The sequence below is a fragment of the Capra hircus genome, chromosome 3 (genome assembly GCF_001704415.2).
Source record: "Capra hircus breed San Clemente chromosome 3, ASM170441v1, whole genome shotgun sequence".
NCBI classification, from domain to species: Eukaryota; Metazoa; Chordata; class Mammalia; order Artiodactyla; family Bovidae; genus Capra; species Capra hircus.
The window spans coordinates 16982497-17248819 of record NC_030810.1 but is presented as its reverse complement, the minus strand read 5'-3'; the positions used below and the strand labels follow the sequence as shown (position 1 = coordinate 17248819).

Here is a 266323-nt window from a genome sequence, read left to right as displayed (position 1 = left end):
TGGGGGCTTGGAACGGGGCCCGACGACACCATAGCTGCATGTGGAGAAGGCCTCCCTCCCGCCCTGCTCCAAATATGGTCCCTGTGACCTCAGACCATTACTGCAGATAGAGCCGTCTTTTCTACAATGGCCGTGTACTCGCGGCACAGCCGGGAGTTTCTGGAACATACTTAAACGTCTCCATTCAAAGAGCGTCGGTTTACGGCGAACCAGTCACTCTGCGGGGTGGGGGGTGGGGGGTCACGCTAGCTATTAGGAAGCCCCTGTTAAAAATATTGAGGGCGGAGGGCGAGGGTGTACTCCATGGGGACCTGCCTTCCAAGCACAGGAGGACTGTCTTGTTAAGTATTCACATCTTTTTGTATTGGCAACAAAAAAAGATTTAATTTCAACTCACGTTTATTGAGCAAGCTAGGCATGTTATTCTTACAACAGCCATAATTGAGGCTGCCATACGATGTAGATGAAGCCCTGCACCTTCGTTCTTTATAAAGCGTCTGCTCTCTCCCGGGGATGAACAAGTTCGCCAGTTGCAGCCTTCTTAAACTCAGTCTAGGGATGAAGGCACAAATTCAAAATGCGACATACCAAACACCCCAGCGCTGCTAACGCACAAAGCGTTTTGGGAGTGGCCGTGGGAAGAAGGTAGAGAGCCGACTTCAAGTACATGGAGGTTTATGCAAAGGCATAGAGGGAAGAGATGGGGGTCTGGGGGAAATGCAACTAAAGTAGTTATGTAGGACCAGAATGAAGACGCTGGGTTATACAGGAAGGCCGGGTTAAATTAGGAACATTTTATCTGAAACTTAAGGGCAATAGTGAGAAGGGTAATTTTAGAGTTGAAATGGGGACTGCAATGATTTTTTCTTTAATGCTAGGGAGTAGAGAATGGGTTAGAACCTTGGAAGTAGGGAAGCCGCCTAGGAGGCTAGTGTGGTAACCCTTACCCTATTGGTATCATTTAGGCTGTCAATTCCACCTCCTAAACGCCTCCCTGAATCAGTCATAGAAAATCTCTAAATGCCAATCCAGTCTTTATTCCTACTGCTGCTACTCTGATGTAGGCCATCATCATCTAGTGCTCATTGTAGGGGTGGTGGTTTAGTTGCTAAGTCGTGTCCGACTCTCTGTAACCTCTATGGATTGCAGCCCACCATACTGCCCTGTCCGTGGGATTTCCCAGGCAACAATACTGGAGTGGGTTGCCATTTCCTTTTCCAGGAGATCTTTCCAACCCAGGGATGGAACTCATGTCTCCTGCATTGGCAGGCAGGTTCTTTACCACCAAGCTACCTGGGAAGCCCCAGAGCAGGGGTAAGCACACTTTTTCTCTAGGGGTCAGATGATTCTGTCTCAACCACTCAGCTTTATAGAGCCTGAAAGTAACCATAGGCAGTCAGTAAACAAGTGCATGTGTTCCTCCCAAAAAGTAACTTATGGAAATTTGAATCTCATGCAGTTTTTTGTCACAAAATATTTAGATTTTCCAACTGTTTAAACCCTTTCCCAACTATTTAAACGTTTAAAAATCATCCTTAGGTCATGAACCACTGAAAAATAGAAAATACCTGGTCTGCCCTGGCTTAGAGCACCGCTATCATTTTTTTCTTACGCTAACAGTTCCCACGCCAACATCCAGTGTTTGAAACCGCCATCTGATCACGACACTGTCTTACTTAAAATCTTTCAGTGACTACACCACCCACAGAATTGTCCAGATTCCTTAATGTGGTTGGCAGGACCTTGCATGACCTCTAAACTTGGTTTCCAGTCTTCCTTCACATCCCCGGTCCAACCTTCCAGGTGACCTTTTTACAACTTCCTCTGAATTACTGCATACTATTCCCTCTGTTCTTCCTTTCTCCTTTGCCTCTTCATCCTCTACACCTTGCCTCAGGTGTTACTAGGAGACCCTTCCTCTCCTCACACACGGTACTGCACTCATTACATCTCCCCTATAGGACTACCAGTTCCTGAGGCATCTAGCATAGTCCTTGACACATGGTATCTTAATGTATTAAATATGGTGTGATGTAGAAAATGGATCAGAGAAGAAGGTACTGATAGCAGAGGTTATCTAGGCAGCAGTGCCAGTAATCCAAGAGAAAAGGTTTGCGGCCCCAGAGCTGCTATTCATCTGTTCCAGCTCCAGGTGACTTTTGGCTGTTAAAAAGAAAATGTTTCCTCAAAGGCAATTCTGCCAACACTGGGGACATTTAATAGTGTGCCCTATAGGCTTGAGAGCTTCTTTGCAAAGTGGAGTTAAAAAGACACTTAGAATAATGGTAGCAGCACCTTTGAGAATAAGTGAGCAACCTTCCCTATGTAACCGCTTTGAAGGGATGGCTTCTCAAGCAGAAAAATAAATTCTGTAACATTTGTCTTTAAAGTGTTACTTGTAAGTATCATTACTTACTCATCCCATTACTAAGCTCTCTCTTCATGCTCAATGCACATGAAGATAGATGAACGAGTTAAGAAATAAGAGACTTGCTTTCCTCGTAGCCACATCTCCACCACTGCAGACGGTACTGAAGCACTGAGGGGAAAGTTCATGTCAAAATTCATCCCGTTTCAGCGTGGGAGCTCTCCACACCACAGGCCCCCTGTCACCCTGAGAGCCCAGTGTAGTGACCACAGCTCTGGTGTGTACCTTTAAGTGATGTGAAAAGCCAGTGGGTTCATTCCAAGAATCTCCCCTGCAAAACTTTCACTGGGTCCCCATCTCTCATAGACTCTGGCCCAAGAACATAGTTCCCTTTTCCTGGAAAGCCCTCCCCACCATTATCTCCAGGCTAATTCCAACCAATCTGCCAATACTTACCTCAAATGTTGCCTCTTCCTCTCTCCCCCAATCTCTCCGCTCTGCTTCCATAGCACCTTAAACATACCACTATCATTCATATGACAATTTATTGAGCACTTACTGGCTACTGGGTTCTTACCTCTTCTAGTGATGGAGACAGCAGTAAAAAAAGACAAGACCAAGTTTCCTGCCCTCATAAGGGTTCACATTCTAACACCACACTGAACCCAAACTGCCTAGTCCCTGTCACAAGAACGGGTCACATCTTATTCATTTTCACAGCTCCAGTGCCCAGGACAGACACTGGCATAGAATATAGATGCCAAGTGTAATTTGATGTCCCATCGGGGCTGTCAACTCAGGATCCCAGCTGCTCATCCTCCCTCCTGTCTCTTTATAATTCTACTCCACTTAGTTACTTGAAGATTTCTCCTCCACAGCCCCTTCTTTCCTGTGTCCCCTGAATCCTGTTTACTTAACCAGAGAGAGTTGCATATATCCACACAACAGAGGCCCTTGATCATCTCACCATCTTCCTTGACCCCCCCAGTACAGTGAAATGGCACTTTTAAGCTGGTTCTGTTGTGTCTGAGAATTTCACTCTCTGCTACTCTGCTAGCTACAGTAGCCTGCTGCTAGTAGTTATGAGTCATCTCTGCCATGAGCCAAGAGAACGTAGGAATGGGATAACACACACGTTGCCTCATGAAAGGAATACCAGGGAGTTCCCTTCATCTCTTGAACATGATACTCAACGGGATCTTTTTATGTTGGGCTATTTCCTTTCAAAACAAATATTTTCCAATGTGTGCTACTGTTTACAAGTTACTCTTATATTCATTCTCGTTTGACCCTTTCAACAATACTACAAAATAGTAATATCATCCCCATTTTACAGATGAGGAAACCAAGGTTCTGAAAGGGGAAGGTCTCAAGACCTCAGCTGTTTAAAAAATGACTTCAGAGTCAGACCAAGATTTTTAACATTCCCATTTCACCATGATTAAGACATTCTGCCAAACAGTCTTCCATCCCCAAATATCTCAAGCTAGTGACCTTTCACCTATAGGCTCTAGAACTAACCAAATGGAACCTAATGGAAACATCTTTGGAAGTAACAGTGCTAGAAGGCCCTGGAGCTTTGTCGTCTTTGTCCGATTAGCTTTAACCTAAGAGGGGACTGCTACAACTGCTTATAAATCTGAGGCATCAACTCTGCATAGCAAAAGCCTGCCTCTGGTCCATGCTGGTCTCTGGGAGAGCCAGTTCTCCTAGCTGGAGCTAAGGCATGAGGAGGTAGGGCTATCATTACAACCATTTAAGAACACAACATACAAAGGAAAAAAAAAAAAAACAAACAACTTTATTTACAGTTGAAAACTTTAAACACAAAATTTTGGGTTTTGAATCTGTGATGCTTCCAAGGTCTCTGTCTTGATGAAATGGGGTAGCAGCCGCAGGGAAGCCAACACAGGGGCCAGTCCAGGTTATCTTACTCAAGAGCATCACATGGAGCAAGGGAAGGCCTGCAGTGGCAGAGGTGGTGGGTCTGTGAGGGGTGGAGAGAGAAGCAGCTCAAAGGGGAGAGGCCACGAGAGAAAACACTCGCAGCTCTCCTCTGCACCCCAAACCCTCCTTTCCCCGAAGAGCAGAACTGCTCTGATTCTTGCCACAGGCCAGACCTTTGGTGCCCTACAGCAGAGTGCAGAGGGATATTACGTTAGAACCAAGGAAGACGCTATTAATAATATTTACAGCCAATATACTATCTCATTTATTATTTACCCTTCACAAGTCTGTGGGAGAAAGCAATGGCACTCCACTCCAGTACTCTTGCCTGGAAAATCCCATGGGTGGAGGAGCCTGGAAGGCTGCAGTCCATGGGGTTGCTGAGGGTCGGACACGACTGAGCGACTTCACTTTCACTTTTTGCTTTCATGCATTGGAGAAAGAAACGGCAACCCACTCCAGTGTTCTTGCCTGGAGAATCCCAGGGATGGGGGAGCCTGGTGGGCTGCCGTCTATGGGGTCGCACAGAGTCAGACACGACTGAAGCGACTTAGCAGCAGCAGCAGCACAATTCTGTGTAGTATATATTATAATTAAGCAAAGGGGAAAACTAGGGTTCCCAGGGGTTTAATGGCCTGACAGTGATGGGGCTTCCTGGTCTACTTGGCTCCAAAGTCTTTGTGCTTTCTGCCAGACCTTGATGGCTCTCTGGAGCGCAAGAACAAAGAGCAATCCCTTTTCCTTGAAGGTTTTGGGCTCAGGGCTATAGAGAAACGAAAGTCCACACCCTCTTGTTTATGGCCTTGGAGTTGGCTGTACTAAAAGAACGGGGTTAGTACACTCTGTTACCACTGCCCCCTCCCCCCAAACATGGCTAACACGCCGCCTCCTCCAGAGCACCGTGGGTCCTGGTGTCATAGCACAGGCTCAGGCAGAAGTCTAATCCCGGGTTCTCAAGGAGAATGTACAAAAATGTACGAAAGCACTTTACAAGTTGCATGGTGCCCTGGGACCTAAGCTCTAATCCCTGACCAGGCACTGTGTGAGTAGGCATGGTCCCTGCCTCAAGGAATTCTGAGTCTAGAGAAAACCAGACCAACACATCCATGATACACTGTGTTAAATGTGGGAACAGAGATGTGAATCAAGTACTGTAGGGACACCCAGGAGGGTACCAGGGAATGATTCACAAACTGATATCAGCCACACACTCCTGGGAAGGACTGGAGGAACTAGGATTAGTTAAAACTGCAGATACACAGTATGTATTTCTGTGTATCTGAATTTTACATTATAAAATACATGCCCAATGTAGAAAATTCAAGCATATACATAAACTGAAAAGAAAGTCTTCAGCTATCTCTGCTCTGCAGAGGTAACCATTACTACCAGTCAGCAATCCATCACTACAGTAATTTCTGAAAGATTAATTCTAAATAGCATCATGTGTATATAATGTACTATATCTTGACTTTGTCCCTTAATGTATCTTAGAAATTTGCCAACACATACAGATCTACTTCTTTCAAGGCTATATAGTATTCCATGGACATGATGTATCACTCTGTATACCGGGTTTCAGGGCAGGGAGCTTTGCCTTTGTACTGGAGGGACTGGAATAGAGCCATTCTCTCCTCCCTGCCCTTTATAGCTGGCAGGGTTTCTGACTTTCAGGGCAGGGAACAGTGTTACACACCCAACAGATATGCAGATATCTGCTGCCCTGCTCCCTAGACCCGTATTTCCGTGGAACCTCTCCTCTGGCCACACTGCTGCAGGGGCGTCTCACTGGCCTCCAGCCTGTCCTCCACACTTCTGAATAATGTCAGTAAGGGTGTCCTTCTGCTCAAAAACCTAGAGTGGCTCCTGCTGGCCTGGTTCTTTTAGGACAGCCAGGACACCATTTGGAATCTCAGAAGCATGGTGGACTCTCTCCCTGGGGTGGGAGGGGGCTGGGGGTAGTTGTACACACTGCCTAAAGCTCACCCCCACCATGGAGTTAGTATGAATACGTCAGCCTGCGCTGGATCTCACATCTGTCCTGGCCTCCTCTAGCCTCGCCTCTGTTTGCTTTTCACACCTTGCTCTGGCTGTACTGAATTTCTGGCAGTCTCCCTAACACTTCCTGCTGTTTCCTGCGGTTTGTACCTTTGCTCACGCTATTCCCTGTGCCTGGAATGCTCTCCCATTTTAGCTACCTGACAAGCTCCATTCTTGTACTCAGCTGAAACATCTCTCCTGCAGTCCTCCTAAACACTCCGGGCAGACACAAGCATTCATTTCCCTTCATCTTAAAATCTCCAGCCCGGTGCTTTACTGCACTGTACTTTCCAGTCCCCTAAGAGACTGAGTTCCCTGAAGGCAAGAACTGGGCTTTCCAAGTTTGTAGCCTCATCTGCAGCATGGAGCCTATCTTAATTAATTAGTTCTTAGTTGTGAAATGAATGAAGGGTTAGCCAAGATGTCTAACCAAGGTGTCTTTCAGCATCTTCCTCTACAGGAATGTATCACATCTACAGGAAATCCCAGGTTGAGATGTGCACTAAAGTTTGAGAAATACTGCCTAGGAGGACTTACACTCAGTCATTACAACAGCAGCTTCACATCTCTTATTATAGCCACCATCCACAGGTGCAATTAATTTTTAACCTACTGACTGTATGAACGTGAATAACACCTCATTGTAAGCTATGATAGCTGTAAAATTATGTGCTATGCTAATTATATTTTCTCCTAAGAGACAAATATTAAAAAACATTCATCCAGCACTACCTTGGGCTTCCCTGTGGCTCAGTTGGTAAAGAATCCACCTGAAATGTGGGAGACCTGGGTTCGATCCCTGGGTTGGGAAGATCCCTGGAGAAGGAAAAGGTTACCCACTCCTGGCCTGGAGAATTCCATGGACTGTAGAGTCCACGGGGTCACAAAGAGTCGGACACAACTGAGCAACTTTCACTCACTCAAAACTTGAAATTAATGTTAGTCCTGAAGGTTCCACCGCCCCCACACCTCCGCCATGTGGCTGTAAGTAGCCAAGAACCCAGTGCACTGGACAGCAGGAAAATCCTGTTTTGAAAGCCTGAGTGTCTCTTGGAAAAGAGTGGCTGTGCGCTCTGACAGCCCTGCTAGTCTCTCTGTGATCCCCAGATCTGGTGCTGTCAAGCAGTAGAGATCTTTCTTTAAATTCATTGTTCCCCAAATTCCCCTGAAGATAAGACTCAGCCTTCCCTGATAGCTCAGTTGATAATGAATCCACCTGCAGTGCAGGAGACCCCAGTTCTATTCCTGGGTCGGGAAGATCCGCCAGAGAAGGATAGGCTACCCACTCCAGTATCCTTGGGCTTCTCTTGTGGCTCATCTGGTAAAGAATCCGCCCACAATGCGGGAGACCTGGGTTTCATCCCTGGGTTGGGAAGATCCCCTAGAGAAGGGAAAGGCTAAGCACTCCAGTATTCTGGCCTGGAGAATGCCAAGGACCGTTTAGTCCATGGGGTCGCAAAGAGCCAGACATAACTAAACAAATTTCACTTTCAAACAAATTCATAATAAAAAGCTTTCAAAGGACTCACCGAGATAAAACCTAGGTTCCTGCATCTAGAGTTGTATACTGATAGAAAACTTTACTTTCACTACAACCAAGGTCAGGATCTAAGATAAAGCACAAAAGAAGTTGTGAAAGGAAGGACTTCATAGGAGGCACAGCTGACTGAGTGACTTCACCTGTCTTGCCTCCTTCCTACACTCCTCTATTTCCAGCGCCCAGGCACAAGGCCTCTAACGCCTGATAGGTGAATTCTTGATCTGAATGCAGTAGATTCCTGCTGGACTGATACCATCAAAAGATTATCTCCTTCTGTGTCTTTTCTGATTGGAACACAGTGACTTCTCAATCAAAAGACAGGCTGTTATTTCCCTGCGGCCTTGCTACTCCAGGTCAGGGCCAGCATCAACGGAGAGCTGGTCAGAAATGCAAAACCTCAGGTCCCACGCAGACTGAGTCAGAACTAGCACCGTAACAAGACCTCCCGGTGACTCATATGTTCACTAAAGTTTGAGAAATACTGCCTAGGAGGACTTAAAAACATCATCTATACTGGCTGTGAAACATTATTCCGCCCAGACACTACCTGAGGGATCTGAAATACTCCTTTAGAAATGAAGAGATCTTTGTAACTTTACAGCTGGGGAGAAACATGATGGAAAGATACCATACTCCTGGGGGAATTACTCACCTCTTTTCCTGACTTTCTCCCAAATTCATTACTCAGAAACCCAAATTGAGGACCCCGTCTGTGGAATGCCTTAAGGTCAGACTACCACTCAGACCCCCTACACTTTAAAACCTATGAGTTTTCAACTTGGTAAAGCTGGATGAGATAATTAAAGTACGGTTCTTAGCTCAGAATGTGAGCACCAGAAATATTCACTAAGTGACAGAATTGCTTTTACTCTATTGTCTCTAAATATAAGCTAAGAAAGATTTAATTTTGAGCAAGTCAAGGTTAGAAGACTAAGTTGAAAGTATCACATATGGCTCTTTAAATTTAAATAAAAATAAAAATTGAGTCCCTCCGTCACAGCAGCCACATTTCCAGTGCTCAACGGTCACATGTAGCTGGAAGCTACCACAATGGACAGCACAGATGCAAAACATTTCCACCGGCACAGAAAGGAATGCCCCCTGGACAGTATGGCTGTAGAGGACCTCTGGAGCATCAAAGGGCACCCTGCGATTTGTTCTGCTTGGGGTTGTTTGTAGGCGGAAAAGAAGGGCTTTCATAGAGGCAAAGGTTTACATGACGTTCGCTCATAGCAGGTGAGGAGAGGAGGGTTGATGATTGCCACCTTCAGGAAGACAAACTCCTAACATGGATTTCCAGTAACTTTCTTAAGGGACTCAGAATCAGAAAAATGTAGAGAAAAGACTGCAAACATAAAAGGATTTCTAAACTTTACTGTTTTTAATGATCTTCTGTCCTCCAGTGGTGATCAGTGGTCAGTCTTTAGAAGGAAAAGGACCAATGAATTCAACTTTAGTTTGGCCCAGAAAAGACAGGGAGGGAGAATGAACCACAGTGAGGGCGTGGGGATAGCAGGTTGAGCCTGGGGCCCCCAGTACCGTCAGAAAAGACAGTTCAGCCTGTCAACTGGGCCTGAGAAGGGAGCATTTGGCTGGACAAGGGTCCACGTGAGCTTTCAGCACACACTTGTGCATTCCTACCCTGGCATTTGCTCACACCAGATCCATGCCTAAAATGCCTGACATTCTCCCTCTCTATTAACTCATGTAATAAATTTTAACTGAATGCCTTTAAGTTGCCAGATGTTGTGAACACAAAGTAAGTCACAGATGGAGGTATGCACAGTCGTTAAGATGCTCTGGTATTTGACTAGACCTCCATTTGAAAAAAATGGCAGAATCCAGAAAAATAAATTCTAGATACTTCTGTAAGAAAAACTACAGAAATATTAGGCATTAAATTGAGGTAGAAAGGACCTTCTTAAACAAGATTAAAACACAACACAAGGGAAAAGATTAAAAATTCTGATCCCATCAAAATTAAGAACTTCTCTTTAACAAAGGATATCACCAAAGTTAAGATAAGCAACCCACTGCTAATTTTTTTTAACATATATTCAGGACAAAATGGCCACAACATAAAAAATAAGAACTAAGATGCAGAAATGTACACTTAATTCAAGTCAAATTGTATAATTATAAAGTTTGTAATTATTCAGATATATGCTACAGATATATAGCATATCAGTTTTAAGTACTACATAGTTTTACATGAATGATATAGGAAAAGTCTTCCAGACATATGTCAAATGGAAATAAAATAATGAGCAAATATTGGGTTGACCCAAAAGTTCGTATGGTTTTTCTGTAACATCTTATGGACATACCTGAACAAACTTTTTGGCCAACTCAATAGTATGATGCCGTTTAGGAAAAAACAAAACCTCTCCAAATTAGATTGGCAAAGAAAGGCCCCATGGACATACATCAAGACTGATATAGCAGTTACCTCTGAGAGCAGTGGCGGGGGGGGGGGGGGGGGGGCGGGGGCGGGGAGGGGCATGCAGAAGGAGAAGGGGGGTGCTTTAGCTGTTCTATGTGAAAATTTTCAGGTGAATTATGTTGCTTTCCTAACTAAAAATAAATAACCAAACGAAACATGTGAATCCTGATTGGATTTCTTTTAAGAGCTAGAAAAGTTACTTTGTGGATAACTGGGGAAGTTTGAACTTGTATGTCAGACAACATTATTGTGGTTATGCACGATGTTCTTATTTTTAGGAGTCACTTGCTGAAGAATTTAGGGGAAAGGTATCAAGAAGTCCTCCAACTTCCAGATGGGAAAGAAATGAAGGGAAAGAAAGGAAAGAAGAGGAGTGGGAGAGGAACAGAGGGAATGGGAAGGGGAGGCGAGGGGAGAAGACAGAGAGACAAAAGCCACAGCAAAATGCTACAACAAGAAAGTCCAATATTGGCAAACTTAGGTGAAAAGGGGAAAAGTGTATAGGCTTCAATGTGCTGTTCTTCCAACTATCCTGCAGGTTTGAAAATTTAAAGAAGAAAAAGGAAAGAAAGGCAAAGCGCTGCCATCCTTTACCTAGCTGGAAGTGCTCAATTTCTTTCTTGAACTCATACTAATACTTAGCAACATCACGCATATTACTAGTGATCACTTCGGAGAATGTGTTTTTATTCCCCATAAGCTCCTAAAAGGTGGAGGCATCGTTCAAGTTTTTCTCCCACTCTCCATGTCCAATGTCCAGCACAGAGTGGGCGGTAAGTAGCAAGCCTGGGTAGGAAGTGAGTCTTGGTGGGCTGAGAAATCTGTCATATTCACCTCTGAGTCTGGCAAACACAAAGTCAGGGCCTGGGACTGCAGCATCAGTTCCGCTGAGAAGCTTGACAAGAGAGTCTTCTGGCTGCCCAGGCTGCTCCCAATCACCCAGGACTGCAGCCAGGTCTTTCTAAGTGGGACTGCTGAACGAAGCGAGTGTCTAAGAGTGCTGTCAGAAAGTGCCCGATGGTTTTCAGGTTGATAGTTTGTAAACTATAAAGTGTTAGAAAAATGAGGTGTCCCACTCAACCTTTCTCTTTTGATCCTTACAGTGACCCTGGGAGACAGGCATTATCACCACTGGACAGATGAGAAAAACAGGCTCAGGGAAGGGAATCGACTTCTCTCGGGACGCACAGAGAGAAAATGTGCTCAATCCCGCATCTTCAGTTCTTTCCACCAGACCGTGCTGCCCTCTCTGGGATCCTGACTCCTGATCAGGAAAGACACACTTACCTGATTCAGTCTCCCTCTGGACTACATCTCCCCACACTGTGAGATCACCACAGGCAGCTTGGGTTTATTGTTGGGGCCTGTGGGAACATTCTAGGAGAGAAAGCACAGTGGTGATTCCTCCACTCTGACACCCCTCAACACACACTTACCGATGCCTGCCAGCCCCTGTGCTAAGGACTGACAGCTCACAGGCTGATCTGACAAGAATATAATACAGATCAAAGAGAAAATGTATAATCTCAAAAAAAAAAAAAAAGAAAACCCCACTCATCAAACTCATGACATATACAAATGTAGTAAGTTATAAGACAGAGTAGAGGACACAGCATGAGCACACTCAGGGCAGGAAGGAGCAAGAGGCAGGGATGTGTATGCATCCCTTAAATAGGGCGGGCTAGTAGCCTGATGTGACGAGAACACGGAAGTGGCAGCGGCAGAAGGGGCAAAAGAGGTGGTGGAGAGGGAGGCAGGGACTCAGTCATGAAGAACCTTGGATACAATGCTGAGGAGGATTGCATCAGGTAGGTGAAACAGCCAGCAGAGGCCGAAGCTCCGTTCGCACAAGAGAGGCTAACTTAGGGCCCAGAAACCTTGGGAGGCACACGGTCTCTCCTCCCTGTGAAGCCTGGCTGAACAAGGTCTCCTGCTCCTCAATACTAGTCAGGCAGTACAAGGCCAGAATGGCTGAGTCAGAGGTCAGCACCACAGGACTCACCTCAATCTTTCTCATCACCAGAAGTCCATCAATGATTTTTCCTGTGGGAAGAGTGTGAGCTGGACTTGACTACTCATTTGCAGAATATTTTCCAGACCCGCAAGGCACATTCTCAGCCATTATCTTATTTGAACCTCAGACTAACGTTACAAAATTAATATTGAGTGGAAATGAAATGTTTCCCAAAGTCACGGGTAGTAAGGAGCAGAGTTAGGGCTCATACCTAGGTTGGAACAATTGCAAAGCCCCACTGTACCATGCTGCCTGTGTGGTTATTTCTTCATGCTGCCACCCCCTGCAGACACACCCACACCTACACAGACACATTGCCCGGGTGGCTACTCACTACATCATACGGCCCTTTCGTCATCCCCTCTAACCACATATCCTTCCCACCCACCACAGCTTCTACCTTCCTGACTACTACCCAGGGCAGTTACACCGACTGAACACATGAGCTGGGGGCCCAGTCCCTTCAGAAGCTCCATGCTGGGTGAGGGGACCTGGACAAGGACAGGAACAGGACTTACCAAACACCACGTGCTTCCCATCTAGCCAATCACACTTAGAGCAGGTGATGAAAAACTGGCAGCCATTTGTGCTGGGACCACTGTTTGCCTGATGGAAACCAAACAGATACACCGTGAGTTTTCCTGGCCACGTCAGCTGAAGGGCCGAACTCCCTAAAAGAGACTATAGCCCTGACTCCTCTGTGCTCTTCCAGCAAATCTGACTGAGCATCAGCTGTGAGCCAGGGTCTGACCTAGGCCCCAAGGACACAGAGAGGAACAGAATACACAATTTCTGCCCTCAAAGAGCTAGACCCTTCAATAACTATGCATGTCTCCTACAGTGTGAATTTTTATAACGGCAAAAATTGTTTATGGAATCTGATTTGCTGTATTTAGGCCAGTACTGGTGGTAACTGGATCACACGTAACGAATTAGCTACCAGCTCACAAAAAGCCTGTCACTTGTGCCATAAACTCTTTTGTCTGAATGGCTCTGTACTGTCCCGAAATAATGGTAATAAAAAAATTTAAGGTGCAAGAAGTTGCCATGCTAGTGCTATGCTAGAAAAAAGATTCCGTTTAATTAATGACGTGCTTTTTACAGCTACACCCCAAATCCTTTATTGCTCAATTTTATAGGAAAAATTAGCTTTTAAAATTAAGGATCTGAAATTCTCCAGCCATACCCCTTTCCTTTTCCTCTCTTGAAATTCTTTGTATCATTACACTTAACAATGCATTAGCAATCAGCAAACCCATATCATGTTTCAGCAGCACTAGCTTACCAGGTGTCTGTGTAACTATGTGAATATTTCACTGCATACTTCCCTTGTTTTGGAAAAAGCTGAGTAGAAAATGGAAACCTGAAAGCACTAGTACTATTAAAAGCACAGCTCTCATAAAAGTAATACTATGGAAACAACACTGGAAATCATCAGATAGGTCACTAGCCTTCACTGGATGTTTAATGGATTTAAATTAGTTGAGTCTGTGTTTAACATTGAAGGAATGAAAATGTGTAGGAAATACATTAGAGACTTTGTCTAGAAGGGATTTCACTTTATATTTTGGAAATTCCCCATGTGAGATGAGACTATTTTGGGGTTTTGTTCATGTATGCAGGAACATCTCACATTAGCAAGGACTGCCTGAGCCAGTGAGAACAGACCTAACTCTGGAATGAGGGCAGACTCCTCAGTGGTCCCACTTCTTCCTTCTTCTCTTCTCTTCCTCCCTCCCTCCCTTTTTGTTTTTCCTATCTATCTACCTTGCTGCTCAGTGTATAAACACTTATTAGTAGGCAGGTAGGCAAACGGTCATACGACATGTGTTTTTCGTCAGTCATTTAGCCAGTCTTCCGGCAGAATAGCTTACTGGTTCAGAGACCAAGCTCTGGAGCCAGATGATCTATCTTGAATCCCAGCCCCACTCCTGCCTGTGATCTAGTTTAGCTGCATAACCTCTCTATGCCTCTGTTTCCTCATTCGCACTATCTCAAAGGGATGCTGAGGATTAAAATGAATTAATGCAAACAAAGTTGTTGCTGAGAATATGCTCAACGTTAGCCTTTATTCTGATTATCTTTCAGTCATTCATCAGTATCTGCTTGGCACCTTTCGGTGTCAGGTAGTCAGGCTAGGAGATCAATGCGAGTCAGTCTCTGCTCTTGAGGAACTCATCATGATTTAGTGGAGAATGGAAGCAGCTGTGCTACAATTGCTACAATTAAAACAACTGTGCTACAGGATGGGTGACAACACGGCTTAACCAGTGTCAGCCTGAAGGCAGCAGAAAGCAAAGTTTCCTTCCACCTTTTTCTGACCCCTCCCCAGATGCTAACAGAGCGGTATACACCTAGAGGGGTTCCAATCCTCATGACGACAACCCAAACCCACCTAAGCCCCTTCGGCACGGCACCATGCTTGCCCAGCCTGACTTTTCTAAAAGGAGGTTTGTACGCTGTCGCTGTCTGTTTCGCCAGGCTCACCCGAGTGTTATGGCAGCCTCCTAACTGGCTTCTCTGCCCCAGCCTCTTCATTCCTATCTGCCACTCAAACACTGCAGCCAGGATCTTCGTTTTAAAACACAAAGTTGACCAGTCCTGCTCAAAAAAGTGTATGGCTTTCCACATTCCATGAAATCAAGTCCACATAACCTCATCCTTATTCTGGCATTTAGAGCCTTTTAGGAGCTAGACCCCGGAGAAGGCAATGGCAACCCACTCCAGTACTCTTGCCTGGAGAATTCCACAGACGGAGGAGCCTGGTGGGCTGCAGTCCATGGGGTCGCTAGGAGTCAGACTCGACTGAGCGACTTCACTTTTACTTTTCACTTTCATGCATTGGAGAAGGAAATGGCAACCCACTCCAGTGTTCTTGCCTGGAGAGTCCCAGGGGCGGGGGAGCCTGGTGGGCTGCCGTCTCTGGGGTCTTACAGAGTCAGACACGACTGAAGCAACTTAGCAGCAGCAGCAGCAGTGGGAGGAGCTAGACCCACCTGCCTCTCCAGTGGTCTCTAGTAGATCATTCCCTCCCCCATCCACGACCTATGTTCTCATCACCTTCCTCACTTTCTGGCCCTTGTCCATGCCACCCTGCTATTTCAGGGTCACACATCTTCTGTCTACGCTGTTTTATCTGGTAGAGAACTTCTCTGGATCTTTGCAGCAATTACTCTCATTCCTTGGGGTCCTCACAGTACTCTTACATACACTGAGGTGACCTCCCCTTAGTACCCTGATGGCATGAATTATACACTGGACTCATCACCCAGCATGTGTGCTTCCCCCTTGGAGGGCAGGGATCAGATCTGTATCCTCAGGCCTTACCACGAGGCCTAAACAGTGGATGTCAACAATTTTTACTTGACGGATGCCTGAGTGGATGAGTGGAAGTATGGGCAAGCAGACAGAGAATGTGCTTGTAAACAATGGGTCTGGGGGAATGAGAGTTGGGGAACTGACAGAGGGAAATAGGTGATGACAAGAGGGAGGGAGAGGGTTGGACAGTGAGAAGGAAGCAAGGTGAGAGGGGTAAGGGCAAATGAGGAGTGAGGGGTAAGTAAGGAGTAGTGAAGGGGGAACAAGCAGGGATGTGTAGCTGGGGGGCTAAAGCAGGTGGGCAGGGGGACGGAGAGAGCAGCAAGATGTTTGAGTGGGGTTGTAAATGGGCAGACAGGGTCCTGGGAGTGGGCAGGAGTGGTGTGAGCCCTGAACAGGGTGGCTGGCCAGCAGGCGGGGTGAGGGAGAGGCAGGGGCGAGTGGCGTGACGGGTGTGTGAACATTGGGTCTTGCCAGCACAGCTGGCTGCATTCTAAGCAGCAGGGGTGGGTGCCCAGCCACACGTCCTGGCTCACACAAAGTAAGAAAACACACAGCAGAGTTCGAGTTTGGTTCCCTGGTTGGCTAGTGGGTCCAACCCAAAAAATCAAACCAGACTGAGGAAAGAGGTAGGCGGGGCAGAGCTGAGTCCTGGGTCAAGCAAGGGAAGGAAAGCATTTCTTCCTATCCCAAGAGACTGTGCTGGGCCTCAGAGGGGCCCAGAATTCAGCTGGCTGTAAACCTAGCCCCAAACACTGACTGGTCCTCACTTACCATGGAAAGAAGGCCTGGAGCTGAGTGTCGAAGCTTAAAATTTTCATCTGCGAACGGCCCCCGGTAGATACTGGCAACTCCAGTACCATCTCCCTGAGCAGAGAGAAGGGAAGTGTTAGTGACTTGCGAGTGTTGGCTCTCAAAGCTCACAGGAAGCAGCTGCTGCACCCGAAGCCTCGCTGCTTTAAAGACTTCTTACTCCTGCAGGCCACTTTGGGAGCCACACCTCTTTAACCCTCTCCTATTATCAAAACAAGCCCCATCCAAGGCATGTGCAGCCCACAACTTGGCTAGGGTACCTCACTGAGAAAAAAAAAAAAACAGGTCACACAGCTGGGCCTCTAGAAAGGTGGGTTAAGACACAAGCAAAACAGAGGATAGGAAACAGTGATTACGTATGTAATCAACGCCCTTTCCAAAGACTCTCTTGCCTGCAGTCGTATATGAGAATCCATTTAACTGACTACTTTCCCTCTCCTCTCAACTACGCAGGTGGGTGGGCTCTTGGAAGTCTAATCTGTACGAGAAGATACCATCCTTCTGGCTAAAGTCAAGGTGAGGGGAATTTGAGGGGAGAATGTAGGGCCAATCAGAGTTCCTTCTATGGGAAGCAGGAAATAAAGTATCTGCTCTCTGGAGACTGAGTTTGTACTGTGGAAACCTGGAAGTTGCAGGTGACTATCTTCAGGAAGGTGGGCTGGAGAAGAAAAAGGCACTGCAATACACATGTGTAGAAAGCTCGAGAAACAGAAAGAAAGGACTGCTTGGTTCTGTGACTCTCTAGTTCCTAGACCTATTTCTTCCTTTGGCTTCCACGAAACACCTCGTCATAAATCCCCAATTTTTGTTTAAACTAGCCCTATTTGTGTTTTCCCTCTGCTCTTCCAACAACTCCATGGAACATGCATTATCATCCACCCCATTTTTCAGGTGAGTGAACTTAAGTCAGGATAATAAAGCAACCTGACGAAGGCTTTGCTGTAGTACCTTAAACAGAATCCCAGGGGTTTAAAGTTAATATTGAGAGACTACCAAAGACCAATCTCTGCCAGCCAGTTAGTAAACAAAAAGAATATTGGGTACATGATGGGATGTGAAAACACTGACTGAGTGCAGAATCAAGGGGCCCTTACTGGAGCAAAGACCACTAAAGGGGATTAATGCAAGCCAGAAGGGAAAAACCCCTCAAACTGTTTGATTAAAAGTTATTGGTACAACCAAGCTCTGTATAGTGGAAAGATGGGCTTTGAGTTCCAGATCTATCATTTATGAGCTGGGGAAGTCACTTCCTATCTCTGAGCCCCAGTTTCCTCAACTAGCAAGTGACAATGAAATCACCTACTCTTTACAACAGTGCCCCAAAGATGCAATAATAGTGTCTATGAGAAGAACTTTTTGCAATCCACATAGCTCTGTGTAAATGTGAGCTATTGTATCTTTGTCGTTATTGTTGTTTCGTCCCTAAGTCATGTCTGACTCTTGTGACCCTATGGATGTAGCCTGCCAGGCTCCTCTGTCCATGGGATTTCTTTAACTACACATAAATACACACATACATATAGAAGGGAGAGAAAACATGTTCCTTTCCAATTAAAAAAAAAAAAAAAAACCTAGAGAAAAGATCAGTTAATACATCATTTTCTATAATCACACTATCTACTGTGCTCCAGAAGCCAGAGTAGGGAAAATGACCAAATTGATTTGCAGGACAAAAAACAGAAAGCAACTTAAATCTTCCAAGATAGTGGACTGATCAAATAAATTCACTGTCTTTTCCTAAGGGAACAGTAAGGAGTTATTAGCAAGAATGTTTTGGAAGAAGATAGCAACAAGGGAAAACACAGTGACTGAGCATAAATTTTTAAAAGTCTGTTAAAAGTTATATTTGACATACAAATGTTTGCAACATTAAGATGGGCAATTGTAAAGTAAAATGCCAAGAGTATATTCCTTGAGACGATTTATTTTCATTGTTGTACTTTTGTTTTGCAACCAGAAAAAACACATTATTTTTTAAATTTTTAAAACACATTATTAAAACAAACAAGCAAATATTCTTAGTCCAACTTTAGAAGGTCTCAAATTCTGCTTCTACGCCTTGCTCATTCTATTTTTTCTGCCCCAAGGGTGGCTCTGAGTAATTTCTTCTCCCTGACAGCCTTCTGGCTGACTAACTGCTAACTCTAGAGCAATTAGCAAGTGATCACATGTGCCTAGCAATGACCCATAAGAAGTTAGTCCTATCCCTGCTAAGACAATATAGCACTATAGAAGCCTTTGGAAGAAAAGAAAGAACACAGAGAATAGCATCTTAGCCCTTCTTAACTGCCAATAAAAAAGGATATGGTCACCCCAAGCCCTACTCTAATCAGTCGTGGCCAGGGGTTGCAAACTTAAATGCCTATAGGAGTATGTGACGTAAAGAAGGGAAGCCAGTGGTGGGAACTGTGGTGAAATAATAAGGCCATACCTGTCTAAAGGGAGCTGTTACTTGACTCAACCAAATGTTGCTGCATGAGAAACACAGGCCAAGTGCACTCCTACTTTTCAGTTGTAACAGAGAAAACAAAACTCCAGAACTTTCCGGAAAATTTCCCAGTTTCACAACATCATACAGATGATACAAAGCATATCTGTTTCTGATTCAGCCCCAAATCTGCCACTTTGTAAACTTATCTGGGTAGGAAAGATAGAAATCTTAAAAAGACTCCTAAGAGTCAAACTAAACATACATGTAAAGGATAAAGAATGTCTCCCAGATCCAAGAAAACAGCAGCATGACTAACCAAATGATATCAATAAGAAAGATCATGCACAGAAATGGGTGGGTATGGACAAACGTAGGTTTAAGAAAGCATAAATGTGGTTTATTCAGAACCCTGCAAGGTTGGGAAGCTTGAAATGGGGATGCATACAGTGGCAAGAAAAATCATGCTTAGCAATGAAGGATTAATTCAATGGGTTCTCCTAGTGAATAGGGAAAATATCCTTCCAGAACTCTCTGATTCCTTGCCCACTTATGAACTTGATTAAAAAAATAACAACTCACCTTTCCAGGCACTGGGATACCAGAAGTGAATGGGAAATCAGGGCATAAGCATTTAACTCACTGGAAAGGGACTTGCCCCCATTTAGAAAAAGTAACTGTAACTGATTTCTAGCTAAATTCCATGTGCCCAGTTAATTTGGGTCTGTCATGGATCACCTATGGGTATGCTGGGAAAGTCAGTTCCCAGCCCTAAAAGACTGAGATTTGGAAGTGAGTGACTCAATCAAAGTGCTAATATGTTATCTAGTGATGCAGCGAGTAGCAGCCATCAAGGATTCCCATTCCCACCTCCTCCCCCAGCAAACTTGGCTACTGTTCTCAGGTCCCCAAGGAGCAGCTTCAATAACAACAACAAAAACAAAACTTATAGGCCCTTAATAGGAAAGGAACAGTACTTACATTAACAAAATCTCCACCCTGAATCATGAAATCTTTTATGACCCTGAAACAGAACAAAGGATGCTGGGAGAAGATTTTGTGGTTTGGAATAACATTAATTTCAAAATATAATGTTTACCACTTAAGTCCTCAAATCAATGGTTGAGTTCACAAAAACATCCCTTCTCAAGAACTAAGAATTATGCTATGGTTTTGTTTTCCTCTGAAGAGACTAATCCCCCAAGGAAGTAATTCTAAACCATACTAATAGTAATTTTAAAAGTCCCCCAGGATGGCTTGCCAAAGGCCTTACCTGTGGAAGGTGCTCCCCTTGTATCCTATCGGAACCCCATCTTTTCTATAAGCAAAAAGAAAGAGACTTGAAACAGTAAACAGGTAAACATAGGCCTTTCACGTTTACCATACAGTCGAGCCAGAGACACCCTTCTAAAGATGGTCGGGAGAAGAGAGACGAAGAAGGCAAATGAACTGAGGACAGACCCATAGTAATACCTTCTATTACTGTCACCAGCAATCATGCAAGGCCTGCCGGTGATTCCCCAATACCCTCAACTGCAGCCTCAGGACAGCCCTCAGGAGCAAGCAGAGAAGTCAACCACGCCAGAGACTGACCTGAATTCTCCTGTGCAGAACTGCCTGAAAAGGAAAAGAGTGAACGATTCAGTCGCCATGGCATCACAATTCTGAGCGCCCCTAACCTCAGCGGGAAGGGGAACGTCGGCGCTAGCTAGCCCACCAACTGGCTGGTCAGACGTCCAGGCATACAGATTAACATAAACTGAAAAGGGGACGGTCAAGACTATTCAGAGAGATACCCAGAGAAGTCAGATCTCAAGGACGGTGAATGAACGGATAGAGGTAGGCAGAAGATTCCACAGACAGGCCCAGCTTCTCGTTTGGTTTATCCAGCAAATAACATCTTCTTACCTAAAATTCTCCGCCGTCTTAGGCACAACGTCTGCAAAGAGCTCAATCTTCATACGACCAACCTCCTGCAACCGGCGAGAGACGTTCAGAAAGCCCAATCCAAGCCCGTGAAGGCCTCACCGAACAGGGAACCCTCGGGCCCCCATGCCGCTTGGTCTCTCCCACCTCCGCCTCCGTAGCCTACTCTTCCTTTCCACCCGGTCCCTCCACCAGCGGGGCGCTAGGATGCGCAAGACTCCTCCTCTTCCTACTCCCTCACCCCCGCCCCGCAGGTCGGTAGGTGCTGGTTCAATTTCACTTTTTGGCTTCCCGAGTTTGCTACACCTGAGGAGGTGATCTGCCTGCCAGACCGCGTGCACGTTCCCTTTGGCATCGGGCTGGCTGGCTGCCAAGACCTCACCTGGCCGCCAATGCTGACATCAAAGAATACCACGGGATTGACAGGGCTTGAATTTGCCACCGCCATGCCTCTGACCCGGAAGCAGAAGTCGGGAGCGCGGGGTTCCGGCGATCCTATGCTCCTGCTCCGCCGGGAGGTGTTTATTTCCGGCGCAGGCGCAGGAAGAGCCGCGGGGCGGGGGCGGGTGGGAGGCGGTCGGCCCCGCCCCCGGAAGCTCTCTGCCTTCGATGCCAAGCTGCGCGCTGCGTGGGTGGCCGCGGCTTCCTTCCGTTTTGACGAGTCGCAAGTTGTTACCTCACCTGAGTCTCCTTGAGCGCTGAGTCCGGAGGACATCCTCGGCATTTTTTTTTTGCTCGAGCCCCAGGGGCCTCTCATTCACTTGGATACAGTAAGTGCAGTACAGATGATTCTCGCTCAGGCTACGGGGCTTGGACTAGGCAGTCTTCAGGATCTGATCAGCCTTTGCAGCCAAGACCGTCTGAACCATCATATGTGCGGCTTCTTACCCCTTTTCACTAGTCTGGAGGCCCGGAAGCAAAAACCGTGTTTATCCTCAGCGCTTAGAACAGCCTGGCATATAAGGCTCGTTCAGTATATTCAGCACTTTCTTGAAGTCAGGCACTAGACTTCTAATTCCAGTTCTCCCACAAGCTTCCGCTTTCATCATCTCCAAGTCACTTACTGCAGAGCAGCTAGAGCTTTTAAATGAATCTGCTTATAAATCACTCCCGGATTCCCTTACTTAGAATAAAATCCAGTTGCTTACATAAAAGACCTACATTACATTATCTGGCCACCTACCTGGGACTCTAGCCTGTTCCTCTAGGCCACGGAGACTCGGATTCTATTTAGGGCCTGTTAACTGACTTTAATATTCCTCTAAATCTTCATGAGGGTGGGGAGTGGTCTTGTAGGTCAAGTCTCGTCTCAGGTCATTAGTCAGGAACATTGCACCCAATCTAAAGTAGCCCTCTGTCACTCTTTTGGATAGATTACTGATTTTCTTCATGCCATTCACCATCCTAAATTATATGGTTTCCCCCACCTCACCAGCTGCTTCACACTTGTTTAACTCCATGAAAATGAAGCTGGGTCCTTCGTAAACACCGGGTGCCTTTGCAAAGCTTAGGAATAACCTATCTAAAACGTTCCCTTTCTTGTCCACCTGTTTCCCTCAAGGTTGTTGAGTACCAAAGAAAAAGGCATTGAGACAGCAGGCCCTTGCAGGACACTGCTGTGTATAAAACCCTTTCTTATGTACCTGATTGCTTGTTTGTAGAAAGACTTGACCCTCCTGGATCTTGTTCCAAAGAGCAGATCCAAATAGTTCCTAATGAGGGAATGCAAAAACAAAGGAAAAGCAGTCACAGAATGATAGTTGAGGGACTTCCCTGGTGGGTCAGTGGTTAAGACTATGCTTCCAGCACACATGGGTTTGCTTTCTGGTCAGGGAACTAAGATCCTGTCTGCTGCACAGCAATAAATATATAAAATTTAGTTCACTTTGTTGTACACCTGAAACTAACAACATTGTTAACTACAATTAAATTAAAAAAATTGTATTTCAATGATAAAACAGAGCCTTAGTCCCTCCTCATGGGATATATGTAATAATCTGATACAGATCTTTGAGTGCTACAGGAACTAAAGCCCTCACCCAGGTGGAGGATGGTAACTACCTTCTGGAAGCCAGACTGGTGGGAACTAGAAGGTTGATGATTGAGATTCCTGGAATGTCACCCTGTTACCTCACCACCAACCAATCAGAAGAAAGTCACACACCCTACAGTCATCAGCCCCAAATGATGCCTTTAAAAACTATTCCCTGAAAACTAATGGAAAGTTTGGGTCTTTCCAGCAGGAACCACCTGTTCTCGCATGGCTAATGCAATAAAACTTTCCTCCAAATTCTAATTTTTCTATTTGTTTGTTCTCACTGTTCTGCAGACACAGGGACTTGGGTTTGCCAACAAAAAGTGAGACTTTCCTCATCTGCCTTCACAGGTGTGTGCACTATTGAATAGCACATAGTACGGATTCAATGAATTGGGTGAAGCTTGGATTTAATATCACAGCTATTATTTCCTATATCCTATGACCACCCTTTTGGTCTGAGGAAGCAAGGTTTACATATAAAAATTCAGTGTGTCTCAACAGGTCTTTTTAAAATAACTTCTGGTTACTTTCCCTCTCCATTTGGTCTCCCTTTCTACTTCCAATTGAAGGTATAGAAGAAAGAGGAGGAGAAAATGGAGGGAAGAGGGGAGGAGGAGAAGGAGCAGCAGAAATCATCCTTCAGTATAGTTTTATACCAACTATTTAGAATAATTTTTTATATTGATAACATCCTATGTTGATGAGGTTACAGAAAAACTAGTACACCCAAACTGCTATTGAAAATAAATAATGATGTCTAAGTATTTACTAAGCTGTGACTAAGTGCTACATACATGGTTCATTTTATTTGGTCCTCACAATCTCTATAGGATAGGAACCACTATTGCTCCCATTTTATGGATCAAAAAATTGAGGCTTGAAGAGTTAAAACTATAGAAAGAATATGTTGACACAATGTTTTTTAAAACAATTCAACAAGTGATGTATCAAAACTATATATCATTTATATCCTTTAACTCAATCATGCCCATCTTGTAAATGTGTTTTCTGGATAACCCAAGAAAAGAGCTACATTTACAAAGACTCATCACAGCAATAATCTTAAATAGTAAAAAAGTAGAAACAAATGTCAAACAACAGGAGAGTTTGTAGGACGAAACGATACGATATCATCTGGTTATTAAAAGAATAATTATGAAGACTGCTGAAATATGGGGAAATGTTTTATGATATATTAAATTTAAAATCAGACTATGAAAATGAGTATACAGTATAATCATTTAAAGTATATACATTTGAAAAAGAACCAGAAAAGGATAAATGAAAGTAGTTGTGTTAAAAATGTGGGCCTTATAGGTTTTTTTTCTTTTTCAAATATTTGCTTTAGGTGATTACATTGTTTCTTCTTTTAAACTAAAAAATAATACCCATGATAATAAGAATAGGTAGAATACTGAATTAGCCGTATATGTGCTCTGCTGAACAACAGCCTTATTAAACCACTGAATTTATGTCATGACATGGATCAATACAAGACATTTGAGGATACCAAAAAAAACCTTGAGAAATCCATTTTAGAACAGGTTTAATGAATTTGTCAACAGTTTTGAAGATTCCTGGTTGATGTCCAGTGAGGATCTGCCCGAACTCTTCTCCACGTCATGTTGCACCTTCACGCCCAGGCTTCAGGTTAGCAGCTTTGATCAGTCTATTTTAGACACCAGTCATTTTCTAGATCTGACTTCGTCTTATTCTTGAATGAGATGTGTTTCTTTCAGGGAAGCCCCGTTTATGTTTCCAGCTTCAGAATTCTGTGAACACGAAAGGGACTCGAGGGACTTGGGGTGTGCCACTGTTTCTTCTAACCTCTGTTCTTCAGTCTCTTGAAGACTTCCAGCTGACTCTACCAAACCTGTTCCTGAAAAACTAAGAAGGGCCTTATGTGAGGACCACATAAAATGGACTCTTTTCTACCTAAAGTCTGGATTAAGTCAGGATTCTGTCAAGTGTGAAGGTGAAGTGGTAGCAAGGGGAGAAGGAGTTACAAGAAGATTTAGATACTAAATACAGAGAAAATTACCTCTAAATACTATGCTTTCTCAGGCCAGCAACTAGAACTAGCTAGGCAGCTGTGACACCCCAGGCATGCAAATGATGGTCTTGATTTTACTAACCTGGAGTTCGGTAAATACATGATTTTATTCAATACTTCAGATTCAGGGATGTCACAAACTGTTGTTTCCTTAAAAGAAAGGATGAGTATTATAATCATAGACCACATTGGTGATATGTATCTTTTATACATATTTTTGGTTAAAAGTGTAATCCCTTCATACCTATGAGATGAGCTATCACCAAAAAGATAAGAGATAACAAATGCTGGAGAAGATATGGAAAAGAGGGAACGCTTCTGCACTGTTGGTGGGAATGTAAGTTGGTACAGCCCCTGTGGAAGACAGTATGGAGGTTCCTAAAAAAATTAAAGAGAGAACTACCATACAATCCAGCTGTCTCACTTCTGGGTATGTACCTGGTGGAAGTGAAATCACTGTCCCAAAGAGATACCTATATTCCCTGTTTAGAGGAGCTTTATTTACAACAGCCAAAATATGGACAACTTAGGTGTCCATGATGGACACATGGAGAAAGAATATGTGTACAATATAATACTATTCAGCAAAATGAAAATTTTTTAACAAGGAAATCCTGCCATTTGTGACATGAATGGACCTTGAGGTCATCATGCTGAGTAAAATAAGTCAGAAAGACAAATACTGTATGATCTTACATATGCTTGGAGTTAAAACAAAAAAAACCAACCGTCTTGAAATAGAGACCAGATTTGTGGTTGTCAGGGATGGGGGAATTAGGTGAATGTGATCAGTGGTATGAACTTCCTCTTGTAAGAGAAATAAGTTCTTGGGATGTAATGTAAGACATGATGACTACAGTACTGCACTGTATATATTGAAAGTTGCTAAGAGAGTAGAACTTAAAAGTTCTTGTCATGAGGAAAAAAAATTGTACCTATATGAGATGATGGATGTTAACTAATCTTACAGTGGTGACCATTTTGTGATAAATACATATAATAAATCATTATATTGTATACTTTAAACTTAAATGTTATATGTCATTTATATCATCAAAATTGAGGGGGATATAATCCCTAATATCTATGGAATATTTGACAGTTATACATCTCATACTTTTAACAACAAAAAACCAAACAACTGGATTTTAAAAATGGGCAGAAAAGCTAAATAAACATTTTTCCCCAGGAAGACATACAGATAGCCAACAGGCACATGAAAAGATGTTGAACAACACTTAATTACTAGGGAAATGCAAATCAAAACCACAATGAGATATTACCTCATGCCCATTAAAATGGCTGTTCTCAAAAAGGCAAGAAATAACAAGTGCTGGCAAGGATGTGGAGAAAAGCAAACCCTCATAGACTTGGTGGGATTGTAAATTGGTGCAGCCACCGTGGAAAACAGTATGGAGAGTCCTGAAAAAATTAAGAGCTACCACATGTTCCAGTCCCACTTCTGGGTATTTCTCTGAAGAATTTGACAACAGTAATTTGAAAAGTATACGTGGACTTCCCTGGTGGTCCAGTGGTTAAGAATCTGCTGCTAATGCAGAGGACACAGATTCAATCCCTGTTCAAGGAAGATTCTATATGCTGCAGGGCAGCTGAGCCTGTGCACCACGGCTACTGAGCTCATGTGCCACAACTCCTGAAGCCCACACTCTGGAGCTCCTGCTCTTCAGCAAGAGAAGCCACTGCAATAAGAAGTCTGTGCATCACGACTCGAGAGTAGCCCCCACTCACTGCAACTAGAGAAAGCCCTTGCACAGTAATGAAGACCCAGCGTAGCCTATATATATAGTAATAAAGTTTTTTTTTTAAGCTGTGGCATTATTTACAACAGTCAAGATATGGAAACACCCTAAGTGCCCTTCAATGCATGAAAGGTGGATAAAGAAGACTATAAATATATAAAGATGAAATCTTGCCATTTGTAACAATGTGGGTGGACAACAAGGTATTATGCTAAGTCAAATAAGAGAGAAAGACAAATACCATATGGTTTAACTCATTTGGTTTCTTCCCTCACAGCTCAGTTGTTAAAGAATCTGCCTGCAATGCAGGAGACCTGGGTTCAACTCCTGGGTCAGGAAAATCCCCTGGAGAAGGAAATGGCCACCCACTTCAGTACTCTTGCCTGGAAAATCCCATGGACAGAGAAGCCTGGCAGGCTACAGTCCATGGGGTCTCGAGAGTAGAACATGACTTGGTAACTAAACCTACCTTAATTCATTTAACTCATATGTGGAATAATAAGCAAACAAAAGTAAACAGATGGATACAGAGAACAGAGTAGCGGTCGCCAGAGGGGAGAGTGGCTGAGGGTGAAATGGGCAGACGTGTTCTGCTGATGGTGATGAAGAGAAACTATACATTTTTGGTGGTGAGCATGCTGTCATGTACACAGCAGTCAAAGTATAACTGTTACATACATGAAACCTATATAATGTTCTAAACCAATGTTAGGGTAGGTAAGTTTAGTTGCTAAGTCATGTCCGACTCTTGCAACCCCATGGGCTGTAGTCTGCCAGGCTCCTCTGCATGGGATCTCCAGGTAAGAATACCGTAGTGGGTTGCCCTTGCCTTCTCCAGATCTTCCTGACTGAGGAATTGAACCTAGATATCCTGCACTGCAGACAGATTCATCACCAACTGAGATACGAGGGAAGAAACCAATGTTACCTCAATAAATAAAATGATTTTTAAAATAGTAAATAAATGCCAGACTTTCTGTATTAGCACTTTTCACTGCTAGCCTGCTTTTATTTTCTTTTTTTTTTTAAATTATGAAAACACATTAATAGGAGACTTGGAAAATACAGAAAAAACTTACATATAACTGCTAGCCTGCTTTTTATATCTACTTTTCTACATGAATAACCTCATATTAGCTGATGTAATCATTCCATTATATTTACCTATGTTAGCTTTTACTTAATACTCTGGTAAACATTTTCTATCCCTTTATAGCATAAAAAAGGTTACCTGTTTTGAGCTCCATGACCTTTTAAATTTTCATTTATTTATTTGTTTACTTTTGGCTGCACTGGGTCTTCACTGGTTTTTGTGCAGGCTTTCTCTAGCCGTGGCAAGCGAGGGCTACTTTTTGTTGTAGTGAATGGGCTTCTCACTGCAGTGGCTTCTCTTGTTGTGGAGAACAGGCTCTAGGCTTCAGTAGTTGCAGCTCTTGGCCTCTAGAGCAGAGGCTTAGTTGTGGCGCATGGGCTTAAGTTGCTCCAAGGCATATCGAATCTTCCTGGACCAGGGATTGAACCTGGGCCCCCTGCGCTGGCAGGCAGATTTTATCCACTGTGCCACCAGGGAAGTCCGCCATGACTTTAAAAGCCGAATATTCTTTCTTAGAAAGATATAGACCAAAACAGACCAGAGACATGGTCACAGAGCATATAAAGACCATGTCAGAAACTGGGAGTTTTACCCTGAAGACTGCAGGAAGTTCTTACACACCATTCAGTCATCTGCTCAGACCACATGTATTTTCTAAAGACCTCTTTGGCTACAGACTAAGAACCACAGGACTTATAAGACAAAGGCTGGGAAGATGGGAGAGGGGAGATGAGATATGTCTTTCCATGGGCCCTAATCCAATAAGCAGGATCTACTGTGAAGTATCCTGGGAAGAAAGGCCTAGCAGATGATATCAGGCAGGGAAGAAAGCAAGCAGGCTCCATCCTGGATTCAGAATACAGCTCTGCTTACTGAAGTCCCTCTGGCTGACTTGCTCAGCAGCCAGACCCTGGATCTCATCTGAATGTAGACCATTTGCTGCATCTCTCTGGACTTCGCTACTTGCCTGCTGGGACTTTTGTAACAAAATTGCATTTCTGACTCAGATATTCTCCTTAGACTTGACTCCTTGCCAGACCAGACTAGGTTCACTTTACCTTTCTGAGCCTCAGATGGGCTCATCTCTCAAAATGGGGACAGAATAATACAAGGCAAACAGGGTAGCTGAGACGGAGCATCTGTGTGAGGACATTTAACATACTTTCATTCTCAAATATCTATGGAGCACCTGTTCATAGATACAATGACATATGAGATGTAACCCTTGTCCTCCAGGATGTCACTGCTGAGATGAGGACAGAAGTGAAAAGGCGATGACAGTACAGTGTGTTAAGGAAGAAGCTGGGAGGCATACACAAAGTGTTTTGGGATCACATCAGAGGAGCCTGTCAAACAAAAACTGACCCAATGAAGAGCAAGTCGGCCAAGAGCTGTTTCAGGGTCTCCTCCCCGGGTGTGCAGCCAGTGAGCTTCTGCCATAGTCCACCAAGGCCAATTTCAGGCTACAGCTTCATGCAGAAGGTGAAGGGAAGAGAGAAGACAGCAGCCTTACCTCCCCTCTGTGGATCTGGATGCTCTTTATGATATGCTCTAGGAGACCAGTCTCCTGTGTGAGCCGGAGACAGTTTTTCTGTAGCTGCTTATTTTCTTCATCCAGGAAAAGTACTCTAAGAATGGCATAGATCAGAGGTGTAACTTAACATTTCTGGATCATCCAAAAAACTCTCTTCCACTTCCCACTAGCTCTGGGTCTTAGTCCACTGCCAGACTTTAGAACCAACTTTGCCAGAATAATTCCCACCATATTCCAAAACCAAGTGAAAATGAGTAAGCTTCTGGCTTATACACAGTCATTAAATAGAGAATAGAGACACACTCTATGCAAGAATACGAAAGGCAGAGTTCCAGCCCTTGAGAAACCTAAGAAATGATGTGATCCCATTTAGGGGTGGGACTCTGCACGCCTTCTAACATTGTAGCCACACAGCCTGCATCTGGTTCTGATCTCAGTCACCCTATGTTTTTGTTTCAGTAGTAGAAACAATAGTAGCAGCAGCAGCCATTTTACCAAGTACTTACCTTGTATGTAGGCACCGCGAACTATCTACACAGCACATGCACGCTAAGTCGCTTCAGTCATGTGCAACTCTTTGCAGTCCTATGGACCATAGCCCTCCAGGCTTCTCTGTCCATGGGATTCTCCAGACAAGAATACTGGAGTGGGTTGTCATGCCCTCCTCCTGGGGATCTTCCCAAGCCAGGGATCGAACCAGCATCTCTTATATCTCCTGCATTGGCAGATGAGTTCTTTACCACTAGTGCCGCCTGGGAAGCCCTTCTATACAGTAAACACTGAAAAGTTTTCATGTTTTAGCTTCTTTAATCCTCACAGTGAGCCCATGAAATAGATCCTGTTACGAAGCCTATTTTGCAGGTAAGGAAACTGAGGCTCAGAATGGGGAAAGTAACTTATGTAAAAAGATAAAACCAGAAAGTCATAGAGCTGAGATGCCAGCCTTATTCTCTCTCAGTCTACCTTGATTCCATAGATGCCAAAACATAAACGTGAGTGTCAGCACACGTACAACGGGATGGACCAGGATGAACACAGCTGGGTCCCTGGGAGGCAATCCTGCCGTGAAAGAGCCTGTCTGAATGCCCAGCTCACCTTCTCCCTGATACTTTTCTCTTTAATTTCACAACCTCTGCCACTTGTATGAACTGCTAAAAACAGCCGAATGGCAGAGAAACAGTTATGGGACAAGTCTGCAAACTCAAAGGACCACCTCTGGAATGACATCTTTGTGGAGGGAGAAATATCCTCTTTGTGGAGCTCACAGGCCACTGGGGCAGGCACCTACCTGTTTTGGACAGCAGACATTCTCCATTTGTTGCTGTCAATCAATAATTCTTGTTCTGTGACCTGCTCCAGAAGTTTCCTTTTTTCTAGGAGCAGGGTGTCATTTTGGGTGGCGATCTGGTGCTGGAATGCCTTCTCCTAGGGATAATAAGTCCTCATAATTACCCCAGCAGGAGAAAGAATTACCCATATAAGAGCATCAGCCTGTTTTTAAACTCAACAGCAAATTGTCTTGCAAACATCTTTTTCTCCTGTCTTCTTAGTCTGTCTTTACCTGTTTGCTGACATTGCCAGCTAGATCATTCCCCTATTTATCTTGGTTATTTTATGCTCTGTGTTTGTTTTGACATTTATTCATTCTTTTGGGTTAATATTTTTTAATGTCTGAACACTCAACTTCCAATAAGGTCCAAATGCTCTCATCTGTATTCTAATTCTATAGGTATCAAGTCACTAACAAATACAACAAAATTCTCTGAAGCTCCATATCGAGAAAGATTTCCATATAACACATTTCCATCTGCTTTGTAGTTACAGTCTTTTTAAGGTGAAGGAAGACGGGAATCTAGCCACCTCACTTGAAAACCAGCGTCAGGGTTTCAGTTGCTTGGCATGTCAGCCAGGTATTGAGAGTACTCTTGCAGTGATGATGTGGAAATGATTTCTAGCTTGACATGTTTCATTTTCTACCAGCATCTTCCCTGAAAGCAATAGCCAGTGAAGTTATAGCTAAAACAATACAGGATTTATACTTTGTGAAAAAACACTAACATCCATCCTTACATTGAGTCAGCAGATATTAGTAAATATCACAGTTGGTGAGGAGTTCAGAAGCTCACAAGTGTAGAACTGCCCTTCTCCCTTCACCAAGGACCTGTTAGTGGTAATAGGTAAGTGCCTTCTCCTATTTGTGTTTGCTCCCACCTTCCTTCGTGGGATGGGCATGAATGCGAGTGGGAGGAGAGTAAGGACCTCTGGTAGATGGGTGAATCACACTGTTAGGAGGGGCAACTTTCTTTCTTTTAATAAGGTACTCTTAATAATATAGATCATTCAGAAAAGACTGTCCACATATGTGGTATCTAAAAAAACTCAAACAACAACAAAAAACCAGACTCGGATACAGAGAACAGATTGGATTGTTGGCTGCCAGAAGTGAAGTCCATGGGGTGGCAAAGAATCAGACATGACTGAGCCACTGAACAACAAGAGGTAGAGGGGGGTGCAAAATGGGGGAAGGTAGTCAAAGGTATAGACTTTCAGTTATTAATAAGCTATAAGGATGTAACGTACAGCGTGTGACTATAGCTAGTAATACTGTATTGCATATGACAAAGTTGCTAAGACAGGAGATCTTAAAAGTTCTCATCGCAAGAAAAAACATTTGTAACTATGGGTGGTGATGGCTGTTAATTAGACATTGTGGTGGCTGCTGCTGCTGCTAAGTCGCTTCAGTCGTGTCCGACTCTGTGTGACCCCATGGATGGCAGCCCACCAGGCTCTGCCATCCCTGGGATTCTCCAGGCAAGAACACTGGAGTGGGTTGCCATTTCCTTCCCCAGTGCATGAAAGTGAAAAGTGAAAGTGAAGTCGCTCAGTTGTGCCGACCCTTAGCGACCCCATGGACTGCAGCCTACCAGGCTCCTTCGTCCGCGGGATTTTCCAGGCAAGAGGACTGGAGTGGGGTGCCATTGCCTTCTCCGTATTGTGGTGGACATATATACAAATATTGAATCATTATGCTGTATAAATAATGTAACAGTGGCGTAAACATAATATTATATCAATTGTAATTCGAGATAGAGGGGAAGGAAGAAAAGAGAGAGGAAAGAAGGGAGGGAGGGGGAAGGGAGGCTGTCCACCTATTTGTCTATTATTGAGGAATTGTAAGGAAGGAGATTACAGCACATTTTGGAGCTCTTCCATATTTTAAAGTCCTTCATCCAGGACCCTTCAGTGTCTAACAGCAGTCTCACCTGTTACTGTTTAAACACATTTATGGTAAGGATTGAGAGTAGAAGCAGCCACCCGACAAACAATAATCTCTGCAGTTATAACTGGATTAGCAAGGAAATGGAGTGGGGCCGGCTACTGACACCCTGTCTGTCGGAAATACTGTATTTTTTGGAATCGGGACACCTGCTGTAATAATAGGGTAAAATATTTGTGGAAACCTGGTTTGGGTGGTCACAGTCAGAGCTCTCACCTGGCTCACTGAATAAGAGAAGGCTGAAGGAATGAAGCCCCCCCAAAGTGGCATTATTTTCTGGAGATTTTGTGCTTAGAAAGTGAGTCCAGGATGTGTATGCGTGGGGCTCGGGTTCACAGGCCCTAAAATAAGTGAAATCAAGAGCTCTAGGTTTAGTAGCTCTGTGGTACATCTACTGACTAACATGCTTCTAAGAGATTTTATCATACCTCAGTCAGTAGAGAATCTGCCTGCAATGCAGGAGTCCGGGGTTTGACTCCTGGGCTGGGAAGATCCCCTGGAGAAGGAAATGGCAACCCACTCCAGCATTCTTTCCTGGAAAAAATTCCATGGACAGAGGGCTGATGGGCTATAGTCCATGGGGTCACAAAGGCTGGACACAACTTAGCAACTAAGCCACCACCACCAAGAGACTTTACACGAAGAAGAAAGCATCATCGATGAAGATCTGTATGTGCCAGGAGGTCCCACTTTAGGCATTTTGTATTTTAATCCTCACAGAAGCCTTTTGAGGTGGGGATTGATTCACATTTGCACAAGAAAAGGATGCAAAGGGACTCGGGGAAGGGCACAGAACTATTAAGTCGCAGGGCTAGCCTTTGCATCCAAGCCCGTCCAAGGCCAACCCCAACCACTCTTTCCTCGCCTCTGGTTACTTGCAGCCTCCAGTAAATTTCATGGAGACCTGTGACTCTTTGGGTAGATGTTCTGGTTCCCCAGGGCTGCTGTAACAGGTTACCACAAACTGGGCAGCTTAAAACAACAGGAATTTGTTGTTTTAATTCCTACAAGTCTAAAATTAAGTTGTTGACAGGGTTGGCTCTGGGGGCACTGAGGGAAGAGCCTGTCCTAAGTCTCCTTCCTAAGTGACGAATGCTGCCGATCCTTGGGGCTCCTTGGCTTGTGGGGTCATTGCCCGAATCTGTGCCCCATCATCACATGGCCTTTCTCCCCTGTGTGCGTCTTTTCCTCTTCGTATAATGATACTAGTCATATTGGATTTGGGGTTCACGCTAATCTAGTATGACCTCATCTTGACTGTTTATACCTGCAAACTTCCAAATTAGGTCACATTCTTGAGTTCTGGGTGGCCATGAATTTGGGGGTTATACTCTTCAACACAGTACAGTCAGGAAACACGCCTGCTGAAAGCAGGAGGCTAGTTTTGCCATGTAAGCTTGGAAGTGGAAGGCAGGCATCACCAGGAAGAATGGGTAGTGCAGAATAGGCTGGTGGTATTGCCGGTGGGCCCGTGAACAAGAGCTGCTACTTTCTTCTGTTATACTTTCTCCGTTGCCTTCCTAACCTGGATCTGAGTCTTCAGAAGTTTGGTGAGTTAGTGCCAAAATAGGAGGGTACTGCAAAATCTAACTTGTTTTCCATTCTCACTACAATTTAAAGTAACAGGAAGATTTTTTAAAAAAAAACAAACTTAAAAACACATTGGTGAGCCATCTCTTATAATCCTCACGTTTTATTACAGTCTCAAGGGATTCTTCTTGTGGAGTCCTGTAATAGCCCATGGAATGACTGAATTTACATCAATTGTTTTGGTATCCTTGGCACATAGTGGTGATATGATAAAAATTTGGTGGGTGTCGAAAGGAGTAATTTAGGACTGAGGACAATGTTTTCAAAATTCTGAAATGGGTTAGGGATCTCTAGAAGGGAAACATTTCTGGCCAAATCAGTTGCTCTCCCTTTTGAATCGATGTAGCTTATTGCTCTCAAGGCCATTCTGCACTGGGTCCCATTCATCTGTTCCATTTACTTTCTGCCAACACCAGAAAGTCACAGGGGCGACAAGACAAAGAAACCAGAGAGATTTAGAAAACAGCCTGAAGGTGCTAGTCAGATAGAAGAATAGGGGTCACCTGTTTTCATTGCCATTTAAAATGGACAGAAATGTGAGGCAAAATGAGGGCTCCACAAAGCAGGAATGAGCTGTGGAGGCTGCTTTGCAAGTCTCAGCTAGAGGGCGATTAATATACACACTACCGTATCTAAAACAGATAGCCAGTGGGAGTTTCCCGGATGATGCAGGGAACTCAAACCAGTGCTCTGTGACAACCTAGAGGGGTGGGATCAAGTGGGAGGTGGGAGGAGGTTCAACAGAGAGGGAGCATATATATACACCTATGACTGATTCACGTTGATGTATGGCAGAAACCAACACAATATTGCAAAAGCAATTATCCTCCCATTAAAAATAAATTTTAAAATTTTTTAATTAAAAAAAATATATATGGCAATGGCACCCCACTCCAGTACTCTTGCCTGGAAAATCCCATGGATGGAGAAGCCTGGTGGGCTGCAGTCCATGGGGTCGCTAAGAGTCAGACACGACTGAGCAACTTCACTTTCACTTTTCACTTTCATGTGTTGGAGAAGGAAATGGCAACCCACTCCAGTGTTCTTGCTTGGAGAATCCCAGGGATGGGGGAGCCTGGTGGGCTGCCGTCTATGCGGTCGCACAGAGTCAGACACGACGAAAGCGACTTAGCAGCAGCATATATATATAAAAAGAAAAGGCACTTTCCTTTGAAGGCAAGATGCTAGCCCTAAGCAGCAATGCAGAGTATTTTCAGTGTCCAGTTTGACCTAGCATCATTATGAGTCTTACATAATTTTGGGCAGGGCTGAAACAATTACTCAAACTGAAAAAGCGTGCAAAGAAAAGAAATAGAAACCTGGGCTATGAAGAGGCCACAAACACATTAACAATCAAGTGGGCTTTCTCCAGATGCCCAACACCAGCAGGACCAGTGAGCGCTCCACCTTCCCCCTCACCTTTTCTATTTGCTGCCGCAGGGCTCCAACCTCATTTTCAAGTTGTTTGATTTTCTCATCTCGGAGTTCTACTTCATCAACTAAACGATCCTTGACTGCGTGCAGCTTGACTTTGTAGTACTGATGTTTCTGATGATAGTTTCTACAAAAGTAAATATAAATATAGGCGCACCTGAACACAGTGAGAATTTACTTTGCCTCCTCGATTAGCACCTTTCTTGGGGTTCCTCTTCTTGCTTTGTCAGGGTGGGTCCCAGAGATGAAGACTTGTCCTGCCTCACATCAATAGGACTTCTCACCCAAGTGGGGGAAATGGACCAAGTAGAACCTCCCCCATGACACCAGATTCAGTCTTCCCCAACACAGGAAACTCCTTGACTTCTGATCCCTGACATCTGAAAATTTTGAATCCTATGCCACTGAGCTAGTCATTACTTCAAAATTCTCTGGTTCTGGGCTATACCCTTGAACAGCGATAGAAACCACTCTGTCTTGTCGATTTTCCAGATAACTGGGTTTGCTTTCACTCTTGAGTTTAGACTTCTAAATGCCAGTTCTGCCTAGATCTCTGCTCAAGACTTTTATTCTGATTCTGACATAAATTTAACTTACCACCAATAAATACATAAAAAGATGTTCAACATTATTAGTATAAAGAAAATGCAAATAAAAATACAGTGAGGTACCTCTTCACACAGGAGAATGGCTAAAATAAAAAATAAAAGGTAATGAAGTACTGGCAGGACTTCGCCGGTGGCCCAGTGGTCTGCTGTGTAGGGGCTCCAGGTTGGGTCCCTGGTCAGGGAACTAGCTCCCACATACCACATGCAACCAAGAGTCTGCACACTGCAACAAAGATCTAAGACCCCGCAGGATGCAACCAAGACCCGGTACAGCCAAATACATAAACACATACATGTATTTTTAAAAAGACTGGCAAGGATGTGGAGAAATTGGAATACTCATATACTGCTGGTTGGACTGTCAAATGGAAAAAGCCTAGCAGTTTCTCAAATGGTTAAACATAGAGAACCACATGACCTAGCAATTCCATTCCTAGGTATATAACTAGGAGAAATGAAAACGTACACCCACACAAAAACTTGTACATGAACGTTCATAGTAGCACTATTCATAACAGTCAAAAGGTGAAAACAACCTACATTTCCATTAACTGATAAATAAACACAATATGGAGTATCTGTATAATGGAACATTATATAGCTATAAAAAGGAATGAAGTACAGATCCATGCTACAGCATGAACAAACTTTGAAGGCACTATGCTAGGTGAATGCAACCAGTCACAAAGGACCGCATATTATACAATTCCATTGATATGAAATGTCCAGAAGGGACAAATACAGAGTGAAAGAAAGTACATTAGTGGTTGCCTGGGGCTGGGAGTAAGGAGGGAAACCAGGAATGGAGGGCATGCCCAAAGGATTTCTTTAGGTAATTAAATGTTCTAAAATTGATTGCAGTGACTAAAAGCCTCTGAACTGTACACTTTCAATGAGTGAATTGTACAGTATGTGAATTACATCTTAATAACCTATTATAAGGGATTCCCTGGTGGCTCAGATGGTAAAAAAAAAAATCTGCTTGCAATGTTGGAGACCCAGGTTCAATCCCTGGGTTGGGAAGATCCCCTGGAGAAGGGAATGGCTACCCACTCCAGTATTCTTGCTTGGGGAATTCCATGGACAGAAGAGCCTGGCGGGCTACAGCCCATGGGATTGCAGAGTCGGACACAACTGAGGAAACAACACTTCTTTTGAGAATTAGGAGCCGGATGGCAGGGGAAGAGCAAAGGAGACTTATTTAGATGGTAATTTAGTCTAGCGACTCCAAGAGAGTCTTCTGCTCTGATTAAGTTATTATCTTACCACTAAGTGTGTTTTGTAAGACTCTTCCATTTTCCAAAATAGTGCCCCTCTCTCTCCTAACTGTTGATTGTAAATGAAAGAATCATTTTGCATATTTTCCCCTTAGAAGATTATTAGTTCAGCTGTTGGCCAGATGCCAAGCAGAGAAGTCTGAATTCCTGTAGGTCAGAGACATACACACTGGCTCTTGTCACCAGCTTGTCAGCTTGGGCGGCAGTGACTGACTGTGGGGAAGTCCCAAGTATCCCTTCTCCTTCTATCATTATAGACCCCCTGGTTTTAGCTTGGCACTTGGTTGCTCAAACATGAACTACAAGAAAATGTAGTTTTTTTGTAGTTAGATGAGGCAGATAGATGAGGCCATGTCAGTAAGTTCCGGCCAGTAGCTGGAGTGGAAGTAATGTGCCTTAAAGGAAAACAGAATGCCTTTGCCTTCCCCACTTTCTCCCTTCTTGTTGGATAAAATGTGGATATAATAATGAACTGCCTTGGACGATGTGGATAAGTGCTAAAGATGGTGGAGTGACAAGGAAGGAATCTAGACTGGAAACATTGAGCTCCCTGCACTTCAGGTAAGAGAGAAACCCCCTCCCTTTCTAAAGACGTTCTCAATGTCTCAGCTATAGCAACTTAATAGAGTTACTCTAGATACTGAGGTTTATAAAACTGCCTTAGGCTTGTTCAGTTCTGTGGCACTTGTAGCACCCACTATATAATAGGATGTATATACGGTTGTGGATTGACTTGGGTTCTTTACAGGAAGATATTTTCATCTCACAAATGTTCTCATTTTCCCTTATTCTGGGAAGAGTTTCTCAAAAGATATCACTGGGTTTCAGCATCCCCTAGTCCATAGCTTTAGAGGTTTAAACACTAATGGTACACCTGTTGGTCTCTGAGTTTCCCAGCTGTTCACAGTTCCTCTGATGTTTTCACATCATTTGAAATGCAACATGGATTTCTAGAATTTCTTTTACATATTCTGCCCTGGGCTATTAAAACCCACATCTGCAGCTTCCAGGACAGACAGCTGCTGTCTCTCTTATTGTGCCATTAGGACTATTAAAATTTTATTTATTTTTAAAATGATAAATTATAGAAAATTTAAGGAAAAAATCAGCTCCCATATGATCTATTTTATGATATTGTTGTATTTTCTTCTACTCTTTTTATAAGTATCTTCTGTTTAAACACTATGTTAAAATTATTTTATGCTCTTTTCATTTATTGCATCGCAAGCATTTTCCCATATGGCTTCTAATCTTCATGGCCACCATCTTTCACAGCTGTGTAATATTCCATCATGAGAATGTACAATACTTGACCTCAGTTCAGTTCAGCTCAGTCTCTCAGTCGTGTACGACTCTTTGCGACCCCACGAATCGCAACATGCCAGGCCTCCCTGCCCATCACCATCTCCCGGATTTCACTCAAACTCACGTCCATCGAGTTGGTGATGCCATCCAGCCATCTCATCCTCTGTCGTCCCCTTCTCCTCCTGCACCCAATCCCTCCCAGCATCAGTCTTTTCCAATGAGTCAACTCTCCACATGAGGTGGCCAAAGTACTGGAGTTTCAGTTTTAGCATCATTCCTTCCAAAGAACACTCAGGGCTGATCTCCTTTAGAATGGACTGGCTGGATCTCCTTGCAGTCCAAGGGACTCTCAAGAGTCTTCTCCAACACCACAATTCAAAAGCATCAATTCTTCAGCGCTCAGCTTCTTTCACAGTCCAACTCTCACATCTATACATGACCATTGGAAAAACCATAGCCTTGACTAGATGGACCTTTGTTGGCAAAGTAATGTCTCTGCTTTTCAATATGCTATCTAGAATGGTCATAACTTTTCTTCCAAGGAGTAAGTGTCTTTTAATTTCATGGCTGCAATCACCATCTGCAGTGATTTTGGAGCCCCCCAAAATAAAGTCTGACACTGTTTCTACTGTTTCCCCATCTATGTCCCATGAAGTGATGGGCCAGATGCCATGATCTTTTTCTGAATGTTGCGCTTTAAGCCAACTTTTTCACTCTCCTCTTTTACTTTCATCAGGAGGCCTTTTAGTTCCTCTTCACTTTCTGCCATAAGGGTGGTATCATCTGCATATCTGAGGTTATTGATATTTCTCCCGGCAATCTTGATTCTAGCTTGTGTTTCTTTCAGACCAGCGTTTCTCGTGATGTACTCTGCATAGAAGTTAAACAAGCAGGGTGACAATATACAGCCTTGACGTACTCCTTTTCCTATTTGGAACCAGTCTGTTGTTCCATGTCCAGTTCTAACTGTTGCTTCCTGACCTGCATACAGGTTTCTCAAGAGGCAGGCCAGGTGGTCTGGGATTCCCATCTCTTTCAGAATTTGCCACAGTTTATTGTGATCCACACACTCAAAGGCTTTGGCATAGTCAATAAAGCAGAAATAGATGTTTTTCTGGAACTCTCTTGCTTTTCCAGTGATCCAGCAGATGTTGGCAATTTGATCTCCGGTTCCTCTGCCTTTTTTAAAACCAGCTTGAACATTTGGAAGTTCATGGTTCACGTATTGCTGAAGCCTGGCTTGGAGAATTTTGAGCATTACTTTACTAGCAGGTGTGCAATTGTGCGGTAGTTTGAGCATTCTTTGGCATTGCCTTTCTTTGGGATTGGAATGAAAACTGACCTTTTCCCGTCCTATGGCCACTGCTGAGTTTTCCAAATTTGCTGGCATATTGAGTGCAGCACTTTCACAGCATCATCTTTCAGGATTTGAAATAGCTCAACTGGAATTCCATCACCTCCACTAGCTTTGCTCTTAGTGATGCTTTCTAAGGCCCACCTGACTTCACATTCCAGGATGTGTGGCTCTAGGTGAGTGATCACACCATCGTGATTATCTGGGTCATGAAGATTTTTTTTTTTGTACAGTTCTTCTGTGTATTTTTGCCACCTCTTCTTAATATCTTCTGCCTCTGTTAGGTCCATACCATTTCTGTCCTTTGTCGAGCCCATCTTTGCATGAAATGTTCCCTTCATATCTCTAATTTTCTTGAAGAGATCTCTAGTCTTTCCCATTCTGTTGTTTTCCTCTATTTCTTTGCACTGATTGCTGAGGAAGGCTTTCGTATCTCTTCCTGCTATTCTTTGGAACTCTGCATTCAGATGCTTATATCTTTCCTTTTCTCCTTGGCTTTTCACTTCTCTTCCTTTCACAGCTATTTGTAAGGCCTCCCCAGACAGCCATTTTGCTTTTTTGCATTTCTTTTCCATGGGGATGGTCTTGATCCCTGTCTCTTGTACAATGTCACGAACCTTAGTCCATAGTTCATCAGGCACTCTATCTATCAGATCTAGGCCCTTAAATCTGTTTCTCACTTCCACTGTATAATCATAAGGGATTTGATTTATGTCATACCTGAATAGTCTAATGGTTTTCCCTATTTTCTTCAATTTAAGTCTGAATTTGGCAATAAGGAGCTCATGATCTGAGCCACAGTCAGCTCTCGGTCTTATTTTTGTTGACTGTATAGAGCTTCTCCATCTTTGGCTGCATAGAATATAATCAATCTGATTTGGGTGTTGACCATCTGGTGATGTCCATGTGTAGAGTCTTTCTTGTGTTACTGGAAGAGGGTGTTTGCTATGACCAGTGCATTCTCTTGGCAAAACTCTATTAGCCTTTGCCCTGCTTCATTCCATATTCCAAGGCCAAATTTGTCTGTTACTCCAGGTGTTTCTTGACTTCCTACCTTTTTATTTCAGTCCCCTATAATGAAAAGGACAACCTTTTTGGGTGTTAGTTCTAAGACGTCTTGTAGGCCTTCATAGAACCGTTCAACTTCAGCTTCTTCAGTGTTACTGGTTGGGGCATAGGCTTGGATTACTGTGATATTGAATGGTTTGCCTTGGAAACAAACAGAGATCATTCTGTCATTTTTGAGATTGCATCCAAGTACTGCATTTTGGACTCTTTTGTTGACCATGATGGCTACTCCATTTCTTCTAAGGGATTCCTGCCTGCAGTAGTAGATATAATGATCATCTGAGTTAAATTCACCCATTCCAGTCCATTTCAGTTTGCTGATTCCTAGAATGTCGATCTTCACTCTTGCCATCTCCTGTTTGACCCCTTCCAATTTGCCTTGATTCATGGACCTGACATTCCAGGTTCCTATGCAATATTGCTCTTTACAGCATCGGACCTTGCTTCTATCACCAGTCACATCCACGGCTGGGTATTGTTTTTTCTTTGGCTCCATCCCTTCATTCTTTCTGGAGTTATTTCTCCACTGATCTCCAGTAGCATATTGGGCACCTACTGACCTGGGGAGTTCCTCTTTCAGTATCTTATCATTTTGCCTATTCATACTGTTCATGGGGTTCTCATGGCAAGATTACTGAAGTGGTTTGCCGTTCCCTTCTCCAGCGGACCACGTTCTGTCAGAATACTTGACCTAACTGGCTCCTATTGCTAGATATTCAGGCTTCTTCCTGTAGTACTACATGGTATGAAAAGTACATGGATGCAGCGAGGCTGATGAGAGCTCAGAACCTTCCCAAATAGCTAGCTGGCTATTTGGCACACCTATCAGTTTGGTCAGAAGTTCTGCTAACCAACTTGCCAGAGAACATGTGCATTTTCTGAGTTTATGGCTGGCTTGGTTAAGTGCATGCACGATGAGACAGCACAATCCTCATGCTCTAAAATTTCAGGACAACTCTGGCATATGTTTAAGTAAAACCAGATGGTCTTTCCTTCATTTTTATTTCAAAATGGCAAGGAATTTGTTCCTCTGGAAGAGTAGCTGGGAAAATATGGAAAAAAAATTAAGCATTGTTTGTAAAGGTCAGGAGTAGGATCAGGGGAATGAAAAAAAAAATGAACCTAGACTTTTGACAATTCCTTCCATTTTCTTTCTTAAAGCTGTAGTTTCCCCAGGTGCCCATCAGAATCACATGGGGATGATTTTAGAAAAATATTGATCCCTAAGCCTTATCCTCACAGATTCTGATTTAATTAATCTATGTTGCAGCCCACATATGTGCAGCTAGGGTTAGGATTCACTGTTCTAAAGGCTATGGACTAATAATATGGAACACTATTCAGACTCACTAGCCATCAAAGAGATTCAAAATAAAATAACAAGTAATTTATGAATATAACTGATCATTAAAAACAATGGAATGGAATTATTCCAAAATAAAAATTAATGGAATAAGCTGAGCAAAAGAAGTCAGGCACAAAAGATTATATGTAATATAATTCCATTCTAGTAGAAACAAAAATCGGAAGAGCAGATTCCTGGGAGGAGGTGAGGGAGCAGGAGATACAGACTGGCTGTGAAAAGGAACAAACTGTCACGGATAAAGGAAATGTATCCACGGATACAGGTACTGTATCTTGATTGGGGTTGTGCTTAGTGGGCATACACATTTGTCAAAACTCATCAAATTGTGCATTTAAAAATCTGTGTATATGTAAATTATACCTCAGTTAAAAGAAAGAGCATTAGGAAAAATTTCATCAGAGCCCTCCTCCCACAAAAGTAGCACCCAATGCAAATTCAGATGTAGTGAAATTTCTACTCTCACACAATAATGGCGGAAAATCTTGGTAGGATGCTTCTGAATGTTTGATAATACATTTTGAGATCCATAGCTCCAGCTTTTGTATTAGTAATTCCACACCGAGGAATTGATAAAAAAATTTTTTTAATGAAAAATATATGTACAAAAGTAGTTTTAAGTTATTTTGCATAAAAATATCAATCACAGGACCAGTGGGTAATTCTTAACTAAATTGGGGCTATGTTAGAGGGTTGAATGCAGCAGACCTACGATCAGGCCTGAACTGTTTTGTGAAAGTTCTTGCTTGGCACTGACCAGTGGTTCAGGAGCGAAATATACCAATTAAACCAGTGTTGCTTTGCAATCACAGGTCTGGAGTTTCATGGCAGTTTGCAAACAACTATCAGCATTATTTACTGATAATAATGAGATTAATGATTTATATCTGATCTGACTGAGACCCCAAGAAGGCTGTACTCCCGAGGCTGGTTAAAGAGCACGAATATGCTTACACGATCAGCAGAACGTGAAACATCTCCACTGAGAATCCATTTTGGGATCCCTGGCTCTGAGGTGGTCAGTGCACTTCCAGGACGGGAAGGTGCATCTTGGTCCTGACAGAGGGAGGGCCTGGAGCTCCTGCCTGGCTTTTCTGGACCCACTGCTGTGAGACACCATGGGCTCTGTGGATGCCCTCTCCTCCCTCTAACAGCAGATACAAAGTGGTAAGAGCACTGTGCAGGTTAGCAGAGGGCTGCGTTCTAGTCTTAGATTTGTCATTTTAATACGAGCTGAGCCACACGTGTTCCTTTCCATGTTTCTATATTTCTCAGTGATATGATCATCAAAGCAAGATACTGAATATCAATGACTGAAGAATTTTCCACTATACAGCAGACACTGGTTTTCAAATCACTATTACTACCATCAACGTAGGAAGTGAGAACATAAGAGAATAAGAAGCTTCAACTTAAAGAAACAATAGAGATGAGGGGTGCAGAGCTAGAAGCAGGAAAACTAAAAAGAAGAAGATATAACAACAGCAATACATGAACCATGAACTTCCAGATGTTCAGGCTGGTTTAGAAAAGGCAGAGGAACCAGAGGTCAAATTGCCAATATCTGCTGGATCATGGAAAAGGCAAAAGAGTTTCAGAAAAACATCTATTTCTGCTTTATTGACTATGCCAAAGCCTTTGACTGTGTGGATCACAATAAACTGTGGCAAATTCTGAAAGAGATGGGAATCCCACACCACCTGGCCTGCCTCTTGAGAAACCTGTATGCAGGTCAGGAAGCAACAGTTAGAACTGGACATGGAACAACAGACTGGTTCCAAATAGGAAAAGGAGTACGTCAAGGCTGTATATTATCACCCTGCTTATTTAACTTCTATGCAGAGTACATCATGAGAAACGCTGGGCTGGAAGAAACACAAGCTGGAATCAAGATTGCCGGGAGAAATATCAATCACCTCAGATATGCAGATGACACAACCCTTATGGCAGAAAGTGAAGAGGAACTAAAGAGCCTCTTGATGAAAGTAAAAGAGGAGAGTGAAAAAGTTGGCTTAAAGCTCAACATTCAGAAAACGAAGATCATGGCATCTGGTCCCATCACTTCATAGCAGATAGATGAAACATTGGAAAACAGTGGCTGACTTTATTTTTCTGGGCTCCAAAATCACTGCAGATGGTGATTCCAGCCATGAAATTAAAAGACGTTTACCCCCTTGGAAGGAAAGTTATGACCAACCTAGACAGCATATTAAAAAGCAGAGACATTACTTTGTCAACAAAGGTCCGTCTAGTCAAGGCTATGGTTTTTCCTGTGGTCATGTATGGATGTGAGAGTTGGACTATGAAGAAAGCTGAGCGCCGAAGAATTGATGCTTTTGAACTGTGGTGTTGGAGAAGACTCTTGAGAGTCCCTTGGACTGCAAGGAGATCCAGCCAGTCCATTCTAAAGGAGATCAGTCCTGGGTGTTCATTGGAAGGACTGATGTTGAAGCTAAAACTCCAGTACTTTGGCCACCTGATGAGAAGAACTGACTCATTGGAAAAGACCCTGATGCTGGGAAAGATTGAGGGCAGGAGGAGAAAGGGACGACAGAGGATGAGATGGTTGGATGGCATCATCGACTCGATGGACATGGGTTTGGGTGGACTTTGGGAGTTGGTGATGGACAGGGAGGCCTTGTGTGCTGTGGTTCATGGGGTCGCAAAGAGTCGGACACGACTGAGTGAATGAATTGAATAACAGCTTTGTGCTAGACACTGTTCTATTACATGTATTTATTCATCATTTAATTCTCCCAACAACTTTATGTGAAAGGAATGGCTATTTTGCCCATTTTAAAGATGAGCTATCTCAGGCACAGAGAGGTTACTTAACTTGTCCAAGGTCACACAGCTAGTTCCTAATAGAACCAGGAATTGTACCCAGGCAATATGGCTCCAGAATCCATACTCTGAACTACCATGGTACACTTCAGAGAGGAGGAGAGTGGGAGGAATCTGGTGGGATGATGACCAGGGAATGGAAGAAAGAGCAGGAAGTCTGGGAACACAAATTTTTCTTGAGCACCTTCTATACACCAGGGACTGTGGATAAAAAGATGAATAAGGCTGTGGCCCATGTCCTTTAAAACCTATAGTCTGGTGAGGAAGATAGGTGTCAATCACATTATTTCAGAACAACATGGTGAGTTCTTAAAGAATCAGAGACAGTCACGTACAGAAGGCTATAGGGACACGAAGAGTGAGCACCTCATCCAGCCCAAGCTGAAGGTGTCAAGGAAGGCTTGTCTGAGAAGGACGAGTTGAAATGGGGAGAGCATGGTTCAGACAGGACAGCATGTGAGGGGAAAAAGCCTGAAGGCAAGTCAGAGGAATGTATTTGGGGAAGAGCAAGATGTTAGATACTACTAGAGCTCAATAAATAGCAATTCCCTGCTTCCCTGGTGGCTCAGACAGTAAAGCGTCTGCCTGCAATGTGGGAGACCCGGGTTAGATTCCTGGGTTGGGAAGATCCCCTGGAGAAGGAAATGGCAATCCACTCCAGCTCTTGCCTGGAAAATCCCATGGATGGAGGAGCCTGATAGGCTACAGTCCATGGGGATGCAAAGAGTCGGACACGACTGAGTGACTTCACTTTCATTTTCTCCCCCTCCCTCTCTTGAGAAGAAATAAGGCCCCACACCTCCCTAGAAAAAGCCCGGTAGGTAGAACTTCTGGGAAGGAAGGACAATGGTGTTGGTGTTCTTGAAGTCACATCGGTGAGCATCCCCTGCTGAGCTCGGGAGCTGGCTCTCTAAGAAGGAGCTTTACTCTACACAGTCCTCTTCTAAGGGGAACTTATTTTTGTTTACCTCACATGGAGATCAAACTGTTTCAAAAGGTGCTCATTTTGTTCGCATAGAGCTTCCTTTTCCTGCTGCAACACAGACAGCTTCTTTGACAATTCCTGGTTGCTCTTGAGATGCTGAAAAACATTTTAAAAAATGAGAATACACAGGTGAAGAAAGGTGTGATGTTTGAGAGAATGTAAACGGGCAAAGCCTTTCTTCTAAAAGAGGCTTACAGAAACCATAGTAGCTTCCTGTGATTTTTACACCTCCAGAATTTATGAAAGCTAGTATCTCCTTTTCCTGACTTGTGATTCCTCAATCCTTCTGACAGTTGTGTAAGCCTATATGAAAAGTCTGACAACTCTAAGATGTGTGGGGGTGGTTAGCTACATCTGACCACGTTAATGAGCCCTAGAGGAGAAAATGGCCAACTCAGGGTTTGCTTACTGGAACAAGGCATACTCAGAAACCCAGGGCACTTCCTTCATGTAGGCAGCAGGTCAATATATCCAAAATCCAAATCCAAATTTCATCAAGTAGGTTGCAGAACTGTAAGCACAAGTTGACCTCATAGCCTTGCTAGATCCCTTATATGAAAAATAGTGTTTTATTTGGAAAACATGGAAATCTGAGAACTGGGAACAAGAACATCTGACAGAATCCCAATAACCTTGAGCACCCTGGGCCTCAAAACCCTCCTGAGCCCCTCTTATCAGCATAAGCAGTCCTACTGTCTCAGGAGACTAAGGACCGTGTCTCCAGGACGCTACTGCCTCCACCTGGGGCATCTACGTGTGCAATGATACCCGTTGTTCTTAAGAGCCGCCCCTATACCCCACCACCACCGCTTGTCTTTGCCTTGAATCCTACAGTGAGAGTCAGATCCCAGCACATCCTGGGGAAAAGGAGTTGAGTATAGTCACTGACCTAGGAGGACTGACATACTGAAAGAATAGAAAGATTTTATGATGTTAAATTGGCAGAAACCTGAGGAATATACATAGGACTGTATTCCAAGGGCGTTTATACTAGGGAGAAAGGAATATAATGTTGAACAGGCTGAATTTACTGACCTGATGGATACACGTACAGAGATTCAGGGTTTAATGTGTTAATTTAAACATCTAAAGTGACTTTAATAGTTTGCTTGGTGGGTGGACTGAAAGTTGGACTCTACACTGACCAGGGTTAAATGATATTCAAATGCCATACTAAGAGAGAGGAAAGAAGCCACAGTCTTAAGTAGATAGGAAGTTTGGAGTAGATTATCATAGGTGACCTGCTCACCCAACTCATCATGACCCTCACATGACTCAGAAGACATTCCTTTCACAAAAGTGAAAGTGAAGTCGCTCAGTCGTGTCCGACTCTTTGCGACCCGTGTACTGTAGCCCACCAAGTTCCTCCGTCCATGGGATTCTCCAGGCAAGAATACTGGAGTGGGTTGCCATTTCCTTCTCCAGGGGATCTTTTTGACCCAGGGATCGAACCCAGGTTCTCCTACATTGCAGGCAGACACTTTAACCTCTGCACCACCAGGGAAGCCCTTAAATACAAGAATACAGTCTCTCAGAAAACCTCCTATAGAGACACAGAACTTCAGATCCAAGTACTAAGAACAAAGATTTCAAGGGAGGAAAAGAAGCCAGGTTGAAAGAAGAAGGGGGAGGAGGTAGGAAAGGGGGGCAAAAGGGGTGGCCTTACAGACGTCTCCTGCCACCTACAGATACCCAGGCATTATGGGACTTTTCACTAGGCCTCCAGAGAAGGGAGGACTGGAACTCGGCCCTACCAGAAACCAGAATTCGAGTTCTCTGCCAAGAGGAGGTGATCAGTCTCCAATCCTCAGCTCAGGCTGAGGGCCCTTCACAAAGGCTTTGCCGAATACACTGGTGAGCACCAGATTCCTTGAAATGCTCCATAACACTCTCCTGTGAGGATGACAGTGGGAGATGCCGACATTGGAATTGAGCCCTGATTTTATGATGGGGGGTGATGCTACTGCAGAGTGTCAAAAGTCAAGCACAATGCTTAATCCCCGATACAAGGTGGGCATTAGTACTGCTATGAGACAATAGGGCCAGAGATAAAACCAAGTGGCTAGACTCGTAGCAATCATTGGTTGTACTTAACTGGTCACAGTGCTTACAGAACTAAGATAGATGAGCAGCCTACTAAAGTTTTACTTGAGTTGTATTTTTAAATAAATAAATGCACCTGGGTCTGGGGAACAGAGGTCCAATTTGAATGACAACAGCAGACAGTAATGGCCTCTTACTCAGTCCTCAGACCTGAGCCGGTTCAGACCCAGGGCCCTTTAGCCAGGTTTTCTTCAGGGAGAACCTGGTGTGTGGCACTGCCACAAGGATGTGAGCTTCTCCCAAGCCTTTCCCAAAGAGGTCTGTGGCCTTTTACCCCGGTGACCGGGCACTGGAGAAAGGGGATTATGTAGATTTGGGGGGAATTACATGCAGTCCAGTGGTTCTGAGTCAGCACTAGCACCATGGAACCCCAAATGCAACTGAGGTTCAGAATTCAGAGTGGGGACTTAAGGAATTAAGGTGGAAAATGGGAGTTTGAACACACAGAGTGTCCTAGAGTGCGTCTGCAGAGACTCACTGGCTCAGTATAGGTTTCACGATGCGTCTAGTGGGTTTGTGAAGCTCCCCAGTTCGGAGAAGGCAATGACAACCCACTCCAGTACTCTTGCCTGGAAAATCCCATGGATGGAGGAGCCTGGAGGGCTGCAGTCCGTGGGGTCGCTGAGGGTCGGACACGACTGAGCGACTTCACTTTCACTTTTCACTTTCATGCATTGGAGAAGGAAATGGCAACCCACTCCAGTACTCTTGCCTGGAGAGTCCCAGGGGCGGGGGAGCCTGGTGGGCTGCCGTCTATGGGACTGCACAGAGTCGGACACGACTGAAGTGACTTAGCAGTCAGTTTGTGAATTTCCCAGTTCTTGAGTGTGCAGTCAGCCTAGACAATATGGAAGAGCAGATTCTCCTTGCTGGCTTTCCAACCTGAGGCATGAGGGCCACTGATGATAGAGGAGGCCAAGTTCTTAGAGAGCCTCTTCTGAGTCTAGAATCAACTTATACCACCTTTGTTCCTTCAGCTCATTTATCAAGCAACATCAAGGCTATCTGGTTTTAGTGGCGCCCAAAGCAAGACAAAGAGCTGTGCTCTGCCAGGCTGTGGTGCAGCCTGCTCTGCCATTTGGGCGTTATGACCCAGCAGACCCAAATTCGCCCCAAGTTTCTGTGGTAGATGAGGAAACAACACAGAGCCTCTGGAAAGCTTTAATCTTAGGATTTGGGAGGAGAGTCATCTCTCCTCTCAATCACCTCTCATGGTTGGCCACAAGAAAGAAAGGGTCGAGTAACCTGAGCTGCCCTTCCTGAAACGAGGTGTTCTCTTACCCATTGAGCACTGAGCTAGGCATGGGCAGCAGTACTCCGTCCTCAAACAGAACTGCTATGGAAAATGCTGAGCAAGCTGCATGAGCAAGTGAGAGTTGCTTCTGTTGTATCACCACCTCTCTCAGCCCAAACCTATGGCCTCACGGGGAGTCATGTATTACCTGTTAGCCGAGAAAGAGTAATTTGGGCCCGATGTACTTATGATTCTGTACAAAATATGGCAACCACTTGAAATAGGGCCACTGCGACATGATAGCCCCAACTGAGGGGTGGTCCTTCAGACCAGTGGGAAGGGAAATCTCAGTGGGCCAAGTTTGCGTTCACTTTGCCTGGAAAGAGACGTCCAGAGGCATGGATCGATGCTAACTCATAGAAAGTTTCTAATAGTTTGGCCAGATGATCAGGGATTTGGAAAGACTAATATTGGAAGACTGATGAAATGTGTCCTGCCGGTGGAAGTGTCCCATGCCTGCACTCTCCAGCAGGGTGGTCACTAGCTGCCTGCAGCGACTGAGCACACGAAACGTGCCTAGTATGTCTCAGGAACTAAATTTTTAATTTAAATTTAGAGAGCCACAGTGGCTAGCTGACACAGTATTAGACAGCGCGAGCCTAGAGTGTGAACATATACGCGCCTCGTGTGCTTTTCCACAGCAGAGGGCTTCTCCAGAAGAGGCGGCCCTCAATAATCGGGTGGGAAAAAACCAGTACATTCTTCAGATGTCACTTAGCCTCTTTTTCTATCCTTTACGTGCTCACTCATTTGGGCTCATGTACAAAGTGGACAGGGGGTCACCAAGGCTAATCTACTCAATTTGCCAAAAGCAGAGATCAACGTTGAGCTATTGATATGGGACCACCCACTGTGTGTGTGTTGGTGGGGGGATTGACAGTCACTGGATAGTGAGTTTATTATACTGGACCTCTTCCACCACGGAGAGAACAACAATTTGTCCTCAGTGAAAGAGACACTGATTTTAGACATGGATTTTCTTTCTCTGTCCACAGTGCTTTTGCCAGGACTACCATCTGTGGGCTTTCCAAATTCGTTATTTCCTGTCATGATATCCTACTACTCAACATAGTTCCCGAACAAGAAAATCATTTTAAAGTAAGAGAAGTGAAACAAAGTCTCAGTCATTGCTCTCATCATATATCCTACTATCCAAGAAAAAACAAAAACTGCACAACAGTGGAAAGACCTATGGAAGATGTGGGTATGATGCCGACCAGGTGACAACATCTTTTGAGGTTCCCTGTTGTCCTATAAGATGATGTCTAAACTTTCCACCAGTGATTGATGTATGCTGTGGTCTCTCTCAGAGCCAGAATATGGGAAAGAAACCAAGAGCTGGAATGGGAATGGCTTTTCAAACCTATATCCCCAAACATGTTTATTGGTAGTTAATTTATTGTATTATTGGTAGTTAATTTATAATTAAGTTTTTAAAGTTAGTATATCCATGTGGATTGAGACTGAAGAAGTAGCAATTACATTAACCATAAATAACCACAGACACTGTTGGGACTTTCAGAAGTTAAGTGTATCAGTGAAACAGGAAGCAGGGCACAACCTTTAAAAGAATGATATAACTGTTGAAGATATGACAAAAACTGGTTGAAACTATTAGGGTCAAGATGGCAGAAGATTTAATTTCCCCTGCTGTCTATGGGGTCGCACAGAGTCGGACATGACTGAAACGACTTAGCAGCAGCAGCAGCAGACCTTATTATATGCTCACTTCCTTCCAGCCTCATTATATGCTCACTGTAATTAGGTAAGTGATACACCCACGGGTGCCAGACAGTTCCAAGGCCAATCATAAAAGGCCAAAAACGCCATACGGCCCAATTCTGCCCCTTCTCCAAAATAGTTGGACTAATCTTCCCATCATTAGCCTATGAAATTACTCAGTCTATAAAAACTAACTATGCCATATTTCTGGACTTCTTGCCTTTTGCGATGGTCCATACTCTGCCTGTGGAGCGTGTTTCTTTCAGAGGCACTCTGGCCTTTTGAGTCGGACCACAATCTACCTATAGAATGTGTATCTCTCTAAATAAATCCACTTCTTACTTATCACTTTGTCTCTCACTGAATTCTTTCTGAGACAAGACAGAAGAACCTGAGCTTCATTAAGTCCTGAGAACACGTGTGTGATCTCGATTAAGACAACGGGCTCAAGCCCTAATCTGAGTTGCGCTGTTTCATCTGCATTTGTATGAGTGACAGTGCATTCTACTCAGTGGAAGCATACTATTCTTCTTGCAGTTTATAAGGCTGAATATAGGTAAAAGGGTTTGGATGGAAGCTGCTTATACAAAGTAGATTGTGACATTGCTCACCAGGACCCTTACTTTTCTAAGCTCTCCCCTGTGCTGCAAGATTGGAAGTCTGAAAATCACATTTCCCAAACTTCCTTGACCGCAGAGTTCCAGTTCTGTTTCTGCAAATCAGAGGCACATGCACACAGTCTGGAAAGCACGGGGGAAAGCGCAGGAAGAGCCACCACGCTCCTCTTGTGCGACTGTAAGCAGACAGGGTAGGGAGTCTCCAGAGAAAGAACCAGGCATGATTTCTGGACATAAGAGAAGACATTTTTGGCTTAACCCATTTTGTGATCTAAACCTGGCCACAATGCTTGACCCTGAACAGGTCTCAGTAGTTCATGATTTTAAGGGAAGTGAAGAAGTGCAAGAAAAAGCAAAAGCAGTCAAGAAACAATGGTTCAGTGATAAAATTAGCCCTAGTTCCTCCTCAGGGGAAATACATAGCAATCTGATACATGTCTTTGAGTCCAGCAGGAACTAAGGCCCCCACTTAGGTGGAGGACAGAAGGGTGATGTTGACCCTCATGACTTCTATCAACTAAAGCCTGGACTCTGGACCTTTGCCCCAGTTTGATGCTGAATTCTCCTTTGCTCACGCTTCTTCATAAATACGCATGTATCCTTAGCTTAAAACTTCCCCAGTTTTGCTGTTTGAGGAGACACTGCTTTGGGAAAGATCCCGGTGTTTTCACTTGCTGCTAATAAATCCTTTCTTCTCCTCATCTATTGACTTGGCTGTGTCTCTTGGCTTGACACCAAGAGCTAAATCCAGTTTCTGGTAACACTATCAGGTAGATGAAAGAGGGAAACTTTTGAAAGGGCTTTGGGAGAGCTCCTGCTAATCTCCTACAAGGGTTGGTTTCCCTGTGGTTTCCGAACTTCTGGATTTATTGAAAGCTAGCAACAGTTCTTGCTGACCTACTCACCCCTACCTCTCCCTTCCAACAGTTTTGTAAGCATGTTATTCCCTGTGTTAAATTCTTTCTTGCTTGAAATATCTAGAGTAGATTCTGCTTCCCTGTCTGAATCCTAAGTAAACTTAATGGGTAAAGTGCTAGGCATTTAAGAATTATTAGCTCTTATTAACTATTAATTAGGTCTAAGGAAAGAGGAAAACTGAGAGGCATACCTATTTGTCTTCTTACCTCATCAGATTTTCTTTTTTCATTTTCCAGTTCTTTAAGTTGGGCCTTTTGTTGCTGAAGTTTGATTTGTTGCTGAGAACTGGTCATTTCCAATAGACTCTCTTTTTCCTGTAAGATTTTCACTTGCTTCTGTAGCTCATTCATATTCTGATCTAGGAGTTTCCTTAAGGCAATTAATGTATATTAAATCACACAGTGAATTGCAAAGCTTTGCAAAAGAAACTCTTTGACCTAAAATTGTTAGAGTGGGCACAGGGGAATTCTTTTGTTCAGTGAGTTAAAGTAGTGGGCCAAAATGGGCAAACATCAAAGAAATCTCCTTTGTGATGGAAGCTTTTCTTAGTTTCCTCTTTTCCGAAAACTACCCTAAGAAGAAATAATCGTCCTTATTTCACAGAGGAAGGGAACTCGCCAACAACCAACTCATTGGAAAAGATCCTGATGCTAGGAAAGACTGAAGGCAAAAAGGAGAAGAGGGTGGCACAGGATGAGAAGGTTGGATAGCATCACCAACTCAGTGGATGTGAACTTGGGCAAACTCCAGAAGATAGTGAACAACAGGGAGGCCTGGTATGCTGCAGTCCATGGGGTCACAAAGAGTAGGACACAACTTAGCGACTGAACAACACCACCACCACAGAGGAAGCTGTGGCACTGAGAGGCTTAATTAACTTGCTCCAGGTTGCACAGCTACAGCAAGATGGAGGTAGGGCTCTGATTCTGAATTCTATAGTCCTTGTGCTTGTCCACACTGCTTTATGAGTTGAATCCCTTCATCTCCTTGCTTTAATAAGGGGCTGTCAGTTACAAACACTCGATACTAATGCACATGTGTTAACACTGCTGTAACATTCTCCTTTACTCTTCAGAAAAAGTCCAAATTCTTTTTTGGACTTGTGGGATCTTAGTTCTCCAACCAGGGATTGAACCTGGGTCCTTGGCAGTGAAGGCGTGGAGTTCCAGCCATTGGACCACCAGGGAATTCCCCCAAATTCTTTAATATGACTTGTGAGCTAACTTATCTTTCAAGCTCCATTTTCTTGCCACTTCCTCTACCCCAAAACATTTTGTTCCAGGCAAAATGAAAAATTTTCACTTCGCAAAACAAGTCATCCTCCACATTGATTAATCCCCTGCAACTCCAACCTTGTCCCTAGCCTCCTCTTCCAGGTCCTCCTTTACCTGATATGCTCCACTGAGCTTTCCATAACAACTACTTTACTTTCAACTTACATAGCTTTCTTTGAGGAAGGCTTTCTCAAGCTTCCTGGACCAAATTAGGTGTCCCTGCTATGTGTTACCTGAGCATACTAAATCTCCCTTAGCATAACCCTTCTCATACTTCGTTATAGTTGCACAGTCCTATCTGTCAGGATGGCGGTGGCGGTGGTTAAGTTGCTGAGACACGTCTGACTCTTTGTGACCCCGCGGACTGTAGCCCACCAGGCTCCTCTGTCAGCGGAATTTCCCAGGCAAGACTGGAGGGGGATGCCATTTCTCCATGAGACCTTCCTGGCTCAGGGATCTAACTCACGCCTCCTGCATTGGCAGGTGGATTCTTTACTGCTGAGCCAACAGGGAAGGCCCATGGTCGGGATATTAACTACAAACTATTTTATATCCACAAACAGTCTAAAAATATTTTATACAAACTATGATATAGCTGTGTAACAAAATGCTATACAACTATTTAATATTCACTTCAGTTCAGTTCAGTCCAGTCACTCGGTTAATGTCCGACTCTTTGCAACCCCATGAATCGCAGCACGCCAGGCCTCCCTGTCCATCACCAACTCCCAGAGTTCACTCACACTCACGTCCATCGAGTCGGTGATGCCATCCAGCCATCTCATCCTCTGCCGTCCCCTTTTCCTCCTGCCCCCAATCCCTCCCAGCATCAGAGTCTTTTCCAATGAGTCAACTCTTAGCATGAGGTGGCCAAAGTACTGGAGTTTCAGCTTCAGCATCATTCCTTCCAAAGAACACCCAGGGCTGATCTCCTTTAGAATGGACTGGTTGGATCTCCTTGCAGTCCAAGGGACTCTCAAGAGTCTTCTCCAACACTACGCTTCAGAAGCGTCAGTTCTTTGGCGCTCAGCTTTCTTCACAGTCCAACTCTCACATACATACCTGACCACTGGAAAAACCATAGCCTTGACTAGATGGACCTTTGTTGGCAAAGTAATGTCTCTGCTTTTCAATATACTATCTAGGTTGGTCATAACTTTTCTTCCAAGGAGTAAGGGTCTTTTAATTTCATGGCTGCAGTCACCATCTGCAGTGATTTTGGAGCTCCCCCCAAAATAAAGTCTGACACTGTTTCCACTGTTTCCCCATCTATTTGCCATGAAGTGATGGGACCAGATGCCATGATCTTAGTTTCCTGAATGTTGAGCTTTAAGGCAACTTTTTCACTCTCCTCTTTCATCAAGAGGCTTGAAACCATAAATCCATAACAGAAAAATAGATGGAAAAGCACAATATTTGGATATTAAACATATTCCTATTTAAGCAGTACATGTCAAAGAGAAATTTTAAAATTACTGTAAACTACATGTATTTTACAAGGCTTCCCAGGTGGCATAGCGGTAAAAAAAATCCACCTACTAATGCAGGAGACCAAGAGAGGAAGGTTCAATCCTAGGTCAAGAAGATTCCCTGGAGTAGGAAATGGCAACCCACTCCAGTATTCTTCCCTGGTAAATTCTATGGACAGAGGAGCTGGGCGGGCTACAGTTCACAGGGCTGCAAAGAATCAGACACACTGAGCGAGTTGAGCACGCACACCTTGTGGCAAACTCCCTCGGGTTCTCTTGGACCCGGAGCTGATAGTGTTATTTGTCCCTTAGAAGTTTGTTTTCCATTCATTATTTTTGTTCTGCCTCATTGTATGTTTGCCCTAGGGCTTTCTCTAACTTTGTGAGCAGTGCTTTAAAAGGTATACTTATTGTAGTTTATTCAGGAACTAGCTGTATTAAAACAGGAGAAGGGTGTCATCTTGGTAGGAGTGGCAGGGAGACAAGTATTTTTCTATCGGACCTGAGTGAGCTCACTATTCACTCAAACATTCATTTATTCACTTACTCAAACATTCATTTATTTACAACATATTTGCTAAGCACCTACTGAGTGTCCGGCTCTACGCTAGAGGTTTCTTTTCTTTTTTGACTGTGCTGAAGAGCAGCATGTGGGGATCTGCGTTCCCAGACCAGGGATCAAACCTGCAACCCCTGCTGTGGAAACATGAAGTCTTAACTATTGTACCTCCAGGGAAGTCCTATACTAGAGGTTTCAATTAGAGCTGAAAGTAGAGCTTCTGAGCTTAACAATTTATGGGAATGGCTATATATCTTTTCAGTAGTTAAAACTACTAAGAAGTTTCTTAAGACACATGTTCTGAGTGCCACAGAAGTGCCAATATTTATACTGTCTAAATTTTAAAATTTTACTATTTTTTATCAATTTTTCCAGCTACATTTTTTATGGAGTAGTAACTGGAAACAGTGTCAGACTTTATTTTTTTGGGCTCCAAAATCACTGCAGATGGTGATTGCAGCCATGAAATTAAAAGACCCTTACTCCTTGGAAGAAAATTTATGACCAACCTGGATAGCATATTCAAAAGCAGAGACATTACTTTGCCAACTAAGGTCCATCTAGTCAAGGCTATGGTTTTTCCAGTGGTCATGTATGGATGTGAGAGTTGGACTGTGAAGAAAGCTGAGTGCCAAAGAATTGATGCTTTTGAACTGTGGTGTTGGAGAAGACTCTTGAGAGTCCCTGGGACTGCAAGGAGATCCAACCAGTCCATTCTAAAGGAGATCAGCCCTGGGATTTCTTTGGAAGGAATGATGCTGAAGCTGAAACTCCAGTACTTTGGCCACCTCATGTGAAGAGTTGACTCATTGGAAAAGACTCTGATGCAGGGAGGGATTGGGGGCATGAGGAGAAGGGGACGACAGAGGATGAGATGGCTGGATGGCATCACTGACTCGACAGACGTAAGTTTGAGTGAACTCCGGGAGTTGGTGATGGACAGGGAGGCCTGGTGTGCTGCAATTCATGGGGTCGCAAAGAGTCGGACACGATTGAGCAACTGAACTGAACTGAACTGAACTGAGCATACATGTGACAATATATGCCCATGACTTGAAGTTTAGGGTATATAAGATCATTTTAGTGAGGACCCTAATAATAATCAAAACCCTTCTAGAAAAAAACATGACAGCTCTTAACTACTATCAGCTTGTTAATGATTAAGATGCCTATAAAGCACTTGGATCTTCTTTAAAGAAAATCAGCTGATAAAAACAAAACAGCAACCGCATTCTAGTCTGCATTTTGTGCCAATCATGTTAAGAGTTAGAAAAGCAGATCCCAGAGGCTCATATTTCATAGGCAATCCATTCATTCAAGAAGATTTACTGGTGCACCAAGCATGTTCCAGAACAAGAAATAATCACTGCCCTTGAAAATTCCACACTCTAGTATGAAAGGCAAGCAAGAAAATAAACAATCAGAATATAGTGATACATATATATATGTATATGTATATATACACACACATACGTATATATCACCATGTATAGATGTGGGGCTTCCCAGATGGTGCTAGTGGTAAAGAACCCACCTGCCAAAGCAGGAGATGTAAGCGATACTAGTTTAGTCCCTGGGTTGGGAAGATGCCGTGGAGGAGGGCACGGCAACCCACTCCAGTATTCTTGCCTAGAGGAGCCTGGCAGGCTATGGTCCATAGGGTCACAAAGAGTCGGACACAGCTGAAGCCACTTAGCACGTACACACACGTGTGTGTGTGTATATATGTGTATATACATACGCAGTTTTGTAGTTGAGTTTACTTCAGTGGGGACACAGAGGAGATGCAGTGGTAAGCTGACATTGCTGTAAGCTCAGGGGTGGTTAGCCCACAGAAGAACGACACCTTTGTTCTTCTTACCTCTTCTGTTGTTCTTCCTCATACTCTTGCTTTATTTTAGCTTCATTTTCTATTGCTTCTTTTATCCTTTCCTCTAATTGCTTCTTCTCCAAAATACAAGTGTCTGTTAGACTGACTTTTTGAGCATGTTCTAATTTCTGCTGCAGATCCAAAATCTTAAATGAAAAGAGTTTACAAATAAAACTTTCAGGGTGACTTATTTTCCAATTAGGGAAATACCATATAGATAGCAAACAGTAGTACTAACATAAAAATCTCATCTGAAGAGTGTGACTAGATTTATTTTAAAATTAAATTACTTAATTGTTGCAATATGCAACACGTTCACATAATTTAGTGTGTGTGGGTAAACTAAGCTACAAAATCTCCTTTCCGTTCTTATACTATCTTCTTTCCAGTTTTCCTCCACCAAACAGGTAATCACTGGTAATTAGTTTCTTGTCCACCCTTCTAGAAATTAATTTATGTTTATATAAACAAATACTGGGGCTTCCCAGGTGACTCAGTGGTAAAGAATCTGCCTGCAATGCAGGAGACACAGGAGACTTGGGTTCGATCCCTGGGTCGGGAAGATCCCATGGAGGAGGAAATGGTAACCCACTCCAATATTTTTGCCTGGAAAATCCCATGGACAGAAGAACCAAGAGGGCTACTACAGTCCATGGAACTGCAGAGAGTCGGACATGACTGAAGTGACCGAGCATGCACCTTGTCCTGACACACGTGTGCAGTAGAGTTTCCCTAGCTTTTATGCCTAGTAGTAGAAGTGATGGTTGGTTGTATGGTATATACACATCTTTAACTTAACTAGATACTAATGCCAAATTGCTTTCTGAAGTGTCTATACTAGTTTACTCTTCCAACTTCAGCCAGAATATGTGATCCTGTTGCACAAAATCCAGTACCAATATTTATATTGTCTAAATTTTAAAATTTTACTAATCTTTATCAATTTTGCCAGTTACTTTTTTAATGGATTAATAACATACATATGACAATATGCCCACAACTTGCACATACTCAGTGAAGTTTTTCTTACATAACCACCACTTCCAGACCAAGATAAAGAATACTTCCAGCACCATAGACGATTCCCTCATGTCCCCCTCATAAGGATATCCACTATTCTATCACCATAGCTTAGTTTTGTCTATTCTTAAACCTCATATAAATGAAATTACATAGTATGAACTCCTTTGTGCTGGCTTCTTTAGCTCAACATTGAGTTGTTGAGTTTAAGATAGATTGCTATCATCTAATTTTGATGTTTGCTTTACATTTATGTGGTTTGATGAAATGATTTATTTTTTACATAAGATTTGACTCTCAGACAAACCTACCAAGAAAATGTGCGCGTGTTACATACTACTGCCACCTGGCGTTAGGCAGGCTAAAACGCAGGGGCAACATTTCAAAAGGGTTCATTTCTTGAACTTATCCCTCCAAAAATTACAAACTAAAAATCAATTAAATAGACAATCCAAGTGACAGGAGACTAAGTCCTTTAAAATTTGAAAGTATACAATGAAAGTCATTTAATCTCAGATTTACTGGAACCGTAGGAACAGGTGACATCAAAAGAAGAAAGCATAGGAGAGTGAAAAACCCCTAGAATTTTATCGTTTGCACTGTGTCTATTTCTTAAAATCCTCAGGGAAACAGAATTTCAGTAGTAGTATCTAGGGCATGATATTTATTAAGTGTGAGGATAATTACCTTGTCCTCTGCATCAGCAACTTTAGATTTCTCCTGAGCCAGCATTTCCTGTAGGTTGTTCTGTGATTTAATGCTCTGAGCCTGTTTAAGTACTTCCAGCTCCAGTTCCCTGATTTTCTGCTGACAGTGCTTCCATTCAGCCGTGAGTGAACAGCACATCTTTGAGCTGTCTAACAACTTTTCCTGGGCCTGCTTGAGTTCAATTTTGATCTAGAGGTGGGTAATAAAGACAAGGACAAAAATAAGCATGGGATGAATGTGGATGTGAGCCAGAATAAGCAGCTTTCAAAGAAATATAGTCTCTCCCAAGAGCTGACAAATACCAATGTCATGTGGCTGGTTACCTCTCTGGAGCTGCTGGCAGCTTGACAAAGGAATTTTCCTAAGAGTTTCTATACATGCGTGGTCTAAATAGTTTCCATCCTTTTTTCCCCCCCAGTCTGCTCCAAGCTGGCTTTCAATCCTACTACTTCATGAAACTATTTTTGCCAAGGGCACTACTGCCTCTCCCATTGCCAGAATTTAAGTCCAGTGGGCAACTGACCTGTTAGTAGCAGTTCCTTCCTCCTTCTCAGAAAGGTCTCCTCTCTTAGTCTGTGATACCCACCTCTCCCGGTTTTCATTTACCACTGCTGTTGCTTCTTGGCTTCTTCTTAGACTATTCTAGTGAACTCAGCTTCTAAATATTAGTGGACTGTTCTAGGCCTTCCTTGAAAGTGACGCATTCTCTCTCTAGATTCATTCTCAGGATCTAAAAATACCACATTTACGCCAATATACGCCAAAGTGGAACACCTGGACTCTGCCCATATCTCCAAAAGTATCCTCCTCTTAGTCTTCCTGATTTTAGTAAAGGACGCCGCCACCCAAACTTTTGCTCAGGCTACTGACCCGAGGGCCGTCCTTGAGCCCTCCCTTCCCGCCGTCGTAAGTCTGTTCAGCACGTGCCGTCGCTCTACTCCTAGACACATCTCGTGTCCCCTTCTGTCATTTGTGTCAGCACCTCTGCTAGACCATCGTCACCTCCAGCCTGCACCATAGCAATAGCACTGGTGGCACCAGTTCCATTTTCAGTCCCTTCTCATCTGCTATCCACACTGCAGCCAGTGTTCTTTTAAAAACATAAACTGAACTGTACTTTCTGAGTGCTATGTGCGTGTGTGCCCGTTGCTTCAGGATGTCTGACTCTCTGCAACCCCATGGACGGTAGCCTGCCAGGCTCCTCTGTCCATGGGATTCTCCAGGCAAGAATACTGGAGTGGGTTGCCACTCCCTTCTCCAGGGAATCTTCCTGACCCAGGGATCGAACCCATGTCTCCTGCACTGCAGGCAGATTCTTTATTTCTCAGCCACTGGGGAAGCCTTCCGAGTGGTACATTTCACAATAAAATGGTTTAAAAGCAACACATTTGCATTCTGGTTCCTTAGCCAGTCTTATAAGTATGCCTAATATTAGCCAGAGGCCCAGAGTTCAAACATCTCTGAGTGGATTTTTAAAAGTTCTAAGTTTGCAAAGCTGAGCTTTCAAAGTGCCCCAAATTGAAGAGAGGAAAAGACAGAAATAGGCCTGGTACTAAATTCCGACTCTGCAATTTGTCAGCTTTGCCACCTTGAACAATTTTCTCATCTATAAAATGCTGACCCTTCAGGACTGGGAGGTTTATAATAGATAAAGCGGACAAACTGACACTATAAGGTTGCATATAACTCTGCTTAAGTGCCTGACCTAAGGCATCAGCCCAAAGACTGAAGTCTCATCAATGAAATGGCCAAAATTTTACCCTACCATGAAGGAGATTCAAAACAACAAAAAATACCGTCTGCTTTTATCAAGTTATCATTTACCCATCCCCGAAGGACTTGTTCATTAATCAATAAACACTGATATTTACAGAGTGCCAACTATATTTAAGATGTTATGATCTGTTGTTTTGGTCACTGTACCTTGACAAAGAGGTAGTCAGAGCGGACAATTAAAATGATCTAAGAGAGGTGTTTGAAGGGAAAGGTAAAAGGATGTCTTGAAATGTGAGAAAGGTTTGAAATTTAATTTAAAACTGCGAAGGCTTGAGAGAATATGATATTTAATATTCAAAAAACTGTGAATGAAGAGGATAGGGAAGAAGTATATCCAAAAAATCCTGGAATTCTAGACCTCTCTAGAAGGGCTTTCCTAGAAGTTTGAGATAAATGACTATTTGTTTTCTTCCGTATCTCCCCTACTAGACTGTGAGCTCCTAAAAAGTAGGGACCTTTCTTAATCCATTTTTATGTCACCTTTTAAATAAGGCCATTGATCCTGCCATACCAGGGTGGCAAGCTTTTCGTATAAAGGACCAGACAGTAAATATTTTAGCCTCTGTGGGCCACATGGTCTCTTGTCAGAACTATTCATATCCGCTGTTGTAGTGAAAAGGCAGCCATCAATAATATGTGAAAGGACAGGTGTGGCTGTGTGCCAATAAAACTTTATTTACAGAAATAAAGGGCAAGTCAAATCCTGCCTATGGATTTTACCTATAGGCCAAAGTTTGCTGACGCCTGCACCAGGGGATAAGAATTGTGTCCATTTTGCCTATCATTAAATCCTCGGTATTGACGAGATGGCCTGTCTTGTGTTAAGACTGATGCTCAATAAACATTTGTTGAATGTTGAACTCCAGAATCTTAAATAGGGGCTTATAGAAACTAGGTCCCTAATATATGTTTACAGAATTGAACCATAATTAAAAGGAAATACCATTTCACATGGTGTTTCAGTCTGAACATTTTGTAGTTCATAACATTTAGATGAATCTGTGGGTGGCAGTTCTATACAGATTATTGAGTTTGGGGGATGTTCCTCTAACTTTTTGATACATTCACGTCAAGAAGAACAATTTTGCTTTCTCATGGTTTGTACCTTGGAGCAGTTGATATTTGGTTCAACCAGTAATAATGAATGCACCTAGGGACTTCCCTGAAGGTACAGTGGTTAAGACTTTGCCTTCCAACGCAGGGAGTACAGGTTTGATCTCTGGTCGAGGAGCTAAGATCCTACATGCCTTGGGGCCAAAAAAAACAAAACATAAAATAGAAGCAGTACTGTAACAAATTCAATAAAGACATTTTAAATGGTCCACATAAAAATAATCTTCTAAAAAATGAATGCACCTTCCTGGAATAAATATGTCCAGACAGAGAACCAGGGAAGTGCTACCAGAGATTTGGTTCAGGTCATCGAAACTATTAAGTGCTAAATGTCCTAGGTAATGATTTCAAAAACCTTAAACGTTTTTCACATTTACAGCACATACAACCTTTCAGCAGCAGAGAAACAACAGAAGTGTGCACCTACTTGGTAAAGAGAAGCTGAAGGATGGAGCCACCAGATTGCTGACGCCGTCTACCCATTTAGGGGCTCAACCATGAATTACCAAGTTGCAGAAGTTAGATTCCTGCATTCCTGCGGTCAGTTGAGCAGTTGAGACCCTTAAATGAAGGCTACCCCCACTGGAATTACCTTAATGCTTTCTTCCTGAAGTAAGCTATTATGTTGCTTCAAGTCCAAGTTCTTTCCTCGCTCATATCGAAGCTCTTTTTCTGCTGAGCTGCATAGAGTCTGGAGCCGGTGCAAATTCTGGTGAAGCTGTTGTACCTCCACTTGCTGCTGGTATTTCACTTTTTCTCCAGATGATGGATACTAAAAGAAACGTTTTACCAGGGAAACACGGACAATTTGAAAGAATGTTGGTAAAACGTGGGTTCCAGCCATCAGAATGTTATTAGTCACACTTAATGTTTTTGGAGTTAGCTTCACTATAACCAATTACTCTTTTTACATGTATGGCTAGTTTTACATGTTCATATAATTAACTCATACTAGAGTGAAAATATTGAAGAAGTTATGTGATCAAAAGCAATTAAGCATAGAAAACTAACGTTATTTTTCACATTAATGAAGGGGAACAGAAGCGCGGACGGTTTTAGAGCAAAACATGCCTTAAACAGGGAGTACAGGGCCTCCCTGGCGGCTCAGAAGTAAAGAATCTGCCTGCCACTGCAGGAGACACAGGTTCGACCTCTGATTTGAGAGGATCCCACATGCCTGGAGCACCTAAGCCCGTGCACCAGAGCTATTGAGCCTGTGCTCTAGAGCCCAGAAGCCACAACTACTGAAGCCCACACACCCTACAGCCCATGTTCCTCAACAAGAGAAGCCACTGCAATGAGCAACCCGCACACCGCAACTAGAGTGTATCCCCCACTTGCCGCAACTAGAGAAAAAGCCCTCACAGCAATGAAGACCCAACACAGTCAAAAATAAATAAGTAAATAAAATTTAAAATACAGGGAGTTCAAACCATCAATATATGGAGGAGTGTGAATGTGTGTGTGGAAGCTGTGTGTGTGCACGTGTCCACGTGTGCATGTGTGTAGTGTCTGTTGGTAAAGGGGAAGAGGACATTTAGCAAGAGATACTAAATTCCTAGACTTCCTCATCGCTTTCCTTTTACTCTGTGATTCTCCTTCAGTTACTTTTGAACAACACACTTTCCTGCCAGGCCTCTCTAGCACAATAAAACTCATGACCAAAGGAGGAATTATTTAGATTTTCTGAAAGGCAGGCACATATAGGCGTGCTGAGTAGATAAAGAAGTCAACCTTATTCAGCTCAATAGATAAGATACTATCTGTTTCCTGAGTCCTGGTCCAGTGTGCTTCCAGGTCAAGACTTTCTGAAAAGGTCACATCATTATTCTAGTTTATCTTGCTATAACAGAATTGCCTCAGTGAATTCCCCAAGTCCTGTTAGCCTTTTGGTTCTGGTCTTGGGTTAGTCAAAAAGGCAATCTGGATCCAACCTGTTTGTCTTAGAGCTACAAGTGTCTAAGATCCCTAGTTAGCTTGCTCTGGATAAATGCACTGTTATCTAAACATGTTCAAGTGATATTTATTCATTGTTATAGAAGAATAACTGATGGACATTCTAATTTTATCCAGTAGTTTAGAAGATTTGGTTTAATGTAAATGTATCCCCATGACTCAGATCTGTTCTAGGGGAGCTATTACATTAAAGTTTTGGAGAAGCAAGCCTAAGGGTCAATTCCAGATAAATTCACCGCAATAATCTAAGAGAGGGGTTTCCTTGGTGGCTCAGATGGTAAAGAATCTGCCCGCAATGCAGGAGACCGGGGTTTGAACTTTGGGTCAGGAAGATCTCCTGGAAAAGGGAATGGCTAACCACTCCAGTTGGAGAAGGCAATGGCACCCCACTCCAGTACTCTTGCCTGGCAAATCCCATGGGAGGAGGAGCCTGGTAGGCTGCAGTCCATGGGTCGCTAAGAGTTGGACATGACTGAGCGACTTCACTTTCACTTTTCACTTTCATGCATTGGAGAAGGAAATGGCAACCCACTCCAGTGTTCTTGCCTGGAGAATCCCAGGGATGGGGGAGCCTGGTGGGCTGCCGTCTATGGGGTTGCACAGAGTCAGACACGACTGAAGCGACTTAGCAGCAGCAGCAACCACTCCAGTATTCTTTTTTTTTTTTCCGCTCCAATATTCTTGCCTGAAAAATTCCATGGACAGAGGAGCCTGATAGGCTACAGTCCATGGGATCAAAGTCAGACATGACTGAGTGACTAACTTTCATTTTCAGTCTAAGACAGACACCTTGGGAAGGCTTTTGGGAGCTAGCTTGCCAGCCTTCCTTAGAAAATTAGCTTGACATGAGAACTATGTGCTTTCTGTGAGTCTGTCAGCAAGAGGAAGCAGATGACAAAACAGTTAAAAGGTCAGGCTGTAACAGAGACAGACCCAGGTTTCACCACAAAGTGTCACACCAGGCCAATTATTTAACCTCTCTAAAGCCTCAGTTTCTTCATCTATAAAGTGGCAACAATAATATTCCTGCCTCATTGTATTCCTTAATATACACAGAGTATTAAGTGCAGTGCCTAAGGCATAGTGAAAAATGTGAAACTACATATTAAATCTATAAAATTAAGACAATTAACACTGGTTCAAATGTGTTTCAAGAATAGTGGGAAAGTAATATCTAGAACTCAGCTATTGCAACCTCACCTGGAATACTGTTGAACGACAGAAATTAAGCCCTAAAGGTCATCAGGAACCACAAATGATGTCACAAAAGACATATGAGCAATACAGCTCACATACTTACTCATAATAGGAACTCTCACAATTTTTTTTTTACTATGTATTTGCCATTTATAAGCATTCTTTAAAGTTTCGGTCGTTATAGCTACCTAAATTTGCACGTTATGAGATTAATAAGATGCAGCACACATGGAAAGTAGCAAAGTACCAGCACCATAATCTTGCAACATCAGTGAAGTCTAAACACTACACACACACACCGACACACACAAGGACTAAAAAGTAGAATGATCTATAGCTATCAGACGATCAAAGAGCTATATACACAGAAAGAGGGTCTGAAACTATCACTGCACAGTGCACTGTAGACAAAAATCCAACTAAAATGTATTTTCTGGGACTTTACCAGTATCAGTGGATAAGACTCCATGCTCCCAATACAGGGGGCCCGGGTTCGATCCCTGGTTAGGGAACTAAGATTCCACATATTGCAACTAGAGAGGCTGCATGCTGCAATGAAAATGAGTGCAGGCAAACACAAAAAAATAATAAAAATGAAATACCTTTTAAAAAATGCATTTTCTTCCTTGCTTGCTTAAAGGAGTAAATAAAATATTATGTGTGTGAATGTTATGGGAAATGTGAATTTTAAAACACAAATATGTTATTTTTTTTCCTATGAGGCCCGTGTCTACCTCGTTTACTGCTGCGTGTACCTTAACACAGGCCCTGGCACATCACAGATACTCAGTTAATACTGGTTGAATAAATGAATAAGAATAACTTATACTTCTTTTAATAATCCAGATTCACTGTTATGGAAGAAAATTACTGTTTCTGTGGCTATGCGGTATATAGATTTGTTCATTCACAAAAAGGCTATTTTCCCAGATTTCTCATAGAATTTTTATATATTTAATAGTTTTTTCACACACACACCCACCAAGTATTGAGAAAAGATTCTTCAAGTAATGGGAAAGGGTAAATTAGAGAAAATTAATAAATTAACCTTCATGGCAAATAGATGGGGAAACAATGGAAACAGTGACAGACTTTATTTTTTAGGGGGCCACAAAATCACTGCAGATGGTGACTGCAGCCATGAGATTAAAAGACACTTGCTCCTTGGAAGAAAAGCTATGACAAACCTAGAAAGCATATTAAAAAGCAGAGATGTTACTTTACCAACAAAGGCGCGTCTAGTTAAAGCTATGGTTTATCTAGTAGTCATGTATGGATGTGAGAATTGGACCATAAAGAAGGCTGAGTGCCGAAGGATTGATGCTTTTGAACTGTGGTGTTGGAGAACTCTTGAGAGTCCCTTGGACTGCAAGGAGATCCAACCAGTCCATCCTAAAGGAAATCAGTCCTGAATATTCACTGGAAGGACTGATGCTGAAGCTGAAACTCCAATACTTTGGTCACTTGATGCGAAAAACTGACTCATTGGAAAAGACCCTGATGCTGGGAAAGACTGAAGGTGGGAGAAGGGGGCAACAGAGGATGGGATGGTTGGATGGCCTCACCTACTCAATGGACATGAGTTTGAGCAAGCTCTGGGAGTTGGTGATGGACAGGGAAGCCTGGTGTGCTGCAGTCCATGGGGTCGCAAAGAGTCAGACACAACTGAAAGTGAAAGTGAAGTCGCTCAGTCGTGTCTGACTCTTAGCGACCCCGTGGACTGTGGCCCACCAGGCTTCTCCATCCATGGGATTTTCCAGGCAAGAGTGCTGCAGTGGGGTGCCATTGCCTTGACACAACTGAACTGAATTGAATAAATTAGCCAACGTGTTAGTTCTCATACTCTAGATTTTATTATTCTAAAAGTTCACTGATCATTTTAAGCTCATAAGTCAACTTTAATCATCGTTTGTGACCACAGTGTTCAGCCTCCGCTCAAGCCTCCTACACTGGCCCACTGCCTGATAAAAGGATGGTCTGGGTATGAAAATTCAACCTCTTTTTGACTATGTGATGTCATACTTCCGTTTGGTCTTCTGAACAAATCCAGAGACTTCCTTCTCATTCAAATGTATCTGAATCTCCTTTTCAGGTATACATTTTCCTTGTTTACTATCACTTGACTATTTCTCACTCTATAGCCAAACCTCTTTTCAAGTATATTTTTGACTTTTTTTATTAATACTCTTCCTTGTTTTCTTGGACTTCCCTGGTGGCTCAGACAGTAAAGTGTCTGCCTAATGCAGGAGACCCGGGTTCAATCCCTGGGGCAGGAAGATCTGGAAAAGGAAATGGCAACCCACTCCAGTATTCTTGCCTGGGAAATCCAATGGATGGAGAAGTCTGGCAGGCTACAGTCCATGGGGTCGCAAAGAATCGGACACGACTGAGCGACTTCACTTTCCTTCTTTCTTGGTTTCTAAATGTATATTGAATCACTCCTCAAAAGTATATTATCAGTTTTTTGAAGTTGCTTTACTTATGAGTTGGTTTACTTTTGAGATTCTCCCTCTGTGGATTTCAAAATAATTCCCACAAAGGTGTGTGTAGGGAAATCTTAATTTGTAGAAGAGGGAATCAGTAGAACTGAGGTAAAAGAATTGAGGTATAGTCACTCCTATTATTTCTCCTGCAAGCAGACTGCTAATAAATAGCAATTGTTTATTGTTCAGTTGCTCAGTCATGTCCGACTCTTTGCAACCCCACGGGCTGCAGCACACCAGGCTTCCCTGTCCTTCACTGTCTCCCAGTCTGCTCAAATTCATGTCCACGGAGTCAGTGATGCCATCCAACCATCGCATCCTCTGTCGCCCCCTTCTCCTCCTGCCCTCAATCTTTTCCAGCATAAGGTCTTTTCCAACGAGTTGGCTCTTCACATCAGCAGCCAATTATTGGAACTTCAGCTTCAGCACCAGTCTTTCCAATGAATATTCAGGGTTGGTTTCCTTTAGGATTGACTGGTTTTGTCTCCTTGCTGTTCAAGGGACTCTCAAGAGTCTTCTCTAGCACCAAAGTTTGAAAGGATCAATTCTTTGGCACTCAGCCTTCTTTATGGTCCAACTCTCACATCCATGTATGACTACTGGAAAAACCATAGCTTTGACTATATGGACCTTTGTTGGCAAAGTGTGATGTCTCTTCTTTTTTAATACACTGTCTAGGTTTGTCATAGCTTTTCTTCCAAGGAGCAAGCATCTTTTGATTTCAAGGCTGCAGTCATCATCCACAGCAAATTTGGAGCCTGAGAAAATAGTCTGTGACTGTTTTCATTGTTTCCCCATCTATTTGCCATGAAGTAATGGGACCGGATGCCATGATCTCAGTTTTTTGAATGCTGAGTTTTAAGCCAGCTTTTTCACTCTCCTCTTTAAATAGCTATAGCCACATTTAAAGAATTCCAAGTCTGTGGCCTTTTCCCCACCAAAACAATGTATTTTGTATATCAAGCGAGGTACCAGGATCACAAAATGTGGCACAAATCCTGCTGTCCCCTATTCCACCTGCCCAGTGCCGACAATGACAATCAATCAGCATTCTTTCCTGCTGAGAATTCCTGAGCCTAAGAACCCTTTATAATAAAATGCATCAACGAATGGGCTCAGCTGAGATTTTGATGGCTATTTATTAACATTCGGGGTATGGTTATGATATTGCTCAACAGATATATGCTAACTGTGATATTAAAAATTAAACCTCTATCTACAGCTGATCAGAGGAAATGGAGCCAGTCAGGCCTCATGTTTATCATACCTACCTGGGCACTACTGTCTTCTGTGGTATCCTCAGAGCTCTGAGACTGAAGGAGGCTCTGATTCATAAGGCTCAGCTCTTCTCTGAGCCTCATAACTTCCTCAGGATGCAGGGTCAACTGCTGTTCTTCACCTCTCGTTTCTTGCTTCTGCTGTGAGTCCTCCTCCTTCCGTCCCTCTCTTGGAAAAGTGCCCTCCTTTACTGCCTTCTCTGGAATTTCCTTCTGCTTATTTTCTCCTAGTTCGGGACTTAGCATAAATATAATAATAAAAAAAAACCTATCAAAATGCTCCTTATAGTAGCAGAATATGGAGGAAAAAATATGTACCAGTGAAGAAAGTGCTGCAAGCAAGATTTTTGACCTGAATTCTACAGCGGAGCAGTTGTCTTATGCTTGGAAATGAACTTTAAAAACAAATCAGTCTTGTGTTTTTTACTCAAATGCAGGGAAATGACCCATCATAGGTTTTTGTCTACTGCTGCTGCTGCTGCTAAGTTGCTTCAGTTGTGTCTGACTCTGTGCGACCCCCTAGACGGCAGCACACCAGGCTCCCCTGTCCCTGGGATTCTCCAGGCAAGAACACTGGAGTGGGTTGCCATTTCCTTCTCCAATGCATGAAAGTGAAAAGTGAAAGTGAAGTCACTCAGTTGTGTCCGACTCTTAGCGACCCATGGACTGCAGCCCTCCAGGCTCCTCCATCCATGGGATTTTCCAGGCAAGAGTACTGGAGTGGGGTGCCATCGCCTTCTCCAGGTTTTTGTCTACAGGTGTAGACAAATAAGCAGTTTAGTGAATTTTTTACTTTTTCAACTTTTAGTATGGCATTGGGCAGATATAACTTATAAAGATTTTTTTTTTAATCACTCATAAGCACCAGGCACTTTGGCAGGCATCAGGGTTACAACAGGACAAAATCCTGTCCCTAAGGAGCTTACAATTTAGTGAGAAATCAGGATAAGTTAACAAGTGATTATATTAAGCTAGTAATAAGTAACTGGAGGCCAGATGGATGAGTTGGCACAAGCTAGGCAGATGGGAAGGTAGGGGCGTGCGCATGCTTGCCTGTGTATGAACGTGCTGAAGATGGGGGACGCTGGAAGACTTCATAGATAAGCCAGGCAAAGCCCAGAGGCAACAGAGAGGGTGTGCCTTAGGAAGAGTGTTTGGCATCTGTGTGTCAGAAAAGTCAGTTGAGAGATTGTTGTGATCTGCCTGCTAACCAAGAGTGACTAGAATAGGATGGCGGGGATGAAAAGGCAGAATGGATCCTAGAGAGATATTCAGAAGACAGTATTGATAAAATCAGTCATTTATTGGGTGTGGCAGGTGAGGGAGAAAAGGGAACAATGAGTGACACCTGGATTTCTGACGGAAACAAATGAGCAAGTGGATGGTAGCCCAAGAAGACAGAACACAGGTATACACTGGAGAGATGCCTGGGGTGAAGATACAGATACAGAGGAATGTGAGCAGAAAGCTTGGGATTAATGAGCCAGGGAGAAGGGGGAAAGTAAGAGGAAGAGGATCAATCTGGTCAGAAGCCTAAAGACTTGTGCGGAACAAGCAGAGCAAAGGGGCCTGAAGAGCAAGCTCAGAAGCCCGAGCAGGGGGAGGAAAACCAAAGGCTGTGAGCCACTGAAGCCAAGGGAGGGAATATACCTTCCATGGTTAGACAGTGTGAATGAAAAGTGAACACAAACAAGTCCGTTTTGTTTTTTTTCCATGAATCTTAAATTTGTTTCCGGTACCTTGGGGTCTAGCACAAGATGCTTCACAAGTTATAGTTGGTGCTCAGATTCTCTAAGAAGGCAATCTGGCAGTACATCAAGAGCCATAAAAATGTTCAGATCTTTTGACTGAATAATAGCATACCAGTGAATTTACTGGTGTAAAATAGTTGGCAAGAAGAAAAAAGCTGAATATATAATAACGCTCATAACCACAGCATTTAAAACAGTGATTAAGTGGAGACACAGAAATGGCTAAGACGATTAAAGATAAACCAACTTGAAAGTGGTATGTAGACCATTCCTCAACATTAAATACTTAATAAACTTGTGGAACAATGAATAATATATATGTATTGTGTGTAAACATCATACATATGGGAAAGGTATATATAGAAAAAAACTGGAAAAGAACACAGGAAAAATGGTATCTATTGAGTTTTTTTCCCTTTTAAAATTCCTTTAATATTGTATGAAGAAGAATTTAATATTTTACCTTGAACTCAGCAATTTTTTTAAAGGTAATATACTCATATTAAAAAGCAGAGACATTACTTTGCCAACAGAGGTCCATCTAGCCAAGGGTATGGTTTTTCCAGTAGTCATGTATGGATGTGAGAGTTGGACTGTGAAGAAAGCTGAGCGCCAAAGAATTGATGCTTTTGAACTGTGGTGCTGGAGAAGACTCTTGAGAGTCCCTTGGACTGCAAGGAGATCCAACCAGTCCATTCTAAAGGAGATCAGTCCTGGGTATTCTTTGGAAGGAATGATGCTGAAACTGAAACTCCAGTACTTTGGCCACCTCATGCGAAGAGCTGACTCATTGGAAAAGACTCTGATGCTAGGAGGGATTGGGGGCAGAAGAAGTAGGGGACGACAGAGGATGAGATGGCTTGATGGCATCACGGACTTGATGGACGTGAGTCTGAGTGAACTCTCGGAGTTGGTGATGGACAGGGAGGCCTGGCGTGCTGCAATTCATGGGGTCACAGAGTCGGACACGACTGAGCGACTGAACTGAACAATTTATAAAATTGTTTATAAAATTTATTTATAAATTCTTTATAAAATTTATTTATAAAATCTGAAAGAAACAGAATAGTAACTTCTTTAATTTGACCAAAATCCAACAGTTAACATTATACTAATGGTGAAAATCAAATGCCTTCCTGATAAGATTTGAAACAAGATAGAGATATTCATATTCACTACTTTTATTCAACATACTGCTGAAAGTCCTAGCTAATATAAGTTGGCTAAAAAGGAAATAAAAGGCATACAGATTAGAAAAGATGAAATAATCTGAAATGTCATGATTTTCAGATAACATAATTGTCTATGTAGGAAATTCCAAGGAATCTTTAAAAAAGAACAAAAACCTAGAACAAATAAGCAAGTTCAGCAAGGTCTCAGAATGCAACATAAATAATTGTTATTTCTGTATATTAGCAATGAACACATAAACACTGAAATTTCAAGTACCATTTACAATTGGTCAGAAAATGAAATACTTAGGTATATATACACAAAACATGTAATGAGTCTTGTCTGATGAAAACTATAAAATACTGATAAAAAATAAAAGAATATATCTAAATCTAAACACAAATGTAGGACATACTGTGTCCACTGTTTGGAGGATTCTTCTTAGGAAAGATGACAAATCTCTCTAAACTGATATGCAGATTTAAAACAATTTGTATCAAAATTCCAGCAAGATTTTTTACAGTTACAGATAAGATTATTCCAGCATTATATGAAAAGGCAAAAGAATTAGATAGTTAAAGGATTCTGAAAAGGAATAAATATAGTCTATCCAATTTCAAAGTTTGTTATATAGCTATAGTAATCAAAATTGTGTGATATTAGTGGAGGAACAGACACACAGATCAATGGAATAGAATTAGAGGAACCAGAAACAGAAGCTCACAATCATGCCTAACTCCTTTTTGTCAAAGATGTGAAAGCAATTCAATGGAAGAAATGATGCTAAAGCAATTGAATATCTATGGGCAAAAAAAAGAGAATCCCATCTAAGTCTCACACCTTATACAGAAATTAATTCAAAATAGATCATGAGCTTAAACGCAAACTATAAAACATAGGAGAAAATATTCAAGATTTAAGGTGAGGCAAAGAATTCTTAGATTTAACACCAAAAGTATGATCTGTAAAAGGAAAATTTGATACCTCATCAAAATTAAATTTTTTTTACTCTGAGAAAACCTTGTTAAGAGGATGAAAAGACAGGGCATAGACTAGGGAAAATATCTGCAAGTCACATAACCAGCAAAGAAACTAGAATCTAGAATTTAAAAAGAACTCTCAAAATTTAACATTAACAAAACAAATCCAGTTAGAAAATAGGCAAAACATATCAAAGGAGACTTCACTAAAGAGGATACACAGATATACACAAAAAGATGTTACACATTAGGAAAATGCAAATTAAAACTACAATGGGTTATTACTACACGCCTATTGGAATGGCTACAATTTAAAAGTGATAACACCAAATGCTAGTGAGGATACAGAGAAAATGGGCCACTTATACATACCTAGTGGGAATGTAAAATGATACAGTCATTCTGGAAAAAGCTTGGCAAAGGCGGTGGCAACAGCTGGCGCACCACGTCCGAGGTCAGGGACAGCGGCCTAGAGTGCCAGGCTGCGACGGCGCAGGAACGGCTGAGAGGAGCTACCCCGCGTCCGAGGTCAGGGGCGATGGCCAGGAGGAGATACCCCATACCCGAGGCCAGGGACGGCGGCCGGGGGAGCCACCCCGCATCCGAGGTCAGGGGCGGCGGCTGGAAGGAACAACCACACGTCCAAGGAGTGGTGGCTGCCAGGCGCAGGAGGGCCTAGAGGACCCATCCCACGTTGAAGGTCAGGAAGGGTGTCGGGAGGAGATACCCCTCATTCAAGGTAAGGATCAGTGGCTGCGCTTTGCTGGAGCAGCTGTAAAGAGATACCCTATGCCCAAGGTAAGAGATACCCAAGTAAGATGGTAGGTGTTGCAAGAGGGCATCAGAGGGCAGACACACTGAAACCATACTCACAGAAAACTAGTCAATCTAATCACACTAGGACCACAGCCTTGTCTAACTCAATGAAACTAAGCCATGCCTTAGTTTCTAATCTTGCCTTGAGAACCGCATGAACAGTATGAAAAGGCAAAATGATAGGATACTGAAAGAGGTACTCCCCAGGTCAGTAGGTGCCCAATATGCTACTGGAGATCAGTGGAGAAATAAACCCAGAAAGAATGAAGGGATGGAGCCAAAGCAATACCCAGTTGTGGATGTGACTGGTGATAGAAGCAAGGTCTGATGCTGTAAAGAGCAACATGCATAGGAACCTGGAATGTCAGGTCTATGAATCAAGGCAAATTGGAAGTGGTCAAACAGGAGATGGCAAGGGTGAACGTCGACATTCTAGGAATCAGTGAACTAAAATGGACTGGAAGGGGTGAATTTAACTTAGATGACCATTATATCTACGACTGTGAGCAGGAATCCCTCAGAAGAAATGGAGTAGCCATCATGGTCAACAAGAGTCCAAAATGCAGTACTTGGATGCAGTCTCAAAAATGACAGAATGATCTCTGTTCGTTTCCAAGGCAAACCATTCAATATCACAGTAATCCAAGTCTATGCCCCAACCAGTAACGCTGAAGAAGCTGAAGTTGAACGGTTCTGTGAAGGCCTACAAGACCTCTTAGAGCTAACACCCAAAAAGGTTGTCCTTTTCATTATAGGGGACTGGAATGCAAAAGTAGGAAGTCAAGAAACACCTGGAGTAACAGGCAAATGTGGCCTTGGAATACAGAATGAAGCAGGACAAAGACTAACAGAGTTTTGCCAAGAGAATGCACTGGTCATAGCAAACACCCTCTTCCAGTAACACAAGGAAGACTCTACACATGGACATCACCAAATGGTCAACACCGAAATCAGACTGATTATATTCTTTGCAGCAAAAGATGGAGAAGCTCTATACAGTCAAAAAAAAAAAAAAAAAAAAAACAAGACGAGGAGTTGATTGTGGCTCAGATCATGAACTCCTTATTATCAAATTCAGACTTAAATTGAAGAAAGTAGGGAAAACCGCTAGACCATTCAGGTATGACCTAAATCAAATCCCTTATGATTATACAGTGGAAGTGAGAAATAGATTTAAGAGCCCAGATCTGACAGATAGAGTGCCTGATGAACTATGGAATGAGGTTCATGACATTGTACAGGAGACAGGGATCAAGACCATCCCCATGGAAAAGAAATGCAAAAAAGCAAAATGGCTGTTTGAGGAGGCCTTATAAATAAATAGCTGTGAAAAGAAGAGAAGCGAAAAGCCAAGGAGAAAAGGAAAGATATAAGCATCTGAATGCAGAGTTCCAAAGAATAGCAAGAAGAGATAAGAAAATCTTCTTCAGTGATCAATGCAAAGAAATAGAGGAAAACAACAGAATGGGAAAGACTAGAGATCTCTTCAAGAAAATTAGAGATATCAAGGGAACATTTCATGCAAAGATGGGCTCGATAAAGGACAGAAATGGTATGGACCTAACAGAAGCAGAAGATATTAAGAAGAGGTGGCAAGAATACACGGAAGAACTGTACAAAAAGGATCTTCACAACCCAGATAATCACGATGGTGTGATCACTCGTCTAGAGCCACACATCTTGGAATGTGAAGTCAAGTGGGCCTTAGAAACTAGCATCACTACGAACAAAGCTAGTGGAGGTGATGGAATTCCAGTTGAGCTATTTCAAATCCTGAAAGATGATGCTGTGAAAGTGCTGCACTCAATATGCCAGCAAATTTGGAAAACTCAGCAGTGGCCATAGGACTGGAAAAGGTCAGTTTTCATTCCAATCCCAAAGAAAGGCAATGCCAAAGAATGCTCAAACTACCGCACAGTTGCACTCATCTCACATGCTAGTAAAGTAATGCTCAAAATCCTCCAAGCCAGACTTCAGCAATACGTGAACTGTGAACTTCCTGATATTCAAGCTGGTTTTAGAAAAGGCAGAGAAACCAGAGATCAAATTGCCAACATCCGCTGGATCATGGAAAAAGCAAGAGGGTTCCAGAAAAACATCTATTTCTGCTTTATTGACTATGTCAAAGCCTTTGACTGTGTGGATCACAATAAACTGTGGAAAATTCTTCAAGAGATGGGAATACCAGACCACCTAACCTGCCTCTTGAGAAATCTGTATGCAGGTCAGGAAGCAACAGTTAGAACTGGACATGGAACAACAGACTGGTTCCAAATAGGAAAAAGAGTACATCAAGGCTGTATATTGTCACCCTGCTTATTAACTTCTATGCAGAGTATATCATGAGAAACGCAGGACTGGAAGAAACACAAGCTGGAATCAAGATTGCCGGGAGAAGTATCAATAACCTCAGATATGCAGATGACACCACCCTTAAGGCAGAAAGGGAAGAGAAACTAAAAAGCCTCTTGATGAAAGTAAAAGAGGAGAGTGAAAAAGTTGGCTTAAAGCGCAACATTCAGAAAATGAAGATCATGGCATCCGGTCCCATCACTCCTTGGGACATAGATGGGGAAACAGTGGAAACAGTGTCAGACTTTATTTTGGGGGGCTCCAAAATCACTGCAGATGGTGACTGCAGCCATGAAATTAAAAGACACTTACTCCTTGGAAGAAAAGTTATGACCATTCTAGATAGCATATTGAAAAGCAGAGACATTACTTTGCCGACTAAGGTCCGTCTAGTCAAGGCTATGGTTTTTCCAGTAGTTAGGTATGGATGTGAGAGTTGGACTGTGAAGAAGGCTGGGCGCCGAAGAATTGATGCTTTTGAACTGTGGTGTTGGAGAAGACTCTTGAGAGTCCCTTGGACTGCAAGGAGACCCAACCAGTCCATTCTGAAGGAGATCAGCCCTGAGATTTCTTTGGAAGGAATGATGCTAAAGCTGAAACTCCAGTACTTTGGCCACCTCATGTGAAGAGTTGACTCATTGGAAAAGACTCTGATGCTGGGAGGGATTGGGGGCAGGAGGAGAAGGGGATGACCGAGAATGAGATGGCTGGATGGCATCACAGACTCAATGGACATGAGTCTGAGTGAACTCCGGGAGATGGTGATGAACAGGGAGGCCTGGCGTGCTGTGATTCATGGGGTTGTAAAGAGTTGAACACGACTGAGAGACTGAACTAAACTGAACTGGACTGAATTAAAACTAAATATGTGAGTACCTGGTTACCCAAAATTGCATTGCTGGGGATTTATCCCAGAGGAAAAAATAATATGTTCCCATAAAACTTGAATATTTATAGCAGCTTTATTCATAATAGCCGGAACTGGAAATAACCCAAGTGTCCTTCAATGGATGAAAGCTTTAAAGAAAAAATCTGTAGTATAGCCATACCAAGGATATACTACTCAGCAATGAGAGGTATCCAACTATTGATATATGCAATAACCTAGACGAATCCTAGAGAATTATGTTGAGTGAAAAAAGTCAACCCTAAAATACTACTTATTATATAGTTACATTTATATAACATCCTTGAAAAGAAAAACTTACAGAAATGGAGAATAGACTAGTCAGAACAGAACAGGGCCAGGAGTTAAGGAAGGGGTTGAATAGGAGGGAAGTCAGGGTGGCCATAAAAGGACAACATGAGGTGTCCTTGGAGTGATGGAAATGCTCTGTATCTTGACTGTATCAATGCCAATATCCAGATTATGATACTGTGCCACAGTTTTGCAAGAGGTTACCACTGGGTGAAACTGGTAAAGCATAAACGGGGATTGCTATTATTTTTCACAACTGCATGTGGATACACAATTGTCTCAAAAGTTTAGTTTAAAAACTCAAAATGGATTAAAGATCTAAATGTAAGATCAGAAACTATAAAACTCCTAGAGGAGAACATAGGCAAAACACTCTCAGACATAAATCACAGCAGGATCCTCTATGATCCACCTCCCAGAATTCTGGAAATAAAAGCAAAAATAAACAAATGGGATCTAATTAAAATTAAAAGCTTCTGCACAACAAAGGAAAATATAAGCAAGGTGAAAAGACAGCCTTCTGAATGGGAGAAAATAATAGCAAATGAAGCAATTGACAAACAACTAATCTCAAAAATATACAAGCAACTTCTGCAGCTCAATTCCAGAAAAATAAACGACCCAATCAAAAACATGGGCCAAAGAACTAAATAGACATTTCTCCAAAGAAGACATACAGATGGCTAACAAACACATGAAAAGATGCTCAACATCACTCATTATTAGAGAAATGCAAATCAAAACCACAATGAGGTACCACTTCACACCAGTCAGAATGGCTGCGATCCAAAAATCTGCAAGCAATAAATGCTGGAGAGGGTGTGGAGAAAAGGGAACCCTCCTACACTGTTGGTGGGAATGCAAACTAGTACAGCCACTATGGAGAACAGTGTGGAGATTCCTTAAAAAATTGCAAATAGAACTACCCTATGACCCAGCAATCCCACTGCTGGGCATACACACTGAGGAAACCAGAATTGAAAGAGACACATGTACCCCAATGTTCATCGCAGCACTGTTTATAATAGCCAGGACATGGAAACAACCTAGATGTCCATCAGCAGATGAATGGATAAGAAAGCTGTGGTACATATACACAATGGAGTATTACTCAGCCATTAAAAAGAATTCATTTGAATCAGTTCTGATGAGATGGATGAAACTGGAGCCAATTATACAGAGTGAAGTAAGCCAGAAAGAAAAACACCAATACAGTATACTAACACATATATATGGAATTTAGGAAGATGGCAATGACAACCCTGTATGCAAGACAGGAAAAAAGACACAGATGTGTATAACAGACTTTTGGACTCAGAGGGAGAGGGTGAGGGTGGGATGATTTGGTAGAATGGGAATTCTAACATGTATACTGTCATGTAAGAATTGAATCGCCAGTCCATGTCTGACGTAGGGTGCAGCATGCTTGGGGCTGGTGCATGGGGATGACCCAGAGAGATGTTGTGGGGAGGGAGGTGGGAGGGGGGTTCATGTTTGGGAACGCATGTAAGAATTAAAGATTTTAAAATTTAAAAAAAAATTAAATAAATAAATAAATAAACCAAAAAAATAAAAATAAATTTGAGAAAATTCAGAATATTAAAAAAATAAATAAATTTAAAAAAAGAAAAATCTATAAACTGGCCATTTATTATTTATGAAGGGGCTTGATTTGTCACATTTAGAGGGGTAAATAATAAAGAGTAAATTTAGCCAGACCTCCTTTGGCCACCTCATGCGAAGAGTTGATTCACTGGAAAAGACTCTGATGCTGGGAGGGATTGGGGGCAGGAGGAGAAGGGGATGACAGAGGATGAGATGGCTGGATGGCATCACCGACTCAATAGATGTGGGTCTGGGTGGCCTCTGGGAGTTGGTGATGGACAGGGAGACCTGGCGTGCTGCTATTCATGGAGTCGCAAAGAGTCGGACATGACTGAGCGACTGAAATGAACTGAACTGAATATGGTTTCCTTCTATAATTGCATTGTGGCCATGCAGTTACAGGAGAAGAGAAGCTGCCTTCATCATATTTCCATAGTTTAAAGTTTAGATGGTCCTCCTCTTAGGTAGGTCCGTAAGATGTGCCTGTAAACCCTTATTCAGAGCACCGCAGTCAGTGAGTCTTCTCTGACTTGGAGGAAATGATGAGCAGTTCTTTCCCAGGGACAATCTTGGGATAAGCCATTTTACATCTTTAATAATAGTCTGGATAAATGAACTGTATTCATATGAATTAAGGAGAACTACAATACCCAAGAATATGGGAATTTAATTAAAAGTAATCTTAATATATTAAGACAAAGATTCATTAAAATAAATGCTCTCCAAAAAGAAAAGGCTTTATCTTTTTAAAAGGTATATGAGAAAATATGACTTGGAAATGAAAAGAAAACTGAACAGGTTTTTAAAAGTAATACAGGAACTTCCCTGGAGGCCCAGTGGTTGACTCTGTGCCTCCCCTGCAGGTAAGCAGGGGTTCAATCCTTGGTTGGGTAACTAAGATCAAGATCCCACATTCCATGTGGCCAAAAAACAAAATTAAAAAATAAACAAGCAAAAAACTTTATCCAAACACTACTATGTATGTTGTATTATTTTTATATGATGATAATAATAATGTAAAAGTTTCATGCGTAAAAGTAGACCACCAGTCAAAAATGACATGGAACTGAGAGCGCGTCCTGCAGTCGGTACACCTACAGCTTAGGGACGAGAAAACCCACCATGCCTCTCAAATGTCTCCCCCCCTCTAACACAGCTCTTAATATTTATTTGCTGAGTTCTGACTGAAACCAACCCCCTGTTCCTTTTACACCAATCTATAATTTTGTAATTGGCTTCGCTCTTCACCTGGTAGGAGGTGCCTAGGCAGCATCCTTATCCTGTTCCTTTTCTAGCAGCCCCGATACATGGCAGCCTTGAACGAGAATAGAGATGGGAGAAAGAGACTATAAGAGTATGAGTCATGCGTTCTAGTCCTAAATCTTCCACCTACCATTTGTGCAATGTTTGGTAAGGCAAAATCTCTCAGAGTCTCAGTTTCTTGACTTACTCATAAGATGGCTGGGATTTTATGAAGTAAAATGTAAAAGAATTTTGATAACCTACAAGGACAGGGTACAGTTAAAATGAACGAAAGCCTAATGAAAGTGAAAAGTAAAAGTCGTTCAGTCATGTCTGACTCTTTGTGACCCCATGGACTATACAGTCCTTGGAATTCTCCAGGCCAGAATACTGGAGTGGGTAGCCTTTTCCTTTTCCAGGGGATCTTCCCAACCCAGGGATTAAACCCAGGTCTCCTGCATTGTGGGTGGATTCTTTACCAGCTGAGCCACAAGGGAAGCCTAGAAGGACAGTAGAAAAACGAGCTTAAAATCTAGTAGAGGAGATAAGAATCAATCAATCTGGCATACTGAGCAGCTTCTATGTACATGGGACCATGCTAGGTGTGCTGTGACACTTCCTACTTCTCTTCAATCGAAGATCTGGGCTCATGGCTTTCTGGCATCTTCTTCACCCCAAGTCCTGCCGTCATCCTGGAACATCCCAAGGTCCATAGAGATCACCCACCAATGTCTTGACATCTCAGTTCCTCAGTCTCCTTATCTCTAATGACTGTCTCATCTCTCCAACTTTGCCAACTACTTATGTAACGACACCATGGGCTGTGTCATCAATAACTGCTCCACTTCTGAAATACTAAAATTAGACATCTGGATTCCAGCTTCTCCTTTTTACATAATTTGTACTCAATGCAATCACAAGTACCTAAAATCACTTGCCCAGCTCCCTTTACTTTGCTTCTTTATTCAGTGCAGAGTCTATAGAGTTCCTTATTTTAATCACTGTCTAAATAAAATATTCAGTTCTCTTGCCCCATTGCCCTTCCACTCCACTCATGTGGCAAAACCTCAACCCTGGATAAATTCAACCATCTTCTCATGTCTATACTAAATGTAAATAAACATAAATGTGGGGCCTCTGGCCTTGATTGGGCTCTCCATACCAACTGCTCTCCCCAGTCAGTTTTCTTTTCCATTTTCCACAGTAATTATTTCAAACTTTTTTCACTCGCTTGCAAAGGCTGCTCTTCTCTTTCTCTCTTTCAGCAGATAACTTTGCTTCCTGCTTCAGAGCACACAGAAACCACTGAACATGTCCTTCGATTTCTTCTCAAGTTATAAACCCGTTTGGGACTTCTCTGATGGTCCAGGGTTAAGAACCTGTCTGCTAATGCAGGGGACACAGGTTCGATCCCTGGTCTGGGATGCCCTGGGGCAACTAAGCCCATGGGCCGTAACTACTGAAGAGCCAGTGCTCTGCAACAAGAGAAGCCATGGCAAAGCTGCGCATGACACCAAAACCCAGCACAGCCAAAAAAAAAAAAAAACCATTTGGATCTCTGTTCATCCTCCTTTTCTTCCTCCTGTTACAGTGGACAAGGCTGCTCTCCTGACTAATGCCAGCCATTTTCTGAGTCCTTCGGTTCAGTTCAGTCGCTCAGTCGTGTCTGACTCTTTGCGACCCCATGGATCGCAGAACACCAGGCCTCCCTGTCCATCACCAACTCCTGGAGTTCACTCAGATTCACGTCCATCAAGTCAGTGAAGCCATCCAGCCATCTCATTCTCGGTCATCCCCTTCTCCTGCTGCCCTCAATCCCTCCCAGCATCAGAGTCTTTTCCAATGAGTCAACTCTTCACATGAGGTGGCCAAAGTACTGGAGTTTCAGCTTCAGCATCATTCCCTCCAAAGAAATTCCAGGGCTGATCTCCTTTCAGAATGGACTGGTTGGATCTCCTTGCAGTCCAAGGGACTCTCAAGAGTCTTCTCCAACACCACAGGTCAAAAACATCAGTTCTTTGGCGCTCAGCTTTCTTCACAGTCCAACTCTCACATCCATACATGACCACTGGAAAAACCATAGCCTTGACTAGACGGACCTTTGTTGGCAAAGTAATGTCTCTGCTTTTCAATATGCTATCTAGGTTGGTCATAACTTTTCTTCCAAGGAGTAAGTGTCTTTTAATTTCATGGCTGCAGTCACCATCTGCAGTGATTTTGGAGCCCAAAAATATAAAGTCTGACACTGTTTCTACTGTTTCCCCATCTATTTCCCAAGAAGTGATGGGACCAGATACCATGATCTTCATTTTCTGAATGTTGAGCTTTAAGCCCACTTTTTCACTCTCCTCTTTCACTTTCATCAAGAGGCCCTTTTGGAGACTTCCCCACCAGTATTCAAACATACATGAATTTCCTCTTAACTTGGTTCCATATTCTGCTTTTTGAAACCAGGCTTTTTGGAAAGTGTTATCTACAGTCACCATCTGTACATCTCATATGCCCTCCTCAACTCACTCCCATTCACCATCCCATGGCATGTTATATAGGAAGCAATGTGTTTTCTGCCCTTCATCGGAACTACTCTTATTAAAGTCTCCAGTCACCTTCAGGTTGCTAAATTTAGCAGTCACTTTTTATCATTTATTTTGTTTGACTCACTGGTAGCATATTGATACTCTTGACTACTTCTTTCTTGAAACACTCTTTAATCTGGCTTCTGTAAAACACACAGTTTTGACTTTTCTTCTACTTCTCTAGCTGTTTTACCTCAGCTGTTGGAAGTACTCCTTTTGTCCATATAGAGAGGTTTCCCTTAGGTTTCTGCCTTTGAGTGTTTTTATCAAGCAACATACGGGAATATATCCATCATATGACTTGTATTACCATCTACCTACTGATGATCCTCAAATTTATCCCCAGCCCAGGCCTCCAAACCCATCAATCAAACTATCCTGCAAATCCACACATGGTTGTTCCAAAGACACTTGAAAGTCATTGTCTCAAAAGCTGAACTTCTGTCTTCTCTCTCAAAATTATGTGAATGATTCCATCAAACCAGAAAATGAAATAGTCCTTAACCTGTTCTCACACTCAAACTTCTGCCTAGAGTACCTTTTTCCTTACTTCCTATACTCATTAATCCCTGAGTTTCATTGGTTCTGCCTCCTCTCAATTTCATCCACTTTTCTCTATCCTCATAAACATCATTTCAGTAACTGCCTCCTAATTGGTCTTGCTACTTTCATTCTGGTACCAACCATCTACTTTCCACACAGCAGGGAGAGTGACTTTTCTAAAGCACAAATCTATCTGTGTCTCTGCTTTGTTACTAACTCCTGCAGGAGTTTCCTATTGTCCAAATTCCCTAGGGTAGGCATTCATATTCCCTCAAGATCAGATCCCTGACTTCCTCTTCATTCTCATCATCTCCTTCCTCATTTCCTTTCTACATACTCTATGCTACAGCACCACTGATGTCACTTTCAGTTCCTCAAACAAATCAAGCTTTTTCTTGCAAATGTCATATCTTCTCTGAAAATTATTCTCCCAACTTTTTGCTTTGCCCTTGATTACTCATACTTGAGGACTCCATTTATCAGTTCCCTTTAAGAATATTTTCTGGTTCATTAACTAGGCCGGAGCCCCTCCTTTGTGCTCCCATCCAAGACTTGTTTAATGATTTATATTCCCCTGTCAGGTAATATGCACCATAACTCCTCTAATGATAGGAGGAGTGTCTGTCTTACTTTGTAGCCTCAGCATCTACCTACAGTACCTGACACATGATAGATAAGCAATTTATTGTTGAATGTGATTGTGTAATGGATCTGAGATAAGTGGGGGCTGTGAAGTGGGGCACGGAAGATAAGCAAACAGGGAAACATCATGAGAAGAGGAGAGGAGAAAACATACGGCAGATAAGTGGACTTCTTACCATCCCAGCAATGGCGAGCGGTTTCGACCTAGCTGTGGAAACAAGTGGCAGTAAGAAGTTGTTTATAGAGAAGTCCAGTGTCTTTTTCATGGCAAGGTTCTCCACCTCCAAATAAATTAAGGCCACAGCCTTGTTCCCTATGGCAAGTATCTCTGCCGATTATCCCAAATCAGCTGGGTGGATTTTCATCAGCTTTGATTACTGATATCAAATTACTCTCTGAAAAGCATTCAGATTGGTCATTTCATCTCCACTGTTACTTATTCATTCTAAATTACCGTCTCTTCATCTGTGGCTGGAGAAGGAAATGGCAACCCACTCCAGTATTCTTGCCTGGAGAATCCCATGGACAGAGAAGCCTGGTGGGCTGCTGGTCCATGAGGTCGCACAGAGTCGGACATGACTGAAGTGACTTAGCATGCATGCATGCATTGGAGAAGGAAATGGCAAGCCACTCCAGTATTCTTGCCTGGAGAATCCCAGGGACAGAGGAGCCTGATGGGCTGCCATCTATGGGGTCGCACAGAGTTGGACACGACTCAGATATGCAGATGATACCACCCTTATGGCAGAAAGTGAAGAGGAACTAAAAAGCCTCTTGATGAAAGTGAAAGAGGAAAGTGAAAAAGTGGGCTTAAAGCTCAACATTCTGAAAACGAAGATCATGGCATCCAGTCCCATCACTTCCTGGGAAATAGATGGGGAAACAGTAGAAACAGTGTCAGACTTTATATTTTTGGGCTCCAAAATCACTGCAGATGGTGACTGCAGCCATGAAATTAAAAGACACTTACTCCTTGGAAGGAAAGTTATGATCAACCTAGATAGCATATTGAAAAGCAGAGACATTACTTTGCCAACAAAGGTTCGTCTAGTCAAGGCTATGGTTTTTCCAGTGGTCATGCATGGATGTGAGAGTTGGACTGTGAAGAAAGCTGAGCACCGAAAAATTGATGTTTTTGACCTGTGGTGTTGGAGAAGACTCTTGAGAGTCCCTTGGACTGCAAGGAGATCCAACCAGTCCATTCTGAAGGAGATCGGCCCTGGGATTTCTTTGGAGGAAATGATGCTGAAACTGAAACTCCAGTACTTTGGCCACCTCATGCGAAGAGTTGACTCACTGGAAAAGACTCTGATGCTGGGAGGGATTGGGGGCAGCAGGAGAAGGGGACGACCGAGGATGAGATGGCTGGATGGCTTCACTGACTCGATGGACGTGAATCTGAGTGAACTCCGGGAGTTGGTGATGGACAGGGAGGCCTGGCATGCTGTGGTTCATGGGGTCACAAAGAGTTGGACACGACTGAGCGACTGAACTGAACTGAACTGAACTGAAGCAACTTAGCAGCAGCAGCAGCATTTGTGGCTAATATCTAGATTAACTGGTCTTTTCTCTCAAATTCATCTAAAAGAATTACTAAGCCTATATCCCTCAAAAGTCTTGTAATATACTATTTTAGTGATCAAAACTAGACTTTCTTTTTCTTACTCCTACAACAGACCTACACATTGTGATCTGGCTTCTTGGCTCTTTGCTCCTGTGACCACTATGAAATCTGCTCTCCAACACCTCCCTGGTATCTCATTCTGCTTCTGCAACTAAGGCTCATGATTTTGAATCTTAGACTTAGAGCTCACTATAGACTTACAACCAGTTTTTAAGAGGACGTAAAATTCAGGGGCCTGAAACTGGCAAAACAGTCCCTTCTATTTTAGAATAAAGACAAATTTGGCTATATCTAGGCCATATTTTCTCAACTCACTGATAAGGTATCCTTTAGTATGATATATAAGTTAAAAATGTCATCTATTTTTCCTTTTGATGATCTAATTCTAGGCTTTTGTCCAAAATTTGATTTCATCTATAGCATTTGTGCCAAAACACAGTAATGCATTTGTCTAAATCTCAAAAGTTTCTGTGCAAGATACTTCTGATGGGACTTCCCTGGCAGTCCAGTGGTTAAGACTCTGTACTTCCACTGCAGGGGGCCTGGGTTCCATCCCTGGTTGGGAAACAGATTAATGTGGCAGAAAGCAAAGAAGAACTAAAGAGCCTCTTGAAGAAAGTGAAAGAGGAGAGTAAAAAAGTTGGTTTAAAACTCAACATTCAGAAAACTAAGATCATGGCATCCGGTCCCATCACTTCATGGCAAATACATAGGGAAACAATGGAAACAGTGAGAGACTTTATATTTGGGGGCTCCGAAATCACTGCAGATGGTGACTGCATACATGAAATTTAAAGACGTTTACTCCTCGGAAAAAAAGCTATGACAAACCTAGACAGCATATTAAAAAGCAGAGACGTTATTTTACCAACAAAGGTTTGGTCTAGTCAAAGCTATGGCTTTTCCAGTAGTCGTGTTATGGATGTGAGAGCTGAACTATAAAGAAAGCTGAGCACCCAAGAATTGATGCTTTTGAACTGTGGCATTGGAGAAGACTCTTGAGAGTCCCTTGGACTACAAGGAGATCCAAATTAGTCAATCTTAAAGGAAATCAGTCCTGAATACTCATTCGAAGAACTGATGCTGAAGCTGAAATTCCAATACTCTGGCCACCTGATGCAAAGAACTGACTCATTGGAAAAGACCCTGATGAAGATTGAAGGCAGGAGGAGAAGGGGACAACAGAGGATGAGATGGTTGGATGGCATCACCAACACGATGGAAATGAGTTTGAGTAGGCTCCGGGAGTTGGTGATGGACAGGGAAACCTGGCATGCTGCCGTACATGGAGTCACAAAGAGTCGGACACAACTGAGTGACTGAACTGAACTGTGCAACTAAAAATAAAAGATATATTGGCTGAAAAAGTAGAAACATAAGAGTTACAGGGCAAGATTAACAACAGTGAAAAAAAATTCTCAAAACAATTATCAGATATAATGTTAAATAAAAATAGCAAAAAACAAACCTCTCTGAAAAGTATGGTCTTAATTATGTAAAAAATACCTACATATTTGTATTAGTGTCAGTCGCTCAGTCATGTCTGATTTTTGGCAATCCCATGGACTGTAGCCCACCAGGCTCCTCTATCCATGGAATTCTCCAGTCAAGAATACTCAGGTGGGTTGCCATTCCCTTCTCCTGGGGATCTTCCCAACACAGGGATTGAACCTGGGTCTCCTGCATTGCAGGCAGATTCTTTATAGTCTGAGCCACCAGAGAAGCCCCATATACATGTACATGTATGGGAAAAAAGACAAGAAAGAAAAAATTAGGACATTAACATTTTTCTATATTTCCTTATATTTTTCCATGCCTTCTGGATTTTTCCAAAAAAGCATATATTTATTTTTAAAAGAAGGAACAAAAGTTTAAGATTGTAATAATATATCAAAAGCCAAGCTTTGGGAATTTTTTGAACTGATTTTTCCATGCACATCGTTTGAAAATGAATATCAAAATTATATAATTATACCCCCCAAATAATTAAAGTGATATGAGATTTTCTCCATTTACCAGAGTTCCTCTTTCTCTTCCTTCAGGCTTTGAATATCTACTCCCAAAATTGGTACTTTAGGCACAAGATCTTTACAGGTATTTTCATTTGTAATTAAATTAGCAGCTGCAGCTTTTTTCCCTATAGTAAAATGATTTGATTGCTCAAATTCTTGTAAAAGCTTCAAGACCTGTTAAGCAAAAAGACAAATATTCTATTTTGCATACTCTTATATGTGACTGTAAAAAAGTATGTTGATTTCATTACATGCGTAAATGATTATTAGCTTAAATAACATACAGTGCATCCAAATTGAAGTCTTATTCCAATTTAACACTTTGCATTTGTTACCTAATCTAACCCATTTTTACCATAGGCATAGAAGTGCATTAAGTCCACGGTTTTTAGAAAAGAGGGCATTTTGGGTCTCTGGGATTAGCTTCCTAGAGTGCTGTTTAGGGTTGTGCTCTTTTAACAAGTAAAAAGATGTGTTACCCTATTAGAGCTTTTGCATTATTATCACAAATTTCTGTTCTCAAGTTTAGAGTGTACTTCATTTGTTCAAAAGCAATAATATACTGTTGCAAGAAGACATTAGAAATGATATTAGCTATACATGACAGAGAACATAAGTCTTCCAATCAGATTTAACTTGTTTGGAAACACTCGAACATGTAAGGACTCCCAGACTACTGTAGTGATTCTCAGATTTTAGCTAATAAGAGCGTCACCTAAGGAGTTAAAAAATGCGGTCTCACATCGCCACCCCACTCCTGAGATTCAGGTCAGTGGTATGGGCTGGGAAATGGGGGCGTGTACTTCAAATAAGTCTCCCAGACAATTCTGATTCCAGCGGATGCTTTGAGAGTCACTGCTCTGCTGTGTAGTTTGGCAAAATATTTGCTCAGGTTTTGTTGTTTTGTTTTTTGACAAACAAATTCCTTTCCTCAAATGCACATTTTCATGTAAAATGAATGAATGCTTCCAGAAGGCAGCAGAAAGGGTGGATGGGGGATAGTTCTAAGAATGGAAGATGAATCTCCATTCAAGTATTGCATGAAGAGAGACAACAACCTGTCTGACTCTCATTCTGAGCCTCTCTGAAAATGCAAAGTTTTTATAGTTATTATTAATATGTTTGATTCTAAGAACACAATCTAAAGATCAGTTTAAGTTACTTTAATGAATCTTTTTGATCTTCTTGGCCCTTTCAATTTTCTGAAGAAAACCCACAGTGTGTGATATGTGTTATAATCCCATAAAGCTGTATATATAATCTCATATGGATTATAACCTCTCCACAGGAGAAATCTGGTCTTAAACTGGGCCTTAAGAGGTGGGAAGATACAGACAGGTGGAGAAGAGACTATACCATATTTCAAGCATGATCAATATGGTCAAAGGCATAGTGTGTAACTGAGCAGGGAGTATTTTTGCTTAAGTGAGGAGGATGGTCTTCCTGGAGTAGAGGCTACAAGATGAGGAGCTGAGGAAGTAAGACAAGACTGAGGGGAGGGATCAGATTATGAAGAGACCTGAAAGACAGTAATTTTCTTAACAAACTTGTGTAATTTTTGTGAACAGGAAGACAGATTCCAAAATGCTATTTGAATCACTGATTTTTATAGTCATTGTAAAAATTTAAACATTACAAATAGTCAATGTTAGTTTCTTAAGAAGTAAAGAAAGTCAAACAGACTTGACATTCTAGCAAAGTGAAAATTGCTGACGGTTTCTAAAGTGGAAGGTGACCTTGACACTAAGCACTTTCTAGGTAGTCTGGATTCTCAAATGACCAAGTCATTGGATATTATAAGTGGTCAGCTTTGCTCTTTATCATGAAGAAAGTTAAGTCCACAGGACCCTTTATGGCACAGATGTTGTGGAACAGGAGTAACTCTGTTCCATAGGCTCCTCCTTACTGAAACTTTATCCCGGTGATATAGCTCAGTCTCATAACCAGCCATGTCAAAGTACCATAAAGCATTCAGTTGATTGTTCCACTTGCTGCTTAAGGCCCTAGAGGAGTGAGGGCAGAGCTCAGGCTAAGAAACACCAGGCAACTTGGTACTTGTTCATTATTCCGAGTCTGGTGTCCCTATCTGTAAACTGAGGAAGCTGGCCTACGTGAATACACCCTCTTCTGGCTCTAAAATTCTGTGGCCCAAATAAAACAACAGCCTATAAAACAAGGGCTTCAATAAATACATAAAATACAAGTTTTAGTCTCTCTTAGCAAGACTCGGAGAAGGCAATGACAATCCACTCCAGTATTCTTGCCTGGAAAATCCCATGGGAGGAGGAGCCTGGTAGGCTGCAGTCCATGGGGTCTCGAAGAGTCAGACACGACTGAGCAACTTCACTTTCACTTTCCACTTTCATGCACTGGAGAAGGAAATGGCAACCCAACCAGTGTTCTTGCCTGGAGAATCCCAGGGACGGGGGAGCCTGGTGGGCTGCCGTCTATGGGGTCGCACAGAGCTGGACACGACTGAAGCGACTCAGCAGCAGCAGCAGCAAGACTATCTTTAAGTCTAAGGCACTCTATGTTCTAAAGAGAAACTAGAAAATAATTAAAGAACCAAAGCTGCAAAACTGAAACTTTTAATGAATAAAAGTTTGATGGGAAATAGAATACCCATAGTCTCAAAGCGCCTCCCCACAGAGAGTTATTAATTGCAAAGGGAACTGTAAGAAATTGATAGCGGAGAAATCCGACAGGCAGTACCGTACCCAAAGTAAATATAACAAAAGGGTATCCTTTTTTGTTCTGATACAATGCACTGAGAAGGATATAGCATCACTTCTACAGTATCCTTGCCAAAATTATGTAATCTAAATTATATTGTGAGGAGACATGAGAAAAACCCAAAGTGAGGGACATTCTTGAAAACAAATGCTTTGTACTCTTCAAAGAGAGCAAAACCATGAACAACAAATAATGAGGAACGGTCGCAGATTCAAGGAGCTTTAGAGATACGGCAGTTAAATGCAATGTATGGTCCTGGATTGGACCTTGGACTAGGGGAAAAAATGCCTTCTGCTATAGAGTGGGACAATTGGAGAAATTTGAATAAGAGCTATAGATTATAGTACTATGTTAATATTAATTTCCTGATTTTGAGACTTGTACTGTCACAAAAAGATGTCACTATTTTTAGCAAACATATGGAAATATTTGGGGTTAAAGGAGTATTAGGTCTCCAACTCACTCCCAGGGTTCAGGAAAAAAGTATGTATGTATGTGTGTAGAGCAAGAGTGAGAGAGACTGATAAAACTGAATATGGTACCATGTTAACATTTGGAGAAGTAAAAGTATATGGAGAATCTTTATACTATTTTGCAACTTTTCTGTAAATCTGAAATTATTTCAAAGTAAAAAGTTTTTTTAAAAGAGAGGGAGAGAAAGTCCCATCATCAGGATAGTGATCTGGATCTCTGGCTTTATATTATATTCTTCTCATTTCCTTTCATTCTTTATGTTAAGTTTTCTGATGAGATTTTGATAGACAAGATCCTTCAGTTGTATATTGTGATGAAAATGCATCTTGCTGACAAGGTCCCACAAACAAAGCTGAGATGTAGGCTGTGCCAACATATTACCCTACTGGCTGGACCTTTCTCTCCCTAGGTCACATATTATTTGATCTGTGCCCCAGTTCCTCAGCAACTTACTCTGTGATTTCAGAGTAACAACTTCAGATAGGATAAAGTAGGCCTTGATTTAGTCATCTACCTCACACATTGCATTAAAATATAAATCAACATATTTCAACCATTGTGTTCAAGCCTTTAGTCCTTCCTACAATTTTAATCAACATAAGAGAGTAACGGAGGGTGGGAATTTTTAACCAGGAGTTGGTGATAACCTAATAAGTAGGACTCTGGAAATTACATAGCTGGCAACCTCTCTGTTTAGTGCTGCACTGACCCTAATCTGGCAGTACCATTTTTGTATTTGGGGAGTTTACTAGAGTTGGGACATTACACCATTTTCCTAATTCTAAGTTCAGTATAATTGGAAAAGATGCTTTTTTTTTTTAAGATTATCTAAATTTATTTATTTATTTTTTAAACTGCTGTTTTTTTTTTTCATTTCACATATGATATTATACATCTTTCAACGCCATTCTCCCAAATCATCCCACCCTCGCCCTCTCCCACAGAGTCCAAAAGACTGTTCTATATGTCTGTGTCTCTTTTGCTGTCTTGCATACAGGGTTATTGTTACCATCTTTCTAAATTCCATATATATGCCTTAGTATACTGTATTGGTGTTTTTCTTTCTGGCTTACTTCACTCTGTATAAGAGGCTCCAGTTTCATCCACCTCATGAGAACTGATTGAAATGTATTCTTTTTAATGGCTGAGTAACACTCCATTGTGCATATGTACCACAGCTTTCTTATCCATTTGTCTGCTGATGGACATTTGGTTGCTTCCATGTCCTGGCTATTATAAACAGTGCTGTGATGAACATTGGGGTACACGTGTCTCTTTCAGTTCTGGTTTCCTTGGTGTGTATGCCCAGCAGTGGGATTGCTGGGTCATAAGGCAGTTCTATTTCCAGTTTTTTAAGGAATCTCCACACTGTTCTCCATAGTGGCTGCACTAGTTTGCATTCCCACCAACAGTGTAAGAGGGTTCCCTTTTCTCCACACCCTCTCCAGCATTTATTGCTTGTAGACTTTTGGATCGCAGCCGTTCTGACTGGCGTGAAATGGTACCTCATTGTGGTTTTGATTTGCATTTCTCTGATAATGAGTGATGTTGAGCAAGAAAAGATGCTTTAAGTTTTTAAAGTTGAAGACATTTTAGTAAACCTGTTTGTTTTTGCTTTTTTTTAATTGTGATAAAATATATAAAACATAAACTTTTAAAACTTTTAAAACATATTAAAACTTATAAACTTTTAAAACTATTAAAACTTATAAAATTTTAAAATATATAAAATTTACCATCTTAACCATTTTTAAGTGTACAGTTCAATAGTATTAAATATATCCACATTGTTGTGCAACCATGACCACCATCCAACCCCATAACTCTCTTCATCTTGTAAAACAAACTCTGTACTTATTAAACAACAACTCTCCAATTCTTACCTCCCCACAGATCCTGGCAACTACCATTCTACTTTCTGTCTTTATGATTTTTGACTACTCTAAGTACCTCATATAAGTGAAATCAAATAGTTATCAGTCTTTTTCTGACTGGCTTATTTCACTTAGCATAATGCCCTCAAGGTTCATCCGTGTTGTAGCATACTGCAGAATTTCCTTCTTTTTAAGGCTGAACAATATTTCATTATATGTATATACCATGTTTTGCTTAATCATTCATTCACAGATGGACACTTAGGTTGCTTCCACATTTTAGCTATTGTGAACAATGCTGCTTTCAACATGTACGTACAAATATCAGTCTAAGTCTTTCTTTTGCATATTTATCCAGAAGCAGAATTTCTGGGCTATATGACAGTTCTGTTTTTAAGTTCAGCTTTTACATAATATTAGGGCTTTCCTGGTGGCTCAGACAGTAAAGAATCCGCCTGCAATGCGGGAGACCTGGGTTTGATCCCTGGGTTAGAAGATCCCCTGGAGGAGGGCATGGCAACCCACTCCAATATTCCTGCCTGGAGAATTCCACGGACAGAGAAGCCTGGTGGACTACAGTCCATGGGATCACAAAGGGACGGACACGACTGAACGACTAAGTACAGCACAGCATGTACTCTAAAAACTAAGCCATTGGGAAGCTTCCTTAAACTAAAAAATTCATAGGTTAATCCTAAGAGTAAGGTCCTGGCTGAAGTTTGAATATTTACCCTGAAATACAGCTTGACTTATAACCCACACCATGTGGCAATTTGTTCTATAATAATAAAAGAAACTCCGATTTCCAACTCATCTCTTACTGAAATTAGTTTCCTTTTATGTCATCTTCATAAAGACATGTCATACATAGAACATCTAAATACTTAATAATTCAATCTCACCTTTGTTTCTAATTCAGAATTCTCTTTTTGTAGCAGGTCATATGCTATTAAAAATTGGTCTCTGTCTTCTGCTGCACCTGGAAGACTTTGAATTTCATGATAAAGGCATATAAGTTCTGACTTTGATTTTTGCAATTCCTGATTAAGAAATGACAATATTTAGTAGAACAAAACAAGGCTTTCCATAGAAAATGTATACTACTGCTAAAAAGGAATCTTTGAAATGATTCTGACAACTTTTTTGCTTTACATATTTTAATTTATACTCTGGCAGACAAATTCCTTTCTCTATTATAGTTAAAGAAAAGATTCCTTAAGTCAAAAATTAAGCATTCTTTTTCTAAATTTGTCTTTCTCTTTTAATCTTCTTCCTGCTAAAAAAACAGAACCAAAAACCACCCAGAAATTTAACATGAGGAAGCTCAAAGAGCGAAGGCAAGTGAGCCCAAGAGAGAGCTCAAGGCTCCTTCTCATAGGGGGCCTATGTCTGGGTACTGGGGTCTCTACTCAGAGCTTGGCAGTACAAGCTGGTACAGAATTAGGTAGTTTCAGAAGCTGGCAGCAACCGGCCCAGAGCGGGTTTCTATACAGGGACAACCCAAACAGGGCCAGGGTGTGTAAGAAGTGGTGTTTACTGGTCTTGTTAAAGAGCTCTTCTCCACAGGCATCAGGGAACTGGGCTCCATAGGGCCTCTAGGAGGCCAAGTCTAAGGCCCCAGCTCTGCACTAGGTGCCCAGGCAGCGGGAAGCAGTCCTGGACCAGCCATGGCTATGAAGGGTCACGTGCCATTAGCATTCTTAATATCTATCATTGATAGCTTCAAAGACTAGGCTTCTATTTATCCCCACTTTATACACTTTAAGGTGTGCAGAGATAAATTCTTCAGCAATTCCTGCACTTGTTATATTACCTGCTTTAAAATGTATTCTTTTACAGTTACGCTTTTATAGATCAGGTGCTATGTCGTTCCCCCTTAACCTTATGACAACCCCATGAGGTAGGGTTATTGAACCTGAGGCTCAGAGAATGTAAATGATCTGCCTAAATTCACATAGCCAGGAAGTGATAAAGCTGGGATTCAAACTGACTGACTTCAAACACCGCTCTTCACGACAAATTATGCTGCCTTACTTAATGCATATTCAGTGACTTAACTAGAGATTCCTCTAATCCTCTGATTTTTTTCCATATTCATGAGAGAAAACACTTTAGTTAGATGTAGATTCTTATTAAATTTCTGTATTGATGACATAGAATATGCAGCATTTGATTGGTGGATGACAGGGCCCGAGAGCCAGGCTGTGGTGTAGCTTCCTATAAAAGGATCAGATAACATAAAATTTACTTTATGGTGCTTCCCAGGTGGTGCTAGTGGTAAAGAACCTGGCTGCCAATGCAGGAGACATAGAGAAACAGGTTTGATCCCTGAGTTGGGAAGATCCCCTGGAGAAGGGCATGGCAATCCATTCCAGTATTCTTGCTGGAAAATCCCATGGACAGAGGAGCCTGGCAAGCTACTGTCCATAGGGTCACAAAATATCAGACATGACTGAAGCAACTTAGCACAAAGCATGCAATACTTGTTACTATTCCCAAAGGCTTGAGATCAGAAAGGGAGGAAAGCGTTGATGAGGAGAGAAGGTAGGGAGTGGCCATCCAAAACCACAGTAAGAGGGCAAGTGCTATCAGTGTCCTACCTCATTCCATGGAAAATTCCTATCGGTCATCAGCATGAGATTTAGGGTACTGTGCTAGCTCTCACCCACCCTGCAAACTGATTGCCACCATCCTCTGAATTAATGATCTAGACTTCCATGAACTCACTTCCAAGTCTCTCTTCCAAATATAGGCTGGTATGTCTCCTGATAGACCTTTCCAAGATGGTATTATCAGCAGTTAAAAGGAAAGACAAGTCAGGGACTCTACAACCATCATAATAGTCAAATCCCTTCTACTTAAAGGACTCTTTTTGGCTAGTGCTGGAACTCAGCCTGGAAAAACAACAGTCACCCTATTATTCCTAATATAAATAATATTCTATAGCTATAATTTATTTTAAAATAAAAATAAATAATATGAAATCTCTAAATTACAAATGCAAAAAGAGGAAAATAACATCCTAAATGGCAAAATACCTCACTTTCAACTTCCAAAGTTCTCTGCTCAGTATTAAGATTAGATGTCAAATGCTCTTTTCTTTCTGTCTCTTCTGACAACTCACTTTCAAATATTTCAATTTTTTCTTGGCTCATTTTCAATATCTGCAAAAGTATTTTAGATAATTAATTCTATATATTCAATACAATAATCATGTATCTTATAAATTTTGACAATACTTTTCTGCCTAACTCAGTTATAAAGTCATATGGGGAGAGATGAGCCTGGCAAAACTAGATCATGGTACCATAGCTCATAAGATGGGTTTTTCTCTCTAAGCCTCTTTTTCTCAGCTGTAAAATGGAACTAATACCTGTCCTATGTACATTATAGCCATAAGAGCAGGAGTCATCCTTACAATTTCAATATAATAGTTTATTCTAAACACAGTTTTAAAGGGCTCCTTCCTGAATGACTAATCCTGGAAGGTTTTCTATAACCAATGATCACCATCATAGGATGTAAACTTACCATTCTTTTTGCCTATTTTGGGGACTTCTCTCGTAGTTCAGTCGGTAAAGAATCTGTCTGCAGTGAAGGAGACCAGGGTTTGATCCCTGGGTGAAGAAGATCTCCTAGAGAAGGAAATGGCAAGCCACTCCAGTATCCTTGCCTGGAAAATCCCATGGACAGAGGAGCCCACCAGGGCTGCAGTCCATGGCGTTGCAGAGTCAGGCACAACTGAGCAACTAACACTTCATCTATTTTCAGTAATTCTTAAGCATCCTTATAGAGTCTGCCTCATCTGTATTACAAAATGTAACTGAAAATGATCTTTTAATTTCTTACATCATTCAAATCTTGCACTTTCACTGTCTCTTGACCGTTCATACTGGTTTCTCATCTCTTTCTATCTGATAATTCAGGCCCCAAGAGGGAAATCTTAATCCAAATAAACCATCAGCTAAAATATATACATATATTTGCTATTTTTTAAAAATGCTGAAAAGATAAACTACATTTCTTAAGAATCTCTTCCAGAGGCTACAGCCTTGAAACCTTCCCTACCAGCAATTCCATCTTTTATCTGGTCTTGGATCTTTTGGAGAGTTGCTTTAAGATATATTTCAGTCCTTGCTCTGTTTGGCAACTTAACCAAAGGGAACAAGCACTATTAGAAAAACATACTACAGAATCCTAATGATTCTGAATTAATCAAGTTGATAATTTACCTTATTTTCTTAACTTTTATTTTTTGTCAAACTTTAAACTTTTTATTTTGTTTTGGGGTATAGCCAATTAACAATGTTGTGGTAGTTTCAAGTGAACAGTGAAGAGACTCAGCCATACATATATGTGTATCCATTTTCTCCCTAACCCTTCTCCCATCCAGGATGTCACATAACATTGAGCAGACTTCCATGTGCTATACAACAGGTCCTTGCTGGTCATCCATTTTGAGTTTAGCAGTGTGTATGTGACCTTCCCAAACTCCCTAATTATTCCTGTAAGTGCTGACTGGCCCAGTAATAGAATTAAATGCAAAGGAGGTTTATGAGTATTTAGATGTAATTTAGAAACAGGAGACACCAACATTGATATTACTTATTAGTGCTATTCAGAATTAGATTTCAACAGAAACTTCAATTTGAACTTTTAAATTCAGAGATAAAAATATTCCTTTGCTAGGCTGAAGAAAGGAAATAATTGATTTTTATCTAATCAAATTTTGGGGAAAGTATCCTGGAGTTTGCTTATATTCCCAGGTTCATAACTTACTGAAAGACTATATTAACTTAACCTACAGATTTAAAAAAATCCATTAGTTCAGTAAAGTTGGTTATCAATAATTTATCTTCCTCATGTTAAATATTAATAAAGTAGAAATGTTAATAGAAATTCCACATTGATGATTTGGGAGAAATGGGGAATGCTACTGGAAAAATGGATACTGAAACCTAAGTGTAGCTTTTACATATCCTCCTACCTAGCAGTATGAACTAAAGACCTACTAAAGAATCATGTTGACTTCCTAGCAGGAACACACAAGCATACAGGAAAGAAAATATTTTATCCCCAGGTCAGCTTCTCCATGTTCATCAGCTGTCATCTGCACTGATTAATGTTTCTGCACATCCACACATGACATACTGATGCATTCAACACTCAAGAGTCTACTTAGCCCCGCCCACACCTGAGATGACCGAGTGCCAAGTGCAGAAAATGTTTTCAACTCTTAAATATGAATGCTCCGCCCATTTCTTTTGTTTTCTCCATACAAGAATGCCGTGTACTTAAATGCTACAACTTCCAAGAGAGAGCTTTTCAAAATGACATATACTTGAAATTTACCATAATCTGTGGCATACTAAATACAGCCATACATTTAGGTGATTTATGTATTTCATGAGACTGATGATCAAAGCTTAAAGCAGAAAAACACAGGAAAGGGACCACAATCCTGTGAGAAACAAGCAATGGACATAGCGATCTCTAGGCAACTGAAGGGAGCCTACCTCATCTGTCAGCCAGCAGTAAGCAAAGAGGAGAATGATCAGACTTCTAGAGGATCAACCTCACTGGCACAGGGTAGCTGCCAACAACTCCGGAGAACCGCGTAACAGCTCAGAATCTTCCACTGGCAGTGTTCTACTATCTGAAGTGTTCAGTTCAGTTCAGTTCAGTCGCTGAGGTGTGTCCGACTCCTTCAGACCTCATGAATCGCAGCACGCCAGGCCTCCCTGTCCATCACCAACTCCCGGAGTCCACCCAAACCCATGTGCATGGAGTCATCTGAAGGGTGGGGGCCATCTAACACTCTGAGCCAGACTGTGCCTCCCAGGCACCGTATGACAAGAGTGACTGCTATCCCCCACCCTCCACCCCCAGCAAGTGCTTGTGCCATGCTCTCCTCTCTCATGGGCACAGTCAAAGGAGATGGCGGATGCAGGCGCTGCAGAGAATAAAATGCTGCCAGGTCATCACCTCCAGACAGGGACGTGCTCAGTGCTGGGTGTGCTGTAGATCCCGCGCATTATAATATGCTCCCTCTATGAATCCTCATGAGAGTTCGTATGATGTAGAAAATGGTCTCTAAGGCCAGACAGACCTGGATCAATTCCTGGTTGTGCCTCTTACATTATCAAGTTCCTCTACTCAAGTATGAAACAGAACATACCTACTTACCTTGGGGAGGGCTGTTATAAGGATTCAGTTCAGTTCAGTCACTCAGTCGTGTCCGACTCTTTGTGACCCCATGAATTGCAGCATGCCAGGCCTCCCTGTCCATCACCAACTCCTGGACTTCACTCAGACTCACGTTCATCGAGTCCGTGATGCCATCCAGCCATCTCATCCTGGGTCGACCCTTCTCCTGCCCCCAATCCCTCCCAGCATCAGAGTCTTTTCCAATGAGTCAACTCTTCGCATGAGGTGGCCAAAGTATTGGAGTTTCAGCTTTAGCATCTGTCCTTCCAAAGAATACCTAGGACTGATCTCCTTTAGAATGGACTGGTTGGATCTCCTTGCAGTCCAAGGGACTCTCAAGAGTCTTCTCCAACACCACAGTTCCAAAGCATCAATTCTTCGGTGCTCAGCCTTCTTCACAGTCCAACTCTCACATCCATACATGACCACAGGAAAAACCATAGCCTTGACTAGACAGACCTTAGTCGGCAAAGTAACGTCTCTGCTTTTGAATATGCTATCTAGGTTGGTCATAAATGTTCTTCCAAGGAGTAAGTGCCTTTTAATTTCATGGCTGCAGTCACCATCTGCAGTGATTCTGGAGCCCCCCAAAATAAAGTCTGACACTGTTTCCACTAAAACAAGATCACGCACGTGACCGATGTGATAAATACATCATGACTACTTTTTATTCCTGCCAGATACCTAGCATATCTTCCATTTTAAGCATCTTCTGGGACATCCCTGGTGGTCCAGTGGCTAAGACTTCATGCTCCCAATGCAGGGGGCCAGGTTTAGTCCTTGGTCAGGGAACTAGATCCCACATACTGCAAGTAAGAGTTCACATGCTGCAACTAAGCATTTTCTTTGAGAATATGCATACTAGTAGCACTAAGACAGCCTATTTAATGGTAAATCTGTCTGCATGTAAAAATGGATAAAGAACACAGTCATATATGGAGGAGTCTGACTTAAGGGAGTGCTTTTCTAAATTATTTGTCCTTTTGAAGTTACAGGGCTTCTCGCTTCCTTTTCTCTTCAGAAGAATTCTTATGGAAAACTTCAGAGTACCCACAAATGGAGGCGTCTCTGGCTGATGCGGAGGTAGAAGACCTAGAGATGTGCACCTAAGAACAGCAAGAATCTCTGAAACACAGTTTAGAAACTATAGTGGCAAAAAAAAGAGCTTTGTAGTCAGTTGAAATCTGAAATCCTGACTTCTACATTTGTGCATCTGTGATCTTGGTTTCCTCATCTGTAAAGCTAGGTGAACGATACATAAGCTCTCCAAAGGCCATCTAACCTTAAGCTAATTATGTCAACTCCCCCACTCACAATGAAGTCAATGAAATGTTATAGATACTCAAATATTAGTCTGTATCCTTTTACTTACTTTTTGTAAGACACAGAAAATAAGTAGCTATTAAGTTCAGTTCAGTCGCTCAGTCCTGTCCAACTCTTTGCGACCCCATGATTCGCAGCACGCCAGGCCTCCCTGTCCATCACCAACTCCCAGAGTTCACTCAGACTCACGTCCATCGAGTCAGTGATGCCATCCAGCCATCTCATCCTCTGTTGTCCCCTTCTCCTCTTGCCCCCAATCCCTCCCAGCATCAGAGTCTTTTCCAATGAGTCAACTCTTCACATGAGGTGGCCAAAGTACTGGAGTTTCAGCTGTAGCATCTGTCCTTCCAAAGAAATCCCAGAGCTGATCTCCTTTAGAATGGACTGGTTGGATCTCCTTGCAGTCCAAGGGACTCTTAAGAGTCTTCTCCAACACCACAGTTCAAAAGCATCAATTCTTCGGTGCTCACCTTTCTTCACAGTCCAACTCTCACATCCATACATCACCACAGGAAAAACCATAGCCTTGACTAGATGGACCTTTGTTGGCAAAGTAACGTCTCTGCTTTTTAATATGCTATCTAGGTTGGTCATAACTTTTCTTCCAAGGAGTAAGTGTCTTTTAATTTCATGGCTGCAATCACCATCTGCAGTGATTTTGGAGCCCCCCAAAATAAAGTCTGACACTGTTTCCACTGTTTCCCCATCTATGTCCCATGAAGTGATAGGACCAGATGCCATGATCTTCGTTTTCAGAATGTTGAGCTTTAAGCCAACTTTTTCGCTCTCCTCTTTCACTTTCATCAAGAGGCTTTTTAGATCCTCTTCACTTTCTGCCATAAGGGGGGTGTCATCTGCATATCTGAGGTGATTGATATTTCTCCCGGCAATCTTGATTCCAGCTTGTGCTTCTTCCAGCCCAGCATTTCTCATGATGTGCTCTGCATATAAGTTAAATAAGCAGGGTGACAGTATACAACCTTGATGTACTCCTTTTCCAATTTGGAACCAGTCTGTTGTTCCATGTCCGGTTCTAACTGTTGCTTCTTGACCTGCATATAGGTTTCTTAAGAGGCAGATCAGGTGGTCTGGTATTCCCATCTCTTTCAGAATTTTCCAGTTTATTGTGATCCACACAGTCAAAGGCTTTGGCATAGTCAATAAAGCAGAAATAGATGTTTTTCTGGAACTCTTTTGCTTTTTCCAATCCAGCCGATGTTGGGAATTTGATCTCTGGTTTCTCTGCCTTTTCTAAAACTAGCTTGAACATCTGGAATTTCATAGTTCACTTATTGCTGAGGCCTGGCTTGGAGAATTTTGAGCATCACTTTACTAGCATGTGAGATGAGTGCAATTGTGCAGTAGTTTGAGCATACTTTGGCATTGCCTTTCTTCGGGATTGGAATGAAAACTGACCTTTTCCAGTCCTGTGGCCACTGCTGAGTTTTCCAAATTTGCTGGCATATTGAGTGCAGCACTCTCACAGTACCATCTTTCAGGATTTGAAATAGCTCCATTGGAATTCCATCACCTCCACTAGCTTTGTTCATAGTGATGTTTTATAAGGCCCACATGACTTCACATTCTAGGATGTCTGGCTCTAGGTGAGTGATCACACCATCATGATTATCTTGGTCATGAAGATCTTTTTTTGTATAGTTCTTCTGTGTATTCTTGCCACCTCTTCTTAATATCTTCTGCTTCTGTTAGGTCCAGACCATTTCTGTCCTTTATCGAGCCCATCTTTGCATGAAATGTTCCCTTGGTGTCTCTAATTTTCTTGAAGAGATCTCTAGTCTTTCCCATTCTGTTCTTTTCCACTATTTCTTTGCATTGATCATTGAGGAAGGCTTTCTTATCTCTTCTTGCTATTCTTTGGAACTCTGCATTCAGATGCTTGTATCTTTCCTTTTCTCCTTTGCTTTTCACTTCTCTTCCTTTCACAGCTATTTGTAAGGCCTCTTCAGACAGCCATTTTGCTTTTTTGCATTTCTTTTCCATGGGGATGGTCTTGATCCGTGTCTCCTGTACAATGTCACGAACCTCATTCCATAGTTCATCAGGCACTCTATCTATCAGATCTGGGCTCTTAAATCTATCTCTCACTTCCACTGTATAATCATAAGGGATTTGATTTAGGTCATACCTGAATGGTCTAGCGGTTTTCCCTACTTTCTTCAATTTAAGTCTGAATTTGGCAATAAGGAGCTCATGATCTGAGCCACAGTCAGCTCCCAGTCTTGTTTTTGTGGACTGTATAGAGTGTCTCCATCTTTGGCTGCAAAGAATATAATCAATCTGATTTGGGTGTTGACCATCTGGTGATGTCCATGTGTAGAGTCTTCTCTTGTGTTGTTGGAAGAGGGTGTTTGCTATGACCAGTGCATTTTCTTGGCAAAACTCTATTAGTCTTTGCCCTGCTTCATTCCGCATTCCAAGGCCAAATTTGCCTGTTACTCCAGGTGTTTCTGGACTTCCTACTTTTGCATTCCAGTCCCCTGTAATGAAAAGGACATCTTTTTTGGGTGTTAGTTCTAAAAGGTCTTGTAGGTCTTCACAGAACTGTTCAACTTCAGCTTTTTCAGTGTTACTGGTTGGGGCATAGACTTAGATTACCATGATATTGAATGGTCTGCCTTGGAGATGAACAGAGATCATTCTGTCATTTTTGAGACTGCATCCAAGTACTGCATTTCAGACTCTTCTGTTGACCATGATGGCTACTCCATTTCTTCTAAGGGATTCCTGCCTGCAGTAGTAGACATAATGATCATCTGAGTTAAATTCACCCATTCCAGTCCATTTTAGTTCACTGATTCCTAGAATGTCGACATTCACTCTTGCCATCTCCTGTTTGACCCCTTCCAATTTGCCTTGATTCATGGACCTGACATTCCAGGGTCCTATGCAATATTGCTCTTTACAGCATCAGACCTTGCTTCTATTACCAGTCACATCCACAGCGGGGTATGGGTTTTGCTTTGGCTCCATCCCTTCATTCTTTCTAGAGTTATTTCTCCACTGATCTCCAGTAGCATATTGGGCACCTACTGACCTGGGGAGTTCCTCTTCCAGTATCCTATCATTTTGCCTTTTCATACTGTTCATGGGGTTCTCAAGGCAAGAATACTGAAGTGGTTTGCCATTCCCTTCTCCAATGGACCACACTGTGTCAGTAGCTATAGGTCAGGATAATTGCATGAGACACTGAGTACCTGGCTTCTTCCCTGGCAGCTCAGCTGGTAAAGAATCTGCCTGCAATGCAGGAGACCCCAGTTTGATTCCTGGGTTGGGAAGATCCCCTGGAGAAGGGATAGCCTACCCACTCCAGTATTCTTGGGCTTCCTTGCTGGCTCAGACAGTAAAGAATCCACCTGTAATGTGGGAGACCTGAGTTCAGTCCCTGGGCTGAGAAGATCCCCTGGAGAAGGTAAAGGCTAGCAACTCCAGTATTCTTGCCTGGAGAATTCCATAGACAGAGGAGACTGGCAGGCTACAGTTCATGGGGTTGCAAAGAGTCAGACACAACTGAGCAACTTTCCCTTTCCCAAGACCTGTCTGAAAGCTGAAGATCCATGACAAGGAAAGCATGGCACTAGGTCAAAATCTGGAAATGAGCTCAAGGAAAAGTGCTGCTGTTCTCTAACTACTGATTACAGTACTCAGTTCACTTCATTCCCCTGCTAAGACCCTTGACTTAACACTTACCGATATCACCACTATCCAGCTACTAAACAGAATCAAGGAAGCTTGAGGTTTTTTTCTTCATGAAAGATTAAGAGAGAACTTTGAAAGCAAAAATCTATTTATAGTTACATCCTCTTTCCTCAGAAAGTGACTTTAAAAATCATTTAAGTATAACTGACTACTTATTTCTTAAGTAACTTCTCTAATTTTAGAGACCTTCTACTTTATAGAGAAGAAGCATTTACTTACAGTGTTCCTCAGTGTCCCTTCCCAGTTGGCTCTATGTGGGATGAAGTAGGTGAGAGCATCAGTGAGAGTCAATATAAAGCTTTATTATTTTAGAAACCCACACATATTTCAAGCCTTAATGACAAGGAAAAGAAAACTGGTTTCTATCATAGCCTAGAGAATTGAGATTAGACAGAAAAAATTTTCCAATACTTTAGGGAGAAAAACTGTATGATCTTCTTTTTGGAACATTTTAAAAAATAAGATAGATTCTCATTTATCCAGAATGTCATAGACAACGTCTATCATAGAGGAAGGTAGATTAACCAATGATTCTACAAGGGTCTTCTCTATAAAGAATTCTACGAGACAGGGGGCCACAAGGTATCATGTCTCACTTCAAGAAAGAACATGCCACGTTCTTTCCAGGCGGCCTCCAGTGACTGACTGAGCATAGTGAGAATAATAAAGCCTGGCCATTCTGGCCGGTGTGGGACCTCTACAGGTTACCATTGCGCCAGAGCCCCCTGTTGGCCTGGGTCAGACTTCTCAGGGCCGTGTCTTAGGCTCTTCATAACCGGTTTCCCCTCTTTTTCTCTTTTCTTGAACAGATGTGAGAACGATATCATGACCTGAAGGTTTTGCCTGCCCATGTCTACCCCTTCCTTTTATCCTTCACAGGTATCACCCCTGTGAAGGACAACTCTTATAATTCTAAGTTCATCTTGGTGTTGCTAGAGCAGCCTCCTTCAGGTTGATTTATGAATGATGGAACAAGGAATGGGCCACAAACATGGTCACCATTAAATACAAAAGAAAGTGATGATTCGATTAAAGACTTAAATATAAATATCCAACAAGCTCAGTGAGCTGCAAGAGGGATAAACTCAAAGAGACCCACCCTGAGACACAGGAGAATAAAACTACTAAAAGACAAAGACAGAAATAATCTTTAAAGCACGGCAAGACAGAGTGACTCGTCATATACAGTGGATCCTCAGTGAGATTATCAGCAGATTTCTCATTAGAAGCTTTAGTGACCAGAAGGCAGTGGGCTGATACATTCAAAATGTTGAAAGAAAAAAACCTGTCAACTAAGAATCCCACATCCAGCAAAACTGTCTTTTCAAGAGTGAGGAAGAAATGAAGACATTCACAGATCAACAAAAGTTGAGAGACCGTGCTACCACTAGACCTGCCCTATGAGAAACCCTAAAGGGACTCGTATAGAGTGAAATAAAAGGATACTAGACAGTCACTCAAAGCCATATGAAAAGATAAAGATCTCAGTAGAGGTAAATATATGCGCAATTATAAAAGCTAGTATTACTGTAACAATGGCTTGAAACACCACATTTTGTTTTTTACATGATTTAAAAGATTAATACATCATATTAAAATTATATATGCTATGACACTGATGAAATTTGAAGACCTCATGCTAATTGAAATAAGAAAGTCACAAAAAAACATTGTATGATTCCACTTAAATGAGGTACTCAGAGTAGTCAAAACCATAGAGAAAGAAAGTAGAATGGTGGTTGCCAAGGCTGGGAGGGAAGGAGAGAATAAGGAGTGTTAGGGAAATTAAATAAATAGTCTTGTTTAGGCTTCAGAGACAAAGCAGAGAAGGCCTCTGACCTTGCTTCTAACCTGCCTGGACACTGCCCTGACTGGGAATGACTGCCTGCTGTGAGTGCAAAACTTGATGAGATGGCGGAAGAATCTTGAGATTGTTGAGCCCCTGAAGGGGGCCTGGCTAACCAAGCCCCAGGCTTCAGTTCAGTTCAGTTCAGTTCAGTCACTCAGTCATGTCTGACTCTTTGAGACCCCATGGACTGCAGCACGCCAGGCTTTCCGGTCCATCACCACCTCTTGGAGCTTACTCAAACTCATGTCCATTGAGTCAGTGAAACCATCCAACCATCTCATCCCAGGGTTAGCAACATCCAAGTTTTACAAAACAAAACAAACAGCATTAACAGGAAACCAGGCTTGCAATTTGGTCACAGATTGATGATGATACCAGTTTGCATCCGTCCTGGGATTATAAGTGGGAACCCTGAACTGCAATCTCTGAAGACTCACCCACGGAGCCAACATGCTGCCTGGGACCCTTTCCCAACTGGGACTCCAGATGTGCTGTCACACGGGACTTCCCAGCGCTGTTTCAGTCTGGATGTGGGTCAAAACCCACTTTGTTGATGTATTCTCTGCTCTTTCTATTTCCCTTTTCTGTTAATGTTAGTATGTTGAAAGTAAGCTAGATAATTCTCTAACATATATCTGTATTATTTATTTGTATATAATGAGTGGTTTATTTTGTTAACAAATCCTCTGAGATGAAAGTGCAAACTTTCGGCAAAAAAGGAGTTATTGTTTAATGGGTACAGAGTTTCAGTTTTGCAAGATGAAGAAAGTTTTAGAGGTGGATGGTGGTGAAGGGTGAAAAACAATATGAAGGTGCTTAATATCACTGAACTGTACACTTAAAAATCATTAACAAGGTAAATTTTCTGTTATATGTACTTTACTACGGTAAAAAAAAATAGAAAAAAAAAAGTAAAACAAAGACTTTTGGAGACAATCAGAAAGTTTATCACTATATCTGCACTAGAAGAAATGTTAATCAATATTCTTTGGGCTGAAGAAGTATGGTACCAGATGGAAATGTGGACCTGTGCAAGGTAATGATGAGCTCAAGAAATGGCCAGTAAGCATAAGAAAATACACTCAGTATCATTAGTCATTCAGGAGATGCAAATCAAAACTATACTGAGATATTACTTCCTACCCATTAAGATGGCTATAATAAAAGAGACAAAATGTAACAAGTGTTGGTAAGACATGGAGAAACTGGAGCATTTATACACTGCTGAAGGGAATGTTAGATGGTACAACTGCTTTGGAAAATAGTCTGGCAGTTCTACAAAAAGTTAAATATAGAATTAATATATGACACAGCATTTCCACTCCTATGTACATACTGAAGAAAAATGAAAACTTGTTCACAGAAAAATTTGTACATGAATGTCCATACCAGCATTATTCATCACAAAGTGGAAGACAATCTGACCATTTCTTATAAAATTAAACATGCACTTGCTCTGTGATTCAGTAATTCCACTGCTAGATATTTATCTGAGAGGGAAAAAACAGACTGGTATGTGAATACTAGTAGCAGCTTTTTCATAATAGCTGAAAACAACCTGATTATTTATTAACCAATGGCTAGATAAACAACGCATAGTATATCTATATATATACAGGAATGTTACTCAGCAGCTTAAAAATGAACTGCTGATACAGGAAACAACATGGATAAATCTCAAAAGCATTATTGTATTAATAAGTGAAAGAAGCCAAACACAAGAGTATATACTAGATGATTCTATTTATTTAAAATTCTAGAAATGGTATGGTCATAGAAAGTGGTGGAGTGGGAGGCACTGATAGCAAAAGGTGGGGGAACGTTTTAGGTTAACGAATATGTTATTTTCTTGATTGCAATGGTTGTGGTTATACAGATGTATGCCTTTATCAAAGCTCATTGAACTCAACTCTTAAAATATGTATTTTATACTGTATTAAATATTTGGTGAAATTAATTTTATAAAAGAAACAAATTAAGTTTTAAATATTTGAAAAATGCTCAGTCTCACTACCATTAGATGATTGAAACGAAAACTACACTGAGATACCCATTCTCATTTGCAATTGGTAAAGATTTCATAAACATTTGCATGTTAGCTAAATGCAAATATTTGACAATATATTCAGTTAGTGAATCTCTGCGAAACTATCTTTCTCATACACTTCTGAGGGGAAAGGAAAATGATGCAATTTCCACTGAGCAGTATCTGGCAACACTGACCAAAATTACTGATGCATCTACTCTCTAACCTTATAATCCCATTTTTGTGACTCTATCCTACAGAAACACCTGTATAAATATGCAGAAGACTAAGAAATAACTCGAGTGCCCATCAACAGGAGACTGGTTAAATAAATTGTAGTACATCCACACAAGAGAATGCTAGCTGCTCTAAACAATGAGAGAGATCTCTTTGTATGATATGGAAGGATCTCCAGAGGCATTTTAGTAAAAAAAGAAAGAAAAAAGAAAAGGAAGGAAAGGAGGAAATCTGAATAAATATTCAAAATGCTTCTATATGAATAAAGGTATGTATATCTTTATTCATTAAGTCAACTTTAAATCAGAGTGCCACCATTCTGGGTTGCCTGGGAGAAATTCTGGTAAACAATCCTGAAATCTTGCCTGGAAATTCCTTCTTCTCTTCCTTCCTCATTTTCTTTCCTCCCTCCGCCACCCTCCCTCCCTCATTCTTTTCTTCCTCCACCTTCTTTCCTTCCTACCCTTTCTCCTTTCCTTCCTTCCTACAAAATGCATTATTACCTGGGAAAGAGTTTTGGAAGACAAGAACAACACTGGCTCCTTGGGTAGGGCATCAAGAAATCCGGTGGCTATAATTTCCTTGATACTGAGGAGGTGGGGGGTATAGGGCCCAGGGAGTTACAGTGAAAAAGACAAGTTCCAGGGAAGGAGATCCCTCAGCAACAAGGAACATTACTCATCTTAGGCGTACAAGAGAAAAGGCTGTAGCAAACCATCTCTCTGAGCTGAAAGTCTGAAACCACCCTCTCTATGACACACTGGCTCTTGCTACAATCTGCCTTGTGTTTGATCATTTTGCCCACCACTTCAGAGGCTGACTGTGCTGAAAAGACTGGAAGCTGTACACACTGGAGCCTAAACCATATTTCTCTCTGATATGTGGTTCCCACTACCCACTCCACTACCACTGGTTGATTCTATAAAGCAACTTCATTTTGACGATTAAAAATGCCCATATTGGTTGTATTTTTGTAAGATTCTTTTTTTCTTTAACAAAACCCATTATATTTTTCATATTAATCATTCCCTGTGGGGGCAAAGTGAATAGAAACATATCCTATCCTCTGTACTCAAATTTCTTTCTCCACACTCTGGCAAGGCAATAGGAAAAGGCAGGCAAGAAAAGAGAAGCACATGCTCAGCAGCCAGTGCTCTGGTGCACTCTGTAAAATGCAGCTCACTTCAAAAGGAGAAGTCAGAAACAACAGAACTTTACTACCTCTACTTTCTGTTCAGCACCCACAGTTTTTCCGGGAGAGTGGTTTCCGAGACGCTTATTCCCTTGAGCTTCACACGTTCCTCTTTTAAGTCGTTCAACCTGAAATACAAAAGCATTTTTTTTTTTCTAGGTACAAATAATTTTTTTTTTCCTTCTTCTTTTTTTTTTATTTTTTTATTTTATTTTTTTTTTTAAATTTTAAAATCTTTAATTCTTACATGCGTTCCCAAACATGAACCCCCCTCCCACCTCCCTCCCCACAACATCTCTCTGGGTCATCCCCATGCACCTGCCCCAAGCAAGCTGCACCCTACGTCAGACATGGACTGGCGATTCAATTCTTACATGACAGTATACATGTTAGAATTCCCATTCTCCCAAATCATCCCACCCTCTCCCTCTCCCTCTGAGTCCAAAAGTCCGTTATACACATCTGTGTCTTTTTTCCTGTCTTGCATACAGGGTCGTCATTGCCATCTTCCTAAATTCCATATATATGTGTTAGTATACTGTATTGGTGTTTTTCTTTCTGGCTTACTTCACTCTGTATAATTGGCTCCAGTTTCATCCATCTCATCAGAACTGATTCAAATGAATTCTTTTTAACGGCTGAGTAATACTCCATTGTGTATATGTACCACAGCTTTCTTATCCATTCATCTGCTGATGGACATCTAGGTTGTTTCCATGTCCTGGCTATTATAAACAGTGCTGCGATGAACATTGGGGTACATGTGTCTCTTTCAATTCTGGTTTCCTCGGTGTGTATGCCCAGAAGTGGGATTGCTGGGTCATAAGGTAGTTCTATTTGCAATTTTTTAAGGAATCTCCACACTGTTCTCCATAGTGGCTGTACTAGTTTGCATTCCCACCAACAGTGTAGGAGGGTTCCCTTTTCTCCACACCCTCTCCAGCATTTATTGCTTGCAGATTTTTGGATCGCAGCCATTCTGACTGGTGTGAAGTGGTACCTCATTGTGGTTTTGATTTGCATTTCTCTAATAATGAGTGATGTTGAGCATCTTTTCATGTGTTTGTTAGCCATCCATATGTCTTCTTCAAAAGCATTTTAAATACACAGTCGGGGGAGGGGTTGCTTTATTTTAAAAATATACAGGTTATACATGAATACATTCTTTGTGTGAAAAATTTAAACAACATATAGGTATATAGAGTAAAAAATGATCTTTTCCTTCACATAACTTTGTGCCACAATTTCATTTCCCTTTCCAGAAGTAACAATGTTTCGGATATACCCTTCCTGAACTTTATCTCACAGGCATGTATGTGTGTTGCTGTGCAGTCACCCAGTCATGTCTAATTCTTTGCGTGTGTGTATATATATATACATAGCTTTTTGGAGGGAGGTGGTTTCCCTGGTAGCTCAGATGGTAAAGAATCTGCCTGTAATGTAGGAGACCGAGGTTCAATCCCTGGGTTGGGAAGATCCCCTGGAGAAGGGAATGGCTACCCACTCTAGTATTCTTGCCTGGAGAATTCTATGGACAGAGGAGCCTGACAGGCTACAGTCCATGGGGCTGAGAAAGAGATGGACATGACTGAGCAAACATATATAAATATATATGTGAAGTGAAGTCGCTTAGTCGTGTCCGACTCTTTGCGACCCCATGGACTGTAGTCTACTATGCTCCTCCGTCCATGGGATTTTCCAGGCAACAGTACTGGAGTGGGTTGCCATTTCCTTTTCCAGAGGATCTTCCTGACCCAGGGATCGAACCCAGGTCTCCTGCACTGTAGGCAGACGCTTTACCATCTGAGCCACCAGGGAAGTCCAAATATATATGTATATATATGTAAAACATACACAAACATGTTTAAAATACATTGAATATATTTTATCAGTATTATATGTACAAATTTATAGAGATTTAGACAACTTGAACAATGTTTATTTATTCTTATGATTGCATTTTAAAATTATGATAAAATATACATAACACAAAATTTACCATTTAAACCATTTTTAAGTATATAGTTGAGAAGCACTAAGCATATTCACATTATTATGTAACCATCACCACCATCCATCTCCAGAATTGTTCTCATCTTGCAAAACTGAAGCTCTAATCATTAAGCAATAACTCCTCATCCTGCCCTTCCCCACAGCCCCTAGAAACCACTATTCTACTTTCTATCTCTGTGATTTTTGACTACTTTAGGTACCTCATATAAGTGGAATTATGCACTATTTGTCTTTGTGTGACTTGTTTAAGTAGTCTAATGGCTTCAAGTTTCACCTATGCTGTAACATATGTTAAAATATCTTTCCTTTTTAAGGCCCTATTTTATATATATATATATATATATATACACACACACACAAACACACAGATATACACCATACTTTGTTTATCCATTCATCTGTCAATGGACACTTAAGTTGCTTCAACTTTTTGGCTATGAATATGAGTGAATAAATCTCCGATCAAGTGTCTGCTTTCAATTCTTTTGGGTATATAACCAGAAGGAGAATTGCTGGTAACTCTGTGTTTACTTTTTAAAGGGAGTACATACCGTTTTCGAGTGTGTCTGTACCATTTTACATTCTTAACAACAATATACAAAGGGTTCTAATTCCTCAACATCCTCATCAACATTTGTTATTTTTTATTGTTTTGATAATAGCCATCCTAATGAATAACTACTCATTCTTGCAACAAAATTTCTTGAGCACTTAAGAGTGTGTGTCAGGCATTGTATTAGATACCAGAGAGATGATTGCGAAATGAATAGAACTAGAATTGGAATGACAGAACACTCGAGTGCTCTTGCCTGGAGAATCCCAGGGACGGGGGAGCCTGGTGGGCTGCTATCTATGGGGTTGCACAGAGTCGGACATGACTGAAGCGACTTAGCAGCAGCAGCAGCAGCAGCAGCATAGTATATTTAGAACCTGGAAGTGCATATTAAAAATGATTCAAAAACATAATACAACTAAGTGTTTAGTATTAACAAACTCAAACTTTGGTAAATGCGAAAAGTATAAACTATTATCTAAATTCTTATTAAAAAGTAAAGATCCTATTGAAGCACAAGAGCAATAACATCACTGTTCAGCATATGTGGTTGAAATGTATGAAGCAGAAATACTGACACAAAGCGTCCAGGTCAAAGTATAGCATCTACCTGCCATGTTATAGCCACCAGAATCAGACTTCACTAATGACCAATGGATGATGTGTCATCCATCTAGGCTGCTCTGACTGCTGTTAGTCTATACACATTTAGATTAACTCTAGGAACAAATTTAATTAAACAACTTACCTCTTCTCCAAGTACTTTTTTTTCCAAGTCAAGTGATCGAACCCGACTTCTTAGAGCCAGAATTTCCTCATCCAGTCTCTGATTATGTTCCTTTGCTTTCTGTAGGTCAACTGAGTCTAAAACAAAGAAAATGCAATTGATTCAATTGGACTGAGGTTTTTTCAAATTAATGAATTTATTTTTGGCTGCACTAGGTCTTCGACATTGTGCGTGGTATTTCTCTAGCTGCTGGGAGCGGGTCCTGCTCTTTGCTGAGGTGTGCAGGCGTGTCAGTGCAGTGGCGTCTCTTGTGAAGCACAGCCTCAGTAGTTGTGGCTCACGGGCTTAGATCCCCACAGCATGTGCAAGTCTCCTGGACAGGGATCCAGCCTGTGTCCCCTGTATTGGCAGGTAGATTCTTAACTACTGGACAACCAAAGAAGTCCATGGATCAAAGTTTTAATTTGGGGGCATTAAGTCTAAAACCTGAGGAAGTGCTATTTCCTGCTGTTCTTGCCAGTTCTACCATGTCTCTGCACATGTGATTCACTGCAAAGAAGAGCTGCTAGACTGTCAAGTTCAGCCCTAGAATGTTGTACCAACTCATGAAACAGAACAGAATGTTTTGTCAATTCTCATGCCAGTCTAATGAGCTGGCCTTTTTCAGAGTAGTGTTTCCAGCAATAGAGGTTCTTCCAGGACCTGGAATTTTAAAACAATTGAACCTGCCTTCTAAAACCTAAATGACCAAGAAAATCATCTTCCTGGGCTCCTGTGGTCCCATCTCTCTTACATGCGTGTATGATCAGACGCTTCAGTTATGTCCAACTCTTTGTGACCGTATGGACTGTAGCCCGCTAGACTCCTCTGTCCATGGGATTCTCCAGACAAGAGTACAGAAGCGGGTTGCCAAGCCCAGGGAGATCTTCCCTCCCAGGGAAGATCCTTGAGGGGATCTTCCCAGCCCAGGGATCGAACCCGCAGCTTTTACATCTCCTGCATTGGCAGGTGGGTTCTTTACCACAAGCTCCACCTGGGAAGTCTCTCTTACACACCTCATGTATTCCGTGCTACTTCTCTTGCATTTGTTAACAGTCAGACCCCCATATACAGCTGATGCACTGAGCTAGGAGCAATGAACAGTGTCCAAGTGAAATCAGATTAATCCACCAAAATCATCTTTCTCCTGTAGCACCTCTGCCTGTAGGCCACTCTCACCTCAGCACCTCATGTTGAGATCTGCTTTTCCTAGCACTCATCAAAGTTTCGATAGTATAAACTTGTTGCTGGTAATTTTCTTGGATCAGCAGCTGTTTCTTTTTTTCACTTATGTTTCTCCTATTTTTTTTTATACTGCTGTAAAGTTTCCTTTGTCTTCCTTCTTCATTGCCTGTTTGGTTTTTAACTCGTATTAATTTTTCTTTCTTAATTTTTTGGTTTCCCTTGCTATTCCCCTTCTCCTTAGCATATGAATTTTTAACTTGAAAAATGCTGAAAACATGCCAAAAAGAAAAAAAATAATTCACAATCCATATACATATATGGAAGGCAAGATTTGTTCTAACTTTTGCATATGCAGTTTAAAAATATTTGAACAATGCTAGACAATACTGTCAGCAAATTTACTGCCTGTGAATACATCATGGATATCTTTACAAGATAGTATACCTAAAGTCATTTTCCATTTATTTGGAATGATTTTTTAATTGAGGTATAATTTATATACAATATAGCAAACATATTAAGTGTTCAGTTTAATGAATTTTGAAAATTTTATATACTTGTGAACTTGCCTTCAAAAAGATACAGAACAGTTTCATCAAACCATAATATATCCTCAAATCCTTTTCAGTCATTTCTCCACTCCCACCCACCCCTACAGCCACTTTCTGGCTTCTGTCACAGAGACTATTAATAGTTTTTTTGCTCATTCTTGGTTTTCATATAAATTAAATCTTACAATACACATATGTTTGTTTCAGGCTACTTTCACTCAATATCTACAGTATTTGGGGGATTCACCGCTATTTTATTGATAATTTGTTCCTTTTGCGTCCATCTTATTAATATACCTTGATTTGTTAATGCAGTACCTCATTTCGTTCTGCATAGTAAGCAACTGTCCAAATTGCCATTTCAATGTCACTTTCCCCCTACTGATGAAGATTTAGGTTTGCTGCCAATGCTTATTCTTATAAACAGTTATACAAGGATTTTCCTTGTTCATCAGTCTCTAAGTCCTTATGACTTTATTTCCCCAAAAATAATTCCCTAGAAAGAAATGACATAGCTGGATCAGAAGACATGCACATTTAAAAAATTTGACAGAGCCTGCCAAATTATTCTTCAGAAAGATTGTACAAAGCTGTATTTTCACAATGGCATTGTCTATTTCTCTATACTATATATTACCAGTATTTTTAACTTTCATAAATTTAAAAAATACAGTTTTACATACGTCACTAAAATTAGTACTGTTCTGCTTATCACAAATGGAATATAGGCTTTTTGTTTCTTTAAAACATCAAGCTAGGGCTTCCCTGGTGGCTCACTGGTAAAGAATACGCCTGCCAATGCAAGAGACATGAATTCTATCCCTGATCCAGGAAAATCCCACATGCCGCAGAGCAACTAGGCCTGAGCACCACAACAATTGAGCCTGTGCTCTAGTGCCTGGGAGCTGCAACTACTGAAGCCCAGGTACCCTAAAGCCCATGCTCTGCAAGGAGAAGCTACTACAATCAGAAGCCCACGCACTGCAAACAGAGAGTAGCCCCTGCTCTCCATAACTAGACAAAAGCTCGTGCGGTAACACAGACCCAGCATAGGAAATAATAAATAAATAAATAAAATTATATTTAAAAAATCAACCTCTACAGTTAGGTTCAGAGCGGATATTCTCTTCCAACCCTTATCTACCCTGACCTGAAATAATGTTGTTAACGTGCATGTGTATGTGTGTGTGTGTGTTCAGTTACTCAGTTGTATCTGACTCTTTGTGACCACAAGGACTGTAGCCCACCAGGCTCCTCTGTCTGTGGGATTTCCCAGGCAAGAATACTGGAGTGGGTTGCCATTTCCTCCTCCAGGGGATCTTCCTGTCCTAGGGACTGAACCCACATCTTCTGCAGGTGGATTCTTTACCACTGAGCCACCAGGGAAGCCTATCCTTTGGTTACCTAGGGACTTTCCAAAAGTCTTCATTGTCGTGACAAAAGACACCTTTATTAGGGTGAAGACCAAATACATGTTGCTGCTGCTGCTGCTGCTAAGTTGCTTCAGTCATGCCCGACTCTGTGCAACCCCATAGACAGCAGCCCACCAGGCTCCACATCCCTGGGATTCTCCAGGCAACAACACTGGAGTGGGTTGCCATTTCCTTCTCCAATGCATGAAAGTGAAAAGTGAAAGTGAGTTGCTCAGTCGTGTCTGACTCTTGGCGACCCCATGGACTGCAGCCCACCAGGCTCCTCTGTCCATGGGATTTTCCAGGCAAGAGTACTGGAGTGGGGTGCCATTGCCTTCTCCAAAATATAGGTTACTTACTATAAATTATAACATCACAGGGTAAACAAACCTAGCTTTATAACTATTTAAAACCAGTAGACATATTTTAAATTATTTTTGTAGCTACTATCATTATAACACTAAAATTTCATTCTATTTCACTATAGTTAGTGTCATTTATACATAGCCAAGTTAGGAAAAGGAGTACGTCAAGGCTGTATATTGTCACCCTGCTTATTTAACTTCTATGCAGAGTACATCATGATAAACGCTGGGCTGGAAGAACCGCAAGTTGGAATCAAGATTGCCGGGAGAAATATCAATAACCTCAGATATGCAGATGACACCACCCTTATGGCAGAAAATGAAGAGGAACTAAAAAGCCTCTTGATGAAAGTGAAAGAAGAGTGAAAAGTTGGCTTAAAGCTCAACATTCAGAAAACAATGTTCATGGCATCTTGTCCCATCACTTCATGGGAAATAGATGGGGAAACAGTGGAAACAGTGTCAGACTTTATATTTTTGGGCTCCAAAATCACTGCAGATGGTGACTGCAGCCATGAAATTAAAAGACCCTTACTCCTTGGAAAAAAAGTTATGACCATCCTAGACAGCATATTGAAAAGCAGAGACATTACTTTGCCAACAGAGGTCCATCTAGTCAAGGCTATGGTTTTTCCAGTGGTCATGTATGGATGTGAGAGTTGGACTGTGAAGAAAGGTGAGCGCCGAAGAATTGATGCTTTTGAACTGTGGTGTTGGAGAAGACTCTTGAGAGTCCCTTGGACTGCAAGGAGATCCAACCAGTCCATTCTGAAGGAGATCAGTCCTAGGTGTTCCTTGGAAGGAATGATGCTAAAGCTGAAACTCCAGTACTTTGGCCACCTCAGGGGAAGAGTTGACTCATTGGAAAAGACTCTGATGCTGGGAGGGATTGGGGGCAGGAGGAGAAGGGGACGACAGAGGATGAGATGAATGGATGGCATCACCGACTCGATGGACGTGAGTCTGAGTGAACTCTGGGAGTTGGTGATGGACAGGGAGGCCTGGTGTGCTGCAATTCATGGGGTCGCAACGAGTTGGACACAACTGAGTGACTGAACTAAACTGAACTGAAGTTAGGGTGAGGTGTTGTTAAATGCATTATACAGTGTCTTAACCTCAGTGGTCAGAGAAGGCGATGGCACCCCACTCCAGGACTCTTGCCTGGAAAATCCCATGGACGGAGGAGCCTGGCTGCAGTCCATGGGGTCACGAAGAGTCAGACACGACTGAGCGACTTCACTTTCACTTTTCACTTGCATGCACTGGAGAAGGAAATGGCAACCCACTCCAGTGTTCTTGCCTGGAGAATCCCAGGGACGGGGGAGCCTGGTGGGCTGCTGTCTATGGGGTCGCATAGGGTCGGACACGACTGAAGCGACTTAGCAGCAGCAACCTCATTGGTCCCAGTGAAACACGTATTGTTTGTGTTAACCGAAGGTTTTGCAGTCAGACATATAGGTCTAATACTTACTGTAGCTACTGGATAATTCATTTAACCTTGCCACGACTCAGTTTCTTTATCTACAAAATGGTTAGAACAATACTGCAACTTGGCATTGATGTTAGGGTTAGAGATAACGCATGTAAAATGCCTGATAGAGTATATGTTAGTAAGCAACAAGTGGTAGTAACAGTAATAAGACGGTAGAGATAGTAATAATAGAACTAGTAGTAATACCATTATTTATTAAATATTAATAATATTACTTAACAAATTATATTATTGTTTAATGCTTTATTATTAAATATTATAATATCTGTTAAAATTACTCACCATTTTCTTTCAGCTTTATCAAATTTTCTTTCAATTTCTCAATTTCTAGTTGAGCCTTCTCAAATGCAGAAGCTAAAAGAAAAAAAGAGCAATATATTTGTGTAAGGAGCAAATGATTAGCATAATACTCAAATGTCAGGTGACCCTCTGGAATACTTTCTTTCTGATGGCTGTCCTCTGAGTTTCTGCATAAATGTCACCTCCTCCAGGAAGCTTTCCCAGAGTCCCCTCTTAATGTTCCTACTACATCTTAGGTTTCTTCCTATCCCTGATATTGTCTGATCATGTAATCTTTCCCTGTTTCTCTAACCAGATTCTATGCTAAAGAGTTTGGACCACTGTAAACAAAAGGAATAGCTAAAAGTTTTTAAGCATGGTATTACAAATTTAGTAAAAAGAAATTACAAACATAAATACTTAAAATTAATGCCTAAAATTAATAATACTTAGAATTTCACCAGCTGTTCCTAGAAATAGCAAAATAGAAAAATTTCAGAAATAACTTTTGGTACTATTCGAGAATTGTATGAGGATTGCAGAATAGCATAGAGAAAGTATATGGGGCACAGGAGTCTATTGAATTTGCGTTCTCTAACCCAGTTTTATCACTTTGCCTCCTGTGGTCTACTCATCACCAATACTACAGCTGATAGGCCTCCTATAATGGCAAGTTGAGGAATCTCCCAGAAGTAAGAGACCAACATGAATCTTACAAGAGATCATTCCCAATCACATAGAAAAGGTACATAAAGCAAAGTCCAGAGGAAACCAGGCACAAGCTTCCAAGAGTCATCTCTCAGCAGTCATACAGGATGGGCTTAATTTCTCCAGCAATGAATTGGACAATTCACATGAAAAGTCTGCCAAGAAAATTCATTACAGACTCAGCAGCCAAAGTTTTTACTGGGGGCTACTTACATAGACACCACCTTCTGCCTAGAACATACCAAAATTCCAGACTCTCAGAAGTAAAGCAGGTTTTTAGCATAAACCACATTGTACAAACAGGTCAGGCAGAGTGAGCCACTGTTATAAATTGGGGGAGGGAGGGAATCTTCTCCAGATCCAAGTTCTCAGATGCTGCTGCTCCTGCTGCTGCTAAGTCACTTCAGTTGTGTCCGACTCTGTGCGACCCCATGGACGGCAGCCTACCAGGCTCCCGTCCCAGGGATTCTCCAGGAAAGAATACTGGAGTAGGTTGCCATTTCCTTCTCCAATGCATGAATGTGAAAAGTGAAAGTGATGTCACTCAGTTGTGCCCGACTCTTCGCGACCCCATGGACTGCAGCCCACCAGGCTCCTCCGTCCATGGGATTTTCCAGGCAAGAGTCCTGGAGTGGAGTGCCGTTGCCTTCTCCATTTCAGATGCTAGCCAAGGGCTAACCTGACAAACAGGACTTTCTAACGACAGCAGGGTCAAGTCTTCTATTTTAACTATTTTCTGCACAGGATGGATATACATTTTGTTTATCCACTCACCAATGATAGATGTTTAAGTTGTTTCTATGTTTTGGCTAGTACTGTAAATAATAGTGCTTTGAACATTCACATACGACTTTTTTTTAAATGTATTTTATTGAAGTATAGTTGACTTAAAATGTTGTGTTAATTTCTCATACAAGCTTTTTAGTGGACATATATCTTCATTTCTCCTGGGTCACATGATAATTTTACACTTAACACCTTGAGAAAATGCCAAATTGCTTTCCAAAGTATCCGCACCATTTCATATTCCCATCAACAATGTTCCAATTTCTTCACATCCTTGCCAACACTTGACATTATCTTTTTTATTATAGCCATTCGGGTGGGTGTGGAGTGGGATCTCATTGTAGATTTAATTTGCACTTCCCTAGTGATCAATGATTTTGAGCATCTTTTCATGTGCCTTTTGGCCATTCACATGCCTTCTCTAAAGAAATGTCTACTCAAGTTGTTCATTTTAAAGTTAGACTGTCTTTTTATAATAACATAAAAGAATGCTGTTGCTGCTGCTAAGTAGCTTCAGTCGTGTCCGACCCTGTGCGACCCCATAGACAGCAGCCCACCAGGCTCCGCTGTCCCTGGGATTCTCCAGGCAAGAACACTGGAGTGGGTTGCCATTGCCTTTCCAACATAAAAGAATATATAAGTAAGAATTCTTCATATAGTCTGGATATGAATTCTGCACCAAACACATGATTTGCAAACATTTCTCTCAGTCCACGGTTTGTCTTTTCACTTTCCTGTTGGTATCTTTTGAAGTACAGAAATTTTAGTTTCAGTTAAGTACAATTTATTAGGCTTTATATTATCACTTTTGCTTTTGGTGTTATATCTAACATGTGATTGTCAATGCCCAGATCATAAAAATCCACTCTATGTTTTCTTCTAAACACTTACAGTTTTAACTCTTGCATTTAGCTCTGTGGTACTAATATTTGTGCAGGCATAGCCCCACCCATCAGAGCAAGACCCAGATTCCCCTCCAGCCAGTCACTCCTTTCAGGAAGCTTCCACAAGCCTCTTATCCTTATCCATCAGAGGGTGGACAGAATGGAAACCACAGTTACAGAAAACTAACCAAACTGATCACTTGGATCACAGTCTTGTTTAACTCAATGAAACTATGAGCCACGCTATATGTAGGGCCAACCAAGAAGGACGGGTCATGGTGGAGAGTTCTGACAAAACGTGGTCCACTGGAGAAGGGAATCGCAAATCACTTCAGTATTCTTGCCTTGAGAACCCCATGAACAGTATGAAAAGGCAAAATGATATGACACTGAAAGATGAACTCCCCGGTCAGTAGGTGACCAATATGCTACTGGAGAAGAGTGGAGAAATAACTCCAGAAAGAATGAAGAGACAGAGCCAAAGCAAAAACAACACCCAGCTGTGGATGTGACTGGTGACAGAAGAAAAGTCTGATGCTGTAAAGAACAATGTTGCACAGGAATCTGGAATGTTAGGTCCATGAATCAAGGCAAATTGGAAGTGGCAAACAGGAGATGGCAAGAGTGAACATCAACATTTTAGGAATCAGTGGAATGGGTGAATTTAGTTCAGATGACCATTGTATCTACTACTGTGGGTAGGAATCCCTTAGAAGAAATGGAGTAGCCCTTATAGTCGACCAAAGAGTCCAAAATGCAGTACTTGGGTGTAACCTCAAAAGAGACAGAATGATCTCTGTTCATTTCCAAGGCAAACCATAAAGTATCACAGTAATCCAAGTCTATGCCCCAACCACAAATACCAAAGAAGCTGAATGGTTCTATGAAGACCTACAAGACCTTCTAGAATTAACACCAAAAAAAAAATGTCCTTTTCATCATAGGGGACTGGAATGCAAAAGTAGGAAGTCAAGAGATACTTGGAGTAAAAACAGGCAAGTTTGGCCTTGGAGTACAGAATGAAGCAGGGCAAAGGCTAGCAGTTTTGCCAAGAGAAAACACTGGTCATAGCAAACCAAACACCGTCTTCCAACAACACAAGACAGACTACACATGGACATCACCAGATGGTCAATACCAAAAAAAGATTGATTCTATTCACTGCAGCCAAAGATGGAGAAGCTCTATACAGTCAGAAAAAACAAGACTAGGGACTGTGGCTCAGATCATGAACTTCTCATTGCAAATTTCAGACTTAAATTAAAGAAAGTAGGGAAAACCACTGGACCATTCAGGTATGACCTAAATCAAATCCCTTATGATTAAACAGTGGAAGAGACAAATAGATTCAAGGGATTATATCTGATAGATAGAGGGCCTGAAGAACTATGGACAGAGGTTTGTAACATTGCATAGGAGGTGGTGATCAAAACCATCCCCAGGAAAAAGCAAAGCCAAAAGGCAAGATGGTTGTCTGAGGATGCCTTACAAATGGCTGAGAAAAGAGAAGTGAAAGGCAAAAGAGAAAAGGAAAGATATAGCCATCTGAATGCAGAGTTCCAAACAACAGCAAGGAGAGATAAGAAAGCCTTCCTAAGTGATCATTGCAAAGATATACAGGAAAACAATAGAATGGAATAGACTACAGACCTCTTCAAGGAAATTAGAGATACCAAGGGAACATTTCATGCAAAGATGGGCTCGATAAAGGACAGAAATAGCATGGACCTAACAAGAGCAGAAGATATTAAGAAGAAGTGGCAAGAATACACAGAAGAACTAAACAAAAAAGATCTTCATGACACAGATAACGACTATGGTGTGATCACTCACCTAGAGCCAGAGATCCTGAAGTGCCAAGTCAAGTGGGCCTTAGGAAGCATGACTATAAACTCTTCCCTGGTGGCTCAGATGGTAAAGTATCTGCCTACAATGTGGGAGACCTGGGTTCGATCCCTGGGTTGGGAAGATCTCCTGGAGAAGGAAATGGCAACCCACTCCAGTACTCTTGCCTGGAAAATCCTATGGACAGAGGAGCCTGGTAGGCTACCATCCATGGGATCACAAAGAGTCGGACACGACTGAGTGACTTCACTCACTCACTCAGTGGAGGTGTTGGATGTCCAGCAGAGCTATTTCCATTCCTGAAAGATGATGCTATGAAACTGCTGCACTCAATATACCAGCAAATTTGGAAAACTCAGCAGTAGCCACAGGACTGGAAAAGGTCAGTTTTCATTCCAATTCCAAAGAAAGGCAATGCCAAAGAATGTTCAAACTGCAACACAATTGCACTCATATCACATCCTAGCAAAGTAATGCTCAAAATTTTCTGAGCTAGACTTCAACACTATGTGAACTGAGAACTTCCAGATGTTCAAGCTGGATTGAGGAAAGGTAGAGGAACCAGAGATCAAATTGCAAACATCTGCCGGATCACAGAAAAAGCAAGGTAATTTCTGAAAACATCTACTGCTGTTTCATTGACTATGCTAAAGCCTCTGACTGTGTGGATCACATTAAAATGCAGAAAATTCTTAAACAGCTGCAAATACCAAACCACCTTACCTACCACTGAGAAACCTGTATGCAGTTCAAGAAGCAACAGTTAGAACTGAATATGGAACAATGGACCGGTTCAAAATTGGGAAAGGAGTATGTCAAAGATGTATATTGGTACTTTGCTTATTTAACTTTTATGCAGAGGACGTAATGTGAAATGCCTGGCTGGATGAAGCACAAGCTGGAATTAAGACTGCCTGGAGAAATATCAATAACCTCAGATATGCAGAGGGCACCACCCTCATGGAAGAAAGTAAAGAGGAACTAAAGAGCCTCTTGAGGTGAAAGAAGAGAGTGAAAAAGTTGGCTTAAAACTCAACATTCAAAAAACAAAGATCATGCTATGTGACCCCATCACTTCATGGCAAGAAGTTGGGGCAACAATGGAAACAGTAAAACACATTATTTTCTTGGGCTTCAAAATCACTGCAGATGGTGACTGCAGCCATGAAATTAAAAGACGCTTGCTCCTTGGAAGAAAAACTGTGACAAAGCTAGACAGTGTATTAAAAAGCAGAGACACTACTTTGCCAACAAAGGTCCATCTAGTCAAGGCTATGGTTTTTCCAGTGGTCATGTATGGATGTGCGAGTTGGACTATAAAGAAAGCTGAGCACCAAAGAATTGATGCTTTTGAACTGTGGTGTTGGAGAAGACTCTTGAGAGTTCCTTGGACTGCAAGGAGATCCAACCAGTCAGTCCTAAAGGAAATCAGTCCTGAATACTCATAGGAAGGACTGATGCTGAGGTTGAAACTTCAATACTCTGATGCAAAGAACTGACTCATTGGAAAAGACCCTAATGCTGGGAAAGATTGAAGGTGGGAGAAGGGGATGACAGAGGATGAGATAGTTGGATGGCATCACCGACTCAATGGACATGAGTTTGAGTAGGCTCTGGGAGTTGGTGATGGACAGGGAGGCCTGGCGTGCTGCAGTCCATGGGGTCACAAAGAATCGGACATGACTGAGCAATTGAACTGAACTGAACTGATACCCAAATAAGCAACAACAATAACAATCATGTGAAAGGATTTTCAACACTGTTAACTGTCAGGGAAATGTTAAGTAAAGCCACAGTTAAATACTATAACATAACTCACCAGAAAAGGTAAAATTAATAAGACTGACAATACCAAGCACTGACAAAGAATGTGAAGTAACTAACAACTCCATACACAACTGAGCAGAGCTTAAATTAGTACAACTATTTGGAAGACAACACGGCAGTAATCTACCAGTTCAGTTCAGTCGTTCAATCATGTCCGACTCTTTGTAACCCCATGAATTGCAGCACACCAGGCCTCCCTGTCCATCACCAACTCCCGGAGTTCACGCAAACTCATGTCCATCGAGTCGGTGATGCTATTCAGCCATCTCATCCTCGGTCATCCCCTTCTCCTGCCCCCAATCCCTCCTAGCATCAGAGTCTTTTCCAATGAGTCAACTCTTCACATGAGGTGGCCAAAGTACTGGAGTTTCAGCTTTAGCATCTGTCCTTCCAAAGAACACCTAGCACTGATCTCCTTTAGAATGGACTGGTTGGATCTCCTTGCAGTCCAAGGGACTCTCAAGAGTTTTCTCCATGACCACAGTTCAAAAGCATCAATTCTTCGGCGCTCAGCTTTCTTCACAGTCCAACTCTCACATCCATACATGACCACTGGAAAACCATAGCCTTGACTAGACAGACCTTTGTTGGCAAAGTAATGTCTCTGCTTTTCAATATGCTAGCTAGGTTGGTCATAACTCTTCTTCCAAGGAGTAAGCGTCTTTTGATTTCATGGCTGCAATCACCATCTGCAGTGATTTTGGAGCCCCCAAAAATATAAAGTCTCACACTGTTTCCACTGTTTCCCCATCTATTTCCCATGAAGTGATTGGACCAGATGCCATGATCTTAGTTTTCTGAATGTTGAGCTTTAAGCCAACTTTTTTACTCTCCTCTTTCACTTTCATCAAGAGGCTTTTTAGTTCCTCTTCACTTTCTTCCATAAGGGTGTGTCATCTGCATATCTGAGGTTATTGATATTTCTCCTGGAAATCTTGATTCCAGCTTGTGCTTCTTCCAGCCCAGTGTTTGGCGGTGAGGACATACCCCTTGTCCAAGGTAAGGAGCAGTGGCTGCGCTTTGCTGGAGCATCTGTGAAGAGATACCCCACGTCCAAGGTAAGAGAAACCCAAATAAGACAGTAGGTGTTGCCAGAGGACAGACTCACTGAAACCATAATCAAAGAAAACTAGTCAATATAATCACATGGACCACAGCCTTGTCTAACTCAATGAAACTAAGCCATGCCCTGTGGGGCCACCTAAGATAGGCAGGTCATGGTGGAGAGGTCTGACAGAATGTGGTCCCTTGGAGAAGGGAATGGCAAACCACTTCAGTATTCTTGCCTTGAGAACTTCATGAACAGTATGAAAAGGCAAAATGATAGGATACTGAAAGAGGAACTCCCCAGGTCAATAGGTGCCCAATATGCTACTGGAGATCAGTGGAGAAATAGCTCCAGAAAGAATGAAGGGATGGAGCCAAAGAAAAAACAATACCCAGTTGTGGATGTGACTGGTGATAGAAGCAAGGTTTGATGCTATAAAGAGCAATATTGCATAGGAATCTGGAATGTTAGGTCCATGCTGCTGCTGCTGAGTCGCTTCAGTTGTGTCCGACTCTATGCGACCCCATAGATGGCAGCCCACCAGGCTCCCCCGTCCCTGGGATTCTCCAGGTAAGAACACTGGAGTGGGTTGCTATTTCCTTCTCCAATGCATGAAAGTGAAAAGTGAAAGTGAAGTCGCTCAGTCGGGTCCGACTCTTCGAGACCCCATGGACTGCAGCCTACCAGGCTCCTCCGTCCATGGGATTTTCCAGGCAAGAGTACTGGAGTGATTCAAGGCAAATTGGAAGTGGTCAAATGGGAGATGACAAGAGTAAATGTCGACATTCTAGGAATCAGCGAACTAAAATGGACTGGAATAGGTTAATTTAACTCAGATGACCATTATATCTACTACTGCAGGCAGGAATCCCTTAGAAGAAATGGAGTGGCTGGCCATCATGGTCAACAAGAGTCCAAAATGCAGTACTTGGATGCAATCTCAAAAATGACAGAATGATCTCTGTTCATTTCCAAAGAAAACCATTCAATATCACAGTAATCCAAATCTATGCCCCAACCAGTAATGCTGAAGAAGCTGAAGTTGAACAGTTCTATGAAGACCTACAAGACCTTTTAGAACTAACATCCAAAAAAGATGTCCTTTTCATTATAGGGGACTGGAATGCAAAAGTAGGAAGTCAAGAAACACCTGCAGTAACAGGCAAATTTGGCCTTGGAATACGGAACAAAGCAAGGCAAAGACTAATAGAGTTTTGCCAGGAAAATGCACTGGTCATAGCAAACATCCTCTTGCAACAACACAAGAGAAGACTCTACACATGGACATCACCAAGTGGTCAACACCCAAATCAGATTGATTATATTCTTTGCAGCCAAAGATAGAGAAGCTCTATACAGTCTGCAAAAACAAGACTGGGAGCTGACTATGGCTCAGATCATGAACTCCTTATTGCCAAATTCAGATTCAAATTGAAGAAAGTAGGGAAAACCACTAGACCATTCAGGTATGACCTAAATCAAATCCCTTATGATTATACAGTGGAAGTGAGAAATAGATTTAAGGGACTAGATCTGATAGAGTGCCAGATGAACTATGGAATGAGGTTCGTGACATGTACAGGAGACAGGGATCAAGACCATCCTCACGGAAAAGAAATGCAAAAAAGCAAAATGGCTGTCTGGGGAGGCCTTGCCGATAGCTGTGGAAAGAAGAGAAGCAAAAAGCAAAGGAGAAAAGGAAAGATACAAGCATGTTAATGCAGGGTTCCAAAGAAAAGCAAGAAGAGATAAGAAAGCCTTTCTCAGCAATCAATGCAAAGAAATAGAGGAAAACAACAGAATGGGAAAGGCTAGAAATTTCTTCAAGAAAATCAGAGATACCAAGGGAACATTTCATGCAAAGATAGGCTCGATAAAGGACAGAAATGGTATAGACCTAACAGAAGCAGAAGATATTAAGAAGAGGTGGCAAGAATACACAGAGGAACTGTACAAAAGGGATCTTCACGACCAAGATAATCACGATGGTGTGATGACTCATCTAGAACCAGACATCTTGGAATGTGAAGTCAAGTGGGCCTTAGAAAGCATCACTACGAACAAAGCTAGTGGAGGTGATGGAATTCCAGTTGAGCTATTTCAAATCCTGAAAGATGATGCTGTGAAAATGCTGCACTCAATATGCCAGCAAATTTGGAAAACTCAGCAGTGGCCACAGGACTGGAAAAGGTCAGTTTTCATTCCAATCCCAAAGAAAGGCAATGCCAAAGAATGCTCAAACTACTGCACAATTGCACTCATCTCACACGCTAGTAAAGTAATGCTCAAAATTCTCCAAGCCAGGCTTCAGCAATACGTGAACCATGAACTTTCCAGATGTTCAAGCTGGTTTCAGAAGACAGAGGAACCAGAGATCAAATTGCCAACATCCGCTGGATCATGGAAAAAGCAAGAGAGTTCCAGAAAAACATCTATTTCTGCTTTATTGACTATGCCAAAGCCTTTGACTGTGTGAATCACAATAAACTGTGGCAAATTCTGAAAGAGATGGGAATACCAGACCACCTGACCTGCCTCTTGAGAAACCTATATGCAGGTCAGGAAGCAACAGTTAGAACTGGACATGGAACAACAGACTGGTTCCAAATCGGAAAAGGAGTACGTCAAGGCTGTATATTGTCACTCTGCTTATTTAAGTTATTTGCAGTAATCTACCAACACAGAACAAATACTTAACCGTCTGATCTAATAATTCTACTCAAGTATATCATGATCAGAAATGTATAGATAAAGACAAGAATACTTAGAGCAGCACTGTTCATAATAGACCACAACTAGAAACAACATAAATGTCTATCAAGAGTAGAAGGGCTAAATAAAATAAATGGAGTATGTTTATTCAATGAAATACTAGAGTACAAATGGCAAAAGTGAACAAATTACTGTTACATGCAAGAATATGGATGAATCTCACAAATATAATATTGAACAAAAGAAACAAGCTAAACAATGTATATTCCCTGCAGTTAAAACTGAGAAATAGCCTTAAAAGTTAGGACTAGTCATGACTTTAGGGGAGGAGAGAGTATGTAGACATAGGGAGAAGAAACAGGGCTTCTGGAGCACTGGAAATTTCTTGCACTGGGTGGTGTACTGGAGTTGTACACCTTTTGGTAGTTATGATATGCTTCGACAAAAACTTCTGGACACTGTAGAAAATGAGACTACATATCAGACTTTTATGTGTTTATCTTAGAAGATTTTTTTCTCTGTGTCCTTGTGTTTTACCCTTAGCAGGACCATCACATTTAAAACATGGTCAGAGATGTTCATCTGTCAGCACAGCTTACCGAGTTTGCTCTGTACCTTCTCCTTCCCTTGCAGTTCATCAGTGAGCCTTCGGATCTCTCCATGGGCCATCTCTAACTTCTGTGCTACGTCCTCCAAATCTCTCTCTCTGCAGTTTTGTGGTGTTTTATCTTTTTCTGGATCTTCATTATGGGACTGAAATAAAACTGCTGTTAGTAGTACACCAAAAAGTAAATATACTCTTAGGATATTGCCCTCTAAGTGTTTGAAAGCCAATAAAGAAGAGTAGATTATTTATGTGCATTTCTTTTTTTAGGTTGAACCATATAAAATTAGTGATATTTTATTGTTTTTATACAATTTCACCTTCAAACCTAAAACACTTAAGAGATTATGGTTATATAATTATTTTTAAAACTAGAAATTTAATCATAAAAATAATCATTGGCAAAAAAGAAGGAAAATATTCCTCATTTATATGGTAATTAAATACAGCTTGTAAAATGCCTTTACATTAAATTTTATTTAATTTCAAAGTTGGAACAATTAGGGCTCAATTCATGTTTAGAGCTCCTTTCCTACGACTATTTTTAAAGCATTTTAAAAGCTATGTAAGAAATTAAATCTTAATTATATTTTGCTTTTGATTCCCAAGATATGTATTTCATATATGAATATAATTTCATTATACAAATTTTCCTAAAAAGTAAGAAAACAACCAAATATTAATACCATATACATAAAAAAACTACTTTCAGCTTACTGGTATATTTCCTTGCAGTATTTTTCATTTACACACATTTTTTACATAGTCATAGTCTCAATCTATGTACACATTTCTGTCTGGCTTTTTTATTTAACATTATATGAGGAATTTTTTTTCTACATTGCTATATAGATTGTGTAATGATAATTTTTAGAGGCTATATAATGTTCCAGTGGGTACAACATAATTTATATAATCATTTCAACATTTTGGTAGTTTTCCATTTTTGCTATTGAAAATACCATGGTTTCATCCACATATATTTATCTTGGGTTGCTTCCCATTGTTAAATTCTCTATATATACTTTATTCACTGGATTTAACTCTTAATAACATTTCCCTAGATCAAAAATAATTTCTACAAAGAGAATTACTTATATTTAAAATAATGTGCAACACATTTTAAAGGACCTCCCTGCAAAAAGAAGCTTCAAATATATTTGGAAAGAAGTGTGTACTGTCCCAAGGTGATTTTTCAAAGGACATAACACATATTGATTGCTTAAATTTTGATACATTCAATAAAAATCAGCTATTGTGTTAAACAATTTATTTTTTCTTCCCAAATTTCTATGATGTGTTCATAATACTCTTATGCACAACTTATATCTTTTACAGCATGGATTTATGCATTTTAATGTATTCAAACAAAATACTTCCAAGGTAAAAGCTAACTTGTAATTACCTAAGCAAAAGATTGTAAATTTTTTCTTACCTCACTCAGGCTTTTTTTAGACTGATGCACAGGTTCTTGATGTTTCTGATGGTCCTTTTGCAGAGGCTGGTGGGTTTGTTCAAGTTTCTCCTAAGTGAGGTAAATGAATATTATATCAATCAGCTTCATGAACAAAAGTTGAGGTAAGGTGAAGTTGCTCAGCTGTGTCCAACTCTTTGCGACCCCACAGACTGTAACCTACCAGGCTCTTCTATCCATGAGATTTTCCAGGCAAGAGTACTGGAGTGGGTTGCCATTTCCTTCTCCAGAGGATCTTCTCAACCCAGGGATTGAATCCAGGTCTCCCGCATTGTAGGCAGATGCTTTACTGTCTGAACTACCAGGAAAGTCTTAAAATGTCATTTAAATTAAAAATATATATGAGAAAGAGGGAGCACAATCCAGTCAATTTTATGAGGCTAGACTATGCATTCTCAGTGAGATAATACTGCCCCCAGGGGAGTTCAAACTGATTCCTAAGTGGGGAAATCTTACCCTTTTAAATACAAAGTACAGATGTCTGTGGTACATAAACAGAATTACTTTATATCAGTACCATCAAGATTTCATGGGAGAGTGATAGAAAAAATTATTTTAAAAGTCTCATTATAGAAGCAATAATGAAAAAAAAAGGCTGGCTAACACTGCCTAGATGGATCTTGATATTAAAACCTGACAAAGGTAACACAGAAAGCAAAATCACAGGGCTACCTCCCTCATAAATAAATATAGATGCAAAAATTTAAAGAAAAGCTTATCAAACTGAATCTATACTATTTAGAAAGGATAACATATCATGAAGCAGTTGGATGCATCCCAGGAATACAAGATAGGTTTAACATTAGAAAATTTAATCAATGAAATTCTCACATTAATGGGTAAAAGTTCTAAATGACTTCATCATTTCAATAGCTATAGAAAAAAACTCAACATTTTCTAAACTCAACATCAATTTCTAATAGAAGCTCTGAACAAATCAGGAATAAAGGAGAACTTTCTTAACTCAATAAAGTCTATCTTTAAAAAACAGCAACTCTTTTTTTTTTCAACAGAATATAGCTTTATTTATAGAATCTTACAAATTTAAAACATTTACAGTCCACATAACTTATTTTCTTTTCTAATATACCCTCATAACTTCTGACCTATTTTTAAAAAATACTGTGATGGAACTGTAGAACTGTAAAAGAAAACAAGAATAATAAAAATCTAACCTCTCTCTTTTGCAAAAATCAGACAACTTTTTGAAAAAACAGCAACTCTTAACCAAACATCATACTAGTGAATAGCTGAATACTTTCTCTATGATATCATTAACAAGACAAGTATGTCTGCTATTCAAGATAATACTAAAGATCCAATCAGTATAGTAAGGTAAGTAAAGAAATTTAAAGGAATAAAGATGGGAAAGGAAGAAACAAAAGTATCATTATTCTCAGATATGATTGTACAGGTGGAAAAAGTACAAAATCTTCAAATAAATTATTAAAATGAATGGGAAATTTCAGCAATATTGCTAAGTATAGTCAATATATAAAAATAATTATACTTTTAATACTAGCAATAGATAATTAGAAAATTAAATTCTAAAAAAACATACAGCATTCACTACTAACTGCATCCAAAAATATGAAGTAACTAGCAATAAATATAACAAAAAAATGTGCAAGATTTTGTGAAAAAAGTGATAAAACTTTACTTATATACATTAAAAAGTAAATGGAGAGATACTCTATGATCACAGATAACATCAATATTTTAAGATAGCCAATTCCTCTCAAATAGACTTATAGAGTCAATGCAACCAAAATTCAAAATCCCAGAAGGAAAGAATTTCTTAAACAGGACAGAAAAACACTAACTATAAAACAGATGATTGATAAACTAAACAATCGTAAATTTAAGAACTTCTGTTCATTAAAAGACACTTTTAAGAATATTAAAAGGACAAGTCACAGAGTGGGGAAAAAGTATTTGTGACACAAGACTTGAAACCAGAACATAGACAAAACATGTAAATAAGAAGACAGACGACTCAATTTTTTAATGGACAAGAGACCTGAATAAACACTAACAAAATAGGAAATGCAAGTGACAAATAATTACACTAAATTCATTTGTAATCAGGGAAATGCTAATTAAAACCAATATGGGATATCATTATGCACCCAGTAGTTTAGCAAAAATTTAAAAGTCTGAAAACATCAGGGGTTGATGAGAAGCAAAGGCATTCTCATACAATACTAGTGCCAAAATAAACTGGTACCACTAATTTAAGAAGAAAGTTTGACATTATTTAGTAAAGCTGAAGATCCACATACTCTATAATTTCCTAAATCTACTCTTAGCTGTATACCCTATACAAATGAATGCACACACAGAAGAATATTCACAGCAGCATAACTGATTAAATTAAAATACGTTCAAAATAGATAATAAATTGGAAATAACCCAAATTAGCATAGAATGGATAGGCTCATGCTGTATATTCACATGATGGAATAATACATAGCAGTGACAAGCTGATTAAAAATAGATAATACAAATATAACGTTTTACAAAAAAGCACTTCCCAAAGTTGATTCCTTGTATGTAATGTTCAAAAATAGACAAAACTAAACTACTATATATATTATTTAGGGATGCACAGCTTCGTGAAGAGAAAGGGGTTGTGATCAGATAAGAAAAGTTCTAGGCAGTTGGCCAGCAATAGGTGAACTGCGAACTTCCAGATGTTCAGATATGCAGATGACACCACCCTCGTGGCAGAAAGTGCTGCTGCTGCTAAGTCATTTCAGTCATGTCCAACTCTGTGTGACCCCATAGACGGAAGCCCACCAGGCTCCCCCGTCCCTGGGATTCTCCAGGCAAGAACACTGGAGTGGGTTGCCATTTCCTTCTCCAATGCAGGAAAGTGAAAAGTGAAAGTCAAGTCGCTCAGTCGCGTCCGACTCTTCGAGAACCCATGGACCGCAGCCTACCAGGCTCCTCTGTCCATGGGATTTTCCGGGCAAGAGTACTGGAGTAGTGCGCCATTGCCTTCTCCAATGGCAGATAGTGAAGAGGAACTAAAAAGCCTCTTGATGAAAGTGAAAGAGGAGAGTGAAAAAGTTGGCTTAAAGCTCAACATTCAGAAAACGAAGATCACGGCATCTGGTCCCATCACTTCATGGCAAATAGATGGGGAAACAGTGGAAACAGTGTCAGACTTTATTTTCTGGGGCTCCAAAATCACTTCAGATGGTGACTGCAGCCATGAAATTAAAAGACGCTTATTCCTTGGAAGGAAAGTTATGACCAACCTAGATAGCATAATCAAAAGCAGATATTACTTTGCCAACAAAGGTCCATCTAGTCAAGGCTATGGTTTTTCCAGTGGTCATGTATGGATGTGAGAGTTGGACTGTGAAGAAAGGTGAGCGCCGAAGAATTGATGCTTTTGAACTGCGGTGTTGGAGAAGACTCTTGAGAGTCCTCTGGACTGCAAGGAGATCCAACCAGTCCATTCTGAAGGAGACCAGACCTGGGTGTTCACTGGAAGGACTGATGCTGACGCTGAAACTCCAAAACTTTGGCCACCGCATGCTAAGAGTTGACTCATTGGAAAAGACCCAATGTCTCTGTTTTTGAATATGCTGTCATATTGGTCATAACTTTCCTTCCAAGGAGTAAGTGTCCTTTAATTTCACGGCTGCAGTCACAATCTTCAGTGATTTGGGAGCCCAAAAAAATAAAGTCTGACACTGTTTCCACTATTTCCCCATCTATTTCCCATGAAGTGATGGGACCAGATGCCATGATCTTAGTTTTCTGAATGTTGAGCTTTAAGCCATTTAAAGGATATATGTTATCAAAAAGACAAAGGAAAATCTCTACATGCTATTACAGATACTGAAAACAATAGGCATAATGGAATATAATTTGAATTTTAAGAGAATGGAAATTTTTTTAGAAAGATAGATTAAAAAATTGTTGGCAGTGGTTGCTTAGCAGTGTGAAACTGAGGATTTGAGGTAAGAAGATAACTCATTTTTCATTCTATTTTATACTGCTTGAATCCTTTTTTACTATGTGCCTATATTAAGTTAAAAAGCCAATAAAAAAACTTATGTTAAATAAAATATAGTTTATATGTAGATCAGGCTTTGCAAAACTTCTTGGGGTTTCAAGTCATCATTTGTGGTCCCATTTTGGTAGGAATGATTCTCTCATCTACTTTATGCACAGGTTAGTTCAACATTGAAAGTGAAGTCGCTCAGTCATGTCCGATTCTTTGCGACCCCATGGACTATAGCCTACCAGGCTCCTCCATCCATGGGGTTTTCCAGGCAAGAGTACTGGAGTAGGTTGCCATTTCCTTCTCCAACATTAGTGTATGTAAAATATAACTAGGGAGGCAATGAAACTTTTACAAGCTACAGTTCATAATAATAATATCTTTGCAAAAAATTTTTTTTTAGTTTTTTAAAGGGGTAATCAATATACAACAAACTGAACATATTTACAGTGTACAGTTTTTTGTTACATGTATACATTCATGAAACCAACACAATCAAGATAATGAAAATATCCACTACAGGCAAAAGATATGCTTCCTTAAATTTATTCTTTCCCAACAGTGTCCTCAGATAACCACTGATCTGTTTCTGTTATTTTATACCAGTTTGCATTTCCTACTGCTTTATACAAATGGAACCATAGACTATGTACTCTTTTTGGTCTGGCTTATTCACTCGGATAATTGAGATATATCTGTTCTGTTGTCCACTTTTTCTTTTTTATTATAAAGTAATATTCCATTCTATAGATCTATATGTTTACCTGTTGATGAACACTTGAGTTGATTATACAATGAAAGTTGCTGTGACATGTGTAAGTCTTTACACGGCCACATGCTTTCATTTCTCTTGGTATATTCCTAGAAATGAAATGTAACAGTTGCATATTTAACTTTTTAAGGCAGTGCTAAGCAATTTTCAAAGTGGTAGGATCATTTTATACTCCCATCAGTAGAATATGAGGATTACAGTTGCTTCAAATTGTCAACAATACTTGATATGGTTAGTCTTTTAATTCTGGGCACTCATTGATATTGATAAATTGATAGTGGTGACTCATTGTGATTTTTGTGTTTTCCTAATAATAAATGAATTTAAGCATTATTTCATATGCTTATTTACTATTTGTATATCTTCTCTGGTGTAGTTGCTTTTTAATTTTTTTGCCCATTTTTTAGTTGGGTTGTATGTGTTATTATTATTGAGCTATAAGACTTATTTATATATTTAGATAGAAAGATTTTGTTGGACACATTTAAAAAAATATTATCTCCTAGTCTGTGCCTTCCTCTTTTATTTCTGTCTTTTGAAGAGCAACATTCTGAATTTTGATAAAATCCAATTTCATACTCTGTGCTCTTCCTGTCTGATAAAAATCCTTCCAAACCCAAGGTCACTAAAATTTCCTTCTGTAGATTTTATCTCCTACATGATCTATGAACTGTTTTGAGTTAATTTTTGTATATGGATAGGATAAAGGTATTACAAAGCCTTAAATTTCGTGTGTTGCCTTCATACCCTTGTACCTCACAGTGCACCAAAAGCCTCACCATGAGTTCCCCTGCTTTTGCCAGACATACCCCTATCCGACAGGAAAGATTCCCTACCCAGCTAGTGCCCCTATCAGCCAGAACAGCTATAGCCTACCTAGTCCTCAGCCATCTAATGACTGTCATTTCACCGCTAACCCATGAAATTGTTTAGGCAAGCCAGTCATACCCTCCCACAGGAACAAAGGGGCACCTCTCCTACTGTTACCACAAAGTCTGTCTCCCGAGGGTCCTGTGAGTTTACTCCGTTCCTGAATACCAGCCCCTGTGGCCCTGCCTGACAGGCAGTGTCCTCCCCTGGGCTGTAAGTCTATGTGATTAACTATGAACCACATCTCTGTCCAAAGCTGGGTATCATGTGTTTGACTATCTCATAGTATTTAGGGTAGGGTCTCCCTCCTTTTCCAGTGGGGAAGGGAACTCAATAGAGTTGAGGGAGTTTTTTCTGTTTGTTTTTTGCATATGCCTGTCCAATTGTTCCAGCACCATTTGTAGAAAAGCACATCTTTTCCCCATTAAATTACCTTCCCATCTGTTTTGAAAACCAATTCACCATACAGGTGCGGGTCTTTATTTTGTTCCATTGATCTATATACACATTCTTGATTACTGCAGCTTTATGGTAAGTCTTGAAAGCGGGAAGAGTGTATCTTCCAACTTGTTCTTCTTTTTCAAAGTTGTTTGGGCTATTCTAGTTCCTTTGCCTTCCTTATCCATTTTAGAATCAGCTTGTCAATTTCTACAAAAAAGTGACTCTACTAATTACTTTATGCTCAGGCAAATGACAGCATTAGCTTAAACAAAATATAAACGGGAATGTGACAGAAATGTTATGAATTACATTTTATAATAACAAAATCTTTTATAGTTTCTGTTTGAATTCTTCCTGTCCATGAGTTGTAAAACTATGACTTAGTAGTGATCTAAGTAAACTATGATCTTAGCCTTAAAATCACCTAAGACTTCACCTTCAAAACACCAATTTGTTTTATAGATTCCATCTCCTTCATAACTCCTTAGTTCATTTTCCCTTCTCCATTTACACTCTGAGTCTTGTTTTTGGTTCTCATTCTTTAATTATGTATTATTTAACATCTCCTGAAACCCTTGCTTCCAATCTGGCCCCTTTCCAATCCATCTCTCCACGATGGCCAGAATGATTTTTCTAAAACACAAATTAGATCATGCTGTGCGTGCGTGCATGTTACTCTTCTCTTAAAATCATTTAGTGACTCTCCAGACCTTTTACAGCAGTCAGTCATTAGTCAATTTGAAATATTTTTATGCCTCTAGTATGCTCCAGGAACACTGCTGAGTGCTGAGTCCAAACTCTCTAGCTTAGCATATGTGTCTCACCATGAAATGGTTTCTGAAAATATCTCCGGGTGCATTTCTCAGCATTGACTCACATGAACCAGTATGTGTTATACACTGTCTCCTCTGCCAGAAATGCCTTTCCCTTCTTCTTCATCCAACTCACACCTACTCAGCTTTCAAAATGCTACTCAATACCACCTCTTCTGGAAGCCTTTTCTATCCATCCTGACTGAGCCTCTCCCCCAGGTTCTCCCAGCCTTATGTGCCTCACTTTACTAAAGAACTTTCCACACTGAATTATAACCACTAGTTCATTTCTTTCCTTCATTAGCTTCATTTATTTCTTTCATTTTTCTCTCCTTGCAAGTCCAGATCATGTTTAATTTGACTTTGTTCCTACATCTACTAGCACAAAGCCTGGCACACAGTAGGTTCTCAAGAATAATGCTAATTAACATGTGGGGTTTCATCTTAGAGCTATACATATATTAAGCAATTTCATTTCATTTACATGATCATCTTGTGGAGTAGGTGAGTTGCTCCCAGATTTTACAGATTATGATGATGAGGCTCACAAAAATTAAGTAATTTATTCAAGGACATACTGCTCACAAGGGGCAGAGCAGGTCCATTCAAACCTAAAGTTCATATTCTTAAACACTATCAAAATTGGCTTCCTGATATTTTAATGTAGGAAAGGTTAAATAAACACATGCATTTTTCAACTGGCCTGCTTCTTATTCAATTCTGTAGTTAATTTTGGAATACCTGGGGAAAGCCTTTCTGCAGGTTACGGCTCAGACATCTTTGTGGTTCTGGCTTGGGGTTCCCAAGTTCCAGTTTCCTCAAGAGTGTACTTCTTTCCATGATTAAGTGTGTGATCTGTTCACCAGGGCTGCTCAGGGCCACTGTAGACAAGCCTTCTTGATACATTTCAACCTCCTTTGTTTGCCTTTCTGTTAGGAAGAAATAACAGAAACAATATTGTTACAAGAAATGCAGGCAAAAAACTAAAAAGTAGTGGGAAAAGGTTCTCAAAAGCAGTAGATATTCTTCAGTTCAATTCAGTCGCTCAGTTGTGTCCGACTCTGCAACCCCATGAACTGCAGCAGGCCAAGCTTCCCTGTCCATCACCAACTCCTAGAGCCTACTCAAACTCATGTCCATTGAGTCGGTGATGCCATCCAACTGTCTTATCTTCTGTCACCCCCTTCTCCCCCTGCCTTCAATCTTTCCCATCATCAGGGTACTTTTCCAATGAATTGGTTCTTCGCATCAGGTGGCCAAAGTATTGGAGTTTCAGCTTCAACATCAGTCCTTCCAATGAACACCCAGGACTGATTTCCCTTAGGATTGACTGGTTGGATCTCCTTGCAGTCCAAGGGACTCTCAAGAGTCTTCTCCAACACCACAATTCAAAAGCATCAATCCTTTGGGACTCAGCTTTCTTTATAGTCCAGCTCTCACATCTATACATGACTACTGTAAAAACCATAGCCTTGACTAGATGGACCTTTGGTGGCAAAGTAATGTCTGCTTTTTAATATGCTGTCTAGGTTGGTATTCTAGATATTCTTACTACCTGTGTAAGTTTAAAATTTGTCCTTGCATAACTTTTAAAGTGTGTCGTTGTTTCAGTTAGTGTTTGCTAATGTGGCAGGTATTATACTGAGCATTTGAGATAAATTTATCTTATTTAATCCAGTGAGGTAGGAATCATATTATCACTTTTAAGAGATGAGGGCTCAGGCACCAAGAAACTTGTCCACAGTCACTCAGCTAATCCTAAGCCGAAATTCTTGATGATTTCAATATTCAGGTAAATGATCATATTCCAGGAGCCTGTCCTTTCAGTTCCTTTACCAGCTAACTTCCAAAAATCTAGTCCTCTATCCCATCTTAGTCACCTACTCCGTATTAATCCCCTAGACCCTGTCATTAGCCTGTATAGTTTCTATAGCCTCTCCCTAGCCTCAAATTCAAACATCCTATTCTCCAATCATCCTTCCCCACCCTTTGTACTAGCAACTCAATTTCAACAATTTTTGACCATACTGTAAACTAGCATCCATTGATTATAAAGACTTTTTAGCATTCCTTATTCCATCCCTATTCTCATTTCCTTTCTTACCCAGCTTAGATTCTACAGCCCATCATTACAATCACTCCCCTGAAAATATTCACAATTCTCTTGCCTCCTTTCCTCCCATTATACTTGGTGACAAAACTTCAACCTGTTTAGAGCCAGCACTTCACCAGTGCACTCCAGAAGCTGAATGTAGCTGGAGAAAACTGCACAGACAGTGCTGATTGGTTTCATTTCAAACTCATGACCACCAACCAGCCTTGAGTGGGCCCCTACTGCTGCTCAGCAATCCTCCTGCATTCCCCTGCTTGTCTTTCTCTCTCATTTTCTAGAGACCTAAACCATTATTTCATTCTTCTCTTTCATCAAATCTATAATACCTCCGACCCCTCCTCCCTCTCACCTGAACAACTGACTTATTTTACTGAGAAAAGAGAAGTACTTTGAAAAGAGCTTTCATGAGCTCCCCTTACCAAATCTGCCAGCTCTCTGGTACTCTTCCCTCTTGTGAGATTAAACAAGATACCCTTGTTCCTAAGGCTTTCATGAGCTCCCCTTACCAAATCTGCCAGCTCTCTGGTACTCTTCCCTCTTGTGAGATTAAACAAGATACCCTTGTTCCTAAGGCCAGGCCCTCCCCTTGTGCACTGGATCTCATTCCTTCTCTCCTCAAAAAAAAGCTCCTGCAGTTGACTTTTTTTTTTTTTTTTACTTTATTTTACTTTACAATACTGTATTGGTTTTGCCATACATTGACATGAATCCGCCACGGGTGTATACAAGCTCCCAATCCTGAATCCCCCTCCCACCTCCCACCCCATATCATCTCTCTGGATCATCCCCATGCACCAGCCCCAAGCATCCTGTATCCTGTATCGAACATAGACTGGCACTTCGTTTCTTACATGATATTATACATGTTTCAATGCCATTCTCCCAAATCATCCCACCCTCTCCCTCTCCCTCAGAGTCCAAAAGTTCTTTCTATACATCTGTGTCTCTTTTGCTGTCTCGCATACAGGGTCATCATTACCATCTTTCTAAATTCCGTATATATGTGTTAGTATACTGTATTGGTGTTTTTCTTTCTGGCTTACTTCACTCTGTATAATTGGCTCCAGTTTCATCCATCTCATTAGAACTGATTCAAATGTATTCTTTTTAATGGCTGAGTAATACTCCATTGTGTATATGTACCACAGCTTTCTTATCCATTCCTCTGCTGATGGACATTTAGGTTGTTTCCAGGTCCTGGCTATTATGAACAGTGCTGCAATGAACACTGGGGTACATGTGTCTCTTTCAATTCTGGTTTCCTCGGTGTGTATGCCCAGCAGTGGGATTGCAGTTGACTCTTATCTCTGCTGTCTCATGGGGCTTTCTTCCCAACTATTCTTCTGAGAGACATGGTATCATATCTCCCATTAAAATCAGCAGTGATAGGGACTTCCCTAGTGGTCCGGTGGTTAGGACTCCATGCTTCCACGCAGGGGGCATGGGTTCGATCCCTGGGTGGGAAACTGAGATCCTGCATGCTGCACACAGCATGGCCAAAAAATTTAAAAATGAAAATAAAAATAAATAAATAAGAACAAGGTGATGAAAACCACGAAACCTTTGCTTCACACTCATGTCACCCTCCGGCTCCTTCGCTATTTCTTCATTCCTCTTTGCTGCACAACTTGAAGGAAGGATCACCCACAGCCATGTCCCCTCCCTCTCCTGCCGTTCTCTCCTGAATCCACTCATTGGCTTTTGTGTCCACTGCTCCACAGAAGCAGCTCTCCTCGAAATCACAATGAGCCCCACGTGATCAGAGCCAATGGCCAGTCTCCTGTCCTCACTCCACATATCCCATTAATGGTATTTGGCCCCATTGTTCATTTCCTTTTCCGAAAACACCTTCCTCATTTCTCTGCTTGGGCCCCACACTCTGCTAGTTTCCTCTTAGCTTTCATGCCACTCCCTTTCAGACTCCTTTGCTGACTTCTTACCTTTCTAAGCTCTAAACACTGGAACACACCAGGGCCTAGCTCTGAAACTTCTTCCTTCCATTCCCTAAGGTATCTCCTACCATCCTATGGCTTTAAGTATTTGCTATACCTGATGACTCCCAAATTTACATCTCTAGTTCACAATGCATTCCAGACATAAACAAAATTGCCTATTTGACCTTTCCACTCAGATGTTTAATATTCACATCCAAATGCAGATGTCCAAGAGCAAACTCTTTACTGTCTTCCCTAAATAGAACCACCCACATCTACCCAAGCTGAGTAGTTAGGATCTCCAGTATTCAAAACTGTTCAGGCCAAAGAGCTTGGGGTCACCAGTGATTTCTCTCTTTTTCTCCCACCCAACTTGAAATCTGTGACCTTGGTATGTGCTGTGCTATGCTTAGTTGCCTGTCAGGCTCCTCTGTTCATGGGGATTCTCCAGGCAAGAATACTGGAGTTGCCATGCCCTCCTCCAGGAGATCTTCCCAATCCGGGGGTCGAACCCAGGTATCCTGCATTGCAGGCAGATTTTTTACCATCTGAGCCATCAGGGAAGCCCATGACCTTGGTATGGTGCTGGCTTAGTCGCTAAGTCGTGTCCACCTCTTGCGAGCCCATGGGCTGTATAGCCCGCCAGACTCCTCTGTCCATGGGATTCTCCAGGCAAGAATACTGGAGTGGGTTCCAGTCTCCTTCTCCAGGGGATCTTTCCAACCCAGGGATCGAACCCAGGTCTCCTGTGTTACAGGCAGATTCTTTACCAACTGAGCTACAAGGGAAGCCCCAAGGGAAGACTTAAGTATAGGGCTTCAAAAAACCCATCATCAAATCATGTTTGCTCCACTTTCAAAAGACATCCTTTAATTACAGATGCATTTCTGATGTGATTGACATATGTGTTCCTAAAATAAACAAGCGGATCTGTATTTCACAAAAATGCTCACTAAAAATAATGTAGCTTATGGAAAAATGTTGGCTTGGAGCACTCAAAACCTTTATCATTGCATAATTAATACTATAAAAACACTGAGAATCCTAATTATATTGGTTCATTAAAGAGATGTGTCAAATTCCTAAAAAAAATTAAGGGAATACTATAGCAAATATAAGTAAACAATGTAAAGAAATAGAGGAAAATAGAATGGGAAAGACTAGAGACCTCTTCAAAAAAATTAGAGATACCTAGGGAACATTTCATGCAAAGATGGGCACAATAAAGGACAGAAATGGTATGGACTAACAGAAACAGAAGATATTAAGAGGAGGCGGCAAGAATACACAAAAGAACTATACAAAAAAGATCTTAATGACCCAGATAACCACAATGGTGTAATCACTCACCTAGAGCCAGACATTTTAGAATGTGAAGCCACGTGGGCCTTAGGAAGCATTACTACTAACAAAGCTAGTGGTGGTGATAGAATGCCAAACGAGCTGTTTCCAATCCTAAAAAAAACGATGCTGTTAGGGTGTTGCACTTAATATGCCAGTAAATTTGGAAAACTCAGCAGCGGCCACAGGACTGGAAAAGGTCAGTTTTCATTCCAATCCCAAAGAAAGGCAATGTCAAAGAATGTTCAAACTACTGCACAATTGCACTCATCTCACATGCTAGCAAGGTAATGCTCAAAATCCTTCAAGCTAGGCTTCAACAGTACATGAACCAAGAACTTCCAGATGTACAATCTGGACTGAGGAAAGGCAGAGGAACCAGAGATCAAATTGCCAACATCTGTTGGATCACAGAAAAAGCAAGAGAATTCCAGAAAAACTCTACTTCTGTTTCATTGACTATGCTAAAGCCTCTGACTGTGTGGATCACAACAAACTGTGGAAAATTATTAAACATATGGGAATACCAAACCACCTTACCTGCCTCTAAAACGCGTGTATGCAGATCAAGAAGCAACAGTTAGAACTGGACACAGAACAATGGACGGGTTCCAAATTGGGAAAGGAATACGTCAAAGATGTATATTGGCACCCTGCTTATTCAACTTAAATGCAGAGTACATAATGTGAAATGCTTGACTGAATGAAGCACAGGCTGGAATCAAGATTGTCAGAAGAAATATCAATAATCTCAGATAGGCAGATGACACCACCCTAATGGCAAAAGTGAAGAGGAACTAAAGAGCTTCTTGATGAAGGTGAAAGAGGAGAGTGAAAAAGCTGGCTTAAACCTCAACATTCAAAAGACTAAGATCATGGCACCTGGTCCCATCACTTCATAGCAGATTGATGGGAAACAATGGAAACAGTGGCAGACTTTATTTTCCTGGGTTCCAACATCACTGCAGACCGGTGACTGTAGCCCTGAAATTAAAAGACGCTTGCTCCTTGGAAGAAAAACTATGACAAACCTAGACAGCATATTAAAAAGCAGACACATCACTTTGTCAACAAAGGCATAGCCAAAGCTATGGTTTTTCCAGTAGTAATATACAGATGTGAAAGTTCAACCATAAACAAGGCTGAGTGCCAAAGAACTGATTTTTTTGAACTGTGGTGCCAGAGAAGACTCTTGAGAGTCCCTTGGACATCAAGGAGATCAAACCAGTCAATCCTAAAGGAAATCAAGCCTGAATATTCACTGGAAGGACTGATGCTGAAGCTGAAGTTCCAATACTTTAGCCACTTGATGTGAAGAGTCAATTCAATGGAAAAGACCCTGATGCTGGGAAAGAGTGAGGACAGGAGGAGAAGAGGGTGACAGAGTGAGATGGTTGGATGGCATCACTGACTCAGTGGCCATGAGTCTGAGCAAGCTCCAGGAGACAGTGAAGGACAGGGAAGTCTGGCGGGCTACAGTCCATGGGGTAGTAAAGAGTTGGACATGACTGAACAACTGAACAACACAGCCAATATAGGGAATCCCCAGGTGGCACTAGCGGTAAAGAATCGCCTGCCAGTGCAGAGGACATGGGTTCTACCCCTGGGTCGGGAAGATGCCCTAGAGTAGGAAATGGCTTCCCACTTCAGGGTTCTCGCCTGGAAAATTTCATGGACAGAGGAGCCTGGCAGCTGCAGTCTGTGGAACTGCAATGAGCCAGACTACAACTGAGCACACATACACATGTACACAGCAGATATAGGCGTCTGTCTTCTTCTTAAAATCAGGTTTGCTGTAAAGATGAGATAAAGAAGGAGCTGAGCCTGCAGGGTAAAGTAAAGGCAAAATGCAAAGGATTAGGAATATCTTTGTAATAAGCACTTTCAAGGTAAAATATGTAGCCAAACAACCCAGAAGAGGAAAGTGGGATGAATGGGCTTTAGGTACAAACTCCGTGGCTTGTTGGTGAACCCAAATCATTAATATCCTGGGGAATACAAATCATTAATATGCTGGGGAAAATGATATGTGAACTTCCACATATAACTCCCATTATAGTGACATTACTCCCCAATTTCCCAATCCTTCATGAGCTAATTAATTTATGCTAGTAACAGGGCACAGAGGAGCTTTTGCTTCTTACAGCAAGGCAGATTTGAGCCCTTAACGACCTTGCAGCTGAGAAAAACAAAAAATGCCAGGAAAAATTTTAAATTCCTAAAATGCAATCACAATATGAACAAAACTAGAATGCAAGCTTTTGAGCCAGCAGAAGAAAACTCAGTTATCCAATGGAAAACAAAAAAGGGGAGGAAAACTGAAACTAGAGTGAAGTACAAATGAATTACATCTTATGATTAGCTCAACTCACTCTGCACCTGAGATTTAAAATACAGAAAACTGTCCATCACGGACCCTTGTGAAAGAAAGTTCTAAAATGAAAAAATGAAAAATGATTCCAAATAGAATATCTGAAATGAAAGAAAAATGCTAAACAAAGAAAATAATAAATGTGTGGTAAATATAAATATTTACTAGCGTAAAATGACCCCATGGTGTGCTGCAGTCCATGGGGTCACAAAGAATCAAACACAACTCAGGGACTGAATTGAACTGAAATCTAAATAAACACTGCATATCATAATAAAAGCTAATTTATGGAGTTAAAAAAAAATACAGTATTTTAAAGGGGTCCTGTCTGTATCGTCCTTTGTAGCTCTGGAGTACTTAATAAACATTTCCTGAGCCCTTAACCTGCTAGGTACTTTACAAGGCTGGAGCTGTTGAGAACCCCGAAACCAGGGAGACTAGGACGTGATCTCTGCCCCAGAAGAGCTGACACAGGTCATGATGACCTAGTGCGCAAAGTGCTGCAACCGACATTAAAGAAAAGAACCATTCTGCACTCTCTCACACACATTTCAGAATACACACCTTAAAAAGACAGGCAGAAAATAAACCTAAAACATCACAAATACTTTTCTTGAGGTGCAGGGTATGCAGTAATTTTTTTTCCTTCCTTCTGTTTTTATACATTTCCCAAATTTTCTATAATTGTCAAACTCCGCTTATTAGAATTAGAGAAAAAATTTACATTTTTTACAAAAGGAAAGATTACCTGATTTGAGTTGGAGCTCTTTAAACTTATGTCTAGGCTGTTTGTTTTCCTTTTCGTAACTAGGAGAAAATGCTTCTTTTTCCTCTGGTAAGTCACAGATATGGTTTGCATAGTTTTCCACCTAAGAAGAAAATAATACATTTTCTTACCAGACTATTAAGTGAAAGAGTCATTAAGAGATCACCACACTATCGATGTTTATAATCTGAGAAAGAAAACTCAACTTTGCTGAAGCGTGGACTCAGTATTTGATGTCCTCAGTATTTCATGTCAGTATTTGATGTCTCTCCCTAAACTTCCTGTTGTCACGTTATCAGATGCTGTTTCCCTACAGATAGGATGACACATCTCTACAAATTTCTGGGAAAATCACAATCTCTGATTTTTTTTTTCCATTAACAACTCAGGTTTCAAATCAAGTCGCCTTATCTAGGGTTTAGGAAATACTGCCATGATACTCAGGAACAGAGAAATATCTACACAATAATTTGTGGAGAAATATCTACACAATAATTTGTGGAGAAATATCTACACAATAAATGATCTACACAATTATTTATACTCAAGCAAAACTCATTACGATGTCTGAAATTTTTTCATTCATAATTGCTTATTTTAATTAACTGTTAATTTAAATTAAAATCATTATATAAATTATGTTTTAAGGTGTTAAAAATGCTAAAATGTTAATAGGAGCTTTATTAAAATAAACTATTGGGTATTCTTTAAAAATAGTTTCTGATTAATGGGGCAGCTTCACAAAAGGTACTTCTACGTGGCTAATGATAACAGATTGAAAGCAAATCGTATGCTCCAGGTACTCTGTTAAGGACATCAAATACCGAGTTTTCACCACAATCCTATGACGCTGTTATCTTCTCCTTTACAGGTGAAGGAGGAGGCTGAGAGAGGCTGAGGGTGTTGCATTGTCAAGCAAGACAGAAAGGCAGGAGCCAGACTTCACACTCTTACTAGGCCAAATTGCTTAGAAGTAGGCTACAATCCATGGGGTCGTGAAGAGTCGGACACAACTGATGCTACTTAGCAGCAGCAGCAGTGGCAGACTACCAAAGTAACTGCATTTTGCTGAATTGTGTTGAAGCCTTCTGGGGACAACTACTCAGAATATGAACAAAAAGCTGAATGGTATAGTAGAAAGAACACAGAACTGCAGCCCAGCTTTATCACTTTCTGGTATGATTCAGTTTCCTTCTCTTTAAAATGGTGGGAACAATACTATCTATTTCTAGTAATAATTCTCTTATCAAATACTTGGTGGGTGCCAAGAACATATGTGAAATGTTTGATACACATTGGGTGTAAACCTCACAAATCCTTTTTAAGGAGCTATTCTCAGCTCCAAACTACAGATGAGAAATTTTTACACTCAAAGAAGTAACTTGCTCAGGGTGACACAAGAGGCAGTGCCAAAGGCAGTTTTTCACCCTCACCTGCCTAATGTTAAAGCTGATGGTCTACTATGCTAACAGCTCGCTTCTTTAAGAGTTTGGGAATCAGACTGCCCTCCAAGAGTTAACTTTAAAAATCAACAGGTTAGCTGAGCTCAGCTGTCAGCACACAATAGAGTGATCTGCAAGTGACCTGAGAGAATTTATTAACTCATTCAAAGAAAGTAGCTTAACTGGGCAAACAGAAGAGGCTGGTTGTACACTCAAGGATGTTGTCAAAAATGTTTCTTGAGGTGGCTCATTTGCTTTAGTAAAGTTTTTTCTTTTTCCCTTTCTTTCTTTTGTGTGGTTTTCAAGAAATACCAAACAGCAAAATGGCACTTTATAAAACTAAAGATGTCTGCCTAGGCAGCAAACAGGATATAAAGCCCAGCATTAGGCAAGCAATGAAATGTCCCTTGTTAATCAAATCACAGTAATGTTTAACTGCTGTTGAACTTAGTACTTAAAGATACACTGTAAATAGCCATTCCTTCAAGGCAAGAAAATGCTGGATCAGCAAAGCATTAAAGATAGTTGTTTTACTTATTTTTTTATTACCTTTGTATTTCCAGGAAGAGAAATACAATTTAGTTCTTATACTGGAGTTTTTTCTTTATATTTTGAGAAGTTGGAAACAACTTTATTAAAGGAAATTTAAGTATCTGGAGTAAAAAAAAAAAATAAAGTATATGTAAGAGTGTAGGTTAATCAGTACTGGACACATCAAAAAGAGTGATTAAAGTGTCAAAAGGTGTCACTGTATGCTCCTCTACTGGCTTGGTACTGAGGTTCTAGGATATAACAGGCCCAGAAATAAGGGCAGGTATGACAGTCGGATTGTAGAAATACGGTTATCTTAGCTGGTGCTCTAAAAAATCAGAATCATTTCACTTGTTCAGCAAGTAAACATCTGATTAAAATTTGGCTTCCTATGTAGTGTGTCTTAACTGAGAGACTCCACTTTCACTTTTCACTTTCATGCATTGGAGAGGGAAATGGCAACCCACTCCAGTGTTCTTGCCTGGAGAATCCCAGGGATGGGGGAGCCTGGTGGGCTGCCGTCTATGGGATCACACAGAGTCGGACACGACTGAAATGACTTAGCAGTAGCAGTAGCAGAAGTAGTGTGTCTATAGAGGAAAAATGCATCAGCCACAGGATATATGAGTCTGGTTCCTTTGGTAGTTAATTTCTTACTGCTATTTAAAAAACTGGTTTGATTTTTCTACAAACTTTTCTGTGAGTTTGGTCAATACAAGGCCACCTTTGAGAAGCAGATCCATTTCCTGTAGGCTGACTAGTCAGGTCTCTAAGCCTACTAGCGAGAGAGTCAGCTAGAGGGCTGGTTATTGAGATAAGGATGAATTTCCTAAGATAATGAAAGCCACCGTCAGCAGACCTATTTGGATATTCAACTAGTCTTCTCTGGGCAATGTCCTGTACATGTAGTCTGTTGGAAACCAATACAGATTGCTGATATATTTCATGAAAAAAAACAAGTGTACACATGAATGCTTTGCAAACTACACAGTGATATTCAAATATCGCTTTTTAATATGTTAACATAATGGAAGGATGATGACTAAAACCACAGTGTCTTTTTTCCTTTTTGGCCACATTGCACGGAACTTCCCCAACCAGGGATAGAACCCTTGCCTCCTACAGTGGAGGCACAGAGTCTTAATCACTGAACCGCCAGGGACGTCCCAAAACCATGGCTATCTCAAAATTATATTAGTTCTTACGTCTTTAATTTCCTTCATGTGCTTCACTGACAGCTCTTCTAGATTTCTGGAAGCAGTCATCAGCCTGTCTTTGCTGTAACAAGCACCAGACAAAACAAGAGTTGCTCTTCTGTTAAGGCAAGCGGTTCAGTTCCTTCTTTCTCAGGATGGTGAAGTAAATCTTCTAGTTGAAATTTTCCCTTGATAAAAGACATAAGCATATGTATGTATGTACAAACATACAACTGAGCATGCAAGAAATGTTATGTTTATATGCCTACAGTTAGACTCCTTACAAAGTATAGCTTAGTTTCTCTATTAATTAACGGTTATGTTATCAAGTAATAATGTGCGCGTACATGAAATAGCTAAAGTACAAAAAAATAAAGCTTTGAAGAGTTCTACTATATCCTCTAAAATAAGAAAAGCATGTGTTAAAAAATACAAGCTTTCTGCCTGCCCAGTTCTGAAGTTTGTAATTTAATGGTCTGAAAATCTCTCCAAGGCCCCTCACAATGTTATAAATCCCAAAGTAGTTTTTGTCTATTAAGTATTTAGAAATAAAAGGATTCCTCTGGGAGCTGGAAAGCCATTAATTCTCTACTATCAAGGAATTACTTTGCTCCTAGAAAGTGTCTTATAACTTCTGTTGACTTCTAAGTCATTTAGCTTGCTTCTAAAACTTGATCTAAGCCTGCCATTGATACTGTCTTTAATTTTTTTAACTTGAAAGTAGTCATGCTACATAACAGCCTGCACTACACGGTGTGGAAGAGATAAATGTCTGCTGATTGATGGAATGGTATCTGTGTAATGAGAATCACTAAAGCATCACTATGAACAAAGCCAGAGGAGGTGATGGAATTCCAGGTGAGCTATCTCAAATCCTAAAAAATGATGCTGTGAACGTGCTGCATTCAATATGCCAGCAAATTTGGAAAACTCAGCAGTGGCTACAGGACTGGAAAAAGTCAGTTTTCATTCCAAACCCAAAGAAAGGCACTGCCAAACAATGTTCAAACTATTGCACAACTGTACTCATCTCACATGCTAGCAAAGTAATGCTCAAAATTATTCAAGCTAGGCTTCAACAATATGTGAACCAAGAACTTCCAGATGTTCCAGCTGGATTTAGAAAAGGCAGAAAAACCAGAGATCAAATTGCCAACATCCACTGAATCACAGAAAAAGCAAGAGAATTCCAGATAAATATCTACTCCTGCTTCACTGATTATGCTAAAGACTTTGACTGTGTGGATCAAAACAAACTGTGGGAAATTCTTAAAGAGATGGGAATACCAAATCACCTCACCTGCCTCTGAGAAACCTGTATGCAGGTCAAGAAGCAACAGTTAGAACTGGACATGGAACAATGGACAGGTTTCAAATCGGGAAAGGAGTACATCAAGGCTGTATATTCTCACCCTCTTATTTAACTTATATTAGAGTACATCATGTGAAATGCTGGGCTGCATAAAGCACAAGCTAGAATCAAGATTGACAGGAGAAATATCAATAATCTCAGATATGCAGATGATACCACCTTTATGGCAGACAAAGTGAAGAGGAACTAAAGAGCCTCTTGATGAAGGTGAAAGAGGAGAGTGAAACAGCTAGCTTAAAGCTCAAAATTCAAAAAACTAAGATCATGGCATCCAGTCCCATCACTTCATGGCAAATAGATAGAGAAACAATGGAAACAGTGACAGACTTTATTTTCATGGGTTCCAAAATCACTGTGGACAGTGACTGCAGCTATGAAATTAAAAGACACTTGCTCCTTGGAAGAAAAGCTATGACAAACCTAGACAGTGTATTAAAAAGCAGAGATACTACTTTGCCAACTAAGGTCCATATAGTCAAAGCTGTAGTTTTTCCAGCAGTCATATACGAATGTGAGAGTTGGACCATAAAGAATGAGCGTTGAAAAATTGATGCTTCTGAACTATGGTGCTGGAGAAGACTCTTGAGAGTCCTTGGACTAAAAGAAGATCAAACCAGTTAGTCCTAAAGGAAATCAATCCTGAATATTCACTGGAAGGACTGATGCTGAAGCTGTAGCTCCAATACTTTGGCCACCTGATGAGAAGAGCTGACTGGTTAGAAAAGACCCGGATGCTGGGAAAGACTGAAGGCAGGAAGAGAAGGGGATGACAGAGGATGAGATGGTTGGATGGCATCACTGACTCAATGGACATGAGTTTAAGCAAGCTCCGGGACATGGTGAAGGACAGGGAAGCCTGGTGTGCTGCAGTCCATGGGGCTGCAAAAAGTCGGACATGACTAAGAGACTGAACAACAATTGTGAATAAGACTCGTTGGTATAATCAAATATATTAATAACTTTTAACTAAGGTAATGTGACCCAGATTATAGGGATAAGCAGAACTGTCATTGAACTGCAGTTAGTCTACAGAATCATGATCAGTTTTGCTTTTTTAACAGTAAAACTATATTTTGATTATTTTTATCTTTTCTTGATATGTTTTCCAGAGTTTCATTCTTTTCACGTCAACAGCTCTTGTGGATGATATATAAAATGTTAATTATCATCTGATACATTAAAGAAAAAAGAGGGTCCAGATCTGAATTTTAGTGCCCCACGCATCTTCCCCATGACTTATAGCTAAAAGTCTTCCTGTGCTCCTCACCCTACTCCCATCATCTGGTCCCCATTCATATCCTCCTCCCTACAAGATCTCTGAGCACTAGTCAGTTCCTTGTGGTTTTAGTTCTGAGTATTAGAGGACCCAAGACACTAGAAATCCATTTGGCAATATAGAAAAATGCTTCTGTTATAATAAAGAGAAAAAGTAGAACATAAAGGTATTATTACAACTATGTAAAAATCAGACACATAAGAATGGAAGCAAATACATCAAAATGTTAAAACACAACTGTGATAACTTGGTGAGATTATGAATAATAAGAAAACAAATGTTTGAATTCTTACATGTCCTACACTGTGAGTTGCTTGCCCCCAAGAGAGTAGCATACACCCTGTCACCCTACCATGTTGTGGGGTAGAGTGGGGCAGTCTTAAGCTGGAGGAAGTTGAAAGGAGAAGTGGATGGGGGATATTGAGAATACTTTTGCATTCCTGGCTTCTGGGAAATTTGGGGTATTGGAGGGTAAGCAGCAATACAGGAAAAGGAAGCTTGTCTGGTCCAGACGGTGGTATAGGATGCAAGTCAATAGCCAAGCGTATGACTCATCCAAGCTCCTAGACTGAACACCCTTCCAAAGTGGACCTTTAACTTCCATACTACTTAGTCATCTAAGCCCTTGGCTTCAACTGAGCTCCTGTCACAACCTAAACTACTGTTGAAATCCCACAATTCCAAATTCCAAATGTCCCACTTGTCCACCTTCCACTCTTTTGTGTGTGTATAGTAAATATACGAAAGTTAAAATTTACCACTTTAACCATACTTAAGTGTAGAACCCAGTGGCACTAAGAACACTCTCGGTGCTGCGCAATCGTCACTGCTACCCATTTTCAGAACATTTTCATTATCCCAAACATAAGCTCTGTATCCATTAAACAACAAGACCCCATTTCCCACGCTCTAATTTCTGTCTCTATAAATGTGCCTATTCCAGGTACCTCATATGAGTGGAATCATACATTTGTCCCTTTGTTTCTGGCTTATTTCACTTAGCATGTCTTCAGGTTTCACCCTCTTCATATCATGGATCAGAATTTCCTTCCTTTTTAAGGCTGAATAACATTTCACTGTACCTATTTTGGTTATCCACTCATCTGTTGATGGGCATTTGAGTTGTTTCCACCTTTTGACTATTGTGAATAACACTGCTGTGAAACACTGGTGTAACTAGTATCTAAGTCCCTGCTCTAGCTGTTTCGGGCATCTTCCTAGGAATGGAATTTTTGGATATATAGATCTATGTATGTTAACTTTGGGGGGAAGTGCCATAAATATATTAAAAAATAGCCATAGAAATGGGTGTGAAGTTGTTGCTCTCTTAAGTTGTTGCTCTCTTAAACTATTCTACAATGACAGTTGAAACCTCCAGTCCCTGGACCATTATATCTTGTCTCAAATTACCAGATACTCTTTGGCTTCACTTATTTCTCCCTCAAGCCTGGACCCTACTGTGGTTCATCTCAATCAGTCTCTCATCAATGTTTCCAGCTATCTAACCCCTTGTCCCATCTTCCCTGCAAATCCACACCAGGGGGAAAGTTGGACCATCTGACTTGTCTCTACCTATTTTAGTTTGCTGAGTGCTGGGAGAGAGAAATGTACAAGCACGCACACTGGAGCCACTACAAACCCATGGTCTGCCCGCCTGAGCCAAGCTTCTCTACTTGCAAAGGTCGTTCCATGCACTTGGCTAGTTTCTGCCACCATTTCACTCAGTAGATATTCAGAACTTCCACCTCTCCCATCAAACTCCAAACCTCACCTCTCCCGTCTGTTGGCAGATGACCATGTCTCCCACTGCACTAGTAAAAACTAAGGCCATCATAAGACTGTCAGCTTCTTCTATGGCCATCAGTACACTAACCACCATTTTTAGAGATCCTTTCCCTTCTCAGAGGAAGAGTTTTCCATTCTCTTGTCCAAAGCAAATCCCTTTATCCGTGTTCCAGATCCCATCTCGGATTGCTTCTTTTTTCTTTTCTGTTGGCTATCTCCCTCTCAACTGATGCCATCTCCTTAGGTTAAGAAGTCTTTGATGGTAAAAATAAAGATACAAAATAACTCTCCTTTGATCCTACCATATCCCCCTCTCAAGTTACTATCCTCTTTCTAATCTATCTTACCCTCCTCAAGTCACAGCATTTGGCTTCTGCTCTTACTACTGTACTCATACTCTCATTCAGGAACAACCCTCAAAATGCCAAATTCAACTGGACATGTTTCTGCTCTTTTTAGGAGTGGTATCTGTCCACTCCTTTCTGTTCTGTGATGTCACTTTTTCCTGTTTTCACTCTTACCTCTCTGGCCTTTCCTTTCCTGTGTTCTTCCTGGGCTCTTCAACAGACACGTCAAACGCCACCATTCCTAAGAACCCTGCCTTTGGCTCTCCGCCCTTCTTACTATCATGGTGACGAACAGCTCAGGCAGGGGAGTCTGACATGCCTTGGTCCAAATCCTGGCTCCATCACTTTCTAGTTGTGTGACTAACACAAGTCATCTAACTTCTTCAAACTTTGATTCCCCTCAAAGAGAATGGATATAATAGTAATACCAATCTCATTGGGTTATTAGGAGAATTAAACAATAATCCATCTCTGCTAAGCTCCAGGTCTATCTAGAAAAATTAGCAAGAAACAAATACACTGAAGTTAGAACAAATATAAATAAGTAAATGTAGCAGAAATTGCCAGTTTTCCTTCTATATATATATATTTTTAAATATGTTTATTTTTAATTGATTGATGATTGTGTAGTCTTTTTTGCTGCAGAAATAAGACTTTTTTTTGGACTGGTCACAAGGATGCCTGCCTTCTGCTAGATACACCCATGTGACTAAGTTCTGATCAATAGGATGTAAACGGAATTGTGTGCCACCTAGTTTAGGATATGTCCTTAAAGGAAAAGGATGGCCTCATCCTCTTCCTTTCTACTGGCTGGAATGCAGACAAAGATAATTTGAAGCTTGAGCATCCATCCTGGACACCATGATGTAGAAGCCACAGACCAAGGAAGATATACTATCATATGAGAGAAGATATCTGAACCTTTGGTAATTTCAAAATGCTGCCCTATCAGTTCTGGGGTGCTTGCTTCTTGACTTTTATGTGACTTTTATTTTCAAGCCATTATTATTTTGAGTTTTCTGGCCTTTACAGCTGACCAATCCTAACTACTCAGAAGGGTTATTGAAAGAATAAGATACAAGGGCATATGCTGCAAACAAGGAGATCAAACCAGTCCATCCTAAAGGAAATCAGTCCTGAATATTCATTGGAAGGACTGATGCTGAAGCTGAAGCTCCAATGCTTTGGCTACCTGATGTGAAGAACTGACTCAATGGAAAAGACCCTGATGCTGGGAAAGATTGAAGGCAGGAGAAGGGGACAACAGAGGATGGGATGGTTGGATGGCATCACTGACTCAATGGACATGAGTTTGAGCAAGCTCTGGGAGCTGGTGATGGACAGGAAAGCCTGGTGCGCTGCAGTCTATGGGGTCGCAAAGAGTTGGACACAACTGAGCAACTGAACTGAACTGAAACCTGGTTTGGTTGGTGGTTTAGTTGCTAAGTTGTGTCCGACTCTTGCGACCCCATGGACTGTAGCCTTCCAGGCTCCTCTGTCCGTGGGATTCTCCAGGCAAGAATACTGGAGTGGGTTGCCATTAATCTAGTTACATGGAAAATGAACATGGAACTAAGATAGTCATTGCTAGTCTACCCTGACCCATAAGGTCTTTCGCCTGTGTTTCCCTATGAACCTGCTCCCATTTACTTGCTTTTCCACACAGATGGCTTTTCTGTGTGCTCAACAGCAAAGCTAAAAACAGTCATCTGAGTCCTAAACCTATGTAATTTTTCAGTTTAAGTCATTTCTTTTATCTATCCCTTATAGTTCAAATTTATGAAAGAGAGACAATTATTTGTTGCTCACCCCATGAATTACTCCCCTCTCTCTGAAGTTAGTTGTACAATATTCCTTGTTCAGTTAGCTGTGGCTAGGACAGGTGGGAAGTAGGGATAAAAATACAGCCACCAAGCCTATCCTTTAAGCAAGGATTGGCAGAAAAGTACAAATTCCAGGGCAGAGGATGTAGGCAAGAAGGCAATACAAAATGAATCTACTAGTTAAGACCAAATGCATATCCAACTCTCTAGTGTATAGCTCAGTTTGAAAAATCCACTCATCTTTCTTAACACTTGGTCTTCCATCTGTATCCCAGTTAATAAAATCACTATCAATATAGTTTCCCAAGTCAGAAATCTGGGAGTCATCTTTGGCCTATCCTTATTCATCCCACTCTCATGGACAACCAGTCCCTGCATTTGTGGATTCCATCTCTTTGATCATTTTCTAATTAATCCTCTCTTAGTTTTGGAGAAGGCAATGGCACCCCACTCCAGTACTCTTGCCTGGAAAATTCCATGGACGGAAGAGCCTGGTAGGCTGCAGTCTATGGGGTTGTGAAGAGTCAGACATGACTGAAGCAACTTAGCAGCAGCAGCAGCAGTGTAAGTGTCCTTAACTGATTTTCTTGCTGCCAGGCTGGCCCCCATCCAGTCTGTACTCTATAAAGTTCTCAGACTGATCCTTGTAAATGCAAATCACTTGCTGCTTAACATTCCCATTGCTTTCAGGAAGTCTGGATCCTCAGCTTGGCACCAGAGTCTTCACAACACGAGCCCTACATGTCTCTCTCTTATCTTCTGCCACACCTTGACAGCCCTTCATGCCAGTGTATGGACTGATCCCCATCATGCTGCTTATTCCACGACTCTGAATATTTGGGTCCCTCTGTCTGGAATCCTGGGTCCTTCTGCCTGTTCTGCTCTGACATCCCAGAACTAACATGTTCCCAATGGATTTACTGAGCCCCAATGGTTGAGTAATTTGAAACTTATAAAAAAAGTAGATCTTAAGGTAATATAAATTCATTCTTTGACTTCCAAATGCTCTAACATCTAAACCGTGCCTGAACTCGCCCACATAACAAAGTATATAAGCATACTATTCTTTAAAAGGAGATACTGAATACATGCTCATTATCTTAAAAAGTCACGGTCTGGAAAGAAGCACATCTTGTGGCGTTTGGGAGCTTCTAAAAACTTCTAGATGTAAAGAATGAGGTGGTAAGAGCAAACTGAGATAGAGGCAAAGAATCTGAAATGGGAAGAGGACAAAAGAATGAGTGCAGTCATTTCGACTTGTTCTTGGCGCTGCAGTAGGTGCCTTCAACTACAGGGCGGGTCCAGGACCATACCTCGTGCTACAGCGTATCTCCTGGCGCTGAACAAAGGATGAGCCTGTGGCCCCATGGTCTTTGAGTGACATAAGGGAACACAGTAAAGAGTATGGCCATGAAAACTGAGAAATCCACTTAGGTTATTCATCCTACCCCTTCTTTCTTCCTCCTACACAAATATAGTTTAAAACATACAAATGTCTTAAATACAGTATCCATTATACAGTTTTTTTTTTCTTTTCAATTTGCAAATAAAATAAGGAGAAAAATAAACTTTTAGAAAGTTGAAAACAATGTAGCAATGTTTAAACACTTAAAATACAAAATTAAGTGAAATAGAGAAGCAAACGCCCATTGTTAACTATGCAAAAAACATATGCACATGAGCAAGGATTGACACAGAACAATGAACTACTGATATGTCAGCCTTAGCACTGCTGTCAGACTCAGCCAGCCATTCAGGGCAGGCTAACTCTTTCTTGTCGGGGGACAGAAGAATGGAGGGCAGAATCTCTGGCTTCTACTAACTAGATGCCAGTTATATATCATCAGTTGTGACAACTAAAAATGTCTCCACCCGTTGCCGTGTTTCTTAGGGAGCAAAATCCTCCCCCTGCTGCCCTATCCAAGGTTTAGTAGCACTAGGCTAGGGGTAAGAGGAAAGTTTTCTGAATTTTATGTTAACATTGCCATAACGATGTTTGTTTAATAAATAGATACTGGAAGGGGAAAAGAAAACTCCTTAACATATAGCATCTAACAAGCCCTTACTACCAAGAGTTAAAATTCATTCAGCTCTCATTTAATATGAAAAAAATTTTAAAAGCCACAGAACTCATTTTCCTTCTCCAATCTGTTATAGAAGAGAAAGCTGAATTTCTCAGTATGTGGACACTTGACTTGGCTTTGAGCGTGACTATCACAAATAACTGATGAAATCAGTCTGATAAATAAAAATATCTAAAGCATTCTATCCCCACAAATACCCATTTAAAATGTACACTTTGCATATCTTCAAAATAACTTTATATATATATAACAGTAAAACTCAACAAGGAACACATACTTTAAGACAAATTAAAGTTTTCCAAGCTCAGTTACAAGTGCACTGGATCTAAAGAAATCATATTCTACTTTTACAGCCTCTCTTCCAAGTTTCTGAGGGCTTTTAAGCCTTCCCATTGCCAAAAATATTTATTTTCAATCATTCCTCCTGTTTTTGTTTCTTATCTTATACCACAAGGAATGTTTTCTGATTAAGAACTATCATGAAGAGCAGGCACAAGAACTGTTTCAAGCATCTCCTTTCCTGAAAATTCTATTCTGTCATGGTGTTGAGTTCATACGGACTTGAAGTTGTTAACGATCATTCTGAATGATCTTTTCACAAACGTGAATGCGTCACTAAAATGAATGCCTAAAACAGTATACACTTAACAAGAAACATCTTTCTCTAAATAAGACTGAGATAAGTCCAAAAGTACATTTGGATTTTTTTCTCCTCCACTTTTAAAACACACCAGACTTGTAGAAATTTACTGTTTGTATTTACCAATGTATGCTTTTCCATTTTCGTCTCGAGTTTACTCAAGACAGAATGATTGCCGTAGTACAGAGACACAAAGAAAATCTTCCAAATGATTCCAGGGCTGGAGAATGTGAAATGCTTAGTTACCCAAAGCATTGTAGCAGGAAAGAAGGAGGGGGTGTAGAGATAACAGAGGTGATGGAGACGAGTGAACATTCAGGAATGCGCAGTGTGGACAAGAAAGGGCGAGAATGGCTGTACAATGATCAGGATGAGAAAACTGACGCTCATGAGTAATGAGAGAAGTGGATGAGGTTGCAGCTTGAAAGGCACAAGGTAACTGACTTGATGACGTCTGATGTTGAGGATACAAAGGGGCTCCAGAGCTTCATCAGGAATTCAAGTTCTGCCTGACGAACAAACGGCAAAAGGGAGGAAACAGCAGTTCTTTGTTCACAGGCCGACACTCAGAGGATGCCGTAGCTCGGTGGACTTTGTCATGGCCCCTACCTTCATGCGCAGTCTCTGAGTAGGGCTGAGTCTTCGCCTGGAAAGTGAGCAAAGGAACGCCTACTTAAACAGCTTGAGTGTTCTAAACTCTCTTTAAAGAAAAGCAGCAGCCTAATTCTAAGGGCCTGTGACGGGTGGGTCCCGGGAAACCGACCAATCTATTCTCAGGCCGAATCCCTCCAGCCCGCGGCTAGAAAGGCCAAGCCAGGTGAGGCTCTTCTGTCGTTTTGGGCCCTGCCGGGAAAGGCCTGGAATGCTGAAAAAGAGCAAAGAATAGCTGCTTTCTTCCTTGGGGCTGCGGGAACCTCAGGAATCAAGCCGGAAATTGTCTCTTGGAAAGCGCGGTGAGGGTCCGGGGGCCACCAGGGTGCGAGCGGCAGGTGCCTGCTCAGTCCCGGGCGTCATAGCAACCGCGCTCGCCGCGGAGACGCCTGGCCGTCCTTCCGGCGGCAACCATAGAAACGACGCGCGCCATTGGCTCAGGAGCTGCGCTTCCGGCCGGAGACCATTGCTACGGCGCAGACCATTGGCCTCTAAGTTACGGTAACGAGGGCACGGCTCTTCCCAATGGCTCTGCAGTAACCATGGTAACGTCGTGGTGCCTATTTGCAACTTCAAGTTCTGTCACAGGGCATTAATTGTTCTCAGCTTCCTGCCAAACCTTATCTAGAGCCCCAGTCTAACAAACTTGGATTAAATTTTCTAGAAATAACTTCATTCTTAAAAGGTGGGGGGTGGGGGAAGCTAGGTCAGCGGTTCTGAATTTTAGGACTTGTCACTCATCACATGGGTAGGGCACCTAAGACAAATCACAACACTTTTGGAACCCGCTTATTATTGTAAAAATGACGAAACCGAACTTGACTACAACTATTCCTTAAGTCCTTTAGAAGTCCTAAGCACTGAAAATTCAGTTTTCGCGAACCATATTCTCCACCTAAAATATAAAAATATCTAGAAGACACAACATTTAACAAAAGGACCGGTTTATATGCTCTTCATTTAAATGCTCTTATCGCAAGATTCTAGTTAGTTTACCTAAACCCGATTTTACTCATGTTTTGGGGCCCAAGCTTTTCTGGTATCCCCAAGATACACTTGACATTTCTTAACCTTATTCTGGTTTCTCACAGGCTCCTTTCCAAAGCTTTGCCAGTTCTACATGCATTATCTGGACAGATAGTACCCCTTACACTTCCTAAACTCTCCCTCTGGCACCAGAGCCCTTGCAAGTGTTTTTTTTTTTCCCTCTCTGATCTAAAATGCTCACCACCATCTCCCCCAGCCCACTTCTAACAGTTCAAGCCTCATTTTCTTCTTAGGGATACATTGTTTTGTCCTCCAATTTAGATTCAGGATCCTTCTTATTTGCTCTAGTTGACTTATGTTCCTTTTTATTCTTAGATTTTTGTTTTGGGCTGTGCCCTGGCTTGGGACTGAACCTGGGCCATGGCAGTGAAAGCACCAAGTCGTAACCAGTGAACCACCAGGGAACTCCCTCACTCTTAGGTCTTGCTTTCTTCACACACTTCCATTTGCTGACTAAAAAACCCACCTCTTGGAATTTTCACATGCTCTGAATGAAAATGAAACTGAATTGGAAAACACTAAACAATTCCATTTAGGGTAATGGAGGTTGTTTTTAAGCCTTAACAAAACACAATAGAAAATGGTTCCTAAGGGGAGTAATAATGATATTAATAAAAACAAACATTACAATCACTTCTAGTTCTAGCTCCATTTATCCTCATTATACATTCAAAGATAATGACAGCCATCATCTACACGAACCTACAGATGTAGAGAAGGGAAGAAGTCAATCTTTTACTTCATGCTCCTTTCGTACTGCAGCCACTGTCTACAGTATGTTGCTTTTTAGATTTTGCTATTTGGATCAGAAATTAATTTTAAATTTTTGTTCAACGGGAATGCTGCTTCCAGATAAGTCCTGATTGCTGCAGTTACTTTTCCTGTTTCCTGATTTAATGCAGTCACATTTCTTGATTTGATGACATATTTAGGTATATCTTGGCATTTATGTGCAAATCTCAAAGTTTATTATACTTCTATTATCAGACAGATACATTGGACTACTCTTTCCAACATACTCCATGAATTGCATTTTAACTAATTTATGTCAAGCACTTTTTTATTCCTAGTTCTTAATGACAGTTTTTCACACTGCATTCTGGACCACCCTATGGATCACTGAGGGTACTTCTCTGGTCTACTTGTTTTGCACTCCCAACCAAAAGCCCAGGACAGTGAGAGCTTTGAAAACTTCTCAAGGATTCAGGAATCAAGCAAGGCACCAGCAGTAACACTGTCTTGCTAAGTGATTAAATTAGCAATTGTAACCATTTATTGTGCAAATTATGTGTCAAGTGCCAGACTCATGCTTTACCTTCACCATTAATCCCCACAACAAATGGTGTTACTTTGCAGAGAAATTATCACCATTTTATAGATGAGGAAACTTGAGATTAAGTCAGGTATCTAAGTTTATAAGGTGAATATGTGGCATAGCTGGAAGGGTGAAATCTGGCTAAGACAACTGCAAAACCCATACTCTTTACCTCCTTCAGGGCAGTGGTCACCAACTGGGTCCTGCCTGGCCTCCAGCTTACCTTTCCCACAATCGCAGTTATAAAATATTTGAAAGGTAAATTCTTAACTCAAATATGAAGTGAGTCTAGGAAGAGAAGCAAGAAGTAAATATGGTGGGATAATCATCAATCTACAGCTAATCTGTCTTTGGGGAGGTGTCCTTCTCTCCTACACCTGTTTATACTAAATTTCAAGAAAAACCAACATCATCGTATTGACTTTGGGGCACATACTTTATTGTACTTAATTTTTATATAGCCATTTCCCAAACTAGACATGTTTATTCATCTTTTTGAGCTAACTCTGGAAGATAGTGAAGAACAGGGGAGCCTGGCATGCTGTAGTCCATGGGGTCACAGAGCTGGACACGACTTAGCAACTGAACAACAATTCACCTTTGACTCTTCAAAATCCTGAGGGCCTACCACATAGTAGGTATCAACAAAATAAGCATGGCCATTCAGGCATCCATCATCCTTTTTATAGTGTGAAGAAGGCTGATGTTCAGGCCCCACATGTATATTTTGAGGAATATGATACCCAATAAGCTTTTTTTTTTAAGCTGAGAAACAGCCAGAGTCATTCTCAAAATCAAGGTAACATTCAGCGGAGTGTGTCAGGTGGTTCGGTGATAACAGATTTGCCTTTGCTTTCATTTTTTAAGAGTATTGAAAGACCTTTGAAAGACAGATGCCAAGCCACATTAGCCTGCCCACTACTCACTGCTTTTCCTCTTCATTTTCTGTCTTTATGAAAGCAAAGGATTTATTCTACTTCTCACCACCTATAAGAGCCCTGGTCCACTGAACAAGTTTTGATCCTATAAATAAAGGCTTTTTACCTCAGTTTTTGTCATGTATAAAAGCGGTATGTCGAGACTGAAGATCATCCACTATCTTCTCTTCTATCTCTATGCCTTTCTCCACTTCTTCCTCTGATAACAGTAACTTGGTTTCTGAGTCTTTGGTTATAATAACCACAGAAGATCGCCGTGAATCAAGGATATTAGCCACCACCACTTGATGTCGATACACTTCTAAAGCATTCCTTGCACGATCAATTATGATGGAGGGGTCAGTCTCCAACTTAAAGGAAATTATAAATGCTTTGGGAGCCCAGTCTTTAACCAAAGGAGAAAGCATTTTTGGCACCATCTTCATTGTTATCTGTATTGGAAAAAGAGAATCTTAATAAGCAAACAAGGTTACTACCTACCAGGCAGGTCAATCTCAAAGGAAATCAAGGAAGCAAGGACTCAGATGTTTGGCTATGTCAATTCAAGTAGGATTTCTCACTGCCAAACTTTTTAAAGCGTATTAAATGCTTACTTAAAAGTCCTGCCTTTGTAGGGTTCATAAGGATGCCTGATTTCAAAGCTTCATGCATATTCTGGGGCAAACCACATCCTACGAATTAGCCCTGCCTTGTAACCCTCATTACCATAAATAAAACTCTGAAAAAATAGCATTATATTTTCTCAAACATTCCCTTTATATTTAATCCAAACCCTCAAATAAACAAATACAAATAATCTGTTTATACAAATGATACTCTGGCAGAAGCTCAAGGTTGAGTTTTTAAATCTCTCAGCCTAAAATATTTCTTCCACTGGTGGACTGGCTATTTGATTCCATTAAAAAACTGTCACTGGTAACATCTTAGCACTGAGGAAACAGAACTGATTTTATTTTTATTCATCAACACCACAATATCATTCTCAATCCCTTCTAAGGGGAATGTTGAGTTGTTTTGTGTACTTTCAAGTACAATACAGAACTAAGAATTACAGGATAAAGTAAGGTTCCTAGAATTTAAAAAGTGTGAAATCACTAAGCTAATCATCAGAATTTTCCCTCAAATAGTTAGCAAGAGTGACAGGGATCACATACCCATTCCCCATTTTACTTTTCTGCTTAGAATTTACCACTACCTAATATAGTATGCATTTGACTTACTGTTTCCTCTGCAGAGTATAAGCAAAACCAGGGCACAATATGTTTCTTTTCACTGCCTTATCTCCTACAATAGTGTCTGGCATATAGTAGGTACTCAATAAACATTTGTTGAAGAAATGAAAAAATAAACTGTCCCACAGAATCAGCAAGTGCTCCACAGGTAGTTTCTCCTATTTAAATTCTACTTGTATCACCCAATAAAAGACTAAGAATTCCCTCAGGTTACAAGAAGCCAGATGATTTCAGCATCTTCACCACACCACTACCCTCCTCATACCTTCTCCTTAAACTGCAACAATAACCACCGTCTCATCTGCCCCCACCACTCTCTCTAATTCACCTTTCACAATGATGCCAGAATGTTCTTCACAAAGAAAAACTTTATCTCATTCTCTTACGTTTCCCTTGGCTCCATAGGATTAAGTTCAAGCTCCTTAAGAAGGAACACAAAATTTTCTATGAAGGAAGCTGTTCCTTCAGTCTGCCCTCCACCCTCACCACTCTCCAGCTTTACCAGACAATGTCACTTCACAACACAATGCCCATTTTTAAGCTCCAATTGTGTACTCTATCTGGAATGATCTTCCCTTGGTCTGGTACACCTTCTGCTCATCTTTTAAAACCCAGTTCAAGCCATTTCCTCCAGAAAGCCTTGACTTTCCCCAAGATTCACTCACCCCATGCTCTGACTTCACTTGGTACGTACCTCTACTAGAGCATTTATCACTCTGTACTGTAATTATGTCTGTGTCCAGCAACCTCAACAGATTGTGAGGTTCTTGAGGGAGGGCGGTGTCTTATTCATCTCTGTATCCCTAGTGCCTAGCACATACGGAATGCAGAAAGGCCATCTCCAGATCAAAAGGAAATTAACCCAAGATTGGTTATAGGGAATCAGATCTCTGGAAGAGAAGCGCCCATCACCTGCAGTGGGCCCCCAGATGACTGGATCTTGTGTTCAGGCATTTCAGAGGCAGGAACATAGAAATCTGACACGGCCGCAGCCAAGTAAAACATCGCAGAAGAACCTGAAAAAAGAAGCAGAGTGTAATAAATCAGAGAAGTGTATGGAGTCAGCTCCTTTTCAACTCAGGGTCCTCCGCTGTGAGAGCCCTAGGTACATAGCAAGGGGCTATGTGTCTAGGGGGAAGGCTCTGCCTCCTGGCTTCCGATGAACTCCTAAAGGCACGCACCTAGTGGGTTGAGAGCCTGGGCTGCAGCCTGCAGCAAATGCAAATAGTCTGCCAAAGTGGTGAACTCTATGGCCAGAAAGGTGCCGGCAGCCTCAGCTTCCTGGTAGCTCCGCAGAGCTGCGGCGAAGCCCGGGAGTGCTTTTTCCTCCGCCTCCAGGCTCAGCAAGCCCGAAGGCGCTTGGCTGGAGGGCCGCAGAACAGACAGCCAGGTCTGGGGCGGGTAGCGGTGGGCAAAGGGGAAGGCAGAGCGCGCGCGGTACAGGAACAGAACCCCGTAGCCCGCGGCCAAGAAGGCTTCGGCCGAGCTAGCACCGCGCCGCCCACTGCTGAAGTTGTCCAGGAAGCGCACAGGCCGGGCTTCCAGAGGGACCTTGGTGCCGCCGGAAGTGACCAACACCACCCGTCGGCCCTGCGCGCCCAACCGGGCGGCGAAGCGAGCCATAACCTCTGCCCAGCGCGCAGCACCGGCCGGCTGGGGAAACTCGGCAACCAGGTCCACAGCCGCCATCAGTCCCCGAGCGCCTCCGCGTCTGCGCAAACTCTAGGCGCTGCGGCGCCACGCCCCCTGTCCCCTTACCTGGCCCGCGCGCAGCCGCAATAGTAACTGGGCGGTTGGCTACGGTGCGCGGGACGTCAGCGCAGGGTTTCCGCCTGTCTGGAAATACGTGCTGGTTCCGCCCTGCACCCTGCGAGTCTGACACTTGAGTTCTCGGCTGAGAGGCACACCCACTTGTTTAGTTTCCTAGCCTGAGTGACGGTCCGGTCGGCCGTGTTTGATGCTTATCGGCTACCGTACAGACCCTGCTAGACTCGGACCGCGGCTAAAAATTTGATTGCCGGGTTGTTTAACCTTTGGATTTAGAGCGGTGCGGGAGGGGGAGAAGTGGAGGGATGGCTTGGTTTTTTTTTTTTTTTTTCCTCCTTCATTTCAAAAAAATAACCCTACAAACACACTCCCAAGTTGTCAGTCGAGCCACACGTCCCTCCCCTTACCTTCCAAATGCGGGGGATGAGGCTGCGCCGTGTCGGTCACGTGACGCCGCTGTCCGGTGTGTCTTCGCCGGGCAACCGTCCTAGAGACTGACAACACCGTCTGCCGCGGCATGAACGTGATCTACCCTCTGGCGGTGCCCAAGGGGCGCCGGCTCTGCTGTGAGGTGTGCGAAGCCCCGGCCGAGCGGGTGTGCGGGGCCTGCACAGTCACTTACTACTGGTAGGCCCTGAAACATGGCCCCTGGGCGCTTCAATCCTCTCCCTCTGAGCCAGGGAACCCTCTAGGTTCTAGAGTCTAGGAGGCTTCAAGACAGGTCCCTAAGACTTCAGTGTCTGCGTTTGCTTCCTCTTCCACTCGCTTGTTCGTCACCAGATGTTTTGTGGAGCGCCTGCTGTGCGCCTTGCACTGTTCTAGGTGCTGAAGTTACTGGGGAGAAACTCGGGAGACCATGTCGCCCAAAAAAGTAATATTGTCATGAGAAAGCTAGATAAATAAACCAACAGACCAAACAAAATAATTCCAGAGAGTAGTCCAGTATTCTTGCCTAGGAAATTCTACGGAGAGAGCAGCCTGGCGAGCTACAGTCCATGTGGTCGCAAAAAAGTCGGCCATAACAACAACACAATGCCTTAAAGACAAAGGAAACGTGATGGGAGGTTGGGCAGACAGCCTCTCTGAGGGTAGACTAGGGACTGAATATGACTGAGTAGGAACGGCCACCCGAGAAACGCTGAGGGAACAGTGGCGCAGTGAGGCTCCGAGGGAGGGAAGACCTTGCTGTGTTTGAAGAACAGATAGAAAGCTAGTTTGTCGGTGCACAGCCAGGATCGCGACGGTATGGGAAGGGTATGGTATTAGTTTTCATTTACTCCAGCATAACATCCCCTGACCTTTGCTTCAGATCGGACCCCATTTGGGGCCTGAGATAAGACAATGAGGTTGCTGACGTTCAGAAACCTAGTCCAGAGCAGGCTAACCTGTTTAAAAAATTAAGTTATAACATAACCCTATATGACAAGTGCTGTCACTCAGGGAGTACTATTCCCTGGGACCTCTAAGGATGGAAGCATGATGACGGGGGTGGTATCTGCAAAGGCTCCTCTGAAGAAGTAATATTTGAGCAAAGTCTTGAAAGATCAGATGGAAGTTGCTAGGTGAATGAGAAGTGGAGAAGAAAAGGAAAGGCACTTCTTGCATCCAGGACTGCTTTGGTAAAGAGTGAGAGAACAGACTTTGTTCAGAGGTGGGTTGAGAAGGTAGTGGTGGAAAGAGCAGTTACGACTGTCAGCTTGCTGTCCAGGCCCCATTAGCAGGTTATGGATAAATCACAACCAGCGTTTTAAGGGGAAACAAACCTAGAAAGTATCAGAGTAATCCTACTTGAATTGTTTCTTCAGACTTGTGTTTTAGTGTTTTATGTGGATATGTGTTTGTACTAGTGAAATGTATTTCCTACTATAGGTTGATTTTTTAAAAGTTTGAAAATCTTTGTGATAGGTAGTAGTAGAAGTTTATACCAAGAAGATAAAAGTTAGGGCCAAACAGTGATATGAGATCAAGGAGTTTGGAGTTTATCCTCTGGGGGGTCATGGATGGTTTTCACATGCTCCTATTTGTATTAAGGAAAGATGACAGGTATCAATGTGAAGCTAGACTGGAAAGTGAAGGCTACATAGCTTCTCAGTTGCAGTGGTCCCAGTGGAGAGTGAACATACCTCTTGGACTGAATCCAGTGTGCCTCCTCAGTGCTTTCACAGCACTTGTCATGTCCCCTGTCCTCACATTTATGAGAGATTTAAATCATTTGTCTAGTGGTCTGTGCCCCTCACTAAGTGGTATGCTCCCGGAGTGCAGGGGCGGCATCTCTGTTTCCACTGTTGTTTCTTTATTGCATACAGAATACAATTCAGAATTTGTAGCAGAAACTACAAAGCCCTAGCTGCCTCTCTACTTTCATTTCCCACCACACTCACCCTTCTTTTCCGGGATGCAGTTATAGAGGCTTTCTTTCAGTTCCAATTTGCCAACTCCTTTCCTCCCTCAGTTTCTTTGCCCAGCCTGTTGCCTCTGTTGGGAATTTTTCTCTACAGTCACAGCTCTTCCTAATTCCCTTTCATCTTTCTCTTCTCATAAATGTTATTTCTTCAAAGAGGTATTTCTGCTAAACCCAAACTAAATTCTATCTCATTTTCTCTCTCACATTTTTCCTTCACTTTTTCTTTGTTTTTGTTTTTGCTGTGTGGTTTATGGGATCTTAGTTCCCCAACCAGGGTTTGAACCCTTGTACCCTGTGCTGGAAGTGTGGAGTCTTAACCACTGGACCTCCAGGGAAGTCCTGAGTAAACACTTCTAAGTGCAGGACTGGCATTCTGGATGCTTGTATCCTTTGTCTGATATAAGCATCCAGGTCTTCCCTTGTGTTCTTCATCCCTCAAGCCCAGAAGTAATTCCTCCTTCCTCTCAACTCACTTTGTAGTTACTCTGTAATCTTTCAGATGACTCATTTCCCTGACTCATTTTAGTCGTTGGCAAGCCTGTTAGCTCAATTTTATTATGCTCCATTAATACAGGATGCCGTGCCATTAATGCAGAATAGTGTTATGTTTAATATGTAGACGGACTGTCATATGTTATCTTTGATCTGTTTCAGACCCGTCTGTGTATACCCTATGGTCTCCAGCAAAGTAGCTTGAAATGGTTGAAACTAAATATTTGATGAATCCATGAATAAATTATTATTTCCTATGCCCTTCTCCTCCTATATTTTCTTTCTCTTCTTTCACTCCCTTTAATTATTTTTAAGGTCTTCTCCTCTCCCCCTAACTTTTCTCCAGATACCTATATCCTTGTGTCCTAGAGAGGTCATGATTTTTCCAGAAAATAAAACTGTGATAGTCATTCTCTATCTCAAAAATGAGGGCTTTTAGTTCTCTCTTATAGAGTTTTTACGATTGAATGTAAAGCATCTAGTGCCATGCCTGAGATCAAGTTGGCACTCAATAGATACTGTTTTTCCTCACTCCAAATTTAAAGATCAGGAAGGGAAGTCAACTTGAATTTGTGAAAGTTAATTTTTTTGCAAAAGAATTTTTTGATTGCAAATGTAATTCATGCTCAGTGCAGAAAACTTGAAATTACTGAATACAATATATAATACAATACAAAATATAAACATGAAAAATAATTCATAACCTCACAATCCAGATAAGTAATAGCTTCACATTTAGGTGAATTTTCTTATGTTCTTTTCCTATAAATTCATTTATTTTTCACATTCTGTGTAATCTTGTGCATATCATTCTGTTTTGGACTGTGAGAATGTTCCCAGGAAATAGGACGTTTTTAAGAGAAGGCAATTTTATAAAGTACACTGCAACATAAGAGGTAAAAGAGGCTTTAGTAGTATAGGTTAGTAAGTTGTAGCATAGAGATAAGAGTAATTTGCAATAATTTTTCCTTTCATTTAACAAATGGGGCACAAATAAAAATGCTCTCACTGTGTAAGAAGAGAAAACAGTCAAGTGGTTTTCAATAGTAGGATCTATGGTGAACTGGAGAATTCAGGCCCTGCCTAACAGTCTTCAACTTCAGTTTATAAAACATGGTAATGGCCAAACAAAACATGTCTAACCCACAAGCTATTTGCTCGTGATCCCTGATTTGAATGCATACTTTTTCAATCCTTCTTTATGCATGGCCCTGTGACAACTGTTAGGGATGATACAGAAGAATAAGCAGAGAGCTCATAAATATATAAAATATGCTCCCTTTCTTTAGAAAGGCAAGATATGCAAATGCTCTCAGTGGAACAAAAGTTCAGGCAGTTAAGTAAGTTAATATTTCCATTGCTCACACAATTACTCACTAAGCCCCTATTTAATAAATACCCTGTGGAACTCACTTATTTCTTTATTCTGACTGTTAAGTGCTTTTATTAATTTGTTTACAGTAATTCTCTATCAAAAAACCCTTTAAAATGCTTTTTGTCACTTGTATGAGAGCTGTCACAGTTTATAAAGCAAATACTTTATTCATTTCTTTGTCCCAGAAGAAAGGAAGGCAAGAGAGTGTTTGAGTGCAGTGACTGCTTTTATGCAACAATGAGTTGAGTAGTTGCAACAGAGACCACATGGCTCTCAAAGCCCAAAATTGATTATCTATCTGGCCCCAAGAAAAGCTTTGCTAATCCCTGCCCTCAGTTATTGTTACCTATTTTAGAGTATGTGTAAATGGAAGCAAACAGCCAAATTTCTCACCTTTAAATAAAAGTATATAATAGGCAATAGAAGTGAAGAACTCCCCTTTTAATAATGAATAGAACAACTAAACAAAATATCAGCAAAGAAATATGACTTGGACAACAATATAGACCTAACAGACATTTATAGAATACAGAATATATATTCTTCTCAAATGCATGTGGAACATTCTCCAGGGTAGACCAAATATTATATCATGCAAGAATTTCAGTAAATTTATAAGGATTGAAAATATATAAAATATGTTCTTCAACCACAATGGAATGAAATTAGTCTAAAACAGAAGGAAATTTGGGAAATGTATGAATACATAGAAATAATACACTCAAACAACCAGTGGGTCAAAGAAGAAACCACATGAGAAATTTAAAAATGCTTTGAAATGAAATGAGAACAAAAACACAACATACTAAAACTGATGGGATGCAGTAAAAACAGTACCTAGAAAGGAATTCATAGCTGTAAACAAATACTCTAAAAAAGAAGGAAGATCGCAAATCAATAACCTAGTCCTACACTCTGAGAACTAAGAGAAAGAAGAGCAAAATCAACCCAAAACTAGCAGAAGGAGGGAAATAGGGCAGATTACAGCAAAGATAAATGAAATAGAAAATAGTGAAGTCGCTCAGTCGTGTCCAACTCTTTGCGACCCCATGCACTGCAGCCTGCCAGGCTCCTTCATCCATGGGATTTTCCAGGCAAGAATACTACTGGAGTGGGTTGCTATTTCCTTCTCCAGGGGATCTTCCTGATCCAGGGTTCGAACCTGGGTCTCCCACACTGCAGGCTGACTCTACCATCTCAGCGAAATAAAAAATAGGAAGACAATAAACAGAATTAACAAAACCAAAAGTTGATTGTTTAAAATGGTTGAAATTGACAAGACTTTAGCTAGACTGACCAAGAAAAGAAGAATCAAATTACTAAAATCGGAAAATTAAAGTGGAGACATTGCTACTAACTTTGCAGAAATAGGAGTTATAAGAGAATACTACATACAATTGTATGCCAAAAAATTTGAAAACCTAGTGAAATATATTCCTAATAAGACACAAACTATTGAAACTGACTCAAGAAGAAATATAATATCTGAGTAGATCTATAATTAAAGAAATTTAGCTAAGTAATTGAAAAGCTTTTCAAGAAGTAAGCCCAGAACAATTTCACTGGTGAATTCTATCAAATATTTAAAGAAGTGTTAACAATTCTTCACAAGCCCTTCTAAAAAATTTAGAAGAGGAGGGAATAGTTTCCAACTAGTTTTATGAGGCCAGTGTTATCCTAACACCAAAACCAGAGAAAATCATCAAAACCACAGACCAATACCTCTTATGACACAGATGCAGAAATCCTTTCCAAAATACTAGCAGACCAAATCCAGCAGAATATAAAAAGAATTATATATCATGACCAAGCAGAATTTCTCCCAGGAATTCAAAGTTGGTTCAACATAAAAGTATCAATCAATATACAACATCATCAAATTAATGGACAAAGGACATTAATCGAATAAAGGACAAAAATCACATAATCATCTCAATAGATACAGGAACATTTGGCAAAATCCAACTCCATTTATGATAAAAAACACTTAACAAAATTCCTGGGTTGGGAAGATCGGCTGGAGATGGGATAGACTACCCACTACAGTATTCTTGGGCTTCCCATGTGGCTCACCTGGTAAAGAATTTACCTGCAATGTGGGAGACCTGGGTTTAATCCCTGGGTTGGGAAGATCCCCTGGAGAGGGGAGAGGCTATCCACTCTGGTATTATGGCCTGGAGAATTCCATGGACTGTATAGTCCATGGGGTTGCAAAGAGTTGGACATGACTGAGTGACTTTCACTAAAAAAATGGGAATAGAAATGAACTTTTGTAACTTGGTAAAGAGTATCCATAAAAGCACCATAGAGAAACACAACAGTAACATCATATATAATAGTTGAAGACAGTAAGTTTTCCCCTCTAAAATCAGAAATGAGGCAAGAAGGTCACTTTCATTACTTTTCTTCCACATTGAACTAGAGGTTCTAGCTGGGGCAATTAGGGAAGACAATGAAATAAAAAGTACCCAGCTTGGAAATGAAGGAGTAAAAGTATGATCTTTATATAGAGAAACCCCTCACACAAAAAAGCAAGGTTATAGGATATAAAATCAATATGCAAAAATCAGCTATATTTCTGTACAATAGCAAGGCACAATCTGAAAATGAAATTAAGACAATGGTTCTACTTACAATAGCACTTTAAATAAAGGAATAAATTTAATCATAGAAGTAAAAGACATACACTGGAAAAAAACAAAATGTTGTTGAATAAAACTAAACAAAACCTAAATAAATGGAAAGATATTTCATATTCGTAGACAGGAAGACTTAATATGAAATAGTTTCCCAGGTGACTCAGTCGATAAAGAATCCACCTGCAATGCAGGAGACCCAGCTTCCATCCCTGGATGGGGATTATCCCTTGGAGAAGGACCTGGCAACCCTCTCCAGCATTCTTGCCTGAGAAATCCCATGGACAAAGGAGCCTGGTGAGCTGTAGTCTATAGCATTGCAAGATCAGACACAGTTTAGCAACTACACCACCACCACTGCCACAGATTCAGTGCAATCCCTGTAAAAATTCTAACCATCATTTTTGCATTAATGGGCACTCTGATCCTAAAATTTCTATGAAAATGAAAGGGACCTAAAAAAGCTAAAACAATCTCAAAAAAGAGCAAAGTTGGAAAACTCACACTTCTCAATTTCAATATTTACTGCAAAGCTACAGAAATATAGTGTGATATTGGCATAAGGATAAACATATAGATTGATGGAATATAACTGAGAGTCCAGAATTAAGCATATACATCTATGCATGTTAAGTCACTTCAGTCATGTCCAACTCTTTGTGACCCTATGGATTGTAGCCCACCAGGTTCCTCTGTCCACAGAATTATCCAGGCAAGAATACCGGAGTGGCTTGCCATGCCCTCCTGGCAGGGGTTCTTCCCAACCCTAGGAAAGAACTCGGGTCTCTTACGTCTCCTGAATTGGGAGGCAGATTCTTTACCACTAGCGCCACCTGGGAAGTCCACATACATCTATGGTCGATAGATTTTCTTTTCTTTTTTTTTTTTTCAGTTTTTTTTTTTTTTAACAGAAGTACAGTTGATATACAATAATACATATGTTCCAGGGTATAATATAGTGTTAAAGGTTATAGTCCATTTATAGTTACTATAAAATATTGGCTATATTCCCTGTGCTGTACGATATATCCTTGCACCATATTTTATACGTAATAGTTTGTTCGTCTTAACTACATACTCCTATATTGTTCCCCCTCCCCTCTCCCTAACGATAACCACTAGTTTGTTCTCTATATCCGTGCCTCTGCTTCTTTCTTGTTATATTCACTAGTTTTGTATTTTTTAGATTCCACATATAATTGACATCTTATCATATTTTTTTTGACTTATTTCACTTAGCATAATACCTTCCAAATCCATCCATATTGCTACAATTGGCAAAATTTCATTCTTTTTAACTAAGTAGTATTCCTGTGTGTGTGTGTCTGTGTGTCTGTGTGTGTGTGTATACCTGCCAGGCTCCTGTCCATGGGATTCTCCAGGCAGGAATACTGGAGTGGGTTACCATGCCCTCCTCCAGGGGCTCTTCTCAACCCTAGGATCAAATCCTGTCTCTTTACATCTCCTGAATTGATTAGCAAGTGGGTTCTTTACCACTATCACCACCTGGGAAGTGTGTGTGTGTGTGTGTGTGTGTGTGTGTGTGTGTGTGTGTATGCATGTATCTTTTCAAATGAAAGTTTCTGGGTATATACCCAGGAGTAGAATTGCTGGGTCATATAGTAACTCTATTTTTGAATTTTCCATACCATTTTCCACAGTGGCTATACCAATTTACGTTTCTACTAACAGTGTATAAGTTTCCCTTTCTCCGCATCCTTGCCAACATTAGTTATTTCTGTTCTTTTTTGATGACAGCCATTCGGACAGGTGTGAGGTGATATCTCACTGCTGTTTTGATTTACCTTTAACTAAGGTCTGTTTAGTCAAAGCTATGGTTTTTCCAGTAGTCATGTATGGATGTAAGAGTTGGACTATGAAGAAAGCTGAGTGCCGAAAAATTGATGCTTTTGAACTGTGGTGTTGGAGAAGACTCTTGAGAATCCCTTGGCTTGCAAGGAGATCCAACCAGTCCATCCTAAAGGAAGTCAGTCGTTAATATTAATTGGAAGGACTGATGCTGAAGCTGAAACTCCAATACTTTGGCCACTTGATGTGAAGAACTGACTTCTCAGAAAAGACCCTAATGCTGGGAAAGATTGAAGGCAGGAGGAGAAGGGGGTGACAGAGGATAAGGTGGTTGGATGGCATCACCAACTCAATGGACATGATTTTGAGTTAACTCCAGGAGTTGGTGATAGACAGGGAGGCCTGGCATGCTACAGTCCATGGGGTTGCAAAGAGTTGGACACGACTGAGCGACTGAACTGAATGATTAACAATATTGAGTATCTTTTCATCTGCCTATTGGCCATCTGCATGTCCTCTTTAACCATGGCTTTGACTAGACTTAAAGCTCAGCATTCAGAAAACTAAGATCATGGCGTCTGGTCCCATCACTTCATGGCAAATAGATGGGGAAACAGTGGAAACAATGTCAGGCTTTATTTTGGGGGGCTCCAAAATCACTGCAGATGGTGACTGCAGCCATGAAATTAAAAGATGCTTACTCCTTGGAAGGAAAGTTATGACCAACCTAGGCAGCATATTGAAAAGCAGAGACATTACTTTGCCAACAAAGGTCTGTCTAGTCAAGGCTATGGTTTTTCCAGTGGTCATGTATGGATGTGAGAGTTGGACTGTGAAGAAAGCTGAGCGCCAAAGAATTGATGCTTTTGAACTGTGGTGTTGGAGAAGACTCTTGAGAGTGCCTTGGACTGCAAGGAGATCCAACCAGTCCATTCTAAAGGAGATCAGTCCTGGGTGTTCTTTGGAAGGAATGATGCTAAAGCTGAAACTCCAGTACGTTGGCCACCTCATGCAAAGAGTTGACTCATTGGAAAAGACTCTGATGCTGGGAGGGATTGGGGGCAGGAGGAGAAGGGGACGACAGAGGATGAGATGGAGATGGAGACAACAGAGGATGAGATGGCTGGATGTCATCACCGACTCGATGGACGTGAGTTTGGGTGAACTCCGGGAGTTGGTGATGGACAGGGAGGCCTGGTGAGCTGCAGTTCATGGGGTCGCAGAGTCAGACATGACTGAGCGACTGAACTGAACTGAACTGAACTGAACTGATGTCCTCTTCGGAAATATATCTACTCAGCACCTCTGCCTATTTTTAAATTGGGTTGTTTGTTTTTTGATGTTAAATTGTTTGAGTTATTTATATATGATGGATATTAACCCCTTATTAGGCTTCCCTGGTGGCTCAGATGGTAAAGCGTCTGCACGCAATGCGGGAGACCTGGGTTCGATCCCTGGGTTTTAGTTTTTTGAATTTGAATTGTTTTTTGAATGGTGTCCCCTATTGGTCACATAATTTGTAAATATTTTCTTCTCTTCATTAGGTTGTATTTTAATTTTGTCAATAGTTTCCTTTGCTGTGCAAAAGCTTGTAAGTATCGTTAGGTCTCATTTGTTTATTTTTGCCTTTATTTCCTTTACTTTAGGAAACAGATCCAAAGAAAAATATTTTTACAATTTATGTTAGCGAGTATTCAGCCTGTTTTCCTCTAGGAGCTTTTAGGTTTCTGGTCTTACGTCCATTTTGAGTCTATTTTGTATATGGTGGTGTGTTGTTCAGTTGCTCAGTCATGTGTGACTCTTTGTGACCCCATGGACTGCAGCATGCCAGGTTTCCCTGTCCTTCACTATCTCCCAGAGTTTGTTCAAACTCAAGGCTATTGAGCTGATGATGCCATCCAATCATCTCATCCTCTGTCACCCTCTTCTTCTGCCCTCAGTCTTTCCCAGGATCAGAGTCTTTTCCAATGAGTCAACTCTTTGCATCACGTGGCCAAAGTATTGGAGCTTCAGCTTCAGCATCAGTCCTTCCATTGAATATTCAGGGTTGATTTCCTTTAGGATTGACTGGTTTGATCTCCTTGTAGTCCAAGGGACTCTCAGGAGTCTTCTCCAACATCACAGTTCAGTGACATCAGTTCTTCAGTGCTTAGCCTTCTTTATGGTCCTCACACAACTCTCTCACATCTGTACATGTGACTACTGGAAAAACCATATCTTTGACTATATAGACCTTTGTCAGCAAAGTGATGACAAACACTGTCTACGTTTAACATGCTGTCTACCTTTGTCATAGCTTTTCTTCCAAGGAGCAAGCGTCTTAATTTCATGGATTTCATAGCTGCAGTCACTTGCAGAGTTCAGTTCAGTTCAGTCGCTCAGTTGTGTCCCACTCTTTGCGACCCCATGAATCGCAGCACACCAGGCCTCCCTGTCCATCACCAACTCCCGGAGTTCACTTAGACTCACATCCATCGAGTCAGTGATGCCATTCAGCCATCTCATCCTCTGTCATCCCCTTTTCCTCCTGCCCCCAATCCCTCCCAGCATCAGAGTCTTTTCCAATGAGTCAACTTTTCGCATGAGGTGCAGAGTTAGGGGCCAGAAGAGCAAACAGTTACAGATTACAGATTAGGAACAATTGCAATAAAAACTAGGAATGTTCAGGCCTGCTCACTGTTCTCTTTTTCTTCTTTATTCTCAAGTGAAAGAAAAACTCATTCCTCTTTTTCCTTTTCACTGCAACAGGAGTCATTCATAGAGGAAATTGTGTAAGGAATGGGAGGGAATTTCCTAGTGGTCCAGTGGTTTGTTACCTTCCCTGTCCCTTCCCTGGGCTCTGGTGGCCCAGCGGCGCTTTCCTTGGTTGGGGAATTTAAATCCTGCTGGCTGCATGGTGTGGCCGTTTAAAAAATTAAAAGGAATGGGAGTGGACTGTCTGTCGAAGTGCTCTCCAATAGAATGTTTCTGTAGTGATGCAAACGTTCTATATTTGTGCTGTCCAATTAAGTGTTTAAAAAATATTAAATATGCACATACAACAGTCAGAAAAGCTGTAAACTAAACTGCCACAGTGCTTTTCTCTGGAGAGCTAAAACATACTGGCTTTGGAATACAGGCCTAGAATAGCTACTTACTCTCCATGCCCATGCTTCCTTACCTTTAAAAAATGTTTCTTTGTTTGTTTGCTTCTTTGCAAAAAGTTGAACAGTTACTTGTGAGACCACCTGTTGTACTGCTAGGATTGGAGGATATTCACAGTGTTTTATGCAAATGCCCCCCTACCCCCCACTGCTGCCCCGGAGCACAGAAGACTGCAAATGGTGCTCTTCCCAGCCATGCCCCAGCTGTAAGGAAAGTGTCTCCTAGAGTCTCATGAAAGGCTCTCTCCTTTCCCTAAGAAAAAGATCCTTAAATTCATCAGCTTCAGTGTTCAGATATTTTGAAAATGACCTTAGACCAATACAGTGTTAACGTTGTCTTTGTTGTTACTAATGAAGAAGAAAAGCGGAATAGCACAGCATCACCACCTAATGGCCTGCAGAAATATCCTCCCACCACTCCTCCCACACACTCCTGGTCTTTATACCACCCAATTACCATGTGAAGGAAGAGCAATTGGTGTCAGAAATGGTTTTGGGCTTCCTGCCTGATCTGTGCTGAGCTTACTCTTCTAGTCCCTAGGGCCCGGCCAGCAATAGGGCCAGGAGAATCTGCAGTCAAGCCCAAGGCAGGGATAATGAAGTTGCGTTTCCGTTGTCAGTGGTGTGGCCCATCAAAGAGCTGACTGGGGCAGCATCCACGAGAAGATCTGTCAGCTCCTGATTCCCCTGCGCACCTCCATGCCCTTCTGCAACTCGGAGGAAGAGCGGCAGCACGGCCTGCAGCAGCTGCAGCAGCGGCAGGTAGGGCCGGTGGGGCGCTGCAGGTTTAGGCCAGGGGTGCAGCACAGCGGCCTCAGTGAAAGGGCGGACTGTGCAAGGCCGCTGAGCTGCAACCTCTGAAGGCAGAGGTGTGGTTTTATGTCTTTATGCCCTCAATTCCATTCAGTCAGTCGTCCGCAAATTTGCTGAATCACTGCAGTATTAGTTTCCTAGAGCTGCTGCCGTAACCAAGTACCACTGATGGGGGGCTTGAACAACAGAAATTTATTTTCTCACCGTTCTGGAGGCTGGAAGTCCAAGATCAACAGTAGGTTGTCCACAGGGTTGATTTCTTCTGAGGCCTCTCCCCTTGGCTTGCAGACAGCCGCCTTCTTGCTGTGTCCTCCTGTGGCCTTTCCTCTGTGTGCACACATCCCTCGTGTCCAAATTTCCTCCCCTAATAAAGCCACCACTAGATTGGATTAGGAGATACCCCATTACCTCATTTTAATTTGATTGCCTCTTTAAAAAGCCCTGTCTCCAAATGCTTCCCATTCTGAGGTACTAGAGGTTAGGGCTTCATCATATGAATTTTGGGGACTTCTCTGGTGGTCCATTTGTTAAGACTTTGCCTCTCAGTGCAGGAGGTGCATGTTCGATCCCTGGTCAGGGAACGAAGTTCCTGCATGCCTCGTGGCCAAAAAACCAAAATGTAAAACAGAAGCAATATTGTAACAAATTCAATAAAGGCTATAAAAACGGTCCACATTTTTAAAAAAAATCTTTAAAAAACTTAGGAATTTTGGAGTTGCAAAATTCAGCCATAGCTCCCTAACATGCTAAGTATTGTGATAAGAGCCTAGGTGCATAGTAGAAGGTCAAGAAATGATGTATGAATATACTGGTTAATAAATAAAGGAGATTGGGAAAATTATTATTATGGCATTGATAGCATCTCAGTTATTCTGAAAAAAAAAATCATGCTTTATAAGCCATAAATCTCAAAACAAAAGATTCATTGATTTTAGTATAGTGACACTTTGAGAGTGGCCTTAGAATGATGCAGAGTCAAAGTTATTTCTAATATTAGCTAAACAGGATAATTCCAGAAGGAAAAATATGTTTGTCTCAAAATTAACTCAGAAAGGCAGAAAGTTTTAAACTGTCCTGAAACATTACAGTTTTGCTGAACTAAAATTTTATTAAGAACATAATAATATTCATTTAATAATTTTATATTGAGCACTCATTTATACCAAGTACTGACCTATGATGAAAAGATCCTTGTCTCTGGACCTTGGATCCTCACAGGAACTCACAGTCCAGAGTTTTCCTTTCTAATCACCTATTTTGGGTCTCAAGTCCACCTCAATGTGGGCAGGCTCACTATGGGCTCTTGACCAGGTCGTTAGGTGTTGCCCTTATCTCCAGAGGTACCTATAACCACCATTACCTTTTACCCTTAGATGTCTCAGATAGCCTCATTTTTTCTTCCGCAGAAGCATTTGATTGAACTCTGCTACACCGTTGCCCAGAAATACATCTTTGAAGGAAAACATGAAGATGCTGTCCCAGCAGCTTTGCACTCTCTTCGCTTTCGCATGAATGTGCACGGCCTGAGTTCAGTTGAGCTGGTGCCTGCTTACTTGCTGTTGGCCGAAGCCAGCCTTGGTAAGTGAAGCTGACTAGAGACCCCCTGGAACCAGGAAGAAGTGCTATATTGAGTCATGATGGTGGTGGTTTAGTAACTAAGTCCTGCCCAACTCTTGCGACCCCATGAACTGTAGCCCACCGGGGCTACAGAGACTACAGAACTGTAGTCCCCTGTGTCCATGGGATTTTCCAGGCGGGAATACTGGAGTGGGTTGCCATTTCCTTTTCCAGAGGATCTTCCCAACCCAGGGATCAAATCCACATCTTCTGCATTGCAGGCAATCTCCTGCATTGTAGGCGGATTCTTTACTGCTGAGCCACCAGGTAAGTCCATATTGGGTCATATTAATGGCCAAAATGTCCAGCTCTGACAACAGCACCAAGACACATTTTGTGGAAGAATGGGATTGCTGTAAAGTTTGGCACAAGGTGGGGAAGGAGATGTCATGGACTTTTGGTTATAACTGACTCATATCCATGCTAGCTGGCCTTAGCAAAAGGAGGAAATTTATTAGGATGCTGGGGTGTCCTAAAGGAAGGGAGGCTTTGTGAGATACTAGACTCTGAATGCTATAAGAAGCCAAGGCTAGTGCTGTTTCTCTCTCTTGGATCTTGTCTCTGTTTCTCTCTGCATTCTGCTTTATTTTCCATCTCTGTAGACAAGCTTTTTCTACCCTCTGCTTACTGCAGAAGATAGCTACCTCAAAATATCCTACGTAGCTGAATTTACATTGAATTTACACATCTTCCAGGTTCAAGGTGGGTAATAGAAACTAATTAGCATCTAATTTCCAATGTTAAATTCCTGAAAAAAAGAATTGTGTTGACTCAGCTCGAGTGTGGTATCCATCTGTGTCTACCTTTGTGTTGGAGTCACTCAGTTCAAACAAAGTTAAGAACCTGCTCCTACTGATGGGAGAGGTGATTCTGATAGCAGCGAGCACAGGCTTAGCAGACTATACACATGGTGGTTACTACAAGGGGAGAATTAGCATTTTTGAGGGGAATGAACATTTTTGAGCGTCTACAGCATTTTAGGCACTGTTTTTGTTCAGTTGCTAAGTCTCGTTTCCGACTCTTTGTGACCTCATGGACTGTGGCGGGCCAGGCTCGTCTGTCCTCCACTATCTCCTCGAGTTTGCTCAGGTTCATGTCCACTGAGTTGGCGATGCTACCTGACCATCTCATCCTCTGCTGCCCTCTTCTCCTTTTGCCTTCAGTACTGTACTACTGCTTTGTATATCTCAGCAGACGTTATTAAAAAAAAAAAAAAAGCTTTTAAAAAAGTAAAACTGTTGGAAATACTATAAAGGACTTTCCCCCTAAGCAGCTTACCTGACACCCTATGCCTTGACTACTTCACCGTGCATTTCCTACAAAGATGTCTCCTTCGTAACCACAGTACAGTCACTATCGACGATTGTCTATTAAGCAGACCCCATTCAGCTTTTTCCAATTGTCTCAATCACATTTTTATAGCAAAAGGACAGAGCCCAGAATCACAGTCTCATTTTGTTGCCTTGGCTCATTAGTCTCCTTCATTCTGGAAACTATTCCAGAAAGCTTGAGAAACTATTCTCAAGCTTTCTTTGATGTTTACCATGTTGACACTTTCAAAGATTAAAGGCCAATTATTTTATAAAATGTCCTTCAATTTGAGTGTTTCTGATGTTTCTTCATGACTGGACTCAGGTGATGTGTCTTTGGCAGGAATATCACAGAAGTGAAGCTGTATTCTTCTCATCCCACCCTAGAAGTTGGCACATGTTTTTAGTTTGTTCCATTATTGATGATGTTCAAGTTACTTTATTAAGGTGGTATCTGTCAGGCTTCTTCTCTGTAAAGTTACTCTTTCCTCTCTTTGCAATTGATAAGTTATAGAGAGGTATTTGAAACTATATAAATATCCCATTCCTCAACAAACTTTCAGTGAATATATTTATTTATATCACCATAGACCTTTGTTTTCCTATTTTGTTTAATGGCTTACAATCCATTAGTATCTTTAATTTGATGTTCAAACTGTCCTTGATTTGGCAAGTGGCAACCCATCACACTGGCTTCTGTGTTTCCTTGACACATCCTCATTGTTCTCTTTCTTTCTTGTTTGTTTTTTTGGGAAGTTGTGTATGTGTGTGCGTGTGTGGCTGGGAGGCTTGCAGGATCTTAGTTCCCTGACCAGAGATAGAACCCGTGCCCTCAGCAGAGAAAGCATGGAATCCATTAGCGCTGGAAAGTGAAAATGAAAGTGTTAGTTGCTCAGCAGTGTCTGATTCTTTGCAACCCATGGGCTGTAGCTCACCGGGCTCTTTTATCCACAGGGTTTTTCAGGCAGGAGTATTGGAGTGGGTTGCCATGCCTTTCTCCAGGGGATCTTCCTGACCCAGGAATTGAATCAGGGTCTCCTGCATTACAGGCAGATTCTTTACTATCTGAGCCATCAGAGAAGTCCCCCATTAGCACGGAACCGCTGAACTGCCAGGGAATTCCCTCCACATTGTTCTTTGATCAATTTTCCTACTTTCTGGAACCTACCTGCAAGGAGCCCTGATTTCTTTTAGTGGAAAATGGAATTTAGAAGCCGTGAATTGTGCACTAGACATACTCATTCCTAGTGAGGTATGGCTATTCCCAGGCTTCTCAGTGGACAGAACTAGGAAATATATGTATGATAATGTGTATATGAATTGATGCTTTTGACCTGTGGTGTTGGAGAAGACGCTTGAGAGTCCCTTGGACTGCAAGGAGATCCAATCAGTCCATCCTACAGGAGATCAGTCCTGGTTGTTCACTGGAAGGACTGATGCTGAAGCTGAAACTCCAATACTTTGGCCACCTCATGTGAAGAGTTCACTCATTGGAAAAGACCCTGATGCTGGGAGGGATTGGGGGCAGGAGGAGAAGGGGACGACCGAGGATGAGATGGCTGGATGGCATCACTGACTTGATGCACATGAGTTTGGGTAAACTCTGGGAGCTGGTGATAGACAGGGAGGCCTGGCGTGCTGTGGTTCATGCGGTTGCAAAGTTGGGCACGATTGAGCGACTGAACTGAACTGAATGTGTGTATGTCTATACACATTTTTTCTAAATCTCTTTATCTCTCTCTCTACATCTGTATCTATATATGATCTTGGGTCCCTAGGACTACATTTAAATCCACAGGGTTCAATCTCATTTTCTCCCGTTTTATATTTGTAGTTCCCTTCTCTGACGGTGAGAATGTTGGCTTCCATTTTCCCTGATGTATCTATATATTTAATCTGTTACGCTGTATGAGTTGACCTCCCATCTCTAATCCTATTCTTTCCCCTGGCAGATGCCCTCCTCTCCTCTTGTGGGCTCTGACTTCTTGTTCTGGGATGCCTCTTCTGCATGGAGCCCCTCCTCACTGGTTTGCACTCTGACTGTTCATCCTAGGCCACTTAGCTTCAAGAATACCCTTTTTACCCTGCTTTGGTGTGACTCTCCATTCTGGCCTGTCCCTCCTCCATAAATAGTGGAAGACCACTGGACAAGGAAATACAGCCTAGACTGTTTATCTCTGACACTGACTAGCTATGGAATATTGGAAAAGTCACCCTAGCCTAAATCCTATCATCTCTCACCTGAATTACTCCCTGCCAACTGGCTTCTGCAATCTTCCCTGGCCTCCCTTTAATCTGGTCTCTAAACAAAATGTGACCAACTCACTCCAATAAATAAAGACCAAGTTCCTAAAGCAACCTATGAGCCCATGCTTGGTCCAGCCTTTCTGAATTCTCTTACCTCACCTCTCATCTTCTCTCTCCCTTTCAGTTGTATTGGCCTTCTCTCGTTGGCACTGCAATGCTTCCTTGTTCTGGAAGGTTCTTCTCTAGCTACTCTCCCCACTTCTCCTCCTCTCCCCCTCGCCTGACTAACTCTTATTCATCCTTCAGGCTCAGCTTGAGTCACCACTCCCATCTAGAACCCTTTCCCAAGCTCCTAGACCGAGTCGATTCTCTTTTTTTGTGTATGCAGTTAGAAACATCTTTCTTTTTTCTGGGCACTTACCTTGATAATAATTATGCATTTGTTGATGGGGCTTCCGTGGTGGCTCAGCGGTAAAGAATCTGCCTGCCAATGCAGGAGATGCGAGGTGGATCCCTGGGTTGGAAAGATGCCCTGGAGAAGGAAATGGCGGCCCATTCCATTTTTCTTACCTGGGAAGTTCCATGGACAGAGAAACCTGGCAAGCTACAGTGTATGGGGTTGCAAAAGAGTCTGACACGACTTAGCAATTAAACAAGAACAACACTGTTGATGAGCTTATTTAATTCAAGTCCCTCTCCTGCAATAGACCATAAGTTCAGGGAGAACTGGGCTGTGTATTTTCTTACTCATCATAGTGTCTTTACATCCAGAACAGTACTTAGTGTAGAGAAGGCACTCAAAAACCCTCTCACCGGACCTGACACCTAAATGGGAACTATGTAAGCATTTGTTGAACCTGAGTCCTCTTCACAGGACTGTTTTGAGGATTAAATGAATTTGTGTGTAATGAACACGAAAGTGCTTTGCAAGCAGGAAAGTGCTATCTAGATGGAAGGTTTCATTATAACTCCCACCATTACTGATTTATAACCTTGCCAACCTTTTTGAAAGTCTAAATAAATCATGTCCCACCCACCCCCACCCCACATTCCTCTCCCATCTTAGAGATTCCTCCAGACTGGAGTGGAAAAATTATGGGCATTCATCTTTTCTTTTTTCAAGGAAAACTTTGGAATTTTAACCCGCTGGAAAATGACACTTTCAGTAACACTTCAAAGAGGAGCCACTTTATTCATCTTCCCTCCCTCTAGCCAGCACTTTGGAACTGGGGGAACCTACGTTTAAATTTCATCTCCTCACTAGTTGTGGGATACCAGTCATTAAGCTTTTTCTTACCTTAGGGCTCTCTTACACATTGCCTGGAATGCTTGTTTCTCCCTCTTACATGGCTGATTCCGTTCAAACTTCAGGCATCTGCTTAAACACCACCTTCTCAGAGATGTCTCCCGTAATCATCCAAAGTAGGTTTCTCCCTGCCCTTTTTGATAACTGTACACGACTGAAGCGACTTAGCATCAGCAGCTGTTAATTTCCTTCCTAGCACTTCACTTTTTCTTTATTAGGTAATGATTTCACTGGACTGTAAGCTCCTTCAGGTCAGGACTGCAGCATGCAATGAGCATCTGGCAGACTGGTAGACACTGGACAGATCTGATGAACTTAGATTAACTGAAGGCATGCAGTTTCCTCCTCTGATATTTCTTTTGCAGGGTTGTTTGCAGATGTTATCACAGAGGCAGGTGGCCTCTCCTGGTGGAAGGCCTGTGGAAGGCATAGCATGAGGCAGGCCCTCATTAAACGCTGATTCCTTTTTCTTCCCCTGGGTGTTTCCCAGCCACACCTTTGAATCAACCGTGACTTTTATTCTGGGCTTCTTTACTTTCAGCACCAAGTCCTGCAAAATCTTCCACTATAATATCTCTCGGATCTGCCACAACCCAATGTAAGCCTGCTGTCTCCCCCTTGAGACAAGTACCACAGTTCCTTAACTGGCCATCCTTTCTCTCTACTGTGTATACTTTGCAAATTGCCCTGTAGGATAGAGATGGGAATACCAGACCACCGAACCTGCCTCTTGAGAAATCTGTATGCAGGTCAGGAAGCAACAGTTAGAACTGGACATGGAACAACAGACTGGTTCCAAATAGGAAAAGGAGTACATCAAGGCTGTATATTGTCACCCTGCTTATTTAACTTATATGCAGAGTACATCATGAGAAACGCTGGACTGGAAGAAACACAAGCTGGAATCAAGATTGCCGGAAGAAATATCAATAACCTCAGATATGCAGATGACACCACCCTTATGGCAGAAAGTGAAGAGAAGCTAAAAAGCCTCTTGATGAAAGTGAAAGAGGAGAGCAAAAAAGTTGGCTTAGAGCTCAACATTCAGAAAACGAAGATCATGGCATCTGGTCCCATCACTTCATGGGAAATAGATGGGGAAACAGTAGAAACAGTGTCAGACTTTATTTTGGGGGGCTCCAAAATCACTGCAGATGGTGACTGCAGCCATGAAATTAAAAGATGCTTACTCCTTGGAAGGAAAGTTATGACCAACCTAGATAGCGTATTCAAAAGCAGAGACATTACTTTGCCAACTAAGGTCCATCTAGTCAAGTCTATGGTTTTTCCAGTGGTCATGTATGAATGTGAGAGTTGACTGTGAAGAAGGCTGAGCACCGAAGAATTGATGCTTTTGAACTGTGGTGTTGGAGAAGACTCTTGAGAGTCCCTTGGACTGCAAGGAGATCCAACCAGTCCATTCTGAAGGAGATCAGCCCTGGGATTTCTTTGGAAGGACTGATGCTGAAGCTGAAACTCCAGTACTTTGGCCACCTCATGCGAAGAGTTGACTCATTGGAAAAGACTCTGATGCTGGGAGGGATTGGGGGCATGAGGAGAAGGGGACGACCGAGGATGAGATGGCTGGATGGCATCACAGACTCGATGGACATGAGTCTGAGTGAACTCCGGGAGATGGTGATGGACAGGGAGGCCTGGCGTGCTGTGATTCATGGGGTCGCAAAGAGTCGGACACAACTGAGCGACTGAACTGAACTGAACTGATAGTCTCCCTTCCTGATGTTTTCCTCCACTCTCTCCCTGCACCTCTCTAGGTAAGCGCTGTATGGAGGAGGGCATACCTGAGCTCACCCGCTCATGGGTCACAGTCTTAATTCCGACCTGCTTGTCACAGCTTGATCTGCTCACCTCATTATATCCTGCTCTCTGAATTTTCAGGCATGTCCTTTTTTTTCTCGCACATACCCTTTTTCCTTTGGTACTGATCCTTGTTTAGATGTGGTTCAGCTTGTCCTAGGGGCCTTCCTTTTCTAGCAATATCTCCGTAAATGAGAACTGGACATGAAAAATTTTAATTTTCAATAGATATCAATACCGTCTACCAATTTTTTCCTGAGCTTAAACATCTTAGCTAGATTTCCCAGGTGGCTCAGTGAAGAATGCCTGCCACTGCAGGAGACGCAGGTTCGATCCCTGGGCTCAGAAGATCCCCTGGAGGAGGAAATGGCAAGCCACTCTAGTATTCTTGCCTGGAAAATCCCATAGACAGAGGAGCCTGGCAAGCTATAGTCCATGGGGTTCCAAAGAGTCGGACATGACTTAATGACTGAGTACATATGAACGCAAACTCTTAGCTAAGAGTCATTTGCTTCTTTGAATTTGAGAAGGCCTCAGTCTAAAGCTCTTAATTTCTAGACAAAATCCAGTTGGAAAATGTGACTTGCCTATTTAATTAACATGAGCCAGGATCCTGGGCCAAGGCTTCTCGATTCTAATGTTTTCCTATTTTAGTGTGAGCATCACTCAGGCAAAATTACTTGCTGCTTCTTGTTGACTGCTTCTTCCTCACCTCTCCTCCAGTAATTCAGTGCCGTATGATTACAACTAGAATAAAGCAGTGCTTATATATGAAGTATGCCTGGGAGGAAGTGCCAAGAACAGAAGGTTGACTTTGGAGGGGCCTGGGTCCTCATCTTCCGACCCTTTACTGATACCGTTTCTCCTGCAGCTTTCAGCACGTGGAATACTTCATTCCATGTGAGGTCGTGCGTCCTGCTCTGCAGATGCTCTCAGAGTAGTTTTCTGCTCAGTTCTCACAGTCTCCCTAGGAGGCAAGCAGGTAGGCAGGAAACTGTTATATATCTTTACAGCTAAACAAAAAGGTTTAAGTGTCGAGCATATCTGACTATCGGAAATAAAGGTGACTTTCACTTCACCATGTGACATGGTTAACCACCAAAATCATTCTAGCTCCTAAATGTCTTTTTCATTTGCTCCATCCTTATTCACTGCCTTAGTTCTGGCTTCAAGTACTTGCTGGAACTATTTCAAAAGTCTTTGGATGAGTGTTTTACTCTTCCTCTTCCCCTCTGGTCTCTCCTCCACATAGTTCCAGAGGATTCTTCTACATCTAAATCCAGTTCTTTCTCCCTTTCTGAAAATCCTCTAATTTTTATCCACATGCAGCAAGCTCCTTGGCATGACTTACCAAGCCCTCCATGATCTGTGCCCTGCCTACCTCTTTCCTCTCATTTCCTGCCACTCGATCCCTTGCACTTTGTGCTCTGGCTTCACAGACCAACGTATAATTCTCTAAACACAGCATACTACTTCATATCTCTAGGCTTTGCATATGTGTTCATTCTGCCTGGGATGCCCTCTTCTCTTTAACTATCTGGAAAACATATTCATCTTCCAAGCCTAGCTTAGGCTTTTCTATCTTAGCTTGGTTGGTATAAAAAATACCATAGACTGGGTAGTTTAAACAAACATTTATTTCTCACAGTCCTGGAGGCTACAAGTTCAAGATCAAGGTGCCAACAGAGCTGGCATCTGATAAGAATCCAATTCCTAATTTGTTGACAGCTGCCTTCTCTTGTGTATCCTCACAAGGCCAAAAGCGAGATCATCTCTCTCGTGTCTCTTCTTGTAAGGGCACTAATCCCATTTATGAGGGCTCTACCCTCGTAATTGAATTAACTCCCAGAGGCTCAACTTGCAATTACCATCTCACTGGGGATTAGGGCTCCAATATATGAATTTTGAGGAGACACAAACGTTCAGTCCAAAGCACTGGCCATGCCTCTCCCGACTCCATTGTCCCCCTCTACCCCATCCATAGAATGAAACACTTCCCTGGTGGCTCAGTGGTAAAGAATCCGTCTGCCAATGCAGGAGATGCAAGAGATGCAGGTTTGATCCCTGGGTTGGGAAGATCCTCTGGAGAAGGGAATGGCAACCCACTACGGTATTCTTGCCTGGGAAATTTCATGGACCTAGGAGACTGGTGGGCTGTAGTCCATGGGGTCGAAAAAGAGTCAGACACAAGTTTGTTACTAAACAACAACTTTGTTCTGCCTGAAAACCTTATAATGTTACTGTGATTGCATTCACACTATATTAGGAATATACTACATATATTATGAAGATACTAGTATATGTTACAGATATACTAGTGTACTTATTTACACTATGAGCAAAGCTAGTAGTGGTGATGGAATTCCAGCTGAGCTGTTTCAAATCCTAAAAGATGATGCTGTGAAAGTGCTGCACTCATTATGTCAGCAAATTTGGAAAACTCAGCAGCGGCCACAGGACTGGAAAAGGTCAGTTTTCATTCTAACCCCAAAGAAAACCAGTGCCAAAGAATGTTTAAACTGCCACAAAATTGCACTCTTCTCATAACTAGCAAAGTAATGCTCAAAATTCTCCAAGCTAGGCTTCAACAGTACGTGAATGAGAACTTCCAGATGTTCAAGCTGGATTTAGAAAAGGCAGAGGAACCAGAAATCAAACTGCCAACATCCATTGGCTCATAGAAGAAGCAAGATAATTCCAGAAAAACATCTAGTTCTGCTTCATTACGCTAAAGCATTTGACTGTGTGGATCAGAATGAACTGTGCAAAAGATGGAAATACCAGACCACCTCACCTGCCTCCTAAGAAACTTGTATGCAGGTCAAGAAGCAACAGTTAGAACTGATCACAGAACAATGGACTGATTCCAAATTGGGAAAATAGTACGTCAAGGCTATATTATGGCACACTGCTTGTTTAACTTATATGCAGAGTACATCATGTGAAATGCTCGGCAAGATGAAACACAAGCTGGAGTCAAGATTGCTGGGAGAAATAACCTCATATATGCAGATGACACCACCCTTACGGCAGAAAGCGAAGAACTAAAGTGCCTCTTGATAAAGGTAAAAGAGGAGAGTGAAAAAGCTGCCTTAAAACTCAACATTCAAAAAACCTCTGCTCCCATCACTTCATGGCAAATACATAGGGAAACAATGAAAACAGCAGCAGACTTTATTTTCCTGGGCTCCAAAATCACTGCAGATGGTGACTGCAGCCATGAAATTAGAAGATGCTTGCTCCTTGGAAGAAAAGCTATGACCAACCTAGACAGCATATTAAAAAGCAGAGGCATTGCTTTGCCAACAAAAGGTCTGCTTGGTCAAAGCTATGGTTTTTCCAGTAGTCATGTATGAATGTGAGAGTTGGACCATAAAGAAGGCTGAGCATTGAAGAATTTTTGCTTTTGAACTGTGTGTGGTGTTGGAGAAGACTCTCGAGAGTCCCTTGGACTGCAAGGAGATCAAACCAGTCAATCCTAAAGGAAATCAGCCCTGAATATTCATTAGAAGGACTGATGCTGAAGCTGAAGCTCCAAAACTTTGGCCACCTGATGTGAAGAGCTGACTCATTAGAAAAGACCCTGATGCTGGGAAAGATTGAAGGCAGGAGGAGAAGGGGATGACAGAGGAGAAGATGGTTGGATGGCATCACTGGCTGAATGGACATGAGTTTGAGCAAACTCTGGGAGATGGTAAAGGACAGGGAAGGCTTTCATGCTGCAGTCCACGGGGTCACAAAGAGCTGGAGATGACTGAGCGACTGAACAACAACAACAATGAACATTCTTGTTTCCATGTCACTCATTCATTCCCTGCAAAATTTCATCTTTGAATTCCTATCCCTTCACACAAGGCACATGGAAGGTATTGAATATGAATATACATATATTTTAAAACTGAGATATAGTCCCTGTAAATTCACCCTTCTAAAGTACCATTCTGTAGCTTTAGTATATTCACAAGATTATGCAACCATTATCACATCTAATTTGGGAACATTTTTGTTACCCCAAAATGAAACCCAATACCATCGGCAGTCCCCTTGCCTACAGTCGCTGTTTTTGCTGTTCAGTTGCTCAGTCATGTCCTACCCTTTGCGACCCCATGAACTGCAGCATGTCAGGCTTCCCTGTCCTTCACTATCTCCTGGAGTTTTCTCACACTGACGTCCATTGAGTGGGTGATGCCATCCAATCATCTCATCCTCTGTTGTCCCCTTCTCCTCCTGCCTTCAATCTTTCTGAGCATCAGGGTCTTTTCCAATGAGGCGGCTCTTTACATCTGGCGGCCAAAATATTGGAGTGCAGTCCCTGGCCAGTTACTAACCCACTTTCTGTCTCTATGGATTTACCTATTCTATAAATTTCACATTAATGAAATCATACAATATGTGGTCTTTTGCCTCTGACTTCTTTCACTCAGTACAGTATTTTCCAGGTTCATCTGTGTTGTAGCATGTATCAGCACTTCATTCCTTTTGTGCCTGAATGATATGCCACTCACGAATATGGAAAGACCGTATTTTGTATATTTATGCACCAGTTGGTGAATATGTAAATTCTGTATTTTGGCTATTATGAATAGGCTGCTAAAAACATTCATGTACAGGTTTCCGTGTGTCAATCAGTATTTTAAGTCAATGAGTAAATGAGTGAATGGGTGATGACTCGTCTCTCAACATATGTTCTCTGGCCAGGATATGAATTACAAGCTTTATCTCTTTTGGGCAGGTCTGGGCCGGGTCGTCCAGGCTGAGGAATATCTATCCCAAGCTCAGTGGACAGTCCTCAAATCAACCGAATGTAGTTATGCCATCCACTCCTTACTGCATCGGAACCTGGGACTTCTCTACATGGCTAAGGAAAACTACGAGGAAGCCCGCTATCATCTGGCCAATGACGTAAACAAGCTAAATTACGACGCCTGAGTGTATCTGAGAACACCTCTGTTTGGTTGCTATTTATTGCTGTTTTCTTTTTACTGAGCGTTTCTCTGAAATTTTCTGTTTACAACTGTTTGGTGGACTATTAGCAAGGACACAATTCTAACAACCTGAGTTCAGGACTTGCTGCTTTTTGTCTGTACGTCCTTGTCCACATCACGTCACTTCCCAAGCCTCAGTTGCTCTGAGTGTGATACAGGGAGGCAGAAGAGCATCCTGATTAAGATGCTTTATGGGCTTTCCTTCTCGTTCTAGTGGTGTCTTTTCACCAGGCACATGCTGCTGCTGCTGCTAAGTCGCTTCAGTCATGTCTGACTCTGTGCGACCCCATAGACGGCAGCCCACCAGGCTCCCCCGTCCCTGGGGTTCTCCAGGCAAGAGCACTGGAGTGGGTTGCCGTTTCCTTCTCCAATGCATGAAAGTGAAAAGTGAAAATGAAGTCGCTCAGTCGTGCCTGACTCTTAGCGACCCCATGGACTACAGCCTACCAGGCTCCTCCGTCCATGGGATTTTCCAGGCAAGAGTACTGGAGTGGGGTGCCATTGCCTTCTCTACACCAGGCACATAGACTTGGATAAATTATTTCATGTCATTCATCACCTGTAAGACAGAAACCATAAACTAGTTTCTGCCTCAATTAGGTCCAAACGCAAAGAAATTGCAGAGATGAGTAAGACAGCAGAGCATGTGCAGTACTTTGGCTATTATTTTTATAAGTAACATCAACATCTTTTCTTCAGAGTGTGGCTGTTACATTTAAATGACCTGGAGTTGTGTGAAAGTGATTTGTAAACTATAGAACTCTATACAGTTTAGACAGGATGATGAGGGTGATGATTGAGCTGTTCTTCCAAAGGTTTCTATTAGGATTTCAATATTGGACCATATTGGGACTTCCCAGGTGGCACTAGTGGTAAAGATCCCACCTGCCAATGCAGGAGACATAAGAGACACAAATTCAATCCCTGGGTCAGGAAGCTCCCCTGGAGGAGGGCATGGCAAGCCAGTCTAGTATTCTTGCCTGGAGAATCCCATAGACAGAGGAGCGTGGTGGACTACAGTCCATAGGGTCACAAAGAGCTGGACATGACTGAAGCAACTTAGCACAGCACAGCCCAGCACATTGGACAGTATTACCAGAGAGAAGAGTTCCTGAGCCTGAAATCTGGATGAGGTTGGGGTCAGACTGCAGTCTCAATGAAGGCTGAGTCTTCTTGAACGTCTCCATTGGGCAGCCTTCCCTCTGGTTGCCTGCCACTGCACAATGTCCCTAAATCTGCTGGAAACCTTGTTGTGTCGGTTATTCTCCATATCCCCTTACCCCAGATCCATTCTTTGCTCTGCTCTGGAAGGCTGACCTTTACGGACTGTAGAACCTGGACTTCACTGCTGTCTGGCCTCAGTTGTGTCTGGGGAGTGAGAGGCATGGCAGAGGAGGTTTGGAGGAGACAGGGGGTGAGGTATTTACTCTATGCTGCCTTTCTGCGCAAGCACACTTCCGGCAAGGGAAGTGCTCCTCGTAGCCACAGCTCCCGTCAGGCAGCCTTCACCTGCAGCTCTCTTTCTGGCCCTGGTATCCCTGCTTTCTCCCCTGGTTTTCTCAGGAGTTTGGACTGTACAGTCTCTTACTGTAACAGTCTCAATAGCACAGTCCCTAGTGTTTCACTAACTCATTGGTTCCTTACCCCTTCCACGTCTCTGGAGGTAAACCTTTTATTAAACCGTTCTCAGGAAATACTTGTAAGGGTACCATCTACTTCCACCCAAGAGCTAGACTCATGCACTTCTTCATCTGTGTTTCCTCTCTATACTCTACAACCTCCAACAAAAGAAGGAGAAGCGCATTCTGTCTTGAGCTGGACCACACAGTTAACATTAGATCAAGCTCAGATTCCTCAGCCTAAGTTTAAGAAGAAACACCCAAATTATTGATTCATACCATAAAATTCAGTGGTATGTACAATTAAGTGTACAATTCAATGATTTCTTAGTAAACTTAGAGAGTTGTGTAACCATCAACATAATCCAATGTTTACCCTAAAGAGAGCCCTCATATCCATTTGCAACCATTTCTCATGCCCCTTCCCGTCCCTCTAGATTTACCTTTTAATATACACATTTAATATAAACAATGATATGTGATCTTTTGGATCTAACTTCTTTCACTTAGCATAATTATTTTGAGTTTCACCCATGTTGTTGTGTATATATCAATACTTCATTTATCTTATAGTTGACTTATCATGTAGATACCACAATTACCCTTCACCAGTTGATGGACACTGGGGTTGTTTCCATCTTTTGCCTATGAATAATACTGTTTATGAGCATTTGTATATAAGTCTTTGTGTGAAGAAAGTGGAAGTGAAAGTTGCTCAGTCATGTCTGACTCTTTGCAACCCCATGGACTGGGGTTTCAGTCCCTGGAATTCTCCAGGCCAAAATACTGGAGTGGGTAGCCTTTCCCTTCTCCAGGGTATCTTCCCAAGCCAGGGATCAAGCCCAGGTCTCCCACATTGCAGGTGGATTCTTTACCAGCTGAGCCACAAGGGAAGCCCAAGAATACTGGAGTGGGTAGCCTTTCCCTTCTCCAGGGGAATCTTCCCAACCCAGGGATTGAACCTAGGTCTCCCGCGCATTCCGGGTGGATTCTTTACCAGCTGAGCCACAAGGGAAGCCCAAGAATACTGGAGTGGGTAGCCTATCCATTCTCCAGGGGATCTCTCGACCCAAGAATCAAACTGGGGTCTCCTGCATTGCAGGAGGATTCCTTACCAACTGAGCTGTCAGAGAATGTTTTTATTTCTCTTGGATATATGCTTAAGAATAGAATTGCTGGGTCATGTGATTAAACTATGTTTAATTTTTTGAGGACTGGCAAACTGTTTTCCACAGAGGCCACATCATTTTATGTTCCCACCAGCGATGGACAAGAGGATTCCATTTTTGCCATATTTTTGCCAATATATGTTATTTTCTGTCTTTTTGATTAGAGCCGTTATTGTGTGTGTAAAGATGTAGCTCATTGTGGGTTTTGTTTTGCATTTCCTCAGTGACTAATCATACTGAGCATTATTTCACGTACTTATTAGTCATTGGTGTATCTTTTTGGTGACATGTCTGTTCAGATCCTTTGCCCATTTTTAAATGAGGCGTTGTAAAAATTCTTAATAGACTCTGGATGCACGTCCTTAATCAGACATATGATTTACAAAGAAAACTCAAGCACTCTCTTTCCTCTTTCTGCTGTAGATTTATTTTGCCAGTTGTGCATTTGGAACGGAGCACATCAGGGCCTCAGGCGGCTACTTCCACCTGGCTAATATCTTCAATGGCCTTAAAAAGCTGGACCTGGCAGACACATTGTACACCAAGGTGAGTTGGGAATACGGGAGCTGAGCCTTGATACTTAGGCCTTATATCTTGAACCTGGTGTCAGACCATTCATGAGAAATTCGTGACACAGACAGAATGAAGTGACTGGCCCAAGGTCACATAGCTTAATACATCATATATTCCATTCTCTTTCTTTCTGTTTCTCCTCTACCAGAAGAGTTTAGTCCTCAGCATCCATAGAGCAGCGACCAAATAACAAATTATGGGTCAATAAGAACCACACCCCTCCAAACAGACTGCCATATACTCTGTCATAGGACTTCCCTGTGGCTCAAATGGTAAAGAATCTGCCTGCAATGCAGGAGACCAGGGCTTGATCCCTGGGTCAGGAAGATCGTCCGGAGAAGGGAATGGCAATCCACTCCAGACTTCTGGAGAATCCCGTGGACAGAGAAGCCTGGCAGGCTACAGTCCATGGGGTCGCAAAGAGTCAGACACGACTAGCAACTAACACACACACACACACATACTCTGTCGTATCCCTAGCAGCAAGCTAAGGTGGTCATGTTAAAGTGTGGTATAGAGGAGGAGATTAGGTTTTTAAGCAAAATTGATTGTGGAAAGGTCCTGTGAAGGGATCAAAGAACATGAAAATACTTTAAAATGTCCATCTTTACCTGTGAAAGATTTTAAACTGCTTCCAATATATTAAAATGTTGGTTATGTTCATATACACCTTACTTAGCAAATAACCATTTTTGCATGTGGTATAGGCTTTCATGCTGCTGCTGCTAAGTCGCTTCAGTCATGTCTGACTCTGTGCGACCCCACAGACAGCAGCCCACCAGGCTCCCCCGTCCCCGGGATTCTCCAGGCAAGAACACTGGAGGGGGTTGCCATTTCCTTCTCCAATGCATGAAAGTGAAAAGTGAAAGTGAAGTCGCTCAGTCATGTCCGACTCTTCGTGCCCCCATGGACTGCAGCCTACCAGGCTCCTCCGTCCATGGGATTTTCCAGGCAAGAGTACTGGAGTGGGGTGCCATTGCCTTCTCCGAGGCTCTCATGCAGTGACTGTTTATTCATATTTTAGACTCACTTCTGAGGAGGAGGCATTGTGATGTAGCTGAAAAAAAAAAAAAAAAGAGCTCTGGAATCAGGCAGACTTGAATTTAAACCTTGGCTGTTGCACATAGCAGCTCTTACCAAGAGTCAAGTGTGATCTTAACTTTTCTGAGCCTCAGTTTAATTATCTATGTATTGGGAGTGATAAGAACAAGGCTTCAGTTGGGGTGTTGGGAGGATGTGAAGGAAGTTGTATGTGCTCAACATATGGCAGTCATTTTTAAAAATATATATATTTAAACCTGATTTTGTAAATTAATTTTTATTGGAGTATAGTTGGTTTGCAGTATTATGCTCATTTCTGCTGTACAGCAAAGTGAATCAGCTGTATGAATACATATATCCCCTTTTTTGGCTTTCCTGCCCATTTAGGTCACCACAGTGCATTGAGTAGAATTCCTTCTGCTATGCAGTAGGTTCTCACTAGTTACCTATTTTAAACGTGTGTGAGTGCATGCTCAGGCGAACCACCATAGTAGTGTATACATGTCAATCCTAATCTCCCAATTCATCCCATCCTCTTTCTCCTCTTGGTATTCATACACACATGGCAGCTGTTATCATTAGACCCCCACCAGGGCTGTCCCCAGATCAACCTTCCACATGCCCTTGGCAGCCCAGCATTTGTCAAACTTACCTTGGGCAAGCACCTCCGGCTCCTAGGGCTCCTCCTGCCTCCAGGCACAATGAAATGGGGAGTCTGGAGATGGTCAGAAAGCCTGGCCAGAGGTTCTGCCCTCTCAAATGGCTGGCCCAATGGCTAAAGTCCAGCCTGCTTGTCTGATTACCTCTCCTTTCCCAACAGGTCTCTGAGATCTGGAACAAATATTTGAACGACCGCTATCAAGTCCTCTCACAGGCTCGCATCCAGCAAATAGATCTACTGGGCAAACGATTTGAGACTGACACTGGCTTGGGTAAGTGGCAATTCTTCCTGGGACACAGAGTAGTGACTTCATTTCTTCTGATCCATAGACTTTGCCTCTCAGAGGGAGAGCAGCTGTCCCTGTCATGGGGCGCATCCGTGCCATCTTCCCTATTTTGCAGATGGGCAAACTGAGACAGAGGAATCAAAAAGATTTGGCCAGTGTTGTGAAAAATTCAGGTCCCTAGCATTACCCGGTGGGCGGCCATCTATGGGGTCACACAGAGTTGGACACGACTGAAGGGACTTAGAGGCAGCAGCAGCAACATTGCCCATGGGCTTCCCAGGTGGCACTAATGGTAAAGGACCTGTCTGCCAATTCAGGGGACGTGGGTTTGATTCTTGAGTCAGGAAGATCCCCTGGAGGAAGGCATGGCAACCCACTCCAGTATTCTTGCCTGGAGAATCCCATGGACAGAGGAGCCTGGTGGTCTATAGTCCACAGGGTCGCACAGAGTCAGATACAACTGAAGTGACTTAACACAGCACAGCACCACAGCATCACACACAGTCTTTCCAGTGGGGTTAATGAGGGACATATTTGGAAGGAAAAAAACCCTGCTAGAACCCCCTGAGATTTTTGCACAGCATCCATTTTTTATATGTTATCCTCCCAGGACACATGAGTGTCCACACAGAAGTCCAATTGCTCATTTGTTCTGGAGCCTCATCCTCTTCCTTTACTGGACCATGAGCTTCTCAGTGGGATGGTGGATTCTGAGTCATCTCTGTATCCTCAGCTCAGCAAAGAGCTGAGGACTTAGCACAGGACCATTCCTTCTGAGATCATAAAAATCGATGCAGGATCTAGTTTCTGCTCAAAAGAGAAAAACAGTGTACTCAGTGAGACAGAAACTATGTGAAAGAAAAGATAACTTCAACAAGTACAAATTATATTACAAGGTGAGTCCCGGAATGAAGAAATGAGGACAGTTGGATGGTTTTGAAAAAGGAAGACTTCCTGAAGGAGAAGTTTTGAGCTAAGCTTTGAAAAATTCATAACTTTATTGACTTTTCCCTCATTATAAAAGTGGTTCATGTTAAAGCATAAAACTTGAAAATCATAGCTATCCAAAGAGTGTCAACTTTAACATTATAGTGTATGACTTTTCTGTCTTTTTCTCTTAGCTTAGCCTCACATGGGGAAAGCGGAAAGGTTGTTGCTTAAGCATCTTTGGATTTGGGGAAGAAGAATTAAGATTCTGTGGCTGCCAGAAGCCTGTCTCCCTCCTCTCGCTGTAGAGTGGAAACTGAACTGAACCCAAGGAATCACACCAGGACAAATTCCCTGTACTGGGGGCCTGAGAAATCTAGGACTCTGAAAGCAAGCAAGCGAAGCAACTCAGGGACCTGTAGGAATGAACTTTTTTTTTTTCCTTTCATTACTCTGATGATGGCACGTTGGACAAAGCTGGTGAACTGCCTGAAGGCCGAGTGCCCTAACTGCTCAATGCTTATCCCTGAGGGTAGACACAGCTGCCCCAGGGCCTGTTTCCTCTCTTCTCCCTTTCTTTCCATTGCAGATGAAGCCCAGGAAGCAGAAGCTATTCAGATCCTGACTTCAATCTTGAACATTCGAGAAACTACATCTAACAAAGCCCCTCAGAAAACGATCTTTGTTCTCAAAATTCTGTTCATGCTTTACTTCCTGATGATGAATTCTTCAAAGGCAAGTTCCTCTAGAAAAGCAGCAAGTCTAAAACAGAGGGAGAAATTCCTCTGGTTGGATTCGGTTGTTTTGTCCAGCTGCACTAGCTTTTGTCCTCAGAGTAAGCCCTTGCTCCAAAAAAGTTCAGACACTCATGACATTTCCCCTTGTTAAGTCCAGCTGCACAATGAAAACAGGATTGTCTTCTTCCCTCAAGGGGACCACCCTAGGGTCACACAGGTAAACGGAGGCTGGGCAGTGCTGGGAGGCCTGCAGGATGGAAGGGCTCTGGGGAGTTCTTGGGGAAACGGAGCAGTCACTCTAACTACACAGTGATAGTGAGTTCCCTGTTGCTGGAGGGATCCAGGCAGAAACAATTCCAAAGGTAATCATTTTTGAGTGCCTATTACATGCCAGTCACTAGCCTAGGTACTTTACATGAAGTGTCCCATGTAATTCTCATATCAACCTTCAAAGTAAGTCTTTTATCATTCCCACTTTACAGGTAACGAACCGAGGCACAGAGTGGGTCCATTATTTGCCAAATTTCTTATAGAGTAGGTGGCAAATCTCAGGTTTCTTGATTTATTGACTGATTAATCCACTCATTCAATAATTTATTGAACTTCTGCCATTTGCAAAGGATGGTTCTGGAGACTGAGGGTACAGTGGTGGACCACTAGCCAAGTTGCCTATTTCCATGGAACTTATGCTCTTCTGGAGGAGGGGAAGTCACAATAAACAAGTAAACACATAAATGTGTAATATAATTTCAGAGAGAAAAGCTCTACAAAGAAAAAGAAAGCAGGCAAGAGGAGAGAGGGTTGGTTGGAGGAGGCAGTTTTGTGCAGGTGACATGGAAAAGTTAAGGTGTCCTTCCCCGTTCCCTTCTTCCCTTCCTTCCTTCATTCTTTCCATTTGTCTGCAAACTTTTACTAAGCACCTGCTGTATACCAGGGCCTGGAGGAGTTCCGGATCAGTGTGTTATAACAAATGCAAATACAAAACAGTGTGATAACAAAGCCTGGGGCACTGTGGGAGCATGAAGGAGGGACAGCCACCCTATATGGGATGGAGGTGAGAAGGGTCAGGGAACAGAGAAGCATTTTCATTGCATTTCCAGGTTTACTGTGGACAAAACCTCTTCATTTCAGGGTCCCATTTTCTACTCAAGGAAGTCATTCCTCCAAGGTATTTTAAGGGTGTTAGGTCTACAAGAGGTTCTTAGAAGAAAGGGCCACCTCTGTCTACTCAGATTGGTGCCTTGCTTCCTTCAGGTCTGGAATTAGCTATCTGCTCTTGAATCAGGCTTTCCCCGTCCTCTGTCTGAAATGACAACCCCCCATCGGACACGACTGAAGCGACTTAGCAGCAGAAGCAGCATTGCCATCGTCATCGCTAATGCTTTCTGTCCTCCTGCCTGTTTAGTTTTTTCTCTTAGCATGAATCACTATTTAAGATACCATCGTATTCTACTTGTTTGTTGCCCCTCTCTCCTACTATATAGTAAATTTCGCAAGGTTGGGAATTTCTGTCTATAGTCACAGTCTCTGAAACACAGTAGCCATTCAATAAATGTTTATTGAAAGAAAGGAGGGAAAGAGGGAAGAAAGGCAGAGAGGGAAGAAAGAAGGGGAGGTAGCAAGGAAGGGAAGATGAGCCAGCGTCTGTGTCAAGATGTCCTGTGAAACTTCTGTACAAATCAAGACTCTGGGCTACCCGGACTCCTCAGATGGCAATTTACTGGTGGCACCTCTCACCTCTATGCCTCTCAGTGTTGGTTCAAAGGGCCCTGAAATGGAGAAAAGAGACTTTGTCCACTATAAACTCAGAAATTCAGCATCCAGGTCTTCCTGTTCCCTGACCTCTCACCCTCATCCCACACGTGAGGCTAGCTATGAAGACCCATTTCATGTGTTCACAGGTTTTCACAAAGAGCTCAGTGGGTGGTGTGAGAAGTTGAAGGATCCTTGCCCGTGTTTCTGGGGCTGAGCAGACATGGGGCTTCCAATATAATGCTTTTCTGTGACAATTTCCTTTTGTCTCTGCAATTCTCTTTCAGGCAGAGGAATATGCCTTGAGAGCCCTCCATCTAGCCAAAATACAGGAGCTCAGTGCTCAGGAACAAAACACCATTCAAGACTTACTAAATCTCATCTCAGTTGAGGAAGCTCAACCCATTACTTAGTGACCCATGAGCTCCGCATCAGGGACGACTGAGCATCTCATGTATTTCAGCCTTGCATAGGGGCAGTGAGGTGCTATGAATTGCTGAAGTACCTACCCCGTTCCCCTGGGACTGCCCTCATAGCTGTGTTTTTATTGTTATACAACATATGTTGGGGGAATGTAGAGCTTTTGGCACAGAGATCAGTAAAACTCTTGTTTATTATGACTTTGTACGACTTTGAATAATGTGCTGTCAGTTCACTAACAAGGTATCCGTAATTAAACCGCAAATAGTTTATCCTATTTCTCAGAGGTCTCCCAGTGATTCATGCTTCATAGCTCTTTGCCAAAGAAAGGGGTAGGGATTAAAGCTATATTAAAGTTCCTCTACTCTGCTGTAATTAAGTTGGCATTAATTTGAGGTAGATTGTGATTAAAATGCCCATTATGATTCCTAGAGCAAATCGGTAAGAAAATTACTCGAAAAACAGTTAAAATCAACAAAGAAATTAAAGTGGCACACTAGAAAAGATCCACTTAATGGAAAAGCAGGCAGTAAAGGAGGAATGGAGGAACAAAGAGGATGTGTAACACGTAGAAAGCAAATTGCAAAATGCAGACATAAATTGTAGGTCTTGGGCAGAAAAGGCCCTGGGGCCGTTCAAGGAGCTCCAGTATAGATGGATTAAATTGCCCTTTCAAGCTGGTGTCTCTTTCCTCAGAGAGTTACTTGAAGTGGATGCGAGAAGTACTCTGGAAGGTCTCCTGTGATGTCGGGGACAGACTGCAGGCACTGGAGCAGACATGCCCGGTTCAAATCCTAGCTTCCTCACATACTAGCTCTGTGACCCCCTGCCCCCACATGCTCCGTCTCATCCTTACATTCTGAGATGGCCCAGGTGTGGCCCTGACTGTATCAACTTGTCCCATTGAGGACTCTGGTCATTTAGCACAGATATTTTTGCTCCAGACTCACCAAGCAGCCTGCCCATTAGCTCTTAGCTTTCTGGATAGATCTAAATCGGGGAGAGGATATGCAAATCAAGGACCTGTCAAAGGACTTAACCTGGTGGCCCAGTGGTTAAGAATCCACCTTGCAATGCAGCAGACAGTGGTTTGATCTCTAGTCTGGGAAGATTTCCCCATGCTACAGGGCAACTGGGCCCATGTGTCACAATTACTGAGCCTGCACTCTAGAGCTTTCGAGCTGCAGCTACTGAGCCCGTCCACTTTAGAGACTATGTTCCGCAACAAGAGGAGCCACTGCAAGGAGAAGACTGCACACTGCAGCTAGAGAGTAGCCCCCACTCGCTGCAATTAGGGAAAGCCCATGTGCAGCAATGAGGACTCAGGGCAGCCAAAAATAAAGTAACTTAGAAAAAAGAAGGACCAATATGGCCGCTGTGGAGAACAATATGGAGATTCCTTGAAAAATTAGGAATAGAACTACCATATGACTCAACAATCCCACTACTTACTTGTCATACACTCTGAGAAAACCATGACTGAAAGAGATGCATGCACCCAGTGTTTGTTGCTGCACTATTTACAATAGTTAGGACATGGAAGCAACCTAGATGTCCACTTTAAGATGAGTGAATAAAGAAGTCGTGGTACATATATACAATGGAATATTACTCAGCCATAAGAAAAGAACACATTTGAGGCTATCCTAATGAGGTGAAAGAACCTAGGGCTTGTTACACGAGTGAAGTAAGTCAGAAAAACAGATATCATATATTAATGCATATTTATGGAATCTAAAATAATGGTACCAATGAACCTATTTGTAGGGCAGCGATAGCGATGCAGACACAGAGAACAGACTTATGGACACAGCGGTGGAAGGAGGGGGTGGGACAAATTGAGAGAGTAACATGGAAACATATACATTACCATATGTAAAATGGACAGTGGGAATTTGCTGTATGTCACAGGGTGCTCTGATGGGTGGAATGGGGATGGGAGATGCGAGGGAGGTTTAAGAGGGAGGGGACATATGTATACCTATGGCTGATTCGTGTTGCTGTATGGTAGAATCCAACACCATGTTGTAAAGAAATTATCCTCCAATTTAAAAAACATTTTAAAAAGAAAAAAATGTTACCTCAACATAACTTTTAAAAATACATATTTATGGAGTGTTCATACTTATGACAGACAGTTATATATAAAGAAAAAATAGAAACCACTCAGAACTCCTCATAGAGAGATATCATAGCTAACATTTTGGATATTTTTTCTAGACACAAAAATATATGTAATAGAGATCAGTCTTATGTACACTCTGTTTCCTAATTTTTAAATGTATTTTGGATATTTTTTCTAGACATAAAAATATATCTAATAGAGATCAGTCTTATGTACACTCTGTTTCCTAATTTTTAAATGTATATTGTTTCATCTCCCCAGGTGATAAACACAACTTGAAATGGCTCATTTCCTCTCACATATGGTTGTGTAAATGAATCACTTTGCTGTATGTCTGAAATTAATACAATATTATAAATCAAAGATACCTCAATAAAAATTTAACTATCCCCCTAAAAAAAAAAAGGACCTATCAGAGAGTTTTATATTCCTGACTGAAATTAATTCACTCAGACACATGTAATATTAATAAAAATAAATCGGATGGCTACCTTGCCCCTTTGGATCTGTAAAATCCCCTTGGGGTCCATCTAGTCAAGGCTATGGTTTTTCCAGTGGTCATGTATGGATGTGAAAGTTGGACTGTGAAGAAGGCTGAGTGCCAAAGAATTGATGCTTTTGAACTGTGGTGTTGGAGAAGACTCTTGAGAGTCCCTTGGACTGCAAGGAGATCCAACCAGTCCATTCTGAAGGAGATCAGCCCTGGGATTTCTTTAGAAGGAATGATGCTAAAGCTGAAACTCCAGTACTTTGGCCACCTGATGCGAAGAGTTGACTCACTGGAAAAGACTCTGATGCTGGGAGGGATTGGGAGCAGGAGGACAAGGGGACGACCGAGGATGGATGGCATCACTGACTCGATGGACGTGAGCCTGAGTGAACGCCGGCAGTTGGTGATGGACAGGGAGGCCTGGCATGCTGCAATTCATGGGGTCACAAAGAGTCGGACACGACTGAGCGACTGAAATGAACTGAACTGAACTGAACTGATACTTAGGATTCTCAAAGACTGCGAAGTCCCAAAGGCCTTACTTTTCTACCTGTCTCTTGCTTCCATTTTTAGCTTCAGTTACCTTCACACTTCAGAGAAAGCAATGGCAATCCACTCCAGTACTCTTGCCTGGAAAATCCCATGGATGGAGGAGCCTGGTAGGCTGTTCTTGTAGCTGTTTTTTTTTCATCTCTTTAGGGACGCAGCTCCTTCTTGATTCTCACCTCAAATATGAGCCAGCTCTTCCAAAGCGATCTTTAATGAAGTTTGGGGGAGTGAGGAGAAGGATGAACGGTTCTTCAGCAGATGATTTAAAGGAAAATATTAGAAAGTCCTTATTCTACAGAAGTCCTTCAACATCCCTTTCGTTAAGCTCAAGCCCTCTTCTTTACGATAGTCATGGCCTCTTTCCCCTCCTCCCTGTTTTCTGTTCTTTCCACACCTGAATTCTTCTTCAAGAATCCTTCTCCACTGCATATATTAATAAAATTATTGCTTCAATCTATTGTTCCTGTTGACTGATTTTCCTCTGTTCTGCTTTCCTCTGTTCTGGCCCATACTGCTCTGCTTTTTTGCATCCTGTCTAGTAATTTATTTTCAGTCTTTCTGCTTTTCTAAGATTTGCATTTAAAGCTATGAATTTATCTCTAAAGACTGCTTTCATTGATCCCACGTATTATTAAAAGTATTTTTACTATCATTTGCTCTAAATAGATCTTAATTTTTTATGATTCATGAGTCATTTAGAAGTACGATCCTTAATTTCTAAAAGATGATGACTTTAATTACCTCTGTTGTTTTCCAGCTTAATTTTATTGAGATCATAAAATATTCTGTGTACAGTTTTGAGTTTTAAGAAATTATCTGAAGTTTTCTTTCATGGCCCAGGGTATAGTTAATATGTATTTGTGTTGTTTTGTGTGTGCTGGTAAAGATTGGAGTTATTGGGCCCTATATATGTCCATTAAATAAATTTTTTTTCACATTTTCAAACTCTGCATCTTATTGATGAATTTTTCATTTATTTCTGAGACAGGTATATAAAATCCCTCCAATATGATTTTCCTTCAATTCTATCAATTTTTGCATTATTTTGGGGTTTGATTATTAGGCAAATACAAATTCAAATATTTTCCTGGTGAATTGAATCCTTATTTTTTGTATTTTGAAGTGATTCTCTTTATCTCCAGGAATGCTTTTGACTTTCAGTTCAGTTCAGTTCATTTCAGTTCCTCAGTCGTGTCCGACTCTTGTGACTCCATAGACTGCAGCACGCCAGGCCTCCCTGTCCATCACCAACACCCAGAGTTTACTCAAACTCATGTCCATTGAGTCGATGATACCATCCAACCATCTCATCCTCTGTCATCCCCTTCTCCTCCTGCCTTCAATCTTTCCCAGCATCAGGGTCTTTTCAAATGAGTCAGTTCTTCACAACAGGTGGCCAAAGTATTGGAGTTTCACCTTCAACATCGGTCTTTCCAATGAACACTCAAGACTGATCTCCTTTAGGATGGACAGGTTGGATCTCCTGGCAGTCCAAGGAGCTCTCAAGAGTCTTCTCCAACACCACCGTTCAAAAGCATCAATTCTTCAGCACTCAGCTTTCTTTATAGTCCAACTCTCACATCATACATGACCACTGGAAAAACCATAGCCATGACTATCTGGACCTTTGTTGGCAAAGTAATGACTCTGTTTTTTAATATGCTGTCTAGGATGGTCATCACGTTCCTTCCAAGAAATAAGCGTCTTTTAATTTCATGGCTGCAGTCACCATCTGCAGTGATTCTTGAGCCCAAAAAATAAAGTCAGCCACTGTTTCTATTGTTTCCCCATCTATCTGCCATGAAGTGTTGGGACCAGATGCCATGATCTTAGTGTTCTGAATTTTGAGCTTTAAGCCAACCTTTTCACTCTCCTCTTTCACTTTCATCAAGAGGCTCTTTAATTCTTCACTTGCTGCCATAAAGGCGGTGTCATCTGCATATCTGAGGTTATTGATATTTCCCCCAGCAATCTTGATCCCAGCTTATACTTCATCCAGCCCAGCATTTCTCATGATGTACTCTGCATATAAGTTAAACAAGCAGGGTGACAATATACAGCCTTGATGTACTCCTTTTCCAATTTGGAACTAGTCTGTTGTTCCATGTCCAGTTCTAACTGTTGCTTCCTGACCTGCATACAGGTTTCTCAAGAGGCAGATCAGGTGGTCTGGGATTCCCATCTCTTTCAGAATTTGCCACAGTTCATTGTGATCCACGCAGTCAAAGGCTTTGGCATAGTAAATAAAGCAGAAATAGATGTTTTCCTGGAACTCTCTTGCTTTTTCGATGACCCAGCAAATGTTGGCAATTTGATCTCTGGTTCCTCTGCCTTTTCTAAAACCAGCTTGAACATCTGGAAGTTCAGGGTTCACTTATTGCTGAAGCCTGGCTTGGAGAATTTTGAGCATTACTTTACTAGCGTGTGAGGTGAGTGCAATTGTGCAGTAGTTTGAGCATTCTTTGGCATTGCCTTTCTTTGGGATTGGAATGAAAACTGACCTTTTCCAGTCCTGTGGCCACTACTGAGTTCTCCATATTTCTCCATTCACATTCCAGGATGTCTGGCTCTAGGTGAGTGATCACACCATCGTGATTGTCTGGGTCATGAAGATTGTTCTGTGTATTCTTGCCACCTCTTCTTAATATCTTCTGCTTCTGTTAGGTCCATACCAATTCTGTCCTTTATTGAGCCTATCTTTGTATGAAAATTTCCCTTGGAATCTCTAATTTTTTTGAAGAGATCTCTAGTCTTTCCCATTCTATTGTTTTTCTCTATTTCTTTGCATTGATCACTGAGGAAGGCTTTCTTATCTCTCCTTGCTATTCTTTGGAACTCTGATTCAAATGGGTATATCTTTCCTTTTCTCCTTTGCTTTTGGCTTCTCTTATTTTCACAGCCATTTGTAAGGCCTAATTAGACATCCATTTGGCTTTTTTGCATTTCTTTTTCTTGGGGATGGTCTTGATCACTGCCTCCTGTACAATGTCACGAACCTCCATCCATAGTTCATCAAGTAGATGAACTGTCTATCAGATCTAGTCCCTTAAATCTATTTCTCACTTCCACTGTATAATCGTAAAGGATTTGATTTAGGTCATACCTGAATGGTCCAGTGGTTTTCCCTACTTTCTTGAATTTAAATCCTAATTTGGGAATAAGGAGTTCATGATCTGAGCCACAGTCTGCTCCCGGTCTTGTTTTTGCTGACCGTATAGAGCTTCTCCATCTTTGGCTGCAAAGAATATAATCAATCTGATTTCGATGTTGGCCATCTAGTGATGTTCATGTGTAGAGTCTTCTCTTGTGTTGTTGGAAGAGGGTGTTTGCTATGACCAGTGTGTTCTCTTGGCAAAACTCTATTAGCCTTTGCTCTGCTTCATTCTGTACTCCAAGGCCAAATGTGCCTGTTACTCCAGGTGTTTCTTGACTTCCTACTTTTGCATTCCCGTCCCCTATAATGAAAAGGACATCTTTTTGGGGTGTTAATTCTAAAAGGTCTTGAAGGTCTTCACAGAACCGTTCCACTTCAGCTTCTTCAAGTCAGGGCATCGACTTGGATTACTGTGATATTAAATGGTTTGCCTTGGAACCAAACAGAGATCATTCTGTCATTTTTGAGATTGCATCCAAGGACTGCATTTCAGACTCTTTTGTTTTCTCTGATGGCTCCTCCATTTCTTTTAAAGGATTCTTGCCCACAGTAGTAGATATGATGGTCATCTCAGTTGAATTCACTCATTCCAGTCCATTTTAGTTTGCTGATTCCTAAAATGTTGACGTTCACTCTTGCCATCTCCTCTTTGACCCCTTCCAATTTGCCTAGATTCATGGACCTAACATTCCAGGTTCCTATGCAATAATGCTCTTTATAGCATCGGATCTTGCTTCTATCTATCACCAGCCACATTCGCAACTGGGTGTTGTTTTTGCTTTGCCTCCGTTTCTTCATTCTTTGTGGAGTTATTTCTCAGCGGAAATCCAGTATCATATTGGGCACCTACTGACCTGGGGAGTTCCTCTTTCAGAATACTTTGGTCTGATACTAACATAGATATGCCTATTTCCTTTGGGGCTGGAAAGCTTGTTATCAACTAGGTGTTATCATTTACCTCTGCTTAAGCATTTACCTCTGCTTCAGACGGGAAGCGTGGAACTACAGTCCCCATTATCTCTTTCCTTTGATGATTCTAGAATAAATTCAGGCAATGCGGGGCAGTTGCACAATATTTGGAAGCCGGATGAGAAGGAGGAGTCCTTAATCTTCCCGAGAATCACCCACTGTTGCTTTCCTGAAAGCAGATTTCCTATAAAAGAACCTTGCTGGCCTTGGCTTCCTGATTATCCAACCATTTCAAAGATCATGTAAGATTTTAAATCTCTACATAAAATCAGTCTCTTTACTCAAAATGCTCAAGGAAACTACCATTTTCCCAACTAAACCCTGACTAAACACTATTTCCTCTTACAACCTTGTACTTTCAAGCAATCTGTACCCTTAAGTTCCGTATGTACCTCTCATACAAGTAGTATAGTTAGATATTTTTATATCTGTAATTTTAAAACCAATCATTTAGTCAATTTACATTTTATTTCTGTGCTAAAGTTTTTGGATTTAAATCTATTATTCTGTGTCTTCTATTTGTATTGCATGTTCTATTTTCCTTCTTCCTTCTTTTAGACTGATGATGTATTTTTTCTCATTCCATTTTCTACCTTCCCCCATCTCCATCTGCTAGTTTGTAGGTTGCACACTGTTTTCTATTCTTAAAGTGATTACTCCAGAAATTCAAATGTTCATCCCTAACTTACCAAGTCTAAAGTTATTCAGGTTGTTTACCCTCATCCTAGAGGGTAAACATTCTAGACAATACAAGAACTTCAAAACCTTTAAACTACATTTTCTTCCCCCAACTTATGTATCACTACTTTTATTTATTTCATGTGTATCTTGAACCCACAAATCACAATTATTATTATTATTTTATAAATAATAAAGAGTTTGCTGATGGAAAATTCTCAAATTTTCTTTCTTTCACTGATTCAAAAGTGTTTTTATTTTGCCCTCTTTTTGGACTCTTCAATGAAAATGTGTTTCACTTTCATACATGATACAGTGATGCAGGTCATAGTCTCAGTTCTGAAGCTCTCTATGAAATGTGATTTGCGTGCATGCATAAATGATCAGTTGTGTTCGATTCTTTGTGACCCCATGGACTGTAGCCCACCAGGTTCCTCTATCCATGGGATTCTCCAGGCAGGAGTACTGGAGTAAGTTCCCAGTTCCTACTCAAAGGGATCTTCCCAACCCAGGGATTGAACCCACGTCCCCTGCATCTCCTGCATTAGCAGGCAGATTCTTTACCACTGCACCACTTGCGAAACTAAAATGTGATTTACTTGACCCAAAAAGGTGTACACAGGTTCAAGAGAACCAGGAGTTCTTGGGAAATAAGCGTATCTCTTATCTTGCCACCAGGTAACCTTCCCTAAGCATCTTCAATAGAATTTGCAGGTGTGGAGCTGAGGGATCATTTCTGAAAGGGCTGGATAAATGTTCTCTACTAGCAAGTACACATGCACTGTTACAAATTATGTCATTTTGCTTACGAACCTTTATTTAAAACAGATTGACATTGAGTTGTTGCGCTGAGTACCCACTCACCAATATTTTGTGATTGCACAACTTTAGCACACCACAGTGCTCTGCCACCAGTAGGCCCTACTACAGATGTGCACCATGCAAGTGAGGCTTCTGTATTCACAATTGCTCTATGAAGCAAAATGTATCTCAGGAACAAAACACACATCTGGCAAAGCAGGTGCTTTAGGAAAGATAATGAAGCATTACTTGCATGACAAACAGTGTCATCATTTTGTTTGCTAGAAAAAGTACATCTTTCCTGATATTCACCAGATGGATGATGATGAGATGGAGATAAGTATTTTATTTAATATATATGCCTATACAGACAGTTTCAATAATTAATAAATATTTAAATAAACAGCAGATTTAAAAAGCATGTAAGCAACCTTACTATTGAGATCAGGATATAAAACCAAGATTATATATTATAAATATTGTCCCTTGCTTGCAAACAAGAAACAATCCTAGAACATCTTCAAGAATAAGGAAGAAAAGTTTTCAATGAGCAAAGGCTATTCAGGCCTTGAAAGTCAAATTTTACCACAAGAAACAAACACTGGATGTAGGGGCAGGAGAGCAGCCGTAAATGACTGCTGGGGTGTGTTTCCCTTTCTTCTGGTTTGAACATGTGGTCAGCATTGTGCCCTCACTTGAGGAGGCCCTGGAAACGGAGCAGGTTTGTGGGAGGGAGAGAAGAATGTGAATTCAGACTGGGTCACGGTGAGTTTAAAGATACTTATGAAACATTTGAGGGGCGATGAAAAGGCAGGAAACTGGACATGCCATCTGACATTAGGAAGAGATGCTTGGCTTTGAGAGATCAAGAGCATCGTGCAGATGGTAATTAATACTCTGAGAATGGAGGAGACAACCTAGGGAAGAGAAGAGAAAGAAGGACAAGAGCCGCAGGAAATGCCCTGAAACAGAATGTTTAATGGGAAGAGGCTGACATGATTTCAGATTTATCCAGAGGATTCATTCAAAGGATTCCCTTATGTCTTTCACTCAGATTCCCCAGACGTTAACATTTTACCATATTTGCCTTATCATTTTATCTCCATAAACACACATTATTTTCTGAATTGTTTGAAAGTGAGTTGCAGACGTGATGCTCCTTTATCCCTCAATACTCAATATGGATCTTCTAAGAACCAGGACACTCTCTTATATATTCTCATTAGTACAATTGTTGAAATTGGGAAATAAATCATTAGTAAAGAAAGTGAAGTCACTCAGTTGTGTCCGACTCTTTGCGACCCCGTGGACTGTAGGCTAAGTCATTAGTAGGATACTGTCAAAGAATAAATACAGACTTTAATTCCGATATAACCCATTGTCATAATGATGTTCTTTAGAGCTGTGATCCCCAGCCTTTCTGGCACTAGGGACCATTTTCATGGATAGCAATTTTTCCACAGACAAGAGGGGGTGGAGTGGCTTTGAGACGATTCAAGTGCATTACATTTATTGTGCACTTTATTTCTGTCATTATTATATCAGCTCTACCTCAGACCATCAGGCATTAGATCCCAGAGTTTAGGACCCTCACTTTAGAGCAAAAGAACATCCCTGAGCAAGCAGTGCATCCGGTTGCTGTCCCTTTAGGCCTTTAGATGTGACACGAGGTCCTGCTACTCAAATCTTGTCTGACTTAGAAGGGATTCAGACAAAATTTCTAACAAATGAAGAAGCCAAGGCCTCTTGGGAGCTCTGAAGAACTGTGATTCACTGAGAGTACCGTAGATCTGAGGCCAGGGGAAGAGCGGTAATCCTTGGGGGAAGCCTGTTCGCTGATTGAGGAAACTCCTGCAGTGAAAACCACAGCTGCAGGGAAAGCATGAAACGGGAACCAGCCTGACAGCCAGGTGGGTGTCAGCAGCACAAAGCGGGAACAGTCTCAGGGGATGACCACGGACCATCGGAAACCAGGAGGGGAAGTCCTGCCAGCTCTTTTCCTCGAGGAGAGGAAATCCCAAGCTAAAACACCTGGGGCAGATGTCTGCAGCCAGCCTAAAGACCTCTCTGCTGGGGCCTCTTCAGCATGGTTTCTGCCAGAGCCACAGAAGGGATGGTGGAAAAGCAGGTACCACCCTTCCCAGGGGACCTCAGGCCCCATCGAGCACACTGGTCCACAGTGCAGTAAATCCAGTTCTTCTGGGACAACTGGGGGAAGTTTCTATGCACTGGATATTAGACAGAATCAAGGAATTACTCTTAATTTTGTTGTATGTGGTACAGGCATAAGGGAATCTCTCTTTTTTTTTAAGTGGAATAGACATTTTTAAAAATGTATTTATTTTTAATTGGAGGATAATTGCTTTACAATATTGTGCTGGTTTCTGCCATACATCAGCATGAATCAGCCATAGGTATACATGTGTTCCCTCCTTCTTGAATCCCTCTCCCAGGTCCCACCCCATCCCACCCCTCTAGGCTGTCACAGAGCACTGGTTTGAGCTCCCTGGGACATGTAGCAAATTCCGACTGGCTATTGAGAGAGTAGCATGGAAACATATATGTTACCATATGTAAAATAGATAGCCAGTGGAATAGACTTTTAAAAAATATATTCATTTGGCTGTGTCGGGTCTTAGTTGCTGCACACGAGATCTTCGTTGCATCATGGGAAAATTTTTGTTGACTTGGTGCGTGGGCTCTCTAGCTGCTGTGCATGGGCTTGGTAGGTGCAGTGAGCGGGCTTAGTGGCCCTGTCCCATGTCCCCTGCATCGGAAGGAAGATTCTTAACCACTGGACCATCAGGGAAGTGCCGGAAGTCTGTCTTAAAAATGAGATGCTTGCCGAAGTATGCAGGGGAGAAAAGATATGGAGTGTGGGAACTGTTTTTAAATGCTCCAGAAAAGAAATAGGTAGATACAATAAAAATAGAAAATTTTGATAATTTAAAACTGGAGGAATTCATTAAACCAGCCTCTCTACTTTTACGTTGTTTGAAGAATTTCATATAAAATAAAAAAGAAGTTCGGGTCACATTCCCCAGGGTTTGCTTGAAGGACATTGTGGGTGGCACAACAAAGCAGCAGCCTGGCTGCAGCAGTGAAGCGTTATCCCCAGGCCTCTCTTCCTAGGCAGTGCGGGGTGGGGCTCCCTGACCCTCACCAGTTGGGGAACAGCCTTCGTTCAAGGTCCTCAGGCCTGGGGCTGCCTGGAGTTAGTTCCTGAAGCTCTTATCACTGTTTCTCCCAGGAAGTCTTTGGAAATGGCATATGCAAACAAGTCCTAAAGGCTCCTGCGGTGGGTGCCCAGATCCTCCCGTTGCCCTGGGACCCTTCCTGCACCACACAGCCACTCCCAGTGGCTTTCAGCTCTCACTTGCTATTTGCGTCTTCATTCTAAAGTCAGTCCAGGAGAGTATGCTGAGCGGGCCCACGACAAGCTCATACCATCTGCATTGGTATTTTCCTCCATCATCTTGACAGTTGAGAGTTGGCAACATTACAATTCAGACAGCACTCTGCGTTTGAAAGGAAAATTACGGTTTTTCAGAATGCAGCTGGTGTGCAAGTGAATAGGACAAAGTTTCTATGAAGCCTTTTCCTCATTTTATGATATGAAAATAGTAAAATGTAGATTCAGCATGTGACTTTTACTGAAAAAGAACCACCAAAAGGGACAGAGATTTGGGGACAAAGGCGAACAAAACATTCTGTTCCATGGCAATAATTTTAATCAAAACCAAAACCAGCAAAACAGTCATTTAGAAATGATTTCTTCTCTGTGGGAGAAGTTAACATCATTATTACTGTTCAAACCACTTGGAAACAAGCTCTTTGGGTGACTAGTTAAGATATATTCTTTAAAAAATGTATTTATTTTGATTTCTTTGGCTGCATGGGGCCTTAGTTGCAGCCCACAAGATCTGCATTGCATTGTTCAGGATTTTTCCCCGCGGCACATGGACTCTGGTTGCAGCATGCGGGCTCGGTAGTTGCAGCGATGCACAGGCTTAGTTGCTCCACAGCACGTGGGATCTAAGCTCCCTGACAAGTGATCAAAACTCATCCCCTGCCTTGGAAAGCGGATCCTTAACCTCTGGACCACCAGGGAAATCTTTGTGGTACCTCTTCCGTTTGCCAGTTAGGCAAGAAAAACTACATTCACTTTTCTGGGGGGAACTGAGCTGAAGTATAGCCCACAGGTGAGACAGAGCCTCAAAAACTCCTAAGTTCAGGAGCAAACCCAACAGTTTTCTCATGTGTGGGGAAAAAAAAAAAAAAAAACAACACAGAAAAATAGAACAAGCAGAGAAGCTGCGTTTGCAAGTGTTTTTCTTCAAGTCAGTCTTGCACAGTATGACACTGGCTTCTGAGGAATCCATCACACATGCTACCTCCCTGGAACCAAGATGTTTCAGTTCTTCAGTATACCAATTTCTTTCCTGGTTACCCACTGGCACTGGTGTGCTGATAAATGTTTAACAGGCATTTCCCCAGGGGGGAAAACGATATATCGTGTTTGCCCATCTCTGTGCGGGTGGATATCCCCACCATGGTTGATTTCAGATTCCCAATGTGATGTCACTGAACAGTGCAGTTGGGCACAGACGCTCGCACACCATCCTGTGGCATTTCCACTATACAAACACAATAGATGTCAATAACCTCAGGAGCAAAGACAGTAGTAAAAGGTAGTAAAATAATTAGGCAGTGATGAGTTTTGTTATTTTTTACCTGTGTTTTAAATATACTTTCATTGTAGGTTTGCTGCTGCTGCTGCTGCCAAGTCGCTTCAGTCGTGTCCGCCTCTGTGTGACCCCATAGACGGCAGCCCACCAGGCTCCCCCGTCCCTGGGATTCTCCAGGCAAGAACACTGGAGTGGGTTGCCATTTCCTTCTCTAATGCATGAAAGTGAAAAGTGAAAGTGAAGTCACTCAGTCGTGTCCAACCCTCAGCGACCCCATGGACTGCAGCCCACCAGGCTCCTCCATCCATGGGATTCTCCAGGCAGGAGTACCAGAGTGGGGTGCTATTGCTTTCTCTGCATTGTAGGTTTATATAATATATATTTAATTTGGGCTTCCCTGGTAGTTTAGCTGGTAAAGAACCCACCAGCAATGTGGGAGACCTGGGTTCGATCCCTGGGTTAGGAAGATTCCCTGGAGAAGGGCATGGCAACCCACTCCAGTATTCTTGCCTGGAGAATCCCATGGACAGAGGAGCCTGGCAGGCTTGCATGATGGCTGCCTTTAACAACCAGCTCACAAAATTCCTGAAAAGGTAACAATCCACTCTCATGGGCTGGTCCAATCTGGTACAGCACACCACAGGTACTCTGGGGACCCCTGGGTGGAACTAAACAAATCAGCCACCTGCCTGGTCCTGCCACCACAAAGACCTTTCTTAGTTCTAGACTAAGAGACCATGCTCTCTCCAGATAGTAGAATCAGTGTTCCTTCTAAACAGGAGATCCTGGGGGTCCAACAGGGGCCAGGCCTAGGGCAGGAGAACTTCAGCTGCTTTATTGGCTAGTTCCATCTGCTCTCAAGGCTGTCATCCCTGCCAAGTCCAGATGGTGCTGTCGGACTATCAGAGTTCCCTACACAGCTCACCCCCTTCCCCCAGCCTTCTGACTCCCCTCACCCTCTGTTTGACAGATTTAATTCAAATCCCTGGCATCTCCTCCTTCCATTTGATACAAAGCCAGAAAACCTTATACAGGAAGAGCCAAAGAAGCCAGGTGCTAAATCATCCAAGGTCACGCTGCTTCTCTGCTCTCCAGCCTCCCAGTCGTCTGTGGCAGCCTATCCTTTAGGATTTTTCTAAGCCAGATACACCCTCTCTATCTCACACTAGAGCATCACAGAATCTTGAGGATAGATGGGACCTTTCAGTCATTAAAGCCTAAACCACAGCACGCTTGAGCAGCCACCAGCCCTGTCCCCTCCCTCCCCTGCATCTTTTCCCAGCTGTAAAGCTGCTGTCTCCCAGCTTTTATCCCTTGGCACTGAGCCATGATCACAGCGGGAGCTGTTTGTGATTGCTGACAGTGAAGCAAGCAAGAAGAGGAAAACTGCTGAAAGCCAGATCTGTGGTTAAGAGCTTCACATTCAAGACTGTGTTTATCTACCACATCTATAGGTGATGATGCAAAGGTTAAGCAAGATTAAGTGGCTTTCCTGAGGTCACATAAGCCATAAGTTATCAAGCCAGGATTTGAACCCGGGCAACTCAAACCAGCACCATTTACATCGATCTGTGTTGGCTTCCAGAAAGCATGATGACCCTGACAGTTAATGGTGATTATGGTGGTTGCCATGCCTGGCTAGGGTAGTGGGAATGAACAATGTATCACCCTAAGGGACAGCATTTGAGTTCCTCTTGAGGAGGGAGTGATCTTTGTTCAGGAAAATGCCTCTAATAAGCCACCCATGGTTGAAAGTGAAATCTTGAAGGTAGGGGTGTTGGCAGGAATCCAATTTTAAAAAATCAAATCAAAAAGGAAGGACTGTGCTGCCGTCCACGAGAACATAAACGGATTTGGTTTGTCCCAAGAAGGGCTTCCCAGGTGGCACTAGTTGTAAAGAACCTTCCTGCCAATGCAGAAGGTGTAAGAGATGTGGGTTCGATCCCTGGGTTGGGAAGATCCCCTGGAGAAGGAACGACAACCCACTCCAGTATTCTTGCCTGGAGAGTCTCACGGACGGGGGAGCTTGATGGGCTACGGTCCACAGCATCACAAAGAGTCGGACACGACTGAAGCAACTTAGCCCGTATGCACACAGGAAGGGAGACAGATATTATGTGGGGTGGAAGGTGAGTGGATTCTTCTGTAGGGTATCAAAGGGGTGTTTCATGAATGGGGGCTCCCTGTCTGCATTGCCGTAAAGGCTCCCATTTCCCCCCACACCACCGAAACACACACAGGCACCCACGCCCACACCGACTCATTTGAATTTTGGTGTGTGTGGAAGTAGGGGTGAGAACTGAGCACATCTCAGCGGAGGCAGTGCAGAGATGAGACACCACTGTCGCTTAAAATGAGGAAGCAGAAGTCTGGAGTCAGCAGTGACTGCCCAAAATATAAGTCCCTTAGGAATCACGGAGTTCCAAAGGCCCAGTCAGCAGACTTCTCTGGATCTCAAGGAGCAGGGCGTCCTCAGCTGACACACGGGCTACAGCAGGCAAGAATCTCTCCTAGTGGCTGGCTGTAAGGGGATGTCCTATGGACCTGCGAGTGGAAGGAAACTTTGACTTTGCGGCTGGTTGCAACTAACATGTTTATAGATCAGGATTCCCCCTCAGGTGTGCCTGATGGGAGAAGCTTGGGGTCTTTATGCCCTTGGCGTCCATGAGTGGGGGAGGGGGGGGCCACTAAGGCCTGTAGAAATCCAAGACATTCTGCAGTGAGGGAACATGAATCAAACTGGGGCCAAGGAAGCCTTCAGTCAGTTTGGCAGGGGCCTTCTCTTACATCTCACCACTGATGGGGGTAAGATGGGGCTATATGCTCTTGGCTGGTCCACAGAAAGCACGGGTGATAAGCCAACATGCACCTGGAAATCTCATATACACCTCTGCAGCTCTCACCTGAAAGTCACATCCAGGAGTCGAATCCTTCACACCACGTTGATCCAGAGAGACGCTCAGCAGAAGGGGGATGGGTACTGGTTGGCTCCAGGATGGCAGCAAATATTGAGTGCCATGGAAGAACAGAGACACCCCTGGCAGTGTTCCAAACCAGTGGGGAACCAGACTGCCTGGGTCGCAGCCTTGCTGCTGACCAGCTAAGTGAACATGGTCTCCGGGATTCAGATTTCCATCTGAACTGGTTCCAAAGTCCTGCTCTTCTGTGGCCTCAAATCCGGCTCGGTGGGTGACCTTCTTAGTTTCACCTCCGAGCCCCAGTGAATATGAAACGGCAGAGCAAGGCTTCCCAACAAGGTTGGGATGCCAGCACAGGGCTTGGGACAGTGCCACAGGTCAGTGTAGGAACTGCACCTGGAGAAGGAAGTGGAAACGCTTGAAGGGACCAGGTTTTCAAACTCAGCTGTGTGTTTCAGAAGGGCAGGCTGCAGTGTAGCCACAGACTTGGAAAGAAAACGTAGTACAGTTTTAAGAAAGGATTAAGACAACCTGTTCCTGAACTGGGTGGTCTTCTGGGTGACAACATTTTAAGCCACAGTCTGAGCTGGAGTTTCAGAAGCAGCCATAACCAGCCCCAGGTTTTCTATTAATATTAGGCTATAGCAGCAGGTCTAGGAATGCTAACTCCAGGGAGAGTGACAAGAGGGCTCTTTCCAAAACATCAGCATAAAATAACAGCAGATAGAAGCCTGCTCACCTTCAGGTGCATAAGAAGTGTTAGACCATTTTGCTGACTTTGGCCTCACCCTCTGACATGGTTCTATGATCGCCTGCACATAGCTTTCTTGGTCACTCACTTCCAGGAGGGTCAGCTCTTACCTGAGTGATTGAAGCTGCTGCTGCTGCTGCTGCTGCTGCTGCTGTCACTTCAGTCGTGTCCGACTCTGTGAGACCCCACAGATGGCAGCCCACCAGGCTCCCCCGTCCCTGGTATTCTCCAGGCAAGAACACTGGAGTGGGTTGCCATTTCCTTCTCCAATGCATGAAAGTGAAAAGTGAAAGGGAAGTCGCTCAGTCGTGTCTGACTCTTTGCGACCCCATGGACTGCAGCCTACCAGGCTCCTCTGTCCATGGGATTTTCCAGACAAGAGTACTGGAGTGGGGTGCCATCGACTTCTCCGGTGATTGAAGCTAGCTGCTTCAATCTTCCTCTAATTTACATTAAGAGAGTTCTCAAGACCAGCCTTCATCAGGACTTAAAAAAGGGATGTGTCTCTCCTACTTCTGCCAAGGTAGATGGGAATCCATGTATCTCATTTTCTTTACACAGAATAGTTTCTAAACTAACAAGTAGGTTAGATCCCTACCTCTAATCAATGAATATTCATGATTCTTTCATTCAAACAACTCACCAAAGAGCCATTTCTTCCTTTTCCCACTAGAATTTCAGATGATCCCAATTTACCACTTCCACCAAAATGTCACAAAACTATTCCAGACCTTTCTCCTCTTTCTTCCTCATCCTTTCCCCTTCTTCCTCATCCCTTCCCCAGTGGTCATGGAATCCCCTTTGAGTTGCAGGCACTGAGTCTGCAATCGTGACATTAATGGCTTATGATCCACTTACATTGTTGATCAGACCCTCACGACCTAAAGCCTCAAATCCACCTTCAAGGGGGGATACCCATAACCCTCAGCAATCAGACGAACAGCATGAAGACATTTTTCCAAAGTGCAGAATCATATATATTCTGAGTGACTGAGCTATTGGCATTCAAGTTTTGACCAGTTTCAAGATGCTACTACCAGATAATGGGAAGACTGTATTCAGACACTGCAATTTATGTTACATAAGGAAGACTGTTAGTTGATACAGCAGTCAAGAGTTTCAGGTTACATACGATACATCCAGAAGGCTGAATACATTACTCCTTTCAGGTCATAAGACCTCTGAGAAGCTGCATCCATTTTCAGGCCCCCCCACCACTGTTTAGTGTGCTAATGCCAAGAATGTATGGTCTCTTTCTTTAACTCCTCCCAGAGGAGGGGTGATGGGAAACTGTTAAAAACCAGATGCTATAGGCATCTCTCTACCACCTCCCACATAAGGCAGTCTCATTAATTCACTCACTTCAAGCTCAAAGCACACTGCCCTCAAGAGGTAAATAAGATAGGCATAGCCCCTATCAGAAGAATGGAAAAATTGAGGTTAGAGTCAACTTGATTGTATAGGGTTATCAGCTGTTGAAGGGGAGAATCAGAATGAGGAGCTGGCTCTGTGCCCCATGCTCCCTCCAGCAGGCCCTGTGGGCAGCTGTGACGAGGTCGGCCCAGCCATCTGGCTGAGGCTCACAGGGCCCACAGCCAGAGCGGGAAATCCTGGAGCAAGGCTATGACCCAGCTGTGCCCCAGCTTTCTCTGCTTCTAGACAGGCCTGGGTTCCGAGCAATGATGCCAACGACTACAGATGTCACTGGCAGCTGGAAAACGGGCCCCTCTTGACAACTCTGGAAGCATCCTCTAGCTGCTCTGCTCAGGATGGGGCCCACTATCATCCCCGTAGGTAAAATGGAGAGACTGAGCTTACACTAAACTGTGGGAAGGAGTGGATGCAGCTTCCAGCAGGTCATCACTTGGTTCAGAGGTTTACATAGAAAGCATCCGGCCAATTCCAATGAGAACAGACCGAGAACCATTCTGCTAAACCCACCCTGAGTGGTAAAGATAAGGTATGTCTTAACCTATACTAAAGGTGAAGGATTATCATTTTTCAACTGTACAGACACATGGCTGGAGTCCTAGCTCAGTGGCATGCACCTTATGTTGACTGTATTTAAACTACGGCTGTGTAGTGCATCTCCATTACACGGTGCCAGTGTTCAGCTGTACAACTGTTACTTAGTGAGATCTGATTTTAGCCACAGTATTTTCAAAGCCAGTTTCTATTTAAATGTGTTGTGAAAGAAAACGGACTAGTTTGACTTGACACACATTTTACATTACAGAAGTTCAGGAATTCATACACCCAAATGGGTGTTGCTGCCTTCAAACTAGTCACTTGATTGGGAAGATGTGTGTTTAGTCGAGGGAAGCTAGCCTTACTCAGAACATTTCTAGGCCCCTCCTTGGAGCTATCCACCTGTAAGTTTCCTTAATGTTGTTGGTCTTTGTCCTTTAAGGGTAGATTTCTTTTTTTGAGGAATGATTTAACAGCCAAAGAGCATTAGAAGTCTAAGTGAAATGAGTGATGGAGCTTGGGATGACCTCTGGGGAGGAGTGATGTAAAAAATGAGGTCTGACTATAAGGTGGTGAGGCCTCTTTTCTTGCATGGCTTCAAAGATAATTCCAAACAGGAAGTCTATGTGGTCTTGGCACATGGAACATTGCAGCTCAAGAGTGAGGTCTCCCAAGGAAGTAAGTACGATCAGGGTGACTCTTGAGTGCATATGTTCTAGCTTATTTGGTTAAAACGGTAGCTGTGTTCATTTCTGTCATACTTCATACAAGCAGAAATGGAAGACTCCATCTCTGTGATCTCTCCCAAGGGAAGGGTCATCACCTACTGCTAGAAGAGTTAAAATGGAAAGCACTTGGTGTCATGTCAACATTATCCACTTCTCTTCAGCATCCCCCCATAACATGTGCAATGAGTTATCCTTGATACCTGAATCTCCCCAGTGTGGAAAAGTGAGTAAGACTAGTAAGACTAGTATGGGTAGTCTTAACCTGGGTAAGACTAGTATGTCAATGGGACTGGAGTGTGTTTCCAATGGCTCTATCTACCCAACAGGCCCACAACACCAACTCGTATGAGAAAATCTCCTATAGCTAAGTACACCAAGTTTCAGCAGAGGAAGGGGGGAATGATTATTTTTCAGTAGCTCTCTAGGATTAAAAACCCACTGGCTTCTGATGTCAAGTGAACAGGAGTCCACTGAAAAGAAGTCCATGGTGTTCTAGTGCACGCTTAAGGAGGGAGTGTGTGGCCACTAGCTCATTGAAATGCATTTCCAGCTGAGGCCAAAGGCAGCAAAGGTGCAAGAGGCTGCTGGGGCTGGCGTTAGTTGAAGCAGGGTCTATATACTTGGCAGTTTGTAGAAAGCCCCAGTTACAGAGCAGGATGTCTGCCAACCACTGAAGTCAAAGGACGCTCAATCTCACTTTCTACAAAGTGCTTCATTGAAGATGCTAATGAGGAAGCTCCCTTTGAAACACCATATCCTGAGTGTCAGAGAAATATGGTCAAGACGGTGATTGATGGGGAGCAGAGACTGATTCTTTAACAGCATTGGGACTGCGTATTCTCTGAGCATCTCTCTCACACACACATGGGCGTGCACACACACACACACACACACACACACTCAATGAAGAGCACACAACTGCAGTCACATTCCACCTCTTCTGCACGTGCCTCTGTCGGGTGGTTGCTCTTTTGCACAGTGTCTCCAGGAGCAGTTCCAACTTAACGGGCTCCACTGCTACAAGCCAAAGCACAGCAGAGTCAGAGCCCCGAGGCAGCCGTCACGTCCGAGTGCTCGCAGCAGACGTCGGTCTCGAACCAGTCGGTCGGGATGTCGTTCTCGGTGAGGGTTTTCATACTAGTGTTTCTAAAAACCACAAAGCTAGGCCATTTGCTTAGATCATCATTAGAAAGAATGCTGAGGGCCCAGATGGGATTTCTAGTTTCTGTGCAAATGAAATCACACTAGTCCAGATTTTATTCACTCAAAACTACTAGGGAAGCAGTAGGATTTGGTTTCAGTGCTGCCAAAAAGCAGGAATTCACTTAAGTTTTAATTCTGAAGCAATCCTGGTGTTAATGTTGTAGCTGGGGTCAGGCAGCATGGGGGCCGGGGCCCCCGCTGTGCTGGCTGAGGAAGCCCGGATCTCTCCCAGTTCAGGCTCACTCTCGCTGGAGGTAGACCCACTGTTGATGGCATAGACGCTCTCCACAACTCCCTGAGCTGAAGCACAGCCATCTGGCTCTTTCTTCTCCCTGGGGCTAGACAAGCCTGGGAGGACGGCCATCTTCCCGGTCTGTCTGTTGGGCAGCAAGGACATGGTGTAGTCTGCAATGATTCCGCCCACATCCAAGTTGCACGCCTGGTCGAAGGCTAGGAAGCCCACGTTGGCATTTGCCTCACACACCACAAAGGAGCCATCGTCCATGATGAGAAGATCGATGCCACAGAAGTCCATGCCCAGGATGTTGGACACCTGGATAGCCAGCTGCTTGCCTTGTTCCGTCAGTGGGCACATGACACCCACGCCACCTGTGGGGAAATCACAGTGATGTAACGGTGACACTGTAACCGAGCAGGATCCTACGGGGGCTCCCAGAATAGACCCTCACCCAGGTTCTCCGCCTGCCTTTTGTCTGTAGAAAAACTTTAGGCAAAGAATAAATTTAATCAGAGAAGTGAGAACATGCAGAAAGAAAGGAAAACAGTTCAGCAAGACAAAATAATACTTTAGCCATTAAACAAAGCAAGGACCTTTAGCTTTCTCTCAAGGACTATAGATAATATTCTGAGCCATGTCCTTTGAGCTGTTTTGCAAATACTGAAACCCTCAACAGGCTGAAGAAGTTAACTGTATGCTGTCCACAGCATGTAGACCCCAGACCAGTAGGAACCAGAAGGTTGATGATGCCGTGTCCCCATTATCTCATCACTGATCAGTAAGAAGAATGTCCATGAGCTGATCATGCCCAGCTGCCTGAATACTACGAGACTCCTGACTACCCCTCCAGGGTGGGACACGTGGTCCTGTGGGCATTGGCCCACTGTGGCCCATTTTGCCTGGCAAAGCAATAAAGCGATTTCTCTTGGTGCTGTGCTGTGCTTAGTTGCTCAGTCGTGTCTGACTCTTTGCAACCCTGTGGACTATAGCCCACCAGGCTCCTCTGTCCATAGCATGCTCCAGACAAGAATACTGGAATGGGTTGCCATGCCCTCCTCCAGGGGATCCTCCCAATTTAGGGTTGAACCCAAGTCTGCCACACTGCAGGAGAATTCTTTACCATCTAAGCCACCAGGGAGAGTCCAAGAATCCTGGAGTGGGTAGCCTACCCCTTTTCCAGGGGAACTTCCCGACCCAGGAAGCAAACCGGGGTCTCCTGCATTGCAGGTGGATCTTTACCAACTGAGTTACCTGTAGAATTTCTTTCTACTTCTCCCAAAACTCTGTCTCCGAGATTTAATCCAGTCCCAGTGTACAGAGGCCAAATTTTGGCAACAATACCAGACACCAACTGATGAGTCAAATGACCTTTCAAAGGAAGGGGGGTATGCTGGCGAGAGGCAGCGAAATGGGCATTTTTATTACTCACAAAAGGTCCGGAAATCAGGACACTCTTTGAGAAAGTAATATGAAAGCAACACTCTTTTCTAGAGTTTAAAAAAATGTTTATATTCTCTGACCCAGTCATCACACCACAAAGGGAATAACCTTATATAATAGGGAAAAAAGCTTTATGCACAAATACGCTGATGGCGGAGTTATTCAAAATACTGGAAAATCAAAATACTGGTATACAGTAGTCATTTGATATTTGTTGATGAGTAAATAAAATATTATCATCTAAGTAGCTCACAACAGAAGAAAGGAGCATAGTTTACAGCCATTACTAAAAATGATGGTGAGTTTGAGATCACATGGGAAAACATTAACACTTAAAAGTTATAAAGGCTGTGCAGCATGACCATGATTACGCAAAAAAAAACCCTAAAACCCACTGTCAGAAACAAGACCACCAAAATGTTAACACTGGTTGTCTCTAGATGGTGGGATTAATGATAAACATCTTTTTTCATTTGACTGTGCCATATTTCCTAACTTTTCTACATTGAGGATGCATTAGAAGAAACTAGAAGAAACAAAATTAACTTACTGTTTTCTGAGAGAGGCTTGTGAGACAAAAATCCCATACCAAGACAGAGCCTACTTACTCACACTTGTTAAAAAGCTAAGACCTCAAATTTAATTGGCTCCCTTTAGTCTTCCTGCCGGAGAAGGCAATGGCACCCCACTCCAGCACTCTTGCCTGGAAAATCCCATGGATGGAGGAGCCTGGTAGGCTAAAGTCCATGGGGTCGCTAAGAGTCGGACACGACTGAAGTGACTTAGCGACTTGACGTTCACTTTTCACTTTCATGCACTGGAGAAGGAAATGGCAACCCACTCCAGTGTTCTTGCCTGGAGAATCCCAGGGACGGCAGAGCCTGGTGGGCTGCCATCTATGGGGCCGCATAGAGTCAGACACAATGAAGTCACTTAGCAGCAGTAGCAGTCTTCCTGCAAAGATAACACTTGGGACCTCGTTCGTGGTCCAGTAGGATAAGGATCCGCCTGCCAGTTCAGGGGGCACAGGTTAGATCCCTGGTCCAGGAAGATCTCACGTGCCTCAGGGCAACTAAACCCTGTGCCCACAACCACTGAAGCCGGCACTCTAGAGCCTGTACTCTGCAGCGAGAGAAACCACTGCAGTGAGAAGCCTGTGCACTGTGCGGAAGAGGAGCCCCCACTCACCACAACCAGACAAAGCCCATGCAAAGCAACAAAGACCCAGCATAGCCAAAATGAATACATCAAGTGGTTAAAAAAATGACAAAAACACAACACTTGTATTCTCATAGACTGATGACTTAAACCTTAACTCTGCTTTTCCACCACTTATTACACTGTATGAGGAAAAGGTTTTAGGCAGCTTTAAGACAGTTCATCAAAAAAAAAAAAAAAAAAAAAGGCACTATGGATAAACTACAAAGCTGTGTATTTTCCAGTTAAGGAATGAATTTTGTGAAAGACAAACAGATAATATATAAGGTTTGATACTGTGGCAAGGCATAGGAGTGTCATGAAAATTAAATGAGATAATATCCTAGGTACAGTGTCAACCTCAGCCTGGCATTTGCTTCTGTCACAGCACTTTAGCCACTGTATCTTACAATGATCTGTTCATACATCTTCTTTACTGGACTATAGACTTCCTGAGGGCAAGGACTCTCATTAATCCTTACACTATCAGCATCTACCCTGGAAGGACTGGATTGGTGTTTCGGCCTCTTCATTAGTCACCAGCCTTGATACACTCATCTGGCGATTTAGGAAATAACAACTGAGTATTTTTTCACATTACCAACAAATTCCACTCATGACAATAGTTGACAATGGCTTTCTGTAATGAACATGAGAGTGGCCATGCCTTTGGGACCATCTCCATTCACCACAACAGAAAACAAGCCTTATCAAAAGGTTAATGGGGTGGGGTTATGCATTTGACCTAAACAAACTGCAGCTTTCTAATAACATCAAATATAGAAGAAAAACACAATTAAAGAAAAAAAAAAGAAATACAATGTCAATTATCAATGCAGGTAAAAGCATATGCTCTGTCTCCTGCCATTACCTTGGTCTACTTCTCACTTTCTTCCTATTTTTCTGTTTTTGGCCACACCACACTGCTCGAAGGAGTTCCCAGACCAGGGATTGAACTCATGCCCTTAGCAGTGACAGTGCAGAGTCTGAGCCACTGGAACCCCAAGGAATAACCCCACTGCCTTCATTTTAGACTCTCCTTACTTTTGGCCTGAGCTGTTGCCACAGTTTCCAAACTCAGCTCCCCTGCCTCCCTCCTCTGCTTTCAATCCATCCTCTTTCCAGACGTCAGTTTTTCTCAAACACCAGTCCTCCTGTCACTCCCTTGTTTAGTGGGGACTGCCAGGTCCTAACACCTAGGAGATAGGGTTCACATCGCAGTGTCCTGACAGTCCCTGGTTTGACCTCCGTCACGGCCCGTATACCCACCTGTCCCCCACCTGGCCTGCTTACTGCTAAGGGAAAGGGCTTGCTTCTAATTCCTCTCTGTGATCCTGGCACCTTGCAGAGGGTCTGACCAGATGGGAGGGATCAAGACACCTGGACTGGGTGCAAACATCCTGAGATGGTGAAGGGCAGGGAAGCCTGGCACGCTGCAGTCCATGGGGTCACAAACAGGTGGACTGAGCAACTGAACAACAAAGACATCCTGATGAGGAAGCCCAGTGGCCTCCCCTGACCAACAGTCCCACCCTGAGCTCCGGGGCCTCACCGAGAGAGCAGTTGCTCTGCATCCGGCCATCTGTGGAGCAGCGAAGCATGGAGCCTATCACCTGGCCGCCGACCACCACCACCCGGATATCTTTCCCGTGGGATTCCTTCACGTACTTCTGGAACAGGTAGGGCACGTCGTGGCGGATCAGGTGGCAGATGTCTGAGAGGTGGTGCTTATCTCTTGCAAGAAAAACACCTTTGCCTTTAAGAAGAAAGACAAAGAGCAAAAAAAGGAGTTAGACACGCTTCTGAGTACGGTCCTTGCCATCCCACCTCCCGGTCCGGAGTCAACCATTCTTTCCCAACCTGCCTCACTCTGGCCCCTTCAACTTCTCTGAGTTGACTCTTGTGTCTTCTCAAATGGCCATCAAATTTTATTGTCCCTGGGTTTTACTCACCTCCCTCTCTGTTCACAATGCTTTTTTTTTTTTTCCAAAATGAAATAAAAATGTATTCCAGAAACACACAGAAGAGGCCGAAATAAAATCTTAAGAATCTAGTTAATTCGGTTCCAAAACTGGAGGATGCTGATCTGGCAGAGTCCATGTCTCACTCACTTTTGTTTAAATCCCCCAAACTTACACTGTGTCAATCAATGTTTATGGAACATAATTAACTGAACATACTTTAGAGAAATTCCCAGTTGAGATGGAGAGAGACCACGAAAGATAATGACATAGCCTGATATGGCATTAGGAGAGGTCAGTGCTGAATACTATGGGAGTTCAAGAAGTAGCCACTGCCAGATGTCCTGAACTTTCAAACATAAATGTATTATTTGGCTATATCCATTCAATTCTAAAAGGAATGACCCATACTTCTATTGACGTCTGGGGAAAGCATTCCTACTTGATTCCAAATTCTTTATTTTCTGCCTGAATCACTTACGCTTTTGAATTACTTGACATCTGCTTTTCCATTTGCATATTAGCTAACAGATCTGAGCAGGGGGGCCTGAAGGGTTTCCCCTACAAATCTGACATGAACATACTATACCCTGAACCTTGTTAACAAATATGGAACAAAGAGATGGTCTTCCTAAGATTTGTTACTACCTTAAAAACAGTGGAACATTTCTGAAGTCTCAAAAAAAAAGAGGGATGGGTATCAGTCCCCAGTGGCGAAAAAGATCAAAAAGTAACCTCCAAAACATGGTTTGGTCACTGGACATTTGGCACTAGGAGATCTGGCATCTGGCAGCAGATGGCCGGGATTCAGTGATAGGCACTGGAGGATTTTCAGCAGAAACGAGGGCTAAAAACAGGTTCCTTGGTTCCTGGCTCAGAGGTTCCAATATGGGGCTTAGTCTGCAGTTAATTAAGGAGCTACAGTTTTAAAGTAAGGAGGGAAAAAACTAGGGTGAGGTGAGGGGAAGAGTACTAAGATTATTTAATCATCTACTGTGTGCCAAATACTTTATTTTTTTAAATTATATCTTTTATATTTCATGCTATCTCTGTGAAGGCATTAGGACAAGTATAGCTATTTTTGTTTGACAGAAAAGGAAAATTAGGGCCCACAAGATTAGTAACTTTCTGAAGGGCACATCTTGCATGAGCCCACTGCCTTCTTGAGATTTATTTCCATATAAATCTCAAGATTTATTTCCATATAAATCTCAGAGCCTAACAACTGCTACAACTTTGTTCACTCACTATCCACTGCCCCTCAGATGCTGTGTGTTACAATCAATCTGAAAATGAAATTAAGAACACCATGCCACTTACAATAGTATCAAAAGAAATACATTTAGCCAAACAGGTTCAAGACTTATTCACAGAAAACTACAAAACATTTTTGCAGGAAATTAAAGACTGAAATAAGTGGAAAGACATTCCATGTTCAAAAATTGGAAGACAATATTGTTAAGATGGAAATGCTCCTCAAATTGACCTACAGATTCAATGTAATCCCTACCAAAACTCCAACTTCCTTTTACTGCAGAAATTGATAAGTGAAAGTAAGAAAGTGAAGTCTCTCAGTCGTGTCCGACTCTTTGCAACCCCATGGACATCAGGCTCTTCCGTCCATGGGATTTCTAGGCAAGAGTACTGGAGTGGGTTGCCATTTCCTTCTCCAGGGAACTTTCAGACCCAGGGATCAAACCCAGGTCTCCCACACTGTAGACAGACGCTTTCCCATCTGAGCCACCAGGGAAGGAGAAATTGATATGCTGATCCTAAAATTTATATGTAAATTTATGGGACGGGTTTGGGTGGACTCCGGGAGTTGGTGATGGAGGCCTGGTGTGCTGCGGTTCATGGGGTCGCAAAGAGTCAGACACGACTGAGCGACTGAACTGAACTGAACTGAACTGAACTGAATAGCCAACACAATCTTGAAAAAGGACAAAGTTGGAGGACTTGAACTTCCCAATTTCAAAACTTTCTACTGGCAGCTCAGATGGCAAAAGAATCGGCCTGCAATGCGGGAGATCCAGGTTCGATCCCTGGGTCTGGAAGATTTCCTGGAGAAGGGAATGGCAACCCACTCCAGGATTCTTGCCTCGACAATCTCATGGACAGAGGAGCCTGCTGGGCTACATACAGTCCATGAGGTCACAGAGAGTCAGACATGCTGTGTGACTAATACACACACGCACACACAAGGACATAAGGACAGACATACAGACATACAGATCAATGAAACAGACCTGAGAGCCCAGAATAAACCCTCATACAGATGGTCAATTTTGGATTTTTGCCAAGAGTTCCAAGAGTATTCAGTGGGGAATCAACAGTCTCTTCAACAATAATACCGGGAAAACTAGATATTCACAGGCAAATGAATGAAATTTGACTCCATCACACCATATACAAAAATGAATTCAAAATGGATCAAACACTCCAGATGTAAGGGCTAAAACTGTAATAAAAACAAATTACACATTTAAAAGTTGCTGAGAGTAAATCTTAGAAGTTTATATAATAAGGAAAAAAATTCTGTACCTACGACAGATATTAACTTATTGTGATCATTTCACAATATATACAAATATTGAATCACTGTGATGAACATCTGAAACTAATATAATGTTACACATCAATTATACCTCAATTAAAAACAGATTTTAAAAATTTAAAAATAAATCTGTAAAATAGACCTATATATTACTAATGCTTGGCAAACATGCATTTTTGTTCTTTTTGGCTTGTGACTTGTTTTTATGGTGGCGGTATGGTGACCATTTACATCACTTGCCTAAGCCAATTAACATACCTAATATAAAAGTTTTATTTAGTATGTGGTGAAAATAGAACTCTCATACATTGCTGGTAGGGATATAAAATGGCATAACTGTAGTGGAACATCACTGTAGGGAAACATTGGTAGTTTCCCTAATGTTAAACACAGAGTTGCCATATGACCCTGCCATTCCATTCTTAGGTGTATATATATACCCAAGAGAAATGAAAACATGTGTTCACACATATGTGCATAAATATACACATCAGCATTATTCATAATAGCCACAAAGTAAAACAACCCAAATGCCCATCAATGGATAACAGATAAACAAAATGTGGCATCTCCATATAAAATATTATTGAGTCATAAAAAGGATAAAAAACCAACCCATTCTACAGCATGGATGATCCTTATAAACGTTACACTAAAAGAAACCAGACACAGGCCACATATTGCATGGTTCCATTGATATGAAACATCCAAAAGAGGCAAATCCATAGAAATAGAAAGTAGATTAGTTAAAGATTTTAAAATTTAAAAAATAAAAAACTAAAAAAAAAGTAAAAAAAAATAAAAAATTGAAAAAAAAAAAAAAAACGTAGATTAGGTGTTGCCAGGGACTAGGGGAGGGAACACTGGGACTGACCTTTGACAAGTACAGGGCTTCTTCTGGAGGTGATGGAAATATTGTGGAATTAGATAGTGGGAGCTACCCTGGTGGCTCAACAGCAAAGAATCTGCCTGCAATGCAGGGGACCTGGGTTCGAGCCCTTGGTCAGGAAGATCCCCTGGAGAAGGAACTGGCTATCCACTCTACTATTCTTGTCTGGAGAATTCCATGGACAGAGGAGGAGCCTGGCAGTCTACAGTCCATGGGGTTGCAAAGAATTGGGCATGACTGAGTTACTAACATTTATTTACACAATGGTTGTACAGAAGAGTAAAAATACTAAAATCCTCATAACTGTATAACATAAAACGGTGCATTTTTTGTTTTATGAATTATCTCTTAATTTTAAAAACATCTATAAGTACTACATCTGCTATTTATTTATCATCTGTCTTACCTTTCTACAAGGTGAGCCCCTTGAGGGCAGGAAGTTCTGTTCTGCTCCTTTCTGTATCCCCCTGGCACTTTGTGGGCACTCAATAAATATCAGTTGAATTTTATTTCACGTATATTTCACGACAATAAAGAAACTAGTTGAGACACTGCATTTTTGCACTGCAGTATATCTGAACAGTATTCAGAGCCCCACCTCACCATCCCAACTCATTTCTCTTACTCCTCAACTCCTTTCCCAGGTTGCTTTGCCCACCCCGGCTTCTGCATGCTGCTTACCCAGTTCAAATTCCACATTCCAACCGAAGTCTCCTTTCCTTCCACTGAAGCCTTCCCTGCCTCAGGGCAGAGCGGGCCCCGCCCTCCGTGAGGCTGAAACAGGCGCTAGGACCTGCATGCCACAGTGGTCATCACGCTGCAATGCAACGTCTCTACCCTCTACACGAAGACCAAGAGCAGGGTGGGTGTCAGGTTCGTGGGAATTGCTCATTCCATGTCCACCCAGGGTACCTCCTGTCACTCCAGATGCCCTGGGCAGTAAAGGATGCCATCTGGGTATCATCAGGAGGTACCCGCTCACATACCACAGGGGAGGGGAACTACTTTTGGCTGCACACATCCTCTTCAACTACTGTGTCCTGAGCACCGTAGGAGGTTCTGGGGACAGAGATGGGCAAGACCAGGTTCCCACCTCTGAGCAGCTGCAGTAGAAAAGGGGAAAAGGCACAGAAATCTATACCTGTCGTAAAGCACAGCACTATGCTAGAGGCAAGGGTGAAGCGCTTCGGCAACACAAAGGGAAGAGTGATTAGCTTTGGAAGAGAGGGAAAGAGACCAGGGTTGTGGAGGGAGAAGAAATGACGTGAAGCTGGCTTTAACGCACAGGCAGAAGCTCACTAGAGCACAGAGGAAGGCAGCATCCCCAGAAAAGGGAAGAGAACAAAGATTTTTTAAGAGAGCAGGAGATACAGTCTAGGCTAGAATGGATTATGGAGTGTTTGGGTGGCCAGAGCAGGCTGCCGAGGAATGCGGACTGTTCCTCCAGGGTGAGGAAAAGGAACTGTGTCTAACAGGCAACACAAGCTCTTGGCAAGGTTTTTCAGCCAAGGGGTGACAAGAAGAGACCTATGTTCCAGAGAAACTGCTTCCCACAAAGACGAGAGGATGCACTGGCAGTGGAGTTCGGGAAACCAGTCAGAACCAAGGCAGGAGTCTACTGCGAGAGTCTAGGGAAGGGCCGGGAAGGGGGTGGACAAAGCTAGCAACAGTGGGGACAGCGAGAAGGGGACACAGCTGAGGACTACACCGCAAGCGCCGCCAGGGGGAGCTCCGTCTCTCTGAGCCGCGCTTCTGCAGCGCGGGGCGAGAGTCTCGTCGCAGCGCTGCCGCCCAATCAGAAGCCGGGCCAGAGGGCACTGACCCCGGTGTCCGCGCGTGCTCTTCACCACCACGGGGTAGCCCAGCGGCTCGGCTTCATCGATCATTTTCGAAAAGTCTTCATGTCCACCTGCCAAGAAAAGCGAAAGTCAGGGACGGTGAGGCTGATGGTTGGGGGGCTCTGTGGGAATTCTTTAGAGGCCTCGCGTCTCTCTGATTAAGGCAATTTGAACCCATTCCATCCGCCAGAGTGTATTTTGTACCTGTCATCCAGAAGGTGCGAGCAGAGAGAAGGTAAGCGGCATTATCCGGGGCTTCTACCCGGCAGAGGCTTCACGTGCTCCAGTCCATGTCATCGTCAGGACAAGCCCATGGGCAGGGCAGGGATTTTTTTCCCTTATCATGGCTGGGGAAGGCAGACCTCTAAGAAGGCCCCCGAGATTCCTACCTGCTGGTGTACATGCCCTGTATAACCCCCCTCCTAAGTGTAGGAGGGGCCAGTGACTATGCTGGGACAGCATTCCTGTGATCAGGCTAATAATCAGTGGACTCGAATTAATTAAAAGGGAGATATTTTTGGTGGGCCCTGTCCTAATCAGGTGAGCCCTGTAAAAAAAGGGGAAGCATCAGAGAAACTCTCCCGCTGGCCTTGGGGGAGTGAACTGCCATGCTGGACGGAAGTCCACGTGACAGGGCCAGGCGGGCAGCCTCTAGGAGCTGAGAATGGCCCTGAGTTAACAGCCAGCAGAAAGCGGGGACCTCAGTCCTACAACTACGAGGAACTAAATGCCAACCAGTGAGCCTGAAGACCCCAGACCTCAGATGAGATCCCAGCCCAGCTGCACCTTGATTTCATCCTAGTGAGACCTGAGTATAGAACCCGGCTATGCCATAGCTAGACTTCAGACCTTCCGAAACTGTGAGTTGGTAAATGGGTGTTGTCCAAGCTGCTGAGTTTTCAGTAGATTGTTGTACAGAGGTAGAAAATCATTATCCAAAGAAACCAAGTCTGGGATTTGTCTCATCCAAGGTTAAGGCATGACTGACTCGGCTCCACTATACTCCTTTAGGCCTTCATTTAAAAACTGTGAATATTAATACGTATTAAAATCCTTCTAAATTGTTTTATAAGCTTCTTTGATTTCCTACACCTTTGCATCTTTGTTGTTGTTGTTTAGTCGCTAACTTGCGTCTGACTCTTTTGTGACCCCATGGACTGTAGCCCACCAGGCTCCTCTGTCCATGGTATTTCCCAGGCAAGAATACTGGAGTGGGTTGGGATTTTCTTCTCCAGGGGATCTTCCCTACTCAGGGATCACACTCACGTCTTCTGCATTACAGGCAGATTCTTTACCACTGAGCCACCCAGGGAAGCCCCTTTGTATCTTTAGGGGACCATTATTCTTCCTACCACAGGTGTTATAGTTCATCAATTTTTGTGCAAAGCAAAATACTCTGAAATACTAATAAGACCTGTCACAAAAGTGCTAATGATTTTTTAAAACATAAAGCAGCATACAGAGGCAATGCAGATAAACAGGGGCATCATCACAGTGAAAACATTTTATAAGAAGAGAACCCCTAGCTTCCTGATACCCACTGATAAAGGTAACTCCTCCCTAATAATCCTTTTGTCCTTCCCTAGAATACAGTGCAAGGAAGGCCCTTAATTTATTTATTTATGGCTGATGGTATGTGGAATCTTAGTTCCCCAACCAGGGACGGGACGTGCACCCCTTGCATTAGAAGTATGTAGTCTTGATCACTGGAGTGCCGGGAAGTCCCAAGAGGGGTTTTTCTTATCCGAGGCCATCCCTGAACCTGGGCCTCAGCCCCCTTTCCCTCTCACCTCCTCAGGATTTTGCAATATTAAGTGTCCTCCCTCTGCTGTATCTTCAACCTCTCAGTTCAAAATGGCAGCAGTATTTTAAACATGCTCAGGCATCTCTGATCTTAAATAAAATCCATTCCTTGACCCTGAATCATCCCTTAGTTACAACCTTGAAGACTGTAGGGAAAACCACTAGACCATTCAGGTAAGACCTAAATCAAATCCCTTATGATTATACAGTGGAAGTGAGAAACAGATTTAAGGGACTAGATCTGATGAGTGCCTGATGAACTATGGACGAAGGTTCATGACATTGTACAGGAGACAGGGATCAAGACCATCCCCAAGAAAAAGAAATGCAAAAAAGCAAAATGGATGTCTGAGGAGGCCTTACAAATAGCTGTGAAAAGAAGAGAAGCCAAAAGCAAAGGAAAAAAAGGAGAAATGGAATAGCCATCATGGTCAACAAAAGAGTCTGAAATGCAGTACTTGGATGCAATCTCAAAGACGATAGAATGATATCTGTTCATCTCCAAGGCAAACCATTCAATATCACAGTTATCCAAGTCTATGCTTCAACCAGTAATGCTGAAGAAACTGAAGTTGAACGGTTTTATTAAGACCTACAAGACCTTTTAGAACTAACACCCAAAAAAGATGTCCTTTTCATTATAGGGGACTGGAATGCAAAAGTAGGAAGTCAAGAAACACCTGGAGTAACAGGCAAATTTGGCCTCGGAATGCAGAATGAAGCAGGGCAAAGACTAATAGAGTTTTGCCAAGAAAATGCACTGGTCATAGCAAACACCCTCTTCCAACAACACAAGAGAAGACTCTACACATGGACATCACCAGATGGTCAATACCGAAATCAGATTGATTATATTCTTTGCAGCCAAAGATGGAGAAGCTCCATACAGTCAACAAAAACAAGACCAGGAGCTGACTGTGGCTCAGATCATGAACTCCTTATTACCAAATTCAGACTTAAATTGAAGAAAGTAGGGAAAACCGCTAGACCATTCAGATATGACCTAAATCAAATCCCTTATGATTATACAGTGGAAGTGAGAAACAGATTTAAGGGCCTAGATCTGATAGATAGAGTGCCTGATAAACTATGGAATGAGGTTCGTGACATTGTACAGGAGACAGGGATCAAGACCATCCCCTTGGAAAATAAATGCAAAAAAGCAAAATGGCTGTCTGGGGAGGCCTTACAAATAGCTGTGAAAAGAAGAGAAGTGAAAAGCAAAGGAGAAAAGGAAAGATATAAGCATCTGAATGCAGAGTTCCAGAGAAGAGCAAGAAGAGATAAGAAAGCCTTCTTCAGTGATCAATGCAAAGAAATAGAGGAAAACAACAGAATGGGAAAGACCAGAGATCTCTTCAAGAAAATCAGAGATACTAAGGGAACATTTCATGCAAAGATGGACTTGATAAAGGACAGAAATGGTATGGACCTAACAGAAGCAGAAGATATTAAGAAGAGGTGGTAAGAATACATGGAAGAACTGTACAGAAAAGATCTTCATGACCCAGATAATCATGATGATGTGATCACTAATCTAGAGCCAGACATCTTGGAAAGTGAAGTCAAGTGGGCCTTAGAAAGCATCACTATGAACAAAGCTAGTGGAGGTGATGGAATTCCAGTTGAGCTGTTTCAAATCCTGAAAGATGATGCTGTGAAAGTGCTGCACTCAATATGCCAGTAAATTTGGAAAACTCAGCAGTGGCCACAGGACTGGAAAAGGTCAGTTTTCATTCCAATTCCAAAGAAAGGAAATGCAAAAGAATGCTCAGACTACTACACAATTGCACTCATCTCACATGCTAGTAAAGTAATGCTCAAAATTCTCCAAGCCAGGCTTCAACAATATGTGAACCGTGAAGTCCCTGATGTTCAAGCTGGTTTTCGAAAAGGCAGAGGAACCAGAGGTCAAATTGCCAACATCCGCTGGATCATGGAAAAAGCAAGAGAGTTCCAGAACAACATCTATTTCTGCTTTATTGACTATGCCAAAGCCTTTGACTGTGTGGATCACAATAAACTGTGGCAAATTCTGAAAGGGATGGGAATACCAGACCACCTGAACTGCCTCTTGAGAAATCTGTATGCAGGTCAGGAAGCAACAGTTAGAACTGGACATGGAACAACAGACTGGTTCCAAATAGGAAAAGGAGTACGTCAAGGCTATACATCATTACCCTGCTTATTTAACTTATATGCAGAATACATAACGAGAAACGCTGGGCTAAATGAAGCACAAGCTGAGTCAAGATTGTGGGAGAAATATCAATAACTTCAGATATGCAGATGATACCACCCTTATGGCAGAAAGTGAAGAAGAACTAAAGAGCCTCTTGATGAAAGTGAAAGAGGAGAGAGAAAAAGTTGGCTCAAAGCTCAGTATTCAGAAAACTTAAGATCATGCCATCCGGTCTCATCACTTCATGGCAAATAGATGGGAAAACAGTGAGAGACTTTATTTTTTTGGGCTCCAAAATCACTGCAGATGGTGCCTGAAGCCATGAAATTAAAAGACACTTACTCCTTGGCAGTAAAGTTATGACCAGCCTAGACAACACATTAAAAAGCAGAGACATTACTTTGTCAACAAAGGTCTCTCTAGTCAAGGCTATGTAGCCATGTTTGGATGTGAGAGTTGGACTATAAAGAAAGCTGAGTGCCGAAGAACTGATGCTTTTGAACTGTGGTGTTGGAGAAGACTCTTGAAGAGTCCCTTGGACTGCAAGGAGATCCAACCAATCCATCCTAAAGGAGATCATTCCTGACTGTTCATTGGAAGGACTGATGTTGAAGCTGAAACTCCAATACTTTGGCCACCTGATGCGAACAGCTGACTCATTTGAAAAGACCCTGATGCTGGGAAAGATTGAAGGCAGGAGGGGAAGGGGACAACAGAGGATGAGACAGTTGGATGGCACCACCAACTCAATGAACGTGAGTTTGAGTAAACTCCAGGAATTGGTGATGGACAGGGAGGCCTGGCGTGCTGCAGTCCATCGGGTCGCAAAGAGTCAGACACTATTGAGTTACTGAACTGAACGGAACTGATCCCTACGATCAAGCTATCAAAGGGCTTCCATTTCCTCACATCGCACTCACTTCCTCATCCCTGACAGGTCGGTTTTTCTTTCCAGTGCTAAAGTGAAGCTGCAGTCATGGAACTCCCTCTGCTACATCCAACACACGTCTCTGTGCTTATGTGTCTGTTTAGATTCTAACACCACTTTCCATTATACCATTCTTCGTGGTATGTTCTTCCCATTGGCTTCTGTCACCTCTCTTCTTTCTCTTCTCACCTTTCCAGTTGCTCTTACTTGGCTTCTTGAGTAAGTTCTTCTTCCTTTTCCTATTCCCTAAAGAATTCTCTCTCAAACTCTCTTTTATTATTTTATTAAGGGAAAATAGACATAACAAAATTTACCATTTAACCATTTCATGCAGCTCAGGCCTCTCTTCATTCTGCATATTCTCCCTGAGTAATCTCCATTCTTGTGATTTCACTGAACATAATGGAAGTTTCCACATCTGCTTCCATAGTCTATACCTCTCTCAGGAGCTCCAGATTCATTTATCTGCTGCCTACTGAATACTTTTACTTGCTTACTATAGACACCTCAAACAGAATGTGTCCTAAACCCAAATAATCTCTCCCAATAATGCCTTGTCCTACCCACCGGTCTGTTTCTCTTCTTCCCTGGAACACTCATTGAGTGTTTGCTTTCTCATCTGGTGGCCCAAACCAGAAACCAGGGTCACTCTTGATTCCTCTCCACCCTCCTAACACCCAAGCAATCATCATGTCCTCATATTTGTCTCCTTCTTAAATCTTGAATCTGTTCACTTCATTCCTACTCTAACCATCTTAGTTTCGACCATCATTGCTCACCTGCACCGTTTATAAAGCCTACCGCTGTATATGGCCTCCCTAATAGCTCAGTTGGTAAAGAATCCGCCTGCAATGCAGGAGATCTTGGTTCAATTCCTGGGTCAGGAAGATCCCCTGGAGAAGGGAAAGGCTACCCACTCCAGTATCCTTGCCTGGAGAATTCCATGGACTAAATGGGGTCGGAAAGAGTCAGACACGACTGAGCGACTTTCACTTTCACCACTATATATCCTGTCTCTACTTTCCCTCTGGTCTAATTCCTTCCTCAAAGTGTAGCCAAAGTGACATTCTGACCTCTCATCAGGCCATTTCCTTGCTTAAAGCCCTCCAATAACTTCCTGTCAGTCTCAGAATTACCCCAACCTCTTTCATATACTGTAGATGGCAACTTCTTATCTTTCTAGCCACATATCTCAACTCTAGTTCCCTGATATTCTACAAATTACTCAAAATAACACCGATCAGTCATGTTCTCTCTTACCTTTAGATCTTTCTATATTCTGCTTTCTTCTTAGACTGCTCCCTTGCCCACCTTGCTTTAGCTCGATAACTTCAGCTTTATCCCTTTTGGGAAGTCTTCAATATCCTAAACTAAATGAGGAGCTCTCCTATGTAAACCCATACCGTCTTGCACTAACTTTTACCCTGGCACTTACTGCACTGAAACTGCCTGCTTACTTGCTGTCCTCTGCCCCTGATGAACTGGAAACGCCTTGAGAGCAGGGCTCTGCTGCTTACTGCTAGAGCAGAGTGCCTAGAGCGGTGGTTGGCACATGGTGGGTCCCAGCTACATAGTTAATGAACAAACTCCAGGGAGAAAGGAGCACAGACATTTCAGACAGAGGGAATGACTATGATACAGACTCAAGGTACTGACTCAACTAAGATGAACAGATGCACCTTGAAAGCCAGCAAGAGCTACTAGAGGGCTTCTGGGGAGAGAGAGCATAAGAGATGCAGGCAATTTGGAAAAACAAGTCTCAATTCTATTTTAAGGACACTCACCATAGGAGAAGGTGTCTGGCATGGGGACCCCATGCCCAGCCAGCTCCTGGAATGTCCAGAATTTGTTGATGCAGTTTAGAATGCTCTGTGGGCGGTTGACTAAGCGGCAGCCCAGCTTCTCCAGGTGTCGCAGGACGGTGATGTCACTGTCCGACTGCACGGAGGGCGTGGGCACGCGGACAAGCACCACGTCTGGGAAGGTGGTGAGCGCCTTCTGGTTCAGCTGCAGGCCTGCAATCAAAAGAAGAAGTGAGCTGTGTGCCGGCTGTCGTCTAATCCCACCAGAAGCACTGGTTCCAACAGATTCCTCAAGACTGAAGTTAGCGGAAAGAAGAGCCTTGAAAATGGCACTTGAATATCCTGTTGTAATGAGATGCTACTGTCCATCTTATGCTCTAAGCAAATGAACACTGAGGAAATACAAAAGAATGAATGGGGGCAGGGGAGGAGGGCAGTGTACCGAGAATAACCCAAGTCAGAAAAATCCATAGGAGATAATATAGTCCAGTACCTCCTTCCGTATAGAACTATTAATAGTATTCCCTAAAACTTAGTGGCTGAGGAGGCTGGAGACAATGCCAGGGAATGCAGTATAAGTCGCTTAAAGTATTTTTACTACTCCCATGATTTCATCTTTAAAAGTCATCTGGAATATTATGAATATAATGAATGTAAAAATGTCAATGCTAAGTGAAAAAGAAAGGATACAAAATTATCAATATAAGTTAGAAAAGGTATATCAACATTTTAACAGTGGTAATGGGATTATAGATGATTTCCTATAATTATCCATATTTTCCAAAATGTCTCCAACTGCGTATTAGCTTTATAACAAAAAACTTAAGAAATAATCAATCTACTAAAAGTCAATTCAATATTCAGAAAAACTAGAATGCATCACAAAACAATTGATCTGTATACCCAAAGGACTTAAACCTGCATGACACTGGATGAACTGGGAGTATTAGCTTGTGATGAGGAGTCAGAGAACAGGAGTGCAGTCTTCAATTTTCTGTAGGGTTCCATGCAGAAGAATTACTTGGCTTGTCTTCTGTGACCTCAGGAGATAGAGCTGAGGAGCTATCCGTAAGAGCATTATTTTGTCTGACTGCTCACTGCTGTGTCCTCAGCCCCTAGAACAGTATCTGGTGCGTGGTAGGCACTCCATGTTTGTTTAATTGTATAGAAGCTACATAGAGATAGATTTGGGCTCAATGAAAGGGACACTTTTCCGCTGTCTTAGGATGGAACGGGCTGAGACTCATTAGGTCATTCGAGGATGGCACAGAAGGAATGTCAAGGTTAGATAAGCTCACAGCAACCTGCTTGATCTCTTTCAACCCTGATAGCCTACGGTTTGTATTACTCTTACTAGTTAACTAGGCATCTCCAGTGCACTCAGCATTTGGGGATACAGTGACAGAGACAGGAAGTGGACTGGAGAGGGCAATGAGAAGTGAGTTCAGGGAATTACTTGGTCTGCCTTAGTGAACCCTAAAGGAGTCTCTAACATGCTCCACAGAAAACCTTTTAAACACAGTTTGAGAACCATGTTATAGACTTTAATCTAAAGCACCTTTGATTTCGTTAAGTGATAAAAAGTGCACAACCATATTAATTTCAAGAAAATAAAAGTTACTAAGGATATTGCTATTTCTCTATTCGGGGATGAATAATATCAATACAAAAACGCTAAGCAAAACAAAACAACAGCAACCAAACAGAAAAACCCAAACCACAAAACGACTACATGGATCTAACTTGCACAGTTTCCTCCCATTCTAGATGTTTCACCAATTTAAAGCAAAGAGAGTAAGTGCAGTCATTAAGTTCAATTGGTTTTAGCACTTCTGTTGACAGTGTGAACCCAAGGAACTGGAACGTAACTCTCAGGGCTGATGTCTAAAGAGCTTTCAGGTTATCTTCACTTTGCCATCAGAAAACAGGATCATTTATATGTGCTTTTTCCTTTGCCACTAATAGCCCCTGGGGAAAGAAATCTGAAAGGGGAAAAAAGCAAACTCTGAGTAATATCCTCAAAATTGGTAGCAGAAGAAAGAAAAGTATTCAGGTTGGTGAAAAAGGTGAGTAAATACAGAACAGTCAGGGGAAAAGCGACAGCCCAGAATGACATTACATAATGAGGTAATATATGCAAAAATGCTTTAAGAACTACGAAATGCTATGCGTACGCAAGGCACTGGCATTTTTACTGCACAGACATTCTACGGAGCAAGGTAGGACGATTTATGGAGATTTGCACCACCTGATGAGAAAAATGGCTTTGCAACAGAAAAGTGACCTAGAGAGATGAGAAGCAGCAGAAACGTCTGGCTTTTAAATCTCAACACGAGACCACAGACAAACAGTTAAACTTCTAAATGGGAAGGAAAGAATTCAGTCATTTCTGGAAATACCAACCACATGTGGACAGAGACAGCTCAGCCTCGACAAGCAGATTCACGTACACCTAGAAGTCTTACCAGGACTTCATCTCTCTTCTCCATAGGTAAATCTTTGGGCCTGGCTCATTCCAACTGAAGCCTTTAATAAACGAAGAATGGAATGGATTAACGTGGAGCTGAAAAGGCTCTTGCAAGCAGTTAGACAGATGTGGTCTCTGACTGCGCTGGCCTCCAGCTCTGTACAGAGAGGAGCAGGATGGATTTAGGGAAAACATCAGTACAACCAGTTCTTTCTCTGCCCGTTGACCCAGCTCCAGCATCCATGCTACGGGGCAACATCACTTGCCCCCTGCTCATTTTCTTTGCTGTCTGTACCTTGGGCTTCCCATGTGGTGCCAGTGGTAAAGAATCTGCCTGTAATGCAGGAGACGTGGGTTTGATCCCTGGGTAGGGAAGATCCCCTGGAGGAGGACATGGCAACTCATTGCAGTATTCTTGCCTGGAGAATCCTATGCACAGACGAGCCTGGCAGGCTACAGTCCATAGAGTCTCACAGAGTCAGACATGACTGAAGCAACTTAGCACAGCATGTCACGGCACCTTGTCCAAATTAAACATTTCTAGAAGCAGGAGACAAGAGTCTGCAGCTTGTGATAGCATCCGTCAGCAGGAACAGTAGTTCCGCACAGCCATGGCCAAGAACAGCTTGGATTTAAGACTGGTGCTCCGCAAACCTGTCAGTGAATTCTTGAGCCTTTAACCACTTAGTAATCTCTCTCCCTCTTCCCATAAATATCTCCTCTTAGGAAAGGATGGAGCTTAATGTGTCACCTTTCCTGGGATCATTAACATTCCCACTGCAATCTATGGGCCTTAAGCCAAGGGAATGAAAGGCTGATGCAGGAACTCAGAGAGGGCAGGCTTCTGCTTTGCTGGCAAGGGATGGAAGGAAAGCCCTGAACCACAAGGGGCTCATTCCCTCAATAACAAGGGATTTCATGTGATTAAGTGCCCTAGTGCTCTTGGGTATCACCTTGACCTGGACATCAGGGTGAAGGGAAAGGAGCTGATTTGCTTCTGAGATATTTGGGATCTCTCAGGCTCCTAGACTGGGCTTGCGATTTACTATTTAGCCTTGAACCACTTTTTTTTTTTTAATTAAAATGATCACTCTGTCCCTGAACAGGTCCACAAGATTGTGAGAATGATCAGATCCCAAACTAGTTAGTACAGTGATGAATAACCAACCTCGCTTAAATCAACTTTTTGAAACCACAATATTTCCTCCATATTACTTCCAAAAAGAATAATATACTTTCATGGGTAATTATGTTCTGATTTCCTTTTGATTCTATTATTTATATTTGGAGATATTTTTAATGTATTAAAAACAAGATAGAAAAAATGAGTAACTTTCCCAAAGAATTGAGCCTGTTTTTCTTCCTAACTTATATATTGGATTAAATTAATTCTACAAAACTAGACTTTTGCATTTATATGTACAATAGCAGAGAAATGCACATAATAATACAGAGAAATAGCTTTAGAAATAAGTCATTATTGGAAAGCAGAGCTCTAAAAATTAAAACTCATTTTCAATCATTCATACAAATACAGGGAAGAGTGAAGGATAATAAAAGGTAGAATCATTCAGATCTGAATTTGCCTAACATTTTGTGTTTGAGGGACTTTGCTAAGAACTTTCATATGTATTACTGTATTTAAATTAAAGATGTTTTGTTAAAAAAAAAAAAAATGGAACAGACGTAGTTGCTGAGGAAGAGTGATGGCCTGGGAGTTGGGGGTAGTAAATGCAAACTATTACATTTAGAATGAATGAACAAGGTCCTACTGTACAGCCCAGGGAACTATATTCAATATCCTATGGATACTGAGAGTATTCAAAACCATAATGGAAAAGAATATAAAAATAGAATGTATATATGTGTGTAACTCCATCACTTGGCTGTACAGCAGCGATTGGCAGAACAATGTAAATCAACTATGCTTTAATTTTTTAAAAATGACATCTTGTATATGAACCCTTGTACTGGACTGACTATCCAAAGTCTTTGCATTTACACAGACCTGATTAAGACACCCAGTGGGGCACCACCCTTTAGATGTGTGGGCACAGAGCACTCATTCATATGCACACATGTACATCCCTGGCTTCACAACGAAAACGCAAGCTTCAGAACTACACCGGCAGGGCTTCCCCGGTGGCTCAGTCCTCAAGAATCTGCCTGCTAATGCAGGAGACACGGGTTTGATCCCTGATCTGGGAAGATCCTACGTGCTGTGGACGAACTAAGCCTCTGTGCCACAACTATTGAGTCTGTGCTCTAGAGCCCAGGGGCCCCAACTACTGAAGCCCGTGTGCCCTAGAGTCCATGCTGCGAAACAAGAGAAGCCACCACCACAAGCCAGCACAACTGCAACAAACAGTGGCCCCTGCTCGCCCCAGCTAGAGGAAAGCCCATGCAACCACGAGGATCCAGCGCAGACAAAAAATAAATAACTGATTAAAAAAAACGCTACACTGGCTTCCTGTATGCTAGGAAAAAAACACTTCATTTACGAAGCAAGTGGCAGAAATAAGAAAGAGCAGAACACGATAGCGGGAAAGCCAGCAAAGGACCTCACTTAATGCGAGTTTTCAGAACCACTTCACTTGAGTAGGATCATGTTTACTACTAGCCACGGTTGGCAGTAGAGCTGAGAAAGGAAGCAACACTATCAATTAAGTGGATAATAATCCATCAAGTGCTGCGCACTACCATGTCGTGCTAGGAGGAATATGTGTCATCCCAAACATGATCTGGCTCGTCCCAATCACTCTCCACATTTTCTCTGGTCTTTTTCTACCTTACCCCCCAGCATCTCCTCATTCGGAAGTTATTTTTATTCTTACTATGCCGCTCTTCCCTCCCTTTTAAAGGTCTTTGTTACGATGCTCAAAGAAAATTGCACCTCCACCCCATTAAGACTCACAGTCATTGTGAGGCCACCTTCTCTTTCCACCAGATGCTATTTTGAGGTCATTTAATTCAGTTCAACCTTTATTGAACTGTTGCGATGAGTCAGACACAGGAATACAAAGATGAGCCAGGTGGTCTCTGCCTACCAGGAGTTTATCGTCTCCTTATGGAGAAAGATACTGACATCATTCAGTCACTCAACACACATCTATCATTTCACACAGTCATTCAGTGAAGATTTATTGAGCACCTACTTTGGGCCAAACCCAGTGTTAGTTTGGGGTTTCCCCAGCAGGACTCCTGGAGACAAGGACTGAAGTACAAGAGGTTTATCATCAGGGAGGTAATTTCAGGAAACACTGGGAGGGGAGTGGAGAAGACAGTGCTGCAAATAAAAGGTGTCTTAGGAAGTGAGTGATGACCTTGGCACCCAGAGCTTAATCCTGCTGGGCAACAATAACAAACGGTCTAGTGCACACTCCTTGGTTACCACACCCAAGGGGCGAGGGAGCTAGTGATTTATAATTTTATATGTATTCTAAGTCTGGCTGAGAGCGGATCCAGGGGTGTGGTGTTAATTCCCTGGCCCTTCTGGCTTACCGTGCATGTGTGGACAAAGTGAGCTTCTGTAACCAGAGAAAGCCGTCAGGCAGAGATTCAGGTACTGATGGTTAGATGCAAGACAAGGGGTGGGGCAGGGGTGCCATCAAATGTAAGAGCAAAGCGCCGTGGGAGAGCCTCTGACAGTGAAGGAACATGCATCCAGGCACCGTCTTAAGGGCTGGGCACAGGGGCTGAGGTGTGTAAGTGAGACAACATCCCTGGGATTTAAGAAGAAGGAAGACAGACAACTGTAATTAATGTCAGTGAGGTTCTACAGAGCACCTGGGTATTAAGAAGAGTTATCAGTCTGGTTTGGGCAGGGGCTGGGGAGATTCTAACACAATATTAGAAGTGCTCTGGCAGGCATATATATCATATATATCAGGGCACAGTGACAGCAAAGGAGGAGGGGACAGCAAAGGAGGAGGGGACAGCTAGGTGATTATTTCTAAGAGAATCAAGGCAAGTTTCAGACAGGAGATGTCAACTCACAGTGCTTCTGGCTCAGAAGAAACATGTATAACTAATAAAAGCTTGATGTCTACCTCTTGTTGCAAAGGCATGACAACTCATACACACAGAGTTCAGGAATATCCCAGGGCTATCTGCAAAGGCCTTTCAAGAAGTTGCGGCCACAAGAGATGAAAGGCAATTCTGGCAAAGTGGATAAAGTCCTGGCCTCCAAGTCAGAGACCTGATTTAATTTGTGCTGTCATCTAACAGCTTGGCAAGACAAAAAATGTCCCTGGGTTTCAGTTTCCTCTTCTGTAAAATAGAAGAACTTGAAAACCTTCCTCTCTCCCTCACCTCACCAACACAATCTTTCCTGCAACCACAAAGACAACTCTCATCAAGCCCTTTCCCCTTTTCACGTCAGTCTCTCAAGACTCCAGTCTCCAAGGCCATGTCCCTGGACTCTGACCCACACCCACCCCAGTTTGGACACTGCCTTTTCTACTCCCACCTCCGTCTTCTCTGTGCTCTAGGGGACTCAGTTGACGGGACTCAATGGGCAGCAAATCCCCTATCCTTGACCTTTTCAGTGAGTGTTCCTTTCCTCTTCTTTTTTTGAGTCTAATTGACCCCTGCCTCTCCCCAGTGGCACTGCCTTCTTACTTCCTCCCAAGCTGTGGCGGTTTTCTCTCTCTTACGCCGGGGGTCACTGGGCCTGGAGGTAGGAGAGACGTGCTCCTTGCTTCTCACTGTGGCTTGACCATCCCCCTTCTCTCCTCCTAAAACATCCAGTCTGACTCTCGTCCAACCACATCACATTTCCCTACTTGTGCAGGCCTTCCAAGGCTCCCAGTCACTCCCCTGTCCTTGAAGCTTTAGCTCCAGACTCACTGACTCTCTTGCACTGTCATAGATACTGGTGACTTCAATATCCCAATGCAGGGGACCTGGGTTTGATACCTGGTCAGGGAACTAGATCCCACATGCAACTAAGAGTTTGCATGCTGCAACTAAAGATCCTGCATGCCGCAGGGAAGATCAAAGATCCCATGTGTTGCAACTAAGACCCAGCACAGCCAAAGAAAGAAGTCAATTAATTAAAATTTTTAAAAAAGAATTCTTCCGATGCCCAGGTCTCTCCATCTTTTGACTTCCTTTCCTTCAAGAATCCTGTCCATCACCCCAGCCCAGCCACCACTCCCAGTTACATTCCAGACTTTATGCGGTGATCATAACTCCCATCTCCGACCACTGCCTCCTATCTTTCCAGCTCACTCTCTCGTACCCCAGCTCCAGCCACACTTTGATACCATCTGGAACTACCATGCACGGATCCCCCATCTTTTTACTGCCCCTCACCCCCTTCATGCCCTCACTTCCTCCCTTACGCTATCTAAATTCCATAGTGAAGCACCACACATATACCCTCATGCCCTTGCACCCATTTCTTGCTTGTAACCCTGATCCCACTCTGCCTACTTCATATGTTCTTCTGTGCAATGGAGCATGGCTGGAGAAAAAATACACAAACCTGTGGGCTGGTCTCAAGGCCGTCCTTACTGCTGCCTGGTAAGCATTTTGTTTCCCTGGTCCATTCGCTCTCCCTCAACCCCAAGCAACTATTTCACACTTTGTCTTCTTGCCTCAAATCTTTACTTCTTCCTACCTCCTTCTCATTCTGACTCTTCCTATTTCAATGATTCTGAAGCAATCAGAAAAGAACTTCTCTGTAAGTTTCCACTAACACATCTACCCATCTACCTGTACCTGTGCCAATAGGTTACTTTCTCTGTTATACAGTGGCTGAAGTGTCCTTGTTCCTAGCTTAAGCCAACTTCTTGAAATATGCATTCGATCCCAACCCCTCTCAGGCATTTAAGGCAATGCTCCAGCAATTAACCTCCTTCTCCTAAATCTCCCATTTCCCTCTATCAGATCATTCACACTAACATAAAACATGGTGTTATTTCTCTCTTCTTTAATAAAAGCCTCTCAAATTCACCTTTGAGCAATATCTTAGCTCAAGCTGCTATTACAAAATACCATAGCCTGGGTGGCTTAAACAACAGACATTTACCTTGCACAGTTATGGATACTGGAAGTCTGATATTGGATACTGCCTCCTTGCTGTATCCTCACATGGCAAGGAGAAAGAGACAGAGAGAAAGATCAAGTTCTCTCAACTCTTGTTATAAAGGCATTAATCGGATCATGAAGACCCCACCCTCATAATCTCATCTACATCTCATGACTCAAAGGCTCTGCCTCCAGATACATTCACATCAGAGGTTAGGGCTTCAGCGCATGAATTTTGGGAGAACACAATTCAGTCCATACAAGTTATCAATCCATTCTTCACCTTTCCGTTGTAATAAAACTCCTAAGACTGTGTGTATATTCACTGTGTTCCATTACTTCATTGAAACTGCTCCTATCACAGTCACTAATGCTGCTGCTGCTGCTAAGTCGCTTCAGTCATGTCTGACTCTGTGCCACCCCATAGACGGCAGCCCACCAGGCTCCCCCATCCCTGGGATTCTCCAGGCAAGAACACTGGAGTGGGTTGCCATTGCCTTCCCCAATGCATGAAAGTGAAAAGTGAAAGTGAAGTCGCTCAGTCGTATCAGACTCTTAGCGACCCCATGGACTGCAGCCTATCAGGCTCCTCTGTCCATGGGATTTTCCAGGCAAGAGTACTGGAGTGGGGTGCCATCGCCTTCTCCTCACTAATGCTAAGCCCATAGTTTAAATGCCATGGTCAATTCTCAGTCCTCATCTAACTTGATTTACCAACCACAGCTGAAATAGTCTCATCATGTCTTTCTTTGAATATTTTCTCCACTCAGCTTCCAGCACACCACACTCTCCAGGGTTTACTTCTTTTACTTAAGATTCTTTGCTGGTTCCTCTCCCTCTCCCCGAGTTTCCCCAATGGCTCAGTAGTAAAGAATACACCTGCAATGCAGGAGAAGTGGGGTCCCTGAGTATGGAAGATCCCCTGGAGGAGGAAATGGCAGCCCACTCCAGTACTCTTGCCTGGAAAAAACTCCATGGACAGAGGAACCTGGTGGGCTATAGTCCATGGGGTTGCAAGAGTTGGACACGACTGAGTGACTGAGCATGGATTCTCCCTCTCCCCAACCACTGATCGGTGGAGTGCCCCAGAGCTCAGTCCCTGGATCTCTTTTCTGTCTGTAGTCACTCCTGGGAGATGTGTATGGAGATGCTTCTATTTTTGATATCCTCAGGCCAGGACTTTCCCCTGAATTGCAACTGATATGATAAACTGCCTACTTACCACTTCCATTTGGATGTTTAATGGGCACCTTAGGCAGTCCTGATCCTCACCACCTACCCAAACCTACTCCCCTCACACCCTTTCCATGTGAGCAAATAGTAAACCTGATTCTCACAGCTGTTTAGGACAAACATTGGAACTTTGAAGGCCTCCTTGCTTAGTCTTTCTTACATGTCCAATGTCTGATCCAGCAGGCAAATCCTGACAACTCTGTCTTCAAAATATATCCAAAATCCAGTCTCTTTTCCCCTCCTCCCCTGAAATCATTCTAGTCCAACAATCAGCATCCTTCATCTCCCACCTGAGCTGCAGCAACACCCTCCTAGGGGATCTCTCTGCCTCTGCCCTTGCTGCCATCAGTCTGTTCTCAACACTACGGCCAGTATAGTCCTGTGCACGTAGGGCAGGCCACATCACCTCTCTGCTCAAAATTCTTCAGTGGATTCCCAGCTCATTCCAGGGTAAGATAGAAAGTGCATCCGTGACTCACAAGGCCCTATATACGGGCTCCCCTCCCACCCTCACCCCTCTGACCTCCTCTCCTAATGCTCATTCTTAACTCATTCTGCTCTGGCCACACTGGTTTCCTTGTTGTTCCCTCTCCCTGAACCACCCTATCCTCGGATATCCCAAACAGCTTGTGTCCTTAGCTTCTTCAGTCTTTTACTTGAACTTCATGTTCTGGGTGAAGACCACTCCAGCCACCCTGTCCAAAACTACAATCCCTTCCCTCGCCCCCAGAAATGCACTATTTTTTCTTCCTCCTTCCTTCCTTTTTCCCTCCCTAGCTCTTTTCACCATATGCTAATATATTTTACCTCGTTTGTGTTCTGTCTCCCCAACTAGAATGTCATCTCCTCGAGAGGGAGGGATTTCTGTCTGGTTTGTTCTGATGCCTAGATCAATACCCTACACATAGTAGGCAGTCAACAGATATTTATCGAGCAAATGAATGAACAAAATCATAATACTGAGGGAGACTGCGTCTGTTCTTCCTCTCCATTGTGTCTCCAGCACCAAGCACAGCACCTGGCCTGGCACAGAGCGGGCACCCAATTGATACTTGTGGAATGAAGTTAAGGAATGAATAGGATTGTTGTGAAGATTAACCGACACATAAATGATATTAAACTATTAGGAGGAGAAGGGGGCGACAGAGGATGAGATGGTTGGATAGCATTACTGACTCAATGAACATGAGTTTGAGCAAACTTCGGGAGATAGTGAAAGATGGGGAAGCCTGGAGCACTGCAATTTATGGGGTAGCGAACAGTTGGATACAACTTAGCAACTAAAAAGCAACAGCAACAGCAACAACAATACCAGAGGCATAGGAATGAGGAACCATTATTCCTGTTTATTCTGCAATGCATAGTAACTTAACTGTATCCTTTCCTCACAATGAAATCTTACTTTTTAATAGTGAAGGATCAAGTAGAATTAGATTGAGAATTTTGGATCCTGTTGTAGTTTTGTAACAAAACAATATAAAATTCAAATAAGGTGAAGTCTCTCTGGGAAATAGGTACTGTGGCCCACCTATCTACTGGAGAAGTTGGTGGAGCGGGGATAAGCTTAGCAGTAATGTACCTGGATGTCAGTGGACTCTCTACTAAGAAGAGGAATGACAAGGGGGATGGATGGATGCAGATGACCTGATCTCTCTGATGATGGCTGTATCCCTTCTACCAGGCAAGCTTAACCAATGTGGTGGAGGGCATGGTAGTAACAACAAGTGATTCAGAAACCTATAAAGTAGGGCTCTGAGATCCACTAAGGACCCCCATCTACTAGTTCTAGAATGTTTTCCAATAGAGTTCATGAGCTGTCCCTAAAAATAGCTGTTAGAAACATCAACATAAACCACACTTCAACCCATCCTCAGTCCTGGAGGTCAGCCCACAGTAATAAATGTGGACCCACAGGGTAAAGATATCCATTCAGCACTCAGGTCAGTCTGGAAACATTATATGGTCGGTGCTTCCACCCACTCCCTGATCTTTCCACTAGTGCTGGATGCTGGTTTATTCGGATTACAGGGTGTCAGGCACAGGCCTTTAGCATGGACTAAGGCTAAAGATCAACCTTCGTGCACAAAGTTGAGCCTGGTACCCTTTCTTGCTAGTGTCTTCTTGCACAGTAATGGGAATCCATCCTTTCTCTACAAGGCCCCTGTCCTCTTTTGCAAGGCTGAGACAAGACCATTCCCTCATTCAAATTTAATTAAGATTTCTCCCCACCCAAACATCTTAAATCTTACACACCTGATTCCTACAAAGAACCAAGTGAGAGTCTCCCCAAACTACTTAATGTAAAGAACCTGACCTAGAAACTGCCATACAGCCACCAAGGTTTTAAATCTGAAAGTAAGGGAAGAATGCTGAATCATCCTGCTCCTAGGAGCCAAACTGTAACACATCCTCATTTCCAGGTCAGACTCATCTCTTCTGTCTTGGTATCTGTTCCTGAGTTTGGGGCTTTACTTGTTTCTTGAGACAGTTAATTGTAAAGACCGGTGGGTGGTCAAAACACTTGATTTGCACCAGTGACTCTGCCCTCAGATAAATAAACATCCTCATCACAAAAACAGTTATGCATCCAGTCATGAAATCCCAGACACAGCAGCTAATCACAGCACAAGTCTCACATAGCTGCATTAGCCTCTCACATAGCTGCGTTAGCCTTTAAAGGTACTTCATTCAATCACCCAACAAATGTCAACTGAAGGTCTACTATGTACCTGTTCTGGAGCATACATTTGAGCAATATCCAGTCATTTAGGGGGTGAGAGAAGACGAACTTTGTAAATAGGTAAATTACAATAAAATACAATGAATGCTATCTTATTTGGCAGCAGATGGAAGAGAAAGATGCTGGGGGCCAGTTAAGGAGTCAAGACAGACTTTAGAGAAAAGATGCATATAAAGGGTGAATAAGAGTTCCCCATGGGGCAGGGAGCTGGACCAGATGAGCATCTCAGGCAGAAGCAATTTCAGTGCAAGGGGCAAGGTGAACTCAGTGCAGGCTGAGGCATGGGATGGAGTGGAAGCAAGGAAACAGAAAGTGCTGAGCCCACAATTACTCAGTGTTGGTCCCTAACTGCCAGCCAGCACCATATGCCCAGACACCCTGACTGGGCACATAATTATCAGATTAATATGTAAAAAGAAACTTGGCCTATGGCATATGATAAATAATCCATGTGTTTCGTTTTGAATATTCCTATGTACATTTTGGTGCCATATTCACCACCACTATGTCCTCACGATTGAGAATAATTAACAAAAATGTGTTGAACGAATGAAGAACTTGTGGTTTCTAAGAAGGACATGGCGATGCACAGATTCTCATAATGCTACATCCAGCAGGAAGGTGCACGGAAAGTGTTTTCTACAGGATTGCTTCAGTCACCTGAAGGTCATTCACTCCTCCCAGTAGTCTCCCCATCCGAATCTATGCTCAGTAGAGCAGACCACTGGGTTAAAAAGAATAACCATAAAACCTCGCATTTGCAGCATTTCTTCAGTTTACTTGTATTATTCTGTTTAAAATAACTGCAGTGTTTAAATCCAAAACTTTGATCCTCTTGTCTAATTCTACTTCATATATAACCTGAAATTCTTATCTCTGGATTTGGGTTCCCACTAGCCTCCATGGAGGGAAGATGGGCAATGAATTTAAGGAACTGGTGGAGTCACTGCCCGTTCTTGTCTCAAAATGACCCTTTCATCTACTCCCACATGAATCTAAAGAAAGAATGGAAAGGAGCAAAGATATGAAGCAGGCGACACTTTAACTGCCTGAACTATCACATGACTCTGCAACGTCACTGTCTAGCCTCAATGTAACGTAATTCTGTTCAATTTCATATCTACTGAGAAAGGTATTGGGCTGGCCAAAAAGTTCATTTGAGTTCTTCTATAACATCTTACAGAAAACCCCAAACGTTCTGGCAATACTCTAGGTTGCAGATGTCCAAGGATACACTTATTCCATTATCACTGGCTGAGAATTAGAGTAGGTTGTTAACCATCCGTCACTCCATCTCTTTGATCATTAGGCTTTTCATTTATAAAATGAAGGGGTCAGAATGGATGGTCCCAAACTCCTTCCCAGCTCCCACAATAATTTTCAAATAGGAAAGGACATCAATACCACTGTAACTCTTTCTGGATTTCAAAGCCAGTAAATTCTAGAGTTTATTTCAGAGGAATACTTTGGCTTAATAAATTACCAACAGTTTTCTATAACTGACTCTAGAAGAAACTGGGAAATAGACTGCATATCTTAATTCATTTAAATACATTTATTGAGTGCCTAGTACGTGAGAGGCACTATTTAGACACTGTTACAGCACTGAGCAAAGCAAAGGAGCCCAGTCTTCTCATGGAATTCACTTACTTGTGCTTTAATTAATCCCCCCATGCACCACACACCGAATAAGTCTTTTGACTGCTTTGGACAGCACAAACAGTGACCTAGTAGGTTTGTTTTATGTGTTGTGACTTGTGTGGGGCAATCACTGAATTAGCAAAAAGTTAAAACTGCTTCAAAAAGTAACTGTGTTCATTTTCTTGATCGACTAGGCAAATAACTATGTAGATCTTCTTGTAGTTTAGAAAGAAGTAACTACTAGCTTCTGAATAGACTGAGATACATTCACACAGGAATCCCAGCAAAATTTTAAGACACTAAACAAAAGAGTAGAAATGTTTCCTGCAGCATTAGAATTTAATTTTCTATTTTCCTATGACTGTTTAAAATGGGGTTCTAGATACAAAACAGAGAGCATTCCCCTACTCTTTCACAGAATGCATGATGCGTCTATAAGAAGGAAAATGATGTAGAATGATGTGCCTGTATCTCAAAAAAGGCATCTTTACAGGCTGGGGAAAAAACAATTTTAAAGAGCAAACTCTTGGGGGTGGAAAGATGTATATACCAGATCTAGATCAGTAAAATGTGACAGATCACTCCACTTAAGCCCAGTACTGGCAGATGATTTTACAGCTGGAGGAACCCTAACCCTTAGCTTTATAAATGAGAAAGCTGAGATTCAAAGACATAGAGAGACCTGGCTAATGCAAAGCCAAGATACTTGTTAGCAGCAAAACCGTAATAACCCAATCCTGCTGATTCCTTATCTAGGAATCCAGTTCAGCATTAACTACCTGTGAGAATTTTTAGCAAATCAAGACTAGAGAGAGGGAGCCCTTGATGGTTGACAGCCACTCTTTTAGACTAAATGTATATGACACCCACTGTTTGGAGTATATTTCTCCAACAGACTATTCAGTCTGATACTACTCACGAAGATTTTTTATTAATTTAAGGATGAAACATCTAGAACAGATATGGTCCACTTAGAAATAGGTCATATTCAAAATCTCATATGTATGTAGCCTGTTTAGAAGTTGGGTCCCCTTTCCCCTGCCAAAGAAAAGTAACAAATTATGAGTTTATTTAACAGGCATGGTTGAAACAGTATAAATGGTATTCCAAGAAGCACTCTCAGTGGGCCCAAAGCTCCTTGAGTCCTGGACCCCTCTGGTTACCTCCATACTGGAGGCTGCAGAGACTCAAACACTGCCAGCCAGGGGAAGGTTCTTAAACCAGGATTCTTAAACCAGAAACTGTTTATATTAGGATAATTAAGAATATCTAAAACCACACAACCTTTTGAGGTCATGGCCACAGCTGATAACCGTGTCTTACCGCCCCTCTCCCATTCCCCACTCCCCAAATCTCTGGAACACAGCAGCGGAGAAATCGATGCAGCCAGAATGGTCTCTACCTGAAATCTTGACTTTTCTGGAATCAGAATTTAATACTTTCAGAGAGGAAGATCATTTTAAAGAAAACCCATCAAAGGTCTCCTCTCCTACTTTACACTAAAGAGGTGATTCTAATCTTTCTCAGATTTCTCCCCATCTGCAGGTTTCTAGCTTGGGAATAATAGTGCACTGCTGATGCTTGGACACTCTTGGAAAACTTTTAAAAACATTCATCTTAATGGAAATTTTGTAAATTTAGTGTTGGATCTTATTAATCTAAACTGGCAGGGTACTGAAGCAAGCAGAATTTGCTAATTTGGGGTTAGCTTCATTTTCCTCGGACCTCCAGGCGACTTCAGGTGAATTCAAGTTCCTTCCAGACTAAGTCTCCTAAGTGAATTAAACCCCGTTCTCAAATCTTGCCCTCAGGGCAGATGCTGGTGGTCAAAAAAAGCTCCCAAGGTTAGGGAATTTCTCTAACCCGAAGAGGTCTCTCGGGGGAGAGCGGCAGGTTTGGGTGACCCAAAGGAGACTTGGCCGGGGGAGGCCCGATGACCGGGCCCACCCGCTGGTTCTCGGGGACCCCGGAGCGCCACCCCACCCTCCCGGGCCCACCTAGCTCACCGAGGTTGCCGCCGACGATGGTGACGGCGATCTGGTCCATGAGCACCGCCCGGAAGCGCACGTCCTGCTCGGAGCAGCGCTGCCGGAGGGCGCGCAGGATCTGCACCTGCGGGTAGTCCTCGCGGATGCGCCGGTCCGTCAGGAACCAGAGCTGGGAGCACATGGCGGCCAGGGCGGCGGCGCCCGGAGGGGCGCGGGCCCCCTCGGCGCCCCGGGCCGCTCGCTCGGGCTGGCGGGCGGGCGGCCGGCGTCCTGGCGAGCGCGCGCCGCGGCTCCGCTCCCGCCGGTGCGCCAGGCGCCTCTGCAGCCCTGACCCAGCGAATCTGCCCGGCCACTCAGCGCCGCCGCCGGCCCCGGCCAGCCAATCAGCGCGCGGCGGCGGGCGCGGGCCGGCCCCAGGGCCAGCTGCAGAGGCGGCCGCGGCGGGCGGCGCCCGGGAGGGGCGGCGGGGCCGGGGCCTGCGGCGGCCGGGGGAGGGGACCCGAGCGGGGCTGGTGGCCGGGGGGAGCCCCGAGCGAGACAGGCAGCGGCGACACTGAGCGAGGGCATCCCTGCCCCGCACTGGACCCCGGTGGGCGTGGCGCTGCCGGCCTGGGTGGGGCGACCCGAGCGGGAGGGGTCGGGGCTGCCATCCAGGGAAGCGGAGAGGGTGTCCCGGCTGACGGACTAATGGTCCGCAGCGGGCAGCGGGATGTTTCCCAAAGGCAGTCCCTAACACCTAGGGGCTGGGTGCATCTGCGGCCCCTACAGAACCCAGGCAGGGCCCCGAGGACTTCCTAAGGGAGACTCCAGGGCCTGGCGAAGGTCATCCAGCTAGGCCCCGGGTTTAGACCTTGGCCTTGGACTCCTGTGCCCAAATCGTGGCCTTGAGCTGGGGAGCGGAGAGAGAAGTCGGGAGTTGGGTTGTTTGGGTTTAGGGTCCAGATAATTTGAAGGTGCATTTCTGAGGGTCTCCGGTTTTCCCTCGGACACCCGCTCCCAGGTTGCAGCAGTTCTGGGTCTGTAGAATCTCAATGTGAAGAAAATAGATATGAGTCGTTTTAGTCAGAAGGATGACTAGCTGGTCTTCCCCCATCCCTCTAGACCATACAACTGAGTCATCATTAAACACTGTCCTTGGCCCTAGCCAATTGCAAATTCTGCCAGCAAACAGCAGTGTTTGTAGCCAGACTTTCCTTTCTAAATCACTGCAGGACTGTAAGTTAGCCATCTTTGGAGATTGCATTTTTCTTCCCTCTCATTAAAATATTTGTCCTTTTTTTTTTTGGCTTAGGGAAGTGAAGTGAAGTGAAGTTGCTCAGTTGTGTCCGACTCTTTGCAACCCCCTGGACTCTAGCCCACCAGGCTCCTCCCTCCATGGGATTCTCCAGGCAAGAATACTGGAGTAGGTTGCCATGCTCTCCTCCAGGGGATCTTCCCAACCCAGGGATCGAACCCAGGTCTCCCGCATTGCAGGCAGACACTTTAACCTCTGAGCCACGGCAAGAGGAATTTCAAAGCAGACCAAGCAATAGCAATTTAGAAATGGGGTAAGATATCTCAGGTACTGTATAGGCTTCACTATATATATATATTGCAGGTGTGTGCATTTATTTACCCACTTGATGTGCCTTGTGCCGTTGGAAAAGTTCCAAGTAGAATTTCAGAAATTAATTCTTTTTCAAGCAGTGTTAAGTAAATCCTTTTGTATTGCAAAATACTCCCCACCATGAATGTATTTTCTTAAAGTAGCAGAAATCTAGTGCCCCATGACTTAGTAACTTTCAGGACTATCTTCCATCCACAGATCAACTTGGGCACTAGAGACTCTGTCTTCTACCTTGACCATTTCCTTAATGTCCCATGTTATATATTTTGTAGACCCAGGAAGCAACAGTTAGAACCGGACATGGAACAACAGACGGGTTCCAAATAGGAAAAGGAGTACATCAAGGCTGTATATTGTAACCCTGCTTATTTAACTTATATGCAGAGTACATCATGAGAAATGCTGGGCTGGATGAAGCACAAGCTGGAATTAAGATTGCTGGGAGAAATATCAATAACCTCAGATATGCAGATGACACCACCCTTATGGCAGAAAGTAAAGAGGAACTAAAGAGCCTCTTGATGAAAGTGAAAGAGGAGAGTGAAAAGGTTGGCTTAAAGCTCAACATTCAGAAAACGAAGATCATGGCATCTGGTCCCATCACTTCATGGGAAATAGATGGGGAAACAGTGGCAACAGTGTCAGACTTTATTTTTTTGGGCTCCAAAATTACTGCAGATGGTGATTGCAGCCATGAAATTAAAAGACGCTTCCTCCTTGGAAGGAAAGTTATGACCAACCTAGATAGCATATTGAAAAGCAGAGACGTTACTTTGCCAACAAAGTTCTGTCTAGTCAAGGCTGTGGTTTTTCCTGTGGTCATGTATGGATGTGAGAGTTGGACTGTGAAGAAGGCTGAGTGCTGAAGAATAGATACTTTTAAACTGTAGTGTTGGAGAAGACTCTTGAGAGTCCCTTGGACTGCAAGGAGAGCCAACCAGTCCATTCTAAAGGAGATCAGTCCTGGGTGTTCATTGGAAGGACTGATGCTAAAGCTGAAACTCCAATACTTTGGCCACCTCATGCTAAGAGTTGACTCATTGGAAAAGACTCTGATGCTGGGAGGGATTGGGGGCAGGAGAAGAAGTGGACGACAGAGGATGAGATGGCTGGATGGCATCACTAACTCGATGGACATGAGTTTGGGTGAACTCCAGGAGTTGGTGATGGACAGGGAGGCCTGGCATGCTGCAGTTCATGGGGTCACAAAGAGTCAGACATGACTGAACAGCTGAACTGAACTGAATGCTTTCTACTTGGCTTCTGCAGTGTCATACATAGGATGGGTATAAGATGATCAGAACCATAGTTGTCTGGAACAATAATGTGTGTATGAGTCAGTAAATTTAGGAATTGCTTGCAATCCATTTTCATAGTCATCTTCTTAAGTCAAGAATGTTTAATTCATATGCAAATGGCTACGAAGGTCTCCAATTTTCTCCAAAACCCAGGTTTGAGGAGAACAGGATCTGGGGAATCCAGATGTTGTCATCACTTCTTCTCTGTCTTTGCTCACCCTCCCTAGAAGGTTGCTACCACTACTGTGATCTCTTTTATAGGATGCATGATAAGCGAGGCCCTTGATAGTGGCATATCCAGTTAGGAGATCGCTAAGCTTATGTTCCCAGGTGGTGCAGTGGCTAAAAAAAATCCTTCTGCCAATGTAGGAGATGCAAGAGATTCAAGTTCAATCCCTGAGTTGGGAAGATCCCCTGGAATGGGAAATGGCAACCCACTCCAGTATTCTTGCCTAGAAAATTCCATGGACAGAGTGCACTGGTGGGCTATAGTCCATGGGGCCACAAAGAATCTGACATGACCGAGCAACTAAGCACACAGACAATATTTCTTCATAAGAAAGAAAGAGAGTGAAGTCGCTCAGTTGTGTCTGACTCTTTGCGACCCCATGGACTGTAGCCTACCAGGATTCTCTGTCCATGGGATTTTCCAGGCAAGGGTACTAGACTGGGTTGCCATTTCCTTCTCCAGGGGATCTTCCTAACCCAGGAATCAAACCCAGGTCTCCCAACATTGCAGGCAGACGCTTTACCCTCTGAGCCACCAGGGAGGTCCTGGTGGGGATTATTTATTTCTCTTTATAGTCTATTTCTTCAGAGATGACTCCCGAATTCAGTTTTAACCCTGACATCTCCTGAGCTTCAACAATAAAAAAACATGCTGTCCTGCCATCACCTCAGTGTCGCTAGAGCTAAACTCATTCTTTCCCCCTTCGTTCCTGATTCAGCTGTCTTAAACAATAAGGAAAATGTATTATCTCATGTAACAAAAATCTAGAGGTAGGTAGCTCAAAGGTTTGTTCATTTAACAGCTCAGTGACCTTCTTAGGTACTCAAATTCTTTCCATCTTTCCACTCTGACTACCTAAGGCCAGTGCCCCTCATAGTTACAAAGTGGCTGCCATAATTCCAGCTGGCACATGCGTGCACATAATGTCCAATGGAAGTAGAGAAACGGTTTCTTCCCATGTGTCTCTTAGTTAGCAGGGAAAACCTGTCTCAGAAGACGGTAAGCAGACTTCTCACACTCTCCCACGTCTGAACCAGTCACCAGCAGGGAGTAAGAAGCCATCACGAGTTACTTAATGGTGATTTTCCTCTGTGGCTGAGAATTGAAATCCCACCATCCTCAACAAGCACATTTAGAGCTAGGTGAATCCCCGGGCAAAAATTACTGTTCTCTTAGAGGAGGAAAAATAGATGTTGGGAGGACAAACAATGGTGTTTGATACAGATGGGTAATAAGGAAAATGTATCAGGAAAAGCCAGGTCAGGCTGTGGTAACAAGTGATTCCAAAGTGGCTTACAACAATGAAGTTTTATTTCTTGAAACACCGAACATGCCCATAACAGATCAGTTTGGCATATTTGAGGTTGTCTTCATGCCAGGACTCAGACTGATAGAGTCAGCTTTTCAAAAAAATAATCGTATTTATTTATTCAGTGTTTTTAGCTCTGCTGGACCTTCATTGCTCTGCGGTCTTTTCTCTAGTTGCTGCGAGTGAGGGCTACCCTCTAGTTGTGGTGCATGGACTTATTGCGGTGGCGTCACTTGTCGCAGGGCACAGGCTAGAGAGCACATGAGCTCAGTTGTTGCGGTTCCCAGGCTCCACAGCTGTGCCACACGGTCTTAGTTGCTCCACCGCATGTGGGATCTTCCTGGGTCAGGGATCAAACCCATGTCTTCTGCCTTGGCAGGCAGATTCTTTCCTACTCAGCCACCAGGGAAGCTAGAGGAAGCTTTATCTGGAACAATGTTGGTCTCATGAAAAGGGGAAAATGATGATAGTGAATCACGTGCTGATTCTTGATACTTCTGCCCGGCACTTTTACATGTTAGAGCTCACGTTTTGTTGGTCAGAGCAAGTTCACCTGGTCAAATCTGACATCAGTAGGGACCAAGTCTAAGGTTAGGGAAGTATGATCCTTTCCTGGAAAGAACAGCAAATATTTGTAAAAAAGAAACACAAAACTGTGACCAACAATGTGGACTGCCTCACTCAAGCATGAGAAACAGCCAAATCCTACTCTGCTGGTCATCTCTCCTCTCTTTAGAGTTCCCAAGGGAACTATACAGAAGAAAGAAATTGGAATAGGAACCAAAGGATCGTTTTATTCATAGCTGAGCTAGCACCCAATAACCTCCAGAGAAGAACTCTGCCAAAGACTGAATCACATGGCTTAGGTTTAAGGCTGAAGTGAAGCTTCATAATTCCCTGCTCCACCTCCACCCTCTAGATTTGGGGACTGTCATGTGTAAGCATGCCTGCAGAAAGAGAGGAGAAGATGATCACGTATGCTAGCAGACTGGCTTTACTCATCCAGGTGTGCATCACATAGAAAGTGGACTGGTCCTACTTGGAGCAAGAGCAGCCCTCCTGACCATGTGACCCCTCAAAATAAAGTGACCCCAACCGCTGGTGAAATGTGGACTCATTAGTGGCCTGGGCTCTGACCAATCAGGTTAATAACTTCTTCCTTTTGAAGGTAGCTAGTCACAGGGTAGCGGAGAAGGCAATGGCACCCCGCTCCAGTACTCTTGCCTGGAAAATCCCATGGATGGAGGAGCCTGGAAGGCTGCAGTCCATGGCGTTGCTGAGGGTCGGACACAACTGAGCGACTTCACTTTCACTTTTCACTTTCATGCATTGGAGAAGGAAATGGCAACCCACTCTAGTGTTCTTGCTTGGAGAATCCCAGGGACGGAGGAGCCTGGTGGGCTGCCGTCTATGGGGTCACACAGAGTCGGACACGACTAAAGCGACTTAGCAGCAGCAGCAGCAGCAGTCACAGGGTAGGGTAGAGGAAAAGGGAATTCCTTCTTGTTCTCACATTCTCACTTTTGTTTTCTCTTAACCATTAGGAAGAGGAGTAAACAAATGAATATTTGTTGTCTATTTGCCTCCTCATCTAGACTGTAAGCCTCTCAGGAACAATGGTCAATGCATTGAGCATCATGTTTCCACATGTGGTAAGTACTCAAGTTTATGCTGATGAAGTTACAACTGTCATGTAAGAGACATCACTGCAATTTCAGTTGACAAAATTGTGGTCAGTTACAGATGTACTAGGTTTTGTGACCTGGGATTCTGGAGCCCTATTTCTTGTCTTACTTCGAACCTTTACTATATACTGGCACAAAAGGATACTGAAATGTGGGTCTCCACAGTGGAAAGAAAGTGAAAATCTTCATAAATTTTACATGTGGCCCCAAACAGATTGATATGCCAAGTTAGAAGAGTTAATTGACCTCAATAAATTAGAGAAATGATCATCAATAGCAGGTTAAAAAGATAAATGGAAAGCAGGACATTGAAAGGGCAAAAGAAGCATCTCACACTCAGGTTCAAGAGAGAAAAAACTGGCCACAAAAAAAATGTGTCCAAGAAGACCTGCTAGACGTGGCAGACCAGTAACAGAACGAGTATAAAATTGGCAGTAGCTTCCCTGGTGGCTCAGACGGTAAAGAATCTGCCTGCAATGTGGGACCTGGCTTGATCCCTGGGTTGGGAAGGTCCCCTGCAGAAGGGAATGGCTACCCACTCCAGTATTCTTACCTGGAGAATTCCATGGATAGAGGTGCCTGGCAGGCTACAGCCTATGGGGTTGCAAAGAGTCAGACACAACTAAGTGACTAAGACTTTATTTCTTTCATGTTAGCAGAAGTCGATGAAACCAAATTCATCTTCTTATCCCTGGGACCTAGCATGGTGCCTGGCATAGAGTGGACATTTGTAAGTAGTTACTGGGAAAAAATGTATGGCTTTGGTCAGATTGTTCATGATATTTCATTCCTCTGCAAAGCCTTTGCATGACCAATGTCTCTCTACTCTTCAAGACCCAGCTCAGATGCAACTCTTTCATGTGATCTTTCCTAAAATTCACCCTACGCTCACCTAGAAGAAAAGTGCTCCAGTTCCAAATCCTCATAAGCAATTAATAAGTGCTAGCTTACATTAATTAGTGTTAATATGTATTTAATTATAATTATAAAATATGATTAATTTTATTCTAGTCATGGGCTCTTGGTAATTATTGGGTGAATGGTAACTCTCAGATTATGACAATCCAATATACATAATTTCAAAATTATTGAATTGATAACTAAAGGAAAGTGTCTCAAATTCTAGAATTGTTCACCACTGGCACTGACTCTCACTTTTCTTGGTCTAGTAATCCAGATGTCAGCTTTTCCCACATCCTCTGTTCAAGCTCCCCACCCACTTATTCCTTCTCCCACCAGGGTCTTAGGGAATAAGGCAGAATTTACTGAAGGGGACACATGATGTACACCATGTAACCTGTAGCAATTCACTTGAAAATTGCCTACAACATACCTCTTTTTCCCAGAGTACTCTCTGCTTCTGCCGCTAGGGATCTTTTTCCACCCTGCTCCCCAACCTCCCAGAGCCCTGGGCAGATTCCTCAACCTTTTATTATTGGGAGGAATGCATTTTATCCCAGTTTCTACTTCCAGACTTGTGCTCCTGACAAGTTACTTGTTTATAGGCCTTTCAATTAGCAGACCCATCTTCTTCAAGAAATAGAGGGGGGTTACAAATAAATTTTCCTCATTGCAACTATGGTTAATACAAAATGACTAAGTAGGGTTAGTCAATGAGGTCTTCATTAGAAGCTTATTGGAATCAACTTTTTTTTTTCTTTTTAATCAGCTTTTGAAGATGAGAATAGATACAGCTTTGCAGGGCAGAGTGCAAGGAAAACATCCAGGTGGTTGCTAGCAGCTGTCATGCTGTGGATGAACTGGGTTCTCAGAAGCAGGGAGAAGTTTTTCGTTTTCAAGGAACTTTCCCTATCTCTCTTGTGACAAGGCTGCATATTTGCTTATCTTGTTCTTGGCCAGCCCTAGTCTCACTCAGCTATAATCATTAAAGATAGATGTTTGTTGTCTCAGCCTTTTCTAGCTCCTTCATTTCTGACAAGTCAAGAATTATGTTAGAAGCCTCAGCACTCTCTTTGCTTCCCTCTCTTGTTAGGATACAGGCTATACTGCTGTAACAAAGACCCCAAAGACAGTGACTCTACAAAGAACTTATTTCTCCCTCACTTAATAGTCCGGTAAGGTGATGTCCAGGATGAAGAAGTAGCTCTTCTCTCCTTGTTCTACCTGGGACCCAGGTTGCTTTCATCGTGGTGCGCTCCCTGCTCCAGGGGTGGTCAATGTTGGCACGTTTGAGGCTGGCTTTATTAACTGCACCTGTATTTCAGACCTCTGGAAGGTGAGGGTAAAGAAAAAGTGGAGACAAGTAGTTTCCTTTTAATGTTGTAAATGAACAATATACTCCTAACTTCTATTTACATCCCAAGAACTTGGTCACATGGTGACATCCACTGCAAGGGAGGCTGGAATATATCCCTTAATTGGACAGATATGTGCTCATCTAAAACTCAGTGGAGGAGGGGAAAGTGCAAAAGTGAAAGTGTTAGTTCCTCGTTCTTGTTTGACTCTTTGTGACCCCATGGACCGTGTAGCCCGTCAGGCTCCTCTGTCAATGGAATTCTCCAGGCAAGAATACTGGAGTGGGTAGCCATTCCTTTCTCCAGGGTGTTGAAACTGGGTCTCCTGCATTGCAGGCAGATTCTTAACCATTTGAACCACCAGGGAAGGCTTGGGTGTCTATTATTAAAAGGAAGAGGAGAACTGGAGGTGGGGATTATGGTCAGTTTCCAACATACCTCCCTATCCCTGCATGAGATAAACTTCTTAGCATGGCATAAGTGACCCATTGGACCTTTGGCTTTCCTGTAATAATATCAAATTACTTGAACTGCCCTGAATATGGTTTTGTGTGTCTAACCTACATGGCTTTTCATGGTGAATCTTGCTCATCTTTCTTTGCCTGCTACAACCAGCTCAAGCAGCATCTTTTCGAGGAAGTCCTCCTAAACCTTACTTCGTTTGCCGTTAAGTGAACCTCCTTTGTGTTCTCATAACAAGCTATGCATTCTTCTCTCCTGTCCAATTCCCCCACTATCTACACAAGTTTGAAATCACCTCTTTATGATTCTGTTTCCATCTAGATTGTAAGCAACTTGAGAGCAAATATGCTATGTTTCAGTCTCATTTATATCCTTAGCACCTAATTGAGCTAAATTCCTTTTACCCACCAGGTAAAATAAATTGCACGTTCACTGATCCTTGCATGTCCACTGAGTTGTAGCTTTCATCCATAATGGCCGAGCTGTGTAAATGGGCATTTTTTCCATTTGAATGGAAGCACTAGCCTGAAACCCCTGCTGGTCTAAGATACCGGTCCTCCTATATTTTGGGAATTCCTGCCTTAGGAGGCCCGAAGACCTGTTTTGTTACTCCTTAGGGGCCGACTGCTAACACAGAACCAGGGCCGCGACAGCCACAGCTAGGTTAATTTCTCCCAGTTCTACTCCTAGAGTGGGCTCTGGATATTTGCCCCTTATCACTGGTTCGTCCTGCTAAGACTTTATGATGCCTGACCTATGAATAAATTTGTCCATGTTAGGATTAAAAAGTGTCATTGATACCTTCTGTTTGAAGCTAACTGGTCCAAGATGGGAATAGAGTCTCAGCTTTGTGACCTATCACTGAAACAAAATGCAATCTGTACAGACTTTATTTAGTTGAAGATATTTATTTGTATATCTTTAAATATATGTGTCTTTAAAATATGAATATCTGAGTATGGAAAATCAATATATTGAGAGGAATACTCATTTGGTAAATGTTCTTTATGTTCCAAAAGGCTTAACCAGAAAGATCTTAGGATTTAATCTCTCTCTCTTTTTTTTGGTGTAATTTTGTTATTGTTCAGTGAGGCAGCTTATGAGCTTTCCTGGAAAATGTTCTATGTGCACTTGAAAATAATGTGTATTCTGTTGCTTTTGGATGGAAATTTCTGAAGATATTTAATAAGTCTGTCAGTTCTAATGTGTCATTTAAGTTCAATGTTTCCTTATTGATTTTTCTGTCCCTTGATCTAAGTGGGTGTTAAAAGTCCCCTGTCAATTTTTCTTTATGTTTGGTAATATTTGCTATGTATCTGGGTGTTCCGATGTTGAGTGAATGTGTGTTTACAGTTGTTATATCTTCTTGTTGGGTTGACTGCTTTACCATTACGTAATGTCCCTCTTTGTCTCTTGTTCTAGTCTTTGTTTTAAAGTCTGTTTTATCTGATATCAGGATTGGTCCCCAGATTTCTTTTTGTTTCCATTTTCATGGAATATATTTTCCATCCTCTCAGTTTTCAGTCTTTGTGTGTTTTTAGATCTGAAGTGAGTCTCTTGTAGGCAGCATATACGTGGGTCGTGTTTTTATCCATTCAGCCACTCTGTGTCTTTTGATTGGAGCATTTAGTCCATTTAAATATAATTATTGATGGATTCCTTATTGCCAAATTCAGACTTAAATTAAAGAAAGTGGGGAAAACCACTAGACCATTCAGGTATGACCTAAATCAAATCCCTTATGACTATACAGTGGAAATGAGAAATAGATTTAAGAGACTAGATCTGATGGACAGAGTGTCTGATGAACCATGGATGGAGGTGTTTCATGACATTGTACAGGAGATAGGGATCAAGACAGTCCCCATGGAAAAGAAATGCAAAAAAGCAAAATGGCTGTCTGAGGAGGCCTTAAAATGGCTGTGAAAAGAAGAGAAGAGAAAAGCAAAGGAGAAAAGGAAAGATACAAGCATCTGAATGCAGAGTTCCAAAGAATCGCAAGAAGAGATAAGAAAGCCGTCCTCAGCGATCAATGCAAAAAAATAGAGGAAAACAATAGAAAGACTAGAGATCTCTTCAAGGAAATTAGAGATACCAAGGGAACATTTCAAGCAAAGATGGGCTCGATACAGGACAGAAATGGTATGGACCTAACAGAAGCAGAAGATATTAAGAAGAGGTGGCAAGAATACACAGAAGAACTATACAAAAAAGATCTTCATGACCAAGATAATCACGATGGTGTGATCACTCACCTAGAGCCAGACATCCTGGAATGCAAAGTCAAGTGGGCCTTAGGAAGCATCACTACGAACAAAGCTAGTGGAGGTGATGGAATTCCAGTTGAGCTGTTTCAAATCCTGAAAGATGATGCTGTGAAAGTGCTGCACTCAATATGCCAGTACATTTGGAAAACTCAGCAGTGGCCACAGGACTGGAAAATGTCAGTTTTCCTTCCAATCCCAAAGAAAGGCAGTGCCAAAGAATGCTCAAACTACTGCACAATTGCACTCATCTCACACTGCAGTAAAGTAATGCTCAAAATTCTCCAAGCCAGGCTTCAACAATATGTGAACTGTGAACTTCCAGATATTCAAGCTGGTTTTAGAAAAGGCAGAGGAACCAGAGATCAAATTCCCTACATATGTTGGATCATTGAAAAAGCAAAAGAGTTCCAGAAAAACATCTATTTCTGTTTTATTGATTATGCCAAAGCCTTTGACTGTGTGGATCACAGTGAACTGTGGAAAATTCTGAGAGAGATGGGAATACCAGACCACCTGACCTGCCTCTTGAGAAATCTGTATGCAGGCCAGGAAGCAACAGTTAGAACTGGACATGGAACAACAGACTGGTTCCAAATAGGAAAAGGAGTACTTCAAGGCTGTATATTGTCACCCTGCTTATTTAACTTATATGCAGAGTACATCATGAGAAATGCTGGGCTGGATGAAGCACAAGCTGGAATCAAGATTGCCAGGAGAAATATCATTTACCTCAGATATGCAGATGACACCACCCTTATGGCAGAAAGTGAAGAGGAACTAAAGAGCCTCTTAATGAAAGTGAAGGA

At 42.3% G+C, this 266323-nt stretch overlaps 4 protein-coding genes across 13 annotated transcripts; 1 reads left to right on the top strand and 3 right to left on the bottom strand.

Annotated features, from left to right (window-relative positions):
- PPIH (peptidylprolyl isomerase H) lies at positions 4148-21356 on the bottom strand. 4 transcript variants are annotated; one of them, XM_005678602.3, is made up of 10 exons: positions 21220-21356; positions 20820-20884; positions 20505-20528; positions 20185-20229; positions 19893-19935; positions 16445-16537; positions 12871-12958; positions 12341-12381; positions 11626-11715; positions 4148-4355 (listed from the first exon to the last, which is right to left on the bottom strand). In XM_005678602.3, exons 1-9 carry the CDS (start codon positions 21283-21285, stop codon positions 11647-11649), a joined length of 534 nt encoding a protein of 177 aa, XP_005678659.1. In that variant the 5' UTR covers positions 21286-21356; the 3' UTR covers positions 4148-4355; positions 11626-11646. The 4 variants fall into 4 exon arrangements, with proteins under 4 accessions (XP_005678659.1, XP_005678658.1, XP_005678660.1 ...); XM_005678601.3 differs by having other exon boundaries at positions 4148-4332; XM_005678603.3 differs by lacking the exon at positions 4148-4355 and adding an exon at positions 8831-11338.
- PPCS (phosphopantothenoylcysteine synthetase) lies at positions 24405-165267 on the bottom strand. Of its 7 annotated transcripts, XM_018042652.1 has the most exons (19): positions 158805-159005; positions 149043-149221; positions 145847-145967; positions 138081-138268; positions 130388-130477; positions 128948-129101; positions 118542-118613; positions 113237-113352; positions 109952-110050; positions 63456-63635; positions 59954-60163; positions 58238-58392; positions 53281-53443; positions 46404-46516; positions 35602-35743; positions 30604-30740; positions 29295-29409; positions 25011-25078; positions 24405-24762 (listed from the first exon to the last, which is right to left on the bottom strand). In XM_018042652.1, the coding sequence occupies exons 2-19, from the start codon at positions 149100-149102 to the stop codon at positions 24585-24587; spliced, it is 2361 nt and encodes a 786-aa protein (XP_017898141.1). In that variant the 5' UTR covers positions 149103-149221; positions 158805-159005; the 3' UTR covers positions 24405-24584. The 7 variants fall into 7 exon arrangements, 6 of the variants coding, with proteins under 6 accessions (XP_017898141.1, XP_005678664.2, XP_017898150.1 ...); XM_005678607.3 differs by lacking the exons at positions 24405-24762; positions 25011-25078; positions 29295-29409; positions 30604-30740; positions 53281-53443 and having other exon boundaries at positions 35647-35743; XM_018042653.1 differs by lacking the exons at positions 24405-24762; positions 25011-25078; positions 29295-29409; ... (13 more) ...; positions 145847-145967; positions 149043-149221 and adding exons at positions 162418-162742; positions 164456-164559; positions 164725-165267 and having other exon boundaries at positions 158129-159006.
- ZMYND12 (zinc finger MYND-type containing 12) lies at positions 165681-200703 on the top strand. Its single transcript, XM_018046556.1, has 8 exons — positions 165681-165937; positions 177790-177931; positions 179389-179560; positions 191013-191182; positions 194477-194599; positions 196488-196599; positions 198131-198280; positions 200322-200703. Exons 1-8 carry the CDS (start codon positions 165828-165830, stop codon positions 200441-200443), a joined length of 1101 nt encoding a protein of 366 aa, XP_017902045.1. The 5' UTR covers positions 165681-165827; the 3' UTR covers positions 200444-200703.
- Positions 221385-254709, bottom strand: RIMKLA (ribosomal modification protein rimK like family member A). Its single transcript, XM_005678611.3, has 5 exons — positions 254425-254709; positions 238287-238517; positions 231574-231660; positions 225900-226103; positions 221385-222081 (listed from the first exon to the last, which is right to left on the bottom strand). Exons 1-5 carry the CDS (start codon positions 254585-254587, stop codon positions 221591-221593), a joined length of 1176 nt encoding a protein of 391 aa, XP_005678668.2. The 5' UTR covers positions 254588-254709; the 3' UTR covers positions 221385-221590.

Coding starts and splice junctions, on each gene's coding strand:
- PPIH (XM_005678602.3), bottom strand. CDS start 21,285: ATGGCGGTGGCAAATTCAAGCCCTGTCAATCCCGTGGTATTCTTTGAT. Junction 20,230..20,504: donor TTCTGCACAGGAGAATTCAG/GTCAGTCTCTGG, acceptor TTTTGCTTATAG/AAAAGATGGGGTTCCGATAG. Junction 12,959..16,444: donor CTCCAGGCCTTCTTTCCATG/GTAAGTGAGGAC, acceptor GGTTTCCATCAG/GCAAACAGTGGTCCCAGCAC.
- PPCS (XM_018042652.1), bottom strand. CDS start 149,102: ATGACTGCTTCCAGAAATCTAGAAGAGCTGTCAGTGAAGCACATGAAG. Junction 130,478..138,080: donor TGCAGAAAGGCTTTCCCCAG/GTATTCCAAAAT, acceptor TACCTCACTTAG/GAGAAACTTGAACAAACCCA. Junction 60,164..63,455: donor TTCAGGAAGAAAGCATTAAG/GTAATTCCAGTG, acceptor ACCCACCTCTAG/ATCAAAATTGAACTCAAGCA.
- RIMKLA (XM_005678611.3), bottom strand. CDS start 254,587: ATGTGCTCCCAGCTCTGGTTCCTGACGGACCGGCGCATCCGCGAGGAC. Junction 238,518..254,424: donor CATCGTCGGCGGCAACCTCG/GTGAGCTAGGTG, acceptor TTTTGATTGCAG/GCCTGCAGCTGAACCAGAAG. Junction 231,661..238,286: donor GCCAGACACCTTCTCCTATG/GTGAGTGTCCTT, acceptor TTTTCTTGGCAG/GTGGACATGAAGACTTTTCG.
- ZMYND12 (XM_018046556.1), top strand. CDS start 165,828: ATGAACGTGATCTACCCTCTGGCGGTGCCCAAGGGGCGCCGGCTCTGC. Junction 179,561..191,012: donor GTTGGCCGAAGCCAGCCTTG/GTAAGTGAAGCT, acceptor TCTTTTGGGCAG/GTCTGGGCCGGGTCGTCCAG. Junction 191,183..194,476: donor GCTATCATCTGGCCAATGAC/GTAAACAAGCTA, acceptor TTTCTGCTGTAG/ATTTATTTTGCCAGTTGTGC.